Below are 288,358 nucleotides of genomic sequence, written 5' to 3' on the forward strand. Positions count from 1 at the left end.
ACTCAACCATCAACGTCGGCTCATCATCTCCTCCAGTCTGACAACAGGAACCTCTTATCACAACCTCTGGATGAAAAACACACCTGTCAAAGCAAAAACATTCTTAAAGATCATCCATCCTTTACATCAGGGGATAGGCAACCCTGTTCCAGGAGTGCCACATGTACTGCAGAATTTTGTTCCAACTACGCACCACACCTGACCAACTGAGCTAACTGATCAGTTCAGTGATTGCCTAAATTCAACACACCTGGTCTTCCAGGTCGGTTAAATCAAAAACAGGACCAGGGATGCCAACTGCAAACAACAATAGTTCCCTAAATATATGTTGCATGTATGTTTGTTTTTTTGTTATCAATTTATTTTATTATGCAATACAGTACAATTGTATTCTGCCATGTGAAGTAAATTAATTTTAATGTGTAATATTTTTTAAAATGAGGACAAAGAACTATTCATGTCTAATAGACATGTCACTGTAATTTTAGACATGAATTTGCCTCAAGCCACAACATACCGATACGTTTTCTAGATTGCTTGTCATCAGAATGCCATATGTTGTTTATGTATTTTTACATTGCTGGTACACTGGATTTTTTTTGTTTAGCTTGCTAAATATGTCTCAAAACGTTTGCTGGAGCTCTGATCTTGACTCTGTAAAATACTGCATATCTCTGCAATACAGATACAGCCAGGTAGCTAAGTACAGTGCCATGCGAAAGTATTCGGCCCCCTTGAACTTTGCGACCTTTTGCCACATTTCAGGCTTCAAACATAAAGATATAAAACTGTATTTTTTTGTGAAGAATCAACAACAAGTAGGACACAATCATGAGGTGGAACGACATTTATTGGATATTTCAAACTTTTTTAACAAATCAAAAACTGAAAAATTGGGCGTGCAAAATTATTCAGCCCCTTAAGTTAATACTTTGTAGCGCCACCTTTTGCTGCGATTACAGCTGTAAGTCGCTTGGGGTATGTCTCTATCAGTTTTGGACATCGAGAGACTGACATTTTTTTCCATTCCTCCTTGCAAAACAGCTCGAGCTCAGTGAGGTTGGATGGAGAGCATTTGTGAACAGCAGTTTTCAGTTCTTTCCACAGATTCTCGATTGGATTCAGGTCTGGACTTTGACTTGGCCATTCTAACACCTGGATATGCTTATTTTTGAACCATTCCATTGTAAATTTTGCTTTATGTTTTGGATCATTGTCTTGTTGGAAGACAAATCTCCGTCCCAGTCTCAGGTCTTTTGCAGACTCCATCAGGTTTTCTTCCAGAATGGTCCTGTATTTGGCTCCATCCATCTTCCCATCAATTTTAACCATCTTCCCTGTCCCTGCTGAAGAAAAGCAGGCCCAAACCATGATGCTGCCACCACCATGTTTGACAGTGGGGATGGTGTGTTCAGCTGTGTTGCTTTTACGCCAAACATAACGTTTTGCATTGTTGCCAAAAAGTTCAATTTTGGTTTCATCTGACCAGAGCACCTTCTTCCACATGTTTGGTGTGTCTCGCAGGTGGCTTGTGGCAAACTTTAAACAACACTTTTTATGGATATCTTTAAGAAATGGCTTTCTTCTTGCCACTCTTCCATAAAGGCCAGATTTGTGCAATATACGACTGATTGTTGTCCTATGGACAGAGTCTCCCACCTCAGCTGTAGATCTCTGCAGTTCATCCAGAGTGATCATAGGCCTCTTGGCTGCATCTCTGATCAGTCTTCTCCTTGTATGAGCTGAAAGTTTAGAGGGACGGCCAGGTCTTGGTAGATTTGCAGTGGTCTGATACTCCTTCCATTTCAATATTATCGCTTGCACAGTGCTCCTTGGGATGTTTAAAGCTTGGGAAATCTTTTTGTATCCAAATCCGGCTTTAAACTTCTTCACAACAGTATCTCGGACCTGCCTGGTGTATTCCTTGTTCTTCATGATGCTCTCTGCGCTTTTAACGGACCTCTGAGACTATCACAGTGCAGGTGCATTTATACGGAGACTTGACTACACACAGGTGGATTGTATTTATCATCATTAGTCATTTAGGTCAACATTGGATCATTCAGAGATCCTCACTGAACTTCTGGAGAGAGTTTGCTGCACTGAAAGTAAAGGGGCTGAATAATTTTGCACGCCCAATTTTTCAGTTTTTGATTTGTTAAAAAAGTTTGAAATATCCAATAAATGTCGTTCCACTTCATGATTGTGTCCCACTTGTTGTTGATTCTTCACAAAAAAATACAGTTTTATATCTTTATGTTTGAAGCCTGAAATGTGGCAAAAGGTCACAAAGTTCAAGGGGGCCGAATACTTTCGCAAGGCACTGTACATGTGTACAAAATATAAAACCCTTTCCCCTGTTAAACACCTTAAATCTGTACTAATATTACATATTTATGAGTATTTAAGCCTTTGTTGTCCCTCTCTGTGGTCGCTGGTCCGTCTGCTGGATAATAGTTCAATCAGAGAGTCTCTGGTTGCGTTCCCCAGAAGTCCTTGTGGATGTTATAATGGGTACCTTAGAGTACCATTCGGAAATGCATTTACTGGACTAAAGTATTTAAACAGCTGCAGTCTGAATAGTTGTTCTTTAGCTTGTAGATTTCTTAGCCATTTCAACGTGGGGACCTCGTCCCTGCGTTTTTGACTCTTGTAGAGTTGCCAACCATTTCAAAATGTAGCTCCCGCTTCATGTTTTCTGATCTTGTCCTTTGGTAGAGTTGTAGTTCTTAACCATTTCAATATGTAGCGTCAGCTCTGTTTTCTAGTCTTCTTAACCATTCGAGACATCCGGCTTACCGTGGGTCTCTTTGGCATAAAATGTCAATTTTGTCACAGGTAGTTTTATACTCTGTGGAAGAAGGGGGTCATCCATTATGCCGATGTAAGGCTAACATTATGCCGATTTAGAAGGCTAACATCACATTTAATCTTTTCACAAATAGTTTCACATGTAATCATATACGTTTCACAAAATTTTGATGTAAACCCCATAATTGAGAAGTGTACACAACCAAAGACACAGTAATGTGTCAATCCTGTCCTTCATGAGATCGCCAAATGAAACACACTCGACATGACTGTCCCTTAAGTATCCACGGACCACTCCCACATTCTCAAAAATATAAATATTGTTTAATTATTCAAACTTTTGATATCCAAGTGTCTCTCTGTGTTCCACAGTTTACATCCTGACCAGTTGCATCACCGCCTGGTATGGCAACTGCTCGGCATCTGACCGTAAGTCGCTACAGAGAGTAGTGCGTACGACACAGTACATCACTGGGTCCAAGCTCCCTGCCATCCAGGACCTACATAATAGGCGGTGTCAGAGCAAAGCCCATTAAATTGTCAGAGACTCCAGTCACCCAAGTTATAGACTGTCTCTGCTACCACACAGCAAGCAGTACCGACCGGAGTGCCAAGTTTAGGACCAAAAGGCTCATCAACAGCTTCTACCCCCAAGCCATAAGACTGCTGAACAATTCAGAAAACCGCCACAATTTACATTCAACCCCCCCCCCCCCCCCCCCCCCCCCCGCTTTTGTACACTGCTGCTACTCACTGTTTGTTTGTTACCTATGTATAGTCACTTTGCCCCCACCTACATGTACAGAGTACCTCAACTAGCATGTAATTTCAGTGGGGCATATCAAGAAGCTTATTTAAACAGCATGATCATGCACCTTGTGCTGGGGACAATAAAAGGCCAGTCTAAAATGTGCAGTTTTGCCACACAACACAATGCCACAAATGTTTCAAGTTTTGAGGGAGCGTGCTGACTACAGGAATGTCCACCAGATCTGTTGCCAGAGAATTGAATGTTAAATGTTCTACCATAAGCCACCTCCAACGTCATTTTAGAGAATTTGGCTGTACATCCAACCAGCCTCACAACAATAGACCACATGTAACCATGCCAGCCCAGGACCTCCAATTCTGGCTTCTTCACCTGCGGGATTGTCTGAGACAAGCCACCCGGACAGTTGATGAAACTGTGGGTTTGCCAAGTGAATAATTTCTGCCTGTCAGAAACCGTCTCAGGGAAGCTCATCTGTGTGCTCGTCGTCCTCACCAGGATCTTGACTTCAGTTCGACGTCATAAACCGACTTCAGTGGGGAAATGCTCCCCTTCAATGGCCACTGGCTCACTGGAGAAGTGTGCTCTTGAAGAATGAATTGCGGTTTCAACCTCCACCCTCCATGTTTCAATCACACACACAGTTTGCACAGACTCACCAATGCCAAGGGTTTGATGGGTCCAAGTCAAGCTCCCAGTTTGTCTGGTGTTGCTCCTTGTGAAGGGTATGTGGTCGTTAATGTCATCTGCTTCTTATCTGGGTCTGCCGATGCTGGCTCGTTGAGTCAGTGGCTAGATGGTAGGGGTGAAGTTACAGAAAATCTTGTGCAAGGGGTATGGTTCATCTGGCTATTCATCCTAGAAACAGAATGGAGTCTGACAGGACAGACATTACGCATACAACACAATAAACTTTTCACCCATATGACCACGTGATTCAGAGTAAGAGGTACCAAAACTCATACATTGTACAAGACTTAGTCTTGTCAAAGAACAACAAGTAGAGGGCTTGATAGGCAAGTTTGCCTATACACCAATGAATGCAACTTATTTGGAATGAATTTGGACCTCTGCTATGGAGATAGAATGTTACATGAAGGTTGTCTAAACACACTGTCACTGTAAAAAATAATGCACACAATATTCTAGCACTTGTGCTTTCCTTTTCATGTGGGGAAGCATCACATACTAGTGACTACATGGTCATCAGACTGCTGTGTTTTTCTGTATTTACTGGAAGAGGAGACTCGTAGGCCCTGGGGTAGTGGCTTGAGAATGAGGGAGTTTGAGGTCTAGCTCCACGCTTCAGCTTACAGACAGACCAGGACTTCCATCCCTCATACTGGCTGTAGCTCTGTCTAGTGTGTATATTCCAAGGATCAGCTGAAGGCAGAAACAATATTTACAATTCTAATTTGTTTTTTAACCAAATATCCTACCATCATGTTTGTGCTGGGGTTAGGGAACCCCTCTAAAAAACAGACAGCCAGCAATAGAGACAGAGAGATATCTTTTGTAAAGTACCTGAGAGTTTGCCCACATCAGTGAGGTAATGTGTAGTTCAGCTGGGTGAGGTGGCCAGGGCCCCATTGTGAACATATTTCTGCCCAGTGTGGATGCAGTCAGGCCACGGAAAGCACATACATTAACTTCAGTGAATCAGAATAGGAAACATTACAGAGGACCCACTCTAGACCGAAGACCCAAATCCAGCTCACATGTACAGAGGTAAAAAAAAGTATGTGAACCCTGTGGAATTACCTGGATTTCTGCATAAATTGGTCATAACATTTTATCTGATCTTCGTCTAAGTCACAACAATAGATAAACATAGTGTGCTTAAACCAATAACACACAAACTATTGTATTTTTCTTGTCTATATTGAATACATATTTTAAACATTCACAGTGTAGGTTGGAAAAAGTATGTTAACCCCTAGGCAAATGACTTCTCCAAAAGCTAATTGGAGTCAGGAGTCAGCTAACCTGGAGTCCAATCAATGAGACGAGATTGGAGATGTTGGTTAGAGATGCCATGCCCTACAAAAAAAACACTCATAAAAGTTTAGTCACAAGAAGCATTGCCTGATGTGAACTATGCCTTGAAGAAAGGAGATCTCAAAAGACCTAAGATTAAGAATTTATGACTTGCATAGAGCTGGAAATGGTTACAAAAGTATCTCTAAAAGCCTTGATGTTCATCAGTCCACAGTAAGACAAATTGTCTATAAATGGAGAAAGCTCAGCACTGTTGCTACTCTCCCTAGGAGTTGCCGTCAAAGATGACTGCAAGAGCACAGTGCAGAATGGTCAATGAGGTTAAGAAGAATCCTAGAGTGTCAGCTAAAGACTTACAGAAATCTCTGGGACATGCGAACATCTCTGTTGACGAGTCTACGATAGGTAAAACACTAAACAAGAATGGTGTTCATGGGAGGACACCATGGAAGAAGCCACTGCTGTCCAGAAAAAACTTTGCTGCACGTCTGAAGTTTGCAAAAGTGCACCTGGATGTTCCACAGCGCTACTGCCAAAATATTCTGTGGACAGATTAAACTAGAGTTGAGTTGTTTAGAAGGAACACACAACATTTGTGTGGAGAAAAAAAATCACAGCACACCAACATCAAAACCTCATCCCAACTGTAAAGTATGGTGGAGGAGCATCATGGTTTGGGGCTGCTTTGCTGCCTCAGGGCATGGACAGCTTGCTATCATCGACTGAAAAATTAATTCCCAAGCTTAACAAGACATTTTGCAGCAGAATGTAAGGCTATCTGTCCGCCAATTGAAGCTCAACAGAAGTTAGGTGATGCAACAGGACAACGACAAAAGACACAGAAGTAAATCAACACCAGAATGGCTTCAACAGAAGAAAATACACCTTCTGGAGTGGCCCAGTCAGAGTCCTGACCTCAACCCAATTGAGATGCTGTGGCATGACCTCAAAAGAGCGGTTCACACCAGACATCCCAAGAATATTGCCGAACTGATATAGTTTTGTAAAGAGGAATGGTCCAAAATTCCTCCTGACCTTTGTGCAGGTCTGATCTGCAATTACAGAAAATGTTTGGTTGAGGTTATTGCTGGAAAAACGAGGGTCAACCAGTTATTAAATCCAAGGGTTCACCTACTATTTCCACCCTGCACTGGGAATGTTTACACAGTGTGTTCAATAAAGACATGAAATCGTATAATTGTGTGTGTTATTAGTTTAAGCAGACTGTATTTGTCTATTGTTGTGACTTAGATTGACATTTTATGTAAAATCTATGCAGAAATCCAGGTAATTCCAAAGGGTTCTAATACTTTTTCTTGCCAATAAGTATCATGTGTGGATGCACTTATTGGGATCAGAGTGTTCAAATAAGCATATTCTGATTTAAGTAAGAAATGTAGACATAATACACAGCCTAATCATGCCTGTACACAGCTGTTTGTCAGTTGATATACTGACATGAATGTCTTCTTGTAGACAGTCGGTCTCTGGCCTCCCTGTTGTAAGGTGTACCTGAGGCTGCCGTCTTCGCTTCACTGTGAGCTGGGTTGTAAACACACATACACACAGGTTTGCAACAGTTCTCAGAGTTTGCAACATTATATCATATTAGTCAGTCAGTGAGAAGTCTGATCCCTCTGACTCTCCCCACTGTCTCCCCCTGTTATTATTATTATAATCTCCTTGCTCATTCCTGGGCTGAGACTACACAGGTACAGACAGACACACACACACACACATTCTCTAGTCAGGCATGTTGTCACGTTCTGACCTGTATTTCCTTTGTTTTGTATTTATTTAGTATGGTCAGGGCGTGAGTTGGGTGGGCAGTCTATGTTTGTTTTTCTATGTTTTGGGGCATTTCTATGTTTCGGCCTAGTATGGTTCTCAATCTGAGGCAGGTGTCATTAGTTGTCTCTGATTGAGAATCATACTTAGGTAGCCTGGGTTGCACTGTTTGTTTGTGGGTGATTGTCTATGTTGATGGCTTGTTTCAGCGCAGCTCACATTAGCTTCACGGTTGTTATTTTGTTTATTGGTTTTGTATAGTTTTCAGTGTTCAGTACTTTCTTTATTAAAGATTTACCATGGACACTTACCACGCCGCATATTGGTCCTCTGATCCTTTTCGCCTCTCCTCTTCAGATGAAGAGGAGGACGACCGTGACACATGTACTAGTCAGGCACTAATATCTCATTAAGCTACAAAAATAAACTAATGCCTGTATAACTCTCTACACCCATTTTAATGAATGTATGAAGTAGCTATACATGTCCCTAACTAGCCTAGCATAAATACTATCATAATAATAAGAAAAATAAGCTAGAACAATGTAACATCTACACAGGTCCATGAACCCAGAACTATGAGTAACAATGATGATAGACAATCTGCTTGAATATCCCGGTATAGGTTACACTACATGAAGAATGATAACTCCCTCGTCAGACCAGCACAGCAGGATTACAATTTCTACTGGTGTGTCATCTGCTTCAACGGTCAATGAGTGTACAATAATATGGCTATTCAGTCATTTTGGATCTCACCTGCTCCAAGCCTGCTCCTTCCTGTATGGGACTGTGTAGAATTCTCTGAAAAGCTGCAATTTGCGCTCCTTCGTCAATTTTCCACCATCCCTTCTGCATGTAACAGTATATGCACACACTCTTCCCTAATGCAGTTAACAGTTTAGGCGCACACTTTTCCCTTTTCCCTAATGCAGGTAACAGTGCAACGTTACTGATAGCCAGGTGGATATATGTAAATTATACTTTTCTCCTGAATAATCTAGCAACAACTTTCTTAATGTATTGCCTATTAGTTGATATATTTCGCTCTGGCAAGTTACACAAGCAAGCCAACACAGAACAACATAACGTCGTTAGCCTGCTTGATAGATTGTTCTTCCACATACCTTTTTTGGACATGTTTTCTCAGTTTTTTCTTGTACCTTGCGATTAATATGAGGTTTCTCCGCAGCCCTCTGTCTTTCGTTGACTGTCCTTTAGTTTGGTTTTTATCTTCTCTCCGACATTTTCATCGGCAGCAGAAAACGAAAGTGCTTGTTCATCCATTCTTAGTTGTGTAATTTACATTAAGTTTTTTCAGAAAGTCTCACGAAACCACTTAATTTATCAGGGAGGATATCAAATAATTATGTTTGATGGTTACTTCATTCTTTTTTTTAAATGTCACATATACGTTTTTTCGTCGTAAGGGCTCATATGAAACTCAGTAAAATCTTTGAAATTGTTGCATGTTGCGTTTATATTTTTGTTCAGTGTAGTTCTAAAACACTGAGAAATATAGACATTTCATCAATAACAAATTACATGACCCTCCCCTGAATTAGATTTAATAAATAGTAAACTATTCCCTTGACTAAAATTGAAAAAGCATGACCCTCCCCATTTCCCTCCAGGTACCTATTATGTAAATGTAATCCATCCCTTAGAAAAAAAGGGTTCCAAAAGGGATCTTCGGCTGTCCCCATAGGAGATCCCTTTTTGGTTCCAGGTAGAACTATTTTGGGTCCCAATACCCTCTGTGAAAGGGCTCTTCATGGAACTCAAAAGGGTTCTACCTGGAACAAGAAATAGTTCTTACACACACACACACACACACACACACACACACACACACACACACACACACACACACACACACACACACACACACACACACACACACACACACACACACACACACACAGGATGTCCCCTTGCTCTGAACAATGATCAACAGAGTGCTAACACACACAGACCCAGTCTGTAACAGGTGTAATCACTCCTTCAGAATGGCTTTGGTGGTGCTGATATCGCTTATCCTCCCCTCTCTGGGGTTTGCAGGTGAGTTCGAACTTAACCTGATTTTAATTTAATCTTAAAGTTAAAGATTAAGTTTATCTAATTTTGTCTGTTTTTATGGTTTAGCTGTTAGTCTGGGTGATGTGTTGGGTAAAACTAATATTGCTGCACAATATTCATATCAAAATCAAATAAATCATTCATTTGACTTCTAAATCTTTAGGAAAAAACAGCACACTAATGGTCTTATTTTCGCTCACAGTGATCCATTAAACACTATAGAGCAAACCAGAATCCAAGTGTGTATGAGTTTATTTCATCGTTTTCAGTTAGCCTGCATCCCTAAGAAATTGTCAACAAAATATATCCAATAACCATTTCACTGATTTGATGTCATAGACTTGTTTCCATTGAAAGTACAGTTTTTGTTGTTGATCTCTCCTCCTACGCCTGACCTAGATAGAAGAGATGTGAGGGTGATTTGTAAGATTAGTCTTACCGAGACCCCTCTCAATCATCATCAATGCAAATGAGCTCAAGTTCATTTCACCATATGATATATTCTGGCTGTAATAAATATTTTTTAATAACCTTCATACTAATGTATTGTTTAGTATGCATTACCTGACGAAGATCCAGCTCGGATTGAAATGTTGTCCTTGCTGTGTGTCTGATTAAATCCTCATGGAAGCATACCAGAGTTGCGGACATTTCTTTTTTCTTTGATACATTTTTCTCTCCTACACCTGATTAGTTGAATGTGCATATTTTTCAATTGTTTCTATTATTTAGGCCTAAAGTATTTTTTGTAAATTGTAATTAATTGAGTTATTTAAGTAGAACTCATTCTGTTGTGCTCAATGATTATTTGACACTAACAGTTATCTCCAGCGTTGGCTGACGGTACTGTAAATGTACATTTCATTGTATGTTTAGGTGCTGACGAGGAGTGTGTGTACGCTACTGTCGGGAAGACCAAGGTGATTGACCATGATTATCCGGGCCTGGAATTGTTTGAACAGTCATTCCACTTACGGTGGACCCATGACTCTAAGATAGTTTACGACAACATGAAGAATACTGCAAAGAAATACCAGACCACAAAGAATGGTTCTCTGTTACTGGAGAACCTACAGCTGGATAACGCTGGGACGTATCAGGCTACCATCTACGACAACCTGGGAAATCACATGAAGTCTACCGTAACTCGCCTGTGTCTGCTCGGTAACTACAAAACGCACAAACAGTGCAGAAAACACACATACAATGTGCACACACACACTCACTCAGTGTTAGGGAAATGATGTGGTCTTGTGTGTGTGTTTTGTGTTCTCAGTGCCTGTATCTAAACCCCGTCTGACACACACCTGTGATGGAACATCTGTCACTCTGAGGTGTGACGTGGGGAACCCTGGGGTTGTGAACATTGTGTGGCAACATAACGGAAACACGCTGCCAGGACAGACAGGCGCTACTCTGACCATAACCAAGGCAACGCTCAAACCTGAAGACAGTTATACGTGTACAGCGAGTATTAAAACCAGTGAGGAGAAGAGTGATGATGTTCACCCTGAATGTACAGGTGTGTAGAACATACAGTCTGACGTTTACATAGACATAAGCCAAATACATTTAAACTCAGTTTTTCACAATTCCTGACATTTAATCGTAGTAAAAATTCCCTGTCTTAGGTCAGTTAGGATCACCACTTTATTTTAAGAATGTGAAATGTCAGAATAATGGTAGAGAGAATTATTTATTTCAGCTTTTATTTCTTTCATCACATTCCCAGTTGGTCAGAAGTTTACATACACTCAATTAGTATTTGGTAGCATTGCCTTTAAATTGCTTAACCTTAGTCAAACGTCTCTGGTAGCCTTCCACAAGCTTTCCACAATAAGTTGGATTGAGGTCAGGACTTTGTGATGGTCACTCCAATACCTTGACCTTGTTGTCCTTAAGCCATTTTGCCACAACTTTGGAAGTATGCTTTGGGTCATTGTCCCTTTGGAAGACCCATTTGCGACCAAGCTATAACTGATGTCTTGAGATGTTGCTTCAATATATACATATAATTTTCCTGACTCATGATGACATCTATTTTGTGAAGTGCACGAGTCCCTCCTGCAGCAAAGCACCCTCACAACATGATGCTGCCACCCCCATGCTTCACGGTTGGGATGGTGTTCTTCGGCTTGCAAGCCTCCCCCTTTTTCCTCCAAACATAACGATGGCCATTATGGCCAAACAGTTCCATTTTTGTTTCATCAGACCAGAGGACATTTCTCCAAAAAGTACGATCTTTGTCCCCATGTGCAGTTGCAAACCGTAGTCTGGCTTTTTTATGGCGGTTTTGGAGCAGTGGCTTCCTCCTTACTGAGCGGCCTTTCAGGTTATGTCGATATAGGACTAGTTTACTGTGGATATAGATATTGGATATTGTACAGATGAACGTGGTACCTTCAGGCATTTGGAAATTGCTCCCAAGGATGAACCAGACTTGTGGAGGTCTACAATTATTTTTCTGAGGTCTTGGCTGATTTCTTTTGATTTCCCCATGATGTCAAGGAAAGAGGCACTGAGTTTGAAGGTAGGCTTTGAAATACATCCACAGGTACATCTACGATTGACTCAAATTATGTCAATTATCCTATCAGAAACTTCTAAAGCCATGACATCATTTTCTGGAATTTTCCAAGCTGTTTAAAGGCACAGTCAACTTAGTGTATGTAAACTTCTGACTCACTGGAATTGTGATACAGTGAATTATAAATTAAATAATCTGTCTGTAAACAGTTGTTGTAAAATTTACTTGTGTCATGCACAAAGTAGATGTCCTAACCGACTTGCCAAAACTACAGTTTGTTAACAAGAAATTTGTGGAGTGGTTGAAAATCGAGTTTTAATGACTCCAACCTAAGTGAATGTAAACTTCCGACTTCTGTACTACATTTAAGTAACCTGTTTACACAAGTGTGTGTGTGTGAAACACACACGCACACACTCACAGCCAGTGTTAGGGCAGATACTGTATGTGCTCTTTACAATGTGTGTGTGCATTGTGTTCCCAGTGGCTGTGTCTAAACCACGTCTGACACACACCTGTACTGACTCATTTGTCACTCTGAGGTGTGATGTGGGAAACCCTGTGAATGTGCACGTGACATGGAGCCGTAACAGAAACACACTGCCAGGACAGACAGGCGCTACTCTGACCATAACCAAGGCAACGCTCAAATCTGAAGACAGTTATGCGTGTACAGCGAGTATTAAAGACAGCGAGGAGAAGAGTGATGATGTTCACCCTGAATGTACAGGTGTGTAGAACATACTACGTTTAATGAACATACCTGGTGATGAGGATGATTATAATGATGACGATGGATGATGATTCTTCTGCAGATGATGATTCCTCTCCAGTGCTCTTGTTTGGGATGGAGCTATGGCTGATGGTGTTGATTCTGGCTGGCGGAGGTGGTCTGCTCCTCATCCTCATCACCTTGGGGTGTGTCTGCAGGAGCCACAGGCAGCACAAGAGACGCCTAGAAGGTACTGAACACAAAAACACACGTTATCTACATTATGATAAAACAGTACTATGATAAAACCCAAGCTACTCACAATGTACCAACATTTAACTCCATTACCTATGAATCCCAGCCCCTGATTTACCCAGATGTAATCTCTTCTCTCATGTCTCCCTGTAGAGGAGGAGGAGATGAGACTGGCCCCCCTCACCCATCCCACACGTCCAGCACCAACAAAGGGCCCAAAGCTGACACAGGCCCCATAACAGAGCAGCGTCTCAGGCCACAACAAACTCCGGACCTCAGGTTTGACCCAGGTCTCCACAGCAAGCACCAGATGATGCTCAGACTCAGCCCATACCAATGCCCAGGTGGACAGGACCACGAAACCACAGGAATTTGCGATGTGTGTGTGTGTGTGTGTGTGTGTGTGTGTGTGTGTGTGTGTGTGTGTGTGTGTGTGTGTGTGTGTGTGTGTGTGTGTGTGTGTGTGTGTGTGTGTGTGTGTGTGTGTGTGTGTGTGTGTGTGTGTGTGTGTGTTTGTGTGCAAACATTCGCAAATTATTCTTAACCACAACAACCCCTGTAGTCACAAAAGTGGAATCTGTCAGATCTATATTCTTTCCTCAAAGTAACACAAACCTGACTTTATTAGTATTGCATCAGAAGTCACTATCATGACATTTGACATCTATAGCATCATAATCAGGGAGCTATATTTTCAGATATTTTTCTGATGAGATGAAGAAGAATAAATATCTTTGATATGTTGAAATGTATAGTGCTTGTTCATCGGATGTGTTCCTATGGGTAATGTAATTAGTACATATCTTGTGAGTTATAGTCTGTGTATTGTGTAGCTATGTGGTTTGTACTGTATGATTGTTCCTGGGGTCCTCCTGTTCTAAGTGAATGTTCAGTAAACTGGCTGCTGTGGCCCAGCCTGTCTCTCAGACTCACACCACATCCTGGCCCTCCAGTGCACTCAACAGGCTGAGTTCTCATGGGTGTATAGATCTTTATACCAAGATACAGAGAGATAATGTGTGTGTGTGTGTGTGTGTGTGTGTGTGTGTGTGTGTGTGTGTGTGTGTGTGTGTGTGTGTGTGTGTGTGTGTGTGTGTGTGTGTGTGTGTGTGTGTGTGAGAGAGAGAGAGAGACAGACAGACAGACAGAAGAGAAAGAGAAGTGCATAGTTTCAAGTTGGTTAAGAATCCATAATAATCCTCTGTGTATGACAGAGAGGGTATAATTGGGTGAATGTGGGTAGGGTGTAATGTTTACCTTTAGGCAAGAATAGATAAACATAAATATAGACAATATACACATTAAATACACATTAAGATGCAAAGCACACTCAATCAAAACAAACACATTCTTTATTATAAAATCCTATGTCAGCTGTTTTAATTGCCCAACACTCTTCGGAAAAAAGTGCTATGTAGAACCTAAAGGGGTTCTTCAGCTGTCCCCATAGGAGAACCCTTTGAAGATCCCTTTTTAGTTCCAGGTAAAACACTTTTGGTTCCAGGTAGAACTATTTTGAGTTCCATGAAGAGCCTTGTGGAAAGGGTTCTACATGGAACCCAAAAGGGTTCTACCTGAAACCATATAGGGTTCTCCTATGGGGACAGCCAAAGAACCCATTTTTTTCTAAGAGCGTACAGACTTCAAACCATCCAATCGAAATGTCTTTTGGAGATTATTCCAAACATAGAGTGCAAGGAAATTAAAGGCTGATTTACCTAACTCTGTAGACACCGAAGGAATCTCCAAAGTTAACCAACCCTGTGAGCGAGTTTGATCATTTGTCATTTTAAATCTTAACAGTGAAGTTAGGCAAGCTTAGCTTAGCTTTTGGAGCAGGGCTTTGTAAACATAAGGAGCGTAATGATGTAATCTACGTGACTTTAAAGAGGTTCAACCAAACTTTTGGTAAAGAGTGCCGTGATGAGTAGTAAACTGCCTCCTGTGAAAAAACACAATTTCACCTGTGGGTTGGATGTGGGTAGTGGGGTGAGACCTGTAGGTAGGGTGTGAGACTGGTGGGTAGGGTATGTGACCTGTGGGTAGCGGGTGAGTCCTGTGGATAGATGTGAGACCTGTGGGTAGGTTGTGAGACCTGTAGGTATAATGTGAGTCCTGTGGGTAGGGGGTGAGACCTGTGGGTAGATGTGAGACCTGTTGGTAGGTTGTGAGACCTGTGGGTAGGTTGTGAGACCTGTGGGTAGATGTGAGACCTGTGGGTAGGTTGTGAGACCTGTGGGTAGGTTGTGAGAGCTGTTGGTAGGTTGTGAGACCTGTTGGCAGGGGGTGAGACCTGTTGGTAGGTTGTGAGACAAGTTGGTAGGTTGTGAGTCCTGTGGGTAGATGTGAAACCTGTTGGTAGGTTGTGAGACCTGTGGGTAGATGTGAGACCTGTTGGTAGGGGGTGAGACCTGTGGGTAGATGTGAGACCTGTGGGTAGGTTGTGAGACCTGTGGGTAGATGTGAGACCTGTGGGTTGGTTGTGAGACCTGTGGGTAGGTTGAGAGACCTGTTGGTAGGTTGTGAGACCTGTTGGTAGGTTGTGAGACTTGTTGGTAGGGGGTGAGACCTGTGGGTAGATGTGAGACCTGTTGATAGTTTGTGAGACCTGTTGGTAGGTTGTGAGACCTGTGGGTAGATGTGAGACCTGTGGGTAGATGTAAGACCTATTGGTAGGTTGTGAGACCTGTTGGTAGGTTGTGAGACCTGTGGGTAGATGTGAGACCTGTTGGTAGGTTGTGAGACCTGTGGGTAGATGTGAGACCTGTTGGTAGGTTGTGAGACCTGTTGGTAGGTTGTGAGACAGGTTGGTAGGGGGTGAGACCTGTGGGTAGATGTGAGACCTGTTGGTAGGTTGTGAGAACTGTTGGTAGGTTGTGAGACCTGTTGGTAGGTTGTGAGACCTGTGGGTAGATGTGAGACCTGTTGGTAGGTTGTGAGACCTGTGGGTAGATGTGAGACCTGTTGATAGGGAGTGAGAACTCTGGGTAGATGTGAGACCTGTTGGTAGGTGGTGAGACCTGTTGGTAGGTGGTGAGACCTGTTGGTAAGTGGTGAGACCTGTAGTTAGGGGTGAGACCTGTGGGTAGATGTGAGACCTGTTGGTAGGTTGTGAGACCTGTTGGTAGGGGGTGAGACCTGTTGGTAGGGGGTGAGACCTGTCGGTAGGTGGTGAGACCTGTTGGTAGGTTGAGAGACCTGTTGGTAGGTTGTGAGACCTGTGGGTAGATGTGAGATATGTTGGTAGGTTGTGAGACCTGTGGGTAGGTTGAGAGACCTGTTGGTAGGTTGTGAGACCTGTTGGTAGGTTGTGAGACCTGTTGGTAGGTTGTGAGACCTGTTGGCAGGGGGTGAGACCTGTGGGTAGATGTGAGACCTGTTGGTAGGTTGTGAGACCTGTTGGTAGGTTGTGAGACCTGTTGGTAGGTTGTGAGACCTGTGGGTAGATGTGAGACCTGTTGGTAGGTTGTGAGACCTGTTGGTAGGGGGTGAGACCTGTTGGTAGGGGGTGAGACCTGTGGGTAGATGTGAGACCTGTGGGTAGGTTGTGAGACCTGTGGGTAGATGTGAGACCTGTGGGTAGGTTGTGAGACCTGTGGGTAGGTTGTGAGACCTGTGGGTAGGTTGAGAGACCTGTTGGTAGGTTGTGAGACCTGTTGGTAGGTTGTGAGACCTGTTGGTAGGGGGTGAGACCTGTGGGTAGATGTGAGACCTGTTGGTACTTTGTGAGACCTGTTGGTAGGTTGTGAGACCTGTGGGTAGATGTGAGACCTGTGGGTAGATGTAAGACCTACTGGTAGGTTGTGAGACCTGTTGGTAGGTTGTGAGACCTGTGGGTAGATGTGAGACCTGTTGGTACGTTGTGAGACCTGTGGGTAGATGTGAGACCTGTTGGTAGGTTGTGAGACCTGTTGGTAGGTTGTGAGACCTGTTGGTAGGGGGTGAGACATGTGGGTAGATGTGAGACCTGTTGGTAGGTTGTGAGACCTGTTGGTAGGTTGTGAGACCTGTTGGTAGGTTATGAGACCTGTTGGTAGGTGTGAGACCTGTTGGTAGGTTGTGAGACCTGTGGGTAGATGTGAGACCTGTTGATAGGGAGTGAGAACTCTGGGTAGATGTGAGACCTGTTGGTAGGTAGTGAGACCTGTTGGTAGGTGGTGAGACCTGTTGGTAAGTGGTGAGACCTGTAGGTAGGGTGTGAGACCTGTGGGTAGATGTGAGACCTGTTGGTAGGTTGTGAGACCTGTTGGTAGGGGGTGAGACCTGTTGGTAGGGGGTGAGACCTGTCGGTAGGTGGTGAGACCTGTTGGTAGGTTGTGTGACCTGTGGGTAGGTTGTGAGACCTGTCGGTAGGTGGTGAGACCTGTGGGTAGGTTGTGAGACCTGTGGGTAGATGTGAGACCTGTTGGTAGGGGGTGAGACCTGTGGGTAGATGTGAGACCTGTGGGTAGGTTGTGAGACCTGTGGGTAGATGTGAGACCTGTGGGTAGGTTGTGAGACCTGTGGGTAGGTTGTGAGACCTGTGGGTAGGTTGAGAGACCTGTTGGTAGGTTGTGAGACCTGTTGGTAGGTTGTGAGACCTGTTGGTAGGGGGTGAGACCTGTGGGTAGATGTGAGACCTGTTGGTACTTTGTGAGACCTGTTGGTAGGTTGTGAGACCTGTGGGTAGATGTGAGACCTGTGGGTAGATGTAAGACCTACTGGTAGGTTGTGAGACCTGTTGGTAGGTTGTGAGACCTGTGGGTAGATGTGAGACCTGTTGGTACGTTGTGAGACCTGTGGGTAGATGTGAGACCTGTTGGTAGGTTGTGAGACCTGTTGGTAGGTTGTGAGACCTGTTGGTAGGGGGTGAGACATGTGGGTAGATGTGAGACCTGTTGGTAGGTTGTGAGACCTGTTGGTAGGTTGTGAGACCTGTTGGTAGGTTATGAGACCTGTTGGTAGGTGTGAGACCTGTTGGTAGGTTGTGAGACCTGTGGGTAGATGTGAGACCTGTTGATAGGGAGTGAGAACTCTGGGTAGATGTGAGACCTGTTGGTAGGTAGTGAGACCTGTTGGTAGGTGGTGAGACCTGTTGGTAAGTGGTGAGACCTGTAGGTAGGGTGTGAGACCTGTGGGTAGATGTGAGACCTGTTGGTAGGTTGTGAGACCTGTTGGTAGGGGGTGAGACCTGTTGGTAGGGGGTGAGACCTGTCGGTAGGTGGTGAGACCTGTTGGTAGGTTGTGAGACCTGTGGGTAGGTTGTGAGACCTGTCGGTAGGTGGTGAGACCTGTGGGTAGGTTGTGAGACCTGTGGGTAGGTTGTTAGACCTGTCGGTAGGTGGTGAGACCCGTGGGTAGGTTGAGACCTGTCGGTAGATGGTGAGACCTGTGGGTAGGTTGTGAGACCTGTGGGTAGGTTGTGAGACATGTGGGTAGGTTGTGAGACCTGTGGGTAGATGCTGAGACCTGTGGGTAGGTTGTGAGACCTGTGGGTAGATGTGAGACCTGTTGGTAGGTTGTGAGACCTGTTGGTAGGTTGTGAGACCTGTTTGTAGGTTGTGAGACCTGTGGTAGATGTGAGACCTGTTGGTAGGTTATGAGAACTGTGGGTAGATGTGAGACCTGTTGGTAGGGGGTGAGACCTGTGGGTAGATGTGAGACCTGTGGGTAGGTTGTGAGACCTGTGGGTAGATGTGAGACCTGTGGGTAGGTTGTGAGACCTGTGGGTAGATGTGAGACCTGTTGGTAGGTGGTGAGACCGGTTGGTAGGTGGTGAGACCTTTTGGTAAGTGGTGAGACCTGTAGGTAGGGGGTGAGACCTGTGGGTAGATGTGAGACCTGTTGGTAGGTTGTGAGACCTGTTGGTAGGGGGTGAGACCTGTGGGTAGTTGTGAGACCTGTTGGTAGTTTGTGAGACCTGTTGGTAGGTTGTGAGACCTGTGGGTAGATGTGAGACCTGTGGGTAGATGTAAGACCTATTGGTAGGTTGTGAGACCTGTTGGTAGGTTGTGAGACCTGTTGGTAGGGGGTGAGACCTGTTGGTAGTTGTGAGACCTGTTGGTAGTTTGTGAGACCTGTAGGTAGGGGGTGAGACCTGTCGGTAGGTGATGAGACCTGTGGGTAGGTTGTTAATTTAACACATGAGTAGATCTCTGGTCTGACAGTAGATTGACTGCTACACTCCTTCAATATGGATAGAAAGGAATTTCATGCAAATGTAGTTTTCTATTTATTTAGTAGTACCCGTTTGCATGGGATATTACACTTTCAGACTTTGTATGAGATAAAACTCAGCATTCCATTTAATTATTTAGCAGATGTTCTCATTCAGGGCGACAACAAGTGAATTCAATTCATAAAGCTGACACCCACACACAGTTCCAGGCTCCCCACCGACCTGTCTCTTTCTCCACACTTTCATTCTCAAACACACGGTCCCAGCTCCCCACCGACCTGTCTCTTTCTCCACACATTCATTCTCAAACACAAGGTCCCAGCTCCCCACCGACCTGTCTCTTTCTCCACACTTTCATTCTCAAACACACGGTCCCAGCTCCCCACCGACCTGTCTCTTTCTCCAAACATTCATTCTCAAACACACGGTCCCGGCTACATCTCACACAGACACGGCTACAGGTTCTATCCTGTGTATGTGTGTGTAGGACTTGCGGAGTGTGACACTGCCGTGGTGAGACAATCTGAGCGGTAATACACTCCTCAGTCATCATGGTTGTGGCGGGGTCCCAGAACAACACTGTGGAGATGACCTGATTCTTGTCATCACGACCACCGGTGATGAAGAATTTGTTGTGTGTTTACTATTATCTAACACTACTAGTAGTAGATAACATTACTGTTGTCTAACATTACTAGTAGTATATACCATTACTGTTATTACTGTTATCTAACATTACATGTAGAAGATAACATTACTGTTATCTAACAATACTAGTAGTAGATAACATTACTATGTATGAGAACATTACTGTTGTCTAACATTACTACTAGTAGATAACATTACTGTTATCTAACATTACTAGTAGTAGATAACAATACTGTTGTCTAACATTACTAGTATGACATAACATTACTGTTGTCTAACATTACCACTAGTAGATAACACTACTGTTATCTAACATTACTAGTATGACATAACATTACTGTTATCTAACATTACTAGTAGTAGATAACATTACTGTTGTCTAACATTACTAGTAGTAAATAACATTACTGTTATCTAACATTACTACTAGTAGATAACATGACTGTTGTCTAACATTACTACTAGTAGATCACATTACTGGTGTCTAACATTACTAGTATGACGTAACATTACTGTTGTCTAACATTACTAGTAGTAGATAACATTACTGTTGTCTAACATTACTAGTAGTAGATAACATGACTGTTGTCTAACATTACTAGTAGTAGATCACATTACTGTTGTCTAACTTTACTAGTATGACATAACATTACTGGTGTCTAACATTACTAGTAGTAGATACCATTACTGTTGTCTAACATTACTAGTAGTAGATAACATTACTGTTTTCTAACATTACTAGTAGTAGATAACATTACTGTTTTCTAACATTACTAGTAGTAGATAACATTACTGGTTTCTAACATTACTAGTAGTAAATAACATTACTGTTGTCTAACATTACTAGTAGTAGATAACATTAATGTTTTCTAACATTACTAGTAGTAGATAACATTAATGTTGTCTAACATTACTAGTATGACATAACATTACTGTTGTCTAACATTACTAGTAGTAGATAATATTACTGTTGTCTAACATTACTAGTAGTAAATAACATTACTGTTATCTAACATTACTACTAGTAGATAACATGACTGTTGTCTAACATTACTAGTAGTAGATCACATTACTGTTGTCTAACATTACTAGTAGTAGATAACATTACTGTTGTCTAACATTACTAGTAGTAGATAACATGAATGTTGTCTAACATGACTAGTAGTAGATCACATTACTGTTGTCTAACATTACTAGTATGACATAACATTACTGTTGTCTAACATTACTAGTAGTAGATAACATTACTGTTGTCTAACATTACTAGTAGTAGATAACATTACTGTTTTCTAACATTACTAGTAGTAGATAACATTACTGTTTTCTAACATTACTAGTAGTAGATAACATTACTGTTTTCTAACATTATTAGTAGTAAATAACATTACTGTTGTCTAACATTACTAGTAGTAGATACCATTACTGTTGTCTAACATTACTAGTATGACATAACATTACTGTTGTCTAACATTACTAGTATGACATAACATTACTGTTGTCTAACATTACTAGTATGACATAACATTACTGTTATCTAACATTACTAGTAGTAGATAACATTACTGTTGTCTAACATTACTAGTAGTAGATAACATTACTGTTGTCTAACATTACTAGTAGTAGATAGCATTACTGTTATCTAACATTACTAGTAGTAGATCACATTACTGTTGTCTAACATTACTAGTATGACACAACATTACTGTTGTCTAACATTACTACTAGTAGATAACATGACTGTTGTCTAACATTACTAGTAGTAGATCACATTACTGTTGTCTAACATTACTAGTATGACGTAACATTACTGTTGTCTAACATTACTAGTAGTAGATAACATTACTGTTGTCTAACATTACTAGTAGTAGATAACATGAATGTTGTCTAACATTACTAGTATGACATAACATTACTGTTGTCTAACATTACTAGTAGTAGATAACATTACTGATGTCTAACATTACTAGTATGACATACCATTACTGTTTTCTAACATTACTAGTAGTAGATAACATTACTGTTGTCTAACATTACTAGTATGACATAACATTACTGTTGTCTAACATTACTAGTAGTAAATAACATTACTGTTTTCTAACATTACTAGTAGTAGATAACATTACTGTTGTCTAACATTACTAGTACGACATAACATTACTGTTGTCTAACATTACTACTTGTAGATAACATGACTGTTGTCTAACATTACTAGTAGTAGATAACATTACTGTTGTCTAACATTACTAGTATGACACAACATTACTGTTGTCTAACATTACTAGTAGTAGATAACATTACTGTTGTCTAACATTACTAGTATGACATAACATTACTGTTGTCTAACATTACTAGTAGTAAATAACATTACTGTTTTCTAACATTACTAGTAGTAGATAACATTACTGTTATCTAACATTACTAGTAGTAGATCACATTACTGTTGTCTAACATTACTAGTATGACATTGGAAAGGATGAATTTTGACTATACCAGCCAGAATCTAGCATGAGCTTAAAGTATGGCAACTTGATATGAACTTTGAACTCTTATTCACTAAAGAGGTGAGACCTCCTAGCCGATTGAGTTAGCCGCAGCAACTGTAAACGTGGGCTAGGAAAGGACGGACGACTTATCCAGTCTAACACGCAACGACGATACTATAACGTATCCAGTTTACTACCAGAGACATTCTTCAGAGGACAAGGAAGATCTCTGTTGAGCAACACAGCCTTCCATCCATGACCAACCTATTGAAGCGCAGCTCAGAGTAAATATTCCTTGCATTTTCCATTTTCCCAAATGGGCGGTTATTTAGAATGTTTAAGATTCTGTATTTATGATAGCATAGCTTCTCCCTTTGTTACTCAGTCTTCCCGCACTTTCATTCAAAACCCAACCCCCTTTCTTTGTGTATGTAACCAGCCGTCATATCTGTTCCATCCACTAGGGACGTTTTCCTTTATAACATAATTTGTAATCAATGTATGATCCATTCTGTGTAGATGTTATTCTGTGTGATCATTTAGGTATTTAATAAATAAAGAATTAAACCACATTTTGTATTGCTTATTCAATTTGTTAGCCAGGGTTCGTGAAGATCACCAAGAATTTACAACTTTCAGATGAGACTGAATAAGGTGACAATTAAATATTCACTGCTACTGAGGTAAAAGATTACCAGGTCTTTAAGAGTTTATTAAGAAGATAACAGCTCTATAAACATTATTTCATGGTGCCCATTATTTCATGATATATTTACATGATTAGCTTAATCAGGTAACACTAATTACAGAGAAATTATTTTATAGAATAGCAAGAATTATCACTTAATCCAGCATAGCCAAAGACACGACATAGATAACATTACTGTTATCTAACATTACTAGTATTAGATAACATTACTGTTGTCTAACATTACTACTAGTAGATACCATGACTGTTGTCTAACATTACTACTAGTAGATAACATTACTGTTGTCTAACATTACTACTAGTAGATAACATTACTGTTGTCTAACATTACTAGTTGTAGGTAACATTACTGTTGTCTAACATTACTTAGTATAAGATAACATTAATGTTGTCTAATACTCCCAACAGACAACTGAACAGACCTGTGTCCAGCAGTTCTGAAAGTATCATAGGCTTCCACACTGGTGAGCCTCTGGGTCCCTCAGTGCAGGCCGGGAGTGGGCTTCAGCCAGATGCAGCACAGCTATAAGCCTCTCTGGTTGGAGAGAGTCAGCCAGGAACCCTGCACAAGCCTCTACTTCACGGGGAAACTGGAGAGAGTAGATGGATACAGGGAGAAAGAGACAGAGGCAACAGATCAAGTCAAGATGACAGACAAGAGGTTTTATCTTCATCTAACTAACATTTTATCTGACTTCAATCATCTCTCTCAAATACACAGGCACACACACACAAAAACACACAAACACAGCTGTGAGGTTAATTCAGGCCAGAGTAGAAAACTGATACTGAGGATTAACATCAAGTATGACTTTCACTTCCCTGTCTCAGCAGTCAGCAGATTTAGACTAGAATACAATGATATGTTAGCTGTCACCTGATTGACTAGAATACAGTAATATGTTAGCTGTCACCTGATTCAGACTAAAATACGGTAATATGTTAGCTGTGCACACCACAGGAGGTTGGTGGCACCTTAATTGAGGAGAACAGGCTCTTGGTAATGTCAGGAGTGGAATAGGTGTAATGGTATCAAATATATGGTTTCCATTTGTTTGATGCCATTACATTTGGTTCGTTCCAGCTATTATTATGAGCCGTTCTCCCCTTAGCAGCCTCCACTGGTGCACACCTATCCCAGAATTTAGAGACAATATTCCCACCAGCCCTTGAATACACATTCACCACAACACAGAACTTCATAGCATGTGTAAGTGTGTTTATTAGCTCTTCTGTCAGGCCCTGTTGCTGATGCTTTGTGATTGGTGGATGTCATGTGGTACATTATGAAGCAACATTCCTGTTCATAGATCCCTCAGCTGTCAATCCCTGGAACTGGCCGTTTGACACCTCCCCTGCTCTATCTAGCACAGGTACATGTGTTTGATGATTTGTAGCAATCTTTTTATTAAGGACCAGACTGAGCAAATTCCACTCTCTCTCACTCTGCTTCACATTGTGCCTACTAACAGCCCTGAGCCGGGGGATATTTAAGAAATAAGGCACGAGGGGATGTGGTATATGGCCAATATACCATGGCTAAAGGTTGTTCTTATGCACGACGCAATGTGGAGTGCCTGGACACACCCCTTAGCCGTGGTATATTGGCCAAATAACACAACCCCTAGAGGTGCCTTGTTGCTATAAGAAACTGGTTACCAGTGTAATTAGAGCAGTAAAAAGATATTGTATATTATATTGGCCATTAGTCTTCCGTTGCCGTACCTCCAAAATCGCGTCATTGACACGGGAAGACTGGTTCTCAACGAGGCTAATTGGACACACACCCCATCCCGTCTGGTCTCATTGTTTAATGATAGATCTAATCATCTGTGCAGGGCCTATTTTGTGCTTTCATGACCGTTGTGAACAAGTAACAAGTTATTGTCTTACTCAGCGTTAAAGCAGCCTGAATAGTTGTAGCTGCAGAAATAGTTGAAGTCCACACAGTGGCACTATCGAGCCACGCAGCCCAAGCTCACTAAATAAACTATAGTAGATTTATAGGTACACCGTATCATCACACCCTCTTCTCACCATGCATTTTCTCTTTGTCCACTAGGTCGCAGTGGCATATCAATGTACATGTGATTTCAAAAATCTATTGGGGAGAATTGGCTTGTTTCATGCTGAGACACATTTGTAATCATAATACAGACAGGCATCGTTTCTCTGTAATATCAAATTATGCTGAGACAAGAATCAGAAGGCATAGAGAACACATGCACACATACACTACCAGCCAAAAGTTTGGACGCAACCAACTCGTTCAAGAGTCTCTTTATTTTTACTATTTTCTACATTGCAGAATAATAGGGAATTCATCAAAACTTTGAAACAACACATATGGAATCATGTAGTAACCAAAAAAGTGTTAAACAAAACAAAATAGATTTTAGATTTTAGATTCGGGCTGCAATCTGAGGTGCATTTAACTCTAATGAACTTATCCTCTACAACAGAGGTAACTCTGGGTCTTCCTGTCCTGTGGCGGTCCTCATGAGAGACAGTTTCATCAGAGCGCTTGATGGTTTTTGCGACTGCACTTGAAGAAACTTTCAAAGTTCTTGAAATTATTCGCATGGATTGACCTTCATGTCTTAAAGTAATGATGGACTGTTGTTTCTCTTTGCTTATTTGAGCTGTTCTTGCCATATGGACTTTACCAAATAGGGCTATCTTCTGTATACCACCCCGACCTTGCCAAAACACAACTGACTGGCTCACATGCATTAAGAAGGAAATTCACTTTTAACATTTTTAAATGCCAAGAGAGTGCAAGAGTGTGCAAAGATGTCATCAAGCCAAACTCAAACTTTGAAGAATCGCAAACATAAAGTTTTGATGTCTTCACTGGGGGTGACTGTTGGTTGGCAAAATGAAGAATAATACTTCACACGTTTAAGAACATTCTAATGTTGTGTGTAAAATACTTTTATTTAACTAGGTAAGTCATTTATCAACAAATTCATATTTACAATGACAGCCTAGGAACTTTGTGTTAACTGCAGAACAACAGATTTTTACCTTGTCAGCTCAGGGATTCGATCTAGCAACCTTTCGGTTACTGGCCTAAAACTCTAACCACTATGCTACCTGCCGCCCCAATACAGTTTCTTGTAGTAATTTGCTGGGTGAAAATGAATTGAAATGTATTCCAGGTGACCACCTCATGAAGCTGGTTGAGAGAATGCCTAGAGTGTCATCATGGAAAAGGGTGGTTACTTTGAAGAATCTTAAATATAATGTTTTGATGTCTTCACTATTATTTTACAATGTAGAAAATAGTAAAAAAATAAAGAAAAACCCTGGAATGAGTAGGTGTGTCCAAACTTTTGACTAGTACTCTACACATCATGCACATCATGTACACACTCTGCACATCATGTACACACACGCGCGCACGCACACTGACATACACATACGCACACACATGCACACACATATGCAATCACACACATATGCAATCACACACACAGACACTATGTGTTTTTTTTTCAGTTGCCAAGAAACCACAGCTCCTACTTCCTCCTAGTCTGTCTGCCGATTGTATTCAAGAAAAGATCATAACACCACACATATTACCACAGACAGATACACAGACAGACAGACCGGAGGTGTCTAAGAGCAGATAACTGAAACTGGTGTGTAGTTGATACAGCCTTGTGTTTGGTGTGCAGTTTGGCCTAGCGTGTCGATCAGTTAGGGGCAGGATGGAGTGTCTCCAGCCGTACATTACCAGTATCCTGTTCTTCCTGAGTGGACTCATCCAATGGGGTAAGAGGATCTTCAGGTCACCACACACACACCTCCAGTCCTACCCATGGGGGTGCCTGTTGGTTGGCATAATGAGGAAGAACACTACACATTTAAGAACATTCTAATGTTATATATAAAATGTGATACAGTTTCCTCTATTAATTTGCTGGGTGAAAAAATGATCTGCATAAAGGCACAAAAGGTTGAGCAAATTCTCGGTTCTGTTTGACCTGTTAATTATCAGCAAAGTCCAAAGTATTGAGTTGCATTTTAGAGTCCTGGGGTCAGATGATGGGGGTGGACTGTTGAAATGGCCACAGTTCTATATCAGTGTTTCTAAAAGCTCCTCTCTTCATAGTTGGTCTACTGATGAAATGTTATGAAATACCGTTCGCATGACAGAAAATGTCTACTTGGAATGAGTCACAATGTTTCTGATTTGATCAAACAAGCGCTATGAAAACAATTAAACTAACACAAACCCTGCCGATTGAAAATGATTTATTCCAAATTGCAATGTAACAGCAGTAATTACACCTTTTGATTAGCAGCACAATCAAGCCTCCCCACAGCAGGTGTTAGTCTAAGAGATGGAGCTGTGGCTGTTTTCAAGCCATTACAATTGTCACATGACAGTTGCGATATGAATGCATTATTTATAGTTTGTTGATGAGAGGCAGACAGTGCAGACTGCAATCATTCTAAAAAAAGAGAGGTCATATTTGAAGCTAGATATGATTCTCTTTAAGTTAGTCTGAGAATATCTTCTTCCTGTATTTACTTATGTTCTCCATCTAGGCGGGGCCAGGGTGCTTGTGGAGGTGCAGTCTGGCCCTCTGCATCGTGTGATTGGCTACCCTATCTCCATCTCCTGCAACGTGAGTGGCTTCTCTAACCCGTCGGCCCAGCAGGACTTCAGATTCTCAGTCTACAAGCCAGAAAAACCCACCCAGGAGATCCAGATCATCAGCACAGATGACAAAAACTATGCCATGGCGGTGTACGGTGCCCGCGTCAGGGAGGGTGTCATCACTCTGGAGCGCCTGTCAGTGACCTCGGTCCTTTTCCACGTGAAGAGTCTGGTGGATGGGGACGAGGGAGAGTATGAGTGCCACACCCCAAACTCAGAAGCTGTATATGACGGGACATACAACGCAAAGACCACATTGAAGGGTAATGTTTTTTTTCTTACTTATTCATCTAATTTTGCCTAAATGACAATGCCTTCTGTGGTTGCTGTATGTGTATCATTAACAAGCCATTATTTGAAATAACTCTGGACTTATCACGTAGTGATTTGTCTATCAGATATACTGTATCAGTCAATCAGAACCATACTGTAGTGTTGATGTCCATCCCTCAAAATCCTGTTTCCATAGTGATTGGGGACACCCTGACCGCCTCCTCCACTGGCCCCGCCTCCTTTAGCCTATCAGAGGGTGACGACCTAACCCTGCAATGTCTCGCCTCCAGTAACACCTTCCAGCACACCCACCTGTCCATCACTTGGTATCACCATGGAGACAGGGAAGCCTCACCCCACCCCATCATCTCCCTGGACCGTGATTTGAAGGTGAGTCCGGGTCAGCGGTTTGAGGGTCGATACCAGGCAGGGTTCATTGTTTTGGACAAGCTGGAGGAGGCCACCTACAGGCTGAAGATGGCCAGGATTAAGCTGTCCGATGCAGGGAGGATCTCCTGCCAGGCCCAGGAGTGGATCCAAGACCCAGACCGGAGCTGGTACCCAATCGCCCAAAAAGACACACAGCCAACCACTTTGGAGGTCAAAGCCATAGGTGAGAAACACCTTAGTGTTTTTTTGCTTCCCATCCTTAGCCTTAGCCCAAATTGTGTTTACACAGCCATCAAATATTTGGGTGATTGTTCTGGGTTATGAGGACTTATGGCTTAAGAGGACTTACGCCCATTCACTCTTTTGTCTTATTTCCTGTAATTAAATGCTGAGATGGGGTTTCCTGTGTCTCAGAGGTGATTATGAGGGCTGAGTTTACTGTATGTCTAAGAGATTATTGTGAGTTATTTCCTGTCTTTCTCTCAGTGGTGGCTACAGACCAGGGCTCTAGTTCTATGGTGGTGAGTATGACCGTGCACAAAACACACCTTCAAGAGGGGGAGGAGCTATCCTTGCAGTGCATTGTGAACACACAGGGCCCGGTGGGCCAGTTCTTCTCAGTGGCCTGGGTCAAGGACAACCAGGAGCTGGCCCATATTGGGCCCACGGGGGTCCTGTCTGTGGGGCCGGAGTATGGGGGGCGAGAGAGGGGGGGTGAGCTGAGAGCTGTGCGAATGAGGGAGAAGACAGACCTGCTCACCCTGCGACCTGTCAGAACCCAGGACCAGGGAGTGTACCACTGCAGGGCCTGGCCAGAGGAGAGGGATGGGAACGGGGTCTTCACACAGGGATCCACCCAGGACTCCACCACAGAGACTATCACCATCACAGCTACAGGTGAGTGATCTGACACCAAGCCAATCAGAAGCAAGGCTACAGGTGTGTAAGCAAGTAAGAAGCCAATCCAAGTCAGAGCTACATTTTTACGCTTACATTTTAGTCATTTAGCAGACGCTCTGTGATCAGAGACCTGGAGGGGAGTTGCAGTGAGATTAGTAGGCGAGCAGCCTCTAGTATTGCCTGCCCTGTGAGTTGGAGGGGACTGGGAAAGGGTGAGGTCAAAAGAGGCAAGGAGGGAAAAGAGAGAGTTGGAAAGAAATTAATCGAAGGCAGATGTCGGGAGGTTGAAGTCTCCAAGTACAAAGATCAGTGAGCCATCGTCAGGACATTAGCTTATTAAGGTGTCAAGCTCATTGAGGAGCTCTCCAATGGCACTTGGTGGGCGATAGATGACAATAATGTTAAGCTTGAGTGGACAAGTGACAGTGACAGCATGGAATTCAAATGAGGAGATGGACAGGTGAGAGAGGGAGAAAAGAGAAAAGAGAAAATCTCCACTTAGGAGAAATGAGTAGATCTGTACCACCACCGCGACGACCAGATGCTGTCGGACTATGAGAGAAAACATTGTCAGATGAAGAAAGAGCAGCTGGGTCATTAAGATGAGTCCTCAAGCACTGAGTCAGAGCCAGAGCAAAATTGTAGGGGTTTCATCAGCTTTCCATGTGGTTGCTACACCAAGCAACAACAGGGGGTGAGATCCTCAATAAGTTCAGTTTGTGCATTGACCTGGCTCTGAAAACAGTTATTACATAAGTACAACACACACACGCACTCATCACATACACACACACTTATCACACACTCATCACACACTCAGCACCTTCTTTTTGTCTGTTCTCAGAAAGTGGTTTGGCTGTTGCCATGGAGACCCAACAGGTGAGTGTTGACGAAGGGGATGCGCTACAACTCACCTGTAGAGTGAGCGGGGTCAAGGGTCAGCTCTCTGTCACCTGGCAACACAGATCAGCCTCAATGGCAACAGGCCCCTTCAGTGATGTCATCAGCCTGAGCCGTGTGGGTGTGATGGAACTGGGGGCAGAGTTTGGGAAGCGTAATGTTCGTACAATGCGTCCCATGGCAGACATATTCACCCTGGAGCTGGGTGAGGTCACGCCCTCTGACGCAGGAGCCTATCAGTGCACCGTCTCTGAGTGGACCACGGAAGCCAACGGCAACGGCAAGAAAACTCACAGCCAATCACAGGACTGCAGCGTAGAGGTTCATCATGTGGGTAAGAGCACTTTCTGCATCGTGGTGCTAGAGGCGTCACTACAGGCCCGGGTTCAATCCAAGGCTATGTTGCAGCCGGCCACAACCGGAAGACCCATGAAGCGGCTCACAATTGGCCCAGCGTCGTCCGGGTTAGTGGTTTGGCCGGCCGGGATGAGAGAGAGAGGTCATAGCCATGGGAAGTAGGGTGGGTGCTACAGCACCACCTAAAAAAACAGAATAAAAAACAAATGTGCGCTGGGCCTACTAGTCCTGTATTAACAGACCTATATAACAGTCTGTAATGAGGGCAAAACAGAAAACCTCCACCCTCACCACCAAACTACTTCCTGCGGCTATTTGGAAAAGGGAGAGGGAGAGATTCAAAGTTGACAAACATAACATAAAAATTCAAACAAAATATTTGCTTGCCTCGTTGATGTCCATGAATATTTAATTTAACCCAGCACAAATATTTATTCTTCAAAGTTACTGGAGACAGTGTTGGTAAAGATCAACTGAGCAAGAAGCATGAGGTAGGCTTTCAGCTCCCACATTATCTATGTAGAGATCAATAACTTTATACTTGATGACTGATCTCTCACATCAGATAGATTGATTAAATATTTTTGCAGATGACCATGTTCTCCTTATCCTCACAGCCACTGTTAGAGTTTGGCCCTAAGAGGCCTGATAGTTGTCATCAGTGATATCTCATCATTGTCATCTCAGTGGTATCTCATCATTGTCATCAGTGATATCTCATCATTGTCCTTGCAGAGTCTCTGCTGAGTGTGTACCTGAGTAGTCGTGGTGTCCAGGTGACAGTGGGGGGTGAGGTGGAGCTGGTGTGTCGGGTTCAAGGGCCCTCCCTCCCGGTTACTGTAACGTGGAGCCTGCAGCGTGAGGGGCAGTCTGCCCCAGACAACATCCTGACCCTGTCGTACACTGGTGACATCACGTGGAGTGGCGACCAGAGCAACTACCAGTTGAGGGCGACCACCGGGAAGAAGGAAGTGCGTTACTACCTCCGCATCATCAAAGCGAGCCACAAGGAGGCTGGGCGCTACCAGTGTGTGATCTCAGTGTTCCTGCAAGGGAGACACAGGAAGCCACAGAACTCCAACGCTCTGGGTGTGCTGGTCCAGAATCCAAGTAGGTCAGGTCAACAGGTCAACCTGGGGTTAGAGTTATGGTCTCAGCCTCCATCACGCTTTCTTTATTTATCTGTCTTTCTCTCTCTCCCTCTTCCAGAGGGTGTACTCACCTTGTCCTCTAGCTCCTCCCCTCTGGATAAGAGTGTCAAGACAGACATACAGATGGAATGCTCCGTAGCCAAAGCAACCTCAAACTTATCCCGCTTCGCTGTCAGCTGGTTGGCCCAGAAGAACGGGGAGGGGAACAAGACGGTCCTCAGCTCAGACCGTGATGCTGTGATAAGGCTAGGGCTGGGATTAGGCACAGAACAGCGAATCAGCATGAGAAGACGTGAGGGGCGGAGCTTTGAGCTGACCATTCGACAGGCCCGTAGCTGGGACAATGGGATGTACTACTGCGTGGTGGAGGAGTGGCTACAGGATCCTCACGGCCAATGGTACAAGCTCCCGCCCTCTTCTGCAGCCATGGAACTCCGCCTAAAAGAGACAGGTGAGTTACTTCGATTACTGCAGGTTAGGATATGGACCTGAACTGTACTGATTTGTACTGTACTGATTTGTACGGTACTGATTTGTACTGTACTGATTTGTACTGTACTGATTTGTACGGTACTGATTTGTACTGTACTGATTTGTACTGTACTGATTTGTACTGTACTGATTTGTACGGTACTGATTTGTACTGTACTGATTTGTACTGTACTGATTTGTACGGTACTGATTTGTACTGTACTGATTTGTACTGTACTGATTTGTACGGTACTGATTTGTACTGTACTGATTTGTACGGTACTGATTTGTACGGTACTGATTTGTACTGTACTGATTTGTACGGTACTGATTTGTACGGTACTGATTTGTACTGTACTGATTTGTACTGTACTGATTTGTACTGTACTGATTTGTACTGTACTGATTTGTACGGTACTGATTTGTACTGTACTGATTTGCTGAATTGGCCTGTTTGCCCAAATTTTTTTATTGAATGATTGTTTACGGTCCTTTCCCTGCTTTCTCTCTCATTCTTTCTTTCTTTCTTTCTTTCTTTCTTTCTTTCTTTCTTTCTTTCTCCCCCTCACCCTCTCCCTGCTTCCTCTCTCATTCTTCCTTTCTTTCCCCGCCCCCCCCCCCCTCTCTCTCTCTCTCTCTCTCTCTCTCCCTCCCAGTGAGTGACCTCAGTGTGGATAAGACAAACAGGAGACAGAGGTCAGAGAGGGGGAGGGAGTGGAGCTAACTTGCACTTTGACCTCTGGTGCTTCTGACCCCACCTCACTCTACGCCCTCACCTGGTTCTACTTGAAGCGTGGCTCCTCCTCCTCTTCCAGAGTTCCTCTTGTAATTCTGGGTCGTGACGGCTTACTGAAGTACCCAGGTTACAAGTGGCTCCAAGACCAGAAGGGGAGGCTGATTTTCTCCAGGCCCACTCATGGTACCTTTCTGCTGGGTCTGCAGAGAGCTCTTCAGGGTGACAGTGGAGTCTACCAGTGCCAAGTGGACCAGTACAAGCTCAATCATGAGGGCATCTGGGAACAGACTGCTTCAGACCAATCAGGCACAGCTGACCTCACAGTAAAACCAATAGGTAAGTATGATGATTATGATAATGGTAGTCATCTGATTTCCAGCTCAACTCATCTATGTGTCCGTGTGAACATGTACACTGTGTTTTTGTCTATGATTGTCTGACTGTGTGGACTCTCCCTCTATCTCCCTCTCCCAGAGAGTGTACTCACCTTGTCCTCTACTCCATCCCCTCTGGATCAGAGTGTCAACACAGACATACAGATGGAATGCTCCGTCGTCAAGCCAACCGCTAACTCCTCCCTCTTCGCTGTCATCTGGTTGGCTCAGAAGAAGGGGGAGGGGAACCAGACCATCCTTCACTCATACCATGACGCCGTGGTGACGGTAGGCCAAGGTGCGGGATTAGGTGGTGAACAGCGAATCAGCATGAGGAGACGTGAGGGTCAGCGCTTCGAGCTGACCATTCGACAGGCACGTAGCTGGGATAGTGGGATGTACTACTGCGTGGTGGAGGAGTGGCTACAGGATCCTCTTGGTCGATGGTACAAGCTCCTGCCCTCTTCTGCAGCCATGGAACTCCGTGTACTCCAGACAGGTGTGTTATCCGATCATGGCTAGAAGGGCTTTTTTTTTTTTTTTGCAGTTTAGCTAACCCTAACACTCTTCCTAACCTTAACCTAGTTTTCCTAACCTGCTGCTCGAATTCTCCTAACCTGCAGCGTAAGTTCTCCTAACCTGCTACAAAAAGTCAAATCGGACAAAAGCTGAATTCCATCTAAGTCAAAACCGAGTTACCCTGATAACAAAGGACATGGATCTGCAATGTATATCACATCTATAGAGTATCTTGTTGTGCTGATTTGCAGTTTCTCTGACCTTCTCTTCAATTCAATTCAAGGGGCTTTATTGACATGGGAAACATATGTTAACATTGCCAAAGCAAGTGAAGTAGATAATATACAAAAGTGAAATAAACAATGCAAATGAACAGTAAACATTACACTCACAGAAGTTCCAAAAGAATAAAGACATTACAAATGTCATATTATGTACATATACAGTGTTGTAACAATGTACAAATATCTGACCCCGCCTCTCTCTCTTTCTGTCTCTCTCTCTGTCCCAGTGACTGACCTCAGTGTTAACCAGACAGATCTGGAGATGGAGGTCAAAGAGGGGGAGGGGGCAGAGTTGACCTGTGCCTTGACCTCAGGTGACCCCGCCTCTCTCTACTCTCTCACCTGGTTCTACATGAGGAGTGGCTCCTCCTCCTCTCACAGGGTTCCTCTAGTGATTCTGGGCCATGATGGTGTCCTGAAGTACCCTGAGGACCAGGACAACCAAGGGCTCCAGGACCAGAAGGGGAGGCTGATCTTCTCCAGGCCCACCCATGGTACCTTTCTGCTGGGTCTGCAGAGAGCTCTTCAGGGTGACAGTGGAGTCTACCAGTGTCAAGTGGACCAGTACAAGCTCATTCATAGCAACTGGGAATTAAGCGCCACCAACCAATCAGGAACAACCAACCTCACTGTACGACGACCAATAGGTATGATGTCATCACTTATGAGTCCATGACATCAGACTGTACAAATACAACTGAATCAGAATGTGTTGTCTTTATTTCTCACCTTCTTCTGTTCTCTCCTTCCCCAGAAGATGTGTCTGAGTTGCTGTCTGAACGAGGATTAGTTACTGAATCAGTTCTAGGCATCTTCATCTCTCTTGTCTGTATCCTGGTGATTCTTGTCGTGGTGCTGTCAATCAAGCTGAAGCGGCAGGGCTCACCTGGGAACAAGAAACAGGCCAAATCTCTGTGGCAGGAGTTTAACCCACTGAATCCATGCCCAGAAGACTGAGCACATGGGAGAGGAGAGAAGTGAAACAGAGAGAGGATGCGTAGATGAGAGGAAGAGTACATCAGTGAGGAGAAGACATGAGGAGAGAAAAGGAGAGGATGTGGGATGGGGAGGGATGATAAGAGTGGGAAGGGGGATACGTGAGAGAACAGGAAAGGAGATAGGGGGAGAGGGCAGAATGAGCTTTTTTTTTAAATGTTAATGTGGTTGATTTTTGGATCCAAGCATGCTTTTTACTTGTTTACAAATAGGATTTACAGTTGCACACATTTTCTAGAACTTGAAATGTACATTGGCACTGCTTTAACTTTGAGACTTTGAAACTTTTTTCAAACTTAGTTTTACATCAGTATTCTCTGATGACTCAAAGCTCAAAGGATCATGTCTGATCATTGTTTGTATGAATGAGTTTTTCACAAATATTATATTTGTGAATTGTTGAAAGATATTCTGCCATGTTCTGTACTTATTTGTAGCGTTTTATTTCTCCACTTGTTTGAGTTGGGACTGCTTACGAGACTTTTAAAACACTTCTGAAAGAACTCTGAGAAAGACTTTATGGTATCACAAACATTTTATATGAAGAGGTGAATAAAGCGCTGCTCTCAGACATGTATCATTTGTAAAGTTGCTGGTGTATTATCTGGTTTGTAATAAATAGAGTATTAGCACATGATTGATCTTCTTGGCTTTCTAACTCTGTCAGCATGGGACTGTGTGGAAAACTACCTCTTTGTCTCGTGTGGATGTGAATGTGGTGGTTCATGTCACCTCTCTCCTTGTCATATGTGAAACATATTGACTGCCCGTTAAACAGGAAGTAATTGCGTCTCTACCCTGTAAAGAGGAAGCATCTGTGGTCCTGCTGAGTTCTGCTGAGCTCTGAAAGGCCCAGTCATCTCTGGTCCTGCGGTCTGAATGTCATCTATGTAGGTCAGAGCAGTCACACTGCGAAGAGAACGGAAACCTTGACACACGCACAGTAGTGTATTACCAAGTATACATTATCGCAAGCTTTTCATCAGTGAATGTTCCATCTCTGCTGTGCCTTGGCCATTGGGAAGTGGGCTGTGCATGTATGCGAGACATGACTAAAGTTGTGGTTATGGCTGCCTCGTTATGTACTGGTTCTCAGTGAAACAGCTCACTCTAGTGGAAACTGTGTGCAGTGGCACAGAGAGTTGCTTTACTGTAATCAGTCTTTATATTAATTTATAATAGTTTGTAGTAGTAACACTATTCTACTATTATGATTTATGTGAATAAACCAATCACTTTATAATATATATTATATTAGGAACATGGTGCTAGGAGCATATTAAAAATATTTTGCTCTAAACCTGAGAGATGTCTACACATTGCTTGTGGTATTGCATGTACCACCCCGAGAGGGATGCTGTGTGTGTGTGTCTGTGTTTCAGAGAGTGCTGAGTCTTCTAGCAGATGTTGCTCCTGCACAATGGAATGCTGGCGGTACTGAACATTGCCTACAGAGGAAGAGTGTCAGCATGGGACTGCTCTCCTTTCTACCTTCATCTCGCTCTCTATTGCTTTCTCTCTCTTTCTCCTCTCTGCATTCAGCCTATCAATGATTAACACAGCCCATCTGTGGGGGAGTTTGCGAGAGAATAGACTCCATCACTTACTGCTCTCGCACCTTTGAGCAAAAGGACTCGGACAACAGGCTCCTTCCTATTACAAGAGATGTTCCTGGCAAATCAACTGATGGTGTACCAGCTGTGGACAGTCTGTAAAAAACACCGGGGTCACGGTGTGAGGGGAAACAGTACGGTGTACAGCCTATTAAAAGATGTGACAATGTAGAGTAGGAATGTATGATAAGAAGCTGTGAATAGATTGTCAAGTGTTGAGAGGTGAGAATGTACATTATAAACTGGGTGGTTCGTGCCCGGAATGCTGATTGGCTGACAGCTGTAAATCAAACCGTGTACCAGGGGTATGACAAAACCTATTTTTACTGCTGTAATTACATTGGTAACCAGTTCATAATAGCAATAAGGCACTTCAGGGTTTTGTGATATATGGCCAATATTCCACGGCTAAGGGCTGTATCCAGGCACTCCACGTTGTGTTGTGCATAAGAAAAGCCCTTAGCTGTGGTATATTGGCAATATATTGGTATATTGGCAATATACCACACCTCCTCTGGCCTTATTGCTTAAATTGAACACACAATCTTCAACTTACAGATACATGTTTTGGCTCTACAGTAGGTTTGTGTGTCTGGATCTTGTTAAATCCCCCATCGGTCCACAGCGCAGTAGAATACCAAGGGGAGATTCTTCAAAAGAAAAACACTCTTAACTCTCCCTTTCAACACTTCTGCCCACTAGCGTTGCTATGGCAGCGCTGACAGTGCAAACAATGCACAAACCGTTTTTCAGAGTTCGTCAGTCAATCGCGTGTCATTGTGTGTGTGTGTGTGTGTGTGTGTGTGTGTGTGTGTTCATCCAGAATCCTGTGTCAGGGCTGATCAAACTATGAATTTGTTCCTGTGTGGAAGATAGAGGAGATGAATCAGTATATCAGGTGCAAATTGGTTGTATTTATTTAACAGTGCAGATGACAATTGGATCCAGTTGTATTTACATAATATACAAATGTAGAAAAAATATGAAGAAATTATTATCTTGCAAAAATAATACACTTGGTTGACATAAAAACATACCAGGCCAAAGCAATACTAGACTCTATCAATTTGAGGAAACAGACAAAACGCCTCCAATTAATCGACAATGCATTTACATGCAACAGAAATTATTAATCCAAAAATAGATTAAACAACAATTATTTTTATTGTTAAACTTGACTGTATAAACGTATAGTGTTAACCAGCTTGCTAGAGTGGACAAGTTAGCTGGTCCTGCTGTTGGACGTACCACGTGCTCACGTATCACCACTATAAAAATCCTGCATTTGGGAAGGAAATAAAGAGCATTTGGGATGCACACAAACACACACACACTTTCAAGCAACACCAAATAGTAGTAGTTTGAGTAGCGTGCAGCATTAAATGTAGGAGTTAGGTTTGAGCGACTGTTATTGATCTATAGCCTGTTTATGTTCGGTGATTCCCTGCCTCTCTCCGTCTCCTGCTCAGCTTCTCTGTCTCATTACTTCTTCTCCATCTCTCTCTTTAACTTTCTGGAATCCATCTATCTAACACACAGACTACACTCAGGACTGTACAGTCTGTCAGTCTCTCTCTCTCTCTCAGTCCTGACGTTGATCCCCTGAGACACTGCCTGCTGCTAGAGGAAGCTGAAAAGCCCAAAACAAAAACATTCTAAATGGTGCAATAGGAAGTAATAGTCTGTACTCTTCACTGACAGGGGAGCTCTAAGGAACTCTGTCCATCAATGGGGCTAAATAGGATATTTTATTGGGGAAAGACTTGCCTAGTTAAACAAAGATAAAACATTTTTTTTGTTAAAAAACAAGTTGAATGTAGCGAAGGGCTATTGTATTAAATACTGAAGTCAGCTGGTATTGACTCATTAACATACACTTGTCAGAGTAAATTATAGTAAATGTATAGTATTTCCTGTGTATTTCCTGTCTTGTGACATCCCACTGTTTGTGAAAAGACAGGAAACATTCAGTTCCTCATCTTTGCTGTTGCATCACTGCCTGAAGGCTAGCTTGTGTGCCTGCTATCCTGCCTGCCATCCTGCCTGCCTGCCATGCTGCCTGCCTGCCATCTTGCCATCTTGCCTGCCTGCCATCCTGACCGCCGACCATCCTTCCCGCCTGCAGTCCTGCCTGCCTGCCATCCTGCCTTCCTGCCTGCCATCCTGCCATCCTGCCTACCTACCATCCTTTCTGCCTGCCATCCTGCCTGCCTATCATCCTGCCATCCTGCCTGCCTGCCATCCTGCCTGCCTGCCATCCTGTCTGCCTACCATCCTGCCTGCCTATCGTCTTGACTTCCTGCCTGCCTACCATCCTGCCTTCATGCCTGCCTACCATCCTGGCTGCCTAACATCCTGCCTTCCTGCCTGCCTACCATCCTGCCTTCCTGCCTGCCTAACATCCTGCCTTCCTGCCTGCCTGCCTTCCATCCTACCTTCCTGCCTGCCTGCCTTCCTACCTTCCTGCCTACCTACCATCCTGCCTTCCTGCCTGCCTGCCTACCATCCTGCTTTCCTGCCTGCCTACCATCCTGCCTGCCTAACATCCTGCTTTCCCGCCTGCCTACCATCCTGCCTTCCTGCCTGCCTAACATCCTGCCTTCACGCCTGCCTACCATCCTGCCTTCCTGCCTGCCTACCATCCTGCCTTCCTGCCTGCCTACCATCCTGCCTTCCTGCCTGCCTACCATGTTACCATCCTGCCTTCCTGCCTGCCTACCATCCTGCCTTCCTGCCTGCCTACCATGTTACCATCCTGCCTGACTGCATATGTATGAGCTGGGTTTCTTTAATAATTTTTGAAAGACCACTGAGAGAGAAACACAAATATGGATTTTAATGAAAAATTCAAAATTCCATCTGACTTCATAAAGCTCTGCGTGGGAATAGAATTAGACTTATTGTAAATGCGGTATGCCATTTAGTTTGTGTCAGGAGTTGCATGAATAAAACAACAAATCTCAAACCAGATAAACTTGAGAAGCTGCACTCTCTCTTTTCACAAACACAAGGAAAATGCATGTGCAACCTCACCCATTCCTACTTCCCTCTAGTCATGCAGTCTCTTCTGCTTTATCCTTTTCTAGGATCCTCCTTTTGTCCAGTCATTGGACAGGTGCCATGTTTTGATGTTTTGATTTACTCATACTGTATGCCTGTAAGTAATGTTAGCCTACCTTGCAGTACAGTGTTCATATTTCTAATGGTTTTCTTTTTGTGTTTTCTATTCTATTCTCCACCGGCCACTTTGCTAAACAAGTAAGTATGTAGCTGTCTCTGTTCTGTATACACACGACACAGAATCTACATTTTAAGGACAAACACAGTCTGGTCTCACAGGCTTAACAGCATAAACAACATGTTGTTGATGCTTGTATGTGACTGCTAGAGAGCATTCTGGGAACCACACACACACACACACACACACACACACACACACACACACACACACACACACACACACACACACACACACACACACACACATGCACACATGCACACACACACATGCACACACTATCATAACTGTTATCGTTCCCTGCAGAATTATTCAGTGTCTCTTTAATAAATTATTGGGCATCCCTATCAAACAAATACCAGTGACAGCAACATAGAACCAGTAAATATCTTAATTTGAGCCAGTTTGCAACTGCATGAAAATAATCCTGCAGCAATGGGAAATGTGAATTATTATGTGGATTATAATGAATGGACATTATTGTAGGGGAAAATCAAGTCTGAAATTTCCAAATGGAAATTACTAACTTCAGAAACCTTTTTATACCTCACGTATAATTCATTGCAAGTTCTCCTGCAACAGGATGATCAAATTAAGATCCTACACCTTTATGAATAACTGATGAGGCAACATACGCTACTAATGCACTGGGACTAAGACGTGTCTCTCATTGGCTCAGAGACGCGCATGCCGGGGAACAGATGACAACTCGCTGGGGACCGGGGTGACACAGACATCACCAAGGCAACACAACTCTGCAACCAGCTCTGACTTTTGGCAGTTAGACTGATGGACTTTCTGTTTGGCAGAACTATGTGGTGATTCCAGACTGAAATCTAGTTTGATGGCAATGAGCGAGAAGCAGTGAAGCTGGTTCTGTTTGTTTGCATGCTGTTTGGCGTATCCGATGTTGGCTTTGACAAGGTTTCCATCTGCCTCAGCTCCGGGATCAGAGGAAGGGAAAATGTCATCCGGACCCAAAAACATTAGCTCAGTCAGTTTTATCTCCCAACACAAGTGCCACTACAGACCAACCCGTATCAGAGAATTAGATCAGTCACTCTCAGTGACGGCAGACCCTAATCTATCAACACATCATCCAATACCTCTTACAGACTAAACTCACACCTGACAGGCCATTAATTTGTCCCTAAATGTTTTTTCTCTCATGAGAGAAGAGGGGGACAGACAGAGAGGAGAAAAATGTCACAGTCAATGTGTCATTACCCACACTGCACCCTGTTGGTGCTCTTCGCCATTTGTGAGAGAGGGAAAAAAGAGAAGAGGAGAGGAGAGGAGAGGAGAGGAGAGGGAATGACAGGGGTGGCTAATGTCTATAGTGCATTATTTTCTTACTGTGGATGGGTAAAAACAGCAAGTCACTTCTCACATTGCCTGTCTGTCTTCCTACATGTTTGTGTACAGCATGTGTGTGTGTATCTGTGTGCTTTTATCTGTGCTCCTCCTCATATTCATCTCTATATGTCTGTGACGTCTCCTGCCACCTCTTTACAGCATCTGCATGTTAGTATGCTTGTTTTCCCCTTACTGTTGATTATTCTCTGTGTATAGCTTTATCTCCATGTCAACCTTCTCTTCTATGTGTGTGTGTCTCTGTGTGACTCTTTCTTTTACAAGTCAGTTTGTATGTCCACTTTCTCCCCACACTCTCTATTCATGTGAGGCAAAGTAAGCATCTCTGTAAAACATGTTTTGCCACATGAGCTTCTGACTTTGTGAGTCAACACCATCATATGTTAGCCCTTCCAGAAATTCTTGAGAGAGGAAATGTGCCACTTTTTTCCTCATGTATCCACGAGCCATCAGAATTACCATAGTAGTTGATGATGGACAGTGATGAGTGAAATGTGCAATGAACTTTTCTTCTTCAGATTTTCGATGCCAGCTGCTGTGGCTCACTGTGCTTGACTGCTGCGACCTGAAGTCACCTCCCGCAGTAAACGAATAAAACTACAAGCCAAGAAACAAATTAAATTAGATCCAACCATCACACAAAGAGAGAGGCTGTCATTTTCCTCCAACTTTGCCTCGACACATGTACCTGGCTGTGAGACATAGTCTTGAGGACCTCTCAATTCGACACTATCTCAGCCTGCCTCTCCAAGCAGCACATGATGTTTGTTCTCTGTGTGTGTGTCTCGGCCTTCTTGTGGCTGGGCTGTCAGCGGCCTTGGTTCAACACTAGTAACGTGTGAGTTTTGGCAGCTGCCCGAGGTAGTGAGCTGATGTCTTCATTAGCATAGTTTAGCTGCTGTCATCCCTCCTCTCTGTCACCATGCAGCTCAGCCAGACAGATGCGCCACCACACTCATCAACTCCCATCATCCTTGCAGTGTAAGTGTGTGTGTGTGTGTGTGTGTGTGTGTGTGTGTGTGTGTGTGTGTGTGTGTGTGTGTGTGTGTGTGTGTGTGTGTGTGTGTGTGTGTGTGTGTGTGTGTGTGTGTGTGTGTGTGTGTGTGTGTGTGTGTGAGACACTTGCTCGCTAAACCCCCATCTCACTAACACATGTTTCTAATTAGCTGACAAACACGGGATCTCTCACTACCCCAGTCCCTGATATGATGCTCACACACACACACACACACACACACACACACACACACACACACACACACACACACACACACACACATATATATCTACACACACACACATATCCTGTTATTATCTTTCACTCACACACAGTTCCACATACATATTCTGTGGACTACACACATTGTCATTATTTGTCTCTCACACACATTATTTGTCTCACACACACAAGTCAGACATATAGAGTACATACACACACATTATATCTCTAGATACGTTCCCATACTATCTGTCAGGAATACATTTCAATGGTTGGTTTCTATTTGGTTTCACACTTTCTTTTTTTAATAAAACAAATATAAAAAATCTAACCCCTTTTTTCTCCCCAATTTCGTGGTATCCAATTGGTAGTAGTTACAGTCTTGTCTCATCGCTGCAACTCCCATACGGACTTGGGAGAGGCAAAGGTCGAGAGCTATGTGTCCTCCGAAACACAACCCAGCCAAGCCTCACTGCTTCTTGACACAATGCCCATCCAACCCGGAAGCCAGCCACCCCAATGTGTCAGAGGAAACACCGTACACCTGGCAACCTGGTCAGTGTGCACTGCATCCGGCCCGCCACAGGAGTCGCTAGTGCGCGATGAGACAAGGATATCCCTGCCGGCCAAACCCTCCCTAACCTAGACGACGCTGGGCCAGTTGTGCGCCACCCCATTGGCCTCCCGGTCACAGCTGGCTGCGACAGAGCCTGGACTCAAACCCCGGATCTCTGGTTGCACAGCTTGCACTGTGATGCAGTGCCTTAGACCACTGCGCCACCCGGGAGGCCTAGTTTCACATTTTCTAAATATACATATTTTGTCAAGCTTGGTTGCCGTGCTGCCATAGCAACTTCTTCCTTGCAGATGTAGCTATTTTAAAAAACATATTAGCGCTGTCTCAATAACAGTTCTGGCTCTAATATAATCTCAATTACAATATAGTCTTCAGTGGGACTGTGTCATCATCTAAACATAAATATCATATCAGTTTATTAAGAGCTCAGTACAGTACGTGTCAAGACATGGAGAGGAGAGAATACATGTTGACAGACGTGCCATCTTCTGTTGCTCTCTGTCCCCTGCCTCCATCCCCCTTATTTCTCTCTCTCGCTCTCTTTCGCTCTCTGGGTGTGTGTGTGCTCTGCAGTTCTTGTGTCTGCCATGGCTGGCGGCTGGTTGACATTCAGGCAGGCAGGCCTGTCACCCGGCATCGCTGTCTCACAGTATGACACAGCAGGGTGAAGGAGTTGTGGGGACAGATGCACAGTGGGCAAGTCTGCTCCAGTCTGCTCCATGTTCCAAGGAATCTCATCTCTTTCATGTAGTGAGCAGCAGCAACTCTGTGGTGGCTTGGATCTTCAAACAGGCGTTAGTACAAACAGGCCAGTGCAAGAAACAAAGTGATACCATGTTGTGAAACGAGTGTTTTGTGTCATTCATTGTCCCGCTGAATCTAAAGTGTGTGTGTGTGTGTGTGTGTGTGTGTGTGTGTGTGTGTGTGTGTGTGTGTGTGTGTGTGTGTGTGTGTGTGTGTGCGTGTGCGTGTGCGTGTGTGTGTGTGTGTGCATCGCTATCTCTATAGTGCAGCAATGATTCCACACACAATCAGAGGCCTTCAGGTGCTGCTACCCTAAAAGGTCATATGTATATCATCTATTGATAGGAAGGAACTGTATATTTACCTGACACTACCCTGTGTTTACCCCCTGCAGTACTCCATCACTGTGTTACCCCCCCCCCCCCCCCCAGTACTCCATCACTGTGTTTACTCCTACAGTACTGCATCAATGTGTTTACCCCTACAATACTCCATCACTGTGTTTACCCCCTACAATACTCCATCACTGTGTTTACTCCTACAGTACTCCATCACTGTGTTTACCCCCCACAGTACTCCATCACTGGAATTACCCCCTACAGTACTCCATCACTGTGTTTACTACTACAGTACTCCATCACTGTGTTTACCCCCTACAATACTCCATCACTGTGTTTACCCCCTACAATACTCCATCACTGTGTTTACCCCCTACAGTACTCCATAACTGTGTTTACTCCTTTAGTACTCCATCACTGCGTTTACCCCCTACAGTACTCAATCACTGTGTTTACCCCCTACAATACTCCATCACTGTGTTTACCCCCTACAGTACTCCATCACTGTGTTTATTCCTACAGTACTCCATCACTGTGTTTACCCCCTTAAATACTCCATCACTGTGTTTACTCCTACAGTACTCCATCACTGTGTTTACCCCCTTACAGTACTCATCACTGTGTTTACCCCCTATAGAACTCCATCACTGTGTTTACTCCTAACAGTACTCATCACTGTGTTTACCCCGTATAGAACTCCATCAGTGTGTTTACCCCCTACAGTGCCCCATCACTGTGTTTACCCCTACAGAACTATATCACTGTGTTTACCCCCTACAGTACTCATCATTGTGTTTACCCCCTACAGTACTCATCACTGTGTTTACTCCTACAGTACTCCATCACTGTGTTTACCCCTACAATACTCCATCACTGTGTTTACTCCTACAGTACTCCATCACTGTGTTTACCCTCTACAGTACTCCACCACTGTGTTCACCCCCCACAGTACTCCATTACTGGAATTACCCCCTACAGTACTCCATCACTGTGTTTACCCCCTACAATACTCCATCACTGGAATTACCTCCTACAGTACTCATCACTGTGTTTACCCCCTACAGTACTCATCACTGTGTTTACCCCCTTGAGTACTCCATCACTGTGTTTACGCCCTACAGTACTCATCACTGTGTTTACCCTCTACAGTACTCCATCACGGTGTTTACCCCCTACAGTACTTATCACTGTGTTCACCCCCTACAGTACTCCATCACTGTGTTTACCCCATACAGTACTCATCACTGAGTTCACCCCCTAAAGTACTCCATCACTGTGTTTACCCCCTACAGTACTCCATCACTGTGTTTATCCCCTACAGTACTCATCACTGTGTTCACCCCCTACAGTACTCCATCACTGTGTTTACCCCCTACAGTACTCATCACTGTGTCTACCCCCTATAGAACTCAATCACTGTGTTTACCCCTTACAGTACTCCACAACTGTGTTTACCCCTACAGTACTCATCACTGTGTTTACCCCTACAGTACTCATCACTGTGTTTACCCCCTACAGTACTCCATCACTGTGTTTACCCCCTACAGTACTCCACCACTGTGTTTACCCCTACAGTACTCATCACTGTGTTTACCCCCTACAGTACTCCATCACTGGAATTACTCCCTACAGTACTCCATCACTGTGTTTACCCCCTTAAATACTCCATCACTGTGCTTACTCCTACAGCACTCAAGCACTGTGTTTACTCCTACAGTTCTCATCACTGTGTTCACCCCCTACAGTACTCCATCACTGTGTTTACCCCCTACAGTACTCCATCACTGTGTTTACCCCCTATAGTACTCCATCACTGTGGTAACCCCCTACAGTACTCCATCCCTGTGTTTACCCCCTATAGTACTCCATCACTGTGTTTACCCCCTACAGTACTCCATCACTTTGTTTACCCCCTACAGTACTCCATCACTGTGTTTACCCCTACAGTACTCATCACTGTGTTTACCCGCTTACAGTACTCATCACTGTGTTTACCCCCTATAGAACTCCGTCACTGTGTTTACCCCTTACAGTACTCATCACTGTGTTTACCCAGTATAGAGCTCCATCACTGTGTTTACTCCCTACAGAACTCCATCACTGTGTTTACCCCCTACAGTACTCCATCACTGTGTTTACCCTCTACAGTACTCCATAACTGTGTTTACCCCCTAAAGTACTCCATCACTGTGTTTACCCCCTACAGTACTTATCACTGTGTTTACCCCCTACAGAACTCCATCACTGTGTTTACCCCCTACAGTACTCCATCACCGTGTTTACCCTCTACAGTACTCCATCACCGTGTTTACCACTGCAGTACTCCATCACTGTGTTTACTCCTACAATACTCAATCACTGTGTTTACACCCTACAGGACTCCATCACTGTGTTTACCCCCTACAGTACTCCATCACCGTGTTTACCTCTACAGTGCTCCATCACTGTGTTTACCACTGCAGTACTCCATCACTGTGTTTACCCCCTACAATACTCCATCACTGTGTTTACCCTCTACAGTACTCCATCACTGTGTTTACCCCCTACAGTACTCCATCACAGTGTTTACCCACTAGAGTACTCCATCACTGGGTATACCCCCTACAGTTCTCATCGCTGTGTTTACCCCCTACAGTACTCCATCACTGTGTTTACCCCCTTACAGTACTCATCACTGTGTTTACCCCCTATAGAACTCCATAACTGTGTTTACTCCTAACAGTACTCATCACTGTGTTTACCCGTATAGAACTCCATCACTGTGGTAACCCCCTACAGTACTCCATCACTGTGTTTACCCCCTACAGTACTCCATCACTGTGTTTACCCCCTACAGTACTCCATCACTTTGTTTACCCCCTACAGTACTCCATCACTGTGTTTACCCCTACAGTACTCATCACTGTGTTTACCCCCTTACAGTACTCATCACTGTGTTTACCCCCTATAGAACTCCGTCACTGTGTTTACCCATAACAGTACTCATCACTGTGTTTACCCAGTATAGAGCTCCATCACTGTGTTTACCCCCTACAGAACTCCATCACTGTGTTTACCCCCTACAGTACTCCATCACTGTGTTTACCCTTCTACAGTACTCCATCACTGTGTTTACCCCCTACAGTACTCCATCACTGTGTTTAGCCCCTACAGTACTTATCACTGTGTTTACCCCCTACAGTACTCATCACTGTGTTTACCCCCTATAGAACTCCGTCACTGTGTTTACCCCTTACAGTAATCATCACTGTGTTTACCCAGTATAGAGCTCCATCACTGTGTTTACTCCCTACAGAACTCCATCACTGTGTTTACCCCCTACAGTACTCCATCACTGTGTTTACCCTCTACAGTACTCCATCACTGTGTTTACCCCCTAAAGTACTCCATCACTGTGTTTTCCCCCCCTACAGTACTTATCACTGTGTTTACCCCCTACAGAACTCCATCACTGTGTTTACCCCCTACAGTACTCCATCACCGTGTTTACCCTCTACAGTACTCCATCACCGTGTTTACCACTGCAGTACTCCATCACTGTGTTTACTCCTACAATACTCAATCACTGTGTTTACACCCTACAGGACTCCATCACTGTGTTTACCCCCTACAGTACTCCATCACCGTGTTTACCTCTACAGTGCTCCATCACTGTGTTAACCACTGCAGTACTCCATCACTGTGTTTACCCCCTACAATACTCCATCACTGTGTTTACCCTCTACAGTACTCCATCACTGTGTTTACCCCCTACAGTACTCCATCACAGTGTTTACCCACTAGAGTACTCCATCACTGGGTATACCCCCTACAGTTCTCATCGCTGTGTTTACCCCCTACAGTACTCCATCACTGTGTTTACCCCCTTACAGTACTCATCACTGTGTTTACCCCCTATAGAACTCCATCACTGTGTTTACTCCTAACAGTACTCATCACTGTGTTTACCCCGTATAGAACTCCATCACTGTGTTTACCCCCTACAGTGCTCCATCACTGTGTTTACCCCTACAGTACTCTATCACTGTGTTTACCCCCTACAGTACTCATCACTGTGTTTACCCCCTACAGTACTCATCACTGTGTTTACTCCTACAGTACTCCATCACTGTGTTTTTCCCCTACAATACTCCATCACTGTGTTTACTCCTACAGTACTCCATCACTGTGTTTACCCCCTACAGTACTCCATCACTGTGTTTACCCCCTACAATACTCCATCACTGTGTTTACTCCTACAGTACTCTATCACTGTGTTTACCCTCTACAGTACTCCACCAATGTGTTCACCCCCCACAGTCCTCCATCACTGGAATTACCTCCGACAGTACTCATCACTGTGTTTACCCCCTACAGTACTCATCACTGTGTTTACCCCCTTCAGTACTTCATCACTGTGTTTACCCCCTACAGTACTCATCACTGTGTTTCCCCTCTACAGTACTCCATCACGGTGTTTACCCCCTACAGTACTCATCACTGTGTTCACCCCCTACAGTACTCCATCACTGTGTTTACCCCCTACAGTACTCCATCACTGTGTTTACCCCCTACAGTACTCCATCACTGTGTTTACCCCCTACAGTACTCATCACTGTGTTTACCCCCTACAGTACTCCATCACTGTGTTTAGCCCCTACAGTACTCATCACTGTGTTCACCCCCTACAGTACTCCATCACTGTGTTGACCCCCTACAGTACTCATCACTGTGTTTACCCCCTACAGTACTCCATCACTGTGTTTAGCCCCTACAGTACTCATCACTGTGTTCACCCCCTACAGTACTCCATCACTGTGTTTACCCCCTACAGTACTCCATCACTGTGTTTACCCCCTTAAATACTACATAACTGTGTTTTCTCCTACAGAACTTCATCACTGACTTCACAACCCTACAGTACTCATCACTGTGTCTACCCCCTATAGAATTCAATCACTGTGTTTACCCCTTACAGTACTCCACCACTGTGTTTACCCCTACAGTACACATCACTGTGTTTACCCCTACAGTACTCATCACTGTGTTTACCCCCTACAGTACTCCATCACTGTGTTTACCCCCTACAGAGCTCCATCACTGTGTTTACCCCCTACAGTATTCCACCACTGTGTTTACCCCTACAGTACTCATCACTGTGTTTACCCCCTACAGTACTCCATCACTGGAATTACCCCCTACAGTACTCCATCACTGTGTTTACCCCCTTAAATACTCCATAACTGTGCTTACTCCTACAGCACTCCATCACTGTGTTTACTCCTACAGTTCTCATCACTGTGTTCACCCCCTACAGTACTCCATCACTGTGTTTACCCCCTACAGTACTTATCACTGTGTTTACCCCCTACAGAACTCCATCACTGGGTTTACCCCCTACAGTACTCCATCACCGTGTTTACCCTCTACAGTACTCCATCACCATGTTTACCACTGCAGTACTCCATCACTGTGTTTACTCCTACAATATTCAATCAGTGTGTTTACACCCTACAGGTCTCCATCACTGTGTTTACCCCCTACAGTACTCCATCACCGTGTTTACCTCTACAGTACTCCATCACTGTGTTTACCACTGCAGTACTTCATCACTGTGTTTACTCCTACAGTACTCCATCACTGTGTTTACCCCCTAAAGTACTCCATCACTGTGTTTACCCCCTTCAGTACTTATCACTGTGTTTACCCCCTACAGAACTCCATCACTGTGTTTACCCCCTACAGTACTCCATCACTGTGTTTACTCCTACAATACTCAATCACTGTGTTTACACCCTACAGGACTCCATCACAGTGTTTACCCCTACAGTACTCATCACTGTGTTTACCCCCTATAGAACTCCGTCACTGTGTTTACCCCTTACAGTACTCATCACTGTGTTTACCCAGTATAGAGCTCCATCACTGTGTTTACCCCCTACAGAACTCCATCACTGTGTTTACCCCCTAAGGTACTCCATCACTGTGTTTGCCCTCTACAGTACTCCATCACTGTGTTTACCCCCTACAGTACTCCATCACTGTGTTTACCCCCTACAGTACTTATCACTGTGTTCACCCCCTACAGTACTCATCACTGTGTTTACCCCCTATAGAACTCTGTCACTGTGTTTACCCCTTACAGTAATCATCACTGTGTTTACCCAGTCTAGAGCTCCATCACTGTGTTTACTCGCTACAGAACTCCATCACTGTGTTTACCCCCTACAGTACTCCATCACTGTGTTTACCCTCTACAGTACTCCATCACTGTGTTTACCCCCTACAGTACGTATCACTGTGTTTACCCCCTACAGAACTCCATCACTGTGTTTACCCCCTACAGTACTCCATCACCGTGTTTACCCTCTACAGTACTCCATGACCGTGTTTACCACTGCAGTACTCCATCACTGTGTTTACTCCTACAATATTCAATCACTGTGTTTACACCCTACAGGTCTCCATCACTGTGTTTACCCCCTACAGTACTCCATCACCGTGTTTACCTCTACAGTGCTCCATCACTGTGTTTACCACTGCAGTACTCCATCACTGTGTTTACTCCTACAGTACTCCATCACTGTGTTTACCCCCTAAAGTACTCCATCACTGTGTTTACCCCCTACAGTACTTATCACTGTGTTTACCCCCTACATAACTCCATCACTGTGTTTACCCCCTACAGTACTCCATCACTGTGTTTACTCCTACAATACTCAATCACTGTGTTTACACCCTACAGGACTCCATCACTGTGTTTACCCCTACAGTACTCATCACTGTGTTTACTCCTACAATATTCAATCAGTGTGTTTACACCCTACAGGTCTCCATCACTGTGTTTACCCCCTACAGTACTCATCACTGTGTTTACCCCCTATAGAACTCCGTCACTGTGTTTACCCCTTACAGTACTCATCACTGTGTTTACCCAGTATAGAGCTCCATCACTGTGTTTACCCCCTACAGAACTCCATCACTGTGTTTACCCCCTAAGGTACTCCATCACTGTGTTTACCCTCTACAGTACTCCATCACTGTGTTTACCCCCTACAGTACTCCATCATTGTGTTTACCCCCTACAGTACTTATCACTGTGTTCACCCCCTACAGTACTCATCACTGTGTTTACCCCCTATAGAACTCCGTCACTGTGTTTACCCCTTACAGTAATCATCACTGTGTTTACCCAGTATAGAGCTCCATCACTGTGTTTACTCCCTACAGAACTCCATCACTGTGTTTACCCCCTACAGTACTCCATCACTGTGTTTACCCTCTACAGTACTCAATCACTGTGTTTACCCCCTACAGTACTTATCACTGTGTTTACCCCCTACAGAACTCCATCACTGTGTTTACCCCCTACAGTACTCCATCACCGTGTTTACCCTCTACAGTACTCCATGACCGTGTTTACCACTGCAGTACTCCATCACTGTGTTTACTCCTACAATATTCAATCACTGTGTTTACACCCTACAGGTCTCCATCACTGTGTTTACCCCCTACAGTACTCCATCACCGTGTTTACCTCTACAGTACTCCATCACTGTGTTTACCACTGCAGTACTCCATCACTGTGTTTACTCCTACAGTACTCCATCACTGTGTTTACCCCCTAAAGTACTCCATCACTGTGTTTACACCCTACAGTACTTATCACTGTGTTTACCCCCTACATAACTCCATCACTGTGTTTACCCCCTACAGTACTCCATCACTGTGTTTACTCCTACAATACTCAATCACTGTGTTTACACCCTACAGGACTCCATCACTGTGTTTACCCCCTACAGTACTCCATCACAGTGTTTACCTCCGACAGTACTCCATCACTGTGTTTACCCCTACAGTACTCATCACTGTGTTTACCCCCTATTGAACTCCGTCACTGTGTTTACCCCTTACAGTACTCATCACTGTGTTTACCCAGTATAGAGCTCCATCACTGTGTTTACCCCCTACAGAACTCCATCACTGTGTTTACCCCCTACTGTACTCCATCACTGTGTTTACCCTCTACAGTACTCCATCACTGTGTTTACCCCCTACAGTACTCCATCACTGTGTTTACCCCCTACAGTACTTATCACTGTGTTTACCCCCTACAGTACTCATCACTGTGTTTACCCCCTATAGAACTCCGTCACTGTGTTTACCCCTTACAGTAATCATCACTGTGTTTACCCAGTATAGAGCTCCATCACTGTGTTTACTCCCTACAGAACTCCATCACTGTGTTTACCCCCTACAGTACTCCATCACTGTGTTTACCCCCTACAGTACTCCATCACTGTGTTTACCACTGCAGTACTCCATCACTGTGTTTACCCCCTATAGAACTCCGTCACTGTGTTTACCCCTTACAGTAATCATCACTGTGTTTACCCAGTATAGAGCTCCATCACTGTGTTTACTCCCTACAGAACTCCATCACTGTGTTTACCCCCTACAGTACTCCATCACTGTGTTTACCCTCTACAGTACTCAATCACTGTGTTTACCCCCTACAGTACTTATCACTGTGTTTACCCCCTACAGAACTCCATCACTGTGTTTACCCCCTACAGTACTCCATCACCGTGTTTACCCTCTACAGTACTCCATGACCGTGTTTACCACTGCAGTACTCCATCACTGTGTTTACTCCTACAATATTCAATCACTGTGTTTACACCCTACAGGTCTCCATCACTGTGTTTACCCCCTACAGTACTCCATCACCGTGTTTACCTCTACAGTACTCCATCACTGTGTTTACCACTGCAGTACTCCATCACTGTGTTTACTCCTACAGTACTCCATCACTGTGTTTACCCCCTAAAGTACTCCATCACTGTGTTTACACCCTACAGTACTTATCACTGTGTTTACCCCCTACATAACTCCATCACTGTGTTTACCCCCTACAGTACTCCATCACTGTGTTTACTCCTACAATACTCAATCACTGTGTTTACACCCTACAGGACTCCATCACTGTGTTTACCCCCTACAGTACTCCATCACAGTGTTTACCTCCGACAGTACTCCATCACTGTGTTTACCCCTACAGTACTCATCACTGTGTTTACCCCCTATTGAACTCCGTCACTGTGTTTACCCCTTACAGTACTCATCACTGTGTTTACCCAGTATAGAGCTCCATCACTGTGTTTACCCCCTACAGAACTCCATCACTGTGTTTACCCCCTACTGTACTCCATCACTGTGTTTACCCTCTACAGTACTCCATCACTGTGTTTACCCCCTACAGTACTCCATCACTGTGTTTACCCCCTACAGTACTTATCACTGTGTTTACCCCCTACAGTACTCATCACTGTGTTTACCCCCTATAGAACTCCGTCACTGTGTTTACCCCTTACAGTAATCATCACTGTGTTTACCCAGTATAGAGCTCCATCACTGTGTTTACTCCCTACAGAACTCCATCACTGTGTTTACCCCCTACAGTACTCCATCACTGTGTTTACCCCCTACAGTACTCCATCACTGTGTTTACCACTGCAGTACTCCATCACTGTGTTTACTCCTACAGTTCTCATCACTGTGTTCACCCCCTACAGTACTCCATCACTGTGTTTACCACTGCAGTACTCCATCACTGTGTTTACTCCTACAGTTCTCATCACTGTGTTCACCCCCTACAGCACTCCATCACTGTGTTTACTCCTACAGTTCTCATCACTGTGTTCACCCCCTACAGTACTCCATCACTGTGTTTACCCCCTACAGTACTTATCACTGTTTTTACCCCCTACAGAACTCCATCACTGTGTTTACCCCCTACAGTACTCCATCACCGTGTTTACCCTCTACAGTACTCCATCACCGTGTTTACCACTGCAGTACTCCATCACTGTGTTTACTCCTAAAATATTAAATCACTGTGTTTACACCCTACAGGTCTCCATCACTGTGTTTACCCCCTACAGTACTCCATCACCGTTTTTACCTCTACAGTACTCCATCACTGTGTTTACCACTGCAGTACTCCATCACTGTGTTTACCCCCTACAGAACTCCATCACTGTGTTTACCCCCTACAGTACTCCATCACTGTGTTTACTCCTACAATACTCAATCACTGTGTTTACACCCTACAGGACTCCATAACTGTGTATACCCCCTACAGTACTCCATCACAGTGTTTACCCCGTATAGAACTCCATCACTGTGTTTACCCCCTACAGTGCTCCATCACTGTGTTTACCCCTACAGTACTCTATCACTGTGTTTACCACCTACAGTACTCATCACTGTGTTCACCCCCTACAGTACTCCATCACTGTGTTTACCCCCTACAGTACTCCATCACTGTGTTTACCCCATTAAATACTACATAACTGTGTTTTCTCCTACAGAACTCCATCACTGAGTTCACCCCCTACAGTACTCATCACTGTGTCTACCCCCTATAGAACTCAATCACTGTGTTTACCCCTTACAGTACTCCACCACTGTGTTTACCCCTACAGTACTCATCACTGTGTTTACCCCCTACAGTACTCCATCACTGTGTTTACCCCCTACAGAGCTCCATCACTGTGTTTACCCCCTACAGTATTCCACCACTGTGTTTACCCCTACAGTACTCTATCACTGTGTTTACCCCCTACAGTACTCATCACTGTGTTTACCCCCTACAGTACTCATCACTGTGTTCACCCCCTACAGCACTCCATCACTGTGTTTACTCCTACAGTTCTCATCACTGTGTTCACCCCCTACAGTACTCCATCACTGTGTTTACCCCCTACAGTACTTATCACTGTTTTTACCCCCTACAGAACTCCATCACTGTGTTTACCCCCTACAGTACTCCATCACCGTGTTTACCCTCTACAGTACTCCATCACTGTGTTTACTCCTAAAATATTCAATCACTGTGTTTACACCCTACAGGTCTCCATCACTGTGTTTACCCCCTACAGTACTCCATCACCGTGTTTACCTCTACAGTACTCCATCACTGTGTTTACCACTGCAGTACCCCATCACTGTGTTTACCCCCTACAGTACTCCATCACTGTGTTTACCCCCTACAGTACTCCATCACTGTGTTTACTCCTACAATACTCAATCACTGTGTTTACACCCTTCAGGACTCCATAACTGTGTTTACCCCCTAAAGTACTCCATCACAGTGTTTACCCCGTATAGAACTCCATCACTGTGTTTACCCCTACAGTACTCTATCACTGTGTTTACCCCCTACAGTACTCATCACTGTGTTTACCCCCTACAGTACTCATCACTGTGTTTACTCCTACAGTACTCCATCACTGTGTTTACCCCCTACAATACTCCATCACTGTGTTTACTCCTACAGTACTCCATCACTGTGTTTACCCTCTACAGTACTCCACCAATGTTTTCACCCCCCACAGTACTCCATCACTGTGTTTACCCCCTACAATACTCCATCACTGGAATTACCTTCGACAGTACTCATCACTGTGTTTACCCAATACAGTACTCATCACTGTGTTTACCCCCGGCAGTACTCCATCACCGTGTTAACCCTCTACAGTACTCCATCACCGTGTTTACCACTGCAGTACTCCATCACTGTGTTTACCCCCTACAATACTCCATCACTGTGTTTACCCTCTACAGTACTCCATCACTGTGTTTACCCCCTACAGTACTCCATCACAGTGTTTACCCACTAGAGTACTCCATCACTGTGTTTACCCCCTACAGTACTCCATCACCGTGTTTACCTCTACAGTACTCCATCACTGTGTTTACCACTGCAGTACTCCATCACTGTGTTTACCCCCAACAATACTCCATCACTGTCTTTACCCTCTACAGTACTCCATCACTGTGTTTACCCCCTACAGTACTCCATCACAGTGTTTACCCACTAGAGTACTCCATCACTGTGTTTACCCCCTACAGTTCTCATCGCTGTGTTTACCCCCTATAGTACTCCATCACAGTGTTTACCCCTACAGTACTCATCACTGTGTTCACCCCCTACAGTACTCCATCACTGTGTTTACTCCTACAGTTCTCATCACTGTGTTCACCCCCTACAGCACTCCATCACTGTGTTTACTCCTACAGTTCTCATCACTGTGTTCACCCCCTACAGTACTCCATCACTGTGTTCACCCCCTACAGTACTTATCACTGTTTTTACCCCCTACAGAACTCCATCACCGTGTTTACCACTGCAGTACTCCATAACTGTGTTTACTCCTAAAATATTCAATCACTGTGTTTACACCCTACAGGTCTCCATCACTGTGTTTACCCCCTACAGTACTCCATCACTGTGTTTACCCCCTACAATACTCCATCACTGTGTTTACCCCCTACAATAGTCCATCACTGTGTTTACTCCTACAGTACTCCATCACTGTGTTTACCCTCTACAGTACTCCACCAATGTGTTCACCCCCCACAGTACTCCATCACTGGAATTACCCCCTACAGTACTCCATCACTGTGTTTACCCCCTACAGTACTCCATCACTGTGTTTACCCCCTACAATACTCCATCACTGGAATTACCTCCGACAGTACTCATCACTGTGTTTACCCCCTACAGTACTCCATCACTGGAATTACCCCCTACAGTACTCCATAACTGTGTTTACCCCCTACAGTACTCCATCACAGTGTTTACTCACTAGAGTACTCCATCACTGTGTTTACCCCCTACAGTTCTCATCGCTGTGTTTACCCCCTACAGTACTCCATCACTGTATTTACCCCCTTACAGTACTCATCACTGTGTTTACACCCTATAGAACTCCATCACTGTGTTTACTCCTAACAGTACTCATCACTGTGTTTACCCCGTATAGAACTCCATCACTGTGTTTACCCCCTACAGTGCTCCATCACTGTGTTTACCCCTACAGTACTCTATCACTGTGTTTACCCCCTACAGTACTCATCACTGTGTTTACCCCCTACAGTACTCATCACTGTCTTTACTCCAACAGTACTCCATCACTGTGTTTACCCCCTACAATACTCCATCACTGTGTTTACTCCTACAGTACTCCATCACTGTGTTTACCCTCTACAGTACTCCACCAATGTGTTCACCCCCCACAGTACTCCATCACTGTGTTTACCCCCTACAATACTCCATCACTGGAATTACCTCCGACAGTACTCATCACTGTGTTTACCCAATACAGTACTCATCACTGTGTTTACCCCCGGCAGTACTCCATCACCGTGTTAACCCTCTACAGTAGTCCATCACCGTGTTTACCACTGCAGTACTCCATCACTGTGTTTACCCCCTACAATACTCCATCACTGTGTTTACCCTCTACAGTACTCCATCACTGTGTTTACCCCCTACAGTACTCCATCACAGTGTTTACCCACTAGAGTACTCCATCACTGTGTTTACCCCCTACAGTACTCCATCACCGTGTTTACCTCTACAGTACTCCATCACTGTGTTTACCCCCTACAATACTCCATCACTGTCTTTACCCTCTACAGTACTCCATCACTGTGTTTACCCCCTACAGTACTCCATCACAGTGTTTACCCACTAGAGTACTCCATCACTGTGTTTACCCCCTACAGTTCTCATCGCTGTGTTTACCCCCTACAGTACTCCATCACCGTGTTTACCTCTACAGTACTCCATCACTGTGTTTACTCCTACAGTACTCCATCACTGTGTTTACCCTCTACATTACTCCATCACTGTGTTTACCCCCTACAGTACTCCATCACAGTGTTTACCCACTAGAGTACTCCATCACTGTGTTTACCCCCTACAGTTCTCATCGCTGTGTTTACCCCCTATAGAACTCCATCACTGTGTTTACTCCTAACAGTACTCATCACTGTGTTTACCCCGTATAGAACTCCATCACTGTGTTTACCCCCTACAGTACTCATCACTGTGTTTACCTCCTACAGTACTCATCGCTGTGTTTACTCCTACAGTACTCCATCACTGTGTTTACCCCCTACAATACTCCATCACTGTGTTTACTCCTACAGTACTGCATCACTGTGTTTACCCTCTACAGTACTCCACCAATGTGTTCACCCCCCACAGTAGTCTTTCACTGGAATTACCCCCTACAGTACTCCATCACTGTGTTTACCCCCTAGAGTACTTATCACTGTGTTTACCCCCTACAGAACTCCATCACTGTGTTTACCCCCTACAATACTCCATCACCGTGTTTACCCTCTACAGTACTCCATCACCGTGTTTACCACTGCAGTACTCATCACTGTGTTTACTCTTACAATACTCAATCACTGTGTTTACACCCTACAGGACTCCATCACTGTGTTTACCCCCTACAGTACTCCATCACTGTGTTTACCTCTACAGTACTCCATCACAATGTTTACCACTGCAGTACTCCATCACTGTGTTTACCCCCTACAGTACTCCATCACTGTGTTTACCCACTAGAGTACTCCATCACTGTGTTTACCCCCTACAGTTCTCATCGCTGTGTTTACCCCCTACAGAACTCCATTTTCTATATTTACCCCCTACAGTTCTCCATCACTGTGTTTACTCCCTACAGTACTTATCACTGTGTTTACCCCCTACAGTACTCCATCACCGTGTTTACCCCTACAGTACTCCATCACAGTGTTTACCCTCTATAGTACTCTATCACTGTGTTTACCCACTACAGTCTCATCACTTTGTTTACCCCCTACAGTACTCCATTTACTGTGTTTACCCCCTACAACACTCCATCACATTGTTTACCCCCTACAGTACTCATCACTGTGTTTACCCCTACAGTACTCCATTTACTGTGTTTACCCCTACTTACTGCATCACTGTGTTTACCCTCAACAGTACTCCATTTACTATGTTTACTCCTACAGTACTCCATCACTGTGTTTACCCTCTACTGTATTCATCACTGTGTTTACCCCCTTAAATACTCCATCACTGTGTTTACCCCTACAGTACTCCATCACTGTGTTTACCCTCAACAGTACTCCATCACTGTGTTTACCCCTACAGTACTCCATCACTGTATTTACCCCTTCAGTACTCATCACTGTGTTTACAGTACTCCATTTACTGTGTTTACAGTACTCCATTTACTGTGTTTACAGTACTCCATTTACTGTGTTTACCCTCTTCAGTACTCATCACTGTGTTCACCCCTACAGTACTCTATCACTGTGTTTACCCCCTACAGTACTCCATCACTGTGTTTACCCCTACAGTACTCCATCACTGTGTTTACCTCCTACAGTACTCCATCACTGTGTTTACCCCCTACATTACTCCATTTACTGTGTTTACCCCTACAGTACTCCATCACTGTGTTTACCCCCTACAGTACTCCATCACTGTGTTTACCCCCTACAATACTCCATCACTGTGTTTACCACTGCAGTACTCCATCACTGTGTTTACTCTTACAATACTCAATCACTGTGTTTACCCCCTACAGCACTCCATCACATTGTTTACCCCCTACAGTACTCATCACTGTGTTTACCCCTACAGTCCTCCATTTACTGTGTTTACCCCTACTTACTCCATCACTGTGTTTACCCTCAACAGTACTCCATTTACTATGTTTACCCCTACAGTACTCCATCACTGTGTTTACCCTCTACTGTATTCATCACTGTGTTTACCCCCTTAAATACTCCATCACTGTATTTACCCCCTACAGTACTCCATCACTGTGTTTACCCTCAACAGTACTCCATCACTGTGTTTACCCCTACAGTACTCCATCACTGTGTTTACCCCTTCAGTTCTCATCACTGTGTTTACCCCCTACAGTACTCCATCACTGTGTTTACCCCTACAGTACTCCATCACTGTGTTTACCCCCTACATGACTCAATTTACTGTGTTTACCCCTACAGTACTCCATCACTGTGTTTACCCCCTACAGTACTCCATCACTGTGTTTACCCCCTACAATACTCCATCACTGTGTTTACCACTACAGTACTCAATCACTGTGTTTACCACTACAGTACTCCATCACTGTGTTTATCCCCTACAGTGCTCCATCACTGTGTTTACCCCCTATATTACTCCATTTACTGTGTTTTCCCCTACAGTACTCAATCACTGTGTTTACCCCCTACAGTGCTCCATCACTGTGTTTACCCCTAAATTACTCCATTTACTGTGTTTACCCCCTACATTACTCCATTTACTGTGTTTACCCCCTATTGTACTCAATCGCTCATCAAATCATTCAGTGACCACTCGTGCCCTGTGGATGGGGGCATTGTTATCCTATGGGGGCATAGCCGTGGTAGCCAAAATAATGGCCTGCCCAGCATTTTATGCATGACCCTAAGCATAATGGGATGTTAATTAATGAATTAACACAGGAACCACACCTGTGTGGAAGCGCCTGCTTTCGATATACTTTGTATCCCTCATTTACTCAAGTGTTTCCATTATTTTGTCAGTTACCTGTATGTTGATGTAATGTAGTTGTCACAGTACGCCTAATGATGTAGTGTAACTGTGCTGCCTGTTGGTTAACAGCTGGTGAAGTGGAGACGGTTGAGTGACTCCATGCTCACGCTGTGCAGGAGAATGTCTCTCATGACAGTCGGGGAAAACGTGTTGAGACTAAACCTAAAGAATGCGCTATTTCATTTCATCAACATCGTATGGTTCCTTTGTCGTAGTTTATTTAATTGAATTGTATTAGGATACCCATTAGCTACTTCATATGCAGCAGCTACTCTAGCTGAGATCCACATAAAACATACAAATGCATGACAAAGTGCAGAACAGTTATAGACAAAAACAACATAAGAGATTACATTCAATTCAAAATAAAAAATAACAATAAAATAAGAGTTAAATATTGGAAACAAAACCAAGAGACAACATAAATACTATTTACACACTATTCATATACACAGTACATATTCATAATTATATATACAGTACATATTCATATTCTTATATACAGTACATATTCATATTTATATATACAGTACATATTCATATTCTTATATATAGTGCATATTCATATTCATATATACAGTACATATTCATATTATTCTATGCAGTACATATTAATATTTATATATACAGTACATATTCATATTCTTATATACAGTACATATTCAGATTTATATATACAGTACATGTTCATATTCTTATATACAGTACATATTCAGATTTACATATACAGTACATATTCATCTTCTTATATACAGTACATATTCATATTCATATATACAGTACATTTTCATATTCTTATATACAGTTCATATTCATATTCATATATACAGTACATTTTCATATTCTTATATACAGTACATATTCATATTCTTACATACAGTTAAAGTCTGTCTTTAGAAAGAGGACAGGCAATGATATACAATATGTTTTTTAAAGCAAAACTTGTTTTTTGCCTGAGTAACTTCTGGTAGCAGAGCATTCCATGATGACATGGCTCTATATATAACTGAGTCCCACATTAAATCTGGTTTTGGTTTTGGTAGTACTGGCAGTAGCCCAGTCTTTGTTGTTGTAGTAACATAATAATAATTCATTATGAGAGGTGGACTTGTAGAAATGCTGTTCTTTTCAACTCCTAAAAAATGAAGGCCTAACATCCCTTCTCTCCCCATCATATTAACTCAATCTCACAAAACATGCAGCACTTACCCAATTACTTTCTCCTGCAATTGTCAAACACTAATGACAGGAAAACCAACACATAAAAAAAATAAAAACTGTTCATGTCATCAAAATGTACTATTAAGTATACACAAACGGCAAGAGGGAGGTTTTCCTTTGAAATGGAAATGGACATTTTAGATTTGTGTATATCAAGCATGTTTTAATGGTGAGAGGCATTCCCGTCAGCTACTTCAAATCAATTAAAAACACGTTGCCAACAGCCTGGCTCGGTTCAAACTGAGGAAGGTTTATGGGAGAGGGGGAGTTTAGATAGAATACTGAACCCCATCTCTCTCTCTCCCTCTTTCTTCTTTCACACATACACACAGACACAGACACAGACACAGACACAGACACAGACACAGACACAGACACAGACACACAGACACACAGACACACAGACACACAGACACACACACACACACACACACACACACACACACACACACACACACACACACACACACACACACACACACACACACACACACACTCTCCAGGGAGGGAGATGAAGTGGGAGTCAGTAGAGGCCTAAAGCCGTCCACATGCCTCCCATCTGAAACAGTTTGGAACAGTTTGTGCATATATTATGAAGACATTTTGTAATGTTTTGGTTCGTTTTGGTCTTATGCAAGGTTTTCTTTGGTTGTTTAGTTGCACATATAATTTTTTCTCCAGGCAAGCCCGAAGCCGGTAGCCAAAGTCGTTAGCCGAAGTTGTTAGCCAAAGTCTATGCCCACCATCTGTGATTGGTCAACAGTAGGGATTGTTTGTTGTCATTTAACGAGCGACGACTCATTTACATGCACTTTTTTTCACTTGAGAAATACTGAACCAAACAAGAGATTGAAAATTGATGCTGCACCAAACATCTAAGAGATGTAAAATTGATGCTGCACCAAACATCTAAGAGATGTCAAATTGATGCTGCACCAAACATCTAAGAGATGTCAAATTGATACTGCACCAAACATCTAAGAGATGTAAAATTGATACTGCACCAAACATCTAAGAGATGTCAAATTGATACTGCACCAAACATCTAAGAGATGTCAAATTGATGCTGCACCAAACATCTAAGAGATGTCAAATTGATGCTGCACCAAACATCTAAGAGATGTCAAATTGATGCTGCACCAAACATCTAAGAGATGTCAAATTGATGCTGCACCAAACATCTAAGAGATGTCAAATTGATGCTGCACCAAACATCTAAGAGATGTAAAATTGATGCTGCACCAAACATCTAAGAGATGTAAAATTGATGCTGCACCAAACATCTAAGAGATGTCAAATTGATGCTGCACCAAACATCTAAAAGATGTAAAACTGATACTGCACCAAACATCTAAGAGATGTCAAATTGATGCTGCACCAAACATCTAAGAGATGTAAAATTGATGCTGCACCAAACATCTAAGAGATGTAAAATTGATGCCTCACAAAACATCTAAGAGATGTAAAATTGATGCCTCACGAAACATCTAAGAGATGTAAAATTGATGCCCCACAAAACATCTAAGAGATGTAAAAGTGATGCCTCACCAAACATCTAAGAGATGTAAAATTGATGCCCCACAAAACATCTAAGAGATGTAAAAGTGATGCCTCACCAAACATCTAAGAGATGTAAAATTGATGCCCCACAAAACATCTAAGAGATGTAAAAGTGATGCCTCACCAAACATCTAAGAGATGTAAAATTGATGATGAACCTAACATCTAAGTTAGATGTAAAATTGATGCTGCACCAAACATCTCAGTTAGATGTAAAATTGCACGACTAAGATCTGTGCAAAAACAAGTTATGTACTTTGAGTAAGTATATACTGTACTGGCTACGGAGTCTCTGGATTGACAAACAGTACTACTGAGGATTTTTTTTTTTTCAAGCAACGGTGTTTTGAGGGAGTATGCGAGCACACTTGATTGGTTCGCCTAGCCAAGTTTGGCTATCCAAGTTTGGCTAGGCTCCAGCCAAGCCGAATCCTGCTGACGCCTGTAGATAACTCTTATCCGGTGTTATGACTATGGGAAAATACACTTCTGCTAGATGTGTGCTGCTCAGAGCATACTCCAGGAATGTAGGCCAACTGATCTACTAGGACCAACATACAGGAGAGTGTTTCCACGGTATCTGTTTAAGGGGTATAAAAAAGATGGATGGTCATTGTGTGAGTTTGACAGAGTGATAATTCCGGCCTGACCAAAGTCACAACCCTCCGCAACGTAACACAGTCCTAAAGTCCTACAGCACAGCCAATATCACCTACCTGATTTCTTTATTTGGGTAGAGGTGCAGCCAACTCTGTTTATGCAGTTGCCGAGAGTGAGTGAGTGAGTGAGTGTGAGTGTGAGTGTGAGAGAGAGAGAGAGAGAGAGAGAGAGAGAGAGAGAGAGAGAGAGAGAGAGAGAGAGAGAGAGAGAGAGAGAGAGAGAGAGAGAGAGAGAGAGAGAGAGAGAGAGAGAGAGAGAGAGAGAGAGAGAGAGAGAGAGAGAGAGAGAGAGTGTGAGAGTATGTGTTGTCGTTGCATGTGTGCGTTTGTGTTGACATGGGCGCAAACCACCTGTCACTTTTAGACGTTGACTGACATTGGAACAAACCACCTGTTACTTTCAGACGTTGACTGACATTGGAGCAAAGTGAGGGGAGAATACAGGTTAACTGACTGTCAGAACTCATCTCCTTACGACAAGAGAGGAAGATGAGAGAAAAGGAGAGGGACAGAAAGACAAAGAGGGTAGTGTCACAGACAGACAGAGAGAGAGAGAGAGAGAGGGGGAGACAGACAGAGAGACAGACAGACAGAGAGACAGACAGACAGAGAGACAGACAGACAGACAGACAGACAGACAGACAGAGGGGGAGACAGACAGAGGGGGAGACAGACAGAGGGGGAGACAGACATAGGGGGAGACAGACAGAGGGGGAGACAGACAGAGAGACAGACAGAGAGACAGACAGCTCATGTAGAGATAAGATTAGACTGACCTGACCATTAATCAGACCTGAGGTGGGACCTGGGCCAAGCTACACGCCAATAGGCCTTAGAAATCTGCATTTACAAACACTAAACCTGCATCTGATAGGATTGATTAGGTGCCAATAGACAGATCACCATGGCAATGCATGGCACGCTCTTATCAAGGCTGTGTGAGAGTTTGCCTCCTCTCTTTAGCAGTGGAGTGTCCACAGTCAGCACAGATTATAGACTGAATTGTGTGTGTGTGTGTGTGTGTGTGTGTGTGTGTGTGTGTGTGTGTGTGTGTGTGTGTGTGTGTGTGTGTGTGTGTGTGTGTGTGTGTGTGTGTGTGTGTTGTTTCAAGTTTCAGGTTTTAATGTCAAGCGCACAAGTACAGTGAAATGCCTTTCTTGTGGCGGCAGAGTAGCCTAGGGGTTAGAGCGTTGGACTAGTAACCGAAAGGTTGCATGATTGAATCCCCGAGCTGACAAGGTAAAAATATGTTGTTCTGCACCTGAACAAGGCAGTTAACCCACTGTTCTTAGGCCATCATTGAAAATAATAATTTGTTCTTAACTGACTTGCCTTGTTAAATTATGGTAAAAATATATATATAAAAAATATATAAAAATACCCAACAATGCAATAATTAATAACAATGTAATACTAAAAATAACTAAAAAATAAAAAATAACTAAAAATAACTCACACATCCTTCATTTCTGAGTCACTACTCCACCTCCAAGTGGAGTCGTAAACCAACAGCTCATACCACGTGTGTGTGTGTGTTCCACGGCCATCCACACCACAGAGAGACTGTAAGCAGGACATTGGAGACAGGTTTCTGTTTCCTGCGACCATGCTCTTGGGTGTCCTAGGTTTCTGTTATCAGAGAGTCACAATGATGCCATCCAGATATGTTTTCTCTCCACAGAGGTACAGACACATACACACATGCAGTTGAAGTCAGAGGTTACATACACTTAGGTAGGAGTCATTTAAACTTGTTTTTCAACCACTCCACAAATTTCTTGTTAACAAACTATAGTTTTGGCATGTCGGTTAGGACATCTACTTTGTGCATGACACAAGTAATTTTTCCAACAATTGTTTACAGAGAGATTATTTCACTTGTAATTCACTGTATCACAATTTGGCCTTAATGACCATCATTATGTTTGGAGGGAAAATCGGGAGGCTTGCAAGCCAAAGAACACAATCCCAACCGTGAAGCACAGGGGTGGCAGCATCATGTTGTGAGGGTGCTTTGCTGCAGGAGGGACTGGTGCACTTCACAAAATAGATGGCAACATGAGGAAGGAAAATTATGTGGATATATTGAAGCAACATCTCAAGACATCAGTCAGGAAGTTAAAGCTTGGTCGCAAACGGGTCTTCCAAATGGTCAAGCATACTTCCAAAGTTGTGGCAAAATGGCTTAAGGACAACAAAGTCAAGGTATTGGAGTGGCCATCACAAAGCCCTGACCTCAATCCTATAGAACATTTGTGGGCAGAACTGAAAAAGCGTGTGCGAGCAAGGAGGCCTACAAACCTGACCAGCTCTGTCAGGAGGAATGGGCCAAAATTCACCCAGCTTATTGTGGGAAGCTTGTGGAAGGCTACCCGAAACATTTGACCCAAGGTAAACAATTTATAAAGCCAATGCTACCATACTATTTGAGCGTATGCAAACTTCTGACCCACTGGGAATGTGATGAAAGAAATAAAAGCTGAAATAAATCATTCTCTCTACTATTATTCTGACATTTCACATTCTTAAAATAAATTGGTGATCCTAACTGACAGGGACAGGGAATTTTTACTAGGATTAAATGTCAGGAATTGTGAAAAATTGAGTTTAAATGTATTTGGCTGAGGTGTATGTAAACTTCCAATTTCAACTGTACACACACACATGCATATATACACACACACATACACACACACACATACACAATCACATACACACACATACCTTTCTAATATTGCGTTGCACCCATTCCCTTTTGCCCTCAGAAGAAAATCAATTTGGGGCATGGGCTCTACAAGGTATCGAAAGCGTTCCACAGGGATGCTGGCCCATGTTGACTTCAATGCTTTCCACAGTCCTTTGGGTGGTGGACCATTTTTGATACACACGGGAAACTGTTGAGTGTGAAAAACCAAGCAGTGTTGCAGTTGCGCCTGCCACATACTACCATACCCCGTTCAAAGGCACTTAAATTTGTTGTCTTGGGCCTGCCGGGTGGCGCAGTGGTTAAGGGTGCTGTACTGCAGCGCCAGCTGCGCCACCAGAGACTCTGGGTTCGCGCCCAGCCTCTGTCGTAACCGGCCGCGACCGGGAGGTCCGTGGGGCGATGCACAATTGGCCTAGCGTCGTCTGGGTTAGGGAGGGTTTGGCTGGTAGGGAAATCCTTGTCTTATCGCGCACCAGCGACTCCTGTGGCGGCCCGGGCGCAGTGCGCGCTAACCAAGGCTGCCAGGTGCACAGTGTTTCCTTCAACACATTGGTGCTTCCGGATTGGATGCGCGCTGTGTTAAGAAGCAGTGGGTTGTGTATCGGAGGATGCATGACTTTCAACCTTCGTCTCTCCTGAGCCCGTACGGGAGTTGAGACAAGATAGTAGCTACTAAAAACAATTGGATACCATGAAATTGGGGAGAAAATATATATATATATACACACAGTGGGGCAAAAAGGTATTTAGTCAGCCACCAATTGGGCAAGTTCTTCAACTTAAAAAGATGAGAGAGGCCTGTAATTTTCATCATAGGTACACTTCAACTATGACAGACAAAATTACAAAAAAAATCCAGAAAAATCACATTGTAGGATTTTTTATGAATTTATTTGCAAATTATAGTGGAAAATAAGTATTTGGTCAATAACAAACGTTATATACCCTTTGTTGGCAATGACAGAGGTCAAACGTTTTCTGTAAGTCTTCACAAGGCTTTCACACACTGTTGCTGGTATTTTGTCCCATTCCTCCATGCAGATCTCCTCTAGAGCAGTGATGTTTTGGGGCTGTTGCTGGGCAACACGGACTTTCAACTCCCTCCAAAGATTTTCTATGGGGTCATGAATGTCTGTGGGGTCATGAATGCCAGTCTGAAGACTGGCTAGGCCACTCCAGGACCTTGAAATGCTTCTTACGAAGCCACTCCTTCGTTGCCCGGGTGGTGTGTTTGGGATCATTGTCATGCTGAAAGACCCAGCCACGTTTCATCTTCAATGCCCTTGCTGATGGAAGGAGGTTTTCACTCAAAATCTCACGATACATGGCCCCATTCATTCTTTCCTTTACACGGATCAGTCGTCCTGGTCCCTTTGCAGAAAAACAGCCCCAAAGCATGATGTTTCCGCCACCATGCTTCACAGTAGGTATGGTGTTCTTTGGATGCAACTCAGCATTCTTTGTCCTCCAAACACGACGAGTTGAGTTTTGCCAAAAAGTTCTATTTTGGTTTCATCTGACCATATCTCCCAATCTTCTTCTAGATCATCCAAATGCTCTCTAGCAAACTTCAGACAGGCCTGGACATGTACTGGCTTAAACAGGGGGACACGTCTGGCACTGCAGGATTTGAGTCCCTGGCGGCGTAGTGTGTTACTGATGGTAGGCTTTGTTACTTTGGTCCCAGCTCTCTGCAGGTCAATCACTAGGTCCCCCCGTGTGGTTCTGGGATTTTTGCTCACCGTTCTTGTGATAATTTTGACCCCACGGGGTGAGATCTTGCGTGGAGCCCGAGATCGAGGGAGATTATCAGTGGTCTTGTTTGTCTGCCATTTCCTAATAATTGCTCCCACAGTTGATTTCTTCAAACCAAGCTGCTTACCTATTGCAGATTCATTCTTCCCAGCTTGGTGCGGGTCTACAAGTTTGTTTCTGGTGTCCTTTGACAGCTCTTTGGTCTTGGCCATAGTGGAGTTTGGAGTGTGACTGTTTGAGGTTGTGGACAGGTGTCTTTTATACTGATAACAAGTTCAAACAGGTGCCATTAATACAGGTAACGAGTGGAGGACAGAGGAGCCTCTTAAAGAAGTTGTTACAGGTCTGTGAGAGCCAGAAGTATTGCTTGTTTGTAGGTGACCAAATACTTATTTTCCACCATAATTTGCAAATAAATTAATTAAAAATCCTAAAATGTGATTTTCTGGATTTTTTTTCTTCTCATTTTGTCTGTCATAGTTGAAGTGTACCTATGATGAAAATTAAAGTCCTCTCTCATCTTTTTAAGTGGGAGAACTTGCACAATTGGTGGCTGACTAAATAGTTTTTTGCCCCACTGTATATATATATACACACACAATGTATAAACAGCTTTCAACACCATAAAACTCTCAAAGCTCGTCACTAAGCTCAAGGCCTTGGGTCTGAACTCCTCCCAGTGCAATTTGGTCCTAGATTTTCTGACGGCGGGACCCCAGGTGGTGAAGGTAGGCAGCAAGACTTCCGCCACAATGATCCTCAACACGGAGGCCCCCCAGGGGTGTGTGCTCAGCCCCTCCTGTACTACTTGTTCACCCATGACTGGGTGGCCAAACACTACCCAAACTCAATAATGAAGTTTGAGCCCTGGCGTAGTGGTGCCAGGAAAATAACTCCCTCAACGTCAACAAAACAAAGGAGCTGATCGTAGACTACAGGAGACAGAAGAGGGAGCACACCCCCATCCTCATCTACAGTGAATAGGGTCAAAAGCTGAGGACCTGAAATGGTCTCACAACACCTTCACAGTGGAGAAAAATGCACAACAGTGCCTCTACCACCTCAGGCGTATGGAAAAAAATGGAATGGTCTCTATGACCCTCATGAACTTCTACAGATGCACCGTTGAGAGTACTCTGTCGGGCTGCATCACCGCCTGGTAAGGCAACTACACCACCCGCAACTACATGGCTCTCCAGAGGGTGGTACGGTCAACCCAACAAATCACCGGGGGCACACTGCCTTCCCTCCAGGACAGTGTCAAAAGAAGGCCAAGAAGATCATGAAGGACCTCAGTTACCCGACAACAGACTGTTCACTCAGCTACCGTCCGACAAACGGAAACAGTACAGGTGTATCAGTGCTAAGACAGAGAGACTAAAAAAAAACAGCTTCTATCACCAGACCATCAGACTGTTGAACAACTTCTATCACCAGACCATCAGACTGTTGAACAACTTCTATCACCAGACCATCAGACTGTTGAACAGCTTCTATCACCAGACCATCAGACTGTTGAACAGCTTCTATCACCAGACCATCAGACTGTTGAACAGCTTCTATCACCAGACCATCAGACTGTTGAACAACTTCTATCACCAGACCATCAGACTGTTGAACAACTTCTATCACCAGACCATCAGACTGTTGAACAGCTTCTATCACCAGACCATCAGACTGTTGAACAGCATCTATTACCAGACCATCAGACTGTTGAACAGCTTCTATTACCAGACCATCAGACTGTTGAACAGCTTCTATTACCAGACCATCAGACTGTTGAACAGCTTCTATCACCAGACCATCAGACTGTTGAACAGCTTCTATTACCAGACCATCAGACTGTTGAACAGCTTCTATCACCAGACCATCAGACTGTTGAACAGCTTCTATCACCAGACCATCAGACTGTTGAACAGCATCTATTACCAGACCATCAGACTGTTGAACAGCTTCTATTACCAGACCATCAGACTGTTGAACAGCTTCTATTAACATACCATCAGACTGTTGAACAGCTTCTATCACCAGACCATCAGACTGTTGAACAGCTTCTATTACCAGACCATCAGACTGTTGAACAGCTTCTATTACCAGACCATCAGACTGTTGAACAGCTTCTATTACCAGACCATCAGACTGTTGAACAGCTTCTATTACCAGACCATCAGACTGTTGAACAGCTTCTATCACCAGACCATCAGACTGTTGAACAGCTTCTATTACCAGACCATCAGACTGTTGAACAGCTTCTATTAACAGACCATCAGACTGTTGAACAGCTTCTATTACCAGACCATCAGACTGTTGAACAGCTTCTATTAACAGACCATCAGACTGTTGAACAGCATCTATTACCAGACCATCAGACTGTTGAACAGCTTCTATTACCAGACCATCAGACTGTTGAACAGCTTCTATTAACAGACCATCAGACTGTTGAACAGCTTCTATCACCAGACCATCAGACTGTTGAACAGCTTCTATTACCAGACCATCAGACTGTTGAACAGCTTCTATTACCAGACCATCAGACTGTTGAACAGCTTCTATCACCAGACCATCAGACTGTTGAACAGCTTCTATTACCAGACCATCAGACTGTTGAACAGCTTCTATTACCAGACCATCAGACTGTTGAACAGCTTCTATTACCAGACCATCAGACTGTTGAACAGCTTCTATCACCAGACCATCAGACTGTTGAACAGCTTCTATCACCAGACCATCAGACTGTTGAACAGCTTCTATCACCAGACCATCAGACTGTTGAACAGCTTCTATTACCAGACCATCAGACTGTTGAACAGCTTCTATTACCAGACCATCAGACTGTTGAACAGCTTCTATTACCAGACCATCAGACTGTTGAACAGCTTCTATCACCAGACCATCAGACTGTTGAACAGCTTCTATCACCAGACCATCAGACTGTTGAACAGCTTCTATTACCAGACCATCAGACTGTTGCACAGCTTCTATTACCAGACCATCAGACTGTTGAACAGCTTCTATTACCAGACCATCAGACTGTTGAACAGCTTCTATTACCAGACCATCAGACTGTTGAACAGCTTCTATTACCAGACCATCAGACTGTTGAACAGCTTCTATCACCAGACCATCAGACTGTTGAACAGCTTCTATCACCAGACCATCAGACTGTTGAACAGCTTCTATCACCAGACCATCAGACTGTTGAACAGCTTCTATTACCAGGCCATCAGACTGTTGAACAGCTTCTATTACCAGACCATCAGACTGTTGAACAGCTTCTATTACCAGACCATCAGACTGTGGAACAGCTTCTATTACCAGACCATCAGACTGTTGAACAGCTTCTATTATCAGCTCATCAGACTGTTGAACAGCTTCTATCACCAGACCATCAGACTGTGGAACAGCTTCTATCACCAGACCATCAGACTGTTGAACAGCTTCTATTACCAGACCATCAGACTGTGGAACAGCTTCTATCACCAGACCATCAGACTGTGGAACAGCTTCTATCACCAGACCATCAGACTTTTGAACAGCTTCTATTATCATCTCATCAGACTGTTGAACAGCTTCTATCACCAGACCATCAGACTGTTGAACAGCTTCTATCACCAGACCATCAGACTGTTGAACAGCTTCTATTACCAGACCATCAGACTGTTGAACAGCTTCTATTACCAGACCATCAGACTGTTGCACAGCTTCTATTACCAGACCATCAGACTGTTGAACAGCTTCTATTACCAGACCATCAGACTGTTGAACAGCTTCTATCACCAGACCATCAGACTGTTGAACAGCTTCTATTACCAGACCATCAGACTGTTGAACAACTTCTATCACCAGACCATCAGACTGTTGAACAGCTTCTATTACCAGACCATCAGACTGTTGAACAGCTTCTATCACCAGACCATCAGACTGTTGAACAGCTTCTATCACCAGACCATCAGACTGTTGAACAGCTTCTATCACCAGACCATCAGACTGTTGAACAGCTTCTATCACCAGACCATCAGACTGTTGAACAGCTTCTATCACCAGACCATCAGACTGTTGAACAGCTTCTATTACCAGACCATCAGACTGTTGAACAGCTTCTATTACCAGACCATCAGACTGTTGAACAGCTTCTATTACCAGACCATCAGACTGTTGAACAGCTTCTATTACCAGACCATCAGACTGTTGAACAGCTTCTATTACCAGACCATCAGACTGTTGAACAGCTTCTATTACCAGACCATCAGACTGTTGAACAGCTTCTATCACCAGACCATCAGACTGTTGAACAGTCATCACTTGCCATCTACCAGGTACTGCACACTCACAACACGCACACTGGCTGTCACATACACCTCATACTCATAAGCACACACACACACGCACATGCACATGCACATGCACACACACACTGTGTAACGTCGGGTGAGTGATGAGTGAGGAGTCAAATGCAGAGAGCGAAGTGAACGGGAAAAACGTTTTAATGTCCTTCAAAACTTAACAGGTCCAAACATGGGTGAATATCCTAAAACACTGGCGCTAAACAAACCCAAAACCTAGTTACAAACACTGGACAGCGAAAAACCCAAAACAAACACGATACATCACCAAACGTAACAACCAACAAGCCCGACAAACACCAGTGGGCAAAACAAACTAAAATAACACCCATCCCAAAACCCCAACAAGGAACAGGTGAAAACAATTAGACAGAAACAAACGAAAAGGAAAAAGGGATCGGTGGCAGCTAGTAGACCGGCGACGACGACCGCCGAGTGCCACCCGAACAGGACGGGGAGCCACCTTCGGTGGTATTCGTGACACATTGTTGTTCCATGTTATAGAGATATTAAACCATTGGACCCTTCAGATGTCACACTGTGTATTTAAATACTCTATTCTTAACATAGCTCATTCTAATATATCTACTACAGTACGTATTCTAGGTATATCTTGTGTAAATTAATCAGGTGTGTACTGTATATATGTATAGATTCCATTTGGATTACTGTTACAGCGCTATTTGGGTTGTTAAATAGATTCGTTCCGACGGTTCTTGATGTATTTTTTTTTTTTAAGGTACTGACCGAGAGACAGAACGAGCGAGAGCGAGAGAGAGAGAGACCAAGTGTGAACTGTAATCTGTTTGACAAAGCTCCTGCCTAGTGTCTAATAATAACACTGACAGGAAGTGTGAGTCTGGTGCTGACAGGGACTGCCGTGCAGACAGGGAGTGTTGTGCTGACAGGGAGTGTGGTGCTGGCAGAAGTGTGAGCGTGGTGCTGACAGGGAGTGTGGTGCTGTCAGGAAGTCTGGATCTGACGGGAAGTGTGAGTGTGGTGCTGACAGGAAGTGTGGTGCTGACAGGAAGTGTGGTGCTGACAGGGAGTGTGGTGCTGACGGGAAGTGTGGTGCAGGAGGAAGTGTGAGTGTGGTGCGGACAGGGAGTGTGGTGTTGACAGCAAGTGTGGATCTGACCGGAAGTGTGAGTGTAGTGCTGACAGGAAGTGTGGTCTGACAGGGAGTGTGGTGCTGACAGGTAGTGTGGCCCTGACAGGGAGTGTGGTGCTGACAGGGAGTGTGAGTGTGGTGCTGACAGGAAGTGTGGTGCTGACAGGGAGTGTGAGTGTGGTGCTGACAGGAAGTGTGGTGCTGACAGGGAGTGTGAGTGTGGATCTGACAGGGAGTGTGGTGCTGACAGGGAGTGTGGTGCTGACAAGAAGTGTGGTGCTGACAGGGAGTGTGGTTCTGACAGGGAGTGTGGTGCTGACAGGAAGTGTGAGTGTGGTGCTGAAAGGGAGTGTGGTGCTGACAGGGAGTGTGGTGCTGACAAGAAATGTGGTGCTGACAGGGAGTGTGAGTGTGGTGCTGACAGGAAGTGTGAGTGTGGTACTGAAAGGGAGTGTGGTGCTGACAGGGAGTGTGGTGCTGACAAGAAGTGTGGTGCTGACAGGGAGTGTGAGTCGGTGCTGACAGGAAGTGTGGCACTGACAGGAAGTGTGGCGCTGACAGGGAGTGTGGTGCTGACAAGGAGTGTGGTGCTGACAGGGAGTTTGAGTGTGGTACTGACAGGGAGTCTGGTGCTGACACGAAGTGTGAGTGTGGTGCTGTAAGGGAATATGAGTGTGTTTCTGACAGGAAGTGTGGTGCTGACAAGAAGTGTGGCGCTGACAGGGAGTGTGGTGCTGACTGGGAGTGTGGTGCTGACAGGGAGTGTGAGTGTGCTCCTGACAAGGAGTATGGTACTGACAAGGAGTGTGGTACTGACAGGGAGTGTGGTGCTGAAAGGGAGTGTGATACTGACAGGGATTGTGGTGCTGACAAGAAGTGTGGTGCTGACAGGGAGTGTGAGTGTGGTGCTCAGAGGGAGTGTGAGCGTTATGCTGACAGGAAGTGTGGCGCAGACAGGGAGTGTGGTGCTGACAGGGAGTGTGGTGCTGACAAGAAGTGTGGTGCTGACAGGGAGTTTGAGTGTGGTACTGACAGGAAGTGTGGTACTGACAGGAAGTGTGGCACTGACAGGAAGTGTGGCGCTGAATAGGAGTGTTGTGCTGACAGGAAGTGAGAGTCTGATGCTGACAGGAGGTGTGAGTGTGTTGCTGACAGGAAGTGTGGTGCTGACAGGAAGTGTGGCGCTGACAGGGAGTGTGGTGCTGACAGGGAGTGTGGTGCTGACAAGAAGTGTGGTGCTGACAGGGAGTGTGAGTCGGTGCTGACAGGAAGTGTGGCACTGACTGGAAGTGTGGCGCTGACAGGGAGTGTGGTGCTGACATGGAGTGTGGTGCAACAGGAAGTGTGGTGCTGACAGGGAGTGTGTTGCTGACAGGGAGTTTGAGTGTGGTACTGACAGGGAGTCTGGTGCTGAGAGGAAGTGTGAGTGTGGTGCTGACAGGGAGTTTGAGTGTGGTACTGACAGGAAGTGTGGCACTGACAGGAAGTGTGGCGCTGAATAGGAGTGTGGTGCTGACAGGAAGTGAGAGTCTGATGCTGACAGGGAGTGTGAGTGTGTTGCTGACAGGAAGTGTGGTGCTGACAGGAAGTGTAGCGCTGACAGGGAGTGTGGTGCTGACAGGGAGTGTGGTTCTGACAGGGAGTGTGGTGCTGACAGGAAGTGTGAGTGTGATGCTGAAAGGGAGTGTGGGTGCTGACAAGAAGTGTGGTGCTGACATGGAGTGTGAGTGTGGTGCTGACAGGGAGTGTGGTGCTGACAAGAAGTGTGGTTCTGACAGGAAGTGTGAGTGTGGTGCTGACAGGGAATGTGAGTGTATTGCTGACAGGAAGTGTGGTGCTGACAAGAAGTGTGGCACTGACATGGAGTGTGGTGCTGACTGGGAGTGTGGTGCTGACAGGGAGTGTGGTGCTGACAGGAAGTGTGAGTGTGGTGCTGACAGGGAGTGTGAGTGTGGTGCTGACAAGGAGTGGGGTACTGACAGGGAGTGTGGTACTGACATGGAGTGTGGTGCTGAAAGGGAGTGTGATACTGACAGGGAGTGTGGTGCTGACAAGAAGTGTGGTGCTGACAGGGAGTGTGAGTGTGGTGCTGACAGGGAGTGTGGTGCTGACAAGAAGTGTGGTGCTGACAGGGAGTGTGAGTGTGGTGCTGACAGGGAGTGTGGTGCTGACAATAAGTGTGGTGCTGACAGGGAGTTTGAGTGTGGTACTGACAGGAAGTGTGGTGCTGACAGGGAGTCTGCTGCTGACAGGAAGTGTGAGTGTGGTGATGACAGGGAATGTGAGTGTGCTGCTGACAGGAAGTGTGGTGCTGACAACAAGTGTGGTGCTGACAGGGAGTTTTTGTGTGGTTCTGACAGGACGTCTGGTGCTGACAGGGACTGTGGTGCTGCCAGGAAGTGTGAGTGTGGTGCTGACAGGGAGTGTGTTGCTGATAGGGAGTGTGGTGCTGACAGGACGTGTGGTTCTGACAGGAAGTGTGGCCCTGACAGGGAGTGTGAGTGTGGTGCTGACAAGGAGTATGGAACTGACAGGGACTGTGGTGCTGCCAGGAAGTGTGAGTGTGGTACTGACATGGAGTGTGGTGCTGAAAGGGAGTGTGGTCCTGACAGGGAGAGTGAGTGTTGTGCTGAAAGGGAGTGTGGTGCTGACAGGGAGTGTGGTACTGACAGGGAGTGTGAGTGTGGTGCTGACAGGGAGTGTGGCAGGGAGTGTGAGTGTGGTGCTGACAAGGAGTGTGGTACTGACAGGGAGTGTGGTGCTGACAGGGAGTGTGGTACTGACAGGGAGTGTGGTGCTGACAGGGAGTGTGAGTGTGGTGCTGACAGGGAGTGTGGTGCTGACAAGAAGTGTGGTGCTGACAGGGAGTTTGAGTGTGGTACTGACATGAAGTGTGGTGCTGACAGGGAGTCTGGTGCTGACAGGAAGTGTGAGTGTGGTGATGACAGGATATGTGAGTGTATTGCTGACAGGGAGTGAGGTGCTGACAGGGAGTGTGGTACTGACAGGGAGTGTGAGTGTGGTGCTGGCAGGGAGTGTGGTACTGACAGGGAGTGTGAGTGTGGTGCTGACAAGGAGTTTGGTACTGAGAGGGAGTGTGGTGCTGACAGGGAGTGTGGTGCTGACAGGGAGTGTGGTGCTGACAGGGAGTGTGAGTGTGGTGCTGACAGGAAGTGTGGTACTGACAGGGAGTGTGGTACTGACAGAGAGTGTGGTGCTGACAGGGAGTGTGGTGCTGACAGGGAGTGTGGTGCTGACAGGGAGTGTGGTACTGACAGGGAGTGTGGCGCTGACAGGGAGTGTGAGTGTGGTGCTGACAGGAAGTGTGGTACTGACAGTGAGTGTGGTACTGACAGGGAGTGTGGTACTGACAGGGACTGTGGTGCTGCTAGGAAGTGTGAGTGTGGTGCTGACAGGGAGTGTGTTGCTGATAGGGAGTGTGGTGCTGACAGGACGTGTGGTTCTGACAGGAAGTGTGGCCCTGACAGGCAGTGTGAGTGTGGTGCTGACAAGGAGTATGGAACTGACAAGGAGTGTGGTACTGACATGGAGTGTGGTGCTGAAAGGGAGTGTGGTACTGACAGGGAGAGTGAGTGTGGTGCTGAAAGGGAGTGTGGTGCTGACAGGGAGTGTGGTACTGACAGGGAGTGTGAGTGTGGTGCTGACAGGGAGTGTGGCAGGGAGTGTGAGTGTGGTGCTGACAAGGAGTGTGGTACTGACAGGGAGTGTGGTGCTGACATGGAGTGTGGTACTGACAGGGAGTGTGGTGGTGACAGGGAGTGTGAGTGTGGTGCTGACAGGGAGTGTGGTGCTGACAAGAAGTGTGGTGCTGACAGTGAGTTTGAGTGTGGTACTGACAGGAAGTGTGGTGCTGACAGGGAGTCTGGTGCTGACAGGAAGTGTGAGTGTGGTGCTGACAGGGAGTGTGTTGCTGATAGGGAGTGTGGTGCTGACAGGACGTGTGGTTCTGACAGGAAGTGTGGCCCTGACAGGGAGTGTGAGTGTGGTGCTGACAAGGAGTATGGAACTGACAGGGACTGTGGTTCTGCCAGGAAGTGTGAGTGTGGTACTGACATGGAGTGTGGTGTTGAAAGGGAGTGTGGTACTGACAGGGAGAGTGAGTGTGGTGCTGAAAGGGAGTGTGGTGCTGACAGGGAGTGTGGTACTGACAGGGAGTGTGAGTGTGGTGCTGACAGGGAGTGTGGCAGGGAGTGTGAGTGTGGTGCTGACAAGGAGTGTGGTACTGACAGGGAGTGTGGTGCTAATAGGGAGTGTGGTGCTGACAAGAAGTGTGGTGCTGACAGGGAGTTTGAGTGTGGTACTGACAGGAAGTGTGGCACTGACAGGAATTGTGGCGCTGAATAGGAGTGTGGTGCTGACAGGAAGTGAGAGTCTGATGCTGACAGGGAGTGTGAGTGTGTTGCTGACAGGAAGTGTGGTGCTGACAGGAAGTGTAGCGCTGACAGGGAGTGTGGTGCTGACAGGGAGTGTGGTTCTGACAGGGAGTGTGGTGCTGACAGGAAGTGTGAGTGTGGTGCTGAAAGGGATTGTGGTGCTGACAGGAAGTGTGAGTGTGATGCTGAAAGGGAGAGTGGGTGCTGACAAGAAGTGTGGTGCTGAAATGGAGTGTGAGTGTGGTGCTGACAGGGAGTGTGGTGCTGACAAGAAGTGTGGTTCTGACAGGAAGTGTGAGTGTGGTGCTGACAGGGAATGTGAGTGTATTGCTGACAGGAAGTGTGGTGCTGACAAGAAGTGTGGCACTGACATGGAGTGTGGTGCTGACTGGGAGTGTGGTGCTGACAGGGAGTGTGGTGCTGACAGGAAGTGTGAGTGTGGTGCTGACAGGGAGTGTGAGTGTGGTGCTGACAAGGAGTGGGGTACTGACAGGGAGTGTGGTACTGACATGGAGTGTGGTGCTGAAAGGGAGTGTGATACTGACAGGGAGTGTGGTGCTGACAGGGAGTGTGGTGCTGACAGGAAGTGTGAGTGTGGTGCTGACAGGGAGTGTGAGTGTGGTGCTGACAAGGAGTGGGGTACTGACAGGGAGTGTGGTACTGACATGGAGTGTGGTGCTGAAAGGGAGTGTGATACTGACAGGGAGTGTGGTGCTGACAAGAAGTGTGGTGCTGACAGGGAGTGTGAGTGTGGTGCTGACAGGGAGTGTGGTGCTGACAACAAGTGTGGCGCTGACAGGGAGTGTGAGTGTGGTGATGACAGGGAGTGTGAGTGTGGTGCTGACAACAAGTGTGGCGCTGACAGGAAGTGTGAGTGTGGTGATGACAGGGAATGTGAGTGTGCTGCTGACAGGAAGTGTGGTGCTGACAACAAGTGTGGCGCTGACAGGGAGTGTGGTGCTGACAAGAAGTGTGGTGCTGACAGGGAGTTTTTGTGTGGTTCTGACAGGACGTCTGGTGCTGACAGGGACTGTGGTGCTGCCAGGAAGTGTGAGTGTGGTGCTGACAGGGAGTGTGTTGCTGATAGGGAGTGTGGTGCTGACAGGACGTGTGGTTCTGACAGGAAGTGTGGCCCTGACAGGGAGTGTGAGTGTGGTGCTGACAAGGAGTATGGAACTGACAGGGACTGTGGTGCTGCCAGGAAGTGTGAGTGTGGTACTGACATGGAGTGTGGTGCTGAAAGGGAGTGTGGTCCTGACAGGGAGAGTGAGTGTGGTGCTGAAAGGGAGTGTGGTGCTGACAGGGAGTGTGGTTCTGACAGGGAGTGTGAGTGTGGTGCTGACAGGGAGTGTGGCAGGGAGTGTGAGTGTGGTGCTGACAAGGAGTGTGGTACTGACAGGGAGTGTGGTGCTGACAGGGAGTGTGGTACTGACAGGGAGTGTGGTGCTGACAGGGAGTGTGAGTGTGGTGCTGACAGGGAGTGTGGTGCTGACAAGAAGTGTGGTGCTGACAGGGAGTTTGAGTGTGGTACTGACAGGAAGTGTGGTGCTGACAGGGAGTCTGGTGCTGACAGGAAGTGTGAGTGTGGTGATGACAGGATATGTGAGTGTATTGCTGACAGGGAGTGAGGTGCTGACAGGGAGTGTGGTACTGACAGGGAGTGTGAGTGTGGTGCTGACAGGGAGTGTGGTACTGACAGGGGGTGTGAGTGTGGTGCTGACAAGGAGTTTGGTACTGACAGGGAGTGTGGTGCTGACAGGGAGTGTGGTGCTGACAGGGAGTGTGGTGCTGACAGGGAGTGTGAGTGTGGTGCTGACAGGAAGTGTGGTACTGACAGGGAGTGTGGTACTGACAGGGAGTGTGGTGCTGACAGGGAGTGTGGTGCTGACAGGGAGTGTGGTGCTGACAGGGAGTGTGGTACTGACAGGGAGTGTGGCGCTGACAGGGAGTGTGAGTGTGGTGCTGACAGGAAGTGTGGTACTGACAGTGAGTGTGGTACTGACAGGGAGTGTGGTACTGACAGGGACTGTGGTGCTGCCAGGAAGTGTGAGTGTGGTGCTGACAGGGAGTGTGTTGCTGATAGGGAGTGTGGTGCTGACAGGACGTGTGGTTCTGACAGGAAGTGTGGCCCTGACAGGCAGTGTGAGTGTGGTGCTGACAAGGAGTATGGAACTGACAAGGAGTGTGGTACTGACATGGAGTGTGGTGCTGAAAGGGAGTGTGGTACTGACAGGGAGAGTGAGTGTGGTGCTGAAAGGGAGTGTGGTGCTGACAGGGAGTGTGGTACTGACAGGGAGTGTGAGTGTGGTGCTGACAGGGAGTGTGGCAGGGAGTGTGAGTGTGGTGCTGACAAGGAGTGTGGTACTGACAGGGAGTGTGGTGCTGACAGGGAGTGTGGTACTGACAGGGAGTGTGGTGCTGACAGGGAGTGTGAGTGTGGTGCTGACAGGGAGTGTGGTGCTGACAAGAAGTGTGGTGCTGACAGTGAGTTTGAGTGTGGTACTGACAGGAAGTGTGGTGCTGACAGGGAGTCTGGTGCTGACAGGAAGTGTGAGTGTGGTGCTGACAGGATATGTGAGTGTATTACTGACAGGGAGTGTGGTGCTGACAGGGAGTGTGGTACTGACAGGGAGTGTGATTGTGGTGCTGACAAGGAGTGTGGTACTGACAGGGAGTGTGGTGCTGACAGGGAGTGTGGTGCTGACAGGGAGTGTGGTGCTGACAGGGAGTGTGAGTGTGGTGCTGACAGGGAGTGTGGTACTGACAGGGAGTGTGGTACTGACAGGGAGTGTGGTGCTGACAGGGAGTGTGGTGCTGACAGGGAGTGTGGTACGGACAGGGAGTGTGGCGCTGACAGGGAGTGTGAGTGTGGTGCTGACAGGAAGTGTGGTACTGACAGTGAGTGTGGTACTGACAGGGAGTGTGGTACTGACAGGGAGTGTGGTGCTGACAGGGAGTGTGGTGCTGACAGGGAGTGTGGTACTGACAGGGAGTGTGGTGCTGACAGGGAGTGTGGTACTGACATGGAGTGTGGTGCTGACAGGGAGTGTGAGTGTGGTGCTGAAAGGAAGTGGGTTACTGACAGGGAGTGAGGTGCTGACAGGGAGTGTGGTGCTGACAGGGAGTGTGGTACTGACAGGGAGTGTGGTGCTGAAAGGGAGTGTGGTACTGACAGGGAGTGTGGTGCTGACAGGGAGTGTGGTACTGACAGGGAGTGTGGTACTGACAGGGAGTGTGGTGCTGACAGGGAGTGCGGTACTGGCAGGGAGTGTGGTACTGGCAGGGAGTGTGGTACTGACAGGGAGTGTGGTACTGGCAGGGAGTGTGGTGTAGACAGGGAGTGTGGTACTGACAGGGAGTGTGGTGCTGACAGGGAGTGTGGTACTGGCAGGGAGTGTGGTACTGGCAGGGAGTGTGGTACTGACAGGGAGTGTGGTACTGACAGGGAGTGTGGTACTGGCAGGGAGTGTGGTGCTGAAAGGGAGTGTGGTACTGACAGGGAGTGTGGTGCTGACAGGGAGTGTGGTACTGGCAGGGAGTGTGGTACTGGCAGGGAGTGTGGTACTGGCAGGGAGTGTGGTACTGGCAGGGAGTGTGGTACTGACAGGGAGTGTGGTACTGACAGGGAGTGTGGTACTGGCAGGGAGTGGGTTGTAGACAGGGAGTGTGGTACTGACAGGGAGTGTGGTGCTGACAGGGAGTGTGGTACTGACAGGGAGTGTGGTGCTGACAGGGAGTGTAGTGCTGACAGGGAGTGTGGTGCTGACAGGGAGTGTGGTGCTGACAGGGAGTGTGGTACTGGCAGGGAGTGTGGTGATAGTGTTAGTGCGTGAACATCTGCTAGACCAGTCAAAGGTGGGAAACAGGTCTAGTCAGGCCCAGGGGACACCAGCTTTGTAGGGAATATACTTGACTGCAGGTGGGAGAGAACAGACCCACACGCACACATGCACACAGACACGCACACACACACCCACACACACACAGGCATAAACACACACACACACTCAGTTGCACACACATATGCACAATCATCTTGTAATTATGTCTTTCAATCTTTGCATACAAATAGAAATTAATAATGTGTGAAAAGAAAGGGAGAGATTGGGAATGAGAGGGAAAGGGAGAGATGGGGATCGAGAGAGAAAGGGAGAGGTGGGGAATGAGAGAAAATGGAGAGATGGGGAATGAGAGAAAAGGGGTGAGATGGGGAATGAGAGAGAATGGGAGAGATGGGGAATGAGAGAAAAGGGGAGAGATGGGGAATGAGAGAAAAGGGGTGAGATGGGGAATGAGAGAGAATGGGAGAGATGGGGAATGAGAGAAAATGGAGAGATGGGGAATGAGAGAAAAGGGGTGAGATGGGGAATGAGAGAGAATGGGAGAGGTGGGGAATGAGAGAAAATGGAGAGATGGGGAATGAGAGAAAAGGGGTGAGATGGGGAATGAGAGAGAATGGGAGAGATGGGGAATGAGAGAAAAGGGGAGAGATGGGGAACAAGGGGGAAAGGGAGAGATGGGGAACAATGGGGAAAGGGAGAGATGGGGAATGAGAGAAAAGGGGAGAGATGGGGAACAAGGGGGAAAGGGAGAGATGGGGAACAAGAGGGAAAGGGAGAGATGGGGAATGAGAGAAAAGGGGAAAGATGGGGAACAAGGGGGAAAGGGAGAGATGGGGAACAAGAGGGAAAGGGAGAGATGGGGAATGAGAGAGAATGGGAGAGATGGGGAACAAGAGGGAACGGGAGAGATGGGGAATGAGAGAAAAGGGGTGAGATGGGGAACAAGAGGGAAAGGGAGAGATGGGGGATGAGAGAGAATGGGAGAGATGGGGAGCAAGAGGGAAAGGGAGAGATGGGGAATGAGAGAAAAGGGGTGAAATGGGGAACAAGAGGGAAAGGGAGAGATGGGGAATGAAAGAGAAAGGGAGAGATGGGGAACGAGAGGGAAAGGGAGAGATGGGGAATGGGAGAAAAAGGGAGAGATGGGGAATGAGGGGGAAAGGGAGAGATGGGGAATGAGGGGGAAAGGGAGAGATGGGGAATGAGGGGGAAAGGGAGAGATGAGGAATGAGAGGGAAAGGGAGAGATGGGGAATTAGGGGGAAAGGGAGAGATGGGGAATGAGAGGGAAAGGGAGAGATGGGGAATGAGGGGGAAAGGGAGAGATGGGGAATGAGGGGGAAAGGGAGAGATGGGAATCAAATCAAATCAAATCAAATGTATTTATATAGCCCTTCGTACATCAGCTGATATCTCAAAGTGTTGTACAGAAACCCAGCCTAAAACCCCAAACAGCAAGCAATGCAGGTGTAGAAGCACGGTGGCTAGGAAAAACTCCCTAGAAAGGCCAAAACCTAGGAAGAAACCTAGAGAGGAACCAGGCTATGCGGGGTGGCCAGTCCTCTTCTGGCTGTGCCGGGTGGAGATTATAACAGAACATGGCCAAGATGTTCAAATGTTCATAAATGACCAGCATGGTCGAATAATAATAAGGCAGAACAGTTGAAACTGGAGCAGCAGCACGGTCAGGTGGACTGGGGACAGCAAGGAGTCATCATGTCAGGTAGTCCTGGGGCATGGTCCTAGGGCTCAGGTCAGTTGAAACTGGAGCAGCAGCACGGCTAGGTGGACTGAGGGGGAAAGGGAGAGATGGGGAATGAGTGGGAAAGGGAGAGATGGGGAATGAGGTGGAAGGGAGAGATGGGGAATGAGGGGGAAAAGGAGAGATGGGGAATGGGGGGGAAAAGGAGAGATGGGGAATGAGGGGGGATGGGAGAGATGGGGAATGAGGGGGAAAGGGAGAGATGGGGAATGAGGGGGAAAGGGAGAGATGGTGAATGAGGGGGAAGGGAGAGATGGGGAATGAGGGGGAAAAGGAGAGATGGGGAAAGAGGGGGAAAAGGAGAGATGAGGGAGAAAGGGAGAGATGGGGAATGAGGGGGAAGGGAGAGATGGGGAATGAGGGGGAAGGGAGAGATGGGGAATGAGGGGGAAGGGAGAGATGGGGAATGAGGGGGAAAAGGAGAGATGGGGAATGAGGGGGAAAGGGAGAGATGGGGAATGAGGGGGAAAGGGAGAGATGGGGAATGAGGGGGAAAGGGAGAGATGGGGAATGAGGGGGAAAGGGAGAGATGGGGAATGAGGGGGAAGGGAGAGATGGGGAATGAGGGGGAAAAGGAGAGATGGGGAATGAGGGGGAAAGGGAGAGATGGGGAATGAGGGGGAAAGGGAGAGATGGGGAATGAGGGGGAAAGGGAGAGATGGGGAATGAGGGGGAAGGGAGAGATGGGGAATGAGGGGGAAAAGGAGAGATGGGGAAAGAGGGGGAAAAGGAGAGATGGGGAATGAGGGAGAAAGGGAGACATGGGGAATGAGGGGGAAAGGGAGAGATGGGGAATGAGGGGGAAAGGGAGAGATGGGGAATGAGGGGGAAAAGGAGAGATGGGGAATGAGGGGGAAAGGGAGAGATGGGGAATGAGGGGGAAAGGGAGAGATGGGGAATGAGGGGGAAAGGGAGAGATGGGGAATGAGGGGGAAAGAGAGAGATGGGGAACGAGTGGGAAAAGGAGAGATGGGGAATGAGGGGGAAAGGGAGAGATGGAGAATGAGAGAAAAAAGAGTAGAGAGAGGAACAGCAGGTCTAAAAGAAGAGGTGCTCAGATAGTCATATATGAATACTTTGCAGTAAGAGCCTCTCTAATGAATAATTGATCTGCAGGAAAATGTAGTGATTTGCACTCCCGGCGGGTTAATGTAATGCTAAAATCAAGCTACGAGTGTCAGAGTGTGTACGTATCTGTATGTGTAGGGTAATTCAATGTTAAATCAAGTTGCTAGCCTGCAGACAGTATGTATTTATGCACTGTATGTTGGTGTGTGTGTGTGTGTGTGTGTGTGTGTGTGTGTGTGTGTGTGTGTGTGTGTGTGTGTGTGTGTGTGTGTGTGTGTGTGTGTGTGTGTGTGAGAGAGCAGGCACCTGTGAGCATGCATGTGACAGGAGTCTACAGAACATCCTGCCTATTACCTAATATAAGAACATCTTGACTATGACAGGCTGTATCTGAAGAATGAAATTACATCCTTGACTTGACCAGCTTTAGCTGCATCTAATCACAGTTTATCATCTGAAGCAGCATGTAAATAAAACTGAATCACATTAACATGAGCAGCAGCTCCTCTGTTGACATTCATGTTTTGAAGATGGCAGCCTGCGTGTAGGTGACGCTTGATCGCGGTCGGCAGGAGGGATCACTTCTACTGGTAACTGGCAAAATAATGGAAAGGCTTGAGTATATGAGGGATGCAAAGTATATTGAAAGCAGGTGCTTCCACATAGGTGTGGTTCCTGAGTTAATTAAGCAATTAACATCCCATCATGCTTAGGGTCATGTATTAAATTGCTGAGCAGGCCATTATTTTGGCTACCACTGCTATGCCCCCATAGGATGACAATGCCCCCATCCACAGGGCACTAGTGGTTACTTAATGGTTTGATGAGCATGAAAACAACGTAAACCATATCCCATCTCAGTCACCAGATCTCAACCCAATTGAACACTTATGGGAGATTCTGGGGCGGCGCCTGAGAGCGTTTTCCACCACCTTCAACAAAACACCAAATAATGGAATTTCTCAAGGAAGAATGGTGTAACATCCCTCCGATAGAGTTCCAGACACTTGTAGAATGTATGCCAAGGTGCATTGAAGCTGTTCTGGCGCATGGTGGCCCAAAGGCTTATTAACACACTTTATGAGAATGTTTCCTTTATTTTGGCAGTTACCTGTATCTGAGATTCCATTGATTATCATAACCTGTCACCCACACCAAGCTCATTAGAGAACCTGGACTCTTGTAGTATCCCCTCTGACTGCCATGTTTTTCTCTAAACAGTGGAAATTCGGAAAGTAATTCAGACCCCTTGACTTTTTCCACATTTTGTTATATTATGGCCTTATTCTAAAATGTATTAAATTGTTTTCTTCCTTCATCAATCTACACACAATACCCCGTAACGACAAAGCTTTTGTCACATCTGCTCCTGCTACGCCCTCTTGTGTTCATCCGGTGTCTTTTTGACCTGCAGTTACTCCCCAAGTACTCTCTCTCCCTCTCCCTCTCTGTGTGATTGTGTGGTTTGAGACAGGTGTTGGAGTCAGAGCAGATCCCTACCAGCTGCAACTCGTTCCATAATCAAGACATCTACAAATAGTTCTCCCACTTCCACTCTGCCAGATCGTAATCTCTGCTCATTTACCGCTCTGTCTCTGGATTCCTGTATCCCGTTCCACATCTCACCACCCTACTACCCTGTTCTGGATTTAGCTCACCACCACCACCTTGGATTCCCCTCCAGACCTGTTTACCCAGTTCTACCCAGCTCACTCCAACCTCAGTCTCCACATCTGATTTCTACAACCCATCTGAGCTTCTCCGGATCTGCACTCCATATCTCCCTGTGTTATAATAAATATCTTGGTTCATTCACCCCGGTTTCCTCGCCTGAGTCTGCTCTTGGGTTCCCCTGTGTCACTCCGCCTAACAGCTCTGTCAGGTTGGAATGGGAGTGTCACTGCACAGCCATTTTCAGGTCTCTCCAGAGATGTTTGATCGGGTTCCAGTCCGGGCTCTGGTGATGTGGATGCCAAGGAACTTGAAGCTCTTTACCCATTCCACAACAGCCCGGTTGTTGTGGATGAGCGCTTCCTCTCCGCTCTTTCTCCTATACTCCACAATCAGCTCCCTGGTCTTACTGACATTGAGGGAGAGGTTGATATCATGGCACCACACTGCCAGGTCATTGACCTCCTCCCTGTAGGCTGACTCATTGCCGTTGGTGATCAGGCCTACAACCGTTGCGTGTTCAGCCAACTTGATGATGGTGTTTGAGTCGTGCATGGCCACGCAGTCGTGGGTGAACAGGGAGTACAGAAGGGGAATAAGCATATACCCCTGAGGGGACCCCGTGTTGAGGGTCAGCACGGCGGAGGTGTTGTCTACCCTCACCACCTGGAGCCGGCCTGTCAGGAATTCCAGGATCCAGTTTCAGAGGGAGGGGTTCAGTCCCAGGTTCCCTAACTTGGTGATGAGCTTGGAGGGGACTATGGTGTTGAACGCTGAGCTGTAGTCTATGAACAGCATTCTCACAAAGTTATTTCCCCTCTTTTCCAGGTGGGAGAGGGCAGTGTGAAGAGCAATTGAGATTGTGTCATCTGTGGATCTGTTGGGGCGGTATGTGAATTGTAGTGGCTCTTGGATGTCTGGGATGATGGTGTTGATATGTGTCATGACCAGCCTTTCAAAGCTCTTCATAACTACAGATATGAGTGAGTGCTACAGGGCAATAGTCATTAAGGCAGGTTTTAATTTTTACATAAACATAAAAAAAATGTAACCTTTTAACTAGAAAAGTCAGTTAAGAACACTTATTTACAATGACGGCCTACCCTGGAAAAACCGGACGATGCTGGGCAATTGCACGCCGCCCTATGGGACTCCCAGTCATGGCCGGTTGAGATGCAGCCTGGATTTTTTTAACCATGTGTATGCTGGGTGGACAGAGACCAGTGATCCGTCTTTCAGAGCACCCCATGTGCAGTCAGATCATTGATGGTGTGTGTGTGCTCATTTGTGTGTGTGTTTTTAAAGTGTGTGACTATGTGAATGCGAGTGTGTGCATGGGTGAGTATGTATGTGAAGAGACACTGCTCTCACACATCCTGCTCTGTAACACTGACAAACTTCTGTGAAGCCCGGGATACGCAACCAAAAGAAAACAAATGAATAATTTATTTGCTTACTGAATGCACTCTGAAAATATGTGAACGTCAGAAAAAATGTGGACAAATCTCTCTCCTAAAGTGATACCAGTGCAGGGTTTCTCCCAAACTAACCCCATTCATGCTCACCATGAAGACTCAACTCAAGTTCATTACAAGATCAAAACACCAAAACAATGTAGTCTATAGAAGGGGATTACTAATGACTGTTCTCATACTATTACTGTAATGATTAGTATTGAACAAATCCAAAGGAATACAGTCTGTTCTGGGCACAGGTGGTTGGTGGCACCTTAACTTAATTGGGGAGGACGGGCTCACGGTAGTGGCTGGAGCGGAATCAGTGGAATTATATCAAATACATCCAACACATGGTTTCCATGTGTTTGATGCCATTCCAATTGCTCCTATCCAGCCATTATTATGAGCTGTCCTCCCCACAGCAGCCTCCTGTGGTTCTGAGTCATAGCAAGGCTGGATGGCTTATTATGGGATGAGACCAGCAGGGAATTTAACACTCCTCTGTTTCCAAGGAGACTGCTATTTCTCTGATCAGAGTACCTGATATCACGACACCTATATCTGTCAACGGTCTCACCTTTAACAACACAGGTCACAAACTCTGATGACATGTCAGAAGACATACTCTGTCTCTAAATTGCAAGTCTGTGTAGTTTTGAGGCTAGATAGATGCATACAGACAAGACGCAGTGGATAACAACCAGACAAATGATTATTATAGAGACCATTATTTATGAGACAGGGTGTGTAACTCATGGGTTATAGATGCTTTTTACGCACCTAAGTCTACATGTAGATGAGGATACCGTGACTTGTTTTGGGAAAAGAATGTAAAGAGGATGACATTATAAGGTGCATTATAAAGTGCCCAATGGCAGGAATGTCCCACATTCCATCATATCACTATCTAATCCGTGACTGGATTACTATGGCTCTGCAGACAACCACTAAAGCCTTTGTTTTCTCCTGCAAAAACACAGATATTACCTCTCAAAGCTGTCTCTCTTTCACATTTACTCCACAACTTACTTTTAAGACAAAAAACAGCGCTCAGGTATACCCAGCGGCCAGGTATACCCCGCCAAACCCCGCCAAACCATGCCAAACCCAAATATTTTGGCAGCCCCCTCGATTTCAAGTTTCTCTAACTGAAGTGCTGAGACCTATAGGTTTCCACTAGTTACCATAGCCGCAAAGTCAAATTTGGCTATCGTAAAAATGAATTAAAACATAAAATAACTTTTCAGTCTTCATTTAGGGTTAGGGTTATGCATAAGGCTAGCAGTGTGGTTAAGGTTATGGTTAAGGTTAGGTTTAATATCACATTTTTAAAAGATATTTGTGGAAATATTTGGGGTTTGTGACTTTGCTGTGGTAACTAGTGCAGGCTCACTAGTGACCACCAAACATGTACATGTTATAAACTACTTATAGAAATCATGAAGCTTTGTGTTCATTCTCAGTTCATGGGATTCATCCATGGCTCTGTATGTTTTGGAGATAGATGGAGAGAGAAATGTAAAAGTAAAAACACATGCTATCAATTAAATGTCAAGACTATTATTAATGGTATCATATTACTCAATAAAAGGGGGCATGTAATATCCCATGCCCATAACACGTTTATGCTCAATCCAATTGAACTGCAAATGAAAACATTTAGACATTTTCATTTAGGGAGTGATTGGGAAAAAAAGAATCGATTAAGCCATGCCTTTTGACCAATTGAGTGGGTCTTCAAGTCGGTGTCAGTCCTTATTGTGTGAATTGTAGAAGGTACCTGGTGTGGGATTGTGTGGCACGCTGGTTCGTTTGCAAGGAATACAAAACTGCTTCTCTCAAAGTCTATTCTTCCAACTAGAGAATGAACTACATGGAATAAACCGTGGGAATATTCCAAAAGACTTTCATTGACTTTGACTGAACTTGCAAAGAGACTTGACTCGGAGCCGTTGATGAGCAGCAACTGAGTACCGTTATTCTAAGGTATTGATCAGAAACACGTGTGACGTTTGAGGCTATTTTCGCCGGTGTGGATGTATCAATATACTGTATTTGTGCCCGAACAGCACATTGTGTAGGCGATGCACAACACTCAACTCTCTGATCAACGGGAATAGACATTTCTGTGACTATTATAAACACGTAGCTAATACAATAAGTAGTGTGGTTAACTTGCGATGGACTCGACCTATTGACGAATTCGTGCGGAGGTCCTTCCTATGTAATATTGCACTGCGTGCTCTGCGGCGACAGCGCCCGCCCATCGACTTTTTCTCCTAGCAGAGCAGTGAAGGGAGATTGATTTTACTGGAGCAGCCGTGGAGTGTGCACGACCTGCATACGTTTGGGTAGAGCTATTGCCGCCGGAGGAAGTATTGATTTACTTTCTCACCAAAGGACTTTGCATACAGATTTTTCGTATTGATCCGAACATCATGATGTTGGCTAATTTCTAAATTGCGCACCACGAACGCAAGACATACACACACAACGCTGGACTCAGGACTCCCTGCTGAGGTGGTTTGTCATCCTACAGCGAAGCGCCTCCGCAAGGGAGAATGGGCTGGGTCGCCTAGGCGTCTTTTATGGGCGCATTTCATTGACAATATGAGAAATCGCTGAAGGCGATAGTAGAGACAAGCGACACCCGAGTATACCGAGCCCCGCATCCCAGAGCAGGATACGGGAGATAGGTGAGGGCATCCCATAGGCAGTAGGTGGAGGGGATTTTACTCTCAAGCCAGCCCAGAAGCTTCGATCCTCGGGGTGTACCAGAGCTGCCCGACGCCGGATACCGAGTCGGCCGCAGACCCCTCATTTCCCCTTCAATAGACCGAAGTTTTGCGCCTCCAAACGGATTATAGGAACGGTTTCTGCGGAGAGGGAGAAACGGGAGACAATGGGCATCCACACGCTCCTTATTGCATGTGCGCTGCTTGGTAAGTCACTCCTGTGCCCCATTTCTTACATTGGACACATTGCAATCTTTCTCAGCGTCCGTTTATTAAAAAACAGAGCGAGTTTTCAGACTACCACTCCTGAGTCATAGCACACCTGCACGACAGATCCCAACACTGTGTGTGTGTGTGTGTGTGTGTTTGTGTTTGTAGGAGTGAGTGTGCTAGTACCACCTCATTAGGAGTCCCTGGGAGAGGGCATTGTATTTGTCACTAATAACAGATGCATTTGAACAGCTGTGTTTGTGGATGAGTTGGATAACAGAGACCACATCCCCTTATTACTATGTGTAACCACCTTCCATTTTTCACTTTGCATAACACCCTGGGCCACTGCTATTATCTCTCTGTCAAACAAATTACATACTCTTTCAGACACATACTGTAGCATAGCCTACACACACACACATATGACAGTACCAGTCAAAAGTTTGGACACACCTGCTCATTCCAGGTTTTTTCTTTATTTTTCATTTTTTCTACATTGTAGAATAATAGTGAAGACATAAACTATGAAGTAACACATATGGAATCAAAAAAGTGTTAAACAAATGCAAATATATTTGAGATTCTTCAAAGTAGCCACCATTTGCATTTCTGACAGCTTTGCACACTCTTGGCATTCTCTTAACCAGCTTCATGAGGTAGCCACCTGGAATGCATTTCAATTACCAGGTGTGCCTTGTTAAAAGTTAATTTGTGGAATTTATTCTTTATTCTTTATTCTTCTTAATGTGTTAGAGCCAATCAGTTGTGTTGTGACAAGGTAGGGGTGGTATATAGAAGATAGCTAAATTTGGTAAAAGACCAAGTCCATATTTTGGCAAAAACAGCTCAAATAAGCAGAGAGAACAACAGTCCATCATTACTTTAAGACATGAAGGTCAGTCCATCCGGATAATTTCAAGAACTTTGAAAGTTTCTTCAAGTGCAGTCGCAAAAACCATCAAGCACTTTGATGAAACTGGCTCTCATGAGGACCGCCACAGGAAAACAAGACCCAGAGTTACCTCTGCTGCAGAGTATAAGTTTGTTAGAGTTAACTGCACCTCCAATTGCAGCCCCAAAAAATGCTTTGCAGAGTTCAAGTAACAGACACATCTCAACATCAACTGTTCAGAGAAGACTGCGTGAATCAGGCCTTCATGGTCGAATTGCTGCAAATAAACCACTACTAAAAGACACCAATAATAAGAAGAGACTTGCTTTGACCAAGAAACACGAGCAATGGACATTAGACCGGTGGAAATCTGTCCTTTGGTTTGACGAGTCCAAATTATGATTTTTTCGTTCCAACCGCCGTGTCTTTGTGAGACGCAGTTCCCACCGTGAAGAATGGAGGAGGTGCTTTACTGGTGACAGTGTCTGTTATTTATTTAGAATTCAAGGCACACTTAACCAGCATGGCTACCACAGTATTCTGCAGCGATACGCCAGCCCATCTAGTTTGTGCTTAGTGGAACTATCATTTGTTTTTTAACAGGACAATGCCCCAATACACATCCAGGCTGTGTAAGGCTGTGTAAAGGAGAGTGATGGAGTGCTGCATCAGATGACCTGGCCTCCACAATCACCTGACCTCAACCCAATTGAGATGGTTTGGGATGAGTGGGACCGCAGAGTGAAGGTAAAGCAGCCAACAAGTGCTCAGCTTATGTGGGAACTCCTTCAGGACTGTTGGAAAAGCATTCCAGGTGAAGCTGGTTGAGAGAATGCCAAGAGTGTGCAAAGCTGTCATCAAGGCAAAGGGTGGCTACTTTGAAGAATGTAAAATATATTTTTATTTGTTTAACACTTTTTTACTACATGATTCTATCTGTGTTATTTTGTAGTTGTAATGTCTTCACTATTATTCAACAATGTAGAAAATAATAAAGAAAAACCCTTGAATGAGTAGGTGTGCCCAAACTTCTGACTAGTACTGTACACACACACACACACACACACACACACACACACACATACAGACAGAGTGGTCTTCCCCAAACAAACACCAGATGGCTGCTCTGTTCCTAGATGGGAGGTATGTTAATGCTGCCGGGGGGACGGGACGGATGTGTGTGTGGTGAAAACAGACCCCTGCGATTTGGAGGACATTGAATGGGTTAGAGCAGTGGTTCCCAAACTTTTATAGTCCCGTACCCCTTCAAACATTCAACCTTCAGCTGCGTACCCCCTCCAGCACCAGGGTCAGCACACTCTCAAATGTTGTTTTCTGCTGTCATTGTAAGCCTCCACAACACACACTATATGATACATTTATTAAACACAAGAATGAGTGAGTTTTTGTCACAAAGATCTCTTATAGTACCAGGGCACAAATAATAACAATCAATAATTGTTCTCTTTATTTAGCCATCTTACATTTAAACCTTATTTGTTCATCAACAATTGTGAATAACTCACCACAGGTTAATGAGAAGGGTGTGCTTGAAAGGATGCACATAACTGTGCAAGGTTAGGTTGTAGAATCTCAGTTTTAAATCATTTTCCACACACAGTCTGTGCCTGTATTTAGTTTTCATGCATGTAAGGGCCGAGAATCCACTCTCACATACAGTGGGGAGAACAAGTATTTGATACACTGCCGATTTTGCAAGTTTTCCTACTTACAAAGCATGTAGAGGCCTGTAATTTTTTTATCATGGGTACACTTCAACTGTGAGAGACGGAATCTAAAACAAACATCCAGAAAATCACATTGTATGATTTTGAAGTAATTAATTAGCATTTTATTGCATGACAGGTATTTAATCACCTACCAACCAGTAAGAATTCCGGCTCTCACAGACACCTGTCCACACACTCAATCAAACAGACTCCAACCTCTCCACAATGGCCAAGACCAGAGGGCTGTGTAAGGACATCAGGGATACAATTGTAGACCTGCACAAGGCTGGGATGGGCCACAGGACAATAGGCAAGCAGCTTGGTGAGAAGGCAACAACTGTTGGTGCAATTATTCTAAAATGGAAGAAGTTCAAGATGACGGTCAATCACCCTCGGTCTGGGGCTCCATGCAAGATCTCACCTCGTGGGGCATCAATTTTTTTTTCAATTTTACCTTTATTTAACTAGGCAAGTCAGTTAAGAACAAATTCTTATTTTCAATGACGGCCTAGGAACAATGATCACGAGGAAGGTGAGGGATCAGCCCAGAACTACACAGCAGGACCTGGTCAATGACCTGAAGAGAGCTGGGACCACAGTCTCAAAGAAAACCATTAGTAACATACTACGTCGTCATGGATTAAAATCCTGCAGCGCACGCAAGGTCCCCCTGCTCAAGCCAGCGCATGTCCAGGCCCGTCTGAAGTTTGCCAATGACCATCTGGATGATCCAGAGGAGGAATGGGAGAAGGTCATGTGGTCTGATGAGACAAAAATAGAGCTTTTTGGTCTAAACGCCACTCGCCGTGTTTGGAGGAAGAAGAAGGATGAGTACAACCCCAAGAACAACCATGAAGCATGGAGGTGGAAACATCATTCTTTGGGGATGCTTTACTACAAAGGGCGACTGCACCGTATTGAGGGGAGGATGAATGGGGCCATGTATCGCGAGATCTTGGCCAACAACCTCCTTCTCTCAGTAAGAGCATTAAAGATGGGTCGTGGCTGGGTCTTCCAGCATGACAACGACCCGAAACACACAGCCAGGGCAACTAAGGAGTGGCTCCGTAAGAAGCATCTCAAGGTCCTGGAGTGGCCTAGCCAATCTCCAGACCTGAACCCAATGGAAAATCTTTGGAGGGAGCTGAAAGTCCGCATTGCCCAGCGACAGCTCCGAAACCTGAAGGATCTGGAGAAGGTCTGTATGGAGGAGTGGGCCAAAATCCCTGCTGCAGTGTGTGCAAACCTGGTCAAGAACTACAGGAAACGTATGATCTCGGTAATTGCAAACAAAGGTTTCTGTACCAAATATTAAGTTCTGCTTTTCTGATGTATCAAATACTAAATAGTAATATAATAAATAAATTACTTAAAAATCTACCTATGATCTAAACAAAATCTACCTATGATAAAAATTACAGACATGCTTTGTAAGTAGGAAACACTGCTGATTTTGCAGGTTATCAAATACTTGTTCTCCCCACCAATTATATGCATATCCTGAGTAACAGGCAGTTTACTTTGGGCACGCTTGTCATCCAGACGTCTAAATACTGCCCCCTAGCCCAAAGAGGTTAATTGACTCCCCATAAACGTAACAGACCTGTGCCTGCCATATCACAATATTTTGATGTTTCTGAATAATACAAGTTTTAAATGTTTTTTATGGGAGGGCAGCAGGTAGCCTAGCGGATAAGAACGTTGGACCAATAACTGAAAGGTCGCTGGTTTGAACCCCTGAGCTGACTAGGTAAGAAATTTGTTGATGTGTCCTAAGTTCTCCTGTAAGTTGCTCTGAATAAGAGCGTTTTCTAAATGACTAAAATGTAATGAGGATGGCAACCAATTTAATTTGGTTTTAGTGGGCTTTCTCCATTCTGATTTGTTTTAAACAGATCACAACTTTGGGTTGAAAACAAGTAGTAGATTTGGCTCATGGTGAAAATAAATTGTGTGGTCATCCTCACAATTCAAGCAAGTCCTCCATGAAAGCAATTGTCACGCCCTGACCGTAGAGATCATTTTATTCTCAAGCAGCGTGGCCAGGAGGGGAAGACAGAGTGGAGGACATCATGGACCTGGGAGGAGGTGATGTCAGGACAAGCAAGGAAGACCGGGAAGCCACTCCAAAACATTTTTTGGGGGGGCACATGGGGAGGTTGGCGGAGCTAACTTCCCGTGCTCACGGTAGGGAGTGTGGTACTGGTCAGGCACCGTGTTATGCGGTGAAGTGCACGGTGTCTCCAGTGCGTGTTCACAGCCCGGTGCGCTCTGAGCCAGCTCTCCACATGTGTTGTGCTAGAGTGGGAATCCAGCGAGGACGGATTGTGCCAGCACAGCACTCCTGGTTTCCGGTGCGCCTCTTCGGCCCAGGGTATCCTGCGCCGGCTCTGCACACTGTGTCTCCGGTGTGCTATCACAGCCCAGTGCTTCCTGTGCCTGCGCTCCGCACGTGTCGGGCCAAAGTGGGCATTCAGACAGGACGAGTGGTGCCAGCTTTAAGCACCAGATCTCCAGTGCTCCCCCACAGCCCGGTTCGACCTGTGCCAGCTCCACGGACCAGGCCTCCAGTATGTCTCCCCAGCCTGGTTAGTCCTGTGCCTGCTCCAAGAACCAGGCCTCCAGTATGTCCCCCCTAGCCTGGTGAGCCCTGTGCCTGCTCCTTTTATTCTCTATGTTTGTTTGGTCAGGGTGTGACTCAGGTGGGAAGGTCTATGCTTTCTGGTTCTTTGTTTTTGGCCGGGTATGATTCTCAATCAGGGACAGCTGTCTATCATTGTCTCTGATTGGGAATCATACTTAGGCAGCCCTTTTTCCTTTTCTCATTTGTGGGTTGTCTTTGTTCGTGACATGTATAGCCTTACAGAGCTGCACATTTGTTTTGTTGTTTATTATTTTGTTGGCGACATTTAAAAAATAAAAGAATGTAACCTTACCAAGCTGTGACAGCAATTCAGTTTGTCCTTCTCTTGCGCTTAATCAGTGTCCATGAAAACGGCCCCTTAGTTAATCTAAAACAAACTTCAAATGAATGACTCGGGACGTCGGGTTTGATACGAAAGCTTATTTTTAGTAAGAATACTTGTTTACGTTACATTTAACAACAATTGTTTTGGTACAGAGCAATGCAGGTAAGATGCTGTCGGAAAGTCAGCCACAATCACTAGCACCTGCACATAATTGGCACGTTATCACTCATTCCTCTCGCAGGGCATTCTGGGACTTGCAGTCAAAAAGCGTAATTCAACACAACCCAATACAATTACATATGCAAATAAATCTAAAGAAATATCTTTAGATACAGTTCAAAGAATAAATTTAAACATTAACTCTGTAACATATTAAAGTTACAACACTTTGTGTATGGTTTATTCCCTTAAAAAAGGTCTGGATTAGTTGCTGTTTAACCATTCCTGGTGAACAAGCAAACCTATTAGGCTACAGCAGTTCTCATGGCTTCAATGGTAAAACTCCCAAACACACACTGTATAGTGTTTTTTTTATTTTATTGGGTTGCGTCAGGTTTAATGGTAAATATCACTAATCACAATGCATACAGAGACATAAAAAAACAAGACTGACATGCAATGTATTATTTTGTTAGGGATGTCCCAACATTGTTGTCCCATTTCTCCATCAACGTTTTGGACTTGTACCAGTCTTTATATGAGAATTGCATCATAGGGATAGTCCTCTCAGAGAGCTGCCACTTGTTGGACTATTCAAGGAGAGTTGGGTTGAAGCATGGCTTGCTGAAATTACATGGAATGACTCCCACCAGTAGGTGGATCCATACTGGTATACCTTAAAAGAGGATATATCGCCCAGCCCTAACTGCCTGTAATGAAATCACTCACCATGTCTCTGGCAATACATCTGTTTGCAGTCTACATAAGCCTGGCTGGGATGAGTGTGTCTGCATGTTTTTAGGATATTTCTGATATTGAAGTCTTTGACTTTGCTTTAATGTTTTATTTTGAAAATATGCCTGGAGGCTTGTGTGTGTGTGTGTGTGTGTGGTGTGTGCAATGTGCAGAGTAGTGAATGTATATGTTTCCCCTATCTGGAGGCTTGTTTCCCTGAAGACAACGACAAACAAAAGGCTGGCCAATGAAGTCAGTTACTGTGCTCTACCTGTATGGTAATACCCAACTCCTCACTATTCAGAGATACAAGTCATTGATAGGTCATTCGTCTGCTTCGGGCTGAGGGAGAGGAGAGCCTTGTGATTGGTCAAGGATCAATAGACTGGGACAATAGAAGTTTGGACAAGTGGAAATCAGATCCATGACCTGCCTCAGTCAGTGCTTGGATAGTTTGTTTCCTTTGAGGATAAGGATTCACAGACAAGGGTTTGTGTGTTGGCATTTGTTGTGCTCGCAGCCAGAGCAGAGGTCATGTTCCAGCTGCCCTCAGGGCTTAATGGGATCATGTAATGCAGAGTTAGCAGCGGAATGTCCCTACCTTACTGTTAACTTCCACCCCGTCACACACTCCTTTGACTGGACAGTGTTATTGTCATGTGCACAAGTATAGTGAAATATCTCTTGCAAGCTCCAAACCCAACAATGCAATAATCAATATCAATGTAGCACGTAAAATTACAAGGTAGAACAAAACCAGAAATAGAAATAAGAAGAACACAAGAAAGTAAGAAGCTATATACAGGGTCTGTTCCAATAAGATATTTACAATGTGCTGAGATACTGGAGTGATACAGGAGTGATAGAGGTAGAGACAGTGCCTTTGGAAACAATTCAGACCCCTAGACTTTTTATACATTTTTGCTCATTTATTAAAAAATAAACAGAAATATCACATTTACGTAAGTACTTTGTTGAAACATCTTTGGCAGCTATTACAGCCTTGAGTCTTAGGTATGACGCTACAAGCTTGGCACACCTGTATTTGGGGAGTTTCTCCCATTCTTCTCTGCAGATACTCACAAGCTCTATCAGGTTGGATGGGGAGCGTTGCTGCACAGCTATTTTCAGGTATCTCCAGAGATGTTAGATCAGGTTCAAGTCCGGGCTCTGGCTGGGCCAGTCATGTGCCTTTCACTGAGGAGTGGCTTCTGTCTGGCCACTATACCATAAAGGCCTGTTTGTTGGAGTGCTGCACAGATGGTTGTCCTTCTGCAAGGTTCTCCCATCTCCACAGAGGAACTCTGGAGCTCTGTCAGAGTGACCATCACCACCCTGACCAAGGCCCTTCTCCCCTAATTGCTCAGTTTGGCTGGGCAGCCAGCTCTAAGAAGAGTCTTGGTGGTTCCAAACTTCTTCAATTTAAGAACAATGGAGGCCACTGTGTTCTTGGGGACCTTTAATGAGGAGTTATGCGTGGCCACGCAGTTGTGGCAGAACAGGGACTACAGGAGGGAACTAAGCACACACCCCTGTTGAGCCCCCATGTTGAGGGCCAGCATGGCAGAAGTGACATTGCCTACTCTCAACACGTGGGGTCGGCCCATCAGGAAGTCCAGGATCCAGTTACAGAGGGAGGTGTTCAGTCCCAGGGTCCCTAGCTCGGTGGTGCGCTTGGAGTGGACAATGGTGTTGAACGCAGAGCTGTAGTCAATGAACACCATTCTCACAGAGTAATTCCTATCTAGGTGGGTGAGGGTAGTGTGGAGTGCAATTGAGATTGTGTCGTCTATGGATCTGTTGGGGCGGTATACAAATTGGAGTGGGTCTGAGATGATTGAGTGGATGTGTGCCATAGCCAGCTACAGGGCGGTAGTCATTGTGTCATGAATCCGTAGAGTTCATGTAAACAGGAATGATGGTAGTCATTTTAAGGCATGGGGATTACAGACTGGAACAAGGAGAGGTTGAAAATGACCAGGAATGTGGCTGCCATCTATTCTGTGCATGCTCTGATAACACTCCCTACAATACCGTCCGGCCCTGCAGCCTTGCGTGTATTGACCTGATTAAAGACCTTACTCACATCAGCCTCGGAGAGTGAAATCACCCAGTCCTCTGGGTCGGTGGGGGCACTCACGCACTGTACGGAGTTACTGTCGAAGCATGCATGAAATGCATTGAGTTCGTCTGGAAGAGGGGAATCGTTGGGCAGATCACGGTTTGGTCTTCCTTTTGTAATTCGTAATGGACTGTAGCCCCAGCTACTTGCAGCTGGCGTCAGAGCCTGTGTAAAATGAATCCACCTTATTCCTATATTGTCCTTTTGCTCGTTTGATAACTCTGTGGAGGTCATAGTGGGACTTCTTGTAATTGTTCGCTGTATGTGTTAGCCCTGTCCATAAGCTTTGCGAAAACCTCTGTGTTAATCCATGTCTTTTTATTGGCAAAGCGGCGAACCTTCCCTGTTGGGACAATGTCGCGGATGCATTTCCTTATGAAGCTGGTGACGGAGGTGGTTAGCTTGTCGACGTTATCGGCGGAACGAATTCCATTCAGTGCTAGCAAAGCAGTCCAGTAGCATAACCATTTCTCAATGGAGCGAGTCACGGGTACATCCTGTTTTGAGCTTCTGCTTGTATGGTCAGGATCAGATTTGCCGAATGTTGGACGAGGGAGGGCCTTGTATGCTTGCTGCTGGGTAGAGTGACAGTGGTCTAGGACTTTATCACCCCTGTGGAGACTGATGCTGATGGAAGTTGGGCATCACATGTCTTAATGACACGGAATTAAAATCGCTGGCAACAAGAAAGGCAGCCTCCGGATGTAAGTTTTCCTGCATGTTTATAGCCTCATATAGTTTAAGTGCCAGTTTTAACAATCAGTTTTACAAGAGCACGGCGATCTGCTGTTACACAGCAAAAAAACTGGTGCTGCTCTCTTCACACAATTTAGCATTCATTCCCCGGACACGTTAAAGACAAGTTGGAAAATAGCCTGCTGTGTTATTTTTAAACTCCTTAGGGACGTCCTGCTTAAATGAATCAGGTGCTTGTCTGCAGCATCTGTTGTTTTTCTCTGGATGGAGTAACTCTGTACTGTGGTCTGTTAGTTTCTGTAGTGGTGAACTCTGTATAGCAGCACCTCATAATGGAGGTCATTAACTCTTTGACCTTAGAGCTGACCACCAGAGTTTTGTGCTGAGCGATAAGTGCTTTTTGAGTTAGTTTCGATTATTAAAAAATTATCACGGTTTTCGATTTTGGTTTAGATTATTCTGCATTATGTGGGTTGATTGAACGGGTTGATTGAATGCAGAATAAAACAATTATTAAAAGTCCTATGATGGTAGTGACTGCCCATTATTGCTTATAACTTAGTAAACATAATTTATTAACATTACTTTAATAAAATATTTCAGTTGTTCTTTACATTTGTTTATTTAATGACTTTTTAATTTCAAGTCATCTCATCTCTATAGAGCTGCTGCCTATGCTGTCTGACAATATCACTATTTTAGTAGTTCTTCAAAGTAAATGAGGCATACTTTTATGACTGCTGAATACCAGATAGAGAGAGACCTTGTGAAGCAACTGCTCTCTCTCCCTTTTAATAGCGAATTCTTCTGTCTGTTCCCTCCATGTCTACCCCACAATAACCTAAGGTAGCAGGCGTAAAAGAACAAGAGAAGTAGAGCGCAATGGATTATGGTCATTGTAGTTCATTGCCACGTTTTCTGCTCTAAACTATTTAGAATATTGGCCTGTTGCACAGTTCAGGATTTATCTCTAGAGAAGCTGTGCAATGTATGTATTGAGCTCACAGAAAGAAAGAAAACAGACGTTGGTCAAATAGTTGTTTTAAAATAAATGAATAATAATAATGAAAATAAAATAATTGCTTACCAGATTTCCAAAACAGCTGTTGGTGGTTTTATAGTTGTGATTGTAGACCTAGATATTTTACAGTAAACATAAATGTGTTTAGGTGTGTGTGTGTGCACATTTTACTATACTTGTTAGCACCAGAAGTCACCACAAGAATAGTAAACCAACTACAATTCAGAGAAGTGAGGACATTTTAGTTAGTCCTCAATTGTAAAAATACTATTTTAGGGTTAGAATTGGGGTTATGGTTAGAGTTATGGTTAGTTTTAAGGGTTAGGGAAATAGTTTTTTGAATGGGAATCCATTGTTGGTCCCCAAAAAGTATAATAAGACATAGATGTGTTTGACTGAGGTACCCTTACTCAGATAAGATCTAAAGCAGTGTAAAGCATGCTTCAGTTCGGCTTGCGGCTAGAGAATCGAATGAGTGCGCTCGCGTACTCCCTTCTCTTGAAAAATGAGAAAAAGCTGCAATAGTACTGTTTGTCCATTTTGAGATGCCCGTAACCAGTATACACTTCTTCAAAATAGTCAGAATTAAAGATGACTCAAGAAATGTCTTTAATTCAGATGTTTTTGTTGATGAGATCTTAGTCACGCAATTTTACATCTAACTAAGATGTTTGGTGCGGTATTTCTCAATGAAAAAAAGCCCAAAAGTAACAGAAACGTCACAAAATGTTATAATATGTGACCCGTTTCAAGAAGCTATGCGCATGTCACACATCACTACTTCACAGGAGAAGCATATGAAAGTTTTATTTATTTTGTTATTTTATTTTTGTATGTGTTTTTTGGCATAAATTCCTTCTGGAGCCTGTGAACTTTCATGTGCCTTAATAACAAACTTCTATGCCAACTGTAAATACAGTTGTTAAATTACAAACCTAGTTGATTTAGCCACAGAAAAAGTCAGAAACTTTCCCGCTAGTCATGATTGGCTGAGATAATGGATGGGCTGGACATGCCGAGAGATTACTTCAGATTGGGCTGCCATGTCGCACGTTTCTGTCTAAAACATGAGCTGCTCAGTATGTGTCGATAATCTTTGTTACCGCAGCTTTTTTAAAGACATAAAATTAGCCATGGAGATCTGTAAAAGTGTTGCTACTGCTCTCGATAGCATTGCTGCCCAGAATTTTGCAGGTGAAGACCAGTGGGAAAAAGTTGTGATGGACTACTTTATGCACAAGGTCAGTGTGAATCGGATTGACTTGACACAACAATGGGGCAAACAAGCTGTAGCTAGCGACAAACCAAACGGTAAAGACACGCTGCCGTGAAGTGTTAATCCATGTATACGGGGAAGTCTAGCTATGTTTTCAGATATTAATTTAAAATGTTTTTGTTTTGTTTTCATTGCATGTTGAAGTGTACTGTTAGCTGGCTAGTGAATGTTAGCTGGCTAGCGAATGTTAGCTTTCTGGCTCGCTAGCTAACATTACGTGTATGCGATCTGTGTAGTAATATTGTTCGCATCTCAGAAATCCATTTGCATTGCTAGTTAAAGCCTAATGAACACAGTTGGTTAGCTTTAGCTACCTGCAGATTCATACTCAAGCATTTCATGCATAGTGGCTGGCTATGACAATCCGTTTGTACTGTAGCTATGGGTTAGGATTATGTTTCATTGTTTAGCTAGCTAGCTAGCTAGCTATATGTCTAAACAAAAGAGTCACTTCACAAGAGAATGATTACATGACCCATCAAGTTAGCCATGTGTGTTGGGGGTGATTATGGCCATCTATTGTATTTCATGAACATGTGTACATGTCTAGACCATAGTGACCCATACAATTAGCTAGATGTGTCTGGGGCTTGGTTGTAGCATTTATTTCCCATGAACCATCAATTTAGACAAGTGTCTGGGTAAGCATCATAATTCTAAAATATTTCAAAAATATTTTTATCTGGACACTTTCAAAGTCAGATTAGAATATATATTTTTACCTGGTGTTTTTCTTCATTGTAGGCTACTACTTTCACCTCTTAGTCTTGCAATCTTTGGTTGTTTGCTACACTACCTAACTCACTGTAACGGTTTTCTTCTGGGGAAAGAGAGGCGGACCAAAATGCAGCATGGTGGTTATTCATGTTCTTTAATAAAGGAACTATACGTGAAATAACTAACAAACCAATAAATGTGCGAAAACCTAAACAGTCCTATCTGGTGCAAACACAGAGACAGGAACAATCATCCACAAACACACAGTGAAACCCAGGCTACCTAAATATGGTTCCCAATCAGAGACAATGACTAACACCTGCCTCTGATTGAGAACCATATCAGGCCAGACATAGAAATAGACAAACAAGACATCCAACATAGAATGCCCACTCAGATCACACCCTGACCAACCAAAACATAGAAACATACAAAGCAAACTATGGTCAGGGTGTGACAGTACCCCCCCCCCCCCCCCCCAATGTGCGGACTCCGGCCGCAAAACCTGAACCTATAGGGGAGGGTCTGGGTGGGCATCCGCGGTGGCGGATCTGGTGCTGGACGTGGCCCCCACTTCACCATAGCCTTAGTCCCCCACCTTGTCCGCTTCCGTGGCCTCCTAGCCACGGCGACCCTACTTAATGAACCCACTGGACTGAGGGGCAGCTCGGGACAGAGGGGCAGCTGCTCAGGACAGAGGGGCAGCTGATCGGGACAGAGGGGCAGCTGCTCAGGACAGAGGGGCTCTGGCGCCTCTGGGCTGAGGGGCTCTGGCGCCTCTGGGCTGAGGGGCTCCGGCGCCTCTGGGCTGAGGGGCTCCGGCGCCTCTGGGCAGAGGGGCTCCGGCGCCTCTGGGCAGAGGGGCTCCGGCAGCTCTGGGCAGAGGGGCTCCGGCAGCTCTGGGCAGAGGGGCTCCGGCAGCTCTGGGCAGAGGGGCTCCGGCGCCTCTGGGCAGAGGGGCTCCGGCAGCTCTGGGCAGAGGGGCTCCGGCAGCTCTGGACAGGTGGGAGACTCCGGCAGCGCCGGAGAGGAGGAAGGCTCCGGTAGCGCCGGAGAGGCGGGAGACTCCGGCAGCGCCGGAGAGGAGGAAGGCTCTGGCAGCACTGGACAGGCGGGAGCACCTGTAAGGAGGAGAACCGGGGACACCGTGCGCAAGGCTGGTGCCATGTAAGCCGGCCCAAGGAGACACACTGGAGACCAACTGCGTAGAGCCGGCTTCATGGCACTTGGCTCGATGCCCACTCTAGCCCGGCCGATACGCGGAAACATACAAAGCAAACTATGGTCAGGGTGTGACACTCACTCTGTTTAGCACATGGCCTCACATGTGAATCCTTAAAGAGATGGTTGGGCTAAGGCTTAAGAGCGTGTGAATGATGCTGAATAGGTGTAGACAAAGAAGAGCTCTCCAGTAGGTGTACCAAAACATTAAAGGATCATTCTCTAAAAAGTGGGGTTACAAGTTTATCAACTTTCAAAGCATAATTACTTTCCCATTGTTCCTCAACTGCAGTGTGTGTGATTTTCCATTTTGTAGCTCGGAGTCTCTACTCTCCGTTGTAAAAAACACCATTACATAAGACCGATTCGAGGCTGTGGGTTACATATGCACAAACTTTTCCAAACTGTTTCAGTTGGGAAGCATGCAGACGTCTTAACTGGTATGTTGATGGATTTGGCTGGTTTGCATAAATAGCTCCCTGTTCTCCCATCCCCTGCTGTACTTTAAAGACCACAATAAGCTACCATCTTCTTTGAAGATCTCCCTTCTCTCCTCCCTGGTTTAGATAGGTACGTTGGATGACGTTGTCCCCTAGATACTGATCCAAGATCAGTTTGCCTCTGATGGGTAAGGTTAGGATTTATAGGGGGGTAAGCTAATAGTAGAAATGTGCAACTCCTACTCAGGGCTCTGTTAGATAACAGGGTAGCCCAGATTCCACTCCTCCAGATCCACCCACAATGCTCTGGGTTTACATACCCAGACTCCTCTCTCTTCCTCGCTGGATTCTCCACCCAAACATAGCCTCAGTTGGATGCACATGAGACGTCAGCGTTACTATGGAGACAGCTCCCCTGCTGCACATCCACAGACGCTGACACACACACACACCATCCCACACACCTCCCTCCAGTGTTAGCCCCACACTTACACACATGCCCATGGCAGCCATTGCTGTTTTCAGATGAAAACAAAAGAAGATAGTCAGTATAGGCGTGAGCTAAACTAACCCACCCATCCGATCTGATTCTCCCTGAAACTCAAGAGGAAAACGTGTGTGTGTGTGTGTGTGTGTGTGTGTGTGTGTGTGTGTGTGTGTGTGTGTGTGTGTGGTTTTGCTTAACTTTTCATCCTGAATGCTGGAATGACGAACAATAGTAGAGAAGTCTGTTTGAAGAGCCTAATTAATAGTTAATTGGGTTCCTTTCCAATCTGTGGATTAATGCACAAACATAGGGAGAGAGAGCAAGCTGTCAATCTCTAACACACACACTTACATCTACAGCTAAATGTGTGGGTTTGTATACTTATAAAAGATTGAAGATGGGATGTGTAGTTTTACATTAACTTTAGCAGCTGTCTGGAGTTTGTACATACACGTCAGATGAGGGTGTGTGTGTTCCTGGATAGCAAAACTGTGCAGATGTGTTTGAATCTTTAATTGTTTTTGTAGATGTTCTGTATGTGTGTTTGTGAGTTAAAGGGAGCGTTTTAAGTCCATCTCTTTGCCATGGTGTTGTAGGGCAGGGGAGCAGGTGGATATATGGAATTAATGGACTGGGGGAAGGGGGGCAGAGGGGGATGCTTCAGACGGGACAGGACAGGGGGCAGAGAAAGAAGTGGTTGTGTGTTTGAGACACTGCCTGTGTGCTGCAGTAGGTGTTATTATATGGGTGAGTGAGTTGGCCATAAACACTACATTTATTACCATATCCTTCCCCGCCATCTCTCTCAATTATTCATCCATTCTGGGATGGGATGGGTAGAGGCATGGACAAATGCTTACACTTACCAGGCATCGCATTAGCTTTCAGAAATCTGCATTTTCCAAACACAGACCATTAAAAAAATCTGTGTTTTAAACCATTTCAACAGCATTTTATATTGAAAGTCAACAGTGGTGTTTTGCTTCAGTAAAGTTATAAGATGCGTTCAACAAGGTTTTCTTCACACAAAATGCATTGTTGCAACACCATTCGGCAGAAAATTGGTGGCCAGTAAAAAACTGGTCCTGAACATCTCTAAAACTAAGAATATTGTATTTGGCATAAATCATTCCAATATCAAATTCCACAACACCGGCTCGCTCTGATGCTCGTCAGATATGGCAGGGCTTGCAAACTATCATGGATTACAAAGGGAAACCCAGCCACGAGTTGTCCAGTGATGCAAGGCTACCAGACAAGCTAAATACCTTCTATGCTCGCTTTGTGGCTAGCAACACTGAACCATGCATGAGAGCACTAGCTGTTCCGGACGACTGTGTGATCACACTCTCCGTAGCCGATGTGAGTAAGACCTTTTAAATAGGTCAACATTCACACGGCCTCAGGGCAAGATGGATTACAAGAAAACCTACTCTGAGCATACGCTGACCAGCTAACAAGTTTCTTCACTGACATTTTCAACTTCTCCCTGACCCAGTCTGTAATACGTACATGTTTCAAGCAGACCACAATAGCCCTGTCCCCTCCTGTACTCCCTGTTCACCCACAACTGTTTGGCCGCACACGATTTCAACACCATCATTAAGTTTGCAGACGACGGTGGTAGGCCTGATCACTGACAACAATGAGACTGCCCACAGGGAGGAGGTCAGAGATCTGGCAGTGTGGTGCCAGGACAACAACCACTCCTTCAATGTCAGCAATACAAAGGAGCTGATCATGGACCAAGCACTCCCCCATCCACATTGATGGGGTTGTAGTGGAGCAGGTCAAGAGCTTCAAGTTCCTCTGTGTCCACATCACTAAGGAATTATCATGATCCACACACACCAACACAGTTGTGAAGAGGGCATGGCAATGCCTCTTCCCCCTCAGGAGGCTGAAAAGGTTTTGCATGGGCCCTCAGATCCTCAAGAAGATAATTATACAGCTGCACCATTGAGAGCATCTTGACAGGCTGCATCTCCGCTTGCTAAGTCAATTTCTTGGCATCTGACCGCAAGGCGCTACAGAAGGTAGTGTGTTTGGCCCAGTACATCACTGGGGCCGAGCTCCCTGCCGTCCAGGATTTCTATACCAGGCAGTGGCAGAGGACACTGGCCCTTCTTTGGACACTGTGTTAACAAACCTCCAAATGATATTCAATGCCATACAACACTTCTTCCGTGGCCTCCAACTGCTCTTAAATGCTAGTAAAACTAAATGCATGTTCTTCAACCGATCGCAGCCCGCACCTGACTAGCATCACTACTCTGGACGGTTCTGACTTATAATATGTGGACAACTACAAATACCTAGGTGTCTGGTTAGACTGTAAACTCCTTCCAGACCCACATTAAGCATCTCCAACCCAAAATTAAATCTAGAATCATCTTCCTATTTCGCAACAAAGCCTCCTTCACTCATGCTGCCAAACATACCCTCGTAAAACTGACTATCCTACTGATCCTTGACTTCCGCGATGTCATTTACAAAATAGCTTCCAACACTACTCAGCAAATTGGATGTAGTCTATCACAGTGCTATCCGTTTTTTCAGTAAAGCCCCATATACTACCCACCACTGCGACCTGTATGCTCTTGTTGGCTGGCCCTCACTACATATTCGTCGCCAAACCCACTGGCTCCAGGTCATCTATAAGTCTTTGCTAGGTAAATCCCCACCTTATCTCAGCTCATTTCACTAGTCATCCCCAAAGCCAACACCTCTTTGGCCACATTTCCTTCCAGTTCTCTGCTGCCAATGACTGGAACGAATTGCAAAAATCATTGAAACTGGAGACCCATATCTCCCTCACTAACTTCAAGCATCAGCTGTCAGAGAAGCTTACCGATCTGTAAATAGCCCATCCAACTACCTCATCCCCATATATATATATATATATATATATATATATATATATATATATATATTTGCTATTTTGTACCCCAGTATCTTTACTTGCACATCATCATCTGCACGTCTCACTCCAGTGTTAATGCTAATTTGTAATTATTTCGCCACTATGGCCTGTTTATTGCCTTACCTCCCCAATCTTACTACATTTGCACACACTATATATAGATTTTTCTATTGTGTTATTGACTGTTCGTTTGTTTATCCCCATGTAACTCGGTTGTTTTTGTCGCACTGCTTTGCTTTATCTTGGCCAGGTTGCAGTTGTAAATGAGAACTTGTTCTCAACTAGCCTACCTGGTTAAATAAAGGGGGGGAAAAGAAAAAAAAGAGGAAGGCCCTAAAAATTGTCAGACTCCAGCCACCCAAGTCATACACTGTTCTCTCTGCTATCACACAGCTAGCGGTACCGATGCACCAAGTCTGGAACCAACAGGACCCTGAACAGCTTCTTCCCCGATGCCGTAAGACTGCTAAATAGTTAGTCCGAGTAGCAATTGGTTAACTATTTAACTATCAGCAGCCTGATCAATTATTTGCGAAGGAGTTGTGTCGTGTTGCATGAGGCAAATGGTGGTCATACCAGATGACTGGTTATCTGATCCATGCTCCTACCTTTTTTAAGGTATCGGTGACCAACAGATGCATATCTGTATTCCCAGTCATGTGAAATCCATAGATTAGGGCCTAATGAATTCATTTCAATTGACTGATTTCCTTATATGAACTGTAACTCAGTAAAATCTTTGAAATTGTTGTATGTTGCGTTTATATTTTTGTTCAGTGTAAACAAGATTTCTGTATATCATTTTCAATAAATTGCAAAAATTTCTAAACATGTTTTCACTTTGTCATTATGGGGTATTTTGTGTAGATGGGTGAGAATCGATTTTTGATTTCAGGTTGTAACCCAACAAAATGCCAATGGGTATGAATACTTTCTGAAGGCATTGTGTGTGTAACTGTTAGATGCACCCACACAGAAACACACACACATGCGCACTACATGTCAATGTTTTTAAATGTATGGAAATTGTCGTCTTGTCTGTAATGTATTTTATGTTGCGTCGGACCCTAGTAAGAATATCTGTCGCCATTGGGGTCAGCTAAGGTAGGTAGCCTAGTGATTAAAGCATTGGGCCAGTAACCAAAAGGTTGCTGGATTGAATCCCTGAGCTGAGGTAAAAATCTGTCATTCTGCTCCTGAACAAGGCCGTTAACACACTGTTCCCCGGTTGGCTGTCATTGTAAATAAGAATTTATTCTTAACTGGCTTGCCTAGATAAATAACAAAAATAAAGGGTTCTCTCCCTACCAATAGTTGCTCAGTTTGAGGGACACTGTCCCACCAAGGGGCACTTGAAAATGAGGGGGAGGGATAAGGATGGGGCGGGGGTATTGGGATTGAGCCTCAGTGTGGGACTGAGAGGGTGTTTTCACAGCCAGCTTCAAAGCACTTGAGGCCCACAGCAGAGCAGTCCAGCAGCACACTGTGTTATTTACCCAACATCACAGGCCAGTTAAAGACAAGCGGGCAGAGCACTGTGTTGACTGACTTCTAACCCTCACCCCTAACCATTACAGCCTGTTCCTGAGCTAATGGAGAGGGGAAACAGAGAGGGAAGGAAAAACAGCGAGAAAGAAGAAGACATACACAGGCAGAAAGAGAGACAAATGGAGGGAGAGGCTGAGGGGGAAAGGGCCCTTGTGTTTCAGCTCAGTAATTTCAGTCCGTTGAGCAATCCCCAGTACCTCCCTCTCGCCCCCTCCGGCTTACTGCAGCCACCAACAAGGCCAGGCTGAGAGAGAGGACCAGATCATCATGTCTGCTATTACCTTATCTCAACATGGTGCACAGAGAGGAAATGGGGGAAAGACAAGGGTATAGAGAAAAGGGGGGCAGGAAAAAGAAAGGAAGAATAGATGAGAGAGGGAGAGAAAGGCTGAGGATGAGTTTTGATAACCAGTTGTGTTGTGGCTGAGGTCCAACCTCTGAGCAAGAACAGAGACAGCAGCCAGAGGGTACAAGGAACATCAAGCACTGCTGCACAGTCACACACACGCAAAATACTATAAAGTATGTATTTTATTTAGAATTTATTTCATTAGGATCCCCATTCATTTATTTTTCAATTGAACCTTTATTTAACTAGGCCAGTCAGTTGCAACTTGGGTCGCAGAACTTCATGGGAGTTTTGGGAGCCAGAGCCATTTTTCCCTCGATAGGAAGTGACATTTGCTCCAATCTTTGTCTTTGTTCTGCCAGTAGATTTTGAGGAATATTTGTTTTACTTCTCCCATTGACTTCTCAAACTGGTCTGGTCCGGTCTGCCGTGTCTGCTTCGCTAGCTTTCCAGAAGTCTCACGATGCTGCGCCTCTTGGTTTAGAAACTCTGCGGCTGAGATATCTCAGTTGGATTGTGATCGTTTGGCTTCCTCATAAACCCACATAATGCCCATTTACAGCTTTGCCATACCTATGGCCTATCTCTCCCTTCCAAATCTTTTGGAACAGATGTCAATTAGGCTAGGATTTTCATGGTTTTGATAAGGGTAAAGTTGTGTGGTTGATTTTTTAAAAAGGGTATAATTTTTTCATACATGTGAATTTACATACATTTTTCCCAAAGCTTTTAGCTGCCTCTGTACCACCTGGGTGAGTTTCTTTGGCAGGTAGGGAACATTCCCTTGCCAACTTGGCAGGTGGACCCAGGACATTACTTCCAGACCCTGATAGACATGATTATTACCACTCAGATGGATGTGGATGATAAATTATGAGTCATGTAAAGGCTAAAGTTGAGATCTCATCACCTACTCTCTCTTTTTTTCTTGTTGAATTTTACCCCCTTTTCTCCCCAATTTCGTGGTATCCGATTGTTAGTATCTTACTCTTGTCTCATCGCTACAACTCCCGTACGGGCTCAGAACAGACGAAGGTCAAAAGCCATGTGTCCTCCGAAACACAACCCAACTAAGCCGCACTGCTTCTTAACACAGCGTGCATCCAACCCGGAAGCCAGCTGCACCAATGTCAAATGAAATCAAATTTTATTTGTCACATACACATGGTTAGCAGATGTTAATGCGAGTGTAGTGAAATGCTTGTGCTTCTAGTTCTGACAATGCAGTAATAACCAACAAGTAATCTAGCTAACAATTCCAAAACTACTACCTCATACAGTGCCTTGCGAAAGTATTCGGCCCCCTTGAACTTTGCGACCTTTTGCCACATTTCAGGCTTCAAACATAAAGATATAAAACTTTATTTTTTTGTGAAGAATCAACAACAAGTGGGACACAATCATGAAGTGGAACGACATTTATTGGATATTTCAAACTTTTTTAACAAATCAAAAACTGAAAAATTGGGCGTGCAAAATTATTCAGCCCCCTCAAGTTAATACTTTGTAGCGCCACCTTTTGCTGCGATTACAGCTGTAAGTCGCTCGGGGTATGTCTCTATCAGTTTTGCACATCGAGAGACTGAATTTTTTTACCATTCCTCCTTGCAAAACAGCTCGAGCTCAGTGAGGTTAGATGGAGAGCATTTGTGAACAGCAGTTTTCAGTTCTTTCCACAGATTCTCGATTGGATTCAGGTCTGGACTTTGACTTGGCCATTCTAACACCTGGATATGTTTATTTTTGAATCATTCCATTGTAGATTTTGCTTTATGTTTTGGATCATTGTCTTGTTGGAAGACAAATCTTCGTCCCAGTCTCAGGTCTTTTGCAGACTCCATCAGGTTTTCTTCCAGAATGGTCCTGTATTTGGCTCCATCCATCTTCCCATCAATTTTAACCATCTTCCCTGTCCCTGCTGAAGAAAAGCAGGCCCAAACCATGATGCTGCCACCACCATGTTTGACAGTGGGGATGGTGTGTTCAGCTGTGTTGCTTTTACGCCAAACATAACGTTTTGCATTGTTGCCAAAAAGTTCAATTTTGGTTTCATCTGACCAGAGCACCTTCTTCCACATGTTTGGTGTGTCTCCCAGGTGGCTTGTGGCAAACTTTAAACGACACTTTTTATGGATATCTTTAAGAAATGGCTTTCTTCTTGCCACTCTTCCATAAAGGCCAGATTTGTGCAATATACGACTGATTGTTGTCCTATGGACAGAGTCTCCCACCTCAGCTGTAGATCTCTGCAGTTCATCCAGAGTGATCATGGGCCTCTTGGCTGCATCTCTGATCAGTCTTCTCCTTGTATGAGCTGAAAGTTTAGAGGGACGGCCAGGTCTTGGTAGATTTGCAGTGGTCTGATACTCCTTCCATTTCAATATTATCGCTTGCACAGTGCTCCTTGGGATGTTTAAAGCTTGGGAAATCTTTTTGTATCCAAATCCGGCTTTAAACTTCTTCACAACAGTATCTCGGACCTGCCTGGTGTGTTCCTTGTTCTTCATGATGCTCTCTGCGCTTTTAACGGACCTCTGAGACTATCACAGTGCAGGTGCATTTATACAGAGACTTGATTACACACAGGTGGATTGTATTTATCATCATTAGTCATTTAGGTCAACATTGGATCATTCAGAGATCCTCACTGAACTTCTGGAGAGAGTTTGCTGCACTGAAAGTAAAGGGGCTGAATAATTTTGCACGCACAATTTTTCAGTTTTTGATTTGTTAAAAAAGTTTTAAATATCCAATAAATGTCGTTCCACTTCATGATTGTGTCCCACTTGTTGTTGATTCTTCACAAAAAAATACAGTTTTATATCTTTATGTTTGAAGCCTGAAATGTGGCAAAAGGTCGCAAAGTTCAAGGGGGCCGAATACTTTCGCAAGGCACTGTAGATACAAGTGTAAGGGGATAAAGAATATGTACATAAAGATATATGAATGAGTGATGGTACAGAGCGGCATAGGCAAGATACAGTAGATGGTATTGAGTGCAGTATATACATATGAGATGAGTATGTAAACAAAGTGGCTAGTGATACATGTATTACATAAAGATGCAGTAGATGATATAGAGTACAGTATATAAGTATACATATGAGATGAATAATGTAGGGTATGTAAACATTATATTAGGTAGCATTGTTTAAAGTGGCTAGAGATATGGAGGAAACACTGTGGAAACACTGTACACCTGGCAGCCTTGGTTAGCGCGCACTGTGCCCGGCCCGCCACAGGAGTTGCTAGTGCGTGATGAGACCGGCCAAACCCTCCCTAACCCGGACGACGCTAGGCCAATTGTGCGTCGCCCCATGGACCTCCCGGTCGTGGCCCGGCTGCGACAGAGCCTGGGCTCGAACCCAGAGTCTCTGCGATGCAGAGCCGTAGACCACTGCACCACCCGGGAGGCCACCTCCTACTCTTTCTTAAGCCGGGTGTACACTACACGATTTTGGCCCCATTTTAGTAGTCCCAGACAAGTTTTTGAGATCAGTGACAAAATCCCCATGTCATTACCTACTTGGGGCTCGCGGCCATCACCGATGCTCATTTTAAGACTCAATCTCATCTTTGAGCAGTTTCAGACGTCCCAAAATGTTCAAACATTTTTATTTAATCGGCACAAAATCTGCAATGTTCTTGTAGTGTGAGATGTGCAACAACAAGTTTTGAGAACGGTGATCAGCAATAGCCAATGAGAGCTCGCCAGAGAAGAATGCAGATGATGATGGTTCACATCACCCAGAATGCACTCTCCAGCAGGAGCCATGACTACAACTAGTATGTGTTTGTACTTGCCTTTAACCAAAGCCAAAGTGTCATTGTTCGAGCTCGGAAGTTCACAAGCAATGTTATTCAATTCAAAATGTCTGTGCCACATCGTTTAGTGTGCGCACCACCCCTACGTTGGCACAACAACAAACTACAGGAAAGACAGTGGTTTAATGTGCGAGGCTCAGCGATATTAGGATTTAGAAAGTTCTCCACTGTATGGTGTGTGTGTGTGTGTGTGTGTGTGTGTGTGTGTGTGTGTGTGTGTGTGTGTGTGTGTGTGTGTGTGTGTGTGTGTGTGTGTGCCATACTGACTCGGAGAGAGTCTGTCTGTCCCTGCCTGCCTGTCCGTCTCCATCACAGCTTCTCACAGAGTAGTGCTGGTGAAAGGATAGATGTAATGTAAGAGCCGTCTTAATATGGACCCAGGGCCATATAAATGTAATATGGAGAGAAATAGGACTTCCTTCTGCAGTCCTCTGAAATGAATTGATGCCTAACATGGTCCATTTCTTTCAAATGAAAATCACCCTTTCGCTCTCCCTCCCTCTTTCCTTCTCTCACACTCTCTTTCTCTGTGTTAATGGGTGTTAAAGGGGCATGATGTTGAGGGGATCCATAGGGAGAGGGAGGCAGATTGATTTTGGAGAAGGTTTAACCCAAGTCTAGTGTGAGACTTACATATGCACACCCCCAGCACACGGTGAAGTAAACATATCATGTTTCAGTGTGCCTCCATCATGTAGCACCCTGGAGACTTTTTGGCCTATCTTTGCTCTTTCTCCTTCTCTTCATCCCCCTCTTTCTATCATCCATCCACCCATCCCTCTCTCCCTCCCCCCTCTCTCTGTCTGAGAATGTTCACAGGATTCCAGATCTTTCAGATGAGACTGAGGCTCCCTGTTGAGAGATTGAGGACACTGATTGAGGCAGAGCCCATTGATTGATTTATCTCTGTTCTATAATAATATATTCCTTTTTCACACTGCCTCCAGTTGCCTTTACCCCACATTTCCTCTCATTGTTCTTACCCCTATAAGTGTTTGGTGGAGGAGTTGAGACGGGACTGGGATTGTGTTGTGATCATTAGTCCGTGGTGTGGTCCATTCTGTGACAGAAATAGATTCACCTGGGCATACTGAGGAATGATGGCCAGGGATCGATGTACTGCTACCCTGTGTACATAGCCAAGTTATTGTTACACATTGTGTATTTATTCATATAGAAAAAAACATATATTTTTCGCTCTGCATTGTAGAGAAGGGCTCGTAAGGAAATATTTCACTGTTAGTCTACACCTGTTGTTTAGGAAACGTGACAAATGTTACTTGAGGGAGGAGAGAGAGATAGCGGGACCATCTTATGGCTCCACTGATGCCAGCAGGATGACAAAAGATATGTTGCTTCAAATATGATCAGCCGTAACGTGTTTGTATTTATGGTGTGGAATGGATGTGTCACCTTTGTGTGTGTGTGTGTGTGTGTGTGTGTGTGAGATTATCCTGTGAGGGTTGGAGTAAGTCGGTGGTGTGTGAGTGTTAACAGTACAGTTCTGTGAGATGATGCTTTCACTGTGGATAAGACACCAGCCACAAATGATTGGATTAGTGTATAACCCCCCCTCTACCAATATAATCCTCTTTACAGCTTCCTCTTTTAGTGCATGTGTGTGCGCATGTTAGTTGATGTTTCAAAGCTTTTTAGTGTCATTGCCTGCAAGAATGTGTGACTACCTGCCTTCGCCTGAACAGAGAACAGACTTGAGAGGATGACTGACAGACAGACACAGACAGACAGACAGACAGACAGACAGACAGACAGACAGACAGACAGACAGACACAGACAGACAGACAGACAGACAGACAGACACAGACAGACAGACACAGACAGACAGACACAGACAGACAGAGCTGTCAGAGGGGTAGAGACACAGCTTTATAAGGCTTATAGATGAACGCTAGCAGTTCCAGGGGCAGTTAGTGATAAAGACGAGGCAGCCAGAGGTGAAGAGGCAGCCAGAGGTGAAGAGACAGCCAGATAGTGGGTACAGAGGGATTAGGTTGGAGGGATGGAGTGATCAGTTAGAATTCTGGAGGTTTTGGTATGTCATTGTCAGCCTCTCAAAACAGCCTGCAGAGCGCCGGGCTGCTTTGAAGTATCACAGAGCCGCTTAAACCCTGCCTGAAAAGACGCAGAGAACCGCGAGGCACAGAGGAGAGACAGGAATCCGAGAGAGAGAAACAAGGAAGAGAGACTGGAGGGAGTGAGAGAATGGAGAAGGGGTAGCAAGGATGGAGGGTGTATGAGAGGAGAGGTCGAGAGGGAGGGAGGCTGGAGGGTGTATGAGGAGAAAGGTAGAGACTGACGAGTAGGAGCGAGGCTAGAGGGTTTATGAGGAGAGAGGTAGAGAGTGACGAGAGGGAGTGAGGCTAGAGGGTGTATGAGGAGAGAGGTAAAGAGTGACGTGAGGGAGCGAGGCTAGAGGGTGTATGAGGAGAGAGGTAAAAAGTGACGTGAGGGAGCGAGGCTAGATGGTGTATGAGGAGAGAGGTAGAGAGTGACGAGAGGGAGCGAGGCTAGAGGGTGAATGAGGAGAGAGGTAGAGAGTGACGAGAGGGAGGGAGGCTAGAGGGTGTATGCGGAGAGAGGTAGAGAGTGACGAGAGGGAGCGAGGAGGAGAAAGAGGGAGAGCCTGACAGAATGAAACAGAGGGACGGGTGGGGAAGGTGAATAATAGTTTGGTGCTCAAACAGTATGAGTAGCAGCAGCCTAATCATGATCAGTGATACAGGACCAGGGCAGCCTAATCATGATCAGTGATACAGGACCAGGGCAGCCTAATCATGATCAATAATGTGAGCATCAGTGATGCAGGACCAGGGCAGCAGTAATGTGAGCATCAGTGATACAGAACCAGGGCAGCAGTAATGTGAGCATCAGTGATACAGGACCAGGGCAGTAGTAATGTGAGCATCAGTGATACAGGACCAGGGCAGCAGTAATGTGAGCATCAGTGATGCAGGACCAGGGCATCAGTAATGTGAGCATCAGTGATATAGGACCAGGGCAGCAGTAATGTGAGCATCAGTGATACAGGACCAGGGCAGCAGTAATGTGAGCATCAGTGATACAGGACCAGGGCAGCAGTAATGTGAGCATCAGTGATACAGGACCAGGGCAGCAGTAATGTGAGCATCAGTGATGCAGGACCAGGGCATCAGTAATGTGAGCATCAGTGATACAGGACCAGGGCAGCAGTAATGTGAGCATCAGTGATATAGGACCAGGGCAGCAGTAATGTGAGCATCGGGGATACAGGACCAGGGCAGCAGTAATGTGAGCATCAGTGATGCAGGACCAGGGCAGCAGTAATGTGAGCATCAGTGATGCAGGACCAGGGCAGCAGTAATGTGAGCATCAGTGATACAGGACCAGGGCATCAGTAATGTGAGCATCAGTGATGCAGGACCAGGGCATCAGTAATGTGAGCATCGGGGATACAGGACCAGGGCAGCAGTAATGTGAGCATCAGTGATACAGGACCAGGGCAGCAGTAATGTGAGCATCAGTGATACAGGACCAGGGCAGCAGTAATGTGAGCATCAGGGATACAGGACCAGGGCAGCAGTAATGTGAGCATCAGTGATACAGTGATCAGTGATACAGGACCATGACGGTGCCCTGGTCACTAATGCTCCACTATAATGTTAATGTCTCACTGAGAGCCAACACAGCCACAGAGAGTTCAAGAGAGAGGACAGAAAGAGGAGGGGAACAGATAAATGTAGGGCGACGACAACAACTTCTCACTTTCAAACCAGTGACTTATTCCATGATCACACATTTATTGAAGATTATTTTGACAAGATGGGTTAGTTCCTGGAGGCATCCCCCTCTCTCTCTGGCTGGTCGTCTCTCTATTTCGGTGTCTCTCTCTTTCTCTGTCTGTGTGTGTGTCTCTCTCTTTCTCTGTCTGTGTGTGTGTCTCTCTCTGTCTCTCTGTCTCTCTGTCTCTCTGTCTGTCTCTCTGCCTGTCTCTCTGCCTGTCTCTCTGCCTGCCTGCCTGCCTGCCTGTCTGTCTGTCTGTCTGTCTGTCTGTCTGTCTGTCTGTCTGTCTGTCTGTCTGTCTGTCTCTCTCTCTCTCTCTCTCTCTCTCTCTCTGCCTGTCTCTCTGCCTGTCTCTCTGCCTGTCTCTCTGCCTGTCTCTCTGCCTGTCTCTCTGTCTGTCTGTCTGTCTGTCTGTCTGTCTGTCTGTCTGTCTGTCTGTCTGTCTGTCTGTCTGTCTGTCTGTCTGTCTGTCTGTCTGTCTGTCTGTCTGTCTGTCTGTCTGTCTGTCTGTCTGTCTGTCTGTCTGTCTCTCTCTCTCTCTCTCTCTCTCTCTCTCTCTCTCTCTCTCTCTCTCTCTCTCTCTCTCTCTCTCTCTCTCTCTCTCTCTCTCTCTCTCTCTCTCTCTCTCTCTCTCTCTCTCTCTCTCTCTCTCTCTCTCTCTCTCTCTCTCTCTCTCTCTCTCTCTCTCTCTCTCTCTCTCTCTCTCTCTCTCTCTCTCTGGGGCTGTGTTTAAATCTCCTGCCTGTACATTCATGGGCAGATCTATCTTATTGGGGTCCATTGGATATGTGAAGCCTTGGAGTGATACATTTTGACATATATTTTTTTTCTTCTGAAAAGCTGTTCTCATTGAATTGAAATCCATTTAAACTGGAAAGAAATCAGACATATGTAACCCTTTCGTGAGGCCAAATGGGAAGAAAAGACAAAGGATCACAACACCAAGCTCAGGAAGGATGGAAACAAGATGAAGAAAACAGAAGCAAACCCACACGCACACATATTACACACGCACAGAAATAAATGTTGTCCATTTTCTCTCATTTTGCCGACTCACTGAGCACTCACTGAGGTTTGTTGATTTTCAACTAGATAACCTTTTATAGGCAACACACACACACACACGCAGTCATGACAGTTAAAAAAAGGGCGGAATGAAAGTGTGAGAGAAATTACTGAGACGGAGAGAGGATGTTGGAACAAGGGAGAGAGGAAGTTATTGAAATATTAATGCAGTCCATTGTGTCTACAGACACACATCCTCTCAGACTCTCATCCACTCTGTTGAACACACACACACACACACACACACACACACAAACACTGCTGTGTTCCCCAGTTGTTCATTCAGACAGGAGGCAGTGTCTTGTCCGCCTCTGTCTGCGGTGTGTGTGTGTGTGTGTGTGTGTGTGTGTGTGTGTTTGTGATTTTATGTGTTGTCTGCTCTATGTTTTCTCTCAATGCTGTGTCTGGACTGTACTGTGATCTTCCCCAGCTGAAACTGACCACAGATGTTTACAGACATCCATGTCCTCCACCAAGAACTGAAATAGCATCCTTGTATTACACAGCATCACCCCCTGGTGTGTGTGTGTGTGTGTGTGCGTGTGTGTGTGAGTGTGTGTGGAGCGTGACCTCCTCAACCCGGTAATGTGTGGTTCATGGGCTGCCAGTCAGTGTTTTAACAACCTGCGACTGACCTCTTTTACAGCTGTTCTAATGATAGGCTGTGTGAGTAGACTGTCTGGCACTACAGGGCTTTCTTCAGGACACTGAGTGGACCTGTCATGTTGACTCTGTTCATCTTGGGAGAGTGCTGGAACTGAAGCTCCCAGGATGCAAAATGTTTTAACAGCAGTTTTGTAACTAATGTTATTTCTGTCTCCCCCTCTCCTTCTGTCTCCCCCTCGCCCCCCTATCAGGCGTGAGCGTGGCCCAAAGGGTAGTGACCGTTCAGAGCGGACCACTTGTACGGACGGAGGGCAGTCACGTGACCATCTGGTGCAACGTGACTGGTTACAAGGAGGGCGTGGAGCAGGACTTTGAGTGGTCCATGTACCTGACCTCGGTGCCCGACCGCGAGATCCGCATTGTGAGCACGGCCCAGTCCAACTATGCGTATGCGGTGTACGCCCAGAGGGTCAACAGTAAGGAGATCTGGGTCGAGAGGCTGACCAGGGACTCAGCCCTGCTCCACATCACCAAGGTCCAGGCCAGAGACCAGGGGCTGTTTGAGTGTTACACCCCCAACACAGATGGACAGTACCTCGGCTCCTACAGCGCCCGCACCAACCTCACCGGTGAGTCCATGTTACATCACACGGCTGTGTTCTAAATGGCACACTATCCCCTAGAGCCCTCAAACTCAACTCTGGACCTCGACAACAATTTCACTGCGTTTTCTTTCATTGTTCCCCTGTAATCAGGGACTGATTTTAGATGGGGTAGGCCTAGTCATTGAGGGTGTGGCTGGCTGGATCAGCGAGTCTTTGGTCAGGGAAAGTCGTGCCTCGCCCCACTCTCACCCCCACATCCCCTCCCTCTGTGCATTGTTTTATTAGCACACTCTGTGTGTGTGTGTGTCTGTCACCAGCATCTGTTCCTCTGTTACACACACACACACACACACACACACACACACACACACAGCTGGTATGGTTGAGAATTCCGCTCCCAGGTCGGAATCTGGTTCCCGTCATGTCTTCATCCCTGATGCTGGTGGCCTTGCACTGAGAAAGGGGTCAGAGGTCACGCCAGGCGCTCATGGGAGTAACCTCAGTTATGTTAATAGAGAGTTGATAGACTAATGAAGTGTAGTTGATGTGCCATTATATCTGATTTTAGTTTGTCACTGTTAGCCGGGTGTACATTGCTTAATAGACCCAGACTTATATTTATCAGTATTTTTCATCATTTCCCTCTGAATATGTGTTGGGTGGGGCAGCAGCGTAAAAGCCCCTGTACTAACTATAGTACATTGGTGGCCTTGCAGCAGTATGCACGGTATGCTTTGAATGTGGGGCAAGGCTCAGGCGTAAAGCACTGCAAAATGGTGCTGCTGATAACATACTGTATTTATAGAGTGTGTGTCTATAATCTTAGCCCAGTTCCCCATGGTCAGGGGGATGTTACAGGGTTCTTATCCCTCCCTCCCCTCATGCCCGTCTCTCAGCAGCTGCACGCGTCCAGATACGCAATACCCTGTCTTCTACCCACTGCCTCCCCCTCTTTCACTCTCTCTCAAACTCCTTCTTTTTCTCTCACCCTCTCTCTGTATCAGTTCACTGTTTGGGAACGAAGAACATTCTCGTCTCGAAGCAGGAAGTGTGTATCTCACCAGTGATGTCACAGGACAGGAGGGAAGTTGGCTATCTAATCAGAGAATAGGAGGAAGTATTGGAGAGAGTGAGGGTGGGAGGGATAAGTGGGGGATATAAGTTGATAGGAGGAAAACTGAGTAATCAGTGTGGTTGCTAAGTAAAGGACGGTGACACACAGTGATCAGTGTCCTCTCTGTCACAATTGGCTCTGTGAGACTGATTTATGCAAGTAGAACAATGTATCCTCTCTGTCCACGGGGAAGGTTATCTGCAGCGCACCTGGCCTGTCTGATACTTGATCAACGTTGTTTGAGTGAGGTGTGTCTATTGTGTGTGCAGTAGAATATATCACCTGGGCCGTGTGTGTGGCTGATTGTTCAGAAAGATGATACCACACTGTGTCTCTCACACCTTTTCTAATGAGACATGAGTCTACATGTGACTGTGTTGCGTGGGCTAACTGAACAAACTGGCGCCCAATTTCTAATCAACTCATCAAAGCACCAACAAGTTATTGAAAATAACTGGAAATAAATTCAAAATATTAGTAACTTTTTTGACTTTCGGAGTGTGGACGTACCAGCCTGTCTGTGTGTTTGTTCCATACACCAGTGTGAGTGTGTGCGTGTCTGTGTGCGCATGCGCGTCCGTGTTTGTTCCATGTGCCAGATTGTGTGTAGCCAGATTGTGTGTATCCTACACATTAGCTCATGATAAAAATCCAACAGCGTGGAATGGTCCTACCCAATGTCCCCTCTAAGCTGCATGAGTACATGCTGCTCCACGGGACTGCCACACAGAATAAATATCAGCGCGCAGAGAAGCACGAGATTGAACTTCACTGTAATTTCTATAGTTTTCCGCCTTTACACAATCAACATTTCCCTTTACTGTGGGAATTGTGATGAACCAACGTAATATTTGCTACTTTCAATGCAACATACTGAAACAAAACGAACTACGCAAGACTTAGTATGCAAAACTAACCACTCAAGAGAAGGAATAGGAGTAGGATTCTATTGCATTGACAGCACAAACTCTACACAGACCTGTGTGCCATAACCAATCAGGCCTGTATGCAAATAGACCATTGCCATATATGGATCTGTGCCATTCACTTTGAACTGGACTGTTTTTACAGCATCAGCGGTTGTGAGGAGATGCGCTTGTTTTGAGATCAAAGCCAGAGATGCATGTTGCGACGTTTGTACATTTGTTCATATCCTTTTCTAGTTAATGAGTTAGCCCAGTTCTGGATCATTTTGTAGTCAGCAATAGGGGAGTGATTGCTTCCTACGAGAGCACAAAATCTTTGAAAAGCCAGTTGGGTAAAGAGCTTGTTTTTGTCTTAAAGGGGCAGTGTTGTATTTTGAGAAAGGCTTGAATAAGCTAAGTAGCCAAAAGGCGGAGGGTAGCTTATTTTGTGGTTTCTTGCATCAAACACAACAACATTTTCAGTCACCTCCTTGTCTGAAGGACAAGTGGATAAACAGGTTGATGTCAAACCCTGCATGGGTTTTTTTCTCACTGAATGTAAGCCTGCATTGAACACCACACATTGGCTGCTACTGTAGGCTGAATGATATAACAGTTATTTCCATTTTAAAATGTTATGGGATGCATTTTCTCCATTGTTTTTGATGGTAGGCCTACATTATAATCAAATAGCCACAGTAGCCTACTTGACCACTGTTAAAACAAAGTTAAAGAGGGTACAGCCTTAGTGGTCACAGTAAACACATGCCGGAAGTTGCACAGAATTTTCACAACTTTCCAGTTTGCTCTCAGCAGACCAGAAATTTGCTCAGTGATAAAAAAAAAAATTGAGGGAACATTGGTCCTACTGTGTGTGTGTGTGTGTGTGTGTGTGTGTGTGTGTGTGTGTGTGTGTGTGTGTGTGTGTGTGTGTGTGTGTGTGTGTGTGTGTGTGTGTGTGTGTGTGTGTGTGTGTTCCCATGCATGTCCCACGCACCAGCCTGTGTGTGAGTGTGTCCAAGGCACTTGTGTGAGAACAGGGACAAACAGCAGACTGCTCTTCTCCTACTCAGCCATGTGGCTCAAAAACACTCACATTCAAGACCACGGTAGTCTTAGTCACTCTGGCTGCGTTCACACAGGCAGCCCAATTCTAATCCTTTTTTCCAACAACACGAGTTTTGAACTATCACATCAGATATTTTTCAGAGCTGATCTGATAGGTCAGAATTTGGCTGCCTGTCTAAACACAGCCCACTCATACTGTACATCTACTGTACTCCTCTATAGAGTGGATCATTACAGTGCTCTCACAGACACAGACCATACATACATCTACTGTACTCCTCTATAGAGTGGATCATTACAGTGCTCTCACAGACACAGACCATTCATACATCTACTGTACTCCTCTATAGAGTGGATCATTACAGTGCTCTCACAGACACAGACCATTCATACATCTACTGTACTCCTCTATAGAGTGGATCATTACGGTGCTCTCACAGACACAGACCATTCATACATCTACTGTACTCCTCTATAGAGTGGATCATTACGGTGCTCTCACAGACACAGACCATTCATACATCTACTGTACTCCTCTATAGAGTGGATCATTACGGTGCTCTCACAGACACAGACCATTCATACATCTACTGTACTCCTCTATAGAGTGGATCATTACAGTGCTCTCACAGACACAGACCATACATACATCTACTGTACTCCTCTATAGAGTGGATCATTACAGTGCTCTCACAGACACAGACCATACATACATCTACTGTACTCCTCTATAGAGTGGATCATTACGGTGCTCTCACAGACACAGACCATACATACATCTACTGTACTCCTCTAAATCAAATCAAATTTATTGATATAGCCCTTCGTACATCAGCTGATATCTCAAAGTGCTGTACAGAAACCCAGCCTAAAACCCCAAACAGCAAGCAATGCAGGTGTAGAAGCATGGTGGCTGGGAAAAACTCCCTAGAAAGGCCAAAACCTAGGAAGAAACCTAGAGAGGAACCAGGCTATGAGCGGTGGCCAGTCCTCTTCTGGCTGTGCCGGGTGGAGATTATAACAGAACATGGCCAAGTTGTTCAAATGTTCAAAATTACCAGCATGGTCAAATAATAATAATCAAAGGCAGAACAGTTGAAACTGGAGCAGCAGCACAGCCAGGTGGACTGGGGACAGCAAGGAGTCATCATGTCAGGTAGTCCTGAGGCATGGTCCTAGGGCTCAGGTCCTCCTAGAGAGAGAAAGAAAGAGAGAAAGAGAGAATTAGAGAGAGCATACTTAAATTCACACAGAACACCGGATAGGACAGGAAAAGTACTCCAGATATAACAAACTGACCCTAGCCCCCCGACACATAAACTACTGCAGCATACATACTGGAGGCTGAGACAGGAGGGGTCAGGAGACACTGTGGCCCCATCCGATGACACCCCCGGACAGGGCCAAACAGGAAGAATATAACCCCACCCACTTTGCCAAAGCACAGCCCCCACACCACTAGAGGGATATCTTCAACCACCAACTTACCATCCTGAGACAAGGCAGAGTATAGCCCACAAAGATCTCCGCCATGGCACAACCCAAGGGGGGCGCCAACCCAGACAGGAAGATCACATCAGTGACTCAACCCGCTCAAGTGATTTATCCCTCCTAGGGACGGTATGAAAGAGCCCTAGGAAGCCAGTGACTCAAGCCCTGTAATAGGGTTAGAGGCAGAGAATCCCAGTGGAAAGAGGGGAACCGGTCAGGCAGAGACAGCAAGGGCGGTTCCTTGTTCCAGAAGCCTTTCCATACACCTTCACACTCCTGGGCCAGACTACACTCAATCATATGACCCACTGAAGAAATGAGTCTTCAGTAAAGACCTAAAGGTTGAGACCGAGTTTGCGTCTCTCACATGGATAGGCAGACCATTCCATAAAAATGGAGCTCTATAGGAGAAAGCCCTGCCTCCAGCTGTTTGCTTAGAAATTCTAGGGACAATTAGGAGGCCTGCGTCTTGTGACCGTAGCGTACGTGTAGGTATGTACGGCAGGACCAAATCAGAGAGATAGGTAGGAGCAAGCCCATGTAATGCTTTGTAGGTTAGCAGTAAAACCTTGAAATCAACCCTTGCCTTGACAGGAAGCCAGTGTAGCGAGGCTAGCACTGGAGTAATATGATCACATTTTTTGGTTCTAGTCAGGATTCTAGCAGCCATATTTAGCACTAACTGAAGTTTATTTAGTGCTTTATCCGGGTACCCGGAAAGTAGAGCATGGCAGTAGTCTAACCTAGAAGTGACAAAAGCGTGGATTACATTTTCTGCATCAGTTTTGGACAGACAGTTTCTGATTTTTGCAATGTTACGTAGATGGGAAAAAAGCTGTCCTTGAAACAGTCTTGATATGTTCTTCAAAAGAGAGATCAGGGTCCAGAGTAACGCCGAGGTCCTTCACAGTTTTATTTGAGACGACTGTACAACCATTAATATTAATTGTCAGATTCAACAGAAGATCTCTTTGTTTCTTGGGACCTAGAACAAGCATCTCTGTTTTGTCCGAGTTTAAAAGTAGAACGTTTGCAGCCATCCACTTCCTTATGTCTGAAACACATGCTTCTAGCGAGGGCAATTTTGGGGCTTCACCATGTTTCATTGAAATGTACAGCTGTGTGTCATCCGCATAGCAGTGAAAGTTAACATTATGTTTTCGAATGACATCCCCAAGAGGTAAAATATATAGTGAAAACAATAGTGGTCCTAAAACGGAACCTTGAGGAACACCAAAATTGACAGTTGATTTGTCAGAGGACAAACCATTCACAGAGACAAACTGATACCTTTCTGACAGATAAGATCTAAACCAGGCCAGAACTTGTCCATGTAGACCAATTTGGGTTTCCAGTCTCTCCAAAAGAATGTGGTGATCGATGGTATCAAAAGCAGCACTAAGGTCTCTATAGAGTGGATCATTACGGTGCTCTCACAGACACAGACCATACATACGCTCTCACAGACACAGACCATACATACATCTACTGTACTCCGCTATAGAGTGGATCATTACGGTGCTCTCACAGACACAGACCATGCACACATCTACTGTACTCCTCTATAGAGTGGATCATTACAGTGCTCTCACAGGCACAGAGCAGAGTATGACAGATCGCTCCTTTACTACATTTGCTTAATTTGCTGGACATGAATGTAGCACGTTCTCTCACTCACATGTGCCTGTTTTATCTTATCTACCCATTGGCTGAAGGGGCTAGTTATAGTATGTAGAGTGTGACTGATAGAGAGAATGATTTGATGGGAAAGATAGAGGAGGGAAATGGAGAGCGCAAGAGAGAGAGATATGGGGGAAAAACCGTGTGTGATGGAGAAATGATGAGCCCTTCTTCCTGGCTCAGTCTAATTGGTTAGATCCCGCCGGGTACTACCTACAATGCAGCTGGTGCTATAGGGGCGCGTTTTAAATAGTCTGTGCCTGATATGACTATTAAGGTTAATGCCATGCCTACTGCCTATGATTATTTTTCTTTGCAACTCTTCCTAGAAGGCCAGCATCTCGGAGTCGCCTCTTCACTGTTTATGTGGAGAGTGGTGTTTTGTGTGTACTATTTAATGAAGCTGCCAGTTGAGAAATTGTCTGTTTTAGAGGTCGACCGATTATGATTTTTCAATGCCGATACCGATTATTGGAGGACCATAAAAGCCGATACCGGTCACACCAGCCTCATATCGGGAGTTGATAGGCTTGAAGTCATAAACAGCGCAGCGCTTGACTCACAACGAAGAGCTGCTGGCAAAACTTACGAAAATGCTGTTTGAATGAATGTTTACACGCCTGCTTCTGCCTACCACCGCTCAGTCAGATACTTAGATACTTGTAGGCTCAGTCAGATTATATGCAACGCAGGACACGCTAGATAATATCTAGTAATATCATCAACCATGTGTAGGTAACTAGTGATTATCATTGATTGTTTTTTATAAGATAAGTTTAATGCTAGCTAGCAACTTAACTTGGCCTACTGCATTCGCGTAACAGGCAGTCTAGGAGTGCAATGAGAGAGAGGCAGGTCGTTATTGCGTTGGACTAGTTAACTGCAAGGTTGCAAGACACGGGTCGCTGTGTTTAGGAGGCCACGGAGGCGAACAGTGAGGCGGAGAAAAACTGTGGTGAAGTGGGGTCCGCGTCCCGCGCCAGAGCCGCCACCGCGGACAGATGCCCACCCAGACCCTCCCCTATAGGTTAAGGTTTTGCGGCTGGAGTCCGCACCTTTGGGGGGGTGGGTGCTGTCACGTTCTGACCTTCATTTCCTTTGTTTTGTCATTATTTAGTGTGGTCAGGGCGTGAGTTGGGGTGGGCAGTCTGTTTGTTTTTCTATGATTTTGGGATTTCTATGTTTCGGCCTAGTATGGTTCTCAATCAGAGGCAGGTGTCATCAGTTGTCTCTGATTGAGAATCATACTTAGGTAGCCTGGGTTTCACTGTTTGTTGGTGGGTGTTTGTTTCCGTGTCTGTGTTTTTCACCACACGGTACTGTTTTGGTTTTCGTTTGTTTCGCGTTTATTGTTTTTGTATCAGTTGTGTTCATGTTGAGTATTTCTTATTAAAAGAACCATGGACACTTACCACGCCGCATATTGGTCCTACGATCCTTCTCGCCTCTCCTCTTCGGACGAAGAGGAGGAAAATCTTTACACCCACTGTATGTTGGGAAATTGTTAGATATTACTTGTTAGATATTGCTGCACTGTCAGAGCTAGAAGCACAAGCATTTCACTACACCTGCAATAACATCTGCTAAACACGTCTATGTGACCAATAAAATTTGATTTGAGACAGATTGGGTCAAGACTGAATAAAGGTGGCGGTGTCTTCTGAAATAATTTTCTTCCAATGATCGATTCACCCAGCAAGACTATGGTGTAATGCTGCACTGAGAGTCACCCATCTATCCATACCCCCCTCTCTCTTTTCCTCTCTCGCTCGCTCGCTCCCTCCCTCCCTCCTTCACTCTCTCCATCTCTTTCCCCCTGTCCTCTCCCCTCTTTGGCTGTCTAAGAAGCAGGTCTATGGCCTAGTCAATAAAAGTCTTGGCTCTCCAGCCTTATCAGATTGAAGGAGGAGAACAGTGAGGAGGAGAAGGGCGAGTGATTTAGGAATGAAGGTAGAGATGGACGCAAGAACAGGAGGGATTGAGAGGAGTACTAGATGAAAAGGAGAAACAAGGTGGATTTACAAAGAGATAGCGTGATGGAAAGAGATGCAGATAATGGGCTAGAGAGAGGGATGGCTAGAGCGAGAGGGATGCGAGAGGGATGGCTAGAGAGTGAGAAAGAGAGGGATGCCCAGAGAGCGAGAGTTACTGGAGGACGGCTGTATCCACTCTCTTGGTATTGATTGGGCGCTCTGGGCTTCCTGTTCCTTTTCACAGTGGCATTAGCTCTCTGTCCCTCGATCCTTCTCTCACTCTCTCTCACCGTTATCCTTTTCTCCATTTAATTTACAATCACTCTTCTCTCTTTCCTATTTGGCACTGAGTTTGACTCACTGTGAGTATGTGAGTGTAGGTTCTCTGAGCTAGTGAATGGGCATGGGTCTTAACGAAAAAGAGAGGGAGAGAGAGATTTTATCACTGTCTACTCTGCCATTTCCATGCCAATCTCATGTCCTCCAGAGACAGGGCCTCCTGCTAAATGACATTTACTGCCACTCAGACACACACACAATCTCAGCCCGGGCGTTGTTCTCTCAGTCAGGTAACTGACTCTGGTGAGAGTGTGTCAGTGGAACCAGGAACAGCAGCGCAGAACATTACGTGACGTCTCTTACGGAACACAACCCAACATTACACACAGGTGCAATGGAACCACACAATAGAATAGGGGCCATCTCAGTACTCTGAACAGGACACAGTGTGACAGGGAGGGCATAGGGAGGGCATAGGGGCCATCTCAGTACTCTGAACAGGACACAGTGTGACAGGGAGGGCATAGGGGCCATCTCAGTACTCTGAACAGGACACAGTGTGAGAGGGAGGGCGTAGGGGCCATCTCAGTACTCTGAACAGGACACAGTGTGACAGGAGGGCATAGGGGCCATCTCAGTACTCTGAACAGGACACAGTGTGACAGGGAGGGCATAGGGGCCATCTCAGTACTCTGAAGTGGCTGCCTCCTCGTCACCTGCCTCTCATTCATTTGCACTTATGCAATGGCATGAAGTGTTTTTCGGAGTTGCTAGCTCAAGTCTGAAGAGATCATAGTGCAGTTCACACACACTATTCGGAGAATGAGAAAATATACAAACATCCCTCTCAATGGAGAGCAAGAGACGATACAGACAGACACACACGCATAGTACACACGTTGACAATCTTGTTTATTACCCATACAATAATGGAATAAATGTCAACGCACGAGTGAGTGCTGCTGTTAGCTGCCGCCCACACTAACGAGCTAGGTTAATGCGAGAGGGTTTATCGTGTTAGCATTGTGTGTGTGTGTGGGGTAGGGGGTGGGGAAATGGGCCAAAGAAGCACTACCGTGCCTCCGTTTTAATTAGATTAAAAATTAGCTTAGCTAAGCGCTAACCCTCAAAGGTGCGCTGCCTCTTCTTTGTGTGAGATCAATGCAATGCAGCAGCTAGGCTACATGAATATGTATATGAATAGGAGAATGCCAATGCTACATTAATATGTATATGAATAGGAGAATGCTAATGCTACATGAATATGTATATGAATAGGAGAATGCTAACGCTACATGAATATGTATATGAATAGGAGAATGCTAACGCTACATGAATATGTATATGAATAGGAGAATGCTAATGCTACATGAATATGTATATGAATAGGAGAATGCTAACGCTACATGAATATGTATATGAATAGGAGAATGCTCATGCTACATGTGTAGGTTAGTCAGCTGGTTCTCATAAAACAGGCAGGAGACGAAAGCGAGGATGAAGCCAGCTATTGTTGAAGCCCTGGAACAAGCTAGGAGCGTCTCTGTGTGTGTGTGACATTGTGTTGCTTTGAAGTCTCATCTCCACAGAAAAGGAACAACTCAAGGTGCTTGTATTTCCACTTTTTCGGTGGAACTGCTGATAACCCCGCTCAGTCTGCCACACACACACACACCAGGGTTTACGTTAGGAAAATGTGGACAACGTGACCCGGAAGATTTTCATTTATTTGCCGACCATTTGAGAAATGTACTGGACCCATAAGCATTGGATGTATAACCCATTAGGGTGTCTAACCATGGTGCTCAGAATGACAGAAATCACATTTAGATTATGGTAATTCATTTTAACACAACATGCAACTCATGTAATGAAACAGCCAATAAAACATCATTTTCAAACATTTGCCAAAATGCATTTTGTGGGAAAAAGGCCATTATAAACAGCTCACCTGATGCGAGCGGTATGACAGATGGTGATCTAGAGATGCACCAGCTAGGATGGGATGACTATAGGATTGTGCATTTGGCTTCTGGACAATGAATTAAAGTTGATATGAAAACCAAAAGAACAGGAGAGAAATTAGGAAGTCTTTCATAGGCACCGCGTGGCAAAAGGCTTAGCTGATTATTGAGTTGCGGCTATCAGTGAAAAACATCTACAATATGTTTTGAAGATAATTTGTCTTGAGCACAAGGGGAGGTGAATGTGGCGAAGATAGCCTATAGGCACGTCTCTCTCCAGAATGCATGTGCTCAGCTCTCCAGAATCCACTCAGCTCTCCAGAATCCATTCAGCTCTCCAGAATCCATTCAGCTCTCCAGAATCCATTCAGCTCTCCAGAATCCACTCAGCTCTCCAGAATCCACTCAGCTCTCCAGAATCCACTCAGTTGTCTTAGGACAATTTTTGCGCATTCATTGTTTCATGTGAATTGTTTGCTCATATGTCACCAGTAGTAATTGTACCGTACCCTACCTTTGGCAGGAGGTAAGGAACTGCAGCTCAGTTTTCATAAAATTATGTCAAATGTCTACAAATATAAGTTGCCTTCAGAAAGTATTCATACCCCTTGACTTATTCCACATTTTGCAGTTAGCTTTAATTCTAAATGGATTAAATATATGTTTTATATCACCCATCTACACACAATATCCCTTAATGACAGTGAATTGTATTTTTTTTTTATTTTACCTTAATTTCACTAGGCAAGTCAGTTAAAAACAAATTCTTATTTACAATGATGGCCTACCAAAAGGCAAAAGGCCTCCTTGGGGACGGGTGGAGATTAAAAATACATAAATATAGGACAAAACACACATCACGACAAGAGCATAGCAAGGCAGCAACACATGACAACACAGTATGGTAGCAACACAACATGACAACAACATGGTAGCAACACAACATGGTAGCAGGACAAAACATGGTACAAACATAATTGGGCACAGTGAAAACATGTTAAAAAAAATTGGTGCACATTTATTGAAAATAAAATACAGAATGATCTAATTTTCATAAGTATTCACACTGCTGGGTCAATACTTTATAGATGCACATTTGGCAGCGATTACAGCTGTGAGTCTTTCTGTGTAAATCTGTGTAAAGAGCTTGCCACACCTAGATTGTACACCTAGATTGTACAATATTTACATTATTCTTTTAAAAATTCTTCAAGCTCTGTCAAATTGGGGGTTGATCATTGTGATACAACCATTTTCAGGTCTTGCAATAGATTTAAGTCGAAACTGTGGCCACTGCAACATTCACTGCCTTTTTGGTAAGCAACTCCATTGTAGATTTGGTTTTGTGTTTTAGGTTATTGTCCTGCTGAAAGATGAATTGATCTCCAAGTGGCTGGTGGAAAGCAGTCTGAACAAGGTTTTCCCCTAGGATTTTTCCCATTATTTTTTTATCCTGAAAAACTTCCCAGTCCTTAACGATTACAAGCATTCCCATAACATGATGTAGCCACCGCTGTGCTTGAAAATATGGAGAGTGTTACTCACTAATGTGTTCTATTGGATTGGCCCCAAACATAACACTTTGTATTCAGCATAAAAAATGATTTTCTTTGTCACATTTTTTGCGGTATTACTTTAGTGCTCTTCATTTTTTATTAATTTGTAAAAAGTTTTTAAAAAATAATTCCACTTTGACATTCTGAGGTATTGTGTGTAGGTCAGTGAATCTTAATTGAATACATGTTAAATTCAGGCTGTAAGACAACAAGATTTGAAAAATGTCAAGGGGTGTGAATACTTTCTGAAGGCACTGTGTATGTGTTTGCTGTTGGATCTTTGTTATATGGCCAAACATGTTGGAGAAGTGCTTTATACATACATCTCCATTTTGGATAGATAGCTCTTCATGTTGTTGTTTGTTTAGTGTGTTCCAATTTCCCCAGAAGTGATTGGACTGTATGGATTATTCAATCAGATTGAGCTGTTTTCTGACATGCTGTTCCTTTTTTCTTGGTGTATTTTTCTATTGTTCTAGTGTTTCAACATAGGGAGTTCGTTCTGCTTCTCTGGGTCTCTGTGTTTTTGGTTGGATTGGTTTCTCAATTTCTTTCTTAGCTTTTTGCATTCTTCATGAAACCATTTGTTGTTGTTGTTAGTTTTCTGCTAGATTTGTATTTGATTTGATATGTTTGCTGATAAGTCAAATATACTGTTCAGGCTTCCTACTGCAAAGTTTACACCATCGCTATTGCAGGGAAACATTTTGTCCTGGAAGTTGTCTAGGAGGGATTGGATTTGTGGTTGCCCGGTGGTTTTTGGTAGCTTTCTACACTGCCTTTCTTCTGCCTACAGAATGTCTTAATATCATGCCGTTGGTTGGGCTTCAATACCTCATGGTTGAGTATTTCTCTGTTGGGGTTTGATAGTGGTGTTAGTTGGCTGACTTGGTATGCTCTGAGAGACTACAGTACTATTATTTCCTTTTTCATTCCTACCTAATTGCAAAATGTTTCCTGTTTTTGGTTAATTTACCAAATTAGCATTCCCTCTGGGTCCCTTCACTGTGTAACATCTGGTAGTTTGGTGGATGGGACTACCAGCACTCTGTAACCTAGAGGGCAACCAGTGAGTCCATCTTCTCTATACCATGTTTATTACAGTATGATAATATCTGTGTTTCTGATTTATTTTGTGAAATCTATGTTCCTGCTCTTTTGGCCAAAGGCAGATGACCTCCAACTTTGTATATTCCAGGAAGAGATAGTAAAAGCTTTGTGTTCCATAGTGTCTCTGTCGGTCTGTGTCTGTATGTGTGTGGAGGTAGTGCTGGTATCAATTTAAAGAGATTAACATCGTGCCCGCCTCATTAGCATGCTAATCAGCCACTCATTATTTGGAATGAGAAACAGTGATTTATTTCGAATGTCTACTATAATGGATTTCAGTGTGGGCTCTAGAGCCCCAGGCTGTCTGTCTGTGTGGAAGTGGGGGGAAACCAACTCTGAACACACTACACGTATACACCACACGGTACTACACAGTAGCAAGGAAATCTGAAGGCCTGATGGAGCTCTGCAGAGTATTCTCTTAACATGTCCCTCTATGACAGAATTCCACTTTGAAGGCCCTGTGTGGATAACTACGTCCTCAATCTCCACGGCGTGAGAAATCACGTACGTACGTACACACACACACACCACACTCTCCCTCGGAACAGGCGGGTGCAGACAGCAGACATGTGCTGCCACCTGTGCCCCACTCCAGGGTCGAGCTCTGCCGGAGGGGACAGTTTGTGTCTAAGCCCCCCTGGTGTTGTTCTAGCTCAGACAGACAGTTGCTCCTCTTATCTGATACCCTGCTGGACTGGTGCCCTGTGGTTCTGTTCAACCTACTCTCACCCTGGACTGCATATGCATATCCCCCCCCCCACACACACACACACATACACATACACATACAGTTGAAGTCGTAAGTTTACATACACTTAGGTTGGAGTCATTAAAACTAGTTTTTCAACCACTCAACAAATGTCTTGTTAACAAACTATAGTTTTGGCAAGTCGGTTAGGACATGTACACAAGTAATTTTTCTAACAATTGTTTACAGACAGATTATTCACTTATAATTCACTGTATCACAATTCCAGTGGGTCAGAAGTTTACATACACTAAGTTGACTGTGCCTTTAAACAGCTTGCAAAACTTCTGATTGGCTAATTGGCATAATTTGAGTCAATTGGAGGTGTACCTGTGGATGTATTTCAAGGCCTACCTTCAAACTCGGTGCCTCTTTGCTTGACATCATGGGAAGATCGAAAGAAATCAGCCAAGACCTCAGAAAAGTCTTGTTCATCCTTGGGAGTAATTTTCAAACACCTGAAGGTACCAAATTCATCTGTACAAAAAATAGTACGCAAGTATAAACACCATGGGACCACGCAGCCGTCATACCACTCAGGAAGGAGACGCGTTCTGTCTCCTAGAGATGAACGTGCTTTGGTGTGAAAAGTGCAAATCAATCCCAGAACAACAGCAAAGGACCTTGTGAAGGTGCTGGAGGAAACAAAAAAGTATCAATATCAATATCCATAGTAAAACGAGTCCTATATCAATATAACCTGAAAGGCTTCTCAGCAAGGAAGAAGCAACTGCTCCCTAACCGCCATAACAAAGCCAGACTACGGTTTGCAACTGCAAAGGGGGAGGCTTGCAAGCCGAAGAACACCATCCCAAACGTGAAGCACGTGGTTGGCAGCATCATGTTGTGGGGGTGCTTTGCTGCAGGAGGGACTGGTGAACTTCACAAAATAGATGGCATCATGAGGGAGGAAAATTATGTGGATATATTGAAGCAACATCTCAAGACATCAGTCAGGAAGTTAAATCTTGGTCGCAAATGGGTCTTCCAAATGGACAATGACCCCAAGCTGTAGCAAAATGGCATAAGGACTACAAAGTCAAGGTATTGGAGTGGCCATCACAAAGCCCTGACCTCAGTCCCATAGAATATTTGTGGGCAGAACTGAAAAATCGTGTGCGAGCAAGGAGGCCTAAAAACCTGACTCGGTTGCACCAGCACTGTCAGGAGGAATGGGCCAAACTTCCCGCAACTTATTGTGGGAAGCTTGTGGAAGGCTACACCAAAACTTTTGACCCAAGTTAAACAATTTAAAGGCAATGCTACCAAATACTATTTGAGTATATGTAAACTACTGACCCACTGGGAATGTGATGAAAGAAATAAAAGCTGAAATAAGTAATTCTCTCTACTATTATTCTGACATTTCACATTCTTAAAATGAAGTGGTGATCCTAACTGACCTAAGACAGGTATTTTTTACTGGAATTAAATGTCAGGAATTGTGAAAAACTGAGTTTAAAAGTATTTGGCAAAGGTGTATGTAAACTTCCGCTTCAACTCTACATACATACATATACAGTTGAAGTCTAAAGATTACATACACCTTAGCCAAGGTCAGAAGAAAGGCCTCTTTAGTGTCCTACATTTTCATAACTGTACCCTTATTTGTCTACCATCTGTAAGCTGTTAGTTTCTTAACGACTGTTCCACAGGTGCATGTTCATTAATTGTTTTATTTTTTATATATACAGTGCCTTGCAAAAGTATTCGGCCCCCTTGAACTTTGCGACTTTTTGCCACATTTCAGGCTTCAAACATAAAGATATAAAACTGTATTTTTTTGTGAAGAATCAACAATAAGTGGGACACAATCATGAAGTGGAACGACATTTATTGGATATTTCAAACTTTTTTAACAAATCAAAAACTGAAAAATTGGGCGTGCAAAAGTATTCAGCCCCTTTACTTGGGAAACAGTGTTTAAACCCTTTACAATAAAGATCTGTGAAGTTATTTGGATTTTTACGAATTATCTTTGAAAGACAGGGTCCTGAAAAAGGATGTTTATTTTTTTTGCTGAATTTATATACGTGTGTGTGTGTGTATGTATATGTGTGTATATATATATATATATATATCACACACCGACTGGTATTTTCTCACCCACACTACCCTCTTCCCATGAGGCACCAGATTGTTCCAGACAATGCACCATCGCCCCACACAGACACACACACCAGGGACTGCATATTCCAGCCCCCTACACACACCAGGGACTGCATATTCCAGCCCCCTACACACACCAGGGACTGCATATTCCAGCCCCCCTACATACACCAGGGACTGCATATTCCAGCCCCCCTACACACACCAGGGACTGCATATTCATGCCCCCCTACACACACCAGGGACTGCATATTCCAGCCCCCCTACACACACCAGGGACTGCATATTCCAGCCCCCTACACACACCAGGGACTGCATATTCCAGCCCCCCTACACACACCAGGGACTGCATATTTCAGCCCCCTACACACACCAGGGACTGCATATTCCAGCCCCCCTACACACACCAGGGACTGCATATTCCAGCCCCCTACACACACCAGGGACTGCATATTCCAGCCCCCTACACACACCAGGGACTGCATATTCCAGCCCCCTACACACACCAGGGACTGCATATTCCAGCCCCCCTACACACACCAGGGACTGCATATTCCAGCCCCCCTACACACACCAGGGACTGCATATTCCAGCCCCCTACACACACCAGGGACTGCATATTCCAGCCCCCCTACACACACCAGGGACTGCATATTCCAGCCCCCCTACACACACCAGGGACTGTATAATCCAGCCCCCCCACATACACCAGGGACTGTATAATCCAGCCCCTCCTACACACACCAGGGACTGCATATTCCAGCCCCCCTACACACACCAGGGACTGTATAATCCAGCCCCCCTACACACACCAGGGACTGCATATTCCAGCCCCCCTACACACACCAGGGACTGCATATTCCAGCCCCCCTACATACACCAGGGACTGTATAATCCAGCCCCCCTACACACACCAGGGACTGCATATTCCAGCCCCCCTACACACACCAGGGACTGTATAATCTAGCCCCTCCTACACACACCAGGGACTGCATATTCCAGCCCCCCTACACACACCAGGGACTGCATATTCCAGCCCCCCTACATACACCAGGGACTGTATAATCCAGCCCCCCTACACACACCAGGGACTGCATATTCCAGCCCCCCTACACACACCAGGGACTGCATATTCCAGCCCCCCTACACACACCAGGGACTGCATATTCCAGCCCCCTACACACACCAGGGACTGCATATTCCAGCCCCCCTACACACACCAGGGACTGCATATTCCAGCCCCCCCACATACACCAGGGACTGTATAATCCAGCCCCCCTACACACACCAGGGACTGCATATTCCAGCCCCCCTACACACACCAGGGACTGCATATTTCAGCCCCCTACACACACCAGGGACTGCATATTCCAGCCCCCCTACACACACCAGGGACTGCATATTCCAGCCCCCTACACACACCAGGGACTGCATATTCCAGCCCCCCTACACACACCAGGGAATGCATATTCCAGCCCCCCTACACACACCAGGGACTGCATATTCCAGCCCCCCTACATACACCAGGGACTGCATATTCCAGCCCCCCTACACACACCAGGGACTGCATATTCCAGCCCCCCCACATACACCAGGGACTGTATAATCCAGCCCCTCCTACACATACACCGGGATGCATTATCCCCACCCTGAAGACACACACACACACACACACACACACACACACACACACACACACACACACGCACACAAAACCCTCAGCTTCCTATTCCCCTGCCCCATCACCACAATCAGCATCCCTCCCATTGCCACCAACCAGACACCACGCTCTGCCTCCACCCATGTCTCTGTCTGGGTGTGTCTCCATATGGCTGATTGATGGGTGGCTGGATGGCTCTGTGTGTGAATGGGTCTTCATCTGATTTAAAGGAGGGACTGGCCCTGTTACACAGACCAGACCATTGCTCTGCACTTGTTTCTGGAGATAGGCTTATTTTCCTGCTTATGTTTATTCACACACACTCATACATACACACGGGCCAATTTGAAAAGCAGCACCACCTGGGAGTGGCAAAAAGAAAAAGCTCTCATGCAGTGATCCACACACACACACACACACACACACACACACACACACACACACACATACACACACACACACACACACACACACGGTAGTGGTGGTCAGATGGCTGAGGCTATAACTGGCTCTGTCCCTGGGGCTGTCTTTAATTGGTCACAGTACTTGACCATCTGGGGCTGGAGAGAGGGAGAGATTGACGAGAGAGAAACGGAGCGATGAAACGAGAGGGAGGGTTGCTTCTCTAGGTGTGAGAAGCGGAGACGGAGAGAGGGAGGTGAGGCCTTGGAGAAAAAGAGGTTGCATTAATGCCTGCTTTTATTCCGGTGTCATTCTGTTTGTAAATTCAAATGTTCTTTGTACATGTCTTCTTCTGAGTTGAGTGGATGTCTGTTTGAGTGTGCTGCATTGTATAAGAGTAGGATGAGGGGGCTGGTATGTGAGCGTGTATAAAGTACTGTAGAGTGGTAGTGAGCCAGTATAGAGTATGGTAGAGTGGTAGTGAGCCTGTATAGAGAAGTGTTAGTGAGTCTGTATAGAGTACGGTAGAGTGGTAGTGAGTCTGTATAGAGTACTGTAGAGTGGTAGTGACCCTGTATAGAGTACTGTAGATTGGTAGTGAGCCTGTATAGAGTACGGTAAAGTGGTAGTGAGCCTGTATAGAGTACTGTAGAGTGGTAGGGAGCCTGTATAGAGTCATGTAGAGCCTGTATAGAGTACTGTAGAGTGGTAGTGAGTCTGTATAGAGTACTGTAGAGTGGTAGTGAGCCTGTATAGAGTACTGTAGAGTGGTAGTGAGCCTGCATAGAGTACTGTAGAGTGGTAGTGAGCCTGTATAGAGTACTGTAGAGTGGTAGTGAGCCTGTATAGAGTACTGTAGAGTGGTAGTTAGCCTGTATAGAGTACTGTAGAGTGTTAGTGAGCCTGTATTGAGTACTGTAGAGTGGTAGTGAGCCTGTATGGAGTTCTGTAGAGTGAATGTGAGCCTGTATAGAGTACTGTAGAGTGGTAGTGAGCCTGTATGGAGTTCTGTAGAGTGGTAATGAGGATGTATAGAGTTCTGTAGAGTGAATGTGAGCCTGTATATAGTACTGTAGAGAGGTAGTGAGCCTGTATGGAGTTCTGTAGAGTGAATGTGAGCCTGTATGGAGTTCTGTAGAGTGGTAATGAGGATGTATAGAGTACTGTAGAGTCTACAGTTCTCTATAAATGCTCACTAGCTCTCTACAGTACTACATAAAGCTTACTACCACTCTACAGTACCTTATACAGGGTCACTTCCACTCTACTCTATACAGGTTCACTACCACTCTACTCTATACAGACTCACTAGTGAGCCTGTGACATAGATAATATACAGCCTGAATCAGTTCACTAGACTGTTACAGTACACTAGTCAGTATGGTAAGATGCATGATGGAGAGACGGAGGTATTGAGAAATGGAGAGAGGGAATAAGAGACATAGGGAGAGAGGGAGAAATGGAGTGAGAGATGGAGGAACAAATTGAGGGAGGAAAAAATTGAGAGGGAAAGACGGGGTGAGAGTGTGATAGAAAGAGAAATGGAGGTAAAGAACGAGGGAGTATGATAGAAAGAGAAATGGAGGTGAAGAACGAGGGAGTGTGATAGAAAGAGAAATGGAGGTAATGAACAAGGGAGTGGCCTTTCTAGGGAGTTTTTCCTAGCCACCGTGCTTCTACACCTGCATTGCTTACTGTTTGGGGTTTTAGGCTGGGTTTCTGTACAGCACTTTGAGATATCAGCTGATGTACAAAGGGCTATATAAATACACTTGATTTGAGTGTGATAGAAAGAGAAATGGAGGTAAAGAACGAGGGAGTGTGATTAAAAGCAAGTGATTTAGCAGGAAACAGTTATTTTCTAATGTTTTACAAGCACCATGTGTGTGTCTTTGTTTCACCCAAGGATTTTATTTAGCAATAACTTAGCTTGAACACTTCTCACATGCTCTTTTTAAGAATATTTGTCTTTCATACAGACAGCTCTCTCTTCAAACTACCTCTCCTCTCATGCCTCTCTCCTTTTAATCTCTTGCTTTTCTCTCTTCCCTATATCACTGTCTCTCGCTCTCTTTCTCAAGCTCCTTTGCTGGCATGGCCTGTGGGAGGAATGGTGTCATAGAGGGAGAGAGTATGTTTAAAGTGTTCAACCTGCTTCCTGTGCTCTGTGTGTGTAAGAGAGAGAGGGAGAGAGATTTGTGTGTGTGTGTGTTTGCAAGGGAGTGTGAATGTGTGTGTGCATGTGTGTGTGTGACAAAAAGAGGTGCACGTGTGTGTGTATGCATGTGTTAAATCCATCATGTCATTGTGTAAACAGAACCTCATGCTAAAGCCTCTCTCCATGAATACCTCACATCACCACAGTCAGCCTACTCTCTCCATGAATACCTCACATCACCACAGTTAGCCTACTATCTCCATGAATACCTCACGTCACCACAGTCAGCCTACTATCTCCATGAATACCTCACATCACCACAGTCAGCCTACTATCTCCATGAATACCTCACATCACCACAGTTAGCCTACTATCTCCATGAATACCTCACGTCACCACAGTCAGCCTACTCTCTCCATGAATACCTCACATCACCACAGTCAGCCTACTATCTCCATGAATACCTCACATCACCACAGTCAGCCTACTCTCTCCATGAATACCTCACATCACCACAGTTAGCCTACTATCTCCATGAATACCTCACATCACCACAGTTAGCCTACTATCTCCATGAATACCTCACGTCACCACAGTCAGCCTACTCTCTCCATGAATACCTCACATCACCACAGTCAGCCTACTCTCTCCATGAATACCTCACATCACCACAGTCAGCCTACTATCTCCATGAATACCTCACATCACCACAGTCAGCCTACTATCTCCATGAATACCTCACATCACCACAGTCAGCCTACTCTCTCCATGAATACCTCACATCACCACAGTCAGCCTACTATCTCCATGAATACCTCACATCACCACAGTCAGCCTACTATCTCCATGAATACCTCACATCACCACAGTCAGCCTACTATCTCCATGAATACCTCACATCACCACAGTCAGCCTACTATCTCCATGAATACCTCACATCACCACAGTTAGCCTACTATCTCCATGAATACCTCACATCACCACAGTTAGCCTACTATCTCCATGAATACCTCACGTCACCACAGTCAGCCTACTCTCTCCATGAATACCTCACATCACCACAGTCAGCCTACTATCTCCATGAATACCTCACATCACCACAGTCAGCCTACTATCTCCATGAATACCTCACATCACCACAGTTAGCCTACTATCTCCATGAATACCTCACATCACCACAGTCAGCCTACTCTCTCCATGAATACCTCACATCACCACAGTCAGCCTAATATCTCCATGAATACCTCACATCACCACAGTCAGCCTACTATCTCCATGAATACCTCACATCACCACAGTCAGCCTACTATCTCCATGAATACCTCACATCACCACAGTCAGCCTACTATCTCCATGAATACCTCACATCACCACAGTTAGCCTACTATCTCCATGAATACCTCACATCACCACAGTCAGCCTACTATCTCCATGAATACCTCACATCACCACAGTCAGCCTACTATCTCCATGAATACCTCACATCACCACAGTCAGCCTACTATCTCCATGAATACCTCACATCACCACAGTCAGCCTACTATCTCCATGAATACCTCACATCACCACAGTTAGCCTACTATCTCCATGAATACCTCACATCACCACAGTCAGCCTACTCTCTCCATGTCACCATTCAGCTGCTACAATAAAAATTATTTATTTCTTTCTACATTCACACACAGACAGGCTTGCAGTTGGCCGTATATCCATCTGAAAAGAGTGCTCTCTCCTTCTGTCTGTGTCTCAGTGTTGTGATGACACGAGGAGCAGTCATTCTCCTGGTATGGGAAACATATGTTAACATTGCCAAAGCATGTGAAATAGATAATAAACAAAAGTGAAATAAACAATAACAAAGTAGTAGTCTCTCTCACTGCCCTTGGGGAGGGGACAGGGGTGGGGGAGGGGCTAGTAGTCTCTCTCACTGCCCTGGGGGAGGGGACAGGGGTGGGGGATGGGCTAGTAGTCTCTCTCACCGCCCTGGGGGAGGGGACAGGGGTGGGGGATGGGCTAGTAGTCTCTCTCACTGCCCTGGGGGAGGGGACAGGGGTGATGGAGAGGCTAGTAGTCTCTCTCACTGCCCTGGGGGAGGGGACAGGGGTGGGGGATGGGCTAGTAGTCTCTCTCACTGCCCTGGGGGAGGGGACAGGGGTGGGGGATGGGCTAGTAGTCTCTCTCACTGCCCTGGGGGAGGGGACAGGGGTAGGGGTTGGGCTAGTAGTCTCTATCAAATTAAATGTATTTGTCACATACACATGGTTAGCAGATGTTAATGCGAGTGTAGCGAACTGCTTGTGCTTCTAGTACCGACAATGCAGTAATAACCAACAAGTAATCTAACCTAACAATTCCACAACTACTACCTTATACCCACAAGTGTAAAGGGATAAAGAATATGTACATAAAGATATATGAATGAGTGATGGTACAGAATGGCATAGGCAAGATGCAGTAGATGGTATCGAGTACAGTATATACATATACATATGAGATGAGTAATGTAGGGTATGTAAACATTATATTAAGTAGCATTGTTGAAAGTGGCTAGTGATATATTTTTCCATCAATTTCCATCAATTTCCATTATTAAAGTGGCTGGAGTTGAGTCAGTGTGTTGGCAGCAGCCACTCAATGTTAGTGGTGGCTGTTTAACAGTCTGATGGCCTTGAGATAGAAGCTGTTTTTCAGTCTCTCGGTCCCAGCTTTGATGCACCTGTACTGACCTCGCCTTCTGGATGATAGTGGGGTGAACAGGCAGTGGCTCGGGTGGTTGTTGTCCTTGATGATCTTTATGACCTTCCTGTGACATCGGGTGGTGTAGGTGTCCTGCAGGGCAGGTAGTTTGCCCCCGGTGATGCGTTGTGCAGACCTCACTACCCTCTGGAGAGCCTTACGGAAGTCCAGTACCCAGTTGCACAGGGCGGGGTCGAGACCCAGGGTGATGACGAGTTTGGAGGGTACTATGGTGTTAAATGCTGAGCTGTAGTCGATGAACAGCATTCTCACATAGGTATTCCTCTTGTCCAGATGGGTTATGGCAGTGTGGTTGCGATTGCGTCATCTGTGGACCTATTTGGGCGGTAAGCAAATTGGAGTGGGTCTAGGGTGTCAGGTAGGGTGGAGGTGATATGGTCCTTGACTAGTCTCTCAAAGCACTTCATGATGAGTGAGTGCTACGGGGTGGTAGTCGTTTAGCTCAGTTACCTTCACTTTCTTGGGAACAGGGACAATGGTGGCCCTCTTGAAGCATGTGGGAACAGCAGACTGGGATAAGGATTGATTGAATATGTCCGTAAACACACCAGACAGCTGGTCTGCGCATGCTCTGAGGACGCGGCTGTGGATGCCGTCTGGGCCTGCAGCCTTGCGAGGGTTAACACGTTTAAATGAGAGAGAGAGCCTGCAGGTTTTGGTTGCAGGCCGTGTCAGTGGCACTGTATTGTCCTCAAAGCGGGCAAAAAAGTTATTTAGTCTGTCTGGGAGCAAGACATCCTGGTCCGCGACGGGGCTGGTTTTCTTTTTGTAATCCGTGATTGACTGTAGACCCTGCCACATACCTCTTGTGTCTGAGCTGTTGAATTGCGACTCTACTTTGTCTCTATGCTGAAGCTTAGCTTGTTTGATTGCCTTGCGGAGGGAATAGCTACACTTTGTATTCGGTCATGTTTCAGGTCACCTTGCCCTGGTTAAAAGCAGTGGTTCGTGCTTTCAGTTTCACGCGAATGCTGCCATCAATCCACGGTTTCTGGTTTGGGAATGTTTTATTCGTTGCTATGGGTACGACATTGTCAATGTACTTTCTAATGAACACTTTCGAAGTAGTCTTGAAGCGTGGAATCAGATTGGTCGGACCTACTTTGAACAGACCTGAGCGTGGGAGCTTCTTGTTTTAGTTTCTGTCTGTAGGCCGGGAGCAACAAAATGGAGTCATGGTCAGCTTTTCCAAAAGGAGGGTGGGTGAGGGCCTTATATGCGCCGCGGAAGTTAGAATAACAATGATCCAGGGTTTTACCAGCCCTGGTTACGCAATCGATATGCTGAATTTAGGGAGTCTTGTTTTCAGATTAGCCTTGTTAAAATCCCCAGATACAATGAATGCAGGCTCAGGATATGTGGCTTCCAGTTTGCATAGAGCCAAATAAAGTTTGTTCAGGGCCATCGATGTGTCTGCTTGGGGGGGAATATATACGGCTGTGATTATAATCGAAGATAATTCCCTTGGTAGATAATGCGGTTGACATTTGATTGTGAGGAATTCTAAGTCAGGTGAACAGAAGGACTTGAGTTCCTGTATGTTGTTATGATCACACCACATCTCGTTAATCATAAGGCATACCCCCCCGCCCCTCTTCTTACCAGAAAGATGGTTGTTTCTGTCGGCGCGATGCGTGAAGAAACCAGCTGGCTGCACCAACTCCGATAGAGTCTCTCGAGTGAGCCATGTTTCCGTGAAGCAAAGAACGCTACAGTCTCTGAGGTCTCTCTGGAATGCTACCCTTCGCTCGGATTTCATCAACCTTGTTGTCAAGAGACTGGACATTGGCGAGTAGTATGCTCTGGAGCAGTGCGCAATGTGCCCGTCTCCGGAGCCTGACCAGAAGACAGCTTCGTTTGCCTCTTTTACTACATCGTTGTTTTGGGTCGCCAGCTGGGATCCGATCCATTCGGGAAAGTCGTATTCCTGGTCGTAATGATGTTGAGTTGACGTTGCTCTTATATTCAGTAGTTCTTCTCGACTGTATGTAATGAAATCTAAGATTACCTGGGGTACCAATGTAAAAAATAACACGTACAAAAACAAAATACAGTATAGTTTCCTAGGAACGCGAAGCGAGGCGGCCATCTCTGTCGGCACCGGAAGGGCGGGGGAGGGGACAGGGGTGGGGGATGGGCTAGTAGTCTCTCTTAGCTCAGTTAGTCCTTTGTGTGTCAGAGAGCAGCTGTCCCTTCAGGGCTATCAGGCTGGCGTGTGTGCCTCTGTGTGTGTGGTTCTGTGTTTCTTTTTTGTGTTTGTGTTAGGTGTGCCGCTGTGTATGTGTGTCACAGAGATTTCCATCTCGGTTCCGCCATCTGCCTGCAGGTATAATGAGCAGTAATATCCACAGGGGGTCTGCTCTCTCTCTCGCACACACACACACACACACACACACACACACACACACACACACACACACACACACACACACACACACACACACACACACACACACACACACACACACACACACACACACACACACACACTACCACATCTGGATCCACCAGAGGGCTAGATGTGATTGTATAACTTAAAACTTAAATGCTAAATCATCTCTGAATAAAGAGTGAGGAAGAGCCAGAGACAGGTTAGCAGCGTGAATGAGACAGCACAGCATCAGTATCAAAGTTTATTGGTCGTGTACACGATTGACCAGGTCTTAAGGCAGGTGCAGCGAAATGCTTATGTTACTAGCTCCTGACAATGCAGTAAAATGTCAATCAAGTACACAAATATTCGAAAATATGACAATTTAACAAAAACACAAATCAAGAAATGTTGGAATGAATCCAATGAACATCCCAAATAACACTGTAACTGTAATCCGAATGCAATCTATACGTGTATATACACCTGATGATGAATTTTGTACAGCAGTAGAAATACCAGAGTGAGCTATGTAAAGAATCCGGTATATAAATACATATGCAGTGTTTATAAAGAGTGTAACTATAATACATTGTACAGTAGAAGTATTAGCCAGGAAGATAGACAGAGGAGAGTGAGAACAACATAGAAGTGATAATTGGGTGCTGACAAGCAGCTTGGCTAACGAAAGAGAAAACCATAAGACAATGTGAGAGAAAAAGGGCAGAAAGAGTGTGGAGAGAGTGAAGGAGTAAATTGTGAGTGAAAATGCAGAGATTTTGGTGAGTGAGAGGAGTGTGAAAAAGAAAGCCAGAGAGAGAGGAGAGGATGATTCAGAGGCCCTTATTTAACAGTACAGCCTCCACGTCATGTGGGCTGAAGTCAGTGACACACACACACACACACACACACACACACACACACACACACACACACACACACACACTACCTGTATGTGGTTACTCCATTAGCAGGAAGCGAGATGTCTCATATTGAATAGCTCAGACCCATTTCCTGCAGTGGCTTGTCATCCTTTCTCCACCTCTTTATTTTCCTCCCTCATTCTCTCCCTCCCTCGGTCTCTTATGTTCAAATTTGAGATAATTTGACAGTGTTTTTATAGCAACGTGTCAAAGACTTCATGTGGGCTGCAAAAAGCATTACTTAAAAGATGGCTTGGGATAAGTTATTAAGAGTACACACACACACACACACACAGTGTTTTACAGGCAGTATGGCTCATGCCTTTATCTGTAGTGTTATATTATGAATGTGCCCCCTGATGAGACCCTACACCACCCTGTCCTCTCTTCTCTACTGAGGCTGTGTTCTCTTTTCTCCTCTTTGTTCCTCTCATTTCTTGTCTTCCCTCTTTCCTCTTTCTCCGTTACTCCCTCTCTCCCCCTCAACTCTCCTGATTTCTGTATCCAGTAACTCTTCTCCTCTCGCTCTCTCTCTCTCTCTCTCTCTCTCTCATCTCTACACACACAGTCATATTTGAGGTTGTGTTTCTCTTCACAGCTCTAGTGATGGGGGATTGTTTTTCTCATTGTTCCAAGTGTGTTCTATGTTAAAAGCTCTCTAGTCAACCGTGATAGAAGAAAGTGTGTGTATGTGTGTCAGACAGACAGACAGACAGACAGACAGACAGACAGACAGACAACCACCCATTGAGAGGGAGACAGACAGACAAACTGAGATGGGGAGAGAGACGCATCGAGAGAGACGGCGGTAGAGAGACAGACTGAGATGGGGAGAGAGACGCATCGAGAGAGACGGAGGGAGAGAGACGCATCGAGAGAGACGGAGGGAGAGAGACAGACTGAGATGAGGAGAGAGACGCATCGAGAGAGACGGAGGGAGAGAGACGCATCGAGAGAGACGGAGGGAGAGAGATGCATCGAGAGAGACGGAGGGAGAGAGACGCATCGAGAGAGACGGAGGGAGAGAGACGCATCGAGAGAGACGGAGGGAGAGAGACGCATCGAGAGAGACGAAGAGAGAGAGACGCATCGAGAGAGACGGAGAGAGACGGAGGGAGACGGAGGGAGAGAGATGCATCGAGAGAGATGGAGGGAGAGAGAATGTTCACTCAACATCTAAAGCAGTCTTTGCACTTCCAGCTGTGAGGCTCAACATCTCTCAGGGCATCCTGCTGTGTGTGCATGAGGAACACTCATCATCCTCTTCCTCAATCTTCTCTTCATATTCTCTTTGATCTTCATCACCATCTGCATCATCATCCTCGTTCGCCCTCTCCTCCCTCCTTGCTAACCCTCAGAATGTATTCATCCCTCTCTCACCACCAGCTCAGAGAGGAGGAGGAGAGGAGGAGGAAGAGGGAAGACAGAGAGAGGAGACATTTGTCCATTCCTCTAGTCATCACTGGATTCGTATACAATTCCTTCAAACACACACACACACACACACACACACACACACACACACACACACACACACACACACACACACACACACACACACACACACACACACACACACTTACAGTAGTGTTGAAGTATCACCCATCTTCTCCATTTTCCTCTCAGCAGTAATCTCCATTTCTCACAGAGCAATTATTGCTAATGAGCCTTCCGTGTCCTTGGCCATTCTCCTTCTCTTCTGTAATGTTTGTTTGCCCCTCTTCACATTTCAATGCCTATAGATGGTTATCAATCAAATGTCACAATAAGGTGCAGAGCGTTCGATTTGCCTGCTTGGGGGCAAGGAGACTCCCAGCTCTGCTAAAACCATTGACAACTGCATCCAGTTTTCAATGGATTGTTAAATAAGTGTTAACTATTTGGTTGTAATATCGTCACCTCATGAAGAGCATAGTCACAACTACACGTCCCATTATTCCATGCAAAACAATTGCTCACATTTAGCTCTATCATCGTAGATATACAGCTAGTAACTTCATGCTTTTCATGGTCAGTAAACATAAATTGATCATGTCGTTTCAGAGGGTAGCCTCAGGATATCTCTCCATATAGGCCACCATTAATTGGATATTTGAGTAATATTAAATAAAATAACTGTACCTGACATGAGTTTAGGTTCATTTCCCATCCTTCGTGGGTTCTGCCTGTCAAGCAGCAGAAGGGCACATTTGCCGATGTACTATTACAGTAGCTGATAATGTTTACTTTGCAAGCTACAGGTAGAAACGTTGTACAATTGGCTAAACATAGCGGTAAGTAGACCTAATGTACTTTTTTCTCCAACCAGTCGTGGCCAAAAGTTTTGAGAATGACACAAATATTAATTTCCACAAAGTTTGCTGCTTCAGTGTCTTTAGATGTTTTTGTCAGATGTTACTATGGAATACTGAAGTATAATTACAAGCATTTCATAAGTGTCAAGGGCTTTTATAGACAATTACATGAAGTTGATGCAAAGAGTAAATATTTGCAGTGTTGACCCTTCTTTTTCAAGACCTCTGCAATTTGCTCTCGGAGGATGTGTTGGTACCATTCTTTATTCATGGCTGTGTTCTTAGGCAAAATTGTGAGTGAGTCCACTCCCTTGGCTGAGAAGCAACCCCACACATGAATGGTCTCAGGATGTTTTACTGTTGGCATGACACAGGACTGATGGTAGCGCTCACCTTGTCTTCTCCGGACAAGTTTTTTTCTGGATGCCCCAAACAATCGGAAATGGGATTCATCAGAGAAAATGACTTTACCCTAGTCCTCAGCTGTCCAATCCCTGTACCTTTTTGTCACGCCCTGACCATAGAGAGCTGTTTATTCTCTGTTGGTTAGGTCAGGGTGTGATTAAAGGTGGGTTATATCTAGGGGAATTGTATATCTATGTTGGCCTGGTATGGTCCCCAATCAGAGGCAGCTGTTTATCGTTGTCTCTGATTGGGGATCATATTTAGGTAGCCATTTCTCCATTGTGCTTTGTGGGATCTTATCTATGTATAGTTGCCTGTGAGCATTATTATTGCTTCACGTTTCGTTTGTGTCATGACTCCGACCGAAGGTGGCTCCCCTTCCCATTCGGGTGGCGCTCGGCGGTCGTCGTTGCCGGCCTACTAGCTGCCACTGATTCTTTTCTCCCCCTCCTTATGTGTTTATTGAGTACACCTGTTTTGAGTTGGTTATAATTAGAGAGGCTTTATTAGTCATCCGGCCCGCCTGGTTCTTTGTGCGGGACTGATTATTGTAACCCTGGTGTTTGCATTAGATGTACAGTGCCTTGCGAAAGTATTCGGCCCCCCTTGAACTTTGCGACCTTTTGCCACATTTCAGGCTTCAAACATAAAGATATAAAACTGTATTTTTTTGTGAAGAATCAACAACAAGTGGGACACAATCATGAAGTGGAACGACATTTATTGGATATTTCAAACTTTTTTAACAAATCAAAAACTGAAAAATTGGGCGTGCAAAATTATTCAGCCCCTTTACTTTCAGTGCAGCAAACTCTCTCCAGAAGTTCAGTGAGGATCTCTGAATGATCCAATGTTGACCTAAATGACTAATGATGATAAATACAATCCACCTGTGTGTAATCAAGTCTCCGTATAAATGCACCTGCACTGTGATAGTCTCAGAGGTCCGTTAAAAGCGCAGAGAGCATCATGAAGAACAAGGAACACACCAGGCAGGTCCGAGATACTGTTGTGAAGAAGTTTAAAGCCGGATTTGGATACAAAAAGATTTCCCAAGCTTTAAACATCCCAAGGAGCACTGTGCAAGCGATAATATTGAAATGGAAGGAGTATCAGACCACTGCAAATCTACCAAGACCTGGCCGTCCCTCTAAACTTTCAGCTCATACAAGGAGAAGACTGATCAGAGATGCAGCCAAGAGGCCCATGATCACTCTGGATGAACTGCAGAGATCTACAGCTGAGGTGGGAGACTCTGTCTATAGGACAACAATCAGTCGTATATTGCACAAATCTGGCCTTTATGGAAGAGTGGCAAGAAGAAAGCCATTTCTTAAAGATATCCATAAAAAGTGTTGTTTAAAGTTTGCCACAAGCCACCTGGGAGACACACCAAACATGTGGAAGAAGGTGCTCTGGTCAGATGAAACCAAAATTGAACTTTTTGGCAACAATGCAAAACGTTATGTTTGGCGTAAAAGCAACACAGCTCATCACCCTTGAACACACCATACCCACTGTCAAACATGGTGGTGGCAGCATCATGGTTTGGGCCTGCTTTTCTTCAGCAGGGACAGGGAAGATGGTTAAAATTGATGGGAAGATGGATGGAGCCAAATACAGGACCATTCTGGAAGAAAACCTGATGGAGTCTGCAAAAGACCTGAGACTGGGACGGAGATTTGTCTTCCAACAAGACAATGATCCAAAACATAAAGCAAAATCTACAATGGAATGGTTCAAAAATAAACATATCCAGGTGTTAGAATGGCCACGTCAAAGTCCAGACCTGAATCCAATCGAGAATCTGTGGAAAGAACTGAAAACTGCTGTTCACAAATGCTCTCCATCCAACCTCACTGAGCTCGAGCTGTTTTGCAAGGAGGAATGGGAAAAAAATTCAGTCTCTCGATGTGCAAAACTGATAGAGACATACCCCAAGCGACTTACAGCTGTAATCGCAGCAAAAGGTGGCGCTACAAAGTATTAACTTAAGGGGGCTGAATAATTTTGCACGCCCAATTTTTCAGTTTTTGATTTGTTAAAAAAGTTTGAAATATCCAATAAATGTCGTTCCACTTCATGATTGTGTCCCACTTGTTGTTGATTCTTCACAAAAAAATACAGTTTTATATCTTTATGTTTGAAGCCTGAAATGTGGCAAAAGGTCGCAAAGTTCAAGGGGGCCGAATACTTTCGCAAGGCACTGTATGTAGGTAGGTAGGTAGGTAGATAGGTCGGTAGGTAGTTAGGTGAAGTCACAAGTTTAAATACACTTAGGTTGGGGTCATTTAAACTAGTTTTTCAACCACTCCACACATTTATTTTTAACAAACTATAGTTTTGGCAAGTCGGTTAGGACATTTTGTGCATGACACAAATACTTTTTCCAACAATTGTTTACAGACAGATTATTTCACTTATAAGTACCTGTGGATGTATTTCAAGGCCTACCTTCAAACTCAGTGCCTCTTTGTTTGACATCATGAGAAAATCAAAAGACATCAGCCAAGACCTCAGAAAAAATAATTGTAGACCTCCACAAGTCTGGTTCATCATTGGGAGCAATTTACAAACATCTGAAGGTACCGCGTTCATCTGTACAAACAATGGTATGCAAGTATAAGCACCATGGGACCACGCAGCCTTCATACCGCTCAGGAAGGAGACAAGTTCTGTCTCCTAGAGATGAACGTGCTTTGGTGCGAAAAGTGCAAATCAATCCCAGAACAACAGCAAAGGACCTTGTGAAGATGCTGGAGGAAACAGGTACAAAGTATCTACAGTGGGGAGAACAAGTATTTGTTACCCTGCTGATTTTTCAGGTTTTCCAACTAACAAAGCATGTAGAGGTCTGTAATTTTTATCATAGTTACAGTTCAACTGTGAGAGACGGAAACTAAAACAAAAATCCAGAAAATCACATTTTATGATTTTTAAGTAATTAATTTGCATTTTATTGCATGACACAAGTATTTGATCACCTACCAGTCAGTTAGAATTCCGGCTCTCATTAGGTTTTCTTTAAGAAGCCCTCCTGTTCTCCACTCAGTACTTGTATTAACTGCACCTGTTTGAACTCGTTACCTGTGTAAAAGACACCTGTCCACACACTCAATCAAACAGACTCCAACCTCTCCACAATGACCAAGACCTAGAGAGCTGTGTAAGGACATCAGGGATAACATTGTAGACCTGCACAAGGCTGGGATGGGCTACAGGACAATAGGCAAGCAGCTTGGTGAGAAGGCAACAACTGTTGGCACAATTATTCGAAAATGGAAGAAGTTCAAGATGACGGTCAATCACCCTCGGTCTGGGACTAGATGCAAGATCTCACCTCGTGGGGCATCAATGATCATGAGGAAGGTGAGGGATCAGCCCAGAACTACACGGCAGGACCTGGTCAAGGACCTGAAGAGAGCTGGGACCACAGTCTCAAAGAAAACCATTTGTAACACACTACGCCGTCATGGATTAAAATCCTGCAGCGCACGCAAGGTCCCCCTGCTCAAGCCAGCGCATGTCCAGGCCCGCCTGAAGTTCGCCAGTGACCATCTGGATGATCCAGAGGAGGAATGGGAGAAGGTCATGTGGTCTGATGAGACATAAATAGAGCTTTGTGGTCTAAACTCCACTCACCGTGTTTGGGGGAAAAAGAAGGATGAGTACAACCCCAAGAACACCATCCCAACCTTGAAGCATGGAGGTGGAAACATCATTCTTTGGGGATGCTTTTCTGCAAAGGGGACAGGAAGACTGCACCGTATTGAGGGGAGGATGGATGGGGTCAACAACCTCCTTCCCTCAGTAAGAGCATTGAAGATTGGTCGTGGCTGGGTCTTCCAGCATGACAACGACCCGAAACACAGAGCCAGGGCAACTAAGGAGTGGCTACGTAAGATGCATCTCAAGGTTCTGGAGTGGCCTAGCCAGTCTCCAGACCTGAACCCAATAGAAAACCTTTGGAGGGAGCTGAAAGTCCGTATTGCCCAGTGACAGCTCCGAAACCTGATGGATCTGGAGAAGGTCTGCATGGAGGAGTGGGCCAAAATCTCTGCTGCAGTGTGTGCAAACCTGGTCAAGAACTACAGAAAACGTATGATCTCTGTAATTGCAAACAAAAGTTTCTGTACCAAATATTAAGTTCTGCTTTTTTGATCTATCAAATCCTTATGTCATGCAATAAAATGCTAATTAATTACTATAAAATCATACACTGTGATTTTTCTGGATTTTTGTTTTAGATTCCATCTCTCCCAGTTGAAGTGTACCTATGATAGAAATTACAGACCACTACATGCTTTGTAAGTAGGAAAACCTGCAAAATCAGCAGTGTATCAAATACTTGTTCTCACCACTGTATATCCACAGTAAAACGAGTCCTATATCGACATAACCTGAAAGGCCGCTCAGCAAGGAAGAAGCAACTGCTCCTTAACCGCCATAAAAGAGCCAGACTACGGTTTGCAACTGCACATGGGTACAGGGATCGTACTTTTTGGAGAAATGTCCTCTGGTCTGATGAAACAAAAATGTAACTGTTTGTCCATAAAGACCATCGTTATGTTTGTAGAGAAAATGGGGAGACTTGCAAGCCGAAGACACCATCCCAACCGTGAAGCACGTGGTTGGCAGCATCATGTTGTGGGGGTGCTTTGCTGCAGGAGGGACTGGTGCATTTCACAAAATAGATGGCTGCTTGTGGAAGGGAAATTATGTGGATATATTGAAGCAACATCTCAATACATCAGTCAGGAAGTTAAAGCTTGGTCGCAAATGGGACAATGACCCCAAGCATACTTCCAAAGTTGTGGCAAAATGGCTTAAGGACAACAAAGTCCAGGTATTGGAGTGACCATCACAAAGCCCTGACCTCAATCCTATAGAAAAATTGTGGGCAGAACTGAAAAAGCGTGTGCGAGCAAGGAGGCCTACAAACCTGACTCAGTTACACCTGCTCTGTCAGGAGGAATGTGCCAAAATTCACCCAACTTATTGTGGGAAGCTTGTGGAAGGCTACCCAAAACGTATGACCCAAGTTTAACAATTTAAAGGCAATGCTACCAAATACTAATTGAGTGGATGTAAACTTCTGACCCACTGGGAATGTGATGAAGGAAATAAAAGCTGAAATAAATCATTCTATAGTATTATTCTGACATTTCACATTCTTAAAATAAAGTGGTGATCCTAACTGACCTAAGACAGGGAATTTTTACTAGGATTAAATGTCAGGAATTGTGAAACTGAGTTTGAATGTATTTGGCTAAGGTGTATGTAAACTTTCGACTTCAACTGTATGATTATTAGTACAATTCAAAAGTTTGGACACACCTACTACACCTACACTTTTCTACATTGTAGATTAATAGTGAAGACATCCAAACTATGAAATAACACATGGAATCATGTAGTAGCTAAATAAGTGTTAAACAAATCTAAATATATTTGTATATTTGTGTGCCAGGTACAGGCAATCTGAATGAGTTTATCAACACTAAATTGCTTAATCACATAAATAAATATTCCTCAGTTTCATCAGCTGTCCAGTTGGCTGGTCTCAGATGATCCTGCAGGTGAAGAAGGAACAAGTGGAGGTCCTGGACTGGCGTGGTTACCCTACTACTCATTCAAGGGTTTTTCTTTATTTTGTAGAATAATAGTGAAGACATCAAAGCTATGACATAACTCACATAGATCATGTCGTAACCAAAAAAGGGAGATTATTCAAAGTAGTCACCCTTTGCCTTGATGACAGCTTTACACACTCTTGGCATTCTCTCAACCAGCTTCATTAAGTAGTCACCTGGAATGCATTTCAATTATTAACAGGTGTGCCTTGTTAAAAGTTAATTCATGGAATTTCTTTCCTTCTTAATGGATTTGAGCCAATCAGTTTTGTTGTGACAAGATAGGGGTGGTATACAGAAGATAGCCCTATTTGGTAAAAGACAAAGTCCATATTATGGCAAGAACAGCTTAAATAAGCAGAGAGACAGCCCATCATTACTTTAAGACATGAAGGTCAGTCAATACGGAACATTTCAATATCTTTGAAAGTTGCTTCAAGTGCAGTTGCAAAAACCATCAAGCACTTTGATGAAACTAGCTCTCATGAGGACCGCCACAGGAAAGCAAGACCCAGAGTTACCTCTGCTGCAGAGGATAAGTTCATTAGTTAACTGCACCTCAGATTGCAGCCCAAATAAATGCTTCACAGAGTTCAAGTAACAGACACATCTCAACATCAACTGTTCAGAAGGGACTGCACGAATCAGGAATTCATGGTCAAATTGCTGCAAAGAAACCACTACTAAAGGACACCAATAATAAGAAGATACTTGCTTGGACAAAGAAACACAAGCACTGGACATTAGACTGGTGGAAATCTGTCCTTTTGGTCTGATGAGTCCAAATGTGAGATTTTTTGTTCAACCTGCCGTATTGTGACATTTTATTGATAATAACCTATTGACGGTAACTTAATGTATGGATTATTACTAATACTTGTGTGTCAGTGGGCACTTAGTGACTCAGTGCTGCCATTAAGTCTTGTAATATGCCGTTCCCATTACAAGACATCTGATAATGAGAGTTGACCATCACAGTCGATAGGAAAACACACACACACACACACACACACGTTACTTTAATCTACTCTTTCTGTTCTTGTTCAAAAAGAGAATTTCTTCAGTGTAACTTCAATGGTTAAATAAAGGTTTGATGTTAAGATAGGGGGTTTGAAGTTGACATTGCAGATCACACTGCTCAAGTTTTCATCTTTACCTCCCATTCTGTCTCTCCATTTCTCTTTTCCTCCCTCGTTTATCTGGCCATGTCACATCTTTCTCTGATGTTGTGGGACTCTACATGAAAGGCCAGCCAGAGGGACCAGCGACAACACTTCAGAGAGGGAAATGTGAGAGAGGAGGATGGGGTAGAAGAGAGATGGAGAGAGGAGGATGGGGTAGATGAGAGATGGAGAGAGGAGGATGGTGTAGAAGAGAGATGGAGAGAGGAGGATGGGGTAGATGAGAGATGGAGAGAGGAGGATTGGGTAGAAGAGAGATGGAGAGAGGAGGATGGGGGAGATGAGAGATGGAGAGAGGAGGATGGGGGAGATGAGAGATGGAGAAAGGAGGATGGTGTAGAAGAGAGATGGAGATAGGAGGATGGGGTAGATGAGAGATGGAGAGAGGAGGATGGGGTAGAAGAGAGATGGAGAGAGGAGGATGGGGTAGATGAGAGGAGGATGGGGTAGAAGAGAGATGGAGAGAGGAGGATGGGAGAGATGGAGAGAGGAGGATGGGGTAGATGGGGTGAAAGTGATGCAGAGAGGGTGATGAGGGGGTGGAATAGAGATGGGTCAGAATAATGAGGGGAGAAAGCAAGGGGGAGGGGAGAGATTCCAGTCCACACACCCACTGTTATTTAACGCACCTGCTGATGCCTTTTGAAAATCTGGTGGGTGGCATAAATTATAACCATAAAATTTCATGTAAGCATGTTGTGATTGTAGCCTGTTTCTAGACTGCTCATCATAGTACTATATCTTACTGAAGAGAAAATAAGTCCACTACTAGCAGCAGTAGTATGGGCTTGGCCAGGTGCCTGTCCTTGAATTCTCTCCCAGATTTAGGCCAAGTCCACACTCCTGTAGTGTATGTGCGCAGGCATACACATCGTGCATGTGTCCATCGCCTCATCCTTAATCTTACTCAGATTGAGGTCAAAGAGCGACTGGGAGAATCTCAAGGAGATCACGTCTGTGTTTACCAGGGCTGCACGATAAGGGCAAAAAAATAGAATTTACTTTTTTTTTTGTGACCACGATTTTAATTACGATAATAGATCAAAACACTTGGGTAAACTGTTGAAATCATAAAAATACATAAATAATTTTAATTTGTCAGTTGAAATACAGTCGACACTTGGAATGCAGTTTTGTTTGGCATGACAATTATTTAAAAGTAAGGGTGGAGATGGTTGTGACAGAGTAGGAACCAAAGTGCTGGTCAGTGTTTCCCATGGGACCCTAATTATACTGAACAAAAATATAAACTAAACATGCAACAATTTTAACAACTTTACTGAGATACTGTTCATATAAGGAAATCAGTCAATTTAAATAAATTAATTAGGCCGTAATCTATGGATTTCAAATGACTGGGCAGGTGCGCAGACATGGGTGCCAATCCGAATGAGTTTATCACCAGAAAAGGTGGTGATAAATAAATATATTTGTATATTTGGGTGCCAGGCACATGCAATCTGAATGAGTTTATCATCACCAAATTGCTTAATTACAGACAGAAATATTCCTCAGTTTCATCAGCTGTCCAGTTGGCTGGTCTCAGACGATCCTGCAGGTGAAGAAGCCAAATGTGGAGGTCCTGGACTGGCGTGGTTACACTACTTCTCATTCAAGGGGTTTTCTTTATTTTTACTATTTTCTACATTGTAGAATAATAGTGAAGACATCAAAGCTATGAAATAACTCTTATATTAATCATGTAGTAACCAAAAAAGGGAGATTCTTCAAATAGCCACTCTTTGCCTTGATGACAACTTAGCACACTCTTGGCATTCTCTCAACCAGCTTCATGAGGTCACCTGGAATGCATTTCAATTAACAGGTGTGCTAATTTTGTTAATTTGTGGAATTTCTTTCCTTCTTAATGCGTTTGAGCCAATCAGTTGTGTTGTAACAAGGTAGGGGTGGTATACAGAAGATAGCCCCAATTGGTAAAAGACCAGGTCCATATTATGGCAAGACCTGCTCAAATAAGCAAAGAGACAGTCCATCATTACTGTAAGACATGAAGGTCAGTCAATACGGAAAATTTCAAGAACTTTTAAAGTTTGTTCAAGTGCAGTCACAAAAACCATCAAGCGCTATTATGAAACTGGCTCTCATGAGGACTGCCACAGGAATGTTAGACCCAGAGTTATCGCTGCTGCAGTGGATAAGTTCATTAGAGTTACCAGTCTCAGAAATTGCAGCCCAAGTAAATGCTTCAGAGTTCAAGTAACAGACACATCTCAACATCAACTGTTCAGAGGAGAATCAGGCCTTCATGGTCAAATTGCTGCAAAGAAACCACTACTAACGGACACAATAAATAAGAAGAGACTAGTACTTCCGGCGCCGACAGAGATGGCCGCCTCGCTTCGCGTTCCTAGGAAACTATGCAGTTTTTTTTTTTTTACGTGTTATTTCTTACATTAGTACCCCAGGTCATCTTAGGTTTCATTACATACAGTCGAGAAGAACTACTGAATATAAGATCAGCGTCAACTCACCATCAGTACGACCAAGAATATGTTTTTCTCGACGCGGATCCTGTGTTCTGCCTTACAAACAGGACAACGGAGCGGATCCCATGCAGCGACCCAAAAAAACGACTCCGAAAAAGAGGGAAACGAGGCGGTCTTCTGGTCAGACTCCGGAGACGGGCACACCGTGCACCACTCCCTAGCATTCTTCTTGCCAATGTCCAGTCTCTTGACAACAAGGTTGATGAAATCCGAGCGAAGGGTAGCATTCCAGAGGGACATCAGAGACTGTAACGTTCTTTGCTTCACGGAAACGTGGCTCACTGGAGAGACGCTATTCGAGGCGGTGCAGCCAACGGGTTTCTCCACGCATCGCGCAGACAGAAACAAACATCTTTCTGGTAAGAAGAGGGGCGGGGCGTATGCCTTATGGCTAACGTGACATGAAAGAAACATACAGGAACTCAAATCCTTCTGTTCACCTGATTTAGAATTCCTCACAATCAAATGTAGACCGCATTATCTACCAAGAGAATTCTCTTCGATTATAATCACAGCCGTGAGGCTGCATTCATTGTAGCTGGGGATTTTAACAAGGCTAATCTGAAAACAAGACTCCCTAAATTTTATCAGCATATCGATTGCGCAACCAGGGGTGGAAAGACCTTGGATCATTGTTACTCTAACTTCCGCGACGCATATAAGGCCCTGCCCCGCCCCCCTTTCGGAAAAGCTGACCACGACTCCATTTTGTTGATCCCTGCCTACAGACAGAAACTAAAACAAGAGGCTCCCACGCTGAGGTCTGTCCAACGCTGGTCCGACCAAGCTGACTCCACACTCCAAGACTGCTTCCATCACGTGGACTGGGACATGTTTCGTATTGCGTCAGACAACAACATTGACGAATACGCTGATTCGGTGTGCGAGTTCATTAGAACGTGCGTTGAATATGTCGTTCCCATAGCAACGATTAAAACATTCCCTAACCAGAAACCGTGGATTGATGGCAGCATTCGCGTGAAACTGAAAGCGCGAACCACTGCTTTTAATCAGGGCAAGGTGTCTGGTAACATGACCGAATACAAACAGTGCAGCTATTCCCTCCGCAAGGCTATCAAACAAGCTAAGCGTCAGTACAGAGACAAAGTAGAATCTCAATTCAACGGCTCAGACACAAGAGGCATGTGGCAGGGTCTACAGTCAATCACGGACTACAGGAAGAAATCCAGCCCAGTCACGGACCAGGATGTCCTGCTCCCAGGCAGACTAAATAACTTTTTTGCCCGCTTTGAGGACAATACAGTGCCACTGACACGGCCTGCAACGAAAACATGCGGTCTCTCCTTCACTGCAGCCGAGGTGAGTAAGACATTTAAACGTGTTAACCCTCGCAAGGCTGCAGGCCCAGACGGCATCCCCAGCCGCGCCCTCAGAGCATGCGCAGACCAGCTGGTCGGTGTGTTTACGGACATATTCAATAAATCCCTATACCAGTCTGCTGTTCCCACATGCTTCAAGAGGGCCACCATTGTTCCTGTTCCCAAGAAAGCTAAGGTAACTGAGCTAAACGACTACCGCCCCGTAGCACTCACTTCCGTCATCATGAAGTTCTTTGAGAGACTAGTCAAGGACCATATCACCTCCACCCTACCTGACACCCTAGACCCACTCCAATTTGCTTACCGCCCAAATAGGTCCACAGACGATGCAATCTCAACCACACTGCACACTGCCCTAACCCATCTGGACAAGAGGAATACCTATGTGAGAATGCTGTTCATTGACTACAGCTCGGCATTCAACTGCATAGTACCCTCCAAGCTCGTCATCAAGCTCGAGACCCTGGGTCTCGACCCCGCCCTGTGCAACTGGGTACTGGACTTCCTGACGGGCCGCCCCCAGGTGGTGAGGGTAGGCAACAACATCTCCTCCCCGCTGATCCTCAACACTGTGGCCCCACAAGGGTGCGTTCTGAGCCCTCTCCTGTACTCCCTGTTCACCCACGACTGCGTGGCCACGCACGCCTCCAACTCAATCATCAAGTTTGCGGACGACACAACAGTGGTAGGCTTGATTACCAACAACGACGAGACGGCCTACAGGGAGGAGGTGAGGGCCCTCGGAGTGTGGTGTCAGGAAAATAACCTCACACTCAACGTCAACAAAACTAAGGAGATGATTGTGGACTTCAGGAAACAGCAGAGGGAACACCCCCCTATCCACATCAATGGAACAGTAGTGGAGAGGGTAGCAAGTTTTAAGTTCCTCGGCATACACATCACAGACAAACTGAATTGATCCACTCACACAGACAGCATTGTGAAGAAGGCGCAGCAGCGCCTCTTCAACCTCAGGAGGCTGAAGAAATTCGGCTTGTCACCAAAAGCACTCACAAACTTCTACAGATGCACAATCGAGAGCATCCTGGCGGGCTGTATCACCGCCTGGTACGGCAACTGCTCTGCCCTCAACCGTAAGGCTCTCCAGAGGGTAGTGAGGTCTGCACAACGCATCACCGGGGGCAAACTACCTGCCCTCCAGGACACCTACACCACCCGATGTCACAGGAAGGCCATAAAGATCATCAAGGACATCAACCACCCGAGCCACTGCCTGTTCACCCCGCTATCATCCAGAAGGCAAGGTCAGTACAGGTGCATCAAAGCTGGGACCGAGAGACTGAAAAACAGCTTCTATCTCAAGGCCATCAGACTGTTAAACAGCCACCACTAACATTGAGTGGCTGCTGCCAACACACTGACTCAACTCCAGCCACTTTAATAATGGGAATTGATGGGAAATGATGTAAATATATCACTAGCCACTTTAAACAATGCTACCTTATATAATGTTACTTACCCTACATTATTCATCTCATATGCATACGTATATACTGTACTCTATATCATCGACTGTATCCTTATGTAATACATGTATCACTAGCCACTTTAACTATGCCACTTTGTTTACATACTCATCTCATATGTATATACTGTACTCGATACCATCTACTGTATCTTGCCTATGCTGCTCTGTACCATCACTCATTCATATATCCTTATGTACATATTCTTTATCCCCTTACACTGTGTACAAGACAGTAGTTTTGGAATTGTTAGTTAGATTACTTGTTGGTTATTACTGCATTGTCGGAACTAGAAGCACAAGCATTTCGCTACACTCGCATTAACATCTGCTAACCATGTGTATGTGACAAATAAAATTTGATTTGATTTTTTTTTTTTTTGAGACTTGCTTGGGCTAAGAAAAACGAGCAATGGACAATAGACCGGTGGAAATTTGTCCTTTGGTCCGATGAGTCCAAATTTGAGATTTATGGTTCCAACCGACATGTCTTTGTGAGACGTGTTGTGGGTGAACGGAGGATCTCTGCATGTTTATTTCCCACCGTAAAGCATGGAGGAGGTGTTATGGTGTAGGGTGCTTTGCTGGTGACACTGTCTGTGATTTATTTAGAATTCAAGGCACACTTATCCAGCATGCCTACCATAGCATTCTGCAGCGAAACGCCATCCCATCTGGTTTGGGCTTAGTGGGACTATCATTTGTTTTTCAACAGGACAATGACCCAACACACCTCCAGACTGTGTAAGGGCTATTTTACCAAGAAGGAGAGTGATGGAGTGCTGCATCAGATGACCTGGCCTCCACAATCACCCGACATCAACCTATTTGAGATGATTTGGGATGAGTCGGACCGCAGAGTGAAGGAAAAGGAGTCAACAAGTGCTGAGCATATGTGGGAACTGCTTCAAGACTGTTAGAAAAACATTCCAGGTGAAGCTGTGTGCAAATCTGTCATCATTGTAAAGGGTGGCTATTTAATGAATCTCAAATGTAACATATATTTGATTTGTTTAACACTTTTTTTGGTTACTACATGATTCCATGTGTTATTTCATAGTTTTGATGTCTTCACTATTATTCTACATTGTAGAAAATAGTAAAAATAAAGAAAAACCCTTGAATAAGTAGGTGTTCTAAAACTGACCTTAGAGAGCCTTTTTATGTCTCTATTTGGTTTGGTCAGGGTGTGATTTGGGTGGGCATTCTATGTTCTTTATTTCTATGTTTTGTCCTTCTATGTTTTGTCCGGGTATGGTTCTCAATCAGGGACAACTGTCTATCGTTGTCTCTGATTGGGAATCATACTTAGCCAGCCTGTTTTGCCACCTTAGGTTGTGGGATGTTGTTTTTTGTTAGCACTGTGTAGCCTTCAGAACATGATGTTCGTTGTTCTTTGTTTGGTGTTCGGATTAAATAAAGAATTATGAACACGTACCACGCTGCACCTTGGTCCACTTCTTCCAACGAGCGTTACAACGTGGTCTGCGGTTGTGAGGCCGCTTGGACATACTGCCATATTCTCTGAAACGGCATTTGAGGCGGCTTATTTTTTTAAATATATTTCACCTTTATTCAACCAGGTAGGCTAGTTGAGAACAACTTCTCATTTACAACTGCAACCTGGCCAAGATAAAGCAAAGCAGTGCGACAAAAACAACAACACTGAGTTACATATGGGATAAACAAATGCACAGTCAATAACACAATAGAAAAATATGTGTACAATGTGTGCAAATGTAGTAAGATTAGGGAGGTAAGGCAATAAATAGGCCATAGAGACAAAATAATAAAAATGTAGCATTAACACTGGAGTGATAGATGTGCAGATGATGATGTGCAAGTAGAGATACTGGGGTGCAAAAGAGCAAAAAATAAATAACAATATGGGGTTGAGGTAGTTGGGTGGGCTATTTACAGATGGGCTGTGGACAGGTACACTACTCTGACAGCTGATGCTAAAAGTTAGAGAGGGAGATATAAGTCTCCAGCTTTAGTGGTTTTTGCAATTTGTTACAGTCATTAGCAGCAGAGAACTGGAAGGAAAGGCTGCCAAAGAGGGATGACCAGTGAAATGTACATGCTGGAGCGCGTGCTACGGGTGGGTGTTGCTATGGTGACCACTAAGCTGAGATAAGGTGTGGCTTTATCTAGCAAAGACTTATTGAGGACCTGGAGCCAGTGGGTTTGGTGGTGAATATGTAGCAAGGGCCAGCCAACGAGAGCATACAGGTCGCAATGGCAGGTAGTAAATGGGGCTTTGATGACAAAAAGGATGGCACTGTGACAGACGACATCCAATTTGCTGAGTAGAGTGTTGGAGGCTATTTTGTAAATGACATCACCGAAGTCAAGGATCGGTAGGATAGTCAGTTTTACTAGGGTAAGTTTGGCAGCACAAGTGAAGGATGCTTTGTTGCGAAGTAGGAAGCCGATTGGAGATGCTTAATGTGAGTCTGGATGGAGAGTTTACAGTCTAACCAGGCACCTAGGTATTTGTAGTTGTCCACATATTCTAAGTCATAACCGTCCAGAGTAGAGATGCTAGTCGGGCAGGGCGGTTGCGGGCAACAATCGGTTGAAGTGCATACATTTCGTTTTACTCAGATGGACCAACTAACTAGCGTTTTGCAAAACACAAAGTAGATTTAATTTCTTTAGGCAAACAGCCCTAATGTTGGAAACAAACATCATTATGTTGCCATCCAGAGTCACATTTAGTTATTTTCCAAGCTATAGCACACAATATTTTACATACAGCAGGTTTGTAAAGGACCAAAGAGTTTGTTCTGTTTCGTACAGCCCTAATCGGACCCTCACACCATGACCCCAGTGTGTCATGTCTGATTGTTTAAATGCATTCCAGACTGGATTTGATTGGCCTTGGGGACAGTAGCGTAGGTGGGGATATGTTTTTGTCTGTGTCATGCCATCCCAGCTGTTTTGTGGACATGTGCCAACCCAGGGGATGTAGAGAAGCGAAGCAAGTTTCTGTTTTGCAGTTATTCAGACTGTTTGGGTGGTTCTGGGGGGAGGGGGACAGGGAGAGGGGGATCAGGTGAGAGATATACGGGAGGTGTAGGCTGTTTTAGGGGTGACCTTGGTAGTGTAGAGTGGGTGGGTTGCTATGGCAACAGGAGGCTGTAGCATAGGAGGGTTGTTGTGGAATGAGTAGGCTCTCTCTTCTTTTTCCCTCTCTCTTTTTACCACTCCTGTCTCCTGTGTTAGAAATCTCTCTTCCTCCCTTTTTCCCCGCCCTCGTATTGATTAGGCTAGTAGTGTGGTCTCTCCGTGTATGAGAGGTGATCTCTACTAGGCTTTTTACTCACCAAATGAGTCCTCCGTCATGCCTTTGAACCTTCTCTCCCTACATAGGGCATTTCAGATTCTGTCTGAACGCTCTGTATCACAGACATGATTTGGAGACTCCCATATCAAGCCTTCATCGTTCAGACTCAGAGACTTGTCATAAGAGACTTTCCCCTTAGTGACAGGGATTGCCTATAACTCATTTAATAGTAAAGTGTGATCAAACACACATCCTTTAGTGGGGTGAAAAAGTTGGTGTAAAAGAAATAGAGCCCACACAGTCATAAGCTCCACCACACAGTTTTAATGAATAAACAACCAGCGTTTTCATCCTGCAGGGATGTTTGTCAGGTCGTTTCACCAGGAGTGTACCACACCCATATTGATAGACATAAAACAAGCGCCAATTAAGGCAGTCTATACATATTTAAGTTGAAAAGGGCAACACAAAAACAGTGTATAAAAAGCTAATATTGAGTTGCACCCCACTTTTGCCCTCAGAACAGCCTCAATTCGTTGGGGCATGGACTCCACAAGGTGTCGAAAGCATTCCAATGCTTTCCACAGTTGTGACAAGTTGGATAGATGCTCTTTGGGTGGTGGACCATTCTTGAAACACACAGGAAACTGTTGAGAGTGAAAACCCAGCAGCGTTGCAGTTCTTGACACAAACAATACCATACCCCATTCAAAGTCACTTAAATATTTAGTCTTGCACATTCAACCTCTCAATTGCACACACACAATTCACGTCTCAATTGTCTCAAAGCTTAATTAAAAATCCTTCTTTAACCTGTCTCCTCCCCTCCATCTACACTGATAGAAATGGATTTAACAAGTGACATCAATAAGGGATCATAGCTTTCACCTGGTCAGTCTGTCATGTTCTTCATGTTTTGTACACGGCGTGCATATACTATGTTATGACTGTATAACCAGTGGTGGAGATTTTGAGTGTGTGGGCTCTATTTCTTTTATACTGTAACTCATTTATTGTTAATTCAGATCAATTTGAACCAATTTCAGTTCAATTCAAAGTAATTTCAGTTCAATACAACCCAAATCTCGATACGGGTATGCTAAATATTGCATTCCATTTCCGGAGTTACATAGCCACAATTTCAGTGGGATAGAAATCAAACAAATTCCTGTATTTCCTGTGGTCTTTCATCCATCTCTCTCTCATGTTGTCATTCTTCCCAGTGCCTTGATAAACTGCAGTAACCTGATGTTGAACACAGATCCTCCTCCTCTTGTATGTCTTTTCTCTGATCTCTTTGTTCTCTCATTTCATTAGTGGTGGCTGTCTCTGTTGTTCCTGATATCTCTCTGAATCTCAATCTACACACACATACACACACACGCCCGCGCACGCACACGTACAAAGCGAAAGAGATTGGGATCAAGCTGTTTTTAGCATCTGTGCTCAGTCATACCAGGATAACTTCAGGATATATGGATACCACCAGGCTTGAAACTAGCCCATGTGACATCTCAACAATTACAATGTTTAAAATCTACAAACCACTTCAATACCATGCACCTGGTGCACTATACACTCCAATACCATACATCTTGACAAAGACCTTGAATGGCCAAGCATCTTAACCGGGGCTTAACAATACCATACATCTTGACAAAGACCTTGAATGGCCAAGCATCTTAACCAGGGCTTAACAATACCATACATCTTGACAAAGACCTTGAATGGCCAAGCATCTTAACCAGGGCTTAACAATACCATACATCTTGACAAAGACCTTGAATGGCCAAGCATCTTAACCAGGGCTTAACAATACCATACATCTTGACAAAGACCTTGAATGGCCAAGCATCTTAACCAGGGCTTGACAACACCATACATCTTGACAAAGACCTTGAATGGCCAAGCATCTTAACCAGGGCTTAACAATACCATACATCTTGACAAAGACCTTGAATGGCCAAGCATCTTAACCAGGGCTTGACAATACCATACATCTTGACAAAGACCTTGAATGGCCAAGCATCTTAACCAGGGCTTAACAATACCATACATCTTGACAAAGACCTTGAATGGCCAAGCATCTTAACCAGGGCTTGACAATACCATACATCTTGACAAAGACCTTGAATGGCCAAGCATCTTAACCAGGGCTTAACAATACCATACATCTTGACAAAGACCTTGAATGGCCAAGCATCTTAACCAGGGCTTGACAATACCATACATCTTGACAAAGACCTTGAATGGCCAAGCATCTTAACCAGGGCTTAACAATACCATACATCTTGACAAAGACCTTGAATGGCCAAGCATCTTAACCAGGGCTTGACAATACCATACATCTTGACAAAGACCTTGAATGGCCAAGCATCTTAACCAGGGCTTAACAATACCATACATCTTGACAAAGACCTTGAATGGCCAAGCATCTTAACCAGGGCTTGACAATACCATACATCTTGACAAAGACCTTGAATGGCCAAGCATCTTAACCAGGGCTTAACAATACCACACTGTATTACTGGAAAGCCTACTCAATCCTCCATTCATTTGTCCAGGCCAGCTAAAAGGATGACTGCTGCTGCTACCCATTGTGTCTTACACACTGATGTCTTTACACAATCTAGGGCTGTGTGTGTGTGTGTCTTCGCTGTGGTCTCTGTCATTAGATCTAAACCACATCACAGTCCCCACTGCCCCTAACCGGTTAGATGAGCCTTTTCCCACTGAGATAATAGAACCTGAACAGGATATGAATCCAACTGACAGACATTCAGACAGGATGTATTGACCGTTTACAATTTTTTGCCACATTTGTTGATAACGCAGTCTGAAAATACTCTGGATACATTCACTAACATGATAAGAATATTCCTGGAGAATGTGGGGTAGGTGCAACACAAGGCAGATCAAGTAAGAGGACTAACTGGCGTCTCCAAGTGGCCACACACCTCTCCAAAGTGTGCACAGTTCCTAAGTCATTTCAATGCAACTATAAGGTGCTGTTTTAAGCTCTCCTAGCTGTGCCATTGAGGAACTAGTGCAAACACACTTGTAGATTTGTTTGTTTGGAACGCAACCCTGCATCACCGCCATCACACAATTACTGTTGTTTACACGATCCAAAAACGGCCCATAAAAAATTGTAATCTGGGTCAGTTGGGCATAATTTAAAAGCTTGTTCTATTGCCAACATGCCTAGCTAAGTTATAAAATACGATATTACAGTGTTAGGCTTCACAAGGCAATTCAGAGAAACACACACACATCCTCTGGACTGCTGCTGGGACATGTCATCATCTTCCATCCCAGAATAATCCTGCCGCCCACCGAGCCCCGTCTCTGTATAGAGGGTTTTTACCACTTCTCCCGCTTTTCCTCTCTGTTTTTAACCGGAAGAGTTTGTTTGCTTCTGTTGTCAGCTATACATAGTAGCTCATTCTGAAATGTGTTCTCATTCCAAATGCATTGTCTGTATATTTTGAGTGTGTGATCTGCAGGGAAATGCTCTGTTTGAGGTTCCAGTGTTAGGCTGTCATTTAGGAGAACGTGCCCTGGCTGGTTGAACACTGTGTGTGTGGTGTGTGCGTGCGTGCTCTGTATGTCTGAGAGGGTTATGCTATACACCTGGGGCAGGTGTCAACTGATGTAATAGAAATATAACAATAAGGTCATATAGCAGATGCTTTCATATAAAGCCACTTAAAGTTGACATATGGGAATGAAAGCCACAACTCTGATCCATCCTCCTACCAAACTATGTGCTCCACCTGTGAGTCATCATATGCCATAGAACCACTGATGTGATACTCATTTCTTCTCTCTTCTTCCTCCTCTCCTCCTGCAGTCATCCCCGACTCCCTCGCTGTCACTGCGCCGCCACAGACCCTCTCCCAGGTGGAGGGTGACACGCTCCAGCTCACCTGTGAGGTTTCCCGGGCGACAGAGCAGCACACACACCTGTCTGTGGGTTGGTACCTGCGTTCCCCTGAGGACGCTACCATGTCGCCCCAGGAGATCCTCACTCTGTCCCGAGACTTTGTCCTCCGGGCCGGTGCGCCTTACAAACAGAGGATGACTGCAGGAGACCTGAGACTGGATAAGACCAGCCCTACGTCCTACAGGCTGACCATCCACCGGCTGCAGCCTGCTGACCAGGGCCTGCTCTACTGCCAGGCTGCAGAGTGGATCCAGGACCCCGACCGCAGCTGGTTCACCATGACCCGCAAGCAGGCTGATAAGACCCAGCTACGGATACAGCCCATTGGTGAGTAGGGGGAGATGGGAGTGTGGAGGTGTGACACACACACAGACTCTTTTTGAGTGAAGATCACTATCTCCCACTAAGCAAAGGAACAACATTAGCACATTTAGACCTAATTGTCTTGCTCATAAGCGTGTGAGTCTCAAGTTTGGGGAAGCACATTTTCACCGTCAAAAATATAAAGCATTGATGCATCATCACATTTGCAGACTTATGTAAGACAGATTACTATTCCTAATGTCATTAGTAAATTGGATAGTCATAATTTAGGTTAATATAACTCAATCACTATTTGCAAAAAATACTTTTCAATGCAGCGCGTGGTAGAGTATTGGCCTTGACTAGGCTTTATCAAATATGTTTCTTCTCTTTTCTTTGCACAGGAAAAATATGGCCTTTTTTAAAAACAGTTCATGCAATTCTTCTACACTTTATATGACTGGAGAGATTAGCAGAATTGTTTTTAAGTGATGAAGATTGTGGCCAAAGCAATTTAGCTAAGGCCAGTTTAGTTGCCTCACTTCAGCCACAATGTTGACCCCTTTGTCTGTGGTGATACAGGACACTTTATTTTTGTCAAAGGCCCAGTCAAGCAATCCCGAACGCAGGGCTTCGGCCAGGTATTTATCAGTGTCCCATTTGTCAGTGTCCCGTTTATCAGTGTCCCTTTTGTGGTGCTGGAAGTCTTAGTAGATCTCTTATAGTTTTTGCGCATATTATGCAAGCAGACTGGTCCAAGTCATCTGGTTCTCCATTGTCGTTAGGTTTGAAATCGAAAATTGCCTCAATAAGTGATGCTACGTTTTCTTTTGATGCTATGAGAGCCATCTTCTTCACCTCACTACTCCAATCTACAGTAACATCGAAAAAGGTCAGTGGAGTGGAAGAATGTGCAAAGTAGAAATAGAAATAATGGGGTGCAAAGGAGGAAAACAAACAAACAAACACAGTAAGGGAAGAGGTAGTTGTTTGGGCTAAATTATAGATGGGCTATGTAGAGGTGCAGTAATCTGTGAGCTGCTCTGACAGCTGGCATCCAAAGCCAGTGAGGGAGATAAGTGTTTCCAGCTTCAGAGATTTTTGTAGTTCGTTCCAGTCATTGGCAGCAGAGAACTGGAAGGAGAGGCGGCCAAAGGAGGATTTAGCCTTGGGGGTTACCAGAGAGATATACCTGCTGGAGTGCATGCTACAGGTGAGTGCTGCTATGGTGAACAGCGAGCTGAGATAAGGGGGGACTTTACCTAGCAGGGTCTTGTAGATGACCTGGAGCCAGTGGGTTTGGCGAAGAGTATGAAGCGAGGGCCAGCCAACGAGAGCGTACTACAGGTCGCAGTGGTGGGTAGTATATGGGGCTTTGGTGACAAAACGGGTGGCACTGTGATAGACTGCATCCAATTTATTGAGTAGGGTATTGAAAGCGATTTTGTAGATGACTTTGCCGAAGTCGAGGATCGGTAGGATGGTCAGTTTTACGAGGGTATGTTTGGCAGCATGAGTGAAGGATGCTTTGTTTTGAAATAGGAAGCCAATTCTGGATTTAACTTTGGATTAGAAATGTTTGATGTGAGTCTGGAAGGAGAGTTTACAGTCTAACCAGACACCTAGGTATTTGTAGTTGTCCATATATTCTAAGTCAGAACCGTCCAGATTAGTGATGCTGGACGGGCGGGCAGGTGCAGGCAGTGATCGGTTGAAAAGCATGCATTTAGTTTTACTTGTATTTAAGAGCAGTTGGAGGCCACGGAAGGAGAGCTGTATGGCATTGAAGCTCATCTGGAAGGTTGTTAACACAGTGTCCAAAGAAGGGCCAGAAGTATACAGAATGGTGTCGTCTGCGTAGAGGTGGATCAGAGACTCACCAGCAGCAAGAGCGACATCATTGAAGAATACAGAGAAGAGAGTCGGCCCAACAATTGAAGCTTGTGGCACCCACATAGAGACTGCCAGAGGCCCGGACAACAGGCCCTCCGATTTGACACACTGAACTCTATCAGAGAAGTAGTTGGTGAACCAGGCGAGGCAATTATTTGAGAAACCAAGGCTATTGAGTCTGCCGATGAGGATGTGGTGATTGACAGAGTCGAAAGCCTTGGCCAAGTCGATGAATACGGCTGCACAGTAATGTCTCTTATTGATGGCGGTTATGATGTTGTTTAGGACCTTGAGCATGGCTGAGGTGCATGCATGACCAGCTCTGACACCAGATTGCATAGCAGAGAAGGTACGGTGGGATTTAAAATGGTCGGTAATCTGTTTGTTAACTTGGCTTTCGAAAACCTTAGAAAGACAGGGTAGGATAGATTTAGGTCTGTAGCAGTTTGGTTCTAGAGTGTCACCCGCTTTGAAGAGGGGGATGACCGCGGCAGCTTTCCAATCTTTCGGAATCTCAGACGACACGAAAGAGAGGTTGAACAGGCTAGTAATAGGGGATGCAACAATTTCGGCAGATAGTTTTAGAAAGAAAGGGTCCAGATTGTCTAGCCCGGCTGATTTGTAGGGGTCCAGAATTTGCAGCTGTTTCAGAACATCAGCTGACTGGACTTGGGAGAAGGAGAAATGGGGAAGGCTTGGTCGAGTTGCTGTGGGGGGTGCAGTGCTGTTGACCGGGGTAGGGGTAGCCAGATGGAAAGCATGGCCAGCCGTAGAAAAATGCTTATTGAAATTCTCAATTATAGTGGATGTATCGGTGGTGACAGAGTGTTCTTATTGTCCATGGACTTTACAGTGTCCCAGAACTTTTTTGAATTTGTGTTGCAGGAAGCAAATTTCTGCTTGAAAAAGCTAGCCTTGGCTTTTCTAACTGCCTGTGTATATTGGTTTTTAACTTCCCTGAAAAGTTGCATATCACGGGGGATGTTTAATGCTAATGCAGAATGCCATAGGGTGTTTTTGTGTTGGTTAAGGGCAGTCAGGTCTGGAGAGAACCAAGGGCTATATCTGTTCCTGGTTCTAAATTTCTTGAATGGGGCATGTTTATTTAAGATGGTGAGGAAGGCATTTAAAAAATATATTCCATCAGTAGAGGATGCCTGGTTGAGGTCAATATCCTTCCAGGATACACGGGCCAGGTCGATTAGACAGGCCTGCTCGCTGAAGTGTTTCAGGGAGCGTTTGACAGTGATGAGTGGAGGTCGTTTGACCGCTGACCCATTGCGGATGCAGACAATGAGGCAGTGATCGCTGAGATCTTGGTTGAAAACAGCAGAGGTGTATTTAGAGGGCAAGTTGGTTAGGATGATATCTATGAGGGTGCCCGTGTTTACGGCTTTGGGGTGGTACCTGGTAGGTTCCTTGATAATTTGTGTGAGATTGAGGGCATCAAGCTTAGATTGTAAGATGGCTGGGGTGTTAAGCATGTCCCAGTTTAGGGCACCAAGCAGCACAAGCTCTGAAGAGAAATGGGGGGCAATCAGTTCACATATGGTATCCAGAGCACAGCTGGGGGCAGAGGGTGGTCTATAGCAGGCGGCAACGGTGAGAGACTTGTTTTTAGAGCGGTGGATTTTTAAAAGTAGAAGTTCAAATTGTTTGGTTACAGACCTGGATAGTAGGACAGAACTCTGCAGGCTATCTCTGCAGTAGATTGCAACACCGCCCCCTTTGGTCGTTCTATCTTGTCAGAAAATGTTGTAGTTAGGGATGAAGATTTCAGAGTTTTTGGTGTTCTTCCTACGCCAGGATTCAGACACAGCTTGGACAGCCGGGTTGGCAGAGTGTGCTAAAGCAGTGAATAAAACAAACTTAGGGAGGAGGCTTCTAATGTTAACATGCATAAAACCAAGGCTATTACAGTAACAGAAGTCATCAAAAGAGAGCGCCTGGGAAATAGGAGTGGAGCTAGGCACTGCAGGGCCTGGATTCACCTCTACATCACCAGAGGAACGGAGGAGTAGGATAAGGGTACGGCTAAAAGCTATGAGAATTGGTCGTCTAGGACGTCTGGAACAGAGAGTAAAAGGAGCAGGTTTCTGGGGGCGATAAAATAGCTTCAAGGTATAATGTACAGACAAAGGTATGGTAGGATGTGAATACAGTGGAGGTAAACCTAGGCATTGAGTGATGATGAGAGAGATATTGTCTCTAGAAACATCATTGAAACCAGGTGATGTCATCGGATGTGTGGGTGGTAGAACTGAAAGGTTGGATAAGGTATAATGAGCAGGGCTAGAGGCTCTACAGTGAAATAAGCCAATAAACACTAACCAGAACAGCAATGGACAAGGCATATTGACATTAAGGAGAGGCCTGCTTAGCCGAAGTGATCATAAGGGTCCACTGAGTAGTGAGGTTGGTTGGGGTCACGCCGATTCAGACAGCTACCCGGGCCATCGGTAGCAAGCTGGCAGAGGATGGAGGTGTGTTTTTAGCCACCTCGTGCATTTCCATCTGTAGATTAGTGTGGTTCCGTGTGGTATTCAACCACTGGGTGAAAAGACAAAGACATGTTTACACAAGCACATATATTTATACCCTCCTACTAGGAGGAGTCACCTCCTTGCACATCTAGATAGCCAACATGTCTGTTGCTAGTCAGGAACTTCATTGGTTCCTCTCACTCACTGGTGTAGTCATGGCCCCGCCTCCTGCTAGAAACTTTGTGGGCATGCAAGTATAAATGTGTGACAAGACTGTTCCCCCTCACTTCATCTGACCTGACCTCAGGCCAAATTCCTAACTCCTCCCTAATCCACGACTGTCCAACCTTATCAGTGGCTGAAACCAGACTGTTGCTCTTTGCCTCCTTCCATAGGATCCACTGATTAACTTTCCATACACCTAGTTCTTATCCCCCCTCCATTGACCCCAATATATACATTCATTTTACATGTAAAGTAATCAATAAGTTCTGGTATGGTAACATGAATAAGTGTATTTCAAGCTAGAATCCAACACCATTCACCGCCACCCTGTAGGCTATAGGATTTATAGGTACCCCTGGTCCCCACTTTTCACCCCACAACCTCCCCACTTGACCTTCAGACTCTCTCCTATTCACGCATATTGTGGATTTGCTGATTTCGCATCAACAGATAGTTGGAAAGAGGAGGAGATGTATACAGTTTAATAGACAGACTAAATTATCAAAACAATACCATATAATCAATAGTTAACACTCCCGCTGTGGGTAAAGTATTTCTATAATAATATAAAGTTGTTCAAACATTTTTTAAAGAAATTCTATTTTCATGATGGTCTTCATCCAAAACCGTCAATGTCACGGTTATCCAATTACTGTCACAGCCCTAGGGAGATGTGTGGAGATAGCTTCTTGTTATAATGATCTGATAATAAGCTGTCGACCTCTCCAACCCAGCAGACCGGGAACAAGAGCAGAGTCTTAGCTACACACACACACTGAAACACACAACATGAAATACAGGGCCCCTGTACGCTACAGAACAATGGTGTCTTTCTACAGTTCCAGGAACACTATTCCAGCAGATCTATATGATGACTGATTATTAGCAGAATGACGGTAGAATTATTAATAGATTCTTAAGCATTTGCAACAATGGAAACATTTTTGTTTTCCTCCTGTGAGCAGTGAACGCTCTGAACCTCCGGTGGTTGATGCCGCCTCAAATGGTGATCAGAGGATGTTGGATATGAAGGCTCTCTGTGTCTCAGAAGAGTGTTAAGTCAGCCAGGAGAGGCACAAAGAGCTCTGCCTCTTACACCCCCCTCTTCTCTCTCTCTTTTCTCTCTCTCTCTCCTATAATCCATAATGGATGATAGTGTTGTAACGTGACAAAAGGTGTAGATCAAGGCGTGTGCGTGTGTACACCTGCGTGTGTGTGTGCATGTGTGTCTCCTTCATTAAGCTGTGTGTATTGAAGAGAGAGAGAAAGAGGATCCAGAGACAGCCCCATCACTGGCTAATCACCCACAAACAAAGAGGAGAGGCCAGACATGGACAGAATCCTAATTTTTATTTATTTATTTTATTTCACCTTTATTTAACAAGGTAGGCCAGTTGACATTGTCATTTACAACTGCGACCTGGCCAAGATAAAGCAGTGCGAGAAAGACAGCAACACAGAGTTACACATTGTTTTATATTTTACCTTTATTTAACAAGGCAAGTCAGTTAAAAACAAATTCTTATTTTCAATGACAGCCTATGAACAGTGGGTTAACTGCCTTGTTCAAGGCAGAAAAACAGATTTTTACCTTGTCAGCTCTGGGATTCAATCTTGCAACCTTTCGGTTACTAGTCCAACACTCTAACCACTAGGCTACCTGCCGCCCCGATAATGGGATAAACAAACGTACAGTCAATAACACAATAGAAAAAGTATATGTACAGTGTGTGCAAATGTAGTAAGATTAGAGAGGTAAGGCAATAAATAGGCCACAGAGGCAAAATAATTACAATTTAGCATTAACACTGGAGTGATAGATGTGCAGATGATGATGTGCAGGTTGAGATACTGGGGTGCAAAAGAGAAAGAAGATAAATAACAATATGGGGATGAGGTAGTTGGGTGTGTTATTTACAGATTGGATGTGTACAGGTACAGTGACCGGTAAGCTGCTCTGACAGTTGATGCTTACAATTAGAGAGGGAGATATAAGTCTCCAGCTTCAGTGATTTTTGCAATTAGGTTCCAGTCATTGGCAACAGAGAACTGGAAGGCAAGGTGGCCAAAGTAAGTGTTGGCTTTGGGGATGACCAGTGAAATATACCTGCTGGAGCGCATGCTACGGGTGGATGTTGCTATGGTGACCAGTGAGCTGAGATAAGGCGTAGCTTTACCGAGCAAAGATTTATAGATGACCTGGAGCCAGTGGGTTTGGCGACGAATATGTAGCGAGGGCCAGCCAACGAGAGCATACAGGTCACAATGGTGGGTAGTATATGGGGCTTTGGTGACGAAACAGATAGACTACATCCAGTTTGCTGAGTACAGTGTTGGAGGCTATTTTGTAGCTGACATCACCGAAGTCAAGGATCGGTAGGATAGTCAGTTTTAGGTATGTTTGGCAGCATGAGTGATGGAGGCTTTGTTACGAAATAGGAAGCCGATTCTAGATTTAATTTTGGATTGGAGATGCTTAATGTGAGTCTAACCAGACACCTAGTTGTCCACATATTCTAAGTCAGAACCGTCCAGAGTAATGGTGCTGGTCGGACGGGTGCAGGCAGCAATCGGTTGAAGAGCATGCATTTAGTTTTACTAGCATTTAAAAGCAGTTGGAGGCCACGGAAGGAGTGTTGTATGGCATTGAAGCTCGTTTGGAGGTTTGTTAACACATTGACCAATGAAGTGCCGGATGTATACAGAATGGTGTCGAGAAGACAGAGAAGAGAGTCGACCCGCAAATTGAAGCCTGTGGCACCCCCATAGAGACTGCCAGATGTCCAGCCACAGGCCCTCTGATTTTAAACACTGATCTCGATCTGAGAAGTAGTTGGTGAACCAGGTGAGACAGTCATTTGAGAAACCAAGGCTATTGAGTCTGCTGATAAGAATGCGGTGATTGACAGAGTCAAAAGCCTTGGCCAGTTCGATGAAGACGGCTGCACAGTACTGTTTTTTATCGATGGCGGTTATGATATCGTTTAGGACCTTGAGCATGGCTGAGGTGCACCCATGACCAGCTCGGAAACCAGATTGCATAGTGGAGAAGGTACGGTAGGATTCGAAATGGTCGGTGATCTGTTTGTTAACTTGGCTTTTGAAATTTTCTAAAGGCAGGGCAGTATAGATATGTCTATAACAGTTTGGGTCTAGAGTGTCTCCCCCTTTGAAGAGGGGGATGGCAGCTTTCCGATCTTTGGGGATCTCAGATGATATGAAAGAGAGGTTGAACAGGCTAGTAATAGGGGTTGCAACAATTTCAGCGGATAATTTTAGAAAGTGAGGGTCCAGATTGTCTAGCCCAGCTGATTTGTAGGGATCCAGATTTTGAAGCTCTTTCAGAACATCAGATGTCTGGCTTTGGGTGATGGAGAAGCAGGGGGGGGGGCTTGGGCAAGTTGCTGCTTGGGGTGCTGAAATGTTGGCCGGGTAGGGGTAGCCAGGTGGAAAGCATGGCCAGCCGTAGAAAAATTCTTATTGAAATTATCGATTATCATAGATTTATCGGAGGTGACAGTGTTTCCTAGTCTCAGTGCAGTGGGTAGCTGCAAAGAGGTGCTCTTATTCTCTATGGATTTTACAGTGTCCCAGAACTTTTTGGAGTTTATCCTACAGGATGCACATTTTTGTTTGAAATGCTAGCCTTAGCTTTCCTAACTGAATGTGTATATTGGTTCCTGACTTCCCTGAAAAGTTGCATATCGCAGGGTCTATTCGATGCTAATGCAGAACGCCACAGGATATTTTTGTGCTGGTCAAGGGCAGTCAAGTCTGGGGTGAACCAAGGGCTTTATCTGTTCTTAGTTCTAAATCTTTTTGAATGGAGCATGCTTATTTAAGATGGTGAAGAAAGCTCTTTTAAAGAGCATCCAGGCATCCTTTACTGACGGAATGAGGTCAATACCCTTCCAGGATACCCGGGCCAGGTTGATTAGAAAGGCCTGCTCGCTGAAGTGTTTTAGTGAGCATTTGACAGTGATGAGGGGTGGTTGTTTGACCGTGGACCCATTACGGACGCAGGCATTGAGGCAGTGATCGCTGAGATCCGGGTTGAAGACAGCAGAAGTGTATTTAGAGGACAAGTTGGTCAGGATGATATCTAAGAGGGTGCCCATGGTTACGGCTTTAGGGTTGTACCTGGTAGGTTCCTTGATAATTTGTGTGAGATTGAGGGCATCTAGCTTAGATTGTAGGACTGCCAGGGTGTTAAGCATATCCCAGTTTTGGTCTCCTAACATTTTGAACTCTGAAGATAGGGGACAATCATTTCACATATGGTGTCCAGGGCACAACTGTGGTCTGAGGGGGGTCTATAACAAGCTGCAACGGTGAGATACTTTTTTTTTTTTAAAGAAGAAGCTCAAATTGTTTGGGCACAGACCTGGATAGTATGACAGAACACAACTCCGCCCCCTTTGGCAGTTCTATTTTGTCGGAAAATTTTGAAATTGGGGATGAAAATTTCAGGATTTTTGGTGGTCTTCCTAAGCCAGGATTCAGACACAGCTAGGACATCAGCGTTGGCGGAGTGTGCTAAAAGCAGTGACTAAAACAAACTTAGGGAGGAGGCTTCTGATGTTAACATGCATGAAACCAAGGTTTTTACGGTTACAGAAGTCAACAAATGAGAGCGCCTTGGTAATGGTAGTGGTGCTGGGGGCTGTAGGGCCTGGGTTAATCTCTACATCACCAGAGGAACAGAGCAGGAGGAGGATAAGGGTACGGCTAAAGGCTATAAGAACTGGTCATCTAGTGCGTTTGGAACAGAGAGTAAAAGGAGCAAATTTCTGGGCGTGGAAAAAATAGATTCAAGGCATAATGTACAGACAAGGGTATGGTAGGATGTGAGTACAGTGGAGGTAAACCTAGGCATTGAGTGACAGTGAGAGAGGTTTTGTCTCTGGAGGCACCAGTTAAGCCAGGTGAGGTTACCACATTTGTAAGGCGTATTGGGCAGGGCTATGGGCTCTACAGTGAAATAAGACTAATCACTAACCAAAACAGCAATAGACGAGGCGTATTGACATTAGGGAGAGGCATGTGAAGCCGAGTGTTCATAGGGTCCATTGTGTAGCAATAGATGAGTCAAGGAGCCGATTCAGTAGTTGCTACTACGTTAGGCGAGCTGGAGACACGGCGATTCTGACAGCTAGTGGGCCGGGGCTAGCAGATTGGCCTCCGGTAGCATCGCAACGGAAGAGCCTGTTGAAACCACCTCGGACGAATACGTCGGCAGACCAGTCGTGATGGATCGGCGGGGCTCCATGACGGCAGTAAAGGGTCCAGGCCAATTGGCAAAAGAGGTATTGTAGACCAAGAATTGGCTGGTGGACCTCTTCCGCTAGCCAGGAGATGGGCCTAGCTCGAGGCTAGCTCAAGGCTAATTGGTGCTTGCTTCGGGACAGAGACGTTAGCCAGGAGTAGCCACTAGGATTGCAGCTAGCTACCTGCGATGATCCGGTGTAAAGGTTCAAACTTGCGGTAGGAATCCAGAGATGTGATAGAGAAAACGCAGTCCAATATGCTCTGGGTTGTAATCGCGCTGTGCAGACTGGCAAGTATTGACCGAGCTGAGGCTTGCTGGTGTCCGAGTTAACGGTGAAGTGGCTAACTGACTACTAGCTAGTAGCTAGTTAGCTGGCTAGCCTCTGATGGGGGTTCCGGTTGTAAAGTTCTTAAGTGTAAAAATAGAAGATCCGTACCACATTGGGTGAGGCGGGTTGCAGGAGAGTATATTCAGTCCGTAGATGGAAAGTGAGATTAAAATATATATTACATTTATACGGAAAAAACAATATTTACACGGGACAGGACGGGGCAAGTCAAAACACATGTCCGACTGCTTCACCATCTTGGAACAAAGGACCTCTCCTTCTCTTTCCATCTCTCTCTATCTCATTCCTCTTTACACATCCCTCATGTTATCTTTCTCTCTCTAAAACGTCAAATTTTTTGCTTTCGCTCCATCTCTGCCCCTTTCTCCTTGTCTCTTTTCCCACCTCTCTCACTTCCGAACTCCTGCATTTAAGACATATCTCTATCTATCTTGTTTTCCTTTCTCTCTACATCTCATTGTCTATTTTCTCTCACTTTCTTTACATGTTTAATTTGTTGCAAACATTGACGGGTACGTCTCCACTTTTACCTTCTCTCTTCCTCCATGTCTCTCACCCGTCAACATTGCCCTGACACAGTTCAGGTTGTATTTTTTAGGACCAATCATAGCAAAACATTTCAAACAGTTGTACCAAGGAAAACGTAAACGAGTATTTCTAATTGGAAGAATATAGTACCTCCCCATTTTGACCTGATTGCTTCAGTTTCGTGCCTAGTGAATACGACCTGGCTGTGTTTGTTGTTGAAATCTAAGTTGAGGCAGTGTCCTTATAAAGCAGGGCACAGCTTCTTGAGTTTACAGTCAGCCCATCTCTGATTTCACAATGCAATATACTGCCGCTTCATTGGTCAGCGAGGGCCAGATTGCCACTGGCCTTTTTTTGGCATCTGCTTTCCACTCTATTAGGGATGAGCTGTGTGTGTGTGTGTGTGTGTGTGTGTGTGTGTGTGTGTGTGTGTGTGTGTGTGTGTGTGTGTGTGTGTGTGTGTGTGTGTGTTTGGGAGGTGATGCAATGTGTGTGTGAATTGTGTGTAAGTATGCGTGGATCTGTCCAGTTAGTGCCAGACTGTTAGCTGTTAGGCTCAGTGTTATTTACAGACAAGCGGCCAGCATGAAAGCTCACTGTTTGTGCGTGTAAACAGTCCCCCCATCCACCCCAAAGCCATAAGGCTGCTACATAGTTAACCAAATAGCTTGTTTTTGGACTCTTCACATACGCTGCTGCTACTGTATATTATCTGTCACTTTATTCCTAGTTAAATGTACATATCTAAATGCACATCGACCTGGTACTGGTACCCCGTGTATTAAGCCAAGTTATCATGACTCATTGTGTATTTATTATTACTTTTATTATTACGTGTTTTACTTTCCTATTCTAGCACTATTTCTGTTTCTCTGCATTGTTGGGAAGGGCCCGTCAGTAACCATTACACCTGAAGCATGTGACATTACACCCCCTCCCCTATTCCCATAACACTTCCCCACATAACTAATCATACCCAGGCAAATAGCAGTCTTTGAACTTTGCCTCATGACTGTGTTTTCTCAGGAAGTCTGTTTAAAGTCTTTATTACAGCTGGAGGCTAGCACCTCTCTGAGTGAGCCAGGCAGAGAGGAGCGGAGCGGGAGAGATGCACAGAGCTCACCGCCGCTCGTCATGTGGAAATGAGTACTGTAAATAAAACGCCAGCGTCGCCGTATGCGGAGTGCATCTGTAATTGGGAGCCCAGTCAGAGGTGTAGGCAGTGAAGGCTGTGCTAACAATGTTTGCCGTCTTCTCTCTCTTCTCTCTCAAACAGCACAGGAAGAGCGAGGGAGGGGAGAGGCAATGCTTTTTTCGTCTGCTGGAGAGAATCTTAATTGGCTGTGTTTTTGTCTTGGAGGTGAAACCAAGGGGAGAGGAGGAGGCTGGAGGAGCTGTGCTTTACTGTGGGCATAGCTGACTAGTTGTGTTACTCCCCCTTTCTCTCTTCTTGCCTCTCTCTCTCTCTCTATTCCTCCAATGTGAGGCAACCTACATTAAAGAACAGGATGTGGTGGTGTAATGCTATGAATGTTATATGCTCTTATTTAAAGCAGGTCTCTAGCCCAAGCAGCTAGTCAAGCCCTCATGCGTTATATGAGGATAAGGGAACAGCCTAAATCAGTTGATGAATGTCTGTCTGTTTGTCTGTCTGTTTGTCTGTCTGTCTGTCTGTCTGTCTGTCTGTCTGTCTGTCTGTCTGTCTGTCTGTCTGTCTGTCTGTCTGTCTGTCTGTCTGTCTGTCTGTCTGTCTGTCTGTCTGTCTGTCTGTCTGTCTGTCTGTCTGTCTGTCTGTCTGTCTGTCTGTCTGTCTGTCTGTCTGTCTGTCTGTGAGTGAGTGAGACTGGCAGAGCTTAAACTATACTGATGCCAAATGTTTTTGTTTTTTTTAGATTAGATTCAACTTTGTCATTGAACAAGTACAGTACAATGAAATGCAGTTAGCATCTGACCAGAAGTGCAAATAAAAGAGAAACAATTATGTACAATGTATGTATAAATTTGCAATGAAGGCAAATGGCAAGTCTAAATGTGCAATGAAGGTAAATTGAAAGTGCAAGGAGGCATGCAACTGAAATACAGGGATAGCAGCAATGAGGTTACCGAGGTTAACATACAACTGAATAATGTCCTTAATCAGACTTTGCAAAAAAATATCATAGTCAAATAGTACAGCGAAAGAGTGCAGTGCAACAAGGTCCCTGAGAGGGAGTACTAGTGGTAGGATATGGCTAGTTTTTTTATTTTATCTAATTAGGCAAGTCAGTTAAGAACACATTCATGTTTTCAGTAACAGGCTAGGAACAGTGGGGTAACTTCCTTGTTCAGGGGCAGAATGACAGATTTTTACCTTGTCAGCTCAGGGATTTGATCTTGCAACCTTTCGGTGACAGGTCCAACGCTCTAACCACTAGGATACCTGCCACCCCAGTGCCATGTCACAGAGTTCAGCAGGGTTACAGTAGCTGGAAAGAAGCTGTTCTTGAGCCTGCTAGTGTGGGAATGCAAACAGTTTGCCGCGCGCCCTACGCAGACACAGCTTGTGCTGGAGGTCTATGATGGCAGGGAGCTGGGCACCAGTGATGTGCTGGGCAGCTTTTAGTCTTCCTGTAATCCTTTCTTGGTTTTCTTTGCATTGAGGACCAGGTTGCCACCCCGCTTCCCTCGCCTTTGTTTACGATCTTGACGCCGTCTCCGGGCACTTCCTCTCGGCGATGTTTCAGTCTCCCTGGGCGTTTTCGCGATCTCCAGTGGAAGTTGTAAAATCGCAAAATCTGGGCACACACCGAGCCTTGCGTTGTACACGAGCCGCCATGATCTGGGGGTGGGGATCTGGGGGTTAGTAGGGATGACAATTTTCTCTTATCCCTTCGCCCCTTCCTTCCCCCACTCGCTTCTAACCTGCCTCCCTCCCTCCCCCATATTGGGACTTCAGCATCCATTAACATTCTCTTTTGATTAGGGACTGAAGTATAAAGATGTGTTGACACATTGACATGTGCTCTCTGGAGACAGGAGGAGCTCAACTCTGCTTAAACTGCTTTGCAACTCATTTTATCTCTCTCTCTTTTATCCCCCTCTCCCACCCCCAGATCGGGACTTCTCTATCCAGGTGAGCACGGAGCGTCGGTCCTTCACAGCGGGCGAGCCGCTGGAGCTGCGCTGCACCATCGATGCCCAGAGCGTGCCCGAGCGCTTCTTCTCGGTGTCGTGGGTGTTCAGCAGCTCGCCGGTGGCCGTGATAGGGCCCAGCGCTGTGCCCGTCCTGGGACTCGACTACGTGGCGCGCGAGGCCGCTGGTCACATGACTGTGCGCAAGGAGAGCCCCACTGTGCACTTGCTTAAGCTGCAGCACCTCCGACCAGAGGATGCTGGGAAATACATCTGTAGGGTCACGGAGAGGGAGAAGACACCCACCGGGGACTTTATAGACCGGAGCAAGAGGTCACGCAACGTCCAGATCACCGTCCAGCCCATCAGTGAGTATCAACACGGCACCCTATTGGCCCCTGGGTTAGTAACCAGGCCTCCCAGTAACCACTTGGTCAGTTAAACCAGAGATTTTCAAACCTGGGTCCACTGAGGTTCTGCAGGGGGGGGGGTCATATGTGGAAAATGCTAACTAACATTAGCCCAGTGATTGTGGAAGTAGATAAATGGCTTCATTGTGAAATTCTCGGAAATTGCAGTCATAGGAGGAAATTGCAGTCATTGGAGCTAATTATAGTTTTTTTACTGTATAAAGTGGTAATTTCCGGGATGTAAAAACAATGTGTCAACTTAAACTACCAAAACCAGAGAGAAAGCATGCAGAAAAGAAATTGAACTATATATATATATATATATATATATATATATATATAGGGAGAATCGAAAATGTTCTCTACGCCACCAAGATTCTTTGTAGCTAATAGAATATGTTAAGAGTTTACACTTCCTCTTCCAATGAACTGTGGGGAGGTCAAAATAATGAAACTCTCTACCAAATCTATTAATTTAATGTTGATTACTTCTCCTTGCCATTATCATTCACCTGATGATAAGACAAGATGTGACCTTTTTTATTTTTTGATAACATATGATGAGTGTCCCTGGGTTGCCGGTTTGCCTGGGCATGAGGTCCCAGCATCTAATTGTCCCTTTGATAATAGTATTCCTTTTTAATGATATGCATGATGTATTCTCCCAGAGCCCCCTCTGTCTCTCGGTCAGATACCTTTCTTCCCAGAGAACAGCAGCGCCTGAGTCACTCTGAGAATAAAGGCATTCTTTATTCTACCATTATTTTCTGTGTCAGTGGATTGCTAAAGTTAGGTAATGCAGTATTAGGGTCCTTCACATTCCCTCAGCTCGGGGCTGCGAGCGAAAGCTGCTAGCTTGGATAATGGAGAAAGCTGGCAAGGAGGATGGAGGACGCTGAGCTAACAGGCGTGAAATGAGTGTGTGGAGAAGGAGAGAGGGAGAGAGAGAGAGAGAATGGGGCCTACCTCTCCAGGGCCCACTAATGGATCCCTGGGCTAAATTACTGTGTTCTGCTGGGTTCGAGGGACTCAGCTGGGCTTTCAGAGGGGTGGCCGCTAGGGACATGCTGGAGCACAAGCTAATACAACACCCACAAAAACTTGCAGGGCACAATGTTCTCTTCCTCTCTCTTTCTGTTTACTAGTGAAGTAACTCCCCTCTGGTCTTCAGCTCTATAACCCCTCTACAGCACCCTCCCTCCTCTCTATCCCTCCTCTCTATCCCTCCTCTCTATCCCTCCTCTCTATCCCTCACTCTTTCTTTCACTATAAGGGCTGGTCTTGAATCCTAAATCCAGCTGCTACCAGCATTAAAACACAATAACAACCCACCCCAACTCACCCTAAATAAATCAAATCAAATGTATTGGTCACATACACGTGTTTAGCAGATGTTATTGCAGGTGTAGCAAAATGTTTTTATTACCTTTTTTGTAATACGGTAATAACACAAAAACATTCTGGGCTAATAATGTAAGAAGTAACACATAAAAAAAACTGCAAAGTTGCCTAGGGGCTAGAAGCACGGCTCAACTATCTATCAGCGCCATTTTTAGGAGTAGTTCACTATTTTTAGGAGTAGTTCACTATGTTTAGGAGTAGTTCACTATTTTACATCTTGTAAGATGGTTGCTCACCCTGAAAGTAGTCTATGGAGCAGGAGAAAATAAAATGTAATCAAATCACATTTTATCGGTCACATACACATGTTTAAGGTGTTATTGCGGGTGTAGCGAAATGCTTCTATCGTTCAGTTTTCTTTAAACAGCCACTACAAACTTCAGCTAACTTTAGCCACCACAACCTAACAATCAATGGAAGTAATAGGGGCATGTGAGCATTTTTTTATGGCCAATTGACCTTTTAAGTAACATCAAACCAAATATGGAGTAGATTTGAATTGATTTCAGGTGATTTGGACATATTTTTTGTAAACACACATTCTTCCATCACTTCAATTTGTTGTTAGCTTGTGGTAGCTAAGGTTAGCTGAAGTTTGTAGTGGCTGAACCATGGATTACAGTTTTGTCTTGGCCCAAAGACTACTTTCAGGATGAGGGACCATCTAACATCAAGTTGTGAATAGTGAACTACTCCTTTAAGCAAGCACCCCCAACCTCATCCCACTCCCGCCCAAAACTGTCCCCAAACAAAGCCCCTCTGGCCTCGGCATGGCTCCAGTAATCCCCAAAATGCTGCCTAATGGGACCTTTTGTTTCCCTAACAGAGGTTTAATGTTCTATATAAGCATTTTATGGAGTTTTTACAGTGTAATAACCATGATTACAGCAGGGAGGGAGGTCAAAATGTACCGGGCTGCAGGCAGCGAGAAGAGAGGTATGGGGTCAAGGTGACTCCCCTATACAGACAACACCCCCGACGCACCTACCTCTAGTTACCACCACTTGCATCTGGGCCAATTAGACAGTGGCCTCTGTGTGGCCCTGATTGGGGGGATGGGTGATGGGGGAGTATGGGTTAGAGAGGGCTGAGAGCGGGAGGGCAGGCAGAGGGAACAGAGAGCTGTAAACAGTGCTGACAAATCAGTCCTGATGGATGAGTTTACCTTGCAGGGGAGAGGGGTCCTGAAGCGCTGCTATGAATTACAAACACACACAGAGAAAGAGAGAGAAAGAGAGAGAGAGATGGGGGGAGCGAGCGAGTGAGAGTGGGGCAGTAGACGGAAAGGAACGGAGATAGAGAGGGGATTAAAGAGGAGGGGGGGAGGAAAAACACACAGTGAAAAGATATAGGTGAAAAGAGAAGAATGAAGAAAGGGAGATGGGGGAGACAAGTTACAAGTGGGAGACATAAAAAGAGGAAAAAGATCTGAGATTTGAAGAGAGAAGGAGAAAAACAGGCAGGTTTGAAGAGGAGAGAAGCTGCCCTCTGCCTGCTTAACCATGTGTGATGTTCACGCACATCCACATTGACACTTAGAGCTGAGAGACGGAGAGAATGTATAATGTATTTAACACCGAAAAAAGCTGGGTTGAAATCAAAAGACGGAGGGAGGAAGAGAAACGGATGGAGGCATTCCTTTTGTTCATCGAAGTGTGAAAGGCTGCTTCATTCTGTATTCTCCCAAGAGCTTGTTAGGAGGGGTGGTTAGCTCTGAGAAAACCTCTGATGGCAGAGAGAACGAAATGGAGAGAACGAGGGAGAGAGAGAAAGAGGGAGAGGGAAAGAAGCCTTCCCTGTGTCTCTGGAGACTAAGCCCATCACCCCGAGGGTTAAGGGGGTGTTTTGGCTGGGCAGCGCTCCACCAGGCTCTGCCGTGTGTGAAAGAACTTGATGTGATGCGAGAAGGAGTGAGGGGCTTTTTAAAGCACAGAGGACGGACGGCTGAACACTTTTATCCTTCTATCCTGCACTTTCTTCTGAGGCGGAATCCCTCAGACGCTGAGCCGTGTGATCTCAGGGCCGGCCCCGGGTGGACCGGGGGTAGATGCTGCATTACATTTGGTTTCAGAAGTGGGATCTGCTAACCCCCACGCATCAGTCCACTGGGGTCTGTGTGTGTCTGACATTCTCTCGCTCTCTGCTCAGGTGCCCCTAGGCTAAAGTAGAGGGATCATCTCCAGAGACACACATGCTGCTGTGTCATACATACAGTACCAGTCAAAAGTTTGGATACACCTACTCATAGTAACCAAAAAATTGTTAAACAAATCAAAATATATTTTTTATTCTTTAAAGTAGCCACCCTTTGCCTTGATGGCAGCTTTGCACACGCTTGGCATTCTCTCAACCAGCTTCACCTGGAATGCTTTTCCAACAGTCTTGAAGGAGTTCCCACATATGCTGAGCACTTGTTGGCTGCTTTTCCTTCACTCTGCGGTTCCACTCATCCCTAACCATCTCAGTTGGGTTGAGGCCAGGTCATCTGATGCAGCACTCCATCACTCTCCTTCTTGGTAAAATATCCCTTACACAGCCTGGATGTGTATTGGGTCATTGTCCTGTTGTAAAACAAATGATAGTCCCTCTAAGCACAAACCAGGTGGGATGGCGTTTTGCTGCAGAATGCTGTGGTAGCCATGCTGGTTAAGTGTGCCTTGAATTCTAAATAAATCACAGACAGTGTCACCAGCAAAGCACCCCACACCATCACACCTCCTCCATGCTTCAAGGTGGGAAACACACATGCGGAGATCATCTGTTCACCTGTTCTGCGCTCATAAAGACACAGCGGTTGGAACAAAAAATCTCAAACTTGGACTCATCAGACCAAAGGACACCAGTCTAATGTCCATTGCTCATGTTTCTTGGGCCAAGCAAGTCTCTTCTCATTATTGGTGTCCTTTAGTAGTCGTTTCTTTGTAGCAATTTGACCATGAAGACCTGATTCACGCAGTCTCCTCTGAACAGTTGATGTTGAGATGTGTCTGTTACTTGAACTCTGTGAAGCATTTATTTGGGCAGCAATTTCTGAGGCTGGTACCTTATCGTCTGCAGAAGAGGTAACTCTGGGTCTTGCTTTCCTGTGGCGGTCCTCATGAGAGCCAGTTTCATCGTAGCGATTGATGGTTTTTGCGACTGCACTTGAAGCAACTTTCAAAGTTGTTGAAATTTGACCTCCATGTCTTAAAGTAATGATAGACTGTCATTTCTCTTTGCTTATTTGACTTGTTCTTTGCTATAATATGGACTTCGTCTTTTACCAAATAGGGTTATCTTCTGTATACCACCTCTACCTTGTCACAACACAACGGATAGGCTCAAACGCTTAAGAAGGAAGGAAATTCCACGAATGAACAAGGCATACATGTTAATTGAAATGCATTCCAGGTGACTACCTCATGAAGCTGTTTGAGAGAATGCCAAGAGTGTGCAAAGCTGTCATCAAGGCAAAGGGTGGCTATTTGAAGAATCTCAAATATGAAATATATTTTGATGCTTTATTGGTTACTGCATGATTCCTTATGTGTTATTTCATAGTTTGGTGTCTTCACTATTATTATACAATGTAGAAAATAGTAAAAAAAATAAAGAAAAACCCTTGAAAACTTTCGACTGGTACTGTATTTGCTGAACAAAAATATAAACGCAACATGCAATAATTTCAACGATTTTACTGAGTTACAGTTCATATAAGGATACAGTCAATTTAAATTAATTCATTAGGTCCAAATCTATGAATTTCACAATACTGTGCAGGGGCCCAGCCATGGGTGAGCCTGGGAAGGGCATAGGCCCACCCACTTGAGAGCCAATCACAATGAGATTTCCCCCACAAAAGGGCTTTATTACAGACAGAAATACTTCTCAGTTTCATCAGCTATCAGTTGGATGAATTTTCTTGGCGAAGGCAAAATGCTCACTAACAGGGATATAAACCAATTTGTGAAGAACATTTGAGAGAAATAAGCTTTTTGTGCATATGGAACATTTCTGGGATCTTTTATTTCAGATCATGAAACATGTGACCAACACTTTACATGTTGCGGTCATAGTTTTGTTCAGTGTATATATGCGTTTTACTGTCACACACAGTGTCAAGAAAAAGTATGTGAACCCTGTGGAATTACCTGGATTTCTGCATAAATTGGTCATAAAATTTGAAGACCTAAGATTAAGAAGATAAAGAATTGTTGACTTGACTTTCATAAAGCTGGAAAGGGTTACAAAAGTATCTCTAGAAGCCTTGATGTTCATCAGTCCACAGAAGTCCACAGTAAGACAAATTGTCTTTAAATGGAGAAAGCTCAGCACTGTTGCTACTCTCCCTAGGAGTGGCCGTCCTCTGCGCAAGAGCTCAGTGCAGAATGCTCAATGAGGTTAAGAAGAATCCTAGTGTCAGCTAAAGACTTACATAAATCTCTGGAACATGCAAACATCTCTGTTGACGAGTCTACGATAGGTAAAACACTAAACAAGAATGGTGTTCATGGGAGGGCACCACAGAAGAAGACACTGCTGTCCAAAAAAAACATTGCTGCACGTCTGAAGTTGGCAAAAGTGCACCTGGATGTTCCACAGTGCTACTGGAAAAATATTCTGTGGACAGATGAAACTAAAACGTTGATGAACACACAACACTGTGTGGAAGAAAGAAAGGCACAGCACACCAACATCAAAACCTCATCCCAACTGTAAAGTATGGTGGAGGGAGCCGAATGTTAGGCTATCTGTCCGCCAATTGAAGCTCAACAGAAGTTGGGTGACGCAACAGGACAACAACCCAAAACACAGAATTAAATCAAAAACAGAATGGCTTCAACAGAAGAAAATATGCTTTCTGGAGTGGCCCAGTCAGATTCCCGACCTCAACCCAATTGAGATGCTATGGCATGACCTTGAGCAATTCACACCAGACATCCCAAGAATTTTGCTGAACTGAAACAGTTTTGTAAAGAGGAATATTCCAAAATTACTCCTGACCGTTGTGCAGGTCTAATCCGCAACTACAGAAAACATTTGGTTGAGGTTGTTGCTGCCGAAAGAGGGTCAACCAGTTATTAAATCCTAGGGTTCACATAGTTTTCCCACCCTGCACTGTGAATGTTTACACGGTGTGATAAATAAAGACATGGAAACGTATAATTGTTTGTGTGATATTAGTTTAAGCAGACTGTTTGTCTATTGTTTTGACTTAGATGAAGATCCGATCAAATTTTATGACCAATTTATGCAGAAACCCAAGTAATTCTATAGGGTTTACATACTTTTCTTGCCACTGTACACTGAAGTGTAGTTGTTTTACTAACTAGGGTTAAATGCCATGCTCATCGAGGCATCAACAGGGTATTCAAATGAGCAACCTTTTGGTTACTGGCACAATGTTCTAACCGCTGCGGACCCTGCCGGATTACCTGCCATACATACATACATACATACATACATACATACATACATACATACATACATACATACACACACACACACACACACACACACACACACACACACACACACACACACACATACATACATACATACATACGACAATGATCCAAAACACAAAATCAAGTCTACATGAAAATAGTTAAAAAGCAAAACATTTTTAGTTTTGGAATGCCCTAGTCTAAGTCCAGACCTAATCCCAATTGAGATGTTGTAGCTGATTTAAAATAGTTCAAAAGTGTGCAAAGTGCACACCAAAAGTCCTGCACAGCAACGTGAGACTAATCAACAACTACAGGAAGTGTTTGGTTGGAGTCATTGCAGCTAAAGTTATTGAGAGTAAGGGGGAAATTACTTTTTCCCACAGGATAATTGGGTGTTACATAACTTTGTTTATTAAATAAATGAAATAAGTATGTAATTTGTTATTTGTAACGTCAGGTTCCCTATATCTAATATTAGGTTTTGGTTGAAGATCTGATGACATTCAGTATAAAAAATATGCAAAAGTAGAGAAAATTTGTAAGGGGACAAATACTTTTTCACAGCACTGTACAGGCATAGTCAATATACTCTAGATGCCAATACCGGTACATACAATACTGCTCGTGTCTATGATTTTTTTTTTTTTTTTTTAAAAGCATGAGCTGGCGCACACCTCAAAAAGTTGGTAGAGGTGCAGACTAACGACGAGTAAACTGTATGCTATAAAAATAGAGTTGCTAGCTCCTATCAGGTATGAAGGTAAGACCCAGAGGCAGACCATGTCGAATAAACAATAGTTTAATATTCCAACAGGGCTAGGCAATAGACAGTTCAAGGAAGGCAGGGGTCAGTAAACCAGAGGTGGGGCATCCATACCGGGCGGCATGCAGAGGTCAGTAATCCAGAGGGGGGCAAAGGTATAGGTCGGCAAGCAGGCAGGTCAGGCAGGCAGGCTCGGAGTCAGGACAGGCAAGGGTCAAAACCAGGAGGGTGAGAAAAGAGAGACTGGAAGGAGGAGCTGAGACACAAAACGCTGGTTGACTTGAACAAACAAGACGAACTAGCAACAGACAAACAGAGAACACAGGAATAAATACACAGGGGATAACGGGGAAGATGGGCGACACCTGGAGGGGGGTGGAGACAATCACAAAGACAGGTGAAACAGACCAACCACCAGCAAGCTCCCAGTAATTTATTGGGTTAACCACCAGCAAGCTCCCAGTAATTAATTGGGTAAACCACCAGCAAGCTCCCAGTAATTAATTGGGTAAACCACCAGCAAGCTCCCACTATTTTATTGGGTAAACCACCAGCAAGCTCCCAGTAATTTATTGGGTAAACCACCAGCAAGCTCCCAGTAATTTATTGGGTTAACCACCAGTGTTTCAGCATCACTGTGCCCGTCTTCTATGAATTTTTCAAAATAAGAGGCCTGGGTCTATTATTTCATTTTTTTATTCAACATTTTGTTTCTGAGGTTTGGATCAATTTTGACTGATTTGTTTATTTTTTCTCTCTCACTTCCTATTCCTCCACTCTCCCCCTCCCTCTCCCTATTCCTCCACTCTCCTCCCTCCCTCTCCCTATTCCTCCACTCTCCCCCTCCCTCTCTCACTCCCTCTCCCTATTCCTCCACTCTCCTCCCTCCCTCTCTCCATTCTTCCACTCCCTCCCTCCCTCCCTCCCTCCCTCCCTCCCTCCCTCCCTCCCTCCCTCCCTCCCTCCCTCCCTCCCTCCCTCCCTCTGAATTATCTCTCTCTTCCCCCACTCCTCTCTCCCTCCACCAGAGAGTAATGTCACAGTGTCTTTGTCCAGTAACTCGTCGGAGGTCCAGGAGGGGGACGTGGTCCAGCTGACCTGCTCCATCCACTCCACCGCGGGTCCTCTCTCTGTGGTCTGGCAGTGGAGTGAGAAGCAGGGCTCCACCCCTCCCCAGAACCTGGCCTCTGTAGACCGCGACGGGACTGTCCGACCAGGCCCTGGGTACCGTGAGCGTTCCAGCTACGGGGAGATCCGTGTGGAGAGGGTACAGGAGGACATTTATACCCTGTCCCTCTACAACGCCCTGCCTGGGGACGAAGGGCTGTTCTGGTGCACGGCCACAGAGTGGGTGGAGGCCGGGACAGAGTCCGAGCAGAGTTGGGAGAAGATAGGGGAGAAGTCAGCTACTAAGGCCATCACTGTTAAGACCGTGGGTGAGTGTGTAGCATGGCGCCGTGACTCAGGAAGATACAAACACATATACTCACACACACCATCACTGTCACAACATTATGCAAGGGACCCTCACACAGAGTACAGTATACACACACACACACACACACACACATCAAGGTAATTTTGTCATGACAAGTTGTAAGCTTTTGCAACAGGCTAACATACCCTCATACACACGAGCATAGCTGTGAAGAAAATTCTTTAGCTTTTCCCTGGAACGAGTACACACACACACGTCAGGCCATCAGTGTGTAGACAATTGGTAAGCGTGTGCAGAGGGATGTCAGGAACACACAGAGAACAGTTTATGCTGTAAGAGATTGTGATGACTAGCTCATTTAGGGTCTGGAAAACAAAGCACGCTTTATTCATGTAGGTATGAATATCCCCCCAAGGGGTATGTGCCACTACAACACATTCACACACACACACACACACACATACATACACACACCATGCTGATTTCAAATGTAGTTTTACTTTTTTATGATATTATGCTCAATGGACACCAAACACACAATCTTGACTTGAGACACACATTCCACTACTTGCGTACACACAGATTAGCCAGAATTATTATAATGTAAATGCAGTTGTAAATGTGTTTAGCAGTGGGCAGGCTTTTCTCTGTCAGTGCTGAGTTAAGCTGAACATCCCTGGTACAGGCTGACTGAGCGCACTGGAGCGAAGCACTGACTGAGGCACTGGGGAGCCAAGGGCTCAGCACACACAGCAGAGGGATTAGTCCCTTTGGTGTCAGCTTTTTAACTGGTCATTTGTTGTGTTTTAGCAACTGATGAATTATGTAGACTATGTAGATCTTGGGGTTTGTTATCGTTCCGACACGTTTATTTTCATTTGTGTGTGTGTGTGCGTGTGCGCTCATGCCTGTTTGTGTGTACTAGGGATGGGCATTTTAAATAATTTCAGTATTCTTACAATATCATGATATCTGGATAGTCGAAATACATGTGTTTTTACAGAAAAACTTCAATGGAGACTTGCTTTCGCAGCTCGAGCACTGAGGTGTAATAAGAACTGGAAACTGTGTCCAAGATGTCTGACCATTGTTTTTAAGGTTATCTACTCACAGTCGCATATGCCGATTCATGGACCGTCTATATCCGGATTGCTTCCGGTTGATACAGACCAACATCACATGTGCTCGAGTGAGCAGTGACGACGTCATCCAAAAACATGGCTGACATTGGATATGAAAGTGTGAGTGATGGGAAAAATGGGGGGAAAAACGGCCTCATCGACAATAATTTGAATAATTCAATGGATGTTTTGTCCACAAAAGTGATGACTAAAGTGTCTTATTAGGAATTTTCTAATCTGACTTCTCTGTGGCCGTCTATGGAAGAAAAGAAATTCTGGGCCGGGTGTCAGTTAAACTGCAGTACCGAAGCAAAACTATAGGAGCAGTCGAAACCGTGCTTCTAGACTGGAACCCTGGCCCCTTGTTCGAGAGAGTCGGGGTGGGTGGGTGAGATGTGTGAGATGGGTGATGGGTGAGATGTGTGTGGCAGAGAGGGAGATGGGGAGGGAGAAAGTAGCCAAACCGACTCGCTTGTTAGAGAGACATGTTGCTGCCATAGGTTATCTATCATACCATCAGGTAGTGCCCTTTTTGACTGCATTGTTGTAAAGAAGCTACAGTAGATGTGTTTTGTCCTATATTTTTATTTCATATATTTTTATTTTTAATCCCAGCCCCCTTCCCCGCAGGAGGCCTTTTGGTTGGCCGTCACTGTAAATAATAATTTGTTCCTAACTGACTTGCCTAGTTAAATAAATGTTAAATAAAGGTTAAGTGAAACATATAGCCAGCTAAGCTAGCCAGCTATCTATCTAATGTAGCAAGGCTAATTGACGCTATTCTGCTGCACTCTACGTCTAAATCAACTCCATTCATATGAAACAACAGCCTACCTGTTGATTGATCATTCTAGCCTACTACTTCACATTTAACTAACTTAATTCCCTCATTTTTATTCCAGAAATCTACCACTTCACTTGCTAGACATGGAGCCTCTGACTGTGGTGCCATTTTAATTGACCGACAATAACAACAAGCTACATGTGTGAAACGTGTGTAGGCTACCTGTATGTATTTTTTATGGGCTGCACTCTTCTCAAAAATAAATACTGTCCCAAGTAATCGAATACTAATATCTGTTCAGATCTTCAAATATTCAAATAATCAACCCCATCCCTAGCGTGTACATGTGTCTTCAAGATGATCCTCCACCTGGCCTTGCATTCCCCTTTATCACAATGCGTCTTCTTCTACTGTGGCTGTCTGCCCTGTGGGGATTAGTGGTAGTGTGCTCTGAGTGTTGACAGGGAGCTGATTTCATCTGTAGCCTGGTAAACTGCGAGTCGTAGTGGGAGGACCACACAACATGTCATCGTGTGACTCCAAGTTTACTTCGATATGATGGTTATTATATCAATATTTGTACATAAGCATTTCCACTGACATTTCTTGCATAATTCCTTTTACAGACACAAAAAGATCCCACCTCGTCTAGCGTATTTTCTTTTGTTGACATTTGGAATGAAGGATATTACAGCAGGATACCTGATGGTGGACCGAAGTACCGGGGAACCTCTCCCACCTCTTTCTCTTCTCTCTAAGTGGTGTGGTGTAGGTGTATGTTGACCCTATTATCTGAACCAGGGTGACTGTTGTTATCTTAATGAGGAAAGTTTGGATTGGCTAGAGAAGCAAGCAGATCGAACATCAGCTCTTAGAGAAAATCTCTCCCTGGAGCCTTTCCTGGTGGTGCATCACCAATGGTTTTCAGCTCTGCTCTTACACACGTACACACACACACACTCCCTTTGCTGGGCAAATGGCTGTCTGTGGCCACCCCGGGGAGTCATGAGAAATCGATCTCTGCTCTGGAACTATGCCCCTGTGCACCCTGGGTAAGTGTTGTCAGTGTTAATCTCAGCAGGTGAATCCTTCCCCCACCCACCCACCGACCTGTGCCCACCGTGAGAGAGGGGGGATCTGTGTGTTAGCATTAACCCTATAAATGCAGTACATCTTCTACAAACACACATTTATACAACCTCTCCATAATGTTGTGTTTCAGAGGACAGTGAATGGATTCTAACGGCTAACTTGTTGATCAAAGGCAAGTTACATCAACTCTCCCTGAATGCAACTCAGTTTTGCAATCCCTTCTCCTTCACTCCCCCTTTGTCCGTGTATTAAAGTAGAGGGTTTCTCCATCACAGTCTGTCACCACCATGGCCTCTGTTATGCTGCCTGGCCTGCCCCACTGCTTACCTCTCCAATCCTTTCACATGTACATCAAGTGGGTGGCAGGTAGCCTAGCGGTTAAGTGCATTGGGCCAGTAACCGAAAGGTTGCTTGTTCAAATCCCAGAACCGACTAGGTGAATTATCTGTCAATGTGCCCTTGAGTAAGGCACTTAACCCAATTGCTGTTTTAAATGACTAAAATGTTTTTTGTTTTTTTTAAAATAGTAAAGTGCTTAGGGAATAGGAGTTAAGGAATAGGAGTTAGGGAATAGGATAGGGACTCCCGAGTGGGACAGTGGTCTAAGACGGTGCAAGAGGCATCACTGCAGTACCTGGTTCAAAACCAGGCTGCATCACATCTGGCTGTGATTGGGAGTCCCATAGGGCGGCGCACAATTGGCCCAGCGTCGTCTGGGTTTTGACGGGATAGGCAGTCTTTTATACATAAGAATGTGTTATTAACTGACTTGCCTAGTTAAATAAAGGTTAAATAAAAAAAATAGCAGCTAGGGGTCAGTTTGGATTTGCCCTTACTCCCCAACAGTAATGCATTTCTTCCTGTTTTCCCAGAATCCTCCTTTGTGGTCTCGGCGTCGTCGCGGACGCCCAGCGTGACATTTGGCGACTCGTTTGACCTCCAGTGCCTGGTGAAGCCCCGCCATAACCCTCGTGTGCCTGCCTCTGTCACCTGGCGCTTCATGCCCGCCAGTTCGGGCTCTTCTGGGGAGGTTGGCACAGCAGGCATGTTCCGAGACCTGGTGACATTTACCCGCGAGGGCACGCTGCAGTGGGGCGAGCAGCTGCTGGGCCTGGGCACCCGCACCACCGTGGACCGTTCCCATTCCAACACCAACTTCAGATTGTCTGTGACGCGCGCTGGGCGCAAGGAGGCGGGGACGTATCAGTGCTCTGCCCTCCTGTGGAGGAGGAACTACGACAACACCTGGAGCAAAGTGGCCAACAGGACGTCCAACCTGCTGGGGATCAGCGTGTTACAGCCAGGTGGGACACCCACACACCTGGAGCCATGTGGCCAAACAAACACACTTCTAACCTTCTGGGCATCAATTAACACACAAAACAGGGAGAAACACAGAGAATGACTGCGGTAGGCCTGAGGTCAGGCAATGTTTAGAGGTGAACATATGCTGCAACAGGGGGTTTTCCTCGCTGCCTCCCTGCCCTGCTGTGTTCTGGCTGAGCCGTGTTCAGTCTGAGGAGTGTGTCTTGTATGAGCAGTGTTTGTTCTGCCCATTAGGTCTGTGTTGCCTAGGATATATGGGCATTAGAATCTCTCTCTCGCTCTCTCTCTGCTCTAATTGCTCTCACTCTCTGGTTTACAGACTGTGTGTGTGTAGCGAAGCACTGGGCTAGGGCGGAACCTCCTAATGGAGCAGAGTAGAGTAACGATGGATCGTTAATATCCCCCACTAGAGAGAGTGATTAGAGAGACAAAGAAAATGGGTGGGGACTGAGATAGAACAAAAGAGATGGAAGACATAGAGCTATGTTCTTGAACTCTTTCCCTCATCAACAATTCACTAACTATACCCCCAGTGGCCTCACACACTGTTGCAATAATAGGCCTTTACACACACACACACACACACACACACACACACACACACACACACACACACACACACACACACACATACACACACACTGAACAACACACTGATAATGTTGAGGCAGAGTTTGTGTGGTGAGGAAGTTAATGTCAGTGCTTGTGTTGGCTTCCCAGGCTGTTTATGTATTCTCTCTGTGAGGAAACTGAAGTCATTCAGACTTGCACTCTGACCTTGCTGTCACTCTGAGCTGAGGAGTGTTTGTGCACTGCCTCATTATAGTGTGTGCATGCCCTGGGATGCTCTCTGTTTTCACACACACACACACACACACACACACACACACACACACACACACACACACACACACACACACACACACACACACACACACACACACACACACACACACACACACACACACACACACACACACACACACACACACACACACACACACACACACACACACATACACACACACTGAACAACACACTGATAACCGTGGACACACCCTTTCACCGTGGACCTGGGGTGTTTCCTGGGGTGTTTCTTTCATGCTGCCTGTGAAGCCAGTAGTGGGTTCCACCACTTTACTATCACTGAGACTGGCTGTGTGGGGTTCTATCACTTTTACTATCACTGAGACTGGCTGTGTGGGGTTCCATCACTTTACTATCACTGAGACTGGCTGTGTGGGGTTCCATCACTTTACTATCACTGAGACTGGCTGTGTGGGGTTCCATCACTTTACTATCACTGAGACTGGCTGTGTGGGGTTCCATCACTTTACTATCACTGAGACTGGCTGTGTGGGGTTCTACCACTACTATCACTGAGACTGGTTGTGTGGGGTTCCATCACTTTACTATCACTGAGACTGGCTGTGAGGGGTTCCATCACTTTACTATCACTGAGACTGGCTGTGTGGGGTTCCATCACTTTACTATCACTGAGACTGGCTGTGTGGGGTTCCATCACTTTACTATCACTGAGACTGGCTGTGTGGGGTTCCATCACTTTACTATCACTGAGACTGGCTGTGTGGGGTTCTACCACTACTATCACTGAGACTGGCTGTGTGGGGTTCCATCACTTTACTATCACTGAGACTGGCTGTGTGGGGTTCCATCACTTTACTATCACTGAGACTGGCTGTGTGGGATTCTACCACTGAGACTGGCTGTGTGGGGTTCCATCACTTTACTATCACTGAGACTGGCTGTGTGGGGTTCCATCACTTTACTATCACTGAGACTGGCTGTGTGGGGTTCTACCACTACTATCACTGAGACTGGCTGTGTGGGGTTCCATCACTTTACTATCACTGAGACTGGCTGTGTGGGCTTCTACCACTGAGACTGGCTGTGTGGGGTTCCATCACTTTACTATCACTGAGACTGGCTGTGTGGGGTTCTACCACTACTATCACTGAGACTGGCTGTGTGGGGTTCTACCACTACTATCACTGAGACTGGCTGTGTGGGGTTCTACCACTACTATCACTGAGACTGGCTGTGTGGGGTTCTACCACTACTATCACTGAGACTGGCTGTGTGGGGTTCTACCACTACTATCACTGAGACTGGCTGTGTGGGGTTCTACCACTACTATCACTGAGACTGGCTGTGTGGGGTTCTACCACTACTATCACTGAGACTGGCTGTGTGGGGTTCTACCACTACTATCACTGAGACTGGCTGTGTGGGGTTCTACCACTACTATCTACCACTACTAGACTGGCTCACTCCCTCACACACTTTCACTCACACACACAGCAGCACAGCAGCATAGCACTACACAATCTACAGTGTTCTGCTCAACTGGCTGGCTGGCTCTCTGGCCTCAGCCACTCCAGCTGAAGAAACACTCACCAGACCATTCAGGAGTGATTTGGCAATCGACTTATCATCCTGAACGCTTGTTTAGTTTCCCTGATGTGCACTTTACTTTGTTTACCGCTAGTGAAGGGAACCAACGACACACACGCACACACAGACACACACACACACATTTTGAGTGCTGTACAGTACAATAGAGAAAACCATGGAGCTATCTTCTCTAGCTCCGCACCAACTCCATGATGACGTTATCATTTACCTTGGTAAAGCTATCAGTTACCGTGATGATATGATCATTTACCTTGGTAAAGCTATCAGTTACCGTGATGATATGATCATTTACCTTGGTAAAGCTATCAGTTACCGTGATGATATGATCATTTACCTTGGTAAAGCTATCAGTTACCGTGATGATATGATCATTTACCTTGGTAAAACTATCAGTTAACGTGATGATATGATCATTTACCTTGACAATGTCATGAGTTACCATGGCGAAGTGATCAGTTACGATGGGGAGTGTTTAACGGGAGTGTTTAATTGGCTGTGAGGTGGACTAATCCAGCTCCCCTATTGGCTCCTCCATATTCCATATTCCATCCTTTATTTCTATTGTTTCAGTCAAATCCTGTTTTCCTCCTTAACTAGTCCTGACACGCACAGACACATGGACACACATAGACACACTTACACGTCACAGGGCTCCTTTTAGAGCTGTGATTCATCTGTCAGAATGTAGGCTGTCCCTGTTTTCCCCTCTCTGTTTTCCTAAATGTTAACCACTCCTGGCTAAATGAGTGGCTGGCATTTGCCATTTCCACTTTCTCTCTCAAAGAAGCAGAAACGAGCGGGACAGGAGAGCTGGGGTAATGACGTGTGAGAGCATCACACAGCATCTGACCTAATACATTATTAAGAAAGTTTAAATCATGCTTCCAGATGTGCCTGTACCCACTGGCCTGCTCAATATGTATGAGCTTCCTCACCATTACCGTGTGTGTGTGCATCTCCATCTACATATGAGTCTGCATAATGCTACTCATATACATACTCTGCATTCATACATACAGTTTGCAGCTCCCTCCCTGTGATGGGACGGTGCCTCTGGAATATGTGCGGCTCCAGGGCTTTGGACCGGCATAACCCAGCACCATTCTCAGCTCCAAACCATCTCCCTGCAGAGCCCCAACCTCAGCCCCTGTGGCTGGTGTGCTCTGGTCTTCTTCTCCTGGAACATGAAGAGCTTTGCTGCTGCACGAGGAGGCAGAGTCTGTTCTCTCTTGTGCTTTCTTTGGGAGCTCCGATGCCTTGAACTTTGACTCAGATTAGCCCCTAGACTAGAGGCTGCATGCAGGAGATTTCCATCAGACACACACTCCTGGATTCTGTCCCTGTGCAAGAGTGTAATTATCTTAGATCGGAACACACTTCTTTATTAGCGTTCACACAGACAGACATACGCACACAGACACACACACACACAGGACTCACGGCACACAATGACAGAAGGAATATTAGATGCGTTTTCTTTTTGTCTCTGTAAAATGTAAAACAAACACATTGTCCTGCACATCAGCAGGGACGCTTCAGTCATAGCACTACACAATCTAATACCAGCTCCTCATAACTCTCCCCCCCCCCCACACACACACACACACACACACACACACACACACACACACACACACACACACACACACACACACACACACCATCTCATTATGCTGAATCTCCGTAATGGAGCCGGGGCTCAGATTAATGACGGTTAGGGGAATTGAATAGATTTTCTCATCAGTGCGTGTGTGTGAACGAGAGCGCCGTGTGTGTGTCTGTCTGCGTGGTTTGAGGAACGTGATATTAACGTTCTCTGGTTCCTGGGCTGTGGTGGAATAGGAAGAGAGATGATCGAGGGAGAGGGATATGTCCTACTTACTGTAGAGAGAGAGAGATCTGCGGTGTCCACACCTCCACTCTAGCCTGCATATGGTGCAGTATGCTGGTCATTACTGGAACTAGTTTGCATACAGTACAGTATGCTGATCATTACTGGAACTAGTTTACATACAGTACAATATGCTGGTCATTACTGGAACTAGTTTACATACAGTACAGTATGCTGGTCATTACTGGAACTAGTTTACATACAGTACAGTATGCTGGTCATTACTGGAACTAGTTTACATACAGTACAGTATGCTGATGATTACTGGAACTAGTTTACATACAGTGCAGTATGCTTGTCATTACTGGAACTAGTTTACATACAGTACAGTATGCGGATATTTACTGGAACTAGTTTACATACAGTACAGTATGCTGGTCATTACTGGAACTAGTTTACATACAGTACAGTATGCTGGTCATTACTGGAACTAGTTTACATACAATACAGTATGCTGGTCATTACTGGAACTAGTTTACATACAGTACAGTATGCTGGTCATTACTGGAACTAGTTTACATACAGTACAGTATGCTGGTCATTACTGGAACTAGTTTACATACAGTACAGTATGCTGATCATTACTGGAACTAGTTTACATACAGTACAGTATGCTGATCATTACTGGAACTAGTTTACATACAGTACAGTATGCTTGTCATTACTGGAACTAGTTTACATACAGTAGAGTATGCTGATCATTACTGGAACTAGTTTACATACAGTACAGTATGCTGGTCATTACTGGAACTAGTTTACATACAGTACAGTATGCTGGTCATTACTGGAACTAGTTTACATACAGTACAGTATGCTGATCATCACTGGAACTAGTTTACATACAGTACAGTATGCTGATCATTACTGGAACTAGTTTACATACAGTACAGTATGCTGATCATCACTGGACCTAGTTTGCATACAGTACAGTATGCTGGCCATTACTGGAACTAGTTTACATACAGTACAGTATGCTGGTCATCACTGGAACTAGTTTACATACAGTACAGTGTGCTGGTCATTACTGGAACTAGTTTACATACAGTACAGTATGCTGATCATCACTGGAACTAGTTTACATACAGTACAGTATGCTGGTCATTACTGGAAATAGTTTACATACAGTACACTATGCTGGCCATTACTTGACCAGATCCCTGATCAAAAGTAGTGCACTGCACTAGAGTCAAAAGAAGGTCACTTCATTGGGAATAAGGAGCCTTTTGCAGACATTTGGGATGCAGGCATACAGTATTTAAGGAAGACCTGGTCTTAGTAGCTGATGTGATGTATAAAGCTGTGTCTGAAAAGGGTTAGGGTTGCCTCCTGCTCTTTCCTTCTTCTTCCATTCTCCTTTCTTTATCTGGTCTGTCTCTCTCTCATATATATTATAAACACGCACACACACTTTCTCTCTCCCTCATATATATATATTATAAACTCGAACAAACACACGTGTGCACGCACACGCACACTCTCTCTCTCTTGCGCGCACACACACAGTAGGTGATAAATTAAGAGCATTTTTCTGAGAAGCTCTGATCTCTCTGTGCCTTCCTCACAGACTGCACCACCACACACACTCCCACTGCTCCTGACACTGAAACACAATCTCTACCCCCCCCCCCCTCCCCCCCCCACACACACAGAGACACCTCTGTCTTCTCCAAATCTGCAGACCTAATTGTATTTTCTTTATCTCCTTGTCCTTTCCTCTGTATCCATCCCTCACCTCTGTGTAGGGTTACCCTGTCTACCTCCATCTCTAGCTATGCTCCTTAATCTGGCTGTGTGAATGTGTTTGTGCACGTGTTTTTGTGTGTGTGTGTTGCAGCTGTAATTGAAGTTGTAACTCAGGGGAGTCGCAGCACGGGTGCTCCTCATGTAAATCAGTGTCTAATACAAGGAGCACTAGTGTGTGGGATGCAGCTTGACTGCCGTGATGGTTCTTTAGCACTACCCTACACTATACTGCTCTCCTATATTCTCACTACCTCTCTCTGTCTCTCTCTCACACACACACACACACACACACAGTACCCGCAAAACATCAGTCTCAACACCAACAGTGAAGAGGCGACCCAAGGATGCTGGCCTTCTAGGCAGAGTTCCTCTGTCCAGTGTCTGTGTTCTTTTGCCCATCTTTTCTTTTTATTAGCCAATCTGAGATATGGCTTTTTCTTTGCAACTCTGCCTAGCAGGCCAGCATCCAATAGTAATGTTGTGCTTGTAATCGAACCCACAAATGCTGATGCTCCAGATACTCAACTAGTCTAAAGAAGGTCAGTGTTATTGCTTCTGTAATCAGAACAACAGGTTTTAGCTGTGCTAACATAATTGCAAAAGGGTTGTCTAATGATCAATTAGTCTTTTAAAATGTTAAACTTGGATTAGCTAACACAATGTGCCATTGGAACACAGGAGTGATGGTTGCTGATAATGGGCCTCTGTACGCCTATGTAGATATTCCATTGAAAAAATCTGCTGTTTCCAACTACAATAGTCATTTAAAACATTAACAATGTCTACACTGTATTTCTGATCAATTTCATGTTATTTTAATGGACAATTTTTTTTTGCTTTTTTTCTTATACAGTGGGGAGAACAAGTATTTGATACACTGCCGATTTTGCAGGTTTTCCCTACTTTTTGATACATCAGAAAAGCAGAACTTAATATTTGGTACAGAAACCTTTGCAATTACAGAGATCATACGTTTCCTGTAGTTCTTGACCAGGTTTGCACACACTGCAGCAGGGATTTTGGCCCACTCCTCCATACAGACCTTCTCCAGATCCTTCAGGTTTCGGGGCTGTCGCTGGGCAATACGGACTTTCAGCTCCCTCCAAAGATTTTCTATTGGGTTCAGTTCTGGAGACTGGCTAGGCCACTCCAGAACCTTGAGATGCTTCTTACGGATCCACTCCTTAGTTGCCCTGGCTGTGTGTTTCGGGTCGTTGTCATGCTGGAAGACCCATCTCCAATGCTCTTACTGAGGGAAGGAGGTTGTTGGCCAAGATCTCGCGATACATGGCCCCATCCATCCTCCCCTCAATACAGTGCAGTCGTCCTTTCCCCTTTGCAGAAAAGCATCCCCAAAGAATGATGTTTCCACCTCCATGCTTCACGGTTGCGATGGTGTTCTTGGGGTTGTACTCATCCTTCTTCTTCCTCCAAACACGGCGAGTGGAGTTAGAGTGGAGTGGAGTTAGTTAGACCAAAAAGCTCTATTTTTGTCTCATCAGACCACATGACCTTCTCCCATTCCTCCTCTGGATCATCCAGATGGTCATTGGCAAACTTCAGACGGGCCTGGACATGCGCTGGCTTGAGCAGGGGGACCTTGCGTGCACTGCAGGATTTTAATCCATGACGGCGTAGTGTGTTACTAATGGTTTTCTTTGAGACTGTGGTCCTAGCTCTCTTCAGGTCATTGACCAGGTCCTGCCATGTAGTTCTGGGCTGATCCCTAACCTTCCTCATGATCATTGATGCCCCACGAGGTGAGATCTTGCATGGAGCCCCAGACCGAGGGTGATTGACCATCATCTTGAACTTCTTCCATTTTCTAATAATTGCGCCAACAGTTGTTGCCTTCTCACCAAGCTGATTGCCTATTGTCCTGTAGCCCATCCCAGCCTTGTGCAGGTTTACAATTTTATCCCTGATGTCTTTACACAGCTCTCTGGTCTTGGCTATTGTGGAGAGGTTGGAGTCTGTTTGATTGAGTGTGTGGACAGGTGTCTTTTATACAGGTAATGAGTTCAAACAGGTGCAGTTAATACAGTTAATGCGTGGAGAACAGGAGGGCTTCTTAAAGAAAAACTAACAGGTCTGTGAGAGCTGGAATTCTTACTGGTTGGTAGGTGATCAAATACTTATGTCATGCAATAAAATGCAAATGAATTACTTAAAAGTCATACAATGTGATTTTCTGGATTTTTGTTTTAGATTCCGTCTCTCACAGTTGAAGTGTACCTATGATATAAATTACAGACCTCTACATGCTTTGTAAGTAGGAAAACCTGCAAAATCGCCAGTGTATCAAATACTTGTTCTCCCCACTATACATAGAGATAGCTCGAGGGAGGGGGGTGTCTGCAGTCAGCACTGGCTTCTCTCAACAATATCTACGACCACAGTCCACCACTGGTTTAATGGACATCATTGATGTTTACTGGCAGACCCCCTTTCCCTTAACAAACATTTGTGTACACACTCACACTTGTGGGCACACACACACACATACGCAGCGTGTACACATGCAAGGACGCACACACACGCATGCAGGCCTGCCTGGTATGACTTTATTCTCCCATTTCCCTGCCTGCTTCTGGTGGGTCATTAAACACTACCCAGAGTTCCCTTGCCATGACCCTCCTCGCCTCTTTCCTCACCTCTCGTCGCCCCTCCCTCCCTCCCTCCCTCCCTCCCTCCCTCCCTCCCTCCCTCCCTCCCTCCCTCCCTCCCTCCCTCCCTTCCTCCAACCCTCAACTCTCCCTTTCCCGTTAGGCCAGGCAGAGTTCAGTGATCCATCTCTGAGACAGCAAGCAGGAGGCAGAGGAGAAAGGCTGCCGGATGTGTGTGTTCACATAAGTACGTGTTTTTGTGTGTGATGCTGCCGTTGGGTGTGTGCAGATCCCCTTAATTACCCCAATCGTAATGACATCAGGGGGGGGGGGGGGGGTCAAGGGGGTTGGTGGGGGGGGTAAATCTCCCTTCGACACAAAAGGATCAGAGATACATCGACATCATTAGCGTAGAAATAAGCTTCCCATTATAGCAGAGGAACAGAGTAGCAGCCACTCCACAGCCAGGGGTTAGCCCCATCCCTCATCCCTTCCAGAAGGGAACCCGCTCAGACCTCTCCCCAGAGATGGTGCTCCGGGCCAAGGCTGAGCAGCAGGGAGGAGTAGCCCAGCTGGTGAGCCGTCCTGGGGGATGAGAGTGCGTCTGAGCTTTTGACCCCCTACATCCCTCTGGGACTCAGCCTGTGGCTAGACTAATGCTAACGGAGGAGCGGGCTGGGTTTAAAAAGTTAAGCCTCCCTGAGTGGAGACTCAAGAGCCCCCCACTGGTCCCAAATCCTCCCAGGAGAACTCTCTCCCAGTTTTTTCATTTTTATTATTATTAATTTTTTTAGCTTCCCTTCATCCACTATTTCCCCATGCTCCTTCTTGCTTCCTTTCTTTTCTCTTTGCTACTTCTCTCTCCTGTTCTCACTTCTCTCTCTTCACCCTGTGCTGCTTCTCTCTCCTGTTCTCTCTTCATCCTGTGCTGCTTCTCTCTCCTGTTCTCACTCCTCTCTTCACCCTGTGCTGCTTCTCTCTCCTGTTCTCACTCCTCTCTTCACCCTGTGCTGCTTCTCTCTCCTGTTCTCACTCCTCTCTCTTCACCCTGTGCTGCTTCTCTCTCCTGTTCTCACTCCTCTCTTCACCCTGTGCTGCTTCTCTCTCCTGTTCTCACTCCTCTCTTCACCCTGTGCTGCTTCTCTCTCCTGTTCTTACTCCTCTCTCTTCGCCATGTGCTGCTTCTCTCTCCTGTTCTCACTCCTCTCTTCACCCTGTGCTGCTTCTCTCTCCTGTTCTCACTCCTCTCTTCACCCTGTGCTGCTTCTCTCTCCTGTTCTTACTCCTCTCTCTTCGCCATGTGCTGCTTCTCTCTCCTGTTCTCTCTTCACCCTGTGCTGCTTCTCTCTCCTGTTCTCACTCCTCTCTCTTCACCCTGTGCTGCTTCTCTCTCCTGTTCTCACTCCTCTCTTCACCCTGTGCTGCTTCTCTCTCCTGTTCTCACTCCTCTCTTCACCCTGTGCTACTTCTCTCTCCTGTTCTCTCTTCACCCTGTGCTGCTTCTCTCTCCTGTTCTCACTCCTCTCTTCACCCTGTGCTGCTTCTCTCTCCTGTTCTCACTCTTCTCTTCACCCTGTCCTCCTTCTCTCTCCTGTTCTCACTCCTCTCTCTTCACCCTGTGCTGCTTCTCTCTCCTGTTTTCGCTACTCTCTTCACCCTGTGCTGCTTCTCTCTCCTGTTCTCGCTCCTCTCTTTACCCTGTGCTGCTTCTCTCTCCTGTTCTCACTCCTCTATTCACCCTGTGCTGCTTCTCTCTCCTGTTCTCACTCCTCTCTCTTCACCCTGTGCTGCTTCTCTCCACTGTTCTCACTCCTCTCTCTTCACCCTGTGCTACTTCTATCTCCTGTTCTCTCTTCACTCTGTGCTGCTTCTCTCTACTGTTCTCACTCCTCTCTCTTCACCCTGTTCTGCTTCTCTCTCCTGTTCTCACTCCTCTCTTTACCCTGTGCTGCTTTTCTCTTGTTCTCACTCCTCTCTTCATCCTGTGCTGCTTCTCTCTCCTGTTCCCACTCCTCTCTTCACCCTGTGCTGCTTCTCTCTCATTATCACTCCTTTCTTCACCCTGTGCTACTTCTCTCTCCTGTTCTTACTCCTCTCTTCACCCTGTGCTGCTTCTCTCTCGTTCTCACTCCTCTTTCTTCACCCTGTGCTGCTTCTTTCTCATTCTCACTCCTCTCTTCACCCTGTGCTGCTTCTCTCTCCTGTTCTCTCTTCACCCTGTGCTGCTTCTCTCTCCTGTTCTCACTCCTCTTTCTTCACCCTGTGCTGCTTCTCTCTCATTCTCACTCCTCTCTCTTCACCCTGTGCTGCTTCTCTCTCCTGTTCTCTCTTCACCCTGTGCTGCTTCTCTCTCCTGTTCTCTCTTCACCCTGTGCTGCTTCTCTCTCCTGTTCTCTCTTCACCCTGTGCTGCTTCTCTCTCCTGTTCTCTCTTCACCCTGTGCTGCTTCTCTCTCCTGTTCTCTCTTCACCCTGTGCTGCTTCTCTCTCCTGTTCTCTCTTCGCCCTGTGCTGCTTCTCTCTACTGTTCTCTCTTCACCCTGTGCTGCTTCTCTCTCCTGTTCTCACTCCTCTCTCTTCACCCTGTGCTGCTTCTCTCTACTGTTCTCACTCCTCTCTCTTCGCCCTGTGCTGCTTCTCTCTCCTGTTCTCTCTTCACCCTGTGCTGCTTCTCTCTCCTGTTCTCACTCCTCTCACTTCACCCTGTGCTGCTTCTCTCTCCTGTCCTCACTTCACCCTGTGCTGCTTCTCTCTCCTCTTCTCTCTTCACCCTGTGCTGCTTCTCTCTCCTGTCCTCACTTCACCCTGTGCTGCTTCTCTCTCCTGTTCTCTCTTCACCCTGTGCTGCTTCTCTCTTCACCCTGTGCTGCTTCTCTCTCCTGTTCTCACTCCTCTCTTCACCCTGTGCTGCTTCTCTCTCCTGTTCTCTCTTCACCCTGTGCTGCTTCTCTCTCCTCTTCTCACTCCTCTCTTCACCATGTGCTGCTTCTCTCTCCTCTTCTCACTTCACCCTGTGCTGCTTCTCTCTCCTGTTCTCACTCCTCTCTTCACCCTGTGCTGCTTCTCTCTCCTGTTCTCTCTTCACCCTGTGCTGCTTCTCTCTCCTGTTCTCTCTTCACCCTGTGCTGCTTCTCTCTCCTGTTCTCACTCCTCTCTTCACCCTGTGCTGCTCCTCTCCTATTTTTTCATTCATCTACCTTTTTTCATTAATTTTCTAATCCTCATCTTCATGTCCTCTGTCTCTTTTCTCTGACTTGATTCTTCCCCACTGCCACAATGACATGAGGACTTGTAGGCCTGAAATAGTGAAGCAAAGACAGTACAGTGTGAAGATAGGCAGGAACTGCTTCGCCAATAGAAATCCCAGATCATGCGTGTATGTATCATGGCGACGTTGGCTAGCTATGCTCATGTGCAGAAACACATCATCTGGTCTAACTGCTTTTGACGAAAATGAAAACGTGTCACTTTGTCACTTTCACAAGGTTGGAGAAATAACATGTTCAACTACTTAAGACATTGGCTCGACTCTAGGTTGATTTCGAGAAAATTAACAACTAAAGAATAATTTGTCACTTCTCTCGTTGACTTCTCAAACCCCAAATCGCTGACTGATCTGATGGTCTATTTCGCAAGCGTTCCCAGAAGTCTCACGATGTTGCGCCTCTTGACTTTAGAAACTGTGACTGAAGCATCACTCATCAAAAGGCCTGTGTAGGTGGATAGATGCTAGCAGGCCCCTAGGCTGAGTGGGGAGTCATATTGTCTTTGTCCCAAATGGCACCCTATTTTCTATATAGTGGTGCAATATTGGGAAAAGGGATACCTAGTCAGTTGCACAACTGAATGCATTCAACCGAAATGTGTCTTCCGCATTTAACCCAACCCCTCTGAATTATGTATCCAATGTTTCCAGCTGTCAAGTCTGTTCAGATGAATGATCATAAAGCGCAGAAAACACTATTTAAGACTGAGCAGCAAAATGTGAACCAGGGACTGACACCACCTCCTGTATGAGCTCTTCATCGGAGCCTCATGAATATGCATGACCCTGTAGGTGAGCCTTCTGAATATTCATGTCCTGGCAGGTGATGAGACTGGCTGTGATTGGCAGGGGCACGGTGTCTGGGACAGACAGCAGCAGGGGTTAGAGAGAGAGAATGGGGTGAGAGATGGAGAGAGGAGTGGTGAGAGATTGAGAGATGGAGGGATGAGAAAGAGAGATGGAGACAGCAGAGGGAGGTGGAGAGCACGAGCAACATGGAGTGAGAGGAAGGGGTTAGAGAGAGAGAGAGTTGGACAGACCGACAGAGAAGGAGAGCGAGATGGAGTGAGAGGAAGGGGTTAGAGAGAGAGAGAGTTAGACAGACAGACAGAGAAGGAGAGCGAGATGGAGTGAGAGGAAGGGGTTAGAGAGAGAGAGAGTTAGACAGACAGACAGAGAAGGAGAGCGAGATGGAGTGAGAGGAAGGGGTTAGAGAGAGAGAGAGTTAGACAGACCGACAGAGAAGGAGAGCGAGATGGAGTGAGAGGAAGGGGTTAGAGAGAGAGAGAGTTAGACAGACAGACAGAGAAGGAGAGCGAGATGGAGTGAGAGGAAGGGGTTAGAGAGAGAGAGAGTTAGACAGACCGACAGAGAAGGAGAGCGAGATGGAGTGAGAGGAAGGGGTTAGAGAGAGAGAGAGTTAGACAGACAGACAGAGAAGGAGAGCGAGATGGAGTGAGAGGAAGGGGTTAGAGAGAGAGAGAGTTAGACAGACCGACAGAGAAGGAGAGCGAGATGGAGTGAGAGGAAGGGGTTAGAGAGAGAGAGAGTTAGACAGACCGACAGAGAAGGAGAGCGAGATGGAGTGAGAGGAAGGGGTTAGAGAGAGAGAGAGTTAGACAGACAGACAGAGAAGGAGAGCGAGATGGAGTGAGAGGAAGGGGTTAGAGAGAGAGAGAGTTAGACAGACCGACAGAGAAGGAGAGCGAGATGGAGTGAGAGGAAGGGGTTAGAGAGAGAGAGAGTTAGACAGACCGACAGAGAAGGAGAGCGAGATGGAGTGAGAGGAAGGGGTTAGAGAGAGAGAGAGTTAGACAGACAGACAGAGAAGGAGAGCGAGATGGAGTGAGAGGAAGGGGTTAGAGAGAGAGAGAGTTAGACAGACCGACAGAGAAGGAGAGCGAGATGGAGTGAGTTTGCCGTCTGGATGAATGCTGGAAGGTTTCTTTCCTGCGTAGTATTTTATACTCCACATCCCTATAGTTGGGCTGTTTTGCATCGGTCTGAGAATTGTAATTGATGTTGTGTCATTCAGTTCAGGCAGACAGACAGATAGGCGGTGTTCTGATTAGACTGCTAGTGAGTGATGGTGAGAGGTTGGAGAGATACTGCAGAGCACAGCCTTTACAGTACACTTTCCTCCCCACCCCCTGGACCGTAAAATACCTCCCCAAGACGTTTTCTTCTGTTCCTGCACTTGGCTCTGCAAAGCCGCGTTGTGGCATATAGCTATGAGGAGAGGGAAGAGGGAATGCGTGGATGCGTCGGTCACAAAGCTTGTTTTCCTGCCTTTTTCAGGATGTGAATGGTTCTGTGATTGTGGTCATTGTGTGCTTTATGCCACTGATAAATAAGGGGGAATAAAAGTAAGCTTTATCTGGGCTCTGCAGCAACACGCCACAATTAACGCCTTCTGACGACAAACTGGACACACTCAGGGAGGGGGTAGGCTTTTCAAACAGTTGTTTACTTGCTTGTTTAATTTTCCAACAAAGAGAGAACACTCACTCTGTTTTTGGAGAGTCAGGGGCTGAATGTTAATTAACTGTTTGTTTAATCGTGCCTGGCGATGGCAGTGTTTAATTGGGTCTGCTCCCTGACTTGGAGACCCAGCAGGACTCCTTCAGGTATTCTGGCCACACCCTTGGTCGCCCTGGGAGATGGGGTTGCCCTGGAAACCAGCGTGGAGGGAAGTGCTATGGCAGCATTAAAGTTCAAGGTTAACTTCTAATATGATCATCCTTCCTCATCTACACCATCTAGCATCGGATTGGCTCCCAATTGCCAGAATCCGCCCCTTTCACTGACAGTAGTAAAAAGTACGGAGGTCTCGGAGGGGCATAAATCATACACAGGATCTCAGCTGCACTCACTATCTCTTGCACTGGGGAGAGATCACACAGAGCTGAGAGGGAGAGGAGAACAAACCTCAGAGCCTGTTGAGCACATAAACACATAAAGGCATAGGGCCTGGGCTTGAGTGACACACCAGCTAATGCAGAAAGGAGATGACAAGTGTTTCCAATTATGGATTTGTCTTACTTTGGTTTGGTACCCACGAGACTCATTAAAGAAACACACTCGCGCAGAACATCCAAACACACTTAACATAGACATTGACTCTCTGAAACACACACAGACATACAGATAAATGTAAGAATTCAGCTGTAAAGGGAATTGGCAGTACCCATACATGATGTATGGCCTTGTTACATATGCATGATTGAACAGCATGCTCTATTCCCAAAGCATTAACACACACACACACGCACACACACACACAGACTCTAACCTTAACCCTAACTTTTAGGCTTAAAATAGCATTTGAATAAATTCAGGACATTCAGGACAAAAAAAGTTATTGTTCCCTACTTTGTCAGGACATTCGGGTGAATTGTTCGGACATTCGGTTCCTGATGAGGTAGGAAAACAGGTACACACACACACACAGAGAGAGGGAGAGAGCCTCACACGTACAGTATGCATATGTTACCAGTCCATGTACTCTACAGCCCTGTTCTCTGCCTCTTCCTGTTGAAGACAACCTCATTTTAAATGCGTGTGTGTGTGTGTGTGTGTGTGTGTGTGTGTGTGTGTGTGTGTGTGTGTGTGTGTGTGTGTGTGTGTGTGTGTGTGTGTGTGTGTGATAGAGAGACTGGTCCTGGTGCGTAGTCTCCCTCTCTCTCTGCAGTGAGAAAAGGCTTTCAGTAGCCCTGATCTTCTAAAGAGCACACATGGATTTCTTCCTATGGAGTCATTGGACCCGTTTCAACATTCATGATGACTTATAATGCCTTCATAAGGGGTTATAATGTGCCATAATGGGCTTGAATGGCTAGTAATTTGTCAGGCTTTGAACAGGCCTTTCTGTAAAGACTGGTCCAAGGCAACAGGCTATCAACCCTCACAGTCTCCTCTTTTCCTAATGGAGGCTAACTTCAAATGGGAATAAACAGCGCTGTGCTTTGTCCTGTGCCAATCAAATCCAGCACGGTTCCACTCCCGGAGGTACTGAGGTTATTCTCTCTCGGAGGATGATTGGCAGGATTCCGGGGGGTTTGACTGTAATTCTGGCTGGAGTGATTGTCGGTGTTCAGACGAGTCTCTCCAGTGTGGAGCCAGCTAATGATGACTAATTTCAGAACTCACTGGAGAGCCCGGCACTGTGGAGAGGGGAGAGGGCCCGGCACTGTGGAGAGGAGAGAGGGCCCGGCACTGTGGAGAGGGGAGAGGATGCGGCACTGTGGAGAGGGGAGAGGGCCCGGCACTGTGGAGAGGGGAGAGGGCCCGACACTGTGGAGAGGGGAGAGGGCCCGGAGATGCCTTTTAGCTGTGAAAATACTAAGAGTGTGGCCAAATGCTAGCTCACACACACACACACGAGCGCATTCACCAATCTGTGAGTACGGGTGAAATTCTGTAGGCAGATAGTTGTGACTCCAGGCAGTCGGTTCTATCAAGGCTTAGCACAGGCAATAGAGAGGTGTGTCTTACTAACAAGCCTATATCTGTGTTGAAGTGGCTTCATGCCCTAGTGTTCAAGTGAGGTTGGTTTTATTTTACATTAATAACGTACCTTTTCGTGTGACTTGTCAGTTATTAATGTGTTATGTTTCAATGGTTTCAAGTACTGTGAAATGCGTTTGCAAGCTCTAAAGCCAATCAATAACAATGTAATATTAAAAATAACAAATTTGAACAAAAACACGAGAAATAAAAATAATAAGAACATGATAAAGTAAGTAAGCATACTATATACAGGGTCAGTCAGTTTCAGTACCATATTTACAATGGTCAGGGATACTGGAGTGATAGTCGGAAGTTTACCTACACCTTAGCCAAATACATTTCAAATCAGTTTTTCACAATTCCTGACATTTAATCCTAGTGAAAATGTCCCTGTCTTAGGTCAGTTAGGATCACCACTTTATTTTAAGAATGTGAAATGTCAGAATAATAGAAGAGAGAATTACTTATTTCAGCTTTTATTTCTTTCATCACAGTCCCAGTGGGTCAGAAGTTTACATACACTCAATTAGTATTTGGTAGCATTGCCTTTAAATAGTTTAACTTGGGTCAAACGTTTCGTGTAGCCTTCCAAAAGCTTCCCACAATAAGTTGCGGGAAGTTTGGCCCATTCCTCCTGACAGAGCTGGTGTAACGGAGTGAGGTTTGTAGGCCTCCTTGCTCGCACACACTTTTTCAGTTCTGCCCACAAATGTTCTATAGGATTGAGGTCAGGGCTTTGTGATGGTCACTCCAATACCTTGACTTTGTTGTCCTTAAGCCATTTTGCCACAACTTTGGAAGTATTCTTGGGGTCATTGTCCATTTGGAAGACCCATTTGCGACCAAGCTTTAACTTCCTGACTGATGTCTTGAGATTTTGCTTCAATATATCCACATAATTGTCCTTCTTCATGATGCCATCTATTTTGTGAAGTGCACCAGTCCCTCCTGCAGAAAAGCACCCACACAACATGATGCTGCCACCCCTGTGCTTCACGGTTGGGATGGTGTTTTTTGGCTTGAAACCCTCCCCATTTTTCCTCCAAACATAACGATGGTCATTATAGCCAAACAATTCTATTTTTGTTTCATCAGACCAGAGGACATTTCTCCAAAAAGTACGATCTTTTGTCCCCATGTGCAGTTGTAAACCGTAGTCTGGCTTTTTTATGGCGGTTTTAGAGCAGAGGCTTCTTCATTGCTGAGCGGTCTTTCAGGTTATGTCGATATAGGACTCACTTTACTGTGGATATAGATACTTTTGTACCTGTTTCCTCCAGCATCTTCACAAGGTAATTTGCTGTTGTTATGGGATTTTCACTTTTTGCACCAAAGTACGTTCATCTCTAGGAGACAGAACGCATCTCCTTCCTGAGCAGTATGATGGCTGCATGGTCCCCTGGTGTTTATACTTGCGTACTATTGTTTGTACAGATGAACATGGTACCTTCAGGCGTTTGGAAATTGCTCCCAAGGATGAACCAGACTCGTGGAGGTCTACAATTTTTTTGAGGTCTTGGCTGATTTCTTTTGATTTTCCCATGATGTCAAGCAAAGGGGCACTGAGTTTGAAGGTAGGCCTTGAAATACATCCACAGGTACACCTCCAATTGACTCAAATTCTGTCAATTAGCCTATCAGAAGCTTCTAAAGCCATGACATCATTTTCTGGAATTTTCCAAGCTGTTTAAAGGCACAGTCAACTTAGTGTATGTAAACTTCTGACCCACTGGAATTGAGATACAGTGAATTATAAGTGGAATAGTCTGTTTGTAAACAAATGTTGGAAGAATTACTTGAGTCATACACAAAGTAGATGTCCTAACCGACTTGCCAAAACTATACAGTGCCTTGCGAAAGTATTCGGCCCCCTTGAACTTTGCGACCTTTTGCCACATTTCAGGCTTCAAACATAAAGATATAAAACTGTATTTTTTTGTGAAGAATCAACAACAAGTGGGACACAGTCATGAAGTGGAACGACATTTATTGGATATTTCAAACGTTTTTAACAAATCAAAAACTGAAAAATTGGGCGTGCAAAATTATTCAGCCCCTTTACTTTCAGTGCAGCAAACTCTCTCCTGAAGTTCAGTGAGGATCTCTGAATGATCCAATGTTGACCTAAATGACTAATGATGATAAATACAATCCACCTGTGTGTAATCAAGTCTCCGTATAAATGCACCTGCACTGTGATAGTCTCAGAGGTCCGTTAAAAGCGCAGAGAGCATCATGAAGAACAAGGAACACACCAGGCAGGTCCGAGATACTGTTGTGAAGAAGTTTAAAGCCGGATTTGGATACAAAAAGATTTCCCAAGCTTTAAACATCCCAAGGAGCACTGTGCAAGCGATAATATTGAAATGGAAGGAGTATCAGACCACTGCAAATCTACCAAGACCTGGCCGTCCCTCTAAACTTTCAGCTCATACAAGGAGAAGACTGATCAGAGATGCAGCCAAGAGGCCCATGATCACTCTGGATGAACTGCAGAGATCTACAGCTGAGGTGGGAGACTCTGTCCATAGGACAACAATCAGTCGTATATTGCACAAATCTGGCCTTTATGGAAGAGTGGCAAGAAGAAAGCCATTTCTTAAAGATATCCATAAAAAGTGTTGTTTAAAGTTTGCCACAAGCCACCTGGGAGACACACCAAACATGTGGAAGAAGGTGCTCTGGTCAGATGAAACCAAAATTGAACTTTTTGGCAACAATGCAAAACGTTATGTTTGGCGTAAAAGCAACACAGCTCATCACCCTTGAACACACCATACCCACTGTCAAACATGGTGGTGGCAGCATCATGGTTTGGGCCTGCTTTTCTTCAGCAGGGACAGGGAAGATGGTTAAAATTGATGGGAAGATGGATGGAGCCAAATACAGGACCATTCTGGAAGAAAACCTGATGGAGTCTGCAAAAGACCTGAGACTGGGACGGAGATTTGTCTTCCAACAAGACAATGATCCAAAACATAAAGCAAAATATACAATGGAATGGTTCGAAAATAAACATATCCAGGTGTTAGAATGGCCACGTCAAAGTCCAGACCTGAATCCAATCGAGAATCTGTGGAAAGAACTGAAAACTGCTGTTCACAAATGCTCTCCATCCAACCTCACTGAGCTCGAGCTGTTTTGCAAGGAGGAATGGGAAAAAATGTCAGTCTCTCGATGTGCAAAACTGATAGAGACATACCCCAAGCGACTTACAGCTGTAATCGCAGCAAAAGGTGGCGCTACAAAGTATTAACTTAAGGGGGCTGAATAATTTTGCACGCCCAATTTTTCAGTTTTTGATTTGTTAAAAAAGTTTGAAATATCCAATAAATGTCGTTCCACTTCATAATTGTGTCCCACTTGTTGTTGATTCTTCACAAAAAAATACAGTTTTATATCTTTATGTTTGAAGCCTGAAATGTGGCAAAAGGTCGCAAAGTTCAAGGGGGCCGAATACTTTCGCAAGGCACTGTAGTTAGTTAACAAGAAATATGTGGAGTGGTTGAAAAACGAGTTTTAATGACTCCAACCTAAGTGTATGTAAACTTCCGACTTCAACTGTATGTATAGGGAGGGGTAAGGTGACAAGGCATCAGGATATATAATAAACAGACTAGCAGCAGCGTATATGAGGATTGTATGTGAGTGGGCGTGCATGAGTGTAGAGTCAGTATAAATGTAAAGCATATTATGTGTGAGAGCAAATTGTGAAGTGAGTGTTTGTGTTTGTTTGAGTGTGCACTGCCCTGTGAGTGTGCATAGAGACAGTGCAAAAATACAAGGGTAGACCGTGTAGCCATTTTGTTAGCTATTTATTTAGCTATTTAGCAGTCTTAGAAGCTTTTCTGGAGCCTGTTGATGTCAGACTTGACGGTACCACTTGCCATGCGGAAGCAGAGGGAGCATTCGTTGGCTCGGAAAGAAAGTTTTTAACGATTTTCCAGGCCTTCCTTTCACACCACATGATATAATGGTCCTGGATGGCAGGAAGTTCGGCCCCAGTCATGTACTGGGCTGTCCGCACCACCCTCTGTAGCGCCATGTGTTTGAGGTCGGTGCTATTGCCATACCAAGCGGTGATGCAGCCAGTCAAGATGCTCTCGATGGTGCAGCTGTTGAAATGTTTGAGAATTTGAGGGCACATGAAGTGATAGAATGGAGCTCAGTCAAGGTGTGTGTTTGTGTGTACAAGCTGTGTTTCCTCTCCTAAAGCCTCTCCCACTGTGAGACACACCCGGTTGGTCATACCTGATGTACCTGTAGCTAATCTAATAAAACACCTGACATCCCAGTAACCTATCCACTACTGTACCTCCCTGACATCTTATTCTAGTACTCCCTCCATATCTCCCTCGCTTCCTCCCTCTAACTCCCACAAGTATCTTACCCACAAATCCCGGATTCCTTCCTTTCTCCCTCACTCCATCTCTTCTTCTCTTTCTCCCATAGCCCGGATTCCTTCATCTCTCCCTCTCTCCATCTCTTCTTCTCTTTCTCCCACAGCCCGGATTCCTTCATCTCTCCATCTCTTCTTCTCTTTCTCCCAAAGCCTGGATTCCTTCATCTCTCCCTATATCCATCTTTCCCCCTCTCACTATTAAACTGAATCTTCCCTACTCCTCCCTTCAACTTATTCAAGGCCTCTCTTCCTCCCTCGCTCTGTCGTACACTGACAGCCATCCTTTCCCTCCCTCCCTCCCTCCCTCCCTCCCTCCCTCCCTCCCTCCCTCCCTCCCTCCCTCCCTCCCTCCCTCTGTCTCTCTCTGTTCTCTGCCCACACACTAATATCCTCTCCTGTTCAGCAGGAAATGAAGACAGCCTCGACACGTCTGTCAAACAGAAATTGCATTGTATACCTGTCACCAGCATTCACTTGTTTCTAGAAATAGGGAAATGATTGTTGAAATAACTTCTCTCTCTCCTTTATCTACCCCTCTTCCTCCATTCCTCTCCACCTCCCTCCCCTTTTCTCCACAGTGTCTAAGCTGCGTGTGCAGAAGACCAACCAGTCCCTGGTCTACCTGGAGGACAGCCGTGTGCGCGTCAACTGCTCCGTGGCCTCTCAGACCAGCACCGACTCACAGCATGCCATGCTTTGGTACGTGCGCCGCGCAACGGGTGCCGAGGCCGACGAGCTCCTGCTGAGGATTGAGCGCTCAGGTGCATTTGAGTATGGCGCGTACGCAGACGAGGAGAGGTTGAGGCGGCGGGTGCAGGCAGAGAGGATGTCGCCACAGCTGTATGCGCTGACACTGAACAGGGCAGAGAGCAGCGACTCTGGGACTTACTACTGCCTGGTGGAGGAGTGGCTCACAGATCCAGACGGAGCCTGGTACAGACTGGCACGGGACTCCTCAGGCTTCACACAGGTCCTCGTCAGACAGCCAGGTGAGGAGAAAGAGGAGGGAAGGAGGGATCAGGGGAGGGAGGCTGGTACAAACTAGCACAGGACTCCTCAGCCTTCACACACAGATATCTTCCCAAAAGATATAGCAAGAGCCCAGTCTCTCTCGCTCTCTCTCTCTCTCTCTCTCTCTCTCTCTCTCTCTCTCTCGGTCACTGTCTCTCTATCTCTGTGTCTTTCTCTGTGGTTAACAGTAGCTGTTCTTTGCCCATGTGGTTCAGTCACCTCCTAGCAGTGACCAGCTGTGCCTAACAACCCTCCCCTCTCTACTCTCCCCCTGTCCTCAAGGCCGTCTCGCTCTGATGACCACATCAACTGCCCTGGGCAGAGCTCAGGTGGCAGAGCGGACGTTGTGGCTATGGTGCCAGCTGGCACAGATGGGCATAGCCTGGCCCTAGAGCCGAGGGGGATAACCCACCTGTCCACCCCTCCAACCCCTAATGCCCATCAATGTTATGCCTCTGTCTCCCCAACAGAACTGCGACCCCACACGCCCTCACTCACCTCCAACCCACTAACCTTGACCCCACTATGTCCTCTACTCACCTCCAACCCACTAACCCAGACCCCACCATGTCCTCTACTAAACCTCCAACCCACTAACCCTGACCCCACTATGTCCTCTACTCACCTCCAACCCACTAACCCAGACACCAGCATGTCCTCTACTCACCCCCAACCCACTAACCCAGACCCCACCATGTCCTCTACTCACCTCCCAACCCACTAACCCTGACCCCACCATGTCCTCTACTAAACCTCCAACCCACTAACCCTGACCCCACTATGTCCTCTACTCACCTCCAACCCACTAACCCAGACACCAGCATGTCCTCTACTCACCCCCAACCCACTAACCCAGACCCCACCATGTCCTCTACTCACCTCCAACCCACTAACCATGATCCACCATGTCCTCTACTCACCTCCAACCCACTAACCCAGACCCCACCATGTCCTCTACAGACCTCCAACCCACTAACCCAGACCCCACCATGTCCTCTACTCACCTCCAACCCACTAACCCTGACCCCACCATGTCCTCTACTCACCTCTAACCCACTAACCCAGACCCCACTATGTCCTCTACTCACCTCCCAACCCACTAACCCAGACCCCAGCATGTCCTCTACTCACCTCCAAACCCACTAACCCAGACCCCAGCATGTCCTCTACTCACCTCCCAACCCACTAACCCAGACACCAGCATGTCCTCTACTCACCTCCAACCCACTAACCCAGACCCCAGCATGTCCTCTACTCACCTCCAAACCCACTAACCCAGACCGCAGCATGTCCTCTACTCACCTCCCAACCCACTAACCCTAACCCCACCATGTCCTCTACTCACCTCCAACCCACTAACCCTGACCCCACCATGTCCTCTACTCACCTCCAACCCACTAACCCTGACCCCACTATGTCCTCTACTCACCTCCAACCCACTAACCCTGACCCCACCATGTCCTCTACTCACCTCCAACCCACTAACCCAGACCCCAGCATGTTCTCTACTCACCTCCAACCCACTAACCCAGACCCCAGCATGTCCTCTACTCACCTCCAACCCACTAACCCAGACCCCACCATGTCCTCTACTCACCTCCAACCCACTAACCCAGACCCCACCATGTCCTCTACTCACCTCAAACCCACTAACCTTGACCCCACCATGTCCTCTACTCACCTCCAACCCACTAACCCAGACCCCAGCATGTCCTCTACTCACCTCCAACCCACTAACCCAGACCCCACTATGTCCTCTACTCACCTCCAACCCACTAACCCAGACACCAGCATGTCCTCTACTCACCTCCAACCCACTAACCCAGACCCCATCATGTCCTCTACTCATCTCCATGTCCCCCTCCCACTGTCTACACCCCATGCCCCCCATACTCCTCCCCTCACACTCTGGACTATCTGCCCTACATACTGACACAAAGCATACACACATACTTTTTACACTTATCATTTGCTACTGCGACACCATTCTTTATTTTCCTCATACTATTATCCATCCTGATACCTAGTCACATTACTCTGCCTGCATGTACATATCTAGCTCAAATACCTCGTACCCCTGCACATTGATCTGGTAATGGTACTCCCTGTATATAGCTCTGCATCAGTGCGAAGGGCTCATAAACAAGCATTTCATGGCAAAGTCTACACCCGTTGTATTCAGCGCATGTGACAAATACTATTTTATTTTATTTGACTGTTTACAAACAAACATGGGTAACCCCCCTTTCCCCACCCCTCCCCGTAACATCTCTGAAAGCATCTGTTGTGCCAGGGGTCCTGTGAGCAGGGCATTATAAATGCAGGGTGAAATGTGTGGGTGTCCGTGGCATCTGCCCGACTGCAACATGAAGGTCAGACAGAAGGGCTGAAGCTGGGCAGGGAGCAACAGTGCTCATCTTTTATTTAAGCAGCAAAGTGGACACTACTCCCCCAATTACATTAATGCTGAAAAACACACACACACACACACACACACACACACACACACACACACACACACACACACACACACACACACACACACACACACACACACACACTGACACACATACATATATCTGTTTGTCGCTTTCAACTCACAGCGACCCAAGTGTGTGCTTGTGCATGTGTGTGACTGTGTGTGTGTATGCATGATTGCGTGTGTGTGTATATCAGTGAATCACTTTGATGTTTTTTTTTTGTGTTGTATCTTACCTCTGTGTTTCTCAGAGGTAAGATGTGCCTTTCGGGATCCCAAGGCTCACCAGGGGATTGGGTTATTATTATCAAACACCATATCAGGGAGCTCTTATTCCATATATAGTTATACATGTGCTATATAAATATATAAAGGTGGGTGGCAAACTTCCAGGCTTGATTTCCCAGGGGGCCGTTAGGAGAGTCTCATTAAGGTGCTAAAGAATGCAGTCACCCAGGAAGTCAGACGGAAATGGTTCTCTGTCAGAAGAACAGGGAGATAAGACGAGATCGAGATGCCAGTTCTCCCCTTGTCTGTCTGTCTGTCTGCCAGCTTCCTCTCCTCTTTTAACCAGAGGAAACATTACAGTCTGTGAACAGCCTGATCTATCAGTCTTTTTAAGTTCAGTACTTTTTTACTTGTTGTAACTGGGTCAGTGTGCAGGCCCTGTAGGAGTGCAGCCATCCCTTACAGACACTCTCCCCCTGGGCTAGAAGCCTCTAAGAGGCAGGCCCGGCCCTGGAGGGGAACCAAGAACTGGAAAGGCCACGGACAGCTGGTGGGGTCACTAACCCTGTTAGTCTAATTTTCAAGGATTTTGGATTGGGCATCTGGGGGTAGTTGGGAACGTAAAATTGACAGCGAAAGAGATGTTGCTATCTACTGTCAATTATGTGTTTTGAATTTTTGAAGTACATAATGTTTTGAAGCACATCGACATCTATCGTTCAGTGTAATGTTTTCTGTTTCAAGGCAGGACAATTATTTTGCTGTTCTGCCCCAATAAATGGCTTTAAATTGTAATTTTCTTCTATCCCCCCCCTCCCTCTCTCTGTACAGAGGTGCGGTTACAGGTGGAGGAGTCCGAGTCTAATATCACCGTGTCCCAGTCCAGTTCCATCCGGTTGGGCTGTAGCATCCCCTCCCAGTCCTCCAGAGACTCCCGCTTCTCCGTGTCCTGGTATGTGGAGCGCTCCTCCATGCTCTCTGAGGAGGAAGACCAGGGGGATGTTGACGAGGGAAACCGGGCCTGTGTGTTCTCCATCGGACACGACGCCGTGTTCGGGAACGGGAACTGTAGCCCAATCGAGGAGGCGGGGCCTAACTCACGCCTGCAGTTTGAGAGGACGACCTCTGACCTCTACAGTCTGACCATCCAGGGGGCGCGACCCGCTGACGCTGGGCGCTACTACTGTCATGTGGAGGAGTGGCTGCTCAACCCCCGCAACGCCTGGTATCGCCTGGCAACCAACAACTCTGATGTCACCATCGTCAACGTGATCCAGCAGGGTAAATCAATGAATACATTTCTGTAGTGCTTTTAGGAATAAAACAGATAGTGCCACATGGCGAATGACAATGTCCTGGGGCTAGAAAAACAAAGGCAATGCCATAGAATGGAGATGTATTATTGTTGTTGACATTTCAGCTGCAAAGTGTTTTTCTAAGACAAGTGTTTTTTTCACAAAGTGTTTAACAGCAACCCTGGCCAACCAACTCCTCCCATTTGTATCATTATTATTCTAGAGACCAAATATAAGATCATTGGCTTGTGCTGATCTTACTGATGATTCTGGTGTTTGAGGTAGTACTTACACAGTCACAGCTACTGTGTAGGCTGCTAAAAGTAACATGCCAAACAAACATCAAACTACACCATAATGGAATGCTCTCCATTGATGTCATCTCTTCATCCATATCACACTCACATCCTATTTTCTGTTCTCTCTGCCTTGCCCTTCTCCCTATTTTCTTTCTCTCTCTCTCTCTCTTTCTCTCTCGTTCTCTCTTCTCTCCGCTCTTTCTCTCTCCTCTCCACCCTCCCTCCCTATCTCGCTCTCTTGTTCTCTCTTCTCTCCGCCCACCGTTCCTGTCTCTCTTTCTCTCTTCTCTCTGCCCTCCCTCCCTATCTCTCTCTCCCCCCATTCTCTCTCTCTCCCCACAGTCTCCACCCTGCAGTCGGTGGTATGTTCCAACGACTCTCTCTTCTACTTTGTCTTCTTCTACCCGTTCCCCATCTTCGGCATCCTCATCATCGCCGTGCTCCTGGTGCGCTACAAGAGCCACAGACACAGCAAATCCCAGGAGAGCAAGAACGGCGCCCCCTTACTGTGGATCAAAGAACCCCACCTCAGCTACTCCCCCACCTGCCTGGACCCACCCGTCCTCAGCCTGCACCCCGGCTCAGTGGACTAAGGGACAGATCCATAGCCCTCATCCCATAGTCCTCATCGCGGACCCAACTAATACCACGCCAGGGAGGGGCTACTCCGGACCTCCACCTGTCTAATCACTTCTGTGTCCAAGCTGTCAATCAATCCGTCCATCCATGTATAATCCCACCCCCCTGTCTGCCTGTCTGTGAGTTACCCTGTAGCAGCTCTGTTGTGTGGGTGGGTGTGTGAGCATGTGGAAAAGTGTGTGAGCATGTGGAAAAGTGTGTGTGCTTGGAATGTGCAGACGTGTGTATGCAGGACATGTGTGTATGCAGGACGTGTGTGTATGCAGGACATGTGTGTATGCAGGACATGTGTGTATGCAGGACATGTGTGTATGCAGGACATGTGTGTATGCAGGACGTGTGTGTATGCAGGACGTGTGTGTATGCAGGACATGTGTGTATGCAGGACATGTGTGTATGCAGGACATGTGTGTATGCAGGACATGTGTGTATGCAGGACGTGTGTGTATGCAGGACATGTGTGTATGCAGGACGTGTGTGTATGCAGGACGTGTGTGTATGCAGGACATGTGTGTATGCAGGACATGTGTGTATGCAGGACATGTGTGTATGCAGGACATGTGTGTATGCAGGACGTGTGTGTATGCAGGACATGTGTGTATGCAGGACATGTGTGTATGCAGGACATGTGTGTATGCAGGACGTGTGTGTATGCAGGACGTGTGTGTATGCAGGACATGTGTGTATGCAGGACATGTGTGTATGCAGGACATGTGTGTATGCAGGACATGTGTGTGGTTTGGAAGTATGGAAGTTGCTCTCTTTTTTTTCCCTTTCTCTCTCCTTCTCTTTTCTCCCTGTCCAGTGGAAAACCGGATTTCATAGCTATACTTTATTATTTTTATTTCTCAGAAACAGTGATCTGTTTTTCAAAAGATGTGAAGATCACTCTAGAATGGAACAATCTGGAAACAGGGAAATGACAAGTCAAGGATCCTATAGTATAGGTGCATACTGTACTGTTCTGTACTGTGGACCTGGTGAGGATGATAAGACATGTCTCTCTCTGTGCTCAGTGGACTTAGCACTGATCTCAGAGCAGTTACTGCTTGGCCTTCTACGTTAGTTACCTTAGCGAAGGCCCTCCTCCCACCGACTTCAGAGCTGTGGACTGGAATGCCACAGAAACACTAAAACACAAAGACACTCCCTGTGGCTTGGAAGTGAACTGTGTGTGTGAGACAATGTGTGAGAGTGTGTGTTCACCCATCTGTTTCCTCAGTGTGTTTGCGTTGGCAGACAGAGACAGACCTGGCCAACCCATTGAACACTGCCAGGCACCAGGCATCAGTGTGAATGCACTGCTCCTCCTCTCCAAACAGAGAGAGAACGAGGGAATGAGGGAGGGAAAGAAAGAGAGAGAGAGAGAGAGAAGGGAGGAGGATAAATTAACTTCTCAGTCCTGCTGAGGGCATACTTTTGACATGAAGGATATTTTAGTGCCAATACCTTCTTATTACACTCTTCCCTCTGCAACAAGTGTTTGAAGTTTAAAGCGGGCGAGCAAAGCCGATTGGCTCTGAGGCACTCTGTAAATATGGCTACCGACCCCCTGCTGGAGGATTATGGGCCTTGTAGGCATAAAGTGAGATTTTTACGCTTATGTTAAACCAGTTGAGCCGTTTTTGGCATAAATGTGTTGACACAGTGGAAATTATTGACTGAAATGAAATTCTCTGCCATTTTAAACGTTGTCTGCTATTACTACCCCATGCAATCTTTAATAGACTTTAATTAATGGAAACAAGCTGTTCAGCTCTCAGAAATTCCTGTAGAGGGGCGGTGAGACACAACGCATATCATCACTAGAGGGGTGTAGAAGTACATCACACACACACACACACACACACACACACACACACACACACACACACACACACACACACACACACAGACACACAGACACTGACACTGACACTGACACAGACACAGACACAGACACAGACACAGACACAGACACAGACACAGAGAGAAACATCCCCCCAAAAACAGCAGATTAACAATACCAACACACCATTCAAAAGAATTTCAAGTGGGCAATTTTATTTAGATGTTTTATTTTATACTGTTTTGCATAGTTTATGTACATTTTCTTTTTGTTTTGAAATTCCCCAAGAACTGCTCTTCTACTTGCGTTGCCAGGCAACCGCACCACACAGATACAAAATCATGATAACCCTTTTGCTGTGTGTCCATAGTAACAGGCACCGAAATGTCGTAGATATAGAAATGCTAGATTTGTTCTGCACGCTCAGTGGCATCACATTGAAGATTGTCATGAATGGGCCAGTGTCAACACTGTATTAATGAACTAACTAACTGCTCTATACCTGTATTGGAAACCTAGCAGCTTCACTATAGTAGTATATACAGTAGATTAACAGCAAGAGTCACACAATGGATCCACTTGAAGCTTTTTCTCATCTTGTTTATTTATTGAAGTGTACCGTGGCACCTAGTTAGGATGTGTGAGCTCCATAGAAATGCATTAGACAAACGGCCATAGACTCTGGAGTGGACTGGATGGAAACCGTCCTCTCTTGGACTGTGGACTGGGTGGAGAGCATGCTCTCTGGTTCCCCCTGACCTGCAGTGCACATGGCAGAAGGGTTGAGAATCTGTGTCACATTCCCAAAGTATGGAAGTGTGACATTCCTGTTCCGTAAAATAACCCTTTCACTGCCAGACCGACTGAAAGCTCTCGTCATTCTCTTCTCAATCGTGTCAAAATGTATATTGCATGACAATATTGCAGGAGGCATTTTGATGTTTTGTAACCTTTGAACTCTTGAGCGTTGTGTTTGTGTAACAGAACAATGCCAAGCCCTCCACTTCCTGTGCCAAGTGTCAGATGGATCTATAGAAGAGGAAGTTACTTTCAACTGTAGGTTTATGGGGGAGTTTTTTAAATGTATTTATATTTGCCATTCAAATCCTGAGATGGCTAAATCCCTCATCACACGTGTTGGTTGACAGCTATAGAACAGTGCATTCAAAGTGTATGTGGGTTTTCTATAAATAATGGGGACGATGTGTGACATTGTGATCAAAATTATGTTCTGGCAGTTCCACATGTGTACTTAGAGGAATAAACGTGAATAGAAGCAAATTGGCCCTATACAACAACATGACTGTATAAGCATGGCAATTCAAATTCAAGGACTTTCAGATACTTTTTGAAGCACTTAATGGTAATTTTTAAGGATCTCAACGTTATACAACTGTATAATGTAATAATGTACATATAAGGCCTAATACACAACCCCCAAAAAGCGTGCAACAGGTGTCAAAAAGGTAGATCAAACATATTCAAGTTATTATTGCATTCGAGAATATGAGAGAATGTGTACATTTCCTGACTAAATAGATGGGTTGCATGGCCGTGTTTCTGTAGTCTATGTGGCCGACGCAGGCTCACATAATAAAGCCATGAATAGCGGTAGCATTAATCTCTCCATTTGAATCTCCCCATCACTGTTTTTATCATGAGAAAGTGACCAAAAAAAACGGTTTCTTTTTTAATGGAAGGAATTGTATGGAAAGCCAAGTTGTAGCCAACATTAGATGTTGTCCTCCGCATAATTACCACAACAGAGTAGTGCAACACCCATCAAATTAAGCTGTAGGAAACTAACAAAAGTGGCCTCTCTCTCACAAAAACTGATATCTCACAAAAACATTTTTATTAAATCATAGATCATTATAAGGGACCAGGAGATCTTATAAATTGGCTATAATAATTACAATAACTTTTCAAGAGCCAAACTGATTTTCAAGGTAGGCAGGCCTATTCCAGTACTTTAATTTCTGAACTCCAAATTCAAGTAGGCTACTACTTAAAATTGCAGGTGCAACATCACTTGGCTATGTCATTTGTTGTCATTATATCCAGAATAATGAATATGAATAGAGTGGGGTGTAGACTCGCGCACTGTATGCACAAAAACATCTGAAAACATGAACACATTACCTTGATGCTTCCTCTGTTAAATCTAAAGAGACCCTGCTGTAAATCAAGCAGACAATACAGACACAACTGTCTTCAAAAGCATAATGAAAGAGAGCTCCCGAGTGGCGCAGCGGTCTAAGGCATTACAACTCAGTGCTAGAGGCGTCACTACAGACCCTGGTTTGATCCCGGGCTGTATCACAACCGGCCGTGATCGGGAGTCCCGTAGGGCGGCGCACAATTGGCCCAGCGTCGTCTGGGTTAGGAGAGGGTTTGTCCTGGGTAGGCCGTCATTGTAAATAAGAATTTGTTCTTAACTGACCTGCCTAGTTAAAAAAAGACAGAAAAATATTCTGGACATTCTTTGCAATTACCTTTTTTCGAGCACTTGCACCTTGTTCACACCTACAGTGCCATTGCGCAAAATGGTACGCAGCATCATCTGGATGTGTATACAACAAAGATCAACATTCACCTTCTGCTACCGTTTCTGTCAAGCTGTCTACGCATACAGTTTGATGCATATGTTCGATTTATCCAAAGTATGCACAACCCCGAATGCACTGCAATGCAATGCTGCAAGGCAAATGCAGAGTTCCATTGGAAATGAATGTACTTCTGGTGTACCAAAATGCAATGATGCTGTGATCGAGGTGTTACACACGATGTCCACCAGATGCATACAGTATTTTCTGGATATCTTTCCCACATTTTCCATACTTGAGGTACTGTACATGTGCTTCACTTTTCAACTAGCTAAAAGCTAGCTAGTTGTTGTCTGTGTGCTTCCATTTATACTACTGCACAGTAAAGCAACGCACAAGTTGAAAATATTGAACACATGCCCATCACAACAGCTGTTCATCACTTGACTGTCATTCAGAAAATTCCTACCTGGATCAGTTGATGATGTGTGAAAATATCACGTAACTAATCAGCTGGACACCAAATGCGCATCCCCTCAAGTATTTTGCATAATTATTGAAGAACCATGTTAATGACAGTATCGATTTTAGGTTTTAAGTATCAAGGTAATGTGACTCTTTCGGTTAGAAGAATTCTATTTTGCAGTGCATACATTATTTTGGATATGTGTGCCCTTAAACTGTTTTCACCCCAGAACATAAGGACAAAAAATGTTACGTAGTTACACTGCATTTCTGAGATCTGTACATACAAAACTGACAGTTAGATTCTTACAGGGCTCAAGTTCAATGTCTAATTTAACTGAATAATTAGTGCTTAAAATGTATATAACGACAACTTACACTGCCATAAATGCAAGGACAGAAAATGTATGTTTTATGTCACACAATTTTTGAAAATTCCATCAAGACACCAACCATGATAAAGGGTTAAAGCAGGGGTGTCAAACTCGGGTTTTTGGTTTTGCCTTTCAGTTAAGAGCTAGATAACCAGGTGAGGGGAGTTGCTTACTAATTAGTGACCTTCATTTATCAATCAAGTACAATGGTGGAGCGAAATCCCGCAGACACTCGACCCTCTGTGGAATGAGTCACACGTGGGTTAAAGGGATACTTCGGGATGTTGGCAATGAGATCCCTTTATCTTCTTCCCCAGAGTCAGATGAACTCATGGAAACCATGTGTATGTCTGAAGGAAGTTTGCTAGCATTAGCACAATGACTGGAAGTCTATGTGTATCTACTAGCATGCTAGTAGATACCCATAGCTAGTAGATGGCTATGATCCCCCTTATATCTTAATGTAATGACATGAAATGAATTGGCAGATTATTATCATTGGCTTATCAACAGCTGTAACAAGTTGTCCAGTGTAGGAAATCCTCACTGGTAGCCTTGTTTATAGAAAGACCGCGTATGGGTGTTTAGAACTAGGATATGCTACCTAGTTAGGTCAGCAGCACATTGTTACCATATTGCCGACTCTAGGTTAGATGTATGCATCACTGAGTTAGATGCCAGTTGAAAGAGTAGTTCAAGGCAACTGTGCATGACCCTGGCCTGAACCCAGTTACCTGGTCCAACATCAGAGGTGGACCCTCCATCTTAAACTTCACTTTTTAATTGGTTTTGCCACAATTCCGTCATAAAGGAATTTGACAATCCCAGGATCTCTGACTCTGAACCACGAAGTGGAGGGTTGGTGTGTGATGTCACAGTGCCACCGTGATTGAAGCTGTACAGTCGTACTCTGAATGGTGTTTTTGTAGTAATCAACATCCATAGACGCCTCCTCAACGTTATCCAGACGTTCTGACGGTGTTGTAGCTGTGTTACGAGGGCTGCATGTAGTGGCTGTGTGCTGGCTACAGATTTAGCTGTAAAATAACTTTTGGTGATGTGTTCAGTTCAGCCAGTGCTGCTTTTCTCCAGTGATGTATTTTATGTTAATTTTTTTATCTATGAGAAACAGTGCACTGAAATTAAAAGGAAGGCCATAGCTTTTTTAAATGCTTGTGTTTTTTGTTGTATGACATGTTTTTGTAGATTTTTATTTTGTGTATATATAGTCACATCCCAAATTATTGGCACCCTTGATAAAGATTAGCAATATACTGTATAAAATAAATACAAATACTGAGCTACATTGTATGCTTTATTTATTTATTTTAATTATATTATTTTATACTAATACAGTTGGTCAGATTTTTGTTTAACAAGTACTAGCTTTTCTTTACAATACGTTGTGCACCCTCCCCTGGCGAGGATAACTGTGCCCTTGGGGTTATTGTCTTGGCTAAAATGTCCTGGTATTTGGTAGAGTTCATGATAAAGTTGACCTTAACAAGGGCCCCAGGACCAGTGGAAGCAAAACAACCCCATAACATCAAAGGTCCATCACCATCATTTACGGTAGGTATTAGGTTATTTTCTGCATATCCATCCTTCATACGAGGCCAAACCCACCACTGCTGTGCTTCAACTGACCATAGCTCACGGTTCCAATCCAAGTGCCAATACAATTATTCAGACAAAGCATTTACATATGTTGGTTGCTCTCAATGGAGGCTTTTTTTGTCTAATTGTAGATTTAGAGACTTGGTAACCCCGACCAAGTTCTTTAATTCTTCAACTGTGGACCTTTATTTTCCTCCTGAACCATCTTCCTCACTGTGCGTGGGGATAAGATACACTTGGGTGCTCTATCAGGCAAGTTTAGTAGTGTTCCAGTTGTTTTAAAGTTTCTTCATTTTTGCTTTAACAGCGGTAACTGGTATATTTTTTTGTTTGTTAGTTTATTTGTACCCATTGCCTGATTTATGAGTCTAAAACCATTTGTCTCCATTCATGAGTTCTTTGCCTTTCCCCAGGGTGATGGAAGACAATGGAATTTTACATGTGTGTTACCTTATTTTATACCCCAGTGAAACAGGAAGCCACGGAAGGCCAACATACAGTTCCTTAAACTGAGATTAACTTTAAAAAGTAGACTGTTAATGCAGATACATGTATTAGAATTTTAAATAGTATATAAGAATCTTTAGGGGTGGCAAACATTTTCACAAGTGTCATTTTTAGAGTTTTTTTACTTGTTAAACAATCCTTCTCTGAGCAAATGTATTAGTATGAAATAAAATGTTCCATTTTGATGATGATACAATATAGGTATTTTATCTTTATCAAGGGTGCCAATACATTGAGATGTGACATTATATTCTATTGAATAGTAACCATAGCTGTCATTAGAAAGGCACTTTGCTATTCTGTCAGTTTATTGCAATAAAAACATGTTAAGTGCAACCTTCAGTGTTGACATTACTCCTGACCCTTCCATGTTTCTTTCTATGAACCTCCTGACAGACTGTTTCTCTAATACAAAGATACTCTAAGTTTTTGTATTTATTTTGATTAAAGGAATTAGAGACTGAGTTAGTCTACTACAGTGCCTTGCGAAAGTATTCGGCCCCCTTGAACTTTGCGACCTTTTGCCACATTTCAGGCTTCAAACATAAAGATATAAAACTGTATTTTTTTGTGAAGAATCAACAACAAGTGGGACACAATCATGAAGTGGAACGACATTTATTGGATATTTCAAACTTTTTTAACAAATCAAAAACTGAAAAATTGGGCGTGCAAAATTATTCAGCCCCTTTACTTTCAGTGCAGCAAACTCTCTCCAGAAGTTCAGTGAGGATCTCTGAATGATCCAATGTTGACCTAAATGACTAATGATGATAAATACAATCCACCTGTGTGTAATCAAGTCTCCGTATAAATGCACCTGCACTGTGATAGTCTCATAGATCCGTTAAAAGCGCAGAGAGCATCATGATGAACAAGGAACACACCAGGCAGGTCCGAGATACTGTTGTGAAGAAGTTTAAAGCCGGATTTGGATACAAAAAGATTTCCCAAGCTTTAAACATCCCAAGGAGCACTGTGCAAGCGATAATATTGAAATGGAAGGAGTATCAGACCACTGCAAATGTACCAAGACCTGGCCGTCCCTCTAAACTTTCAGCTCATACAAGGAGAAGACTGATCAGAGATGCAGCCAAGAGGCCCATGATCACTCTGGATGAACTGCAGAGATCTACAGCTGAGGTGGGAGACTCTGTCCATAGGACAACAATCAGTCGTATATTGCACAAATCTGGCCTTTATGGAAGAGTGGCAAGAAGAAAGCCATTTCTTAAAGATATCCATAAAAAGTGTTGTTTAAAGTTTGCCACAAGCCACCTGGGAGACACACCAAACATGTGGAAGAAGGTGCTCTGGTCAGATGAAACCAAAATTGAACTTTTTGGCAACAATGCAAAACGTTATGTTTGGCGTAAAAGCAACACAGCTGAACACACCATCCCCACTGTCAAACATGGTGGTGGCAGCATCATGGTTTGGGCCTGCTTTTCTTCAGCAGGGACAGGGAAGATGGTTAAAATTGATGGGAAGATGGATGGAGCCAAATACAGGACCATTCTGGAAGAAAACCTGATGGAGTCTGCAAAAGACCTGAGACTGGGACGGAGATTTGTCTTCCAACAAGACAATGATCCAAAACATAAAGCAAAATCTACAATGGAATGGTTCAAAAATAAACATATCCAGGTGTTAGAATGGCCAAGTCAAAGTCCAGACCTGAATCCAATTGAGAATCTGTGGAAAGAACTGAAAACTGCTGTTCACAAATGCTCTCCATCCAACCTCACTGAGCTCGAGCTGTTTTGCAAGGAGGAGTGGGAAAAAATGTCAGTCTCTCGATGTGCAAAACTGATAGAGACATACCCCAAGCGACTTACAGCTGTAATCGCAGCAAAAGGTGGCGCTACAAAGTATTAACTTAAGGGGGCTGAATAATTTTGCACGCCCAATTTTTCAGTTTTTGGTTTATTAAAAAAGTTTGAAATATCCAATAAATGTCGTTCCACTTCATGATTGTGTCCCACTTTTTGTTGATTCTTCACAAAAAAATACAGTTTTATGTCTTTATGTTTGAAGCCTGAAATGTGGCAAAAGGTCGCAAAGTTCAAGGGGGCCGAATACTTTCGCAAGGCACTGTATATCTGATCCTTCCATTACATAGTTTGTTTCTTCAGCTCTGTAGTGAGGGTTAATACCCATGATACTCTGGGGTACTGAGTGAGTGTAAGATGCTGCTCTTGTGACCCTTTGGCAAAATGTGAATCCGTTTCTGCCTTTATACCACATGGCCAGGAGGGTCAAAATGGTGTGTGTGTCAGCCTGTCACAGGGATAAATGGTGCTCACAGGTCTCCCCTTGGCTAAGCAGCCTCTTTCTGACGGCCTCAGCAAATCACATCACACCCTTCATAACTCATTCTGACACACACTCTCTCTCCCTCTATCTAACACACACACGTGTCCACTATTGCTCAGACCACCCCATTAATAAGCCCTTAATATTCCAAACACACACTCACAAACTTTCCCATTTCCACACACACTCACACACCATGACCAGTGGGGGCCAGACCAAATCCTATCACCCTCTCCATAACTCACAGTGACACAGAGGAAAAATAACATTTACTACAGCAGAAATTATATTCCTTGGTGTCAACTTGATGCATGCAGGGTTAGTGGATCATATCGTGGGCCCAGTGGTACCCTGTAGGGCAGGCTCTATGGGAAACTATCTCCTATCTGTCACACAGCACTACACTGATGGTGTGCCACTGATGACATTGTTTTTTTGTTGTTAAAAAAAAAAAGACTCCCTTTTCGTGGTATCCAATTGTTAGTATCTTGTCTCATCGCTACAACCGTACAGGAGAGACGAAGGTCAAAAGCCATGCTTCCTCCGAAACACAACCCAACCAAGCCGCACTGCTTCTTAACACAGTGCACATCATATTGGTGAAGCATATTGGTGAAGCCAATATGGTCAGAGGAAACAGGGGTCGCTAGTGCGCGATGAGACAAGGATATCCCTACCAGCCAAACCCAGACGACACAATTGTGCGTCACCCCATGGACCTCGCGGTCGCGGCTGGATGCGACAGAGCCTGGGCTCGAACCCAGATTCTCTGGTGGCAGAGCTAGCACTGCGATGCAGTGCCCTAGACCACTGCGCCACCCGGGAGGCTCACTGATGACATTGTTGATGCTGTTGTCAATGTGCTCTTTCACAACTCTGGTGGAGACAAAGAAATGGTGCTCAGTGGGGGATATTTTTCTCTCATCTCGCTCTCTCCCTCTGTTGCTCTCTTTGTTTCTCTCACTCACTCACTCACTCACTCATTCACTCTCAAACTCATTCTCTCCCTCTCCCCAAACACACACACGACAAGGGCTATTTTCAATAACAGTAAATAATAAAATACGCAAATACATGCTCACAGAGGACACAGACACCAGAGGGCAAACATGGGCAGACAGCACTTAACGATCCAGAGCAGAGAAGCAGCAGACATGCTAGTAGATGAGGATTTATCATCAGTGAGAGAGGAGCAGAATATAGAATGAGAGGCAGGACATCTCTCCAGGTTATACTTCAGCTAGTTGGGGGGCAGTATTCAGAACAGCATAGTAACAGACTAGTAACCGGAAGGTTGTGAGTTCAAACCCCCGAGCTGACAAGGTACAAATCTGTCGTTCTGCCCCTGAACAGGCAGTTAACCCACTGTTCCCAGGCCGTCATTGAAAATAAGAATTTGTTCTTAACTGACTTGCCTGGTTAAATAAAGGTAAAATAAAAAAATAAAAAAAAAAACAATGATAAAATATGTACAAGAAGAATAACAGGAATGGATGTCCCATAGGCAATTAGTGGCACCATCATAACGTGACCATTGATTATGCCTGGAGCTTTTGTTTTTAGCATAGCACCTGAGGTTGTAGTGACTTTACGTGTGAGTGTGGCGAGTGTGGTGTTACACATGAGAGTTCCCACAGTAACTGTTCTGACTCATGTACTAATACTATACACTGTTCAGGTTGGGTGTCCTGAGGTTTGGAGACTGAGTTAGTCTATTGATTTGTCTGCTGTATCAGTTGGTCTCCTGAGTGTTGCTCTCTGTGTTAAATCTCTCTGCCAGGAGGCTGGGGATCAATAGCTGTATTAAAGGCCTATTGGTTAGGACCGGATCATTGGAGAAATGTCTCAGTTTTCCTGCCGATAGACAAATAAAGACCATTGAACAAAGACTACTTACAATGTCTCGGTTTTCCTGTTGATAGACAAATAAAGAACCATTGAACAAAAACGATTTACTGTGAAGAGGAGAAGGTGACATTGTTGGCGTCATGGCAAATGAACCAAACACCCACCCTCTCTTCCTTATCTAAGCTGAGCTCTCACAGCTTTGCGCACGGCGAAAACCGCAATGCCGCGATCTCATCCATTATGAATTAGAAAACACGAACACACGCGCACAGAGACATCAATAAGTCTTGGCCTATCTATTATAGATAAACACTTAAAGTCCTGTATGTTCTTCCGTTGGCTCTCTGCCTGTGATGGGGTCGTTACTAAGGCAGCTCCCCATGACAACAACTCTGCATTCATTCAACACTGCAGTCCCATTATTGTCTATGAAAAAACCTCTTAATGGCTTTGGGTGCCCTTTGGCACAGATCTAGGATCTATCCTTACCTGTTAGGGGGGAAATGTGAAACTGACCTTAGATCAGTGCCTAGGGACAACTTAATCTTACTCCATGTGCCTGCCTTAAATAGCTCTGATTACCTGACAAAGCTGCTACTTTTACAATACCTATATTCCAGTGGAGGCTGGTGGGAGGAGCTATAGGAGGATGGGCTCATTGTAAAGGCTGGAATGGAATTCATGGAACGGTATGAAACCCATCAAACATGGTAACCACGTTTGACACCGTTCCATTAATTCCATTCCAGCCATTACAATGAGCCCATCCTCCTATAGCTCCTCCCACCAGCCTCCACTGCTCTATTCAAGCAATGTTATTGCTCCGTGCTTGACTTTACTGTACTGTCATGGAACTAAATGGAAATTGATCCTCTCACGAATTGTGGGCTCATAATATCACTGCTACGGTGTGCTTGCCCTGTATGCATAAATGGCATACATTACTGTAGACCCTCTCCTAAAACAACTGAAAACAGAGGGGAACTATGGAGCAACCATAACAAACAGGCACCCCATGTCACTGCGCCTCCCTCGGCAAATTACAATCACCGCCTACCATGAATCACTGCACACTCACTCCCCAGGGGCAAAGCAGAGAGATATTTTGTAATGTTTTTCTAAGCAATTACAGTTGCATGTTTTAATTGTTAATTAGATGGAGCTAGCACACACACTGTATCAGAGGGGAGGAGTTTATGCATAAATAATGCCGTGTTCGTGGGCTAGTTAGAACTTGGAAACTTGGACATTTCCGACTTGTTTCTGAGTGGTTGTAGTTATACACGTGCCCCGTTCAGCCAGTTAGCAAGTTGGACATTTTTGAGTTTCCTAGTTCCGACTGACAACAGTAAGCTAATCAGCGCCACACTTCCTGCCTCCTGTGGGATTGTGGGTGATTATGAATAAGCTGAACATGCGATGCGACGAGTGAAGTAATGTGCTTTTGGTGTTGAATAGGACAGGGAGAAGAGGAGGGCAGAGATATCACCTCTAGCCACCAGAAAGAGATAGATGAAGAGTAGTGGGAAAGGTGAAGAAAGCGAGAGGGAGAATAAAAAGGGAAGATGAAAGGGGGACATAATAAAGGAGAATGCATGCAGCACCATGTTCTCTTACATTAACAGATTCATTATACACTAGCCTATCTTTGGACCGATGGTTTTGAATAATCAATTTAATGTGATTGCATGATGGATGAGAAATGTTACATCTCTAGTCTACATATCAATAAGTTTTGATTTAGATGATCATGAATGTGATTAAATCTAATTCACATTGGAATTCGAAGCATTGGATGCCACTTCCTCCCAGTAGATAGTGTTTATGAGAAGAGCAGGGATGTATTCCTTACGTCAATTCTGTTGAAAAACGTTTCATCTGTTTTTTGCCAACAAAAACAAGAGTTTCTATTGGACAAATTCTGGTAGGTCCCGCCCCGTTTTGTTTCCTTTTTGGTAAACAGTAAACAGCTTCTGTTGTAAGACGTAATCAATACAACCCTGGTTTCTGGTTTAGCAGTGATAGTGTGTTCCAATGTGTAATGTAGGCTCTGACTACTAAACCCTGCACAGTAGGGCCCTCTGCAGGGCTCCGGGGTCGTGTCCTCCGGAGTCCTGTCCTCTGGGGTCGTGTCCTCCGGGGTCGTGTCCTCTGGGGTTGTGTCCTCTGGGGTCATGTCCTCCGGGGTTGTGTCCTCCGGGGTCGTGTCCTCCGTGTACTACTCTGTTCCAGCCTTCACACCAGAGACAGCAACCCAGCCAGACTCAGACTGCAGGTCTCTGAAGACAGGATCAAAAACTCCACGACATGACAGCTGCCAGTGTGTGTGTATGGCATACATGTATGTGTGTACACGTTACTGGGGTTATAATAAGCTTCTGTGTATGTGTACCCAACAATCAATGTTCTCCCCTGTGAGTGCCTGCGGACATACCGTGGAACATGTACAGTAGGCAGCTCACCCTGACTTGATCGAGTGTGGAGGAGGAGAGGACGCGTCAGAATAAGGCTCCAACCAACGCTACATAATCTTTCACTCTCTCTCAGTAAATGGCAGCATCTGGATATGGTTGCTATGGCACCAGTGGCATAACTCTTCCATTCCTTTGAGTAGCATTGGCTACACGCACAGCACAGTAGGACAGTAGGCCTATGTATAAGTCTGCTTGGTGTGAATTTGCCCATGTGTAAGTCAGTGTGTTTGGTTAAACCTTGTGGAATTTCACATTTTCCCTTTTGTCAAGAGTTTTCCTACCTGTATCTATGATTCCCTTGTTAATGGGCAATTTATAGAATGGAAGTTATAGTGCATCATCACACTTCTCGGTTTTCCTCTCTTAAAGATGACAAGCACTTCATCAAACATAAATGTGCAGTGTCTTATAAATACATGTAGAGAATAGTGTTCACGTATGACTCACAGCATTCTCCCCAGATACTATCATGACTAATGATGAGACGTAGCAGAGATCCAACTGTAGGATAAACCTTGTCAGGATCTATTAAGAGAAAAATAGACACAGGTGACCCTCTTACATGTCCCTACCACACACACATAGACCTCAAAAGCCACCCGGTATTACCATTTCTGTAAATATCTGTTCTCTGTCTCATATGAACCTCTGTCTTGTGTGATATGTGACACTGAAATGGAAATACAGAATTCTGAAATCAATATTGCAGGAGAAATTGAATCATCTTCCAGACATGTTGCATTATTTAGAACAAGCGGCTTGCAGCTTAAAGTATGTCATGTGTGATTCTCATTGCCAAGAGGTTTGTCCCAGTGGGCATAGAGATGTAGAGATGACCTCTATCTCTCAGACAAAATGACTGCTGGCGGTAGAAGGGCTTTGAGCAGTGAGCACTATTCAGTAAAAACAGGTAACTAAAGGGGGGAAAACACCTGACATACTTCTTGCGTTACTAACTGGAAAAAAATATTGTCAGAGTTAAATAGTGTTAAATACAAAGAGTCTTCCTATCAGGGCAGGGAGATGATTGTTTTTCTATTTATCCTGCAACTATTTGTTGTGATTAAATAAACCCCTGTCTCAGCCTAACGCTCTGTTAGTTTATGCATTCAAAGCCAGGTGTTAACTTTACATCACATCATTAAAATTACATATGGATCAAGAAGATCACTAATGCTCACCTATGGCACATGTTAGTCATTTATGGATAATTCACTGTTATCAATAATCTCATGACTTAATATCAGTAGGTAATAAGCAGGGTTGGGTAGGTTACTTTTTAAATGTAATCCCCTACTAGTTAACTATCAAATTGTAACAGTAACGTAACTTTTAAATGACCCAAACTCAGTATCGTAATCTGATTACATTACATTACATCTGATTACTTTCCCTTCCCCTCAAGAGGCATTAAAAGAAGACAAAAATGTCTGTTACCAATTGAATGACATTATTGCAGGATAAATCAATGTTAGAGTTTACATAGCTGGCCATATATGGATGATTCATTTGACCTTATGAGTTGGTTATGTTGGCTTCTTCTAACCCATCGCTTTCTACTACATATAATATAATAATACGATTAAATTATATCTTTACATTAAAAACTATCAATCAGAATTCCAGTCATTCCAATAAATGTTATACCCCTTGATCTTCAAAAATAGGACATGGACATATGGAAAAATAGATTAGTCTATTTGTTTTTCCTGCGCAAGACCCCAAAACTAAGGACTAATTAGCCAGCCCTACTCTGTTGTTTATGATTAGAGTTGAAAAATAAATGCTGTGCTCATGGAGTGGCATGCTTTGAGCACTACTGAAAAGTGCTATTTACATGTGAAAAATGAATGCAATATGCTACATTTGCTATAGGTCTATTGTTAATATTTTTGTTGGTGACACTTTGATATCTTGATAATATGCAGCTGTTTAAAGGGCAAATCCACAGATGAAACAATAACAAAACAGTTGCCCCGCCTTTGTTTTGATAAAAAACTGAGGGATGGGCCTGGAGAAATGTATTCACTCTCAGGTTAATAGTCAGAGCTATGGATGCGAGGACTGACCATCCATGATATTAAAATTATTGTTTTAACCATGTTATGAGGCTATACAGTGTTTGTTTACATTTACAATGTTTACAAACATTGGAGAAAAACAAGCTTATATTTTGGGTTCTCATGGAGCGTGACAGTTGAACTAAGCTCATGAGGCATTTCTAAGTTATATTCTTCAGCAATCAATGGATATTTATTAGTCCAAAAATGGATGTAGCAACTAATGTGTCCATTAGTCCTACGGGTTTATTTATTTGACCAGCATGAATTAGATGGAGCAATAAAAGCCCCACTATTATTCCACAGGCTTGGATCAGAGAGCATTTAGTTACAAGAGAGCATTTTTCACTGGCTGTCCACTGGTTTAAAAAACAATGATTGATAGATAGGCACCTTAAACTTCTTGAATTCAACCATTATCGGGTTCAAATAAACATTTAGATTTGTGAACAGCTATCTACAACAACCACAATACTTAAGGTGCAAATATCTAAATGAGAGAGCAGCAGTGTGATTCACATCAATACGCTATGTAGATATCAATAGTAAGTGATATCCGTATCGCCGTAGACTACACCACTACTGTCATCCTTACCTCAAAGCGTTTATTCAAATTGGATAATCTTTGCATGCCGATAGCAGCCGCATCATTGGAAGACATAGCTTGGACTGTAGCCTACAAAAGCCTGTTCCTGCTCTTTTCCCGTAATCCATCAAACACATTTGGTTTGTCATCATAGTGGTCTCTGACTTGTGATCAGACTCGCTCAGATGATAAAAAAAACTTTAACTTGCGCCTTTTTTCAATGCTGATTTGAATGTCATTGCGAAAACAGAGGTGTCATATTTATTTTCACAAACATCTTTTCTGAATTTAAAAGTCATCTTCGAAGTAATCATCTAGTTTTTCAAAAGTATCTGTAATCTGATTACAATATTTTTACTAGTAATTTAACCGATTACAGTTACCTTTTTTCTTGTAATCCATTACTCCTCAACCTTGGTAATAAATCACAAGTAAACAAGATAATACATAAAACAGGGAGCTGAAAAAAATAAGAATGACAGTCTCCGGCTTACAAACATCAGGATGAATAGTTTGAGCAAGCTTGCCCTCTAGTGTCTAAGTATTAAAATCAGTGTTGTGTTCGAGATCACCTAAAGTGAGACCGACTTAAGACCAAGACCGGAAGCCTTTGGGAAGGGCAAGACTAAGTCAAGACCATAACCAGAAAAATGTCAAATTCAAGTCATAAAAGTCCAATACAAGACCATGATTGTAATTGTCAAATCAGCACCATAATAAGAGTTCAAAATGTCCAGTATTTCTGTGTTCATATTTCAGAACAACATATGGATTCTTTAGACATTCAGAATTGTAAAAAAAATGTATGCTAAGGGAAAATAGAGCCACTCTACAAATTATTACTAACCCAAACACAGTGGGGAACAACGAGGGCCTTCTAAGCCTTCAGAGAAGGGCTACGGATTTATAAAATAATTCTAATTATATTGTTTTTAATTATGTTTTGATTTACTCTTCAGTTTTGTTAGAAAGGAAAGGGTTAACGCTGAAGAGAACATGATCCAATCAGGATTTATCTTTGGTGATCTCTGGGGAGATAAATCTAGCTATTTAAGTAAGCCATTGGCTAGGCCATCATAAGCTTGATAGAAGGCATCTGCCATTCATCTGTATTAAAGCAACATTTTGGAGTGCCATTGGAATTAACCAATCACATTGACTTATAATGGGGGGGACCGTTTACTGAGGAGTGGCTTCCAGTAAGAAGTAGTAGGTATAGCAAGCATTAGTAGGTATAGCTAGCTAGCTTTTGTTGTAGGCTAGTTTACAGCAACTGCAGCAGGTGTTATCAAAGAGGATGGATGCTGTTGCTAATTTATTAGCTTCTCCCTTTTCATGAATAACTCATCCATTGAGTGGAACTGTGTTTTTTATTGCAGCTCACATGCTGTTGTTAGCCATCTCTTTGAAAATAACTTGTGTGTGTGAAACATGGTTGCATTTAAACTTTAGATCACCGGTTACTTTGAGTGCTAAATGTGAAATGTTTTTTGCAATGGGAAGTAATAATTATACATTTCAATTGGAAAATACTTAGCATAAAGGTTGTGTTTTTGTATTATTGTGATTGGGACCAACTGGCTTAGCAGTATGTCTGAGTGAATGGGCTACTTATTCTTCAACGTCATGCTGTGTGTGACTGCTGTCTTTCCATCGGCGCTATGCAGTACGTTTTCCGACGAATTGTACAGATTTTTATTCAAAATCACACTTTTTTTTTTTTTTTATAAAAAAATATGATGTTCTATGTCCACAACAATGCTTACACCACATCAGGAGACCATTTTGAGGTCTGGGAAAAAAATATTTTTGAAGTGTGTAGTTTCCCTTTAATTCAATTGTGTAAAAGAAATGCCCTCACATGATACAAATCAGATTATATCACTGTCAGGTAGGCCTACATTGCAGTCCATTTTTTTTGTATGTTTTTTGGGGGAAAGCCTTTAGAAATGTTCATACAGACAGCCCATGATGACTGAATTGAGCATTGCAAATAGCCTACTAACCAAGACAAGACCAAGATCAAACTTTATCAATATCTGTTTTGCATACCCATTGTTGCCTTAGTTAGCATTTAATGGTAGATATCATGAATTGAAACGTCTTTCCTAGCCACGGGTGTGGCTGAAATAGCCAAATCCACTCATTTGAAGGAGTATCCACATACTTTGGTATATACAGCGTACTTCACATGCTTTGCAGTTATGTTGGCTACTTTGTGCATGATTTCCCTATTGTACTACATAAGTACAATACATAAATCTTATACCCCACTACACTAATGTGATATGCAACAGTAGGGATTAAGAAGTGGGTATAGGCAATGCCCTCTGGGAAAATAAAAAATAATAATAAAAAAGTGGGTATATGCCATATACAGTGCTTTTGGAAAGTATTCAGACCTCTTGAATTTTTCAAAAAAATAAATCATCATTCTATACACAATACTCCATAATGACAAATCGAAAACAGTCACTTTATTTTAGCAATTGTATTAAAAATAAACTGAAATACCTTATTTACATAAGTATTCAGACTCGAAATTGAGCGCATGTGCATCCTGTTTCCATTGATCATCCTTGATGTTTCTACAACTTGATTGGAGTCCACCTGTGGTAAATTCAATTGATTGGACATGATTTGGAAAGGAACACACCTGTCTATAAAAAGGCGCAAAAACCAAGCCATGGGGTCTGAAGGAATTGTCCGTAGAGCTATGAGACAGGATTGTGTCGAGGCATAGATCTGGGGAAGGGTATCAAAACATTTCAGCAGAATTGAAGATCCCCAAGAACACAGTGGCTTCCATCATTCTTAAATGGAAGAAGTTTGGAACCACCAAGGCTCTTCCTAGAGCTGGCCGCCAGCCAAACTGAGCAATCGGGGGAGACGGGCCTTGGTCAGGGAGATGACCAAGAACCAGTCACTCTAACAGAGCTCCAGAGTTCCTCTGTGGAGATGGGAGAACCTTCCAGAACGACAATCTCTGCTGCACTCCACCAATCAGGCCTTTATGGTAGAGTGGCCAGATGGAAGCCACTCCTCAGTAAAGGGCACATGACAGCCCGCTTGGAGTTTGCCAAAAGGCACCTAAAGGACTCAGACCACGAGAAACAAAATTATCTGGTCTGATGAAACCAGATTGAACTCTTTGACCTGATTGCCAAGCAACACGTCTGGAGGAAACCTGGCACCATTCGTACGGTGAGGCATGGTGGAGGCAGACCTCAGACTGGGGCAGTTCACCTTCCAACAGGACAACGACCCTAAGCACACAGCCAAGACAACGCAGGAGTGTCTTCGGGAGAAGTATCTGAATGTCCTTGAGTGGCCCAGCCAGAGCCTGGATTTAAACCCAATGGAACATCTCTGGAAAGACCTGAAAATAGCTGTGCAGCGATGCTCCCCATCCAACCTGACAGAGCTTAAGAGGATATGCAGAGAAGAATGGGAGAAACTCCCCAAATACAGGTGTACCAAGCTTGTAGCGTCATACCCAAGAATACTCAAGGCTGTAATCACTGCCAAAGGTGCTTCAACAAAGTACTGAGTAAGGGTCTGAATACTTATGCAAATATAATATTTCAGTATTCATTTTTTATAAATTAGCAAACATTTCTGAAAACCTGTTTTTGCTTTATCATTATGGGGTATTGTGTGTAGATTGATTAGGGGGGAAAAAGCAATTGAATTCAAGGGGTCTGAATACACTGTACCTGCCTATAGCCTCCTCTACACCACTGGCCCTTTGTGTATTACAAAAGGTGCCCTCACCCACATGATGGTATTACAGTAGCTGTCCTTTCAGCAATAGCTTTGGTACTATTTTCATCTAGAAATGCATTTCATATATGCAACGCTCACTAATTGACCAAGAAGGAGAGTGATACGAGTGCTGCATCAGATGACCTGGCCTCCACAATCACCCGACCTCAACCCAATTGAGCTGCTTTGGGATGAGTTGGACCGCAGAGTGAAGGAAAAGCAGCCAACAAGTGCTCAGCATATGTGAATACTCCTTCAATACTGTTGGAAAAGCAGCTGGTTGAGAGAATGCCAAGAGGTTGCAAAGCTGTCATCAAGGCAAAGGGTGGCTACTTTGAAGAACCTCAAATATATTTGGATTTGTTTAACACTTTATTGGTTACTACATGATTCCATGTGTTATTTCATAGTTTTGATTTCTTCACTATTATTCAACAATGTAGGAAATAGTAAAAATAAAGAAAAACCATTGAATGAGTAGGTGTGTCCAAACTTTTGACTGGTACTGTAGGTGTAGATTCATGACGCATTTGGATTTCCATGATCAGAACTCTACGATCAGAATACTAAAGCTGCATGAACTGCCAAGTCTAGACACAGCTTCTAGAGAGGGGAGCAGATGTCTAATGAAGTCCGGCCATCGTCCTTGACCATGTGGTAAACAGAGGCCTTACCAGAGGCTGCCAGATTAGTTCACCCCAATCTGAAAAGATCGACTGTCAATTCGATCGTGAGAACTTTGCCAAGAAAAGCGGTAACTCTGCAGGATATGCACTATGCTTTACCACTACATTTACAGTAAACAATATTGTAACGCACGTAAATTCATTCTTCCAGTATGATCTATTGACAGTATACTCTGTTCTAACCTCAGAATTGACAGAAGACCCCATGGTGGTGGCCATGTGCTGACCGAGCAGCAGGAGTGGGCAATTGTGAGGGCCAGGAATGACATTGCCATTGAGGAGAACGATGAAACATTTTGCCAAACACATTTACCTGGTGCATTTTGAGAAGAACAATGACTGGGTGATACAACGGCGGGGTGCATATGTTCAAGTACAGCACTATATACTGTATTACTGTTACTATTTAATCCACATGCTACTTCACAATATATCACAACTATACTGTAAACAATAACTAACCAAAATGTGTTTTTAGAGGGTGATGGTGCTTGATGCTGCTGTGAACCGTCACAAGTATATCTTTGTTGATGACGCGGGCTTCAACCTGGCCAAACCTCATCGGCCAAGGGGAGATCGTTCAAGTGCCTGGAAAACATGGGCGAAACAGCTCCATGTGCGCAGCTATCTCTGAAGATGGTGTGGTAGGATGTAAGCCATTACTTGAATCCAACAAAGCTGCACACCTCATTGTGTTTCTCAATACAATTGAGCAGGCCTATCAAGGTGAAAGGGTCACCTATGTCATTTTGAGGGACAATGTCAGGTTCCATCATGCAGGCATAGTTTTCAGGCCCATCCCTGATTCTTGACCCTATACCTGCCCCCATACTCTCCTTTCCTCAACCCTACTGAGGACCTTTTCAGTATAGAGGTGGAAGATGTACGATCGCCATCCCAATGAGCGTGCCACTATTCTTCTGGCCATGGATGAGGCATGCGATGACATCAATGCAGAACCAATGTCAAGCTTGGATTTGCCATGCCAAAAGGTGTTTCCCGTGGTGCATGAACAATGAGGACATTCACTGTGATGTGGATTAGAATGTATGGCCAAATGCTCAAGACAGGCTTGATGCAAATGAATACGTGTTAAAGGTTGTTTCATTTTCATTCCTTTAACTTGTTTCATTTCATTTCTTACACTTGATTACAGACAGTAATGTGTCAGATACATCTTCAAATAATATTTTTGCAGGAATCTCCTTGCGAATGATTTTGCCGAAGATTGTAGCCCAATTATGGCCAGGTATCACCGCCACCTAGATTGTTGCAATTATATCTGAAAAAGATTTATTTCTATGATTTAATAAAAATAAAAGGTAGAGGATGTCTTCATTGATCACAAATGATAGAGTTTCTGTCAATTTTGCTGGGCAATGTCATGTAAGTGTATATAATGTGAAAACAAATTTATAGTACTGTAGCATATTACTTTCAGCACTTCTAAGGGCGATTTGAAACGCATATCTTGCATTGTTTGCTATTGGATTAATTGGTAGTTAAAATGACTAAATTGAAAAGATATCATTGTGTTTTGGAAATTCTGACAAAGTTTGAGAATTTTTTTCAACAAAAGTAAAAAGACTAATGTTAAGAATAAAATAGATATCCCAGATACCAATAGGCATTAAGATATTGTTTTAAAAAAGGAGTGTATATATTTCACGTGGTTTTATACACTGACTGAATGGAAGCTTTTAATTATGAAAAGGCTATTTTACTCTGCTGGTCTCGGGAAGAAGTTACGAGTCCTCAATGTCCAAGACCGAGTAAAAATGTATCTGACACAGAGACTCTCAATGTGGTGTTGAGTACTACAACGCTGAGTAAAATACTGCTTGGCAGATCAAGAGGAGGGATTCCATGCTTCATGTGTCTGGGTGAAATAGTAACAGGTATTTCACCCCGGCAGTGACAAAATACTAGCCTGTCCAAAGAAACTTTGTTCATCATATGGCCTCTAATTCTGCAGTCCTGTATCTAACACCTCTCACTCTCTCTCTCTCAGCACTAGCAAAAAAAAAAAAGACCTTCAATTCAGTTACATTTTTTGGTCAGACATATCTTTATCATTAGTTCGACATAACAGTATTCCAAAAAATATTCAGGAATGTTTACAATTATTGTGTGCAATCAACGTAACCACTGTTCCACTCTCGTTAAAGTGTTAATTTATCCACAGGCCTAAGCTGGGTGGTGGGTAAATCATTGGTTGAGTAGTGATCCTGGCTGAGTGTGGGGATTTGGGGTTGGTTCTGATGTTCTGGGGTATTGAGGGGCAGGGGCGCAGCTTCACTGGATCAAACTGTGACATCAGCACACCCGTCTGCAGAGCACCAACTTCCACACCCCTCCCTGACCACCAAAGAGAAACATCTTTTGACTGTCCCACTTTAGGGTGTATTAGCATGTTGCTATGGCGTTCTGGTGTGAGGAATTACTGTGGTGATCGCCAGGCAGGGGGCGTGTCAACGGTCCAGTGAGCGTTTCTGTATGGCCTCAGAGACGGCAGTCCTCAGCATTGTGATGACAGAGCGAGGGTCGTCGCTGCTCACCACCGCACTGCCCGACACAATCATGTTAGCGCCCGCCTACCAGAGACACACACAGAAAGATAAAACACACACACAGTGAACACAAGCAACGAGACAACGTAGTTAAGCACCAGGGCCCACGGGTGCATGGTATGGGGAGGCATGTACACACCTCAGCACACTTGTGGATGGTAGAGGGACCCACTCCTCCGTCCACCTCAATGTCCAGAGAGGGAAACTGACTCCTTAGCCAGCTAACCTAGACACACAGAAACAGACAATGAAATGTCAATGACATGCCCCACATGTCCAAAACAGACACGGCAAATATATAATCAAACCACACAAATCCACAGACCGTGAGAATCAAACAAAACAGAGAGACACACAGAGAACCCCTCTAACATTACTCAGATGACACAATGTCAACTGAAGATATTGTAACAAACCTCTGCATTCAAAATAAACTGACCTTGTGTATAAAACAGATCACAGATGACAAAGAATCTTTTTCATGCAGCTTATCAGACACATGCTCTCTAGCGAGATAAAAACATAAGCCACAAAATAACACATAGGATGTGTTTACACAGGCAGCCCAATTATGGCCAACAGATCTGATCTGATCGGTCAAAAGATCAACTAGTGGCAAAAAAATAACAGAATTGGTTGGGCTGCTTGTGTAAATGCAGCCTGATAGACAGATACACAAACACAACACACTACCTTGGGCATCATGTCCTCCATGAACTTCTGGCCTCCAAAGCCAGGCTCCACAGTCATGACCAGTGCCATGTCAATCTGTCCTGCCCATGGGGCCAACTCCTCTACTGTGGTCCCGGGCTTTATGGCCAGGCCCACCTACAACACACACACACACAGTGTTACATTACCGTACATGGGTGAAGACGCACAACTGTTAGACAACACATAGTTGTGAACTTTCTCAGACTGTGTGTGAATCTGTGACCATCCACTTCTCGCAATCTCTGACCTCCCATATCAGGACCTCACCTCTGGTCTCTCTCTATAGTCAACTATGCCTCTCTGTCTCACCTTCATGCCACTCTCTCTGATCTCCTTAATGAGGTTTCCAGCATTAGTAGTGGTCTCCAGGTGGAACGTGTACTGATTAGCTCCTGCTGCTGCCATGGGTTTCACCCACTGCTCCGGCCTCGACACCATCATGTGCATGTCTATAAGAGAAACACAAACACACACACACACACACTTTTGAGATGGCTTCTATGCAAAGCTGAACAAACCATAATCCTACTTAGAACAAAGTATTATGGTGGCACCAGTGTCAGTAATAATGGTAGCTGTGGTCAGCACGTTCAGCTAGAATAAATAGGTACTGGTCAATGTGTTGTCATACAGGTAGCCTAGTGGTTAGAGTGTTGGACTAGTAACCGAAAGTTTGCAAGTTAAAATCCCCGAGCTGACAAGGTTAAAATCTGTCATTCTGCCCCTGAACAAGGCAGCTAACAAACTGTTCCTAGGCTTTTATTGAAAATAAGAATTTGTTCTTAACTGACTTGCCTGGTAAAAAAAACAACAACAGGGACATATTGTAACCATATCAGAGTAAGGTTGTGTTACTGACCAAAGAAAGGGTCTGGCCCCACGCAGTTCCTTAGGCACTCCACCATCGGGTGGCCAAAGGTGATGTTGGGGACAAAATTACTTCAAGGGAACAAGATACAATCATTATCCTTATGTGACTGATTCTACTCCAGTCACGCTGATGCAAGGCAGGCTGATCAATAACAAAACGTGCTATGTGCTAGCTAACTATCAGTGCTGAATAAAACTAAAACTGAAAAAAAGATAAGTAAACTGTGGATGTCGTAAACAGAGTTGCAGAATGTTATGCAATGTGGACTGGTATTGCAATCTGCCGTGATGTTGACATCACCCATAATGACTTTTAGCTTGACTTCTAACAATATATTAACACAAGTCAACAAAAACAGCAGTGATTGCTAACGTTAACTAAAATGTGCATACATTCACAGTGTTACAGCTAGCTAACGTTAGTTAACTGCCTGACTGTGAATCCTATTGGACTGAGGCTATGCTAGTTAGCTAGCGTGCTCTCTGGATTTGTTCACCCGTCCATAACGTCGAGGTGCAGGTAGTCAGCTCCGCACTCCATCATTCGGACGCATTCACTGCCCAGGCATGCGAGGTCACTGCTGAGGATGGACGGGCCTATCTTTGCGCTGTAAGACATGTTGAAGGTCTCTGCTCTGTGTGCTCGATTGCAGTTCAAGAAGTACTCCAACGTGCGAGTTTGCTACTTCCGTGTTCAACGCTGCTTTCAAAATCATTTCTGTTCCAAATGTTGCCACTGGATGGCGTATAAATCATACTGAAGTGACACCACTTTCACATATTTTCCTGTGTTGAAAAAATACTTTATATTGCCCACACAGCTCATATATTTTCTTAGCTGGCTGTAAGATTTAGCGGGCAGGGCGTTTGACTGAAGGTTGACAGGAAGAGATGAGCTGGGTTGGGTCCAATCCCTGAAAATGTGGGGGACCGTATCAGTGTGTGTGAGTATTGGCAGCCACTTGAGAACAGGAGGCAGGGCAAGACAGGACCGAGGTCAATGGTCACACAAAGTACTGTGGGAGAGACCAATACTACCTCTATATAGACCTCTGCCTCTTATTCTCTCTCTCTCTCTCTCTCTCTCCCTCTCTCTCTCTCTCTCTCACACACACTTTTTTTGTAGAAAGGGTTTTGACTCTGTGCCTTTCTGTGGTCAGAGGCTTGCTTTTGGAGTGGTTTAAAAGTTATGAAGAGTTCATCCGCGTCCAACCTCCAACTTTTAATGATTTATAAGAATGTGAAAAATGAATCCTTGGTAGTTCCAGCAGCATTTTCTGTGGCCACTACAGACCCAGTCACATCCATGAGGGTAAACACCAATGTGACATTAATGGGTTTGGGCTGCGGGTTGCGTTTCTGCTGTAGAGATGATGGTGAGCTGTGGTGGCATGGTATGCACCAGGGGACAGGAAGGTAATATGTTATCCTCAAGTTGGCTTGAGTTAGAGTAAGTGTGGTTGTCATGGTGAATGGGAGCCTTAAGTAAGAGCTCCTGAGGGAGAGCTGTAAAGATTTAGGATATGACAGCCTCGCTATACACACACACACACACACACACACACACACACACACACACACACACACACACACACACACACACACACACACACACACACAGGCCCTCAGCAAGGTTGATACACTTAACAGTGTTTGTTGTAGATGTCTGTCTGTCCACACGTCACTGACAGGCCGCCATATCATCACTCCGTCTAAAACATCTCTCTCTCTCAGACGCCATCTTGAGAGCTTTAGATGTGATAAAGTAGTGTCCTGCAAGGGTACAATGAAGGCCATTTGTAAAGAGCCCAGATAGGCTTGTCACGAATACAAATCTACCTGTCTGCTCTATAATATATATTGTTTCTCTGAGGTTAAGAGGGTTTCCACTGGGCACAGACGTCAATTCAACGACTATTCCACATAGTTTCAATTGCAATGAAATGACGTGGAAACAACGTTAGTGTTTGCCCAGTCAGTTAATGTTCTTGACTTTACATGAGGTGACATTGTAAAATGGTGCACTCGGCGGTGGAGGTTTTAGTGGGAAGGCAGACAAGATTCCTGGTGCAATGCCCAGATTGAAAGCTTTTTGTACGTGTATTTACAACAAAAACAACAGGATGACAAATTGAAAGAGTAACACATCCTACACCACACACAAGGGCAGGGCTCTCCAGAGGGCGGAGCGGTCTTCCCAACGCATCATCGGGGGCACACTGCTTTCTCTCCAGGACACTTACAGCACCTGATGTCAAAGGAAGGCCAAAAAGATCATCAAGGACACCCGAGCCTGTCTGTTCATCCCGCTATCATCCAGAAGGAGAGGTTAGTAAAGGTGCATCAAGCTGGGACTGAGAGACTGAAAACCAGCCTCTGTTCTCAATGCCATCAGACTGTTACAGTGCATACGGATATTATTCAGACCCGTTCACTTTTTCCATTTTTTTTTATATTACCGCCTTATTCTAAAAAGGATTACAATATATTTTTTTATCATCAATCTAGACAAAATACACCATAATGACAATGCAAAAACAGTTTTTTAAAAAGGTTTGCTAATTGATTAAAAATAGCGATTACAGCTTCAAGTCTTCGTGGGTATGAAGCTACAAGCTTGGCACACCTGAGTTTCTCCCATTCTTCTCTGCAGATCCTCTCAAGCTCTGTCAGATTTGATAGGGAGCGTCGCTGCACAGCTATTTTCAGGTCTCACCAGAGATGTTAATCTGGTTCAAGGCTGGGCTCTGGTTGGGCCACTCAAGGCTATTCTGAGACTTGTCCCAAAGCCACTCCTATGTTATCTTGGCTGTGTGCTTAGGGTCGTTGTCCTATTGGAAGGTGAACCTTCGTCCCAGTCTGAGTTCCTGAACGCTCTGGAGCAGGTTTTCATGAAGGATCTCTCTGTACTTCGCTCCGATCATCTGTATCTTGATCCTGACTAGTCTCCCAGTCCCTTCCTCTGAAAAACATCCTCACAACATGATGCTGCCACCACCATGCTTCACCGTACGGATGGTGCTAGGTTTCCTCCAGACGTGACGCTTGGCATTCAGGCCAAAGAGTTCAGCCTTGGTTTCATCAGACAAGAGAATCTTGTTTCCTACGGTCTGAGAGTTCTTTAGGTGCCTTTTGGCAAACTCCAAGCGGGCTGTCATGTGCCTTTTACTGAGGAGTGGCTTTCATCTGGCCACTCTACCATAAAGGCCTGATTAGTGGAGTGCTGCAGAGATGGTTGTCCTTCTGGAAGGTTCTCCCATCTCCACAGAGGAACTCTGGAGCTCTGTCTGAGTGACCAATGGGTTCTTCGTCACCTCCCTGACCAAGGCCCTTCGCCCCCAATTGCTCAGTTTGGCTGGGCAGCTAGTTCTAGGAAGCGTTTTGGTATCACGCCTCAGGATACGCCACAGATGCAGACACAGGAGGCGGAAAGTACAGTTCTCAATCATTTATTATAGCACGTGGCAAAGGGCAGGTCGAGGACCGTCAGAGGTTTGTAGTCAGGTCAGAGTCAGGCAGATACAGGACTGTAAGCAGGCTTGGGGACAGGGCAGGCATAGGTTTGTAATCAGGTCAGAGTCAGGCAGGTACAGGACGGGTAGGCAGAATGGTCAGAACCGGGAAAACTAGGAAACAAACACTTGAGAAACAGGAAACCAGGAAAGCATGCAGGAAAGACCTGATCACCACCTTATTTGAAGAATGTGAAATGTCAGAATGATAGTAGAGAGAATGATTTATTTCAGCTTTTATTTATTTCATCACATTCCCAGTGGGTCAGAAGTTTACATACATTCAATTAGTATTTGGTAGCATTGCCTTTAAATTATTTAACTTGGGTTAAACATTTCAGGTAGCCTTCCACAAGCTTCCCACAATAAGTTGGGGGAAGTTTGGCACATTCCTCCTGACAAAGCTGTTGTAAATGAGTCAGGTTTGTATGCTTGTTGCTCACATACGCTTTTTCAGTTCTGCACACACATTTTCTATAGGATTGAGGTCAGGTCTTTGTGATGGCCACTCCAATACCTTGACTTTGTTGTCCTTAAGCCATTTTGCCACAGCTTTGGAAGTATGCCTGATCATTGTCCATTTGGAAGACCCATTTCCAGCCAAGCTTTAACTTCCTGACTGATGTCTTGAGATGTTGCTTCAATATATCCACGTAATTGTCCCTCGTCATGATGCCATCTATTTTGTTAAGTGCACCAGTCCCTCCTGCAGCAAAGCACCCCCACAACATGATGGTGCCACACCCATGCGTCACGTTTGGGATGGTGTTCTTCAGCTTGCAAGCCTCCCCCTTTTTCCTCAAAACATAGCATGGTCATTATGGCCAAACAGTTCATTTCTCCAAAAAGTATGATCTTTGTCCCCATGTGCAGTTGCAAACCGTAGTCTGGCATTTTTATGGTGGTTTGGGAGCAGTGCTGAGCGGCCTTTCAGGTTATGTCGATATAGGACTCGTTTCACTGTGGATATAGATACTTTTGTACCTGTTTCCTCCAGCATCTTCACAAGGTCCTTTGCTGTTGTTCTTGGATTGATTTTCACTTTTCGCACCAAAGTATGTTCATCTCTAGGAGACAGAACGCGTCTCCTTCCTGAGCGGTATGATGGCTGCGTGGTCCTATGGTGCTTGTACTTGTGTACTTGTCACGACTTCTGCCGAAGTCGAAGCCTCTCCTTGTTCGGGCGGTGCTCGGCGGTCGACGTCACCGGTCTTCTAGCCATCATTGATCTATTTTTCATTTTCTATTGGTTTTGTCTTGTCTTCCTACACACCAGGTTTCAATCCCATTCATTACCTGTTTTTTATTTAACCCTCTGTTTCCCCTCATGTCTTGTCAGAGATTGTTTGTTTTTCAGTGTTGTGTTGGTGCGCGACGGGTCCTCGTACCCACTTTGTTTATTGTTACATTTCGTGTTCGGAGTATGTTTCGTTTATTGTTATTAAATAACTCCATTACACTCAGTTTGAGTCTCCTGTGCCTGACTTCTATACACACGACTCTGACAGTACTATTTTTTGTACAGATGAACGTGGTACCTTCAGGCATTTGGAAATTGCTCCCAAGGATGAACCAGACTTGTGGAGGTCTACAATTTTTTTTCTGAGGTCTTGGCTGATTTCTTTTGATTTTCCTATGATGTCAAGCAAAGAGGCACTGAGTTTGAAGGTAGGCCTTGAAATACATTCACAGGTCCACCTACAATTCACTCAAATGATGTCAATTAGCCTATCAGAAGCTTCTAAAGCCATGACATCATTTTCTGTAATTTTCCAATCTGTTTAAAGCACAGTCAACTTAGTGTATGTAAACTTCTGACCCACTGGAATTGTGATACAGTGAATTGCAAGTGAAATAATCTGTCTGTAAACAATTGTTGGAAAAACTACTTGTGTCATGCACAAAGTAGATGTCCTAAACGACTTGCCAAAACTATAGTTAGTTAACAAGAAATTTGTGGAGTGGTTGAAAAACTAGCTTTGATGACTCCAACCTAAGTGTATGTAAACTTCCGACTTCAACTGTATGTATGGGAGGTGATTGGGGACATTGCCCTGTGTAGGGTGTCGTCTTTCAGATGGGACGTTAAACGGGTGTCCTAACTCTCTGCGGTCAAGAAAGATCCCATGGGGTGTCATCCCCAGTGTCCTGGCTAAATTCCCAATCTGGCCTTCATACCATCATGGCCACCTAATCATCCCTAGTTTCCAACTGGCTCATTCATCCCCCATCCTCCAGCCCCTGTGACTCATCCATGCCTCATTGAATGTCCAACATTTCCTCAACTCCCAATCCTTCTAATGTGACTAGCCCCTATGCTCCTCCCTCTTTTCTATTTGCCTACCAATACTCCTTATTACTCTTAATACTCCTTATATCCAATACTACTTATTTATAAAACCCTCTTAGGCCCCCCCCCCCCCTTATCTGAGATATCTACTGCAGCCCTCATCCTCCACATACAACACCTGTTCTGCGGTCACATTCTTTTAAATGTTCCCAAAGCACACACATCCTATGGTCGCTGCTCTTCTCAGTTCGCTGCAGCTAGCGATTGGAAGAGCTGCACTCTTACTGACAGTTGTGGCTGCTTCGCTGTTTTCTCTACCTTCTTGCCTTTGTGCTGTTGTCTGTGCCTAATAATGTTTGTACCATGTTTTGTGCTGCTACCATGTTGTCATGTGGTGTTGCTACCATGCTGTGTAATCTAGAGGCGAAAGAAACGCACACCTATTTAGGCGAGGTGCTGGCTATCAGGGTGGAAGACTTTTTAAAAAATAAAGCAGAGCCGCACACTCTAGGAGCTCAGATGCAAAAATATTTATGTCCAATGTTTCGACAGACAAGCTGTCTTCATCAGGATATAATGAAAACACTGTGGGATGACTCATTCATATAGTGTCAAAAGACACACAGGTGTCTGTAACCATGGCCGGGTGTGGCTTGATATCATTGGTTAATTCTCATATTAAAATAGCATACAAAAAACAAATGGATAGCGTACGATCATAGATACAATTTGGCTACATATGCCTACAAACAATTACAATAGAAAAATCACAAGAATGACTTTAACAATAAATAGTTTTAACAAATTGTCGAGGTCACTCCCTCTCCTAGGGAGGGTGACATGTTGAGATTTACTATGCAATCTGATACACATCAAATCAGTTTTCTTGATCTTCTGATCTTGTGTGAAGATAATGTTCTATACACTGATCTTTACAGGAAGCCTACTGATCGTAACAGTTTGAGGGCTGATAATTGTCACCCACTTCCCTTGAAAAACAGTTTGGCATACAACCAATTTTGTCGAATCATAAGAATTTGTAAATAAAATCAGATTTCGAAGTATGGCTGAGACGCAAAGAAAATTCAAGGAGAGGGGGTACAAAAATGGTCAGATTAATACTGCTATTGAGAAAATTCAAAACAAAATGAGACATGACCTTTTTCAAGGTCAGTCTCGCAAAAAGACACATTATTGCGTTCTAACTACCCGCTATTCAAAGAGCTCTAAACAAATTAAGGGAATCGTTCAAACATTGGCACATTCTAAGATCCGGTGATAGTATCGGTAATGTGACCTTCCCTTTGTCATATTCTCCCGGGGCAGAAACCTCAGATCAATTGGTAAACTGATTTACCACCCCAAGATATCCCTGCACAATGTATTTGCGCCCCTACTGGATGGAAACTACAAGTGTAATGGCTGTGCTCAATTCAATGGCACTTATACTGTAAATGTTGACCCTTCAAACACCCCCAAACAGGGAAACAGATCCCAATCAAAGGTGTTATTACGTGCTCCACTAAGGCAGTTCTTTATCTTATATCTTGTCCTTGTGGTAAAAATTACATGTTTCTTTTTATAAAAAAAATAAAAATATCCGTTATTTTACCAGGTAAGTTGACTGAGAACACATTCTCAGTTGCAGCAATGACATGTGGAATAGTTACAGGGGAGAGGAGGGAGATGAATGAGCCATTTGTAAACTGGGGATTATTAGGTGACCGTGATGGTCAGATTGGGAATTTAGCCAGGACACCGGGTTAAGCAAAGCGCGAATTAAAAGTACGTATCGCAGAGCATCGTAGCACCATTAGGTGCAAAAACTCGACTTACCCAGTTGCGGCCCACTTTTTGGAAGAAAACCACTCGATTTCGTCTCTACGTTATATTGGCATCGAACATGTCACCCTCCCTAGGAGAGGGAGTGACCTCGACAATTTATTGTTAAAACAAGTGGCTGCCTGGAGCTTTAATTTAAAGACCCTTGCTGTAACGGTATTCGTCGTCGGAAGATGAGGAATCATCGGACCAAAGCGCAGCGTGGTAAGTGTTCATGCTTTCTTCATTAAAACTGAACACTAACAACAAAGGGAATCACAAAACAGTCCTGAAAGGTACTAAACAGAAATGAACTACCCACAAAAACCCTGTGGGAAAAAGATACCTAAGTATGGTTCCCAATCAGAGACAACAATAGACAGCTGTCCCTGATTGAGAACCATACCATACAAAAACATAGAAAAAGGAACATAGAATGCCCACCCAAATCACACCCTGACCAAACCAAAATAGAGATGTAAAAAGCTCTAAGGTCAGGGCGTGACACTTGCTCCCTTCGGTCTCAACGTAGACTTTGATCTGAAGCCATTCATGTGATTATTGTGATTTTGCTATTGTAAATGTTTGTAGGCTTATGTAGCCAAATTGTATCTATGTTTTTTTTTTAAATGCTGTAAATGAAAAAGTGTTCTCAGTCAACTTACCTGGTAAAATAAGGGTAAAATAAAATAATAAATGAATGTCCCAAGAGACTGCTGGCACATCCTTGTATGCCATGGGATGTATGTGTACTTACAGTGGGGCAAAAAAGTATTTAGCCACCAATTGTGCAAGTTCTCCCACTTAAAAAGATGAGAGAGGCCTGTAATTGTCATCATAGGTACACTTCAACTATGACAGATGAAATGAGAGAAAAAAATCCAGAAAATCACATTGTAGGATTTTTTATGAATTTATTTGCAAATTATGGTGGAAAATAAGTATTTGGTCAATAACAAAAGTTTATCCCAATACTTTGTTATATACCCTTTGTTGGCAATGACAGAGGTCAAACGTTTTCTGTACATCTTCACAAGGTTTTCACACACTGTTGCTGGTATTTTGGCCCATTCCTCCATGCAGATCTCCTCTAGAGCAGTGATGTTTTGGGGCTGTTGCTGGGCAACCTATCTACAGTACCAATAGATGCCCTTCTTTGCGAGGTATTGGGAAACCTCCCTGGTCTTTGTGGTTGAATCTGTGTTTGAAAGTCACTGCTCGACTGAGGGATACAAAGGTGAGGTAGTCATTCAAAAATCAGGTTAAACACTATTAGTAAATTCACCCTACTTATTATGTAAGTTGTTAAGCAAATTTGTACTCCTTATTTCGGCTTGCCTTAACAAAGGGGTTGAATACTTATTGACATAAGACATTTCAGCTTTTCCTTTTTAATTATATTGTAAAAAAAATTGAAAAACATAATTCTTCTTTGACATTATGGGGTATTGTGTGTAGGCCAGTGACAAAAATAAATCTATTTTTAATCTGTTTTAAATTCTGGCTGTAACACAGAAAATGTGGAAAAAGTCATGACACAGGTATAATAAACTATAATATATGAGAATAATAATGTTAAGATACCATTATCCAATTGGTAGCTTATTACATGGGAAATGCAATGCTTAATGTATCATTTACAATGTTATAATGTTACTGGTGATTTATATATTTTGGTGGGCAAATGTCACAATTTAATTTAGTCAACACATTCACAAATGGTGGCTTTGATATCAGTTTTGAGGTTGATTGATGTTCATAGCAAGCTAGCAGCACAAGCAAACATTGTTGTGCAAATTTCTCTTCACTCACCATCAACATCAACATTCCTTGTAATCCTTCTCCATGCCATTTACTTTTTTTGATTTTGTCTCTGTATTCTAGCAAAGCGACATCATACACAATTGGAAAATCAGACACAGCGATTATTGGCTCTCCACCATCTTTTTTGATTGGGCTTGCCCGGGAACTAATGACACGCGCAACTATGTTTCACGAACGGAAGATTTTCAAGCAAACATCTGCTCCTTAGCTGATTGGATAATGGCAGCGGTGGCTGCTTGCAATTTGCGTAAAGTAGAGCAGAGCTGTCTTTTTCTATCGCTCCACTAGTAGGGTTCGCACCGCTCACCTTCCCATAATCCCCTTGATCCGCGTGCTCACGTTGAAAATGAATGGGAGAGGATCTTCATCTGACAAATTCGGAAGTGGTGAAAACCATATCGTTTGGACCACAGGAAGAGTAGCTTCTGCCTTGACAGTAGCTAATGGGGATCCTTAATAATAATAATAATAATAATAATAATAAATACAAATACGTAAGTCATTGTAATGTGTCTGAATGCAAAACTGTAGCCTTACAGTTTTCTCCCTAATAGGGGTGTAAAACATATTATTACTGGAACTCATACGCCTCAACATTCCTTACCTTTACTGTAAACATATTTTACTACCTCATAAGCAACACTGAAGCCCTGTCTCAGTCAACATCTGGTACTGGTGACTGGTTGTCTTTATAAAAATCCCTGTTTCATTTGTTTGTTTACCCCAGGTGGACTAGCTCTGGAATGTGGCTGTGATGTTTTTGCCTTCACTTCACTTTCCAGCCCTCAGTCCAGCTCATTCTTCCTCTGGCCCAAATTCTCTGAGGTCACTTATAGGCGCGGTTAGTCTGCCAAGATATCTTTCACTCTACTAATGATGGCATGGCATGTCCTTTGGTTTTAATCCAACCACTCACTCCCATCCCTAAGGCCGTGTTGGCTTCACTTCGCAGATCAGAAAGGGCTTGATTGTTATAAGCAATATCTTCTATCCTTCTATCTTGCTAGTAGACCAGGTGCGGGTGGAGGAGATTGGTGCTTAGCCTATAGTCTTCTGTTAGTCCTCCTAACGTACCACACAAGGGTAGTATAAGGATATCAGATGCAGGGATGGAGGGAGGTATGTGGGTAATATAGTAAAAACTAGCTATAAGGCTTGTTGCTCTGTGATCCGTGACTTACGATAGTGTACTGTCGTAATCAGCTGAAAACAAAGAGCTCCTTGTTAAATGAGTGCTTGGTTCTCTGTCATTTGTCGAGACAAAATGAGGTGACTCCCTGTTGACTGCAAGCGTAGGGGAATGAAAAGCTTATCAGCATCGATAGAATTGGGAGTCTAATTCAGCCCATACCCCCTATATCGACTTCATTAGGTTTTTCAATGGATTCTGTTATGTCTGATTATTCTGGCTCTTTAAAAACATTGAGCTTTAACAAAGCAATCAAACCCTTTTAAGTACACAATATTACTCAATATACATTGATGCTTATTTTTCCAGATCAAAATCTGGATGGGTATTTTTCTCCAATACAATATTATGGTTTCAGATGGGATGTTTCTCCTATCGGGTCTCAGTGGTTATTTCAAACCAACTTTGAGGCTGCAGTAGATATCTACACGTCAGCACTTCCCTTTTATCACTTCGGCTCCACGTTAACATGGTACAGGTGGCTTATTAAGGTCTAAACAGCAGCATGTATGTCGGATGGGTTTGAACTCATTTTACACGCCTCTAAAGCACATTGATTTATTGGCTATTAATTCAACTCAGCTGGCATATTATTTCCAAACTCTCTCCAAATGTGAAGCCTGAAACAACAGAGGCAGTCTCAGTGAAAACAGACATATCAGACCTCCCAGGATAGAAGCCAGACTTAAAAAAAATATTAGATGGGGAAAAAGAATAAGATTTGTATTGTCTTCCAAGTAATTCCAGTAATAACAGTGAAGTGAAGCTGTTCAGGCTCTGCTAACACTACAATAAGTGTTCCTCAAGATGTGTTTGATTTATGTGATGTTACACAGATATGTCCAGCGTGGGGCTTATCTGACCTTTGACCCCTACCATTCTCCATGCAGGAACAGGAACAGCAACAGTGTTCTTTACTGTACCTTCTGGATGGTGGTTGATTTAATGATCAAACAGTGTACAGTCGTCATCTGACTTATTGTACAATCAGGTTGATCAGTGTGTTCCTCCGGGTTTCCTGCTGGGGTTGACTCCAGCCTCCTGAGCAAACAGCCTGAGATGGATCTACGTCTTCAGAAGGTCTCGAGGAGTATCAACCCTGTCGGGGGCCCGGAGGGGGAAGAGACAGAGGAGATGGAATGGGAGATATCATCTCTCCCTCCCCAAGTCTGATTGTCCAGATTTATCTTATGTTTGTCTTCCTGGGCGTATGTTCTGATGAGGCCTGCGCTGGGATTTTCTCTCGTTAATGAGACGCTCGTTAGGGAAGCCCTCGTTACGGAGGAGTCTTGTGAGGCGTTCGTTAGCAGTGTTCTTGATTAGGGGATATCCATGAAGATTGGCAGGATGCACAGGGCGGGTTGTGTGAGGGGTGTCACCACATCCTGTAGAGGCTACTGGGAGGAGAGGGAGGGAGACAGATAGAGATAAAGGGAATGAATGATGAATATTGTGATATTGCTGATATTCCTCCTCTCTTCTCCTGTCAGTATGAGTTTTCACTTTGGACTAAGTAGTGGAATTTGAGCCATTTGACCTATTAGCTCTTTTCTCCTAAGTTTTAAGTTTACATGCACTGAGTCTCTAGTAAGATTTAGTCTGTGTTTGTACCAGTTATAGGGCCGATATATCTCCCACTGTGTATCTTAAGGATTATTTACTCAGTGGTCATTGCAAGGACCCTAAATCATGACCGGGTCATGTCACGGTCCGTCTCATTACTTCTTTCAACGTGACCAGAACATCTACATTCCAGTTTAAACTGCCCTGACTGTCCCCCACCACTTCACAGGGCTGCTGTGGCCCAGCATGTAATCATCTGTGTAAACCCCCTCCAGGGAGAAATGGATTGTTCCATGAGTCATAACTCTACTCACTTTGAGCACTGGAATGTGTCATTCAAAGAGGCGGAAAGGGAGGGTATGAATGAGAAAGGATTTAGTGCTGGTCTCAAATGATACATTGCCAAATTATTGCTGAATGGGCATTTACTCCAAATACATCTAAATTACTAAAATGAATAAGAGCTGCTGCTTCATTCAGCCTGTGTCCGTCAAGTGAATTCATTGCTTTTCCTGTGTACATCAGCTCAGAAAATCCTGCATTATAGGGTTAGTTAGGGTGAGCTAAGCTTCATACAGACTTTACTAGGGCGATCTTTTGAACCTTGTATTTGTAAATCCCCCTAGTTAAATTATTGGTGGAAAAATATATATTTCAAGCCACAATGGATTGTCATGCATTTTTATAACCCCTTTTCTTAGTAGAATGTTAATCCAACTGAATAACCTTTTGGCATTTTCCCACTAATTAGAACAATCTACTGAATATCACACTCGGGCAGTCTTCATATTAAACTCCCAGCAGGGGCTCTGGATACTGAAGGGTTGTTTATGAAAGGAGAGAAAATCCAGGTCTCATAAAATCCTTACAGGTCAAATGATTGCGGAGAGACTCACAGACTCACAGCCTTCCACACTCAAGACTTTTATGAATACGTCTCCGTTCCTACTTTCATTTGACATCTCTTTCAATCTCTGATCTCTAATCTCCCTCTCGCTCTCACTCATGTGCACACAGACACAGAGACACACACACACAGTACACGTACACATCCCTTTGAAGCCTTCCTCTACAAACACTTCAATGCGTGTCAGGCCTTTACCATTCTTCAGGTTCAAGTCAAAACAAAGGGGGTTTGATCTTCTGTTAGACCTGGTAGTTCTGAGAGGGAGACTGATATCAGCCACCATAGCTCAGCAGAAACATGTCGGGAACCAACTGGGTGCAAAAGTGAACCGCCTTTGCAGAGGTAAAATGTTATTAGTATCACATGATGTAGTGAGAGGAGTAGTTCCCAGCCCCACGTAGCTTAACCAGCTGTTGTAGACCCACTGTGATGAGCTATAGAGGCTTTAACAACATTAACAAATGATTCATTTAGGCACCAATTCATAACAGCATTAATGGTAGAGGATGTCTGAATGCTGACTGTACTGTGTCCACGTCAGAGAAGCTATTGGATCACCCACCGGTGTAGTACTGTAACTAAATGTAACTAACTGTTACTGTTGACTAATGTTCAAGCCAAGCTTGCAGATGTCATAGAAAGCATTGCCCCATCAAGTGTAGTAGCCTAAATCTCTCTTTGTGTGACTTGTGAGTTTAAGCACGCACACACGCATATACACACACACACACACACATTCGCTTAACTTGCCGTGATAGTCTATCTTCCTGTCCCTGAGATGGACTGTAATAGTCTCCGTGTAGGATCTGTCCACTATGACCCTCTGGGGATGACAGAAAGCAGAGGGTTTTCCCAACGAAGCCACAAATCACACACACTAGGCTACCCATATAATCACACCATACACATACACACACATCATATACACACACTGCCACTCACAACTACCTAACCACTCATACACACACATTGTATACACACACTGCCTCTCACAACCACCTAACCACTCATACGCACACATCGCATACACACACTGCCTCTCACAACTACCTAACCACTCATACACACAAATGTGTCTCAATAATGTTCATGGTAGGCCACCCTCTCACACACAGTCGTGTTAACCATCATAATAACACAAGCATTTATGAGCTGTACATATACAACAGTATGTGTGTAATTCCTGCCTGCAGGGAACTCCACATCTGTGGAGCTCTATCCCAGGGTGCAACAGCAGCTGTGTCTAGTTTGGCTAGCAAGGTTGTAATGAACTCCTGCAGCTGGCTGTCCAGACACACTCAGACACGCAATGGGTCCTCCCTGGGCCTGTTCTTATAGCACACAGACCTTATCCTTCTGCTGGATTGTGGGCCAGGGTCTGCTGCTTCTACAGGGTTGCACGCATGCACTGGGACATAAACACACACAATATCCATCTGCTAGGCCAAATCATGTCTACTACCCTAACACATGATACACACACCATAATATCCATCTGCAGGGAGAATGAGTGGGAAAGGAAAGGGTATGTCTGTGGTGTGGCGGGAAAACGCTAATCTCTGCCGGCACCCTGTAGAGGTGAAGTAGTGTAGAGTCAACTGTACCCTACTCTCTGGTGGAAACATCACCATGGACACCACTGGATTGCTGTTATCAGAGAAAATTGCCTGTTAAACTAAAGCGGTCCTCAGCGAGTGATTCCATCCTCTGTCTCTCTCACTCACTCACACACAGACAGACAGTGGCTCTCTCTGTCCAATTAGCCAGAGAATAGACAGAAGCTGGTTTAAATATCATGTGAGTTATTCACCATCCTTTTGTACTGGTTTTCCTCCTGCTGGTTTAAATATCCTGTGAGTTATTCACCATCCTTTTGTACTGATTCTCCTCCCGTGAGCTATTCAACATGCTTTTGTACTTGTTCTCCTCCTGCTGATTTAATTATCCTATGAGGTATTCACCATCCTTTTGTACTGGTTCTCCTCCTGCTGGTTGGCAGTAAAAAAGGCTAATATTGACTGGTTCTCCTCCTGCTGGTTGGCAGTATAAAAGGCTAATATTAACTTTGCTGATGTGTTTTTGTTTGGCATGGGAAAGCTGAAGGCTTTGGCTCGCCCTGACCGCGGCGAGCCAGCTGCCAAATTGGAGCTGGCAGAGGTCCAATATTTATAACGGTGTAATAATGGACTACATTTATATAGCTCCTCTCGTCATGTCTCAGGGTGCTTTATAATGTGTGGGGGGAATTCAACTAATCCACTGCAGACATGAGATGTACAGAAGCATTAACACCTATCGTCCCTATGGCCTGAGGGTCACTAAAACAGGCAGGGGGGTCATCATTTTTTAATTTATTTTTAATTTCACCTTTATTTGACCAGGTAGGTCAGTTGAGAACAAGTTCTCATTTACAACTGCGACCCGGCCAAGATAAAGCAAAGCAGTGCGACAAAAACAACACAGAGTTACACATGGGATAAATAAACGTACAGTCAATAACACAGTAGTAAAATCTATATACAGTGTGAGCAAATGTAGTAAGATTAGGGAGGTAAGGCAATAAGTAGGCCATAGTGGTGAAATAATTACAATTTAGCAATTAAACACTGGAGTGATAGATGTGCAGAAGATGAATGTGCAGGTAGAGATACTGGGGTGCAAAGGAGCAAAAAAGAAATAACAATATGGGGATGAGGTAGTTGGGTGGGCTATTTACAGATGGGCTGTGTACAGGTGCAATGATTGGTAAACTGCTCTGATGGTTAAAGTTAGTGAGGGAGATATAAGACTCCATCTTCAGTGATTTTTGCAATTCGTTCCAGTCATTGGCAGCAGAGAACTGGAAGGAAAGGCGGCCGAAGGAGGAGTTGGCTTTGGGGACGACCAGTAAAATATACCTGGTGGAGCGCGTGCTACGGGTGGGTGCTGCTATTGTAACTAGTGAGCTGAGATGAGGCGGGGCTTTACCTTGCAAAGACTTATAGATGACCTGGAGCCAGTTGGTTTGGCGACGAATATGAAGCGAGGGCCAGCCAACGAGAGCAAACAGGTCGCAGTGGTGGGTAGTATATGGGACTTTGGTGACAAAACGGATGGCACTGTGATAGACTGCATCGAATTTGCTGAGTAAAGTCTTGGAGGCTATTTATAAATGATATCGCCAAAGTCAAGGATCGGTAGGATAGTCAGTTTTACAAGGGTATGTTTGGCAGCGTGAGTGAAGGATGCTTTGTTGCGAAATAGGAAGCTGATTCTAGATTTAATTTTGGATTAGAGATGCTTAATGTGAGTTTGGAAAGATAGTTTACAGTCTAACCAGACACCTAGTTATTTGTAGTTGTCCACATATTCAAAGTCAGAACTGTCCAGAGTAGTGATGCTGGACGGGCTGGCAGGTGCGGGCAGCGATCGGTTGAAGAGCACGCATTTAGTTTTACTTGCATTTAAGAGCAGTTGGAGGCCACGGAAGGAGTGTTGTATGGCATTGAAGCTCATCTGGAGGTTTGTTAACACAGTGTCCAAAGAAGGGCCGGAAGTATACATAATGGTCTCATCTGTGTAGAGGTGGATCAGAGAATCACCAGCAGCAAGAGCGGCATCATTGATGTATACAGAGAAAATAATCGGCTAGAGAATTGAACCCTGTGCCACACCCATAGAGACTGCCAGAGATCTGGACAACAGGCCCTCCGATTTGACACACTGAACTCTATCTGAGAAGTAGTTGGTGAACCAGACGAGGCAGTCATTTGAGAAACCAAGGCTGTTAAGCCTGGCCTTGGCCAGGTCGATGAAGACGGCTGCACAGTATTGTCTTTTATCGATGGTGGTTATGATATCATTTAGGACCTTGAGCGTGGCTGAGGTGCACCCATGACCAGCTCAGAAACTAGATTGCATAGTGTAGAAGTTACGGTGGGATTCGAAATGGTCAGTGATCTGTTTGTTAACTTGGCTTTTGAATACTTTAGAAAGGCAGGGCAGGATGGATATAGGTCTGTAACAGTTTGGGTCTAGAGTGTCTCCCCCTTTGAAGAGGGGGATGACTGAGGCAGCTTTCCAATCTTTAGGGATCTCAGACGATACAAAAGAGAGGTTGAACAGGCTAGTAATAGGGGTTGCAACAATTGCAACTGATAATTTTAGAAAGACAGGGTCCAGATTGTCTAGCCCAGCTAATTTGTAGGGTCCAGATTGTGCAGCTCTTTCAGAACATCAGCTATCTGGATTTGGTTGAAGGAGAAATGGGGAGGCTTGGGCAAGTTGATGTGGGAGGTGCAGAGCTGTTGACCGGGTAGGGGTAGCCAAGTGGAAAGCATGGCCAGACGGAGAAAAATGCTTATTGAAATTCTCAATTATCGTAGATTTATCGGTGGTGACAGTGTTTCCTAGCCTCAGCGCAGTGGGAAGCTGGGAGGAGGTGCTCTTATTCTCCATGGACTTTACAGTGTCCCAGAACTTTTTGGTGTTTGTGCTACAGGATGCACATTTCTGTTATAAAAAGCTAGCCTTTGCTTTCCTAACTAACTGTGTATATGGGGGGGCTATTCAATGCTAATGCAGTACAACACAGGATGTTTTTGTGCTCGTCATTTTTTGAATGGGACATGCTTATTTTAGATGGTGAGGAAAGCACTTTTAAAGAATAACCAGGCATCCTCTACTGACAGAATGAGATCAATATCCTTTCAGGATACCCGGGCCAGGTCGATTAGAAAGGCCTGCTCGCTGAAGTGTTTTAGGGAGCGTTTGACAGTGATGAGGGGTGACCGCATGAGCGCGGACCCATTACGAATGCAGGCAATGAGGCAGTGATCGCTGAGATCCTGGTTGAAGACAGCAGAGGTGTATTTAGAGGGCAGGTTGGTCAGGATGATATCTATGAGGGTGCCCGTGTTTACGGATTTAGGGTTGTACCTGGTAGGTTCCTTGATAATTTGTGTGAGATTGAGGGAATCTAGTTTAGATTGTAGGACGGCCGGGGTGTTAAACACATCACAGTTTAGGTCACATAACAGTACAGACTCTGAAGATAAATGGGGGGCAATTAATTCAAATATGGTGTCCAGGGCACAGCTGGAGACTGAGGGGGGTCTATAACAAGTGGCAACAGTGAGAGACTTATTTCTGGAAAGGTGGATTTTTAAAAGTAGAAGCTTGAATTGTTTGGGCACAGACCTGGATAGCATGACAGAACTCTTCAGGCTATCTCTGCAATAGATTGCAACTCCACCCCCTGGCAGTTCTATCTTGGCGGAAAATGTTTTAGTTGGCCTTCCTAAGCCAGGATTCAGACACAGCTAGGATATCAGGGTTGGCGGAGTGTGCTAAAGCAGTGACTAAAACAAACTTAGAGAGGACGCTTCTGATGTTCACATGCAAGAAACCAAGGCTTTTATGATTACAGAAGTCAACAAATGATAGCGCCTGGGGAATAGGAGTGGAACTGGGGGCTGCAGGGCCTGGGTTAACCTCTACATCACCAGAGGAACAGAGGATCAGTATGTACGCTAAAGGCTATAAGAACTGGTTGTCTAGTGCGTGACACACTGGACACTACGGGTGATGGTACTGGGCCCTGTTCTCTCATCTGATGGGGATATCCATTGTCATGACGTTGCCCTCTTTGGGTACAGCGAGCACCATCCCCCTCTCTCTGCTCCTACAACCAGGCTGCTGTGGTCAGAGAGGTCGTAAATTCCTAGGGAAGACCCTGCCTCATGGCCACACAGTATAGAGACAGAGTGAATTTTCATCGAGAACAAAGGAATTTCTTCCACCTCACAGAACTTGAGGTCCGAACAACATTTATGTTCCGGAGAAGAATCCAGCTACAAACTGGTCCGTTTGTGCGGCCACATTACCATAACGCTGTTTATATAATACCCTCAGATATGAGGTTTACATCTAATTGTTGTATAAGATGAATGAGTGAGGATGACACTGTTTGTAAAATTGTGTAATGTGATTTTGGACTGTTTAATGAAGGAAAATACAATTCCCTTTTGAGTTTAACTACAGTGCCTTGCGAAAGTATTCGGCCCCCTTGAACTTTGCGACCTTTTGCCACATTTCAGGCTTCAAACATAAAGATATAAAACTGTATTTTTTTGTGAAGAATCAACAACAAGTGGGACACAATCATGAAGTGGAACGACATTTATTGGATATTTCAAACTTTTTTAACAAATCAAAAACTGAAAAATTGGGCGTGCAAAATTATTCAGCCCCCTTAAGTTAATACTTTGTAGCGCCACCTTTTGCTGCGATTACAGCTGTAAGTCGCTTGGGGTATGTCTCTATCAGTTTTGCACATCGAGAGACTGACATTTTTTCCCATTCCTCCTTGCAAAACAGCTCGAGCTCAGTGAGGTTGGATGGAGAGCATTTGTGAACAGCAGTTTTCAGTTCTTTCCACAGATTCTCGATTGGATTCAGGTCTGGACTTTGACTTGGCCATTCTAACACCTGGATATGTTTATTTTTGAACCATTCCATTGTAGATTTTGCTTTATGTTTTGGATCATTGTCTTGTTGGAAGACAAATCTCCGTCCCAGTCTCAGGTCTTTTGCAGACTCCATCAGGTTTTCTTCCAGAATGGTCCTGTATTTGGCTCCATCAATCTTCCCATCAATTTTAACCATCTTCCCTGTCCCTGCTGAAGAAAAGCAGGCCCAAACCATGATACTGCCACCACCATGTTTGACAGTGGGGATGGTGTGTTCAGCTGTGTTGCTTTTACGCCAAACATAACGTTTTGCATTGTTGCCAAAAAGTTCAATTTTGGTTTCATCTGACCAGAGCACCTTCTTCCACATGTTTGGTGTGTCACCCAGGTGGCTTGTGGCAAACTTTAAACGACACTTTTTATGGATATCTTTAAGAAATGGCTTTCTTCTTGCCACTCTTCCATAAAGGCCAGATTTGTGCAATATACAACTGATTGTTGTCCTATGGACAGAGTCTCCCACCTCAGCTGTAGATCTCTGTAGTTCATCCAGAGTGATCATGGGCCTCTTGGCTGCATCTCTGATCAGTCTTCCTCTTGTATGAGCTGAAAGTTTAGAGGGACGGCCAGGTCTTGGTAGATTTGCAGTGGTCTGATACTCCTTCCATTTCAATATTATTGCTTGCACAGTGCTCCTTGGGATGTTTAAAGCTTGGGAAATCTTTTTGTATCCAAATCCGGCTTTAAACTTCTTCACAACAGTATCTCGGACCTGCCTGGTGTGTTCCTTGTTCTTCATGATGCTCTCTGCGCTTTTAACGGACCTCTGAGACTATCACAGTGCAGGTGCATTTATACGGAGACTTGATTACACACAGGTGGATTGTATTTATCCTCATTAGTCATTTAGGTCAACATTGGATCATTCAGAGATCCTCACTGAACTTCTGGAAAGAGTTTGCTGCACTGAAAGTAAAGGGGCTGAATAATTTTGCACGCCCAATTTTTCAGTTTTTGATTTGTTAAAAAAGTTTGAAATATCCAATAAATGTTGTTCCACTTCATGATTGTGTCCCACTTGTTGTTGATTCTTCACAAAAAAATAGAGTTTTATATCTTTATGTTTGAAGCCTGAAATGTGGCAAAAGGTCGCAAAGTTCAAGGGGGCCGAATACTTTCGCAAGGCACTGTAAATCAGAGCCCAGTTAGGGTCAGGCATCCTGGGACAGGCCCTTTTCTGCAATTCCAAATAAAACCCCAACTTTGAGAAATTCTCACCAGACCATGTTTTTCTCCATCACAAGGGGACAAATGTTGCAGACCATTGCTGAATCTTTTAACCATCCCACGTCGTTAAACTCTTATACTATCGATACCGACAGAATAATAACAAGTCTTTTACTAATTACTGATCTGCAGCTAGGAATTCAGTATCATCGAACGCAAAGAACGACAACTGTCGAAACATCCATTCTACAACAACATGAATGTCGCTCTGAACTATCCCCTCTAACCACGACAGACGGAGAGAGAGAGAGAGACGGATAATTCTACAAAAGAAACAAACTTTTCAACAGCGATCAAGACGACACACTGAGCGTAAATATATATATTGATTGCAATTGTTACCGAATGAGTGAGCGTTCATGTGCAAAGGATTAGCATTTCAATTGCTATAATTATTAACTCTGTAGTGATTTCTCAGTCGACCCTCACTTCCCCTTTTGTCTAACAAGCCGCCATGCCAGTTTAGCCCACTAGGGCACATTCTCCTATCATTTCTTGTAACCATATTTACTTTGTTTGTTTGTGTGTGCACTTCTGTGATTGTTTAGTTGGTTAATAAATAAATTATTTAAGACAATTGATGTATGGTTGCCTCATAGTGAAGACTGGGTTCGTGCAGATAACCAACAATTTACGACGTTTGGAATGAGACTAATGTGAGGTAAAGTAAATAATTCAATAATTCAAAGACTAGTTGATCAGATATAAAATATCTGAAAAGTTATTAGGAAATGATAACCGACTTCCTAGTTAATTACAGTTACATGATTAATCAGTTTGATCGCGTAATACTAATAACAGAGAATCTTTGATAAAAAACGAAGTCTTCAATTTAATGATAGTAAAGACATGACAGTGTTGTGTGTGTGTGTGTGTGTAGCTGTGTGTTGGGGCAGCAGTGTAACAGTACAGGAAGGAGGGAAGGGAGAGCCGAAAGCTTCCTAGGAGATTTCACTCTAATCAACGAGCAGGAGCTGTTAGTTGATGCAACACAGCAACATGCGACACAGCAACAGTCTTAACAACGCCATTCTATTCTATTTGGGTACAGGAACTGAGATAAAACACAACCAATCATCCATCTAGACCTGTTTCTACTTTTCCTGGGGTTGAGGGATAGTTATCCCTACCAAATCTGGAATCTGAAAGGGAATCTTATAATTTGCATGTATTTTTCTTTCTTTTACAATGCCCAAACCGGACGCGCGTGTGCGTCCTCGTGCAAATTGATTTTGTCCCCCCACACCAAATGCGATCATGACATGCAAGTTGAAGTATCAAATCAAACTCTGAACCAATGACATTAATTTGGGGACAAGTCGAGAAGCATTAAACATTTATGGCAATTTTGATAGCTAGCTTGCAGTTGCTAGCTAATTTATCCTATTTAGGACAAAGCTTCTTCCTTCCAGGCTTCTTTTTCTTCTTTGGCCTTTATATGGCGATTGGCAACTAACGTTCATAATAAGGTGCATTACCACAACCGACCTCAGTTCATCTTTTAATCACCCAAGTGGGTATTTGCTTCTAAAAACCAATGAGGAGATGGGAAAGTCAGGACTTGCAACGCGTTCTGCGTCACAAATATAATATTTTTGCGCTTGGCAACGCAGATACTCGTTGGCGTGCGCGAGCAGTGTGGGTGCAATGATTGAATAACATGCATGTGTATATTTATTTTGTAACACTCGCGTAAGCGACATGTCCGGTTAGGGCATTGTGTTAGATGCTCTTCTCCATTGTGTGTGGATTATGTGTGGGTGTGTGTGTATGCATGCATATCTACATATCTACTACTATCTCTCTCTCTCTCTCTCTCTGTCTCTCTGTCTCTCTGTCTCTCTGTCTCTCTGTCTCTCTGTCTCTCTGTCTCTCTGTCTCTCTGTCTCTCTCTCTGTGTGTGTGTGTAAATCAAATGTATTTATATAGCCCTTCTTACATCAGCTAATATCTCAAAGTGCTGTACAGAAACCCAGTTTAAAACCCCAAACAGCAAGCAATACAGGTGTAGAAGCACGATGGCTAGAAAAAACTCCCTAGAAAGGCCAAAACCTAGGAAGAAACCTAGAGAGGAACCAGGCTATAAGGAGTGACCAGTCCTCTTCTGGCTGTGCCGGGTAGAGATTATAACAGAACATGGCCAAGATGTTCAAATGTTCATAAATGACCGGCATGGTCAAATAATAATAATCACAGTAGTTGTTGAGGGTGCAACAAGTCAGCACCTCAGGAGTAAATGTCAGTTGGCTTTTCATAGCTGATCATTAAGAGTATTTCTACCGCTCCTGCTGTCTCTAGAGTTGAAAACAGCAGGACTGGGACAGGTAGTACGTCCGGTGAACAGGTCAGGGTTCCATAGCCGCAGGCAGAACAGTTGAAACTGGAGCAGCAGCACAGCCAGGTGGACTGGGGACAGCAAGGAGTCATCATGTCAGGTAGTCCTGAGGCATGGTCCTAGGGCTCAGGTCCTCCTAGAGAGAGAAAGAAAGAGAGAAAGAGAGAATTAGAGAGAGCATACTTAAATTCACACAGGACACCGGATGAGACAGGAGAAGTACTCCAGATATAACAAACTGACCCTAGTCCCCCGACACATAAACAACTGCAGCATAAATACTGGAGGCTGAGACAGGAGGGGTCAGGAGACACTGTGGCCCCATCCGATGATACCCCCGGACAGGGCCAAACAGGAAGGATATAACCCCACCCACTTTGCCAAAGCACAGCCCCCACACCACTAAAGGGATATCTTCAACCACGAAATTACCATCCTGAGACAAGGCCGAGTATAGCCCACAAAGATCTCTGCCACGGCACAAACCAAGGGGGGCGCCAACCCAGACAGGAAGATCACATCAGTGACTCAACCCACTCAAGTGACGCACCCCTCCTAGGGATGGCATGGAAGAGCACCAGTAAGCCAGTGACTCAGCCCATGTACTCTGTACTGTGTAGCTTTCTAGCTATAAACCCTGTCACTTCATTTATATGAACAGCTCTACTGAGGTGCATGTATCTGGAGAGTTCAATCAATAGAAGTGCTACACAGAAACCCAGCAGCCTAAAACCCCAAACAGCAAGCGATGCACATGTAAAAGCACGGTGGCTAGGAAAAACTCCCTAGAAAGAGTTTGAGTCCTTGGTGGGACACCATGACTAAACATTATATTTAACATTCTAAACATTACAGCTTGGAATGTGATTATGATTATGGTTAGGATTCCATTTCAGAGCTCAGAAAGTGTTTCAACCCTAGGGTGGCAGGTAGCCCGGCGGTTAAGAGTGTTGGGCCATTGGGCCTCTCGAGTAGTGCAGTGGTCTAAGGCACTGCATCACAGTTGCCAGCTGTGCCACTAGAGATCCTGGTTCAAGTCCAGGCTCTGTCACAGCCGGGAGAAACCGGGAGACCCCTTGGGCGGTGCACAATCATCCAAGGTCGCTGGTTTGAATCACTGAGCTGACTAGTTTAAAAGTCTGTCAATGTGCCCTAGAGCAAGGCAATTAACCCTAATTGCTCTCTATAAGAGTGTCTGCTAAATTACTAAATGTAACTCATGATAAGAGAAACAATAACATCATCAGACTAAGTCAGAGAAACTGATTCACTGTGGCAGCAACCCTGAGTTCCTCTTTGGAATTTCAGGAAAGCCCAACACTTTTTCCACAGGGACCCATTTCCTATTTCTGTTCAGGTCTGGAGAGAGTTGGTTTTCTTCCACAGTATGTTCCCTGAGCATGTAGGATGTTAAGTCTGTAATCATCCTCACCTCCACCCTAAAGGTTGTGACCTGAGGATGTAATGTCTGCAGCGATGGCCAAGGTCACCTGGGGTCAGAGGGCAGAGATCATTGGAGGGAGAGGGCCTCATATTGGATTATCCTATTGGTTCCACAGAGGCAGGGAAGTGAGACATATATGAACACCATAAAGACTTGGGATGTTCTTGGTTTTCAGTCATCATCACGCTCTCTCACGCTATCCGGAATTTGTTTGATATTTAGCTATTGGATAGTTACTAGGGCACGCCGATATAAGGATGAAAGCCTTGCCTTAGCTCTCTGTCTGTGTAGCTGAGGTTATTGCTAGTCCATCACCACTGTTCCCCAGCATTACCAGCTCTCTATGGCACCGCTTTATCACCCCAACACTCGAATAAAGCAATTTATAGCAGCAAATTTCAGCCACTACACACTTTAGAAGTGCTTTGCCAAGATTTGCCCATATAAATCAACCCCAGAAGAGCAGAAACAAAACATTATGCAATACCAGGGGTGAAACTAACAACATCACAAACCATGTTAAAAGCAGTGAAATGTACTGATGTGGTTCTTGTTTGCTCATTGAATCATGACACCTTCTCTTTCTTGATAGGCTATTTTTCATCAGGCACCACAAAGTTAACAGAAGGCAGCTCTTTCAGGACCCCGCTAGCTACCTGATAGAGTCAGAGAGAGACTACCACTGTGGTGAGGTCAAGTGACCCGTCCCTGAACCCACACCCCTGACCTCCTCGTCACACACTCCAGACCTCCATGTCACTACTGCTCCTGTCAATCTCACTGTGTGAGACTTTGCTGGCTCTCCAAGAGTCCAGACAGTGCACACGCACAAACACACACATCTAAGCATGATTGGGACACAAACACACACACACGTAAGCAATCAATCAATCAATCAAATGTATTCATCAGCTGATGTCACAAAGGGCTATACACAAACCCAGCCTAAAACCCCAAAGAGTAAGCAATGCAGGTGTAGAAGCAGAAGGAATAAGACGCACAAAGGTACCTCACAAAGTCACTGTCTTTGTCAATCAAACTTTATAGAACTTTACAGGCCCTCCATGTGGCCTGGAGAGCGAGAACACACACACACAATGGACACAATGAACAATGAACACAATGCGACCCACTGCCCATAAAGACTCTGGTAGACTATTTGTTCTGCTCTCTGGTCTGTGTTTAAAGGTCCCAGTAGTGACCCAGAGAGCAGTGCTGCAGTAGGTGACTGACACACGTCAGCCTGAGCCCTGACCCAGGCAGAACAGTGGATGATAGACAGTTAAACTACACCGTGGCTGAACTCCAATTAGACCCCAGTGGCATCTAAATCCTAACTCAGCGTATCTCGCTATATCTCAGCGTATCTCGGTATATCTCAGCGTATCTTCATCTATCTAAAGGAGACAGTTTTTCACACAGACTGTAAAAATGTCAGATGATCAGAGTGACAGGCCAGTATGGGATTTAGGAGAAACAGAACATGGGAAGCAGAGAGGAGAGAGGTTAACAGGGTCTAATAATACAGTTCATTTCCCACCATGACTAATGGCAACAAAGCGCTTGTTCTCTATCCAACACAGTGCTATTAATCACATACATCTTTACCTATGATCCACTAAGTAAGACATTGTGGTATCTTAAGATTACAGAGTTGGGGTTAACTTCATATTGTAGTTCAGGGAAGTCAGTAATGAGCGAGAGGCCCCAAAGCACTCTGGGTCGTTTGTTAAAATGTGTCACAGCTAAGGGCCCACCAGAGGCTTTTAGCCAATCTGCCTGTGTGAGAAAGTGTAAACAGTCCAGCCATAATGTTCTCACCCGCTTGGATAACATATACACACACACGCATACACACACACGATGGTGCAATGAGCACATAAAACACACATACTTTCACACACATACACAAACACACACACTTTTACAATATATATTCCCTCAATTGATGAATGAGTATAGCGTGAGAGTGAGGGGGGAAGCCTTTGGTATCACTATATCAGTGTTTCCATTATGACAGCACCTCCTCAGCTCTATTTGTAAGCCAGTCTGCAGACATAGTCCACATAGCAGGGAGAGCAGGGGAGAAATGAGGGAAGGACAGGAGAGCAGGATGTATATAATGAGAGTGGAGAGAGGAAGAGAGGGAGGACAGGAGAGCAGGATGTATATAATGAGAGTGTAGAGAGGAAGAGAGGGAAGGACAGGAGAGCAGGATGTATATAATGAGAGTGGAGAGAGGAAGAGAGGGAAGGAGAGGAGAGCAGGATGTATATAATGAGAGTGTAGAGAGGAAGAGAGGGAAGGACAGGAGAGCAGGTTGTATATACTGAGAGTAGAGAGAGGAAGAGAGGGAAGGACAGGAAAGCAGGATGTATATAATGAGAGTGGAGAGAGGAAGAGAGGGAAGGAGAGGTGAGCAGGATGTATATAATGAGAGTGTAGAGAGGAAGAGAGGGAAGGACAGGAGAGCAGGATGTATATAATGAGAGTGGAGAGAGGAAGAGAGGGGAGGACAGGAGAGCAGGATGTATATACTGAGAGTAGAGAGAGGAAGAGAGGGAAGGACAGGAGAGCAGGGTGTATATAATGAGAGTGTAGAGAGGGAAGGACAGGAGAGCAGGATGTATATAATGAGAGTGTAGAGAGGAAGAGAGGGAGCACAGGAGAGCAGGATGTATATAATGCGAGTGTAGAGAGGAAAACAGGGAAGGAGAGGAGAGCAGGATGCATGTACTGAGAGTAGAGAGAGGAAGATAGGGAAGGAGAGGAGAGCAGGATGTATTTAATGAGAGTGGAGAGAGGGAGAGAGGGAGGACAGGAGAGCAGGATGTATATAATGAGAGTGGAGAGAGGGAGAGAGGGAGGACAGGAGAGCAGGATGTATATAATGAGAGTGGAGAGAGGAAGAGAGGGAAGGACAGGAAAGCAGGATGTATATAATGAGAGTGGAGAGAGGAAGAGAGGGAAGGACAGGAGAGCAGGATGTATATAATGAGAGTGTAGAGAGGAAGAGAGGGAGGACAGGAGAGCAGGATGAATATAATGAGAGTAGAGAGAGGAAGATAGGGAAGGAGAGGAGAGCAGGATGTATATACTGAGAGTAGAGAGAGGAAGATAGGGAAGGAGAGGAGAGCAGGATGTATATACTGAGAGTAGAGAGAGGAAGATGGGGAAGGAGAGGAGAGCAGGATGTATATACTGAGAGTAGAGAGAGGAAGATAGGGAATGTAAGAACAAGAACAGAAGAAAAATAAACCTAATTGTATTTGTTGTTCAAATCAAATTGTATTTGTTGCATGTGCCGAATACAACACGTGTAGACCTTACAGTGAAATGCTTACTTACAAGCCCATAACCAACAATGCAGTTCAAGAAATAGAGTTATAAAAACATTGACTTAATAAACTAAAGTAAAAAATATAATGAAAAGTAAAACAATAAAATTACACAACAGTAACAAGGTTATACACAGGGGGTATTGGTATTGAGTCAATGTGCGAGGGTGCAGGTTGGTCGAGATAATTTGTACATGTAGGTAGGGGTAAAGTGACTATTTCATTAATTGCATAGCAGTCTTATAGCTTGGGGGTAGAAGCTGTTAAGGAGCCTCTTGGACCTAGACTTGGTGCTCCGGTAGCGCTTGCTGTGCGGTAGCAGAGAGAACAGTCTATGACTTGGGTGACTGGAGTCTTTGACAATTTTTTAGGCCTTCCTCTTACACTGCCTAGTGTATAGGTCCTGGATGCCAGGACGTTTGGCCCCAGTGATGTACTTGGCCGTACGCACTACCCTCTGTAGCGCCTTACGGTCGGATGCCAAGCAGTTGCCATACCAGGCGGTGATGCAACCGGTCAGTATTCTCTCGATGGTGCAGCTGTAGAACGTTTTGAGGATCTGGGGACCAATGCCACATCTTTTCAGTCTCCTGAGGGGGAAAATGTGTTGTCTGCCCTCTTCATGACTGTCATGGTGTGTTAAAAATATGACAGTTTGTTGGTGTGGACACCAAGGAACATGAAATTCTCTACCCTCTCCATGACAGCCTCGTCGATGTTAATGGGGGCCTGTTCAGTCCTCCTTTTCCTACAGTCCACGATCATCTCCTTTGTCTTGCTCACATTGAGGGAGAGGTTGTTGTCCTGGCACCACACTGTAGGCTGTCTCATCGTTGTTTGTGATCAGGCCTACCACTGTTGTGTCGTCAGCAAACTTAATGATGATGTTGGAGTCGTGCATGGCCACGCAGTCATGGGTGACAGGGAGTACAGGAGGGGGCTGAGGACGCACCCTTGTGGGGCCCCAGTGTTGAGGATCAGCGAAGTGGAGGTGTTGTTACCTACCTTCACTACCTGGGGGCGGCCTGTCAGGATGTCCAGGTTCAGTTGCACAGGGCGGGGTTCAGACCCAGGGCCTTGACCCCAATGATGAGCTTCGAGGGTACTATGTTGTTGAATGCTGAGCCATAGTCAATGAACAGCATTCTTACATAGGTATTCCTCTTGTCCAGATGGGATAGGGCAGCGTGCAGTGTGATGGGATCTGTGGATCTATTGGATCGGTAAGCAAATTGAAGTGGGTCTAGGGTGACAGGTAAGGTAGAGGTGATAGGGATAGGGATAGGGAGAGATTCAATATGTCCGTAAACACTCCAGCCAGCTGGTCTGCGCAAGCTCGGAGGACGAGGCTAGGGATGCCGTTTAGCCATACTCCCAAGTACTTGTATGAGGTGACTACCTCAAGCTCTAAACCCTCAGAGGCAGTAATCACACTTGTGGGGAGAGGGGTATTCTTCTTACCAAACCACATGACCTTTGTTTTGGAGGTGTTCAGAACAAGGTTAAGGGCAGAGAAAGCTTGTTGGACATTGACTGCTTTGTTGTAGAGCGTTTATTAACACAAAATCCAGGGATGGGCCAGCTGAGTATAAGACTGTGTCATCTGCATTTAAATGGATGAGAGAGCTTCCTACTGCCTGAGCTATGTTGTTGATGTAAATTGAGAAGAGCTTGGGGCCTAGGATCGAGCTTTGGGGTACTCCCTTGGTGACAGGCAGTGGCTGAGACAGCAGATGTTCTGATTTTATTCACTGCACTCTTTGACAGAGGTAGTTAGCAAACCAGGCCAAAGACCCCTCAGAGACACCAATACTCCTTAACCGGCCCACAAGAATGGAATGATCTACCGTATCAAAGGTTTTGGCTGAATGATGCCCTGAGGTTCTGGAGCTGTGTGTTTTGTAGGTGTGCTGTTGGCAGACAGTTATGGATGATTGTGTTTGGGAGAGTCAGTAGTGGACTTTGTCATAGTTGGCAGGTAAGTCAGGCGTATTGATGGTGTGTGTGTGTGTTGTAATATGTGTGTGAAATTATTGATGACCGTTGTACTGTGGACGCTGTGATTCTGGCTATATCGAAACCCAAGGTGACACACACGTGAAGGAAGCCCATTAATCACTGGGAGACATGGAGGTAGCACACACACTGGTGTCTGTCCCAATCATCTCTGCTCAGATACGGTTACTGCAACACCGCTTGATCATGAATCAAGAGCAAGGTCAGGATGGAGAGAGCAGAGAGCAGGTAGTGGTCATTCATCATGACTGAGACAGAGACACAGAGGCAGGTATGACTTTACAGCCCACAACAATGAACAAGGGACTGTTTGTAGGTGTTCCCGTTTGCCTCATTAGCTGGCTTTGTGATGATCCTGTTGGTATGCAAGATGACAAGGCCAGGAGACCATGGACTCCAAAGAATACCAGTGTCATTCTGAGTAATAATGGAGATTTTATTTCCTAAAGAATCTTCACAATAAGGAAGTGGTGAAGTACATCATTCTAGGTTCAAGCTTGGAATTAAAGTTTCCAGGTTCAAACTACTTCCTGAACTGTCCTTTAATTAAATTGTGCTTTCAGGATAGTTAATTATTTGTTTTTTTCCCCAAAGGGGTTCTCAGTAGCAGACTCCCCATATGGACTCTGTAGGGAAAGATAAGGGCTTACTTTCCTTCCATCTCTCATTCCCTCCATCTTTCTTTTCCTCTGTCTCCGACAGTTCTTGGCTCTGGTCACCGGAGGGCCTTTGATGTGCTGGGTAGCCCTGGTAACTGTTGGCAGGGAAACACTACGGGTTATCACGATCACTCATCTAATTCCTCTAAGTCGGAATACTGGGAATCACGTGTCCGACCTGTGTGAAGCACTGTGTGTGTGTAGAGTGGAGAGATATAACTTAACATAGAGATGTGGTTGGGGTTAAGATACTGTACCATAGGCTTGATTAATAACCTGTTATATCGATGTGTGTTTTAACCTATCTCAATAGCGTTCGGTGTCGGATGTGTTGGGTGTAACATACCATCCAAATACACGGCTCCTCCACTCTAACCCCCCATCCCCCTTCCGCCTCCCCAAAAACTACAGCTTCCGCTCCATTCATCTCAATTCAATTCACTGTTATTTCTATGGAGATTTTTGCAAACTAATTTGTCTAACTTTTACTTCCTCAGATATTAAGCCCACAGCAACAGTGGAGAGGAAATAGTCCCTTTTATTATGAGCACAGGAGGAAACCACACTACAGGGGGTTCAGCCTTTATTCTCTGTGTGTATGTGTGTGCGTTCACTCGGGCATGTGTGTGTGTGTTTGCGCACAATCTTATCACAGTGGGGTGCACAGGGTGTAACACTGAGCGCCTCGGCGAGTGTGGAGCTGCGACAACAACATGAGAATAGAGGGACGCTTGAGTGCAAGACAAAAGAGGCTTGAGGAGGGAATCTGGGGAAACTATCAGTAACTGGGAGGGGTACATCTCACCAGAATACCAGGGATCATCTTCCTAGTTATTTTGGCTATTTTCTCTATTCCATAGGTGTTTACTGAAATATGGCCAGAGCACAGGGTGAGAAGTGTGTGTGTGGGGGTGAGATAGAAACTCCCTGTAAGCTGATACTCAGCGATACCAGGCCCTGTCTCTATCCAGAGAGAGAGAGAGAGAGAGAGAGAGAGAGAGAGAGAGAGAGAGAGAGAGAGAGAGAGAGAGAGAGAGAGAGAGAGAGAGAGAGAGAGAGAGAGAGAGAGAGAGAGAGAGAGAGAGAGAGAGAGAGAGAGAGAGAGAGAGAGAGAGAGAGAGAGAGAGAGAGAGAGAGAGAGAGAGAGAGAGAGAGAGAGAGAGAGAGAGAGAGAGAGAGAGAGAGAGAGAGAGAGAGAGAGAGAGAGAGAGAGAGAGAGAGAGAGAGAGAGAGAGAGAGAGAGAGAGAGAGAGAGAGAGAGAGAGAGAGAGAGAGAGAGAGAGAGAGAGAGAGAGAGAGAGAGAGAGAGAGAGAGAGAGAGAGAGAGAGAGAGAGAGAGAGAGAGAGAGAGAGAGAGAGAGAGAGAGAGAGAGAGAGAGAGAGAGAGAGAGAGAGAGAGAGAGAGAGAGAGAGAGAGAGAGAGAGAGAGAGAGAGAGAGAGAGAGAGAGAGAGAGAGAGAGAGAGAGAGAGAGAGAGAGAGAGAGAGAGAACAATAATATTCACACCCTCCAGATAAGCTGAGACATCCTTAGCTCTACGTCCAAGACAGTAAAATAAACAATACACATGCTGATTGAGAGAATGTGTGTGACAAAAGTGGATGAGTGCATCACTTTCAGTACATTGGAGGCAGTCCATCTTTCTTGGAGCCTCCAGAACTTGCCTCTATGGGTTAGGTTGTAATTATTGCCCTCGTGTTATAAGGTCAATAACATTAGCGTTTTTCCGACCCGCCTGATTTGGGAAGCAATTGATTTACATGATGTTTCTAGTGGTTTAAATATGTGTAATCATTTCCAGGCAAAATGCCAATAACATGAATGAGGTTTCTGGCATTGGATGTGCATTTCTTTATTCCAAAGTGGATACTTGCATTCATTCCTATCTGAGCACCATGTAAAATGTAAATTGTTAGTGTGTAAATTCTTGTAACGTGACTCAAAGCATCCATAGGAGAATATGTAATCACCAACAGTAATCAGGTTATCTCTACAAGAGTCAGTGTTAGTGTACATGTAACTCTGTTGGTTTCATTTACCATGCTGATGGTGTGTGTGGGCCTGCTGGTGTGAGTAACTCTGTGTAACAGTGTGAGCGGGACAGACACTTCTCTTCTATGGCTTGGCTGTTTTTCAGACCTTTTTCAGAAAGAAAATCTGTCTGCACACTGCATGGTTTGGCCTGTTTGTCTGTGTGTGTCTCAGCAAACAGAGCTGTTTTTACTGGGGGAAACCAAACCCTGCCCCAGACAGGAACACAGCAAGAGAGGAGGACATTCGTCTGCTTAAATATTGTTATGGACCCGACTGATGTGTGAACGTAAGCCAAACATCTCTTTGTGTTTCTTTAAAGACTTCAGAGGAGCCCATAAAATACAGTGTGTTGTTTTTCACCACGGACGTCATGTCACTCAAAGTCTGTTTCCACATACCCAAGAGTTATGAGTCCGAAGTTAAACATAAACCTCACTGTCATTTTCACACTGTTCTGTGCTCTATTTCTAGTATCGCTGTCACACGAAGACTTCCAGCACACCAGGTAGGCCATTCATTATACTGTACCAGTTACATTAAGTGTCAATCTTAGTGGCTGAAGTTGTTTGAATTTTAAAAAAAATGTTTTAGATAAAGAATATGGAATCGCATAGGGTTACTATGGTGTGAGGGGAAAGGGGTTATATGAGTTTGGCTGGCAGCTCACTTATGGTCTCTATCCGTCCCCTACTGTCCCTTCATTAATATGACTTTTAATATATTTCCCATTATCTCTTTCTATCCAAAATAAAATATAACGAAGAATAAGCTGGATGAGTAAAATAGGCAATAGTCAAAATTACATTTTTGATAATGTGATGGAAGAGTATCATATAAATGGTTTTGCTCAAGTTTTGTGTCTTCTTAAAGGTTTAAACAGCTACCATCTCTTCACAGGCGCTGAAACTGAAGTTCCATCATTAAACCTGACACTAGCATGCTGCTCTGACAATGTGTGGGTGTGCAGGATAGAGTGCAAGAGGGAAAGTTTCAGGAATCAAGATAAGACCCAAGTGCAGACTGTGTGAAGTAACAATGCTTATTGTAACAACAGGGGCAGGCAAACGACAGGTCAAGGCAGGCAGGGGCGATCATCCAGAGTAGAGGCCAAGGTACAGGACAGCAGGCAGGATCAGAGTCAGGTCAGGCAGAGGTCGGTAATCCAGAGGTGAGACAAAAGTACAGGACGGCAGGCAGGCTCAGGGTCAGGGACAGGCAGAGTAGTCAGGTGGGCAGGTACAGGGTCAGGACAGGCAAGGATCAAAAACCATGAGGACGAGGAAAAGAGAGGCTGGGAAAAGACAGGAGCTGACAGGACAAACGCTGGTACGCTTGACAAACAAGACAAACTGGCAACAGACAAACAGAAAACACAGGTATAAGTATAATGGGGAAGATGGGTGACACCTGGAGGGGGTGGAGACAAGCACAAGGACAGGTGAAACAGATCAGGGTGTGACAGAAAGTGTATGAGAGTGCCAGTAGAGCTTTATAGTGGAATGGGGGGGGTCGGGTGAATTAAGCGATGTCTAAATACAGGATCCATAGCCTCTGCACATATGAGCAATATATATCAACATTATTAGCCCGGGCTTTCAAAACCATGTGTCCTGTCCACACCATAGCCTTTTGATCTGGTTAAGCTCATACTTTACACATACATGAGACGTGACGATATCTATGAGGGGATGAAGCACTGGGTATGCTGCACAGCTGGTAGGCTATAGCTAATGGGATAAAGAAGCATGGTACAATCAGTTTACAATTCAGTGGTTAATGTGAGAAAAAGACGTGAAAGACCATGTGGATTCCACCCCTGACAGAAATATAGCGATTGAGGCGAAGCAGCCGGAGCGGGATTTGAACCAGCAACCATGCAGTTTCAGAATGAGCTGACTACTACCAGTGCCATAAAGGTTCATATTGTACCACTTGGCAGAGTCACATATAAAGAAGCTACTATATATAACATTGAAGGATAGTTGTGACAAGGTGACAAACAATCTGTTGTTCTGCCCCTGAGCAAGGCAGCAAACGCACTGTTCCCCGGGCGTCGACTAAGGCAGCCCCCAGCACCTCTCTGATTCTGCAAGGCAGCAAACCCACTGTTCCCCGGGCGTCGACTAAGGCAGCCCCCAGCACCTCTCTGATTCTGCAAGGCAGCAAACCCACTGTTCCCCGGGCGTCGACTAAGGCAGCCCCCAGCACCTCTCTGATTCTGCAAGGCAGCAAACCCACTGTTCCCCGGGCGTCGATGAAGGCAGCCCCCAGCACCTCTCTGATTCTGCAAGGCAGTAAACCCACTGTTCCCCGGGCGTCGATTAAGGCAGCCCCCAGCACCTCTCTGATTCTGCAAGGCAGCAAACCCACTGTTCCCCGGGCGTCGATGAAGGCAGCCCCCAGCACCTCTCTGATTCTGCAAGGCAGAAGACACATTTCAGTTGAATGCATTCAGTTGTACAACTGACTAGTTATCCCCCTTTTCCTTCCCCTTACCTTCTCTGGATACAAAGTAAATCATGCTGACATACAAATTAGGAAATTACACACAACTCTCACTACTCTCACTAGTCTACTCTCACTAATCCCAAAGTCTAAAGGTGTGGACAAGGTCATCTCAATAAAAGTATTGCAGTCCTCCACCTCCAAGCGTACTCAGCCAAAAACATTTAGGCACTACCAATCAAATGCTATAAAGCCTGATCAGGAGGTTAATGAAGCGTGGCTGTGTAAATGAATATGCATGATTACTGATGTTTGATAACACTCAGGATTTCATGGTCTCTCACCTCTCATTTCCCTGTCTCTCTCTGCAGAACATCTGTCCAACATCTGCCTGGCAGTATGACTGGACATCCTCTGCTCTCCTGGAGGAGTGAGGCATCCTGGGATGCTAAACTATCCCTATCCCCTATCGCAATAGTCTCTTCTCCTCAAATTCACACCACAAAATCCTCTTCAACATCATTAATAATTCAAGACCTTCCACAGCCATACATTCTCATGTGGAATTCATCCCAGACCCACTGAAGCAAGTATGGGCTTGACTGAGAATTGAATCTAAGGTAAATTCTTGGATCTCAGCCAGAAGTAATGTAGGTCTAAAGTGGTTTGTTTGTGCGTGCGTGCATCAAATCAAATGATTGCTTCATCACATACACAGTTTACAGCAGGTATAAAAGGTGCAGTGAAATGCTTGTGTGCTAGTTTCCTGAACATTGCAGTACAATAACCAATATCAATAATAATAAATAACACGTAATAAGAGGTAGTATGCATAGTAATAAACTGATACGTACTCTATCAGTTTATTACTGAATTTTCCACATTTTGTTACGTTACAGCCTTATTCTAAAACGGTTTAAATTAAATGTTTTCCTCATCATTCTACACACAATACCCCATAATGACGAAGCGAAAACAGGTTTTTAGAAATGTTTGCTAATTTAGTAAAGATAAAAACAGAAATACCTTATTTACATAAGTATTCAGACCCTTTGCTATGATACTTGAAATTGAGCTCAGGTGCATCCTGTTTCAATTGATCATCCTTGAGAGGTTTCTACAACTTGATTGCAGTCCATCTGTGGTAAATTCAATTGATTGGACAAAATTTAGAAAGGCACACACCTGTCTATATAAGGTCCCACAAAGCACTGTCAGAGCAAAAACCAAGCCATGAGGAATTGTCCGTAGAGCTCCGAGACAGGATTTTGTAGCCACAGATCTGGGGATGGGTACCAAAAAAATGTCTGCAGCATTGAAGGTCCCCAAGAACACAATGGCCTCCATTATTCTTAAATGGAAGAAGTTTGGAACCACCAAAACTCTTCCTAGAGCTGGCCGCCTGGCCAAACTGAGCGATTGTGGGAGAAGGGCCTTGGTCAGGCCTTTGTCAGGGAGGTGACCAAGAACCCAATAACTCTGACAAAGCTCCAGAGTTCCTCTGTGGAGATGGGAGAACCTTCTATAAGGAAAACCATCTCTGAAGCACTCCACCAATCAGTCCTTTACGGTAGAGTGGCCAGACGGAAGGAGGTTTATTGGACCTTCCTTAGAATGTCTTGGTTCTGTTAACTGATTGACTGGGTCAGCGAAGAGGCAATCCTAACTAATCAAGTATCCCTTACATATGCAGGGCATCAGCAGGGCATGAACCATGATATCTATTGCTCCATAGCTATGTAAAATAAACCTCCCTCCGCCAATATCTTATCTGACCCATTATCTGTCCATATTAAATCAAACAGGCTGTACTGTAAGTCTTACACACACACACACACACACACACACACACACACACACACACACACACACACAGAGAATGGCTTACATCAAGTCAAACAACAGATGATTTCAACATATACAAACCATATGTGGCACTTCCAGTACCGTACTCAGCCTCCTTGCTGTGCTTTATGTACTGTGACTGTGCTGTATATCCTTTCTATCTGTGGGTGAGCCATGTGAATAGAGGAGTATTTCACAGATATTTCCTGTGTGTTTTCATAATGGTGAGAACAGAAGCCTGCTTATAAGCGAGCGTGCTGTCTCTAAAGTAGACATCTCTGACAGGACACTTGACAGAGTTTGCCCCCAGAGTGGATGGTCTGCGTATGTTACCGAGAATCAATGTGTTTAGTTATGTAATGATGGCTGGATCTGGAATATTACACTTTGCCTCGTCCTGTGTAAGCACTAAGCACATCCAACGGCACATGTTAGAAAATCAAAAGTGAATCAGAACTGACGAATCGTGAAGGGAAGCAAAAACACTTCTCGACACAGTGCGAGCCAAAGAAAGCACATGCTCTTCAGTCAGAGTTGTGAAGCAGCAGGAGTTTGTGTGTTACTGTGTGTTACTGCAGTTTAGCCCAATCAGTGTGTTTCCGGCCCTGCCTGAAGAATCAGAACCATATGAGAGGCTGAACACATGCTGTAGAACCACATGGAGGCCCTCTGTTCTCTACTAATGTTGATGGACTTTTTAAACCATAGAGGTATCACTCCACCTAGATTTTATAGCTACAGTAAATGTTACGATTGTCATCATAATTCTGGTGGTGGTGCAGAGAACAATGTCTATTAGAGTTGTGCCGAGTAGTCGGACAAAACAAGTATCATAACGGGCAATTTTCTGGATAAGGTTGTGATCAGAGTATTTTTTGTAATTATCTGTGATAGAAAAAAAAATGTTTGTGTGTCACCATCTTTCTTCTGTCAGTCAGTCTAGTGAGGTGCTAGGTGGTCTAAATAACTCCATTTGGTAGTTTGCCTGTCTGTAAAGAGAAGAGCGGGCTGTACGTTGATCCTGCTTCTCTGATTGGATAGAGTGAAGCTGTACTTCTCTGTCCACTCACTTCGTAATCTCACCCGATCGTGTTCACTACTGTTTTGGTGTGATCATTTAGACTGCTACTACCTTCTGTTAGCCTGATACCATGATAAATCATAATACAGTGCCTTGCGAAAGTATTCGGCCCCCTTGAACTTTGCGACCTTTTGCCACATTTCAGGCTTCAAACATAAAGATATAAAACTGTATTTTTTTGTGAAGAATCAACAACAAGTGGGACACAATCATGAAGTGGAACGACATTTATTGGATATTTCAAACTTTTTTAACAAATCAAAAACTGAAAAATTGGCCGTGCAAAATTATTCAGCCCCCTTAAGTTAATACTTTGTAGCTCCACCTTTTGCTGCGATTACAGCTGTAAGTCGCTTGGGGTATGTCTCTATCAGTTTTGCACATCGAGAGACTGACATTTTTTCCCATTCCTCCTTGCAAAACAGCTCGAGCTCAGTGAGGTTGGATGGAGAGCATTTGTGAACAGCAGTTTTCAGTTCTTTCCACAGATTCTCGATTGGATTCAGGTCTGGACTTTGACGTGGCCATTCTAACACCTGGATATGTTTATTTTTGAACCATTCCATTGTAGATTTTGCTTTATGTTTTGGATCATTGTCTTGTTGGAAGACAAATCTCCGTCCCAGTCTCAGGTCTTTTGCAGACTCCATCAGGTTTTCTTCCAGAATGGTCCTGTATTTGGCTCCATCCATCTTCCCATCAATTTTAACCATCTTCCCTGTCCCTGCTGAAGAAAAGCAGGCCCAAACCATGATGCTGCCACCACCATGTTTGACAGTGAGGATGGTGTGTTCAGGGTGATGAGCTGTGTTGCTTTTACGCCAAACATAACGTTTTGCATTGTTGCCAAAAAGTTCCATTTTGGTTTCATCTGACCAGAGCACCTTCTTCCACATGTTAGGTGTGTCTCCCAGGTGGCTTGTGGCAAACTTTAAAAGACACTTTTTATGGATATCTTTAAGAAATGGCTTTCTTCTTGCCACTCTTCCATAAAGGCCAGATTTGTGCAATATACGACTGATTGTTGTCCTATGGACAGAGTCTCCCACCTCAGCTGTAGATCTCTGCAGTTCATCCAGAGTGATCATGGGCCTCTTGGCTGCATCTCTGATCAGTCTTCTCCTTGTATGAGCTGAAAGTTTAGAGGGACGGCCAGGTCTTGGTAGATTTGCAGTGGTCTGATACTCCTTCCATTTCAATATTATCGCTTGCACAGTGCTCCTTGGGATGTTTAAAGCTTGGGAAATCTTTTTGTATCCAAATCCGGCTTTAAACTTCTTCACAACAGTATCTCGGACCTGCCTGGTGTGTTCCTTGTTCTTCATGATGCTCTCTGCGCTTTTAACGGACCTCTGAGACTATCACAGTGCAGGTGCATTTATACGGAGACTTGATTACACACAGGTGGATTGTATTTATCATCATTAGTCATTTAGGTCAACATTGGATCATTCAGAGATCCTCACTGAACTTCTGGAGAGAGTTTGCTGCACTGAAAGTAAAGGGGCTGAATAATTTTGCACGCCCAATTTTTCAGTTTTTGATTTGTTAAAAAAGTTTGAAATATCCAATAAATGTCGTTCCACTTCATGATTGTGTCCCACTTGTTGTTGATTCTTCACAAAAAATACAGTTTTATATCTTTATGTTTTGAAGCCTGAAATGTGGCAAAAGGTCGCAAAGTTCAAGGGGGCCGAATACTTCGCAAGGCACTGTATCTAACAAGCGGGGCGAGGGTAATGAAAAATCTGAAACACAGAAACGCATTCTGACAGATAGCAAATTTGTCTGCCCGCTGCAAGTTGAGCACACATACACACACCCCTCCACGGCTCCTAATCTTCAGCTTGTTAAGTCTATAAACATGCAGGGAG

General features: G+C 44.7%; 4 protein-coding genes and 1 long non-coding RNA gene across 5 annotated transcripts; 4 read left to right on the forward strand and 1 right to left on the reverse strand.

Annotated features, from left to right (window-relative positions):
• The first annotated feature begins 9,305 nt into the window (after window positions 1-9,305).
• Window positions 9,306-13,339, forward strand: LOC110505407 (Fc receptor-like protein 5). Its single transcript, XM_021584612.2, has 6 exons — window positions 9,306-9,427; window positions 10,322-10,609; window positions 10,722-10,967; window positions 12,457-12,702; window positions 12,788-12,934; window positions 13,093-13,339. Exons 1-6 carry the CDS (start codon window positions 9,313-9,315, stop codon window positions 13,176-13,178), a joined length of 1,128 nt encoding a protein of 375 aa, XP_021440287.2. The 5' UTR covers window positions 9,306-9,312; the 3' UTR covers window positions 13,179-13,339.
• A 13,152-nt stretch (window positions 13,340-26,491) lies between these two features.
• Window positions 26,492-35,593, forward strand: LOC110520434 (immunoglobulin superfamily member 3). The gene is made up of 11 exons (XM_036965109.1): window positions 26,492-26,713; window positions 27,494-27,868; window positions 28,075-28,491; window positions 28,755-29,165; window positions 30,013-30,402; window positions 31,161-31,535; window positions 31,635-32,027; window positions 32,724-33,119; window positions 33,258-33,656; window positions 34,188-34,607; window positions 34,715-35,593. Exons 1-11 carry the CDS (start codon window positions 26,650-26,652, stop codon window positions 34,915-34,917), a joined length of 3,843 nt encoding a protein of 1,280 aa, XP_036821004.1. The 5' UTR covers window positions 26,492-26,649; the 3' UTR covers window positions 34,918-35,593.
• A 54,421-nt stretch (window positions 35,594-90,014) lies between these two features.
• Window positions 90,015-223,406, forward strand: LOC110520435 (immunoglobulin superfamily member 3). Its single transcript, XM_021597754.2, has 9 exons — window positions 90,015-90,967; window positions 119,787-120,164; window positions 168,400-168,819; window positions 182,635-183,021; window positions 191,685-192,092; window positions 195,964-196,395; window positions 217,847-218,257; window positions 221,818-222,267; window positions 222,923-223,406. The coding sequence occupies exons 1-9, from the start codon at window positions 90,928-90,930 to the stop codon at window positions 223,171-223,173; spliced, it is 3,177 nt and encodes a 1,058-aa protein (XP_021453429.1). The 5' UTR covers window positions 90,015-90,927; the 3' UTR covers window positions 223,174-223,406.
• Window positions 223,407-246,350: 22,944 nt separating this feature from the next.
• rpe (ribulose-5-phosphate-3-epimerase) lies at window positions 246,351-249,305 on the reverse strand. Its single transcript, XM_021597756.2, has 6 exons — window positions 248,943-249,305; window positions 248,435-248,514; window positions 247,885-248,024; window positions 247,555-247,689; window positions 247,001-247,087; window positions 246,351-246,885 (listed from the first exon to the last, which is right to left on the reverse strand). Exons 1-6 carry the CDS (start codon window positions 249,062-249,064, stop codon window positions 246,763-246,765), a joined length of 687 nt encoding a protein of 228 aa, XP_021453431.1. The 5' UTR covers window positions 249,065-249,305; the 3' UTR covers window positions 246,351-246,762.
• Window positions 249,306-280,772: 31,467 nt separating this feature from the next.
• On the forward strand, window positions 280,773-284,386 carry LOC118944634. Its single transcript, XR_005039940.1, has 3 exons — window positions 280,773-281,399; window positions 281,585-281,618; window positions 283,930-284,386. It is a non-coding gene; the product is annotated as an uncharacterized LOC118944634 (long non-coding RNA).
• The last annotated feature ends 3,972 nt before the right edge of the window (window positions 284,387-288,358 follow it).

The sequence above is a fragment of the Oncorhynchus mykiss genome, chromosome 3, assembly GCF_013265735.2.
Source record: "Oncorhynchus mykiss isolate Arlee chromosome 3, USDA_OmykA_1.1, whole genome shotgun sequence".
NCBI lineage: Eukaryota > Metazoa > Chordata > Actinopteri > Salmoniformes > Salmonidae > Oncorhynchus > Oncorhynchus mykiss.

Coding starts and splice junctions, on each gene's coding strand:
- LOC110520435 (XM_021597754.2), top strand. CDS start 90,928: ATGGGCATCCACACGCTCCTTATTGCATGTGCGCTGCTTG. Junction 168,820..182,634: donor GCTACGGATACAGCCCATTG/GTGAGTAGGGGG, acceptor TCCCACCCCCAG/ATCGGGACTTCTCTATCCAG. Junction 222,268..222,922: donor CGTCAACGTGATCCAGCAGG/GTAAATCAATGA, acceptor CTCTCCCCACAG/TCTCCACCCTGCAGTCGGTG.
- rpe (XM_021597756.2), bottom strand. CDS start 249,064: ATGTCTTACAGCGCAAAGATAGGCCCGTCCATCCTCAGCAGTGACCTC. Junction 248,515..248,942: donor CACCTCGACGTTATGGACGG/GTGAACAAATCC, acceptor GTTCCCTTGAAG/TAATTTTGTCCCCAACATCA. Junction 246,886..247,000: donor CCATCCACAAGTGTGCTGAG/GTGTGTACATGC, acceptor TGTCTCTGGTAG/GCGGGCGCTAACATGATTGT.
- LOC110505407 (XM_021584612.2), top strand. CDS start 9,313: ATGATCAACAGAGTGCTAACACACACAGACCCAGTCTGTAACAGGTGT. Junction 9,428..10,321: donor CCCCTCTCTGGGGTTTGCAG/GTGAGTTCGAAC, acceptor TTGTATGTTTAG/GTGCTGACGAGGAGTGTGTG. Junction 12,935..13,092: donor GCACAAGAGACGCCTAGAAG/GTACTGAACACA, acceptor GTCTCCCTGTAG/AGGAGGAGGAGATGAGACTG.
- LOC110520434 (XM_036965109.1), top strand. CDS start 26,650: ATGGAGTGTCTCCAGCCGTACATTACCAGTATCCTGTTCTTCCTGAGT. Junction 30,403..31,160: donor CGTAGAGGTTCATCATGTGG/GTAAGAGCACTT, acceptor TTGTCCTTGCAG/AGTCTCTGCTGAGTGTGTAC. Junction 33,120..33,257: donor CCTCACAGTAAAACCAATAG/GTAAGTATGATG, acceptor TCCCTCTCCCAG/AGAGTGTACTCACCTTGTCC.